A 248666-nucleotide genomic window follows, 5' to 3' on the forward strand; every position below is an offset into this window, starting at 1 on the left:
AATTTTTTTGCCTCTTGCTCTGAGATGAATTTTCCAAATATCTGAGTATTTTGAGGACTCTCCTTACTTGATTTTAGTGGCCAGTACAGAGGAGTTGCTTCTGACCCATAGCCAAACTCTGTGGGGAGGGTGAAGTGCCAGCTGTAAGAAAGGGAGGGACTTCACTTCCTGCAACGACCTCTCCTGGGGCAGCGATGATGGACCCCGTGACATTCATCCTCATAATTTTAGATGAGGATCTCAAGCGCATTTCGTGAACACTTCCTTATTTACTCTTTAATGGAAACATTAAAACAGCAAAGAAGAACAATTTTTAGACAATTATTATTTCTCACGGGAATTTGGCAAATGTCATACAATCTCTTTTCTCGCTACAATCTAATGTATAATTTATCTTCTGAAAAATAATATGTATTACTCTGACTTAACACCACTAAATGATGGTCACGATATGTAATTCTATTTGTTTTTCACAAGAAAGAAAAATTATAAGAAAAAGTCAGATTAAGTCTGAGGTTTGTTTTTGTTTTTGTTTTGCTTTGTTTTTACATCTGTTGAATCTTAAATGTCTTGAGCTTAAACTATCTGGGGTCCCAAGTAGGTTTCCACACCCCCAAATCTCAGTAGCTTATGACTACAAAGCTTTATTTTTCCATTCTGTTACACGTCCTCTGTGTATTAGTGACAGCTCTCTTCCACGTGTCTTCTTCACTCCAGGGTTCAGACTGAAAGAGCAGCCCCTGTTTTGTTGTGGCAGAAGGAAAGCAGAAGTGGCTAACCCTTGCAATGTCTCTGAGAACTTCCACTTGATTGTGATATTTGTCCCTTCTGAGCAGCGGGGCAGGGAAAGTTTACTCCTACAAGTAGGTAAGTCACAGGGCAACTGGTAAGGGAAGTGAAAAACTATAAGTAATACCCTTAACACAGTTTAAGAAACTCCAGAGATAGCCTCTCTCCACTCCATCCTTCTTAGAAAAGTTTCGAAGAGGAAGTAAAACTTGAGTTGGATTTTCAAGGATGACTCTAGGCAGGGGTGAAGTACATGCTAAGGCAGAAATATTTGGGAAATGATGAGAAATCCCAAGAGGTCAGAGTCCAGGTCCTGTGGAATGAGAAGTGTGTTGTTACATCTGAGATGTGCTGTGGGGCCAAATAATAAAATTGGGCTAAATTAGAAACTTTGGATTTTGTGCTTTCAAACATTTCCACCCATGTCTTCCTAATGACCAAGATGAGCTAGTGAGTTTCTCTGAGGTTGCGAAAATCATCCTTGAAGGCCTGAGCATTATCCTAAAAAACAAGTTTACATTCCGCTTCAGAAATATTTAAGTTGGCTTTTTATAAAAATAATGTTTTGCTGCCCCAAAAATGTTCAAAGAGAATTCGACACCCCAGGGAGCAGCGGTGTCTGTGTTCTGATTCTATGTGCTCCCTGGCACCAGACCTAGAGTCTCGATGGAGAAATATCACTTCTCTCACTTTCCTCTAGGTTTAAACATTTTCCAAATAAAAGTCTGAGAGAAGAAAATGATATAACTTCTCCTTGTCACATACAGTTTCTGTATCATTAATTAATTTACCTTATTAACTATATTGGTTATATCCTTTATTTCTTCAGTTATTTGTTTTTACTTGATCTGTTGCACATTAATAATGGGGAATTAAACTTATTAAAATTATGTTTCTATATATTTATTTCTTCCTACATTCACACATGTTGTTACTTCTGTCTGGAATGTGTTTGCATGGTACCCCCAACTCTACCCTTTGTCTGCCAATCAAGCCCTACTCATCTTTTAAAGACAAGTTACCACCTCTGTGAAGCTTCCCTGACCCCAATGGTTAACACTTTCATCCAGGAGAAAGACCACTGTGCTTTGCATACACCTTTCTGTGGAGAAAAGAGAATTTAGAGCTACAAAAATATGAATGTTATCTAAAGGAAAATAAACATGGAGAGCAGGCAGTGAGAGAGAGAGAGAGAGAGAGAGAGAGAGAGAGAATCAACTCAGAGAAGGAGCTGAAAGTCAAGGATAGAACCTAAGGAAATTCTCGACATAAAAAGCAAAAAATAATACTAGAGATCACAAGAGCAGAAGGCCGCAGGCTCATGGGGACGCCCTATTCACATGAGCAGCTTGACAATTTATTTCCCAAACAAATTTCCTGAGTACCATTGGCACCGTAACTGATTCACACTGCAGCTCAACCTTCTTAAGAGAACTTAAAAAGGAAGTGAACTGAAGACGGAAGGGGGTGTACTTGCCTGCAATTGATTACCTTCCACTACATCAACTAAATCAGTGAACAAAGTTTTGAAAAGATTGTATACTGATTTGACATCCTGTTTTGAATTCCTGGGTAAACAAACCTGTAGACCAAGTATATGATTCAGTTTCCTTTTAGTTACAAGCAACAAAAATCCACTCCAGCCATCTTAAGCAGAGAAAGGGCATTCATCATCTCGAGCATCTGAAAAAGCCCAGAAGCTGTCACAGTTGATCCAGAGATGAAATTGACTTAACGTGCATCATGATGTCTCTATCTCTACCAAGCAGTGTGTCTGGAGACTCACTGCTCCACTTGGCCATAACTGGGTCCCGTGCCCAACCCTGGAGCCGAGGCTGAGGGGTCAGCCCCACCCAAACTACATTGTTTGAACACCTTTGGGTTTCTCTGGCAATACAGACCCCATCAAACTGTGGAGTCCTTTCATCCAGTTTGCATTTAAAATCAGATGCTTGGACTAGTAATGCTTGAAATGAATGCTGAGTCATTCATTCAACAAAAACTTATTAAGCACTTACCATGTGCCTGCCACCGTTCTCAGGGTTGACAATATAGCAATGAACGAGACAAAGTCCCTCTCCTGAAGAGCCCACATTCTGGTGATCTTGGGTTCTTTTCTTCTTTTTTCCCCTCTTTAATACCCACCCCCCCCCCAACACTTCCACCCCTGACCTATGGATGCTGCCATTTCCCTTTGAGAACTGGACTTCTGAAGGCAAAGCATCTCCTCCCACATGCACCCGGGGGGCCTAGTGCACCTGAGATATGATCCGTGGGGCCTGAATCCAGGACCTTCTGCATGTAAAGCAGATGTGCTAACCATTGCACTATGGAGCTACCTCTGATCTTGGGTTCTTAATATTCTCTAGGGTCTGTCATAGTGATGGTCCTAAAATCTTGACATAGACATGATGGGTTTAGTCTTTGAGAAATAGGCCTCCATTCTTTTAGTCTTCTAGGGCTCTTTTTTATTTCAAAGCTTGCCTCTTTTTTTTTTTTTTTGTAAGTTTCTACTAAAGGCCACAAGTAGCCCCCAAGACACGGAACCCTTTATTCAACCCCCTAAAATTCAGCCTCAGCAGGCACACGGACAGAATTCCAGGATAATGCAGTGTCTGCACAGCTCGGAGCTTTCTAATGACTTTGTTGGAATCTTAATTTCCCAGCGAAGGGTGGGGGCTAGTCTCTTGCCTTATGTTGACTCAGCCAATTCCACACGATGGAGTTTGTCCCTTTCAACATCCCACTTGGAGGAATTTGTCAGAGTTCTTTGAGCGTAAGCTGTAGAACCCAACTTTGGTTAACGAAAGCAAAAATTAAATTTAGTCAACGTACATGATGTGCCTTGCAGAGCCAAAGGAGAAGCCAGGCCCCAGAAAGGGAAGCAACCAAGACAGCCCAGGCAGAGCAAGATCTAATGGATAGGGTTTGGGGGTTCTTTTGGTTTTTGTGCAATCTTTGGAGTAAGCAACTTTAATCATTTTTGGCATTTATGGCAAGTGTTCCAAGGAGACAGAAATTTTATTTGCTGAACTCATTCGAATGTCTCCTTTTCTTGGCAAGGATGAAAAAGACTCCTCAGTTGACAGTCTCACCCAGTCTTTCCCACGTGCAAAGGCAGAAGTGCATTTCAGGAAAGCAAAATCAAGGTGCTCTTAACAAGGAAAGAGCCGTGATCGCCAGGGAAGCAAAAATAGTGATATTCAGTACCCTGGTGCTTTCAAACTTTAACATATACATGTACAGCCTGAGAATGTTGTTAAAATGAAGATTCTGATTCAGTGGGTCTGGGGATGAGCCTTGAGATAGTGTAATTTAATAACCTCCCTATTGCCAATTTGAGGACCACACTCTGGATAGCAAAGCATGGCATCATTTTCTTTTCATAAAAATGCCTCTTAACCATCTCATACTCATTCCTTTTCCTTGATACCTTCAGATTGTGTAAACTTTGCCAAAAACAATTTCTGTCATTCCAAGACATCACAATGAAGACAGTTTTCTTTTTTCACACAGAAAAAAATGACCTTTTTGTCAAAAATGTATTAAAATTTAAATTAAATAAATATATTTCCTATACATCAATAATAACAAAATAGAAAATGCAATGCGAAACGATTCTGATTTGATAAAAAAATGGTATTTCGAATTGGTGGAAGCAGGATTTATTATTTCATAATGGTATCGAGGCATTAACTATCTATTTGGAAAAAAAATAAAGTTAGAGCCTTACTTTACACTATACATAAAACAAAATAAAATAAAACTTATCAAATGGAAAAAAGTTTTAATTTTATAAAAGTGTTCAAGATTTGGATGTATATGCGAGAATAGTTCCATAATCTTTTCTTGGGAGAGGGCTTTTATAAATGGGAATCAAAACACAAAGGCCATAAGGAAAAAGTTGACAGATTTGCCTGCTTGAAAATGAAAAATCTCTGCATGACAAATTATATGAACTAAAATAAAGTCATGAGAGAGACTGGAAGAATATGTTTGCAACATGTAAAATCAACAAAAGACAGAAGGAGAAACATGATGAATAAATATATAAAAATATGTTTAACTTCAACTTTATTGTTACTCAGAAAATGGGATATTTTTTGCCAATTGGACTGGAAAAAATTTTAAATGATAATACTCAGGATTTGTGAAAGAGTTGATCACTTGTAAAGTGCTGGTGAGAGTGTACATGGCTTAGATCGTACGAACGGCAAAATGGCAGTATCTGCCAAAACTAAAAATGCAAATGATGTTAGACCCACCATTTCCACTTTTAGGAATCTCTCCTGCAAAAATATTTGTTTCTGTGCCCAACCGTGTATGAACAGAGGATTAGTCCTTTGTACATCATGTCCAATGAACTAGAAAACCAAGGGAATTGAATGTCTGTCAATGTGAGAATTGTAAAATAAGCTATAATGCTGGAATACTATGCAGCCCTTAAAAAGAAATTATGTATATTGTTTGTGTAATTTTATATATAAATATGCAATGTTTTCAAATGTCATCCAAGTCTATGGCCATGCCACCCTGAATGTGCCCGATCTTGTCTGATCTCAGAAGCTAAGCAGAGTCTGGCCTGGTTAGTACTTGGATGGGAGACCAGGTGCTGTAGGCGTTAAAAAATAATAATAAAATTAAAAAATAAAAGATCATCCAGACTTTTTAAGCACAAAAGGCAAGTCACAACATATTTAATCAAAACACATAACATAATAGCATGAAAACTACATATGAGTATATGTAAATCATTAGCAGGATACACATTAAACTGTTATGTTATTTTAGCAAAAAGACAGCCGGGGTTGGTGCTGAGAGCAGTGGTGCAGGACGCGACTTCTTATTCTAAATTCCTCTGAGCCACGTGAATCTTTTACGACTGGAATATCTTCATGTATTACTTGGCATAACTAAATAAATTAAAATACCCACTATTAAAGTAAAGTAAAACAACACCAATTTGTTTTAGAATATGTGTAAAATTCCAAAAAAATAAGAAAATAATAAAAATCCCCAGTAGAGTCATTACTGTCTATAAGCAAAATCATTTGGAATATTGGTCACACACAGAATTCTCTTTTGATACACTTCCTTCTGATAATAGATACCCATAAGATAATATTTCATAAACCCCACCTCCAAATAGCTTTAATCAGTTGATTTAATTTTGCTAACAGCTAATAAACTTTAATCTCGAAACACTTATAGTAGCCATGACTGATTGCAGAAGTATTGAGGGAAAACTTGTGATAGAAAACTGAGCTTCCAAGAGGTGTTTAAAGCAAGAGAAATTTCTGGACTGGTGTTTAAAAGAGAGATGAACTAAAATCGATGACTATATGACCTAATTCAACCAATCACATGCAGCATTCACCCCGAGTTTATTAACTGCTCCAATTGAATCAATAATCTTGTTATATAAAGCACACTTCGGTGGTTCCAATTTTCTTCTGTTATCCGAAGGACGAAATAGGACTGGAGTAACTAATGGAAATTCATTTCATTCTTCATCAAGCTGAGTTAGAGGTTTCCTGAAGCCAGACTTTCTACCAACCATATAAATCCTTAAAAGCCTCACATCCAGATATGCTGCTCACTGCCACTTTCTTCCCTGATGCACTTTTGTTTATGCTCTACACTGTACCCTTCTTTATTATCACTCTTACATTATTCATTTCAAAAGTTCCATTCCTTTTATGAAGTGTCCTGGGGCTAGGATGCTTTCCCAATCCACTTTCATTTAGATGACTACCCCATTACTGTATTTACGCCTCATAGTGCCAAGACATCATCCCTAATGGCGCCTTGTAACAATATAATGTTATCAGATTTCAAGGTGCTAGGTGTTCCTGCGAACTTTAGTAAGCACCCAATGCTATTCACATGAAGAAAGTGAAACCCGGAGAGATCAGATGGGCAATGTCTGAGGGCTTTCCAACAGCAGGACGGTTCCACTCCAGCATCACCTGGGACAGCACAGTACCTGACATGCAGACAGACAAAGGAGGAAGGCTGCCCCGAATCCCTGTGTCTGCAGGCAGTTTTAAGTCTCTGCACCTTTTTCTAAAAATAGCTTTATTGAAGTATAGTTTACATATCATAAAATTCACTCATTTTAAGTGTACGATTGAATGATTTTTACTACACTTACAAAGTTGTGCAGTTATCACCACGATTCAATTTGAAAACATTTTTATTACCTGCAAAAGGGCCCTCCGGCCACTCCCTGGTCCCACCCCCCAGCTCCAGGAAACCATGAATCTGCCTTTGGTCTTGTGGACAAAAGAGGAGCTCTGTAATAAATCTAACCAAAAGTAATCTCACAGAGTGATCTAAGCATAAATTCCTAACTGGGCAGGTCATAGTGGGTAGTCACACTTCGGGCCTATAACTTCCCTAGTAAAAGGTTATCTGTGTCTTAAGCAAACCCCATCCGTTGTTTTTGTGCATCTTGGTTAACATACCTTTGAAATGCCTCTCTTTTGGACCCTTTGGAAGATTAACCACGCTCAAGAGGACACATAATCTTGTTAACTGTTCTGTAATTCCATCATAGAGATTTCCCTGTGCTACTTTGTCTCACGTTCATGTAATTTCCCTTATGTTCCCTCTTTAATTCCAAATGTATAAAGGAAACTGCAAAACTGTCATTTTCTGGAGCATTTGATATCTTGCTTCCTGGGAATATCATTAGTCTGGCTCAGAGAAGCTCTTATAAAAATTCTCTACAGGTTTGAATGTTCCTCATGTTAGCAATCTCTATAGATATGCCTTTTTCTGGACATCTTGTATGAACGGACACACAGTTTGCGGTCACCATCATTGTCTTTCTGACCACGCGATGTTCTGATCATAATTTCTGCCACGTGTTCACATCTTGCCTTGATGAGACTTGATATTACTCAGCTATAAAAAGGAATAAGTACTGATACATGCTGTAACATGGGTGAACCTTGAAAACGGTATGCTAAGTGAAAGAAGGTAGTCACAGAAAGCCGCATATTGTATGCTTCCGTTTATGTGAAATGTCTAGAACAAGCAAATCTCCAGAGAAGAGACTAGACTGATGGTCGCTTCAGGTTGACAGAGTGCAGACAGAGGGTTCAGGAGATGCTGACTAAAGGATGTGGCGTTTCTTCGTGGGGCAATGAGAATGTTCTAAAACTAAATTCACATCGAACTGTACATTTTATTTTATTTTATTTTATTTTATTTTATTTTATTTTATTTTATTTTATTTTATTTTATTTTATTTATTCCCCCCCCCCCCTTTTTACAAACCCTTGTGTCGAGAGTTGACTTTTAACAGATCGCAGAGAGGGAGCTGCTCTGCTACCTACGAGGCCCCCACCCGAAAGCAGGTCCTTTACAAATGGTGTGGACGAGGGGGCCGCCCCCTTTTGGGCTGCGCCCCTGAATTGTACATTTTAAATGGATACAATCTTATAGTATGAGAATTATGTTTCAATAATGCTTTCATTTTTTTGAAAAATTCATCATATTCTAGGTGATGTCAGGGCTTCAGAAAAAATAATAAAAGCATGTAGTTGTCCTTACAGAAACAATGGAGACTTCTGCCAGACAGCATGGGGGTGTAATCTACGTAGAGTCAGATCTTCAACCTTTCCTACTCATTAAAGGACAAGGGAAAGTGACGATTAATTAATTCTGGATTATTTTTGCACCCTGGCACCCCTTAAATTTCGCAAGAATGAATACCTCGCTGACTCACTCTAGTCCTGGCCCTGGTGGATGGGAAGTCCAAAGGGAGTGGAGAAAGGCTGGGCTGGAGCTGAACCCACTGCTACTCCACATAGAAGCCGCCTAGCCCAATCAATCAAAATTATGATTCGGATCACTTCCTTTGTGTACCTAATTACTAAACCTGAAAGATAAGCAAGACAGTTTCTGGTGATGACAGTCATAGGCCAAATGCCTGTCCACAGGCAATGTGACAGAGCCACATTAAGACTAACATTTTCATGAGCTCGGGAATGGAGGTAAGAGGTTCCCAAAGTAGGGTGCATGATGGCCTTTTGATGAGTATCAAGAACAGAAGAAAAGGTGTTGGGAAAGAATTTGTTTTGCATAAGCAAGCAAACCACCAGGGCTGGAAACTGGGAGCTAGTGCTGCAGGTCTCCTGGGCAGAGAGCTTTACCTGAGCAGCTACTGGGTGCGAAATTGAGTAGGACTCCCCCGCCCCCACCACCACCACTGGTGCCTTTCCCACCCGGGGCGGAGGGCGGAGTGCAGCCCACATGCTTAGGCTGCGATCAGGACCCTGGCAAGGAGCTCTGGGGGCAGGAGAGGTTGTGTGCTGCTGCGTGCTGCACGCTTTCTTTGTTGCAACGCATTGATTCTTAACAAACAGCTTTGTTTGCCCCTGGAGACTGTGGCTTTGTTGCAGGACAGGGGACCTTGATTCTCAGTGATTTCACAACCTACGCCACACCAGGGTAGTTTCTGTATGATCTAATTCTGGGAAGTAGGAAAAAAAAAAAAAACAAGGAGCCCATTACTGCCACAAACACCTTCTTAGTGGCATGAAAAATAGGTGTATTCTTTAGAAAATGATGCATTATCTATAATATATCCTCTGCCTTATCCGATTCTGATTTTTCTCCTTCTGATTCTGAAGGATTCTTACAACCCTGAGAGCTGTAGATAACTAATAGCCATGTAAATTCTGTCCTGCCTGGAAGCCAGCCGGCTGACCCCTTATCCCAATAAGGGAAAAGAAACATTTAGCCTCCTTTACAATTCATTTCAACATATCCTTTATGACATATAAAGCACACATACATTTGTGCTTCTTGACTTCTTGTTGAATGAAGAGCTAAATAAAACCTTTAACTCATGTCCATTTTTATATTTGAATTACAGTCATGATTTTATCTTTTCCTGAAATGTGTTTTTTAACAGCCCCACTCTGCCTATTTTTAGGGTCATGAAGTAACAAACATGTGTGGCTCTTTCAAGAGGAAAGCATCTGTTTTGGGGAGCAGGAAGTGACGGGGTTCCACATTGACAGAATACATGCAGTAGCCCACCTTTACCCAAGGTTTCACTTTCCGCGGTTTCAGTCACCCAATGTCAACCCTGGTCCAAAAATATTAAATGAAAAATTCCAGCAATAAATGATTCATACATTTTAAATTGTGCACCTTTATGAGTAGTGTGGTGAAATCTCTTGCCATTTCGCTCGCTCGTATCCAGGACATGAATCATCTCTTCGTCCAGTTCATCCATTCTTGTATATGTGGTGAGTCACTAAGTACTTAGTTACTTGGTAGCTGTCTCAGTAATCAGATTGACTGCCAAGGTATCACAATATTTGTGCTCGAGTAACCCTCATTTTAATTAATAATGTCCCCAAAGTCATTCACATACTTTCATTACAGTATATTGTCATAATTGTTCTATTTTATTATTAGTTAATGTTGTTAATCTCTTACTGTGCCTAATTTATAAGTTAAACTTTATCATAGATAGATAGATAGATAGATAGATAGATAGATAGATAAAAACATAGTGTATTTAGTGTTTCAGGCATCCACTGGCAGTCTTGGAACATACTCCTTGCGGATAAGGGAGGACAGTGTTACTATGTACCAGCTACTTTACAAACAAAATTGAATTGAATTTGTACAACCACTGCATGAAACAATTGCTACCCCATTTTATGGAGGAGACAACTCATGTTAAGAGAGAATTTCAGAGATGAGTAATATTCAAAGACGTGGTTCAGAAATACGTAATTTGCCCAATGTTGCTTAAGATTTATTCAAGGGTCTTAGGGTTTTCAAACTGGCAACACACCTAGGCAATACCCAGAGCATTCCAAAGAAGAAGGAAAAGCTACAAGTTATTATGGTAAAAACTGCAGTCTTGAAAAGAATAGGTCCTGCATTATTAGCCTCTGGGTTGGTCTGAGATGTAATCCTTTAGATGACCAGTGGTCTGCATAGTGGCTGTCAGGTGGTCTGGATGATGAACGTCCTTTCCATGGTCCTTCACAATTTTATCCGGAGGTTCTATGTATATCCAGGAGCTGATGCAGGACTGGAAAGTTCAAAAGGTTAAGTTCCCAGGTTAGTTAAAACAAGGACAGAATTGTTTTTTCATGCCTCTACCTGCTTGATTTTAGTAATTTAGCTCTTGGTTATAGTGACTTTATTTTATTTCTCCACACTATTCCTCAGAGTCATATCCAACTAAACCCCAAATTATGCCATACTGTTTCCGAGCAGTGTGAAGAGGCAGCACTGGCCTGTATAGAGTGTTTAGGTTCGGGGACTGTTTCTCCCCCATGTCGTGGGCCACAGGGATACATGGGATATGGGCCTGGAGTGCTTAGGAACCAGTAAAGTTGTTCATCAGAGGCGTTAACCGATTTCCAAAGAAGAAATAGGCGGATCTCACCCTGTTATTGCATTTTTCTTATTCTCTGATTCCGTTCCACCAAAAAAATATAGGCAGAAGTCTGTCTGCGGCTTTTACTGTCTGTGAAGGGCCGTGGATTCAGGGTTAGATGCTGGTAGAAAGAGAAGGACAAAAAATGTGCTGCCTTCAAACTGGCCTCCTGGTCAAAACTGTGAAGGGGAAAAAAGCAGTTGCATAGTCCAGTCCCCAGTTCATTTTAACAAACACCAAAGTGAGCAGACTCTGAGAAAACGCAATTAAAAAGGTTTTTATTTCCCAAGAAAAAAGGACTAGGTTATGTATACCAGGAAGCCTTTACGTACTGTTCTAGCTGGGTGGGCGAGGACCTAGAAGGCCCTTCTGTATTGTTATCACTGTGGATCATATTATTTGGTGTTTTGTGTATATTTTGAATATGGTCAGGCTATTCTTTATATTAATTTCCATTTTATGTTTATTTTATGGTTTTATATAGGACATAGAAATTACAAACTAATTTCAGCTATCGGATACAGTTTTAAAATAATTTCAGTACCAACTGTTTATTTAAGCATTTAAAAAAATGGCATGGAAATTTTTAAAGTTAACAAATAAATGGGATAGCAGGCCTGCAAGTATTTCCATATTCTGATCACACTGCATACATTATTAATACTCTAAAAATAATGTGAATTTAAAGGATATTTCTGTTTCTGCCATGGGGGAAAATACAGTAAAATATGCAGTACTAATATGTATTAAGTTTTGCATAGGTGCTCTACTGCCCTCTCCTGGATACACTTGAATACTGCAGCTCAGGCAGAACTTGACAAGGCCTTGGAACCCTTTGGCATTCCAGTGAAGACTACAGACTTCTCAGAATGTTTTTAAATGCATAAAATAAAATAAATAGAATGATAAAGTAAATAATTACATTAAAATAAATTTATGATAATGTTAAAATAGTATAAAACAAGTCGATGTTATTTATTACATCATTAATAAAAAAGATTTATCTTTGGGTCTAATTATTGTAATTTCAAAGTAGGAACGAGCTTAAACAGTATTTTGATATATCTGCAGCAACAATAATCTTGCATAAAAACATTTGTGATTTCTATTGGTGACAAAGTTATAGACCGTGTATTAGTTTTCCAGGGCTGCCTTAAAGAAATAGCACAGACTGGGTGGCTTATTGTCTCACAGTCCTGGAAGTGGGAAGTCCAAAATCAAGGTGTGGGCAGCGCCATGCTGCCTCTGAAGCCTGCGGGGGAGGAGCCTTCCTCGGAGCTTCCACCTGTGGTAGCCAATGACAGCATCTGTCTACACAAGGACAGCCTATGTCTGTGGCTGTGCATATTGCTATCTTCTCATAAAAACATCATTAATTAATATAATATAATGTAATATAATATAATACAATGCAATATAGTATAAAATAGAACATAATAATAATTCAGGACACCTTGAATTCTATTCATGGAACATAGGTTAAGAACCTCTGAAGGTTATTTCCAGTTAATCGGTATTTATTGTGTTCATACTTTGTTCCCAGCTGAGTTTTTAGTGATGGGAAGAACATGAAAGACATCCTTGCCTTTCAGAAGGGATAAGACTCACATGTGTGGAACAACCGGAAAAAATATCGAGCAGTGTGAAACACTGTGGGGTGAATTCCACCTTATGTGCTCTACAGCCCGAGGAAAGGGAAGGCTCACGTGGGTGGGAACACATGGGCAAGTTTTTTGAGGGTGTGGGACTTGATGTGAGTTTGGCATAATGGCAGGATGTGAACCCTCAGGACATGTGTGTCAGACTGTGGAAACAGTGTGAGCTAAAATAAAACCTCAAGAAAGAAAGGTAGGCACCACAAAAAGATGTAATATTTAATAACATAAAAATTAAGTTTAGAAAAGCTTACCAATTATAAAAGCTTATTATTATAATCAAATGTATTCATCTGATTCTCAAAAGAAAATTGTCTTATGTAGTCAATTATACTATTACGATTCCAATGAACTATTCATAAAATAAAAGAAAATATGTCTGCTTAAATGATATGTAATTTCTATTTGATCATAAATATATCCCATCTAAAGGCTTAATTTTCATAATATATGAAGAACTCTACAAACCAATAAGAAAAAATGAACAAGAAAAATGGTTGAAGAAGACTTAACTGTTCAGATAGGTAATACAAAAATCTCTTAAACATATAAAAAAGATGTTCAATCTCACTCTTGTAAGAAAAGTACAAATTTAAATTATATTCAGACGCCTTTTTCATCTCTCAGATTGGCACAGAGCAAAACATTTGATCATGCACTGTGTAACATTGTGGGGGAATAGACATTCTAATATATTCGGGGGGGGGCGAGTCTAAATTGGTATAACTTGTTTTTGGAGGTCAATTTGCAACATTTTTCAAAATTGCAAACACACCAACCTTTATCTTACAGATATACTTTCATATCTGGAAATTAGTTTTGTAACTGCTCCATTGTTTTCAAAAGATTAGAAACAATGGAAATGTCCATTAATCCAGTAGACTAGAAAACCTATTTTCCATCTATACAATGAGACATTAGGCAACTGCAAAAGAGAAGGGAATGAAAGAATGCAATGATTTCTAAGATATTGTAAAAGGAAAGAAAGCGCTTATGCATGCACATTTTGGCTCATACATGCATAAAATATTCTGCAAGGATGCGCGGGATGCAGATAGCACTGGGCGCCTCTGCACCTTCTGAATTTCAAGATCCACGAATGTACAACCTGCACAATAAACTAAATTTTGTTAATATTTTCCAATGCCAAGTATTGATACTAAGTTCTTTTTCATTCACTTATTCATTCAGCCAGGAGTTAGGTGGCAGGCACGTAAGCACAGTGGGAAGGTCCAGTGCTTTTCTGGAAGGGATGCTTTTATCTAAAGGTCTTTAAAGCTTCAGACACCTTAGAGTAGACAATCTCCCACTAGCAAATCCTTCTCTGGCTAGTGTCGACCAGCTCTCAGCAGTAGAACTTCAGCGACTTATGATGCTATCCTAGTATTTCTTTGTTTCTGCCTCTTGTATTTTCTAATGTCCCCCCCCCCCCCCAATAAGCAGGGGACTAAGAGAAGCAGGGTTGTGGTGTAAAGTGCTGTGCCGGTGCTCTCTGGAAACACTGTATTAAGGACTCGGGGTCCTGGGAGCCACCGAAGGGCCTGACGTAAGTGGAGCAGGGGCAGATTTGCTTTTTGGAGCTAAGTTTCTTTGGAGTGGAGAAAGTGAAGGCAGGAGCAGGTAGGTACTTACTGCAATTATTCCAGTAACATCCGGGTGAGTGAACAACAAACGTGCAGGACAAGATGGTTCTCTTAATTCCGTGTCCCTTGGCAGAACTGATATGTGATAACTGCCTCTCTCCTGCAGAAATAAATCAAGCGGATGCCACAATATATGGAAAATGTCCACCTGAGTTGAAATAATATAATTGTGGAATTCCTAGGGACTGGGGCTTGTGTGCACTGTTATCCTTCCAGGCCTGGTCTGTCAACCGATGGTGTGAGGCACTGTCTACTTTGTTTTTCTGTCAGACGTCTCTTTGTCTTTATGCTGTTAGCCTTACCTCTGCTTCCAGCCTCGTGGAGAGCCACCAGCTCCAGCAAGCCTCCATCCACACAGCACTGATAGGTCTTGTCTCCAGTGATCAAGGCTTATCTCTTTCTTCCCACCTGTGGTCAACTGAAAAAGGTCCCCCACCCCAAAGATATATGCACATCATAATCCCTGGAACTTATAAATGCCACCTTACTTGGAAAAAGACTCTTTGCAGATGTGACTAAGGATCTTGAGATGAGATCATCCTGATTACTCAGGTGGCCCCTAAGTGGCATCACAAATGTCCTTATAAGAATGAAGCAGCGGGAGAATTGACCCACAGAGGAGAAGGCGATGTGGTCATGCGGCCACAAGCCCAGGAACACGGCAGCCACCTGAAGCTGGAAGGGACAAGGAGGGGATTCTCCCTAGAGCCTCCAGGGGGAGCAAGACTCTAGGACATATTGATTTTGGCCCAGGGAAATTGATGTTGGGTTTCTGGTATCCAGAAGTGAGAGAGAATAGAATTTCTGTTGTTGTAAGGCGCCCTGTTTGTGGTAATATGTTACAAGTGGCTATGAGGAAGGAATAGACTACCTGGGTCTTCTTGGGAGCGTGGTGCTCAGAAGACAGCCCAGCAGGGTATGGGTGGGACCTTGCACCAGTGAGGGGTGGGATAACAAGCCAGGCAAGGGATGACGAATGTCCCACTTCCCCCTCAGGCAGGCTGACAACCCTAAGATCACTCTATGCCCTCTGCCGAGGGTTCTGGTGGATAAACGAGAGCATATCTTGTATAGCTTTCCTTCTCATTTCCCTCCCCTGTTCTTCATTCCTACCTCCTGGGATCACTTCCTAATCAACCCCTGTGGCAAATTCACTGGACACTCAGCCTTCTTCTTAGCTCTGCCTTGGAGCGGCTCTATAGCCTCAAGACTCACGCTCAGATAAAATACAAGAAAAGGCTTATGGAATTCAAATACATATGATTAAAGAGTCCACCAATTAGGAACTGTCATGTGAACACTATTAAATGGGCAATGTGACACCAACCACTTTATTCTTTGCCCATATGCTAAGCCAGTATTTCTCAGACAGGTCTCTATTAAAAACGATTGCCAGAGTTGATGGAGGAAGGCAGCGCCTTGCCCACATGTCTCTTGAGAATTAAATTTGCTTATGTTTTCATTTCAGTTGGTGCCATCTTGGGGAAGCCCCTTGCAGGTGGGCCTTTCGCCATATGGGTGGCTGTGATGGCACCGGGAGTCGTCTGCAGTTACAGGCTTTTACTTTTAATGCCGTTTCTCAAAAGAGTTTCAATTTTCCTTCACTCATAAGAAAGTGTTTTCTTTTCAAGGGCACATGTAGCTCACATTTGAGAAATATTGCTCTGGCTCCGGTGGGGCTCGGTGCAGTGGGTAAGCGGTTGAGAGCAAAGGTTAGGCCTGGGGTTTGGCTTGAGGTTGAGTCTTACACCCATTTCCTATGAGTTGTGTGACTCTGGAAAAGTTTCTCAACCTATCTGAGCTGCAGCTTCCTGCTCTATAAGTGGCAGTGCTAACAATAGTTACACAAAGGGTTCTTATAAATCTTTCACAAAACAAGGAGTGTGCTTACTTAGCACAGTGCCAGGCTATATAGCTAATAATGTCCTCACAAGTAATAAGCCAACAACAACAATAATACTAGTAACAACAACAACAACAACAATGAAATAGAAGTAACTTTCACCCAAGGGAAACATTTTCAGTACCACGGATCTGTCACCCTGTCTTGCTCCCTTTGAACCACAAGGGGGCGCAGGTGTGCACTCAGACCGTTTTATGAGAGGCTAATCAGAGCTTTCCCTCACGTTGCGTAGCTTCAGGGCACAGAGTGGAGTGTGTGTGTGTTCTTGGCTAGGTCTAAATTTTTAAACTATTTTGATCATGCGAATATCTGCTCCTCTGCACAATTTTTCTTTATCCTGAAATATACTAAATTCCTAGATTATATTTATGTATATGTGTGTGTATCTATGCAGCACACAAGGGCACACAAACAACCCACAAAGTCACATGCATTACACACATATACACATACACCTACACACCTCTAAATGTATCCAAAAGGTAGTTGGACTTGTCCACACAGAGGAGGAGTGGCACAGTTATCAAGGGGAGATTTCAGGACTCAGAAGCACCCACTGAGTGAAGCCAAGCTGTGATGATATGCAAATCACACACCAAAGCTATGATTTTGTTGACCCTACTGGTGTGAAATTGTGGACAATGCCCCAAATTGAAAGAGGCTTGCGACAGCCCTGTTGGACTCTATAATGTCTCATACTAAAGCAAAATAAGCTTTGCATTGGTACTTCCAAAAAATGCTTTGAATCAGATTAATTTATGTAGACTTGCTGACCCACTTAACCCCCTGGCTGGCTGCCCTGGCCGACTTTGGTAAAATAAGAAATTAGCACCCGTTTGACAGTGAGAGGTGGAGTTGTGCCGGCCCTTGGACTGCATTTGTGACGCTTTGATATGGGGAAAGGGTCTAGCTTGAGGGTCTGCTGCCAGTTTCTCCTCAAACTAGAATAAAACCATTACTATGTTTCTTCATGTAACTAACAGAGCACAGAAGAGCATGTCAAAAAAAAAAAATTTTTTTTTTCCTCTAAATTATTTGCCTACCTTAAATAGGTACTCATTACAAGACGAGAGGCTGGAAATAGTCATCTTCCTCCATTGTATTTTTTGATACGGGAGCAGATTTTACTCTCTGCAAGACAGAAAAACAGACATGTACATTATAGATACGTCATCTATTGAGAGAGAGAGAGAGCTATCAAATGTAGTTCTGCTTTAAGTAAGATCCTTTCTTTGAGACCCTAGAAGCCGAGCAGTTACTCTAAGATTCTGTGGGGCAAATACTACAGAATGTTCAGGCAGTTGAGTAAAACAGACTTGGGCACACATACACATAGAAAAAAGACTGGAAGGAAATGTCTCAAAATATTAACCAATGATTACCTTTGGATGTTGTATTTGGCTATAATATTTATTTTCTTCCTTATCCTTGAATACGTAGTCCAAACTGAGTACAAGGAACATGAATTACTATTATCGGAAAAATAGTTTTAAAGTTCTCCTTCTTCAAAGGCAGTCCCAGCTAAGCTAGATACAGGTGCGTGACATACGAGATATGAATGAAATCAGGAAATCAATCCATTGACACTCTATTCAGATGTCGTGTGTGTCCAGCATTGTGCTTTGTGACATGCCGTGGCTTAGTAGAAGCCATAGTCCCGCCATCAAGGGGAGAGACTGAGAAGAAAGTAAAGTCAGGCACATTTCTAATAAACCTGGTAAAATCTAAGGCATGGCATGAGTTGTTTTTTTTTTTTTTTTTTTTTTTTTTTACATCGAAACCCACTAACTTCCTTGCAGACATTCGCCTCTGAACCTGACTCGGACTCTGGTTCCCCGTGTGTAAAATCTACGTTAGCAAACACCAGCTGACTGTCTTGCGTGGGTCCTCTGACATCAGCAAGAGCAACTTGTGCTTCTGGGAAAGTCAAGCTCTGAAAGCTTGTTTTTCTTACTGAGTAAGCAGTAAGGTCATCAAATAACCAAATAACCCATCCTATGTCATGAAGCTTTCTGGAGGGCATTTCTTTTTTTGTGGCTATAGAAAGTAGAAAGTGAGGATGTTACCTCTGAGAGCCCATTGAAAAAATTCAGAGTGAGATCATTTGTATTAGCTTGCTGAGGCTTTTGTAACAAAGTACCACAGACTGGAAGCCTTAAGTGATACAAATTTGTATCATTTATATCTGAGATCAAGGTGTCAGCAGGGTCGGTTTCCTCTGAGGCCTCTCTCCTGGCTTATAGATGGCTGTCTTTTCTCTGTCTTCACATGGTCTTCCTTCTGTGCGTCTATGTCCTAATCTGAAGGACACCAGTTAGAGTAGATTAAGGCCCATTCTGAGGATCTCAATTTAATCACCTTTTTAAAGACCATTTCTTCAAATACAGTCACATTCTGAGGTGCTGGAGGTTAGTTCAACAGATGGATTGACGTGGGGTGAGGGGCAGGGTACATGCACAGTTCAGCTTGATTCTTTACCTATCAGGGACCAGCCTGTGTCAGTCCTGTCTCAAGAGGAGACCTTGCCCACCTACTATGAGGTCAAAGATGGAGGTTCTGGTAAGGATGCTCCCAGCCTCTGCCCCCACTAACCTGGGGCTCACCCTTCCAGCTCAGATTACATTCAGAGGACAAGGAGTTCTAATCCAGGCAGCTGAGACATCCGCCAAGACCCTCCAGTCCCCAGCAACAACACTGCAGTGCTGGAAGAGGGCAGAGACAATTCACACTTGAGCAGCCCAGGTGTTGGGCATACCACCTGCTCAGTGCCTCGAAACAGTTCTGTCCCCTCTGGGGTTTCAGTGGAGGTTTTCCTGGGTCATCTAGAGTTCAGGCACCATGACAATTTGGAGACACAATGCCATGCGGAGGCCTGCCCTATCCAGCTGTCCCCCCTGTGGCTGGGTTTATTCACCCATTCAAGAAATAAATGCAAGGGCCAGATCTGTGCCAGGCACAGGTGCTTGGGATCCATTAGCAAATAGAACAGAAAACAACCTGTGAGTTCATGAAGGCTGCATTCCAGTGCAGGGTGGGGCGGGATAAGCTGGGGGTGGAGGAGGGTGGGCAAATGCTGCTGTTCCCAGAGGTGCTTCCTGTGGAAATGTCTGCTTGATCCTGGGGAGCTGGGAACTCCCTGCCTCCTACTGCTGAGGGTTTCTGGGTGGTTTCCTGTTTTAGCCCCATGGCCAGGGGAAATTTCTGTCTTTTGCTCCCCCGAATTCTAAGCTGAGATGCATATGCTTGATGAGGGTTTTTTTTTTTCTGGTTAAATGACAGTCCTGTGTCCTTGTGCACACTTCTTAATATATCCTGAAAAAGTCGGTTCAAATGTTATTTCCCTTGAGAAACCCAATCTGACCACACCAGCCAGCACTCCAAGCTCAATGCACGAATCACACAGCGTTGCGGTGGCTTGTGAGGCTCAGCTGTGTGCCTCGCCAGCCCCTGAGTTCCCCCAGGCAAGGTCTCTGCCTTGATCCCCTTTGTCCCTAGGTCACCACTGTCCCGCACAGAGAATGTGCTAGATTGAAAGATAGAACTGAGGGCCTAGGGGACACCTTCAGCCCGGCCCTTGGGGTCCGACGCTGCCACACTCTCTGTTACCCACAGGTGTATCACCACATGATTTCAAAGTAGCAATGAGCATAAACAATATTTTGTTGTTAGCAACAACTAAAGTGTGATGTGAAAAATCTCTGTTGATTTTCTTGGTATGGCTAAGTGGTCATTGCCTGTGTTCCCAATACAAGTAGGTATTCAATTTCTGTTAGAAGTGAATGAAAATAAAAGCGTAAAGTTTTCCAGAAGGTTGGAATGGACATTTCACTGGTGGGGCACACCCCAAGGTAGCATCACAACACATCCCCTACACCTCAACCAAAACAAATTCACAAGAAGACAAGATGCAGACCTTTCCCACTTGAGTTCATGAACCTCCTGAGTTCTGTTCAAAGATCTTTCAAAAGATTCACACACACTCTGTTAAAAATCTCCTTACTAGACCTTTTGTCTCCCAAGTTGTACTTAGCCCTGTCACCTTGCCACTCCTAATCAATCGGTTCAAGTTCAAGGCTTCGCAACCTCCTTAACCTCGGGCGAGGGGAGGCCTGCAGTCAGGCACCCTCAGCTCCTACCCTGCACCTGCACGGTGTCCTACAGCTGCAGACAGAATGTGGGGCTTGTTCCAGCTCCCCCAGTGGACCCCAGTTGCACAAAAGCACCGGTGACCTGGGATTACGGCAAACACCCTACAAGCCCAGTAGACTTTCCCTCTCTCCAGCGGCTGGCCTTGGCTGGCCCAGTGCCAGAGTTCGTTTTCTTTTCTTTTCCTACTTTCTCCCAAATTTTTAGAAATGGAGTGTCACAATCTCCCAGTCTCTCGACTTTCCCCTTCTTTCTTTTCTTCCTGTCCTTTTCGTCTGCCCATCCTAGCGGCTCAGGTTCGTTGTATACGTGCATTGGAATATTATTTAGCTATGAAAAGCATGAAGTACTGATACGTTCTATAACATGGATGAAACTTGAAGACATTACGCTAAGTGAAAGAAGCCAGTCACAAAAGGACAAATATTGAATGAGGTTCCTAAAGTCGTCAAACTCATGAAGATGCAAAGGAGAATGGTGGTTGCCAGGGGCTGAGGGGAGGGGGAAAGGGAAGTTTTGCTTAATGGGTACAGAGTGTCTGTCAGGGAAGCCGAGACAAATTCTGGAGGTGGATGGTGGTGACAGTTGACAACAGCGTGAATGTCCTCACTGCCACAGAACTGTTTGTTCACTTAAAAATGGTTGAAACGGTAAATCTTATGTGACGTGTATTTTATCACAACTGTTTAAAATCAGTGCTTTTCTTAATCGCTAACTATAGTCAACTAGAAAACGTAAGGGGAAAAGGAACCTACTCAGAGGAGCAACAGAATCCATACTACAACCAAGAATGAAACCACCGCCTGCTGGCTGTGTCACGGGCATGACTGGTGCAGGAACAGGCCAGTCAGTAAACGAAGCTGAGCGGAGAGCCCAGAATTGCGACACTCCATTTCTAAGAATCTGCCCTATTAAAAAAAAAAATTGGACATGTACACAAAGGTCATGTACAAGGAGGCTCCCAGAAGTGACATTTTCAAGAGCAAATACCGTTGAGAACAATGCAGGCTTCTATCTATGGGGGCGGCTAAATGAGGAATATCACCTCTCGTTCTGCAGCTGCTTTAGAAAGGCATCAGAACTGTGGGTTCTGACATGGGCTGATCTTGGGGCTACATTGAGGAGCAAGTTTTCACATAATTCTTCGAGTGTGATATCATTTGATTGTGAACCGAACAAAAACTGCACGTTTGTATGTTCACCAATGAAGGTAAATATATGGGAAAATGTGTAGAAGTAGACCTATCAGACTGTTGTTGTGATTGGTCCTGGGGACATTTCCTTTATGAATTTTCTATGAGGATCTATTCATGTCGTACTTGTGGATGTTTCTCTTAGTGACATGGAAGGAATTGGCCTTCTCAGTCTGATTACAAGGTGGCCTTGTCTCTATCTCCATCGGGCCCTGTCTGTGATGTCAGCATTAGGGCATCAGTGGAGGAGGTGAGGACAGTAGCTATACCCTCCTGGGTGGACTTCCAGAAGGGGCTGTTGGGGAGAACAAGGATTCCACCCCCAGGAAAGGAGGAAGTGGGTTCCCCTCTCCTCGTACAGTCAGGTGATTACTTTGGGTGACCAGTAACCTTTCGGTGCAGTCATCCTTGATTTTGACCTTGGCTGTGCACTGGAATCATCTGGGATGTCTGAAAAGCTCTTGATGCCTAACCTGCACTGGGGGATCCTCATCTGTTTCATCCGGATGTGGTCCTGGCCTTGATGTGCAGCTCTAAGGCCATCTCTCGGTATTACACCTCCGCAAGGTGTTACCCAATCTGGCACTTCCAACTTATGCAACTGACATTTGGAAAGTAAGGAGAGATTTTTTTTGGACATTTGACCTACCTAGTTTCTGCTCATCATTCTATCCCATGGGGACCTTTTCGAATCTTTCCATCCAGTGCATGTTTCTGCCTCTCTCACCATGACGGGATGTTCTGTCTGTCTGTCTGTCTCCTAGGCGCGAAGTGTCACGTGCGCCAACTTCCCTTTCGGTTGAGTCCTGGAAGGAAAGCATGGTTCCTACATGACTGGAAATAGCTTTCCCCTCTCTTGATATGAAATCAGGGTCCTGTATTACTGTTCAGCAATAGAAAGAAATAAACTGATACGTGCATGCTAGACCCTCCGAACGCGATGTTCCGTGAAAGAAGCCTAATGCCAAAGGCTACACACCGTGTATGATTCTCCCTACGTGAAACATCCAGAAAAGGCAAATCTATACGTGGAAAGAGCAGATTAGAGGTTGGCTGGGTCTGGGTTGGAAGGAGGAGTGAATGCAAGTGGGTACAAGGCGTCTTTTGGGGGTGATAAGAATATTCTGTAACTGGATCGTGGTGATGTTTGCACAGCTCTAAAAATCATGGAACTACGTTTAGAAAGTACGGATGCTAGGGTATGTAAGTCATACTTCCATAAAGTACATCAAATCGAAAGCTGACTAGAATTGAGGACTCTTGAAAATGGATGTTCTTCGAAAATGTTAGACAAATGGGGGTTGAGCACTGCTTGAGTGAAGGGTGCAGTTTATGGTCTTAAACAGCTCAGCTTTGGCTCCCAAATCATAAATCCCAGTCAGTCAAGCCAAAGCCCTAGGCCAATCGTACCCACCGTCCTTTTCGCACTGAGCCCAGGCTCCCCCGCTGCCCCCAGTCACCAGGACAGAGGCCTCCCCCCGAACTCCAGCAGGGCTGCAGGGAGGGGCTGGGCTCTGCATGTCCACCAGGTCTGTGCAGCCCCTGCCCTGCCTGGCAGGGTGAGCAGTGCGCCTGGCTGGAACCTGAGGACCGCCACTCAGTGGCTCCCAGCTGCCCCTGGGCTGCTTACAAGAGGAAAGGGTTTGTGCTGAGAAGAAGTGGGTTTCCGTTTTGAAATGGTGGCTGTTAGGAGAGGGGAAAGTGTAAAACCAGTTTTCATGGAGTGACGGAGGGAGAGAACCAATTCTTTCTTTCTGATAGCTGGCTCCCTCCCCTCTCTCCCCGCTTCAACCCTTTATCCCTGGCATCCTCTTTTTCTCTCCTCTTCTTCCTCCTGCCCCCCCTCTCCCCTCCACTCCCATCTTTTCTACATCCTCTTCTCCCCTCCCTTCCTCCTTTCTCCTTCCCCAAATAATGTACTGTGCTAGAAGGTGGACCTACAAGAGTGAGCAAAACCAACTTGGACCTGTCTTCAGAATAAAAAGTTCATCGAGGAGAGAGAGAGATTAACCTAATAACCACACAAATCAAAAGCTGACGTACACCACATTAGGTATTTGAAGAAAGGTCCCATATTGCAACAGGGGGTTCTGATTTAGAGGGGTCTGCGAAGTGCATTGGCCAACCCAGGCGAGGTGGGGGCGTGAAGGGTGACAGGTGCTTCAGCTGAGTAGAGAGCGGGCTCTGGGGAATGGAGCTGTAGCTGGGAGGAGTGAAAGGTGACCAGCGAGCGACATGAAGGGCTCGGGGAGGGGGGAGTCTGCCTTCTCAACGATCTCCATGGCCTTTTTGCCCTTTCCCACCACAGCCAGCCCCCAAGGAAATACACACTCAGAAAAAGCATTGCATGCTGTGCAGATGCAGCCTCAGGATGCATGCCCTCGCTCCTGCTCCCTCCTGCTGGGTCTTCCTGGCCCAAAGTGCCCGTGGGCTGTGGGTGGGTTTTTCCCCAAGATATTGGGAAGGCATCGCTAAGTTTTATACTAGGGTGAGACACAACCTAATTGATGTAAGACACCACTGGGAGGTGAGGGGCAAACGCCATGGAGGTGCTTCGAGTTGACCTGAGTTAAACTTAGGCCCAGGGCAGGACAGACCCCCTTTCTCCCAGGACCCGTCTTGGTGGAACCGGGTCGTGGTGACTCAGGCCAGAGCACTTGGCTCCGGCCCTGGTTTGGACAGACTGAGAAGAGGCTGGGGTAGGGCACAGTGGGGTGGGGAGGCGGGAAGAGCCCACTGAAAAGCCCCGCCGGGGCCCCAGATAGGGAGACGAGCAGGTGTTCGGAACGCACTTCCTCCCCGCTCTCTCTCACCGCTGCAGCCCCTTCTATTTATAGTGCTTCCTTTCCAGATCTCCGCACTTGAAACGTGCCCTTGAAACACACACAAAAGAGAAAAAAATTCTGAAAAATGTCAAACCGCAGGTCCTTTCCCCACTCTTCTTTTAAATTTCTAGGTTTGTACTATTCCTGGTTGACCCTAAAGTAAATAGGGTCAAATGGAGTGCCCTGGGTTTTAATAGGTTCAGAAGGTGCTGGTTGTTGGGTTTTGGCTCCTCTGCAGCCTACTGAGGGCCAACTCCATGGCAGGGATTCTGAGGCCCTTTCACACTGATAAAATGTGGGGCCATGAAGATATGGCCCCATCTAGCCGTAAGTTTGACAAGACTGGCAGCAAAGATGGTGAGATAGGAGTTGGAAAATACTCTGAATTGGAAACAAGAATGTCATGGTCTAGTTCAAGCTGCCTTTGGAAACGTCACTTGTGTCTCTGAGTATATTTTCCATTCTCTAAATTGAAAGAGTTGGGCTAGACCTATATTTTACAATTTTTTTTTTTTAGCCTAGAGCACGCACACTGTAACAACAGTTCCACCAAATTGTATTTATCTTTACTATGATGCATTCTCTTTTCTATTGTTTTGCTTTCTATTCCATTTCATTTTTTTAAAAAATTCTGATTATGACCCGCTAAAGTGATTTCAAAACCCACTATAAATAGTTAAAATGGTACATGTTGTTGTGTGTATGTCACAATAAAAAAAATTTTTTTAACCCATTGTGGATTTCAACTCAATGATTGAAAAATACTGGACTACACAATATCTAAGTTCTCTTCCAATAGTTATTTAAAAAATTTAATGGTGCAATCACTGAGGAAAAGCACCCCTTTGAAAAAGTGTTAAGTTGAAGTTTTTTTCAGAGAATTAAAGTTTTTTTCTCCATTGTTCTCTTTTTCTCTTTTAAATATCAACCAAGTATGACATTGACTTAAGCCAAACATGTACACGCCCTGTGGCCCAGTGATCCTGCATAGTCCAGTGGACATACAGTCGACAAAGATTGTGCTCGAGAATGTTCATAGCCTCAGACTGAATGCAACTTAGATGTTCGTCAACAAGAAAATAAATGAATAAGGCTGGTTCGTCCCAACAAAGGAACATATACAGCAGTGAGAGTGAAAGAATGATAGCTTTTAACAACATGGATGAGTCGCACCAAAATAATGTTAAACAAACAAACGAACCAAAGCTGAAAGAACATATACCATGTGATTTCATTCATGTATATAAAGTTCAAAACTGGACAAAACTAATTCAGGGTGCAGCGCTAACCTTGGGACATAGTGACTGGAAGGGGCTTTTGAGGTACACAGAATGTTCTGGGCTTTGGTCTGGATGCTAGTTCTATGGGTGTGTTAACTTTATGGAAAGTCGTCAAGTTTATATTCTGTGCCCTTTTCTGTAAATATGATATATTTCAGTAAAAAAGCTTAACAAAAGAACAATTAAGTCTTAAGGAGACGCTTTTGTGTTCAACCCTTACAATAGGAAAACTTCAGAAAGAAGTGTGCCTTGCAGGGCCCCGGGGTAGACCTTGGGCCTACGAGAAAGCCTAATACTGAGATTATGAGGTCATTTCATTTTGTCGATTCTGCGCTTTTCAGCAGTAGGCTCATCGGTGAAGTCGAGCCGCACAGTAGGGTCACAGGTGGGTGTTGATCATGGCTGGGGATTGAGTGGAGCCCAGGGATCTCCCCAGGAGTTGCTTTTCTGACTAAATCTCTCCTGGGGGGCATTTTCTTGTGAAATTTTTGCCAACTATCCTCATCGCCTGAACCACCCATGTGGCATTTCCCTTTCATTCTTGGTTAAAGTGCAAGCACATGTGTCTAAAGTAGACTAAAGAAAGGGCGGGTTTTTCTCTTGGATCATCAACTGTGCACAGCACAGCGCCTTGAGCTCGAACGGTGCCTAAACAACAATTATTGACTGAAAGAGAGAAAGAAGAAACAATTCAATGAAGTTTCAACTTCCTCTTGACGGAAGAGTACAAGGAAAAGAAAATAGGGTTGGTTCTAGTTAACCGAGTGTTTGCTTACATTCTCGGTGTACATGGCGCCATACCTTCTTTCTCTTGAAGGGCATTTGCTTGGAAGGCCATAGGCTGGTCTAGACTTTGGCGCTGTCTATAACTACCTGTGTGACTTCAGTGACTCAGGTCATTCACCTCTCTGGACCTCAGATTCCTTACCTGCAATGTGGGAGGATTGGGCAGGAGTCTTTATCAGGTTCCTCTATCTGGTGACTGTATGATGTCATGGGAAGACAAGTGGGTTGGCTTCTCAACCCCGGCCATTGTCTCCACGTCCAGCATCACATGGTTCTCAGTGACCTGTGGGCAGCTCAACATCTCAAACTAAAATCTCCTGTGGTGCGCATGTGTCTTAGACTATGTTGCACACCCGCCCCACCCTGCCCCCCTGCCCATGGGTAGCACATGGTAAAGTAGATGCTCCCAACAATGAATCTTTGTAGAACGAAGGCTTTGGATGAGGTGGGAACACAAGCCAGTAGAAACTATGGTAGGAGGGCTTGGAACAGCAGCACCTCACCAATGCTCCTGAGTTCAGTCATCATTTCCTAAGCACCTCTTCCACGCCAGGCCCTGAGTAAGGAAGGCCCTAGAAAGACAGAGGTGTGTGGCAGCTCGTCACTTCCTGCACTGGCTCACAATCAGACAAACGCTAGTCCTTTACAGTGTACATGAATACAGAGAGGAATGGGGTGCCATGGGAGGTCTGACGAGGAACATCTGCATGAGGTGGGGGCTGGGGGCAGGTGAGGCAGATTGCCTGCAGGAGGGCAGCGCCAGAGCTGTCTTGAGTAAGGAGCAGTTAAGCTGACTTGACAGGATAGGTGGAGGTGGGGAAGCGCATTCCAGGCAGAGGGAGTAGGAAATGCCAGGTCATGGGGTTAGGATCACGTCCTAAAAGAAAAGTAGGGCCACTGTGTATTTTAGCAAACTCATTCTTACCAGGTATGGAGCATGTAGAGTGAACTGGAGTGTCAAGGCCAAGAGCCAAGACTGGGAAACGAGAAGCCGTGGTCGTCTTCCTGGAGAGGGCTGGCAAAGCCTAGACTATGGCCACTGCTTCAAGCATGCCGTGGGAAATACTTGGGGGCGGGTGGTGCATTGAGGGAGAAGGTGGGGGGAGGTGTGCAGGTGGCCTTAGGGTGTGTTCGTGGAGATGGGCCAGTCCAGGAGGAGGAATGGGTCAGAGGAGTTGCCCTGACCCGCTGTGCCCAGGCGCTGGCCGTTGGGTGGCTGGATACGTGAGTCTTGGTTTAGTTTGGGACAGATGCAGTTAGTGGTGTGGTTTCCCGGTGTTTCTCCCCAGTACACACACAGCAGGATTTCACTTCCTTATCTTCTTGAAGGTGGGAGTGGCCATGCGACTTGTGTGGGTCGATGAAATATGAGTGAAAGTGACACAAAGATCCCGTGTACAAGTCCCCACTCTCTTTCCCTCTACTTCAGTGGCAGGAAATGTTTGACAAATTGTCCTCATCATTCATCTCCAGGAAAACCTCCCTTACTACTCAGGGCCAGGAAGAGCCTCCCTCTGGGCATTCCCTTAGCTCCCTGAACTTGCCGTCTCGGTTAAATCTGTCTCTCTGTAGATGTCTTGCCTGTCTGCTTATCTGCCCACTTTATGGGAAAGAAGGGTTCTGTCACTGTTGTATCCCTAGCTAGTTCTGGAAGTTCAATATAATGCAGACATTCACTATGGAAGAGTAAACAAATATGTTGTTCAAGTGTCTAGAAGTCCTATCGATGAATCGACAGATTAAAAAAAAAAAAAAAACAAATACACCTGTACCCACTCCCAATCCTTTCCATCGACATTATTAAAAAGGGGATGGGAAAGCACTGGCTTCACACATCCCCTCCTCCTCCAAAGGACAGCTGTACCCTGAACTAAACCGCACCGTGCCACACTGCTTATGCCTGGGGCTGAAGATGCTTGCGGAACACAGACGTGCAAACCACAAAGATGAGATAGGGGTGCCCTCGCTGTTTCTCTTGGGCAGGCACAGATTGAGTTAGAAATTAGTGCCTTTCTGAAGCTGCTTTCTGGGTAACACCAGGGTGGTCATCAAGCTCAGACATCAGCAGCCACAGCTGCAGGGACGCCACCCACCCCAGGAGGAGCAGCCCGGAGTCATTTTGTCCTTTCAATCTGGGAGAGGTTATTCCTTTGCCAGGTCTCTACCTATGAACCCATCGAAAGAACCTGAATTTTTGACACAAGTGGCTGTATGTCCTTGGGAAAATCACTTTAACTTTACTGAACCTCATTTTTCTCATCTATAAAATGGGGGGTAATAATGCCTCTTTGTAGATGAAGCGCGGTATAAATAAAGAAAGCTAAGCGTGACTAGTGCAGAGTAGGTTTTCACTTACCGGTGCCGTTATGATTACTGTTACTACTATTGGTTTCCTGGGCCTGTATGAGCAGGGGAGCCACTGTGCTCTATCCAGGCTCAGGTACAAGATGACCAATGGATTAAGAGGAAAGGCTGTTCGTCAAGCCACCTTGAGAAGGAGTCAGGGTAGTTAACGGGTTAGGGAGTCACAGCTCAGGTCCAAATCCCAGGCTTTGGAAACTAATATTTGTTGAGTCATGATGTGGTTGGTGTTGAGTGAAAATGAGGTATAGGGATTTAAAGGCGCTGCGTTGTGGGGTGAGCCCTGAAAAAGAACAGGAGACCAAGGGCTCCAGTCCTGACTCAATGGATGGATGAGCCAGGAGGCTCTGGGAAGTGCTTTGCCTCGGCTCCCTCACTTGGTTGACAAAAACATTAGACTAGATCAAGGGTTCTCCATCTTTTCTTGTCCCACGGACCCCTTCACGCGAGGCTTAAGGATTCTTTGTCAGAGTAAAATGGTTTTAAATGAGTAAAGTAAAATACATAAGATTATAAAAAACCTCTCATATTAAAATACAATTATCAAAATATTAAAAAACAGATTTTCAATATAATGTTACTTATCATTCTTTATTAACTAATAACAACTGTGATTTCAAAGTAGTGGTGCACGTACATTGTAGTTCAAGGTACCCGAATCACCTGTAATGGGCTATGAAAAAATACACGATTTCTCTCAGTGACAAAGTCACACTTTATACTACTGTGGCCGGCTGCCCACATCCATAACTGCAATGCCACATTTCAGTTAGAGCCTAGTGAAAATAAAGACGTTAATTGTTTTCTCATCCAGGTTCAAAGACCTCCTGAATTCCAGCTTCCCAAAGATTAGGCGATGTCTCCCGTTCCTCCCACTTTCGCAGCCCTTTTAGATAAAAGAGGCCGCTGCAGTTTCTACCCCCGAGGAACTCGTTAGCTGGTTGAAATAAAACACCCCTGCACAAGAAGCCATTGGAGAACAACAATGTGAAGTCCAGTGCGCCCTACAGACAATCAACACAGGATGAGGAACAGGGGGAAGTGGCCAGAGGGGGGCTGCTGCGCACACTTAGATAAGGTTACACACAGGCACAAGAGATGATAACTTGGCAAGAGATTCGCCAGAGTCCAGGCCGAGCGTGGGTGGAGGGCCCGCCATGCACTTTCCAGTCACAGGTACACGCGAAGGGGACCAGAATATGCCACCTGGACATGCGCTTCGGCCTAAAGGCGATTTTTAGCTGGAGGCAATAAGGAAATAGTAGAAATAGAAGAAAAAAGTCCTCTGTTGTCCCTCAATTTGGCTAAAAGCAGGATATAAGTTTTCAGTGTGTTTCACTGCCCACACTAGAGATAGAACAACCTGTCATCACCTGAGAGACTGCTTAGCCCAGAGCTAACAGAAAGGAATCTGCATGACAAACTTTACTAAACGGCCATTATTCTATGTTAATTTCTCTCTCTATTTACCTTCCTTTGTCTTGTCACATCTCCACAATTTACTGCATTTGTTAAAATGCTATATAAACTCTTAGGCCTTAACCACTTCTTCGGGATCTTTCCTGTGAAGACTCCTGTGCCTCCTAAAACTATTAGCATCAAATGAAATGTGTGTGCCTTTTCTCTTTCTAGCCTTATCTTCTGTCAATTTAATTGGCAGGGCCCAGCCACGAAACCCAGGAGGGCAGAGGAAAGTGTTTTTCCTTCCTGCGCACACTTGTGCTTATGGTGCTGTGCCTGGATTCAAGTTGGCACTTAATAAACATGTACTGAATGCAATATACAGAGTATTTTATAATGTCTTGCCCTTCTTTAGCCATAGAGATCTCACCTTTTAATAGGATAATCCCAAATGCCTTGAGGGCACAGAGGAAGGTTCCCCTAGGGTCTACTAGGCTTGTATAAGTCAGGCACCTCTGGAAGCTGTGTTAGCTGTTCCTTCTGGAGGTGCTCAGAGGGACCTTAACGGCAAGCTTTTGGTAAGGCAGGGCTTCTTTACGAAACTTCTCTCTAGCAGATTATGAGCTTTGAGGGACATCTTTTACGGCCCAATTTATACCTGGGAAAAATTGGGTCCTGTGGCCTGCGTCAGTGGCAGGCCAGATAGGGGGGTGTGTTGCTCCACGTTCTAACCTGGGGGAAACTGAGGCGCGTAGGATGCCATGCTGGAGACACAGGGGTCTGGGAGTGAGTGATGGGGGCGGGAGAGCCGACTGCTGACTGAAGCAGACTTCACAAGGTACTCGAGGTACTCAGGGTACTCGAGGTACTCAGAAAAAGCCTCAGAAGGAACACACCTGCATTCCAACGATGACCAATCAGGAGTGAGGCCAGGTGCTAATCAAAGGATGGGTCTGATGCCTCCTTTATTAGCCAGCCATGTGGCAGAGAAAACCATTCTCTGGGAAATGAGAGTAGAACAGGAGCAGTGGTAGGGGGTGGCCTCGGCCCAGCCCTGCCCTGGTGGGGAACAACCTGGTTTAATTGCCATCAGGCCTGTCCAGCCCCTGCTAAGTTCATCCCAAGGGAGCATGGCCTAACAGGGCTGCAGATATGGCTTTAGGGCTCCATTAAGGCACAGAACCCAGGAAACCCCAGGCCAGGCCATGTCTCCCCTCCACTCTCCTACACAGAGGGGGAGCTTGTCAGCGTCCCCAAGAGGGCACTTCTTGCTTTCCTAGCTCACTACCCCCAGTCATGAGAATGGTGGATGCTTTTGAATTTCCTGACCCTGGTGGCTCCATAGTCCCATCTATGGTTTAAATCCCAGCCTGTCAGAGGCACAGAAATGAAACAGAGGAAACTGCCTTCCTAGAGCGACATTCTTCCCTCCCTCCTCTGAAGCTGTGGGGTACAGGCCAGGTAGGGAGGTCTTGTGGCTGAGGGTGCACGTCCTGTGGCAGGAAGATCACTTTGGCTGATACCCTAGTTTTTTTTTTTTTTTTTTTCAGCAGGGGTAGGTGAAGAGAGGAAGAGCGTGGAGTCTAGAGGTAAACTGATTTAATTCCTGCGGAGGGGAGAGTGCACAGGCACTTTGATGTCCTGTGCCACCTAGGAAGTACCTGACCACTGGACGAGGCTCTGCTGGCTCCCTGTGCATTGCCCTTGGTGAGCGAGGTAGGTCAACTACAGGTGACTCTTCTCAGGGCGTGCGCAAGGTCCTGGGGCTCCGAAAGAGAGGCTCAGATTGCAGCTGCTCTTCACACCCTCTCTTTCTGCTTCTGTTGTCAGTGGGTAGAACGTTTCGATCAGACCCCAGCTCACCAGCCTGGGACCCCCGTCTGGACAGAAGGACAGGTCAGGACAGAAAGATTGAAGGCCGGCGGCAGCCGCGGGTCACTGAGGGATACCTGCTGATGGGCCTCACTGGGGCAGACCCTAGAGGGGACCTTCAGAACCCTCTGGAAGCAGTGCAGGTGTGAGGCGTCAGGGCCTGAGAGTGTGCCCCTCTCTCAAGGGCTCCTAACTCAGGTCTGATCTGCCTAGACTCACAGTATGACACCACCTGCCCACCCTCCTCTGGGTGTGGGGGTGGGTGTGGGTGTGACTGCTCTGTGGGTGTCCCAGGGAGGGGAAGCATGGGGCTTCCAGCGGGACTGTAGGTCCAGAGCACATGTTTTGTGCCAAATACCAGAGGTCCGCTGAGGAGTGTGTCACTGTGAGAAGCATTCCTGAGAGTTGTCATCGAGAGCTGCACGAGCACCGAGGATGGAGGGGCTCATGAATTCTGCAGCGGCTGAAAAGAGGTGACACTTTTCAGGGCCCAAGGGGTACTGCGGTGTGCCACTGGCGAAGGGAGGGGTACAGGCACCCTCAGCTGAGGAAGCAGGAAGGCTCCAGGGTCAGCCCCACGGCCCAAGGTCCCGAGGGCCCGGTAGAGCGCGGCTGCCAGCCTATGTGTCCTGGGGAAGAGGCCAGAAAATTCAGGAAAAGGGGACAGTTGCCAAGGGTTGGGGGTCTCTTCAGGAGCTGGTCCCATCCCTGTGCCCTGTGAGTCCTGAACAGGGAAAGAGACTCATAACTTTCAAACAGGCATCTAGTAGCCGCTCTGTGACTGGAAAAGTTGATTCTGGAAGGTGAGTTGGCCTGTGGCTGGGATGCTCCCGAGCTAGCGACAGCTCTCCTTGCCCTGGTCCCACGCCGGCTCCTGCACAGAGTCCCTCTCCCCATCGCCCCCAACTCATTTGGTGCCATTAAGCTCAGTGTGGCCTGAAGACCAAATTGCTCAGGAAAGGAAGGAACAAGGAAGAAGAGTCTGCCCTTCAGTCGAGGCCGGCAGGGCTCCTGGAATGCGCTGGCACTTGGTCTCTTCCCTGGAAGAGCTTATTCCACAGGGCAGCAATTTCAGCGGGGGGCGGGGGGAGGGCAGCTCCCAGGGCCACAGCATCAGCCTGCCCACTCCTGGGGCGCCAGGTCATACCTCCACAGGGGTGTGTGTGAGAGCATGTGTGAGTATAGGTGTGTGAAAGTGTGTATGTCAGAGAGAGAGAGAGAGAGAGAGAGAGAGAGAGAGAGAGAGAGAGAGAGAGAGAGAAATAGGGGGCAATACAGGGGAGCCCGGGGGCCGCCTGGAAGGCACAGGGTGAGTGGAGGAGCAGCCCCTGCCTGTTTTCCCCGGAGCGGCGGCAGGCCATCCGCGGTCTGTTTCTCCTAAGTCTGAGCAGACTGAAATCTCTGGGCTCAGAGTCTCAGTGTCAAGCCTTTCTGAGGCACTCGGGTCAGAGTCTGAGTTGTGTTATTAGCAGTTAGGGTAGCGGTTACCCTTGAGTCGAGGTAGAGGGTGAAGGGACAAAGGAGAGCTTCTGGGGGGGCTGGTGAGGTGAATTTCTTAATATGGGTGCTAATCACACGTGTATATTCACCTTGTGAAAATCTTCAAGCTGTTCTTTTATTACTTGTGTACTTTTTGAGTGTATCTGTCATAGGGTTTAAATGGCTGCAAATTCTTCGACATTCTTCCTATCAGGAGGTGGGGGCTATGTCCCCGTCTCTTGATTTTGGTTGGGCTTGTGACTCACTTGTAACTGATAGAGGGTGGTCAGAGTGATGATGTAACACTTACAAGGCGAGGTTAGAAGATGTGATTCAGTGTTCTAAAATACAGTGTATATTAATTGAAAATTTGAGGTTCAGGAAGGCCAACAGATCAGGAAGCGATTGCCATTGAAAAAGACAGTTTACACACGGACCCCAAGAAGAAGGGGCACACCACATCATAGGGGGCCACACAGGAAACGCCAGGGCGTGGAAATAAGGGCAAAGCTTTCATTGCGGTTTCTGAGGAAAGGAACAGGCAAGGCAGGGGAAACAGACTTAGGATTGGTTGGTTTGAATAATTTCAGCAGACTCTGGAAACAGAGGCTGCCCCTGGAAGTGTGGACCGTGGCCCTGGGGTGATTAGGGAAGAAGGATAGTGCGAGAGCCAAATAACAAGGTGGTTGGGTGTGACTCTGAATTGGTTGGATTGCATTTAAAAAGCACACTCAAGGAATGGGCTAGCCCAGGGAGGGCCAGTCCCTCCAGGGTCGGCAAGGCCGCAAGATGTCAGTGTATCAGAATGCAGAAAATATAAGACATGCTTAACACATGGAGCTTTTGTCCCAGTTAATGAGACACTTTCTTTTGGAGCCTCAAGCTTCTGTGTGAGATCCCTAATTACCTTCAGGCTGCCATGCTGTGAGGAAGCCCATGTCTCATTGAGGAGCCTGTGTTGCCCGTGCTTTAGGTGATAGTCTTGGCCAAAACTCTGGCTGAAAGCCAGCATTGGCTGCCACACATTAGAGTGAAGTCACCTCCAATAGCTTCAGCCTCTGCCACTGAGTCACCCTTAGCTGTTGACTCTTTCCAGCTGAGGCTGCTGACACTGGGGAGCGGAGAGAAGCCATTTCCACTGTGTCCTGCCCAAAAGCTGACTGTGAGCATAACGAAGCGTGTTTTAAGCTGCTAAATTTTGGGGGTAATTTGTTACACAGAAGTAGCAACTGGAACAGTAGGTTACACTTCAACAACAAGTTTTTAAAAACAGATGTGTTTTTCATGTGCATGTCGCCTCAGCAAATCATTAATTATTGCGATATAGGCATAACCCCACTGATTCGATATTGGTTTGTTTGTTTGTTTGTTTATCCATCAAGTCTCCCCAGGGACCTCCGTGACATGGCTTCCAGCACAGCTGACCCAAGCAGCATCCCTCACAATGCCAGCTTCTGCCTTCCTCTTCACGCCCCCCGGGTGGCCAGCATGATGCTCTCTCTGTTCTACACGGTCCTCTTCCTCTTCAGTGCCCTGGGGAACATCCTCGCCCTTCGCCTTGCCTGTCAAAAGGGCAAGAAGATCAACTCGACGTGTGTCTACTTGGTCCACCTCGCGGTGTCCGATCTACTGTTCACACTGGCCCTGCCTGGGAAGATCACCTATTACGTGCTGGACTTCAGCTGGCCTTTTGGCGAAGGGCTCTGCAGGCTGACAGCATTCATATTCTACGTGAACACCTACGGGGGCGTCTACCTCATGACGTGCGTGAGCGTGGACCGTTACCTGGCTGTGGTCTGCACCCGACAGGGCCCCCGGCTCCGCAGTGCCGGCCGAGCAAGGCTCGTCTGTGCGGCCGTCTGGGCCCTGGCGGTGCTGCAGACCGTGCCCCTGCTCTCGATCTCCATGAGCAAGTCTGTGGCAGGCAAGGTCACCTGCATGGAGTACGTCAGTGTCAAGGAGCTCTTCTGGCTGCCCCCCATCGTCCTAGTGGCCTGTGTTATAAGCTTCTGTGGGCCCGTGGGGATCATGCTATTTTGTTACGTGAAGATCACCTTGAAGCTGTGCGGCACAGCCCAGGGCAACCCCCTGACGAGTGAGAAGGGGCACCACCGGAGGGCCTGCTTGCTCACTCTGATGGTGCTGGTTGCCGTGGTTGTGTGCTTCAGCCCCTACCATCTCAACATCATCCAGTTCATGGTGAGACAAGCGCTCTACCTGCCATCCTGCCCTGAGCAGAGGGCTTTCGAAGTGTCCCTTCAGCTCACCGTGTCCCTTATGAACATGAATTGTGGCATCGACCCCGTCATTTACTTCTTTGCATCTACGCATTACAGGAAATGGCTCCTCAGCATTTTAAAACTCAGAGCACTAGCATCCTCCTCCTCCTCCTCCCTGGGAAGAGCTTCCTCAGAAACGGAAAATATCAACCAGACTGGAGGCTCCCTGCCCTTAGAGGAGAATCAAGTCTAATGGGTCATTGGCTTTGAAACTGTGTCCAGGAAGGACTCTAGGGTCAGGGGCCTGAAATTAATACAATTTGTGGGGAGGGAGGGATCTCTAAGAAAAAGAATATAAACTCAAATACAAAGCTAGATATAGAGTGTGGGGTGGTAAGCGAGGGGCCCTGAAGCTTGAACTTCATTAGATTCATGATGAATCCACCTCTGATGATGCATCGTAATAAATCGCAATGAAGCCCCTGCGTCTCTGCGGACGTATGCACTGTTTCTTCTGGGAAAAGAGTCTTTTCACAGTAAACTCAGACACCACCAAAAGAATCGTTGGCGGAGTACTAAATCAATAATTTAGACTTATGTTTCAAAATTGGGGAGGCGAAATTGGTCAAGAGCGAAATACTCCACTTTTTAAACCAAAATTGGTAAAAGCTTAGAGTTGACATTTATGAAAATGACAGTTTCCCTGAAAAATCAGAAAACATGGGGAGGGTGGTCACCAGGTTATTGACTGAGAGTCCTCTGGGCTGGGGAGAGACGGTGAAGGGACTTTGTGTTAACTTTCGTTTGAAGAGTTGGAATCAGGTGCAACGAGAAAGCATTCCCATATTACCTGTGTAATTGGGGGCCATGTGGGGGAAAGGAAGAAAGATCGGGCACAAGTTTTTCATTGGTTCTGTGTTTGTCAGAAGGTGCTTATCCACTTAGGTGTTCACATTAGCTCAAAACAAACCTTTTGTGGCACCTTCTTGAGTCCAAAGCAATGTACAGAGCATTTTGACTCGGGTGATTTTGCATTTCGTAAAATAAAACACGCACCTCCCTGCCGGAGTGCGGGGAGCACCGGGGCCAGCGTGATGTCTGTCTTGGCTGCATGGGCCCCAGTCCTCTCTGCTCGTAGCCACAGTGACCTTTCTCCACCCTGGACAGCCCCTCATTCTTCTCTCTCTCTCCCTGCCCCTCAAGCCTCTGAGGCGGCCATCTGCGAAGTTCTCCCCAGTCCCTGCCCGACCACGATGCCCTTCTGTGCCCGACGATCTGCTTCATGCATCTCGCAATTCCTGACTACATTTTTGGCACCTGACTCTCTTCCTAGTAGAGCTTTACACTATGCTCCCTTGAGAGGGGACCGTCCCAGGTGGTACCTAGACTGTAAGTTCCCGAGAAATGCCTGCACTGAGCCCCCTTCTCTCTGCCCCTTGCATAACAGCTCTCATCACACCTGTAATGAGGGTCAGCGCTCAGTCCGTTCTTGCTGGCTTGAGTGGACGTGGATAATTCCTGTCCTGCAGTTTGATACGTTGCCTGTCACGAAAAGCCCTCAGGGGCTCATGTCAAAGTCCTGGGCGTGCTTTTCCTCCATTCTGCCCCTGTCCCTGGCTCCAGGCCAGAAGGACACTTAGCTCCAGGGTTACCTACAGACACATGGCCGTGGGCCTCTGTGGCCACACAGTTCCCAGCACTGAACACTAGTCCTGGGGATGTGATGGCCAGCGCCCACAGTGGAGGTGCTTCCAGCCTGTGAGGCTGGGGGTTCAGGGCTCAGAGAATGTGGAATTCAAGGTGTGGACCCTCAGCTGAAAGAGCCATCTCTGTGCACTATGTCATCGGCCTCTCTGAGCGAATCTCATAGGTGCACAGCAGTTTGTGTCCGCACCTGGCCTGGGTTCAAAACTCACACTCCCACCCAGTTTGCATTAACCCAGCACTTGTTAAAGGACATGGAAGAGGAAGAAGGCTCCTGCCAGCCTGCCCCGTGATGGTGTGTGACAACAAGAGCTACTTCCAGAACCAGGAGGCTCCGCGGCAAGCTGGGTGCTGATACCTATCTGATTCTGGATGCTACAAATCCTTGCTCATCCGCTCAAACGTTTCTCTTGACCTGTCTACACTGCACATCAGGCTTCTTAGCCCAAAACTGTGTGGGGCCTGGTTTGCTACTAGCAGGTGGATGCAGGAAGGAGGAAGTCATATCCAAAGGGCATTTGGGAACAAAAGAGGATCAGGAAGGAGGACTCAGATCCTGAGATCTGGCAGGAAGTGGTAACCACGGTGGGGGAGAGGGAGCAGAGCCGAGACGCACCTTTGGTTTGCAGGTCTGGCCGCCCGTGAATGGGCGTGGCTTCCTTTCCCGGTTTTCTTCCCTGACAAGGCCATGATGGATGTGATTTACAAGGATGAGGGCAATCTAAGTTCTGAGAGGTGAACCAGGCAGGGATGCCCCATGGCCAGGCTCTGAGCGTGGACTCCTGAGCTGGAAGGAAGTCCTGCTGGGGATTCACAGCCCCACCTGAGCCTCATTTTCCTTGCCTGTCAAAATAGGGACTATAATATCTACCACATGGGGTGATCGTGGGAGTCTGTGAGTCAACACACGTATAAAACATTTAAAACTGAAGAAATCATTTGAAATGAAAACTGTGCTACTGAAGTTTTCTAAGCGGGCTGGCACAGCTCATATCAGCGGGGATCTACATCTCTTTATTACTGAGGCTGGAAGGTTCCAATGCCCAGGGCACACCCTGTCTCCTAGAGCAGTGGTTCTCAAAATGTGGTCCCCAGACCAGCAGCATCAGCACCGCCTGGGGACCTGTAAGAAATGCACATTCCTGGGTGACACTCCAGACCTGTCGAACCAGCCAATCTGGGGTGGGGCCCAGCACTGTCTGAACAAGGCCCTCCCGGTAACTCTGTTGCCTGCTCAAGTTTCAGAGCCACTGGCCATCCTCAGATGCACTCGCCAGCATCTGACTCTCTTGCCCGTGGTATTTGTTTGCGAGGGCTGTTGCAACAAAGTCCTATAAATTGTGTGGCTTAAAACGATGACTTCTTTTCTCACAGTTCTGGAGGCTAACAGTCCGAAATCAAGGTGTGAGTAGAGCTGCTGAAAGTAGACCTCACCCCAGCTTCTGGTGGTTTGTTGGCAATTTTTGATGTTTCTCAGCTCATAGAAGCATCACCTGGTTCTCTGCCTTCATCTTCGCATGGTGTTCTCCCTGCGTGTCTCTGTCTTCACATGGCATTTTCTTCTTTTTATAAGGGCACCAGTCGTCTTGGAATAGGCCCACCCTAAGGACCTTATCTTAACTTCATTACACCTGCAAAGACCCTATTTCCAATTCAGGTCATATTCACAGGTCCTGTGGGTTAAGATTTCATCTTATCTTTTTAGGAGACAAAATCCAACCCATAACACCCACCTATTTCTTAACACCCCTCTTCCCAGACACTCTTCTCTGAGTCTCAGCCCATCCCTGACCCCTCCCCAGCTCCGAGCCCCCACACTACCTCAGAGCCCCACTGTGAGGGGGAGGCTTGGAAGAAGGAGAAAGAGGAGTCTGCTTTGAAAGCTAGCTGGTTAAAAGAAAGCTTAACTGTCATGGATTGTTTTCCAGGTCCTATCAAATTACTCCATATCGAGATGGAAGTGCCAGAGTGACCCCTTCGAAGGGCCTCCTCGCCCTCCACGTGTGAGCTTAGTCCAGAGGAGGGTCTACGGGCCAGGGCAGCCCAGTGGGTCAGGGCTCTGGAATGAGGTCCCCAAGCCCGGCTACCTGGGGGTGGACAAAGGGTGCCCCACAAGTGGAGGTGTCCAGGGGATTCCACCAGCAGGTGACGGGGTCTAGTGATGACTTCTAAGAATTTTAATCACTTGACATTTTAAGGGGGAAGAACAGAGTTTCATAAATCAAGTTCATAGATACCCAAATGTTCCTACAGGCTCTTGGCTTTCTCCAGAAAGGATGTTTCCACTGAGAATCGCCACTTCCTTGGCACCACCACACACCACAAGTTCACCACTGTCCAGCTTTCACTACATTTTTCTTTCTCATTTCGCCAAGTAAACTGCGTATGGGACAGACAGGCACAGAGACTGAGAAGTTTCTCTGGTGTGTGTGGGCGGCCAGTCTCAGGGACAGGCTGTGCTGCCCTCAGGGACCCCAACACTATGGTAAGCTGGTCAGATCACACCTCAGGCTACATGAATCCCTAATGGCTTTGATGCCCTGGTTCCCCTGGATGCCAAACGTCCACTGCATTTCCAGTGGCCAAGATACTTGATTCCGATGAGCCCTGATATACACTCTGTTGCCTCTAGTAGCTCTTTGGCGGGACCAACAGTGGGAGGTGGCTTGTCTCAGGCAAGCAAGGGGCCCTCCACATGTGTATGATTGTGTGTTTGCTGCTGCCTGGTGTGTTGCTCATGAGGTGTGAAGTGCTAGAAACTGACTGAGGCAGCACATTCCCGAAATCCGGTCTCAGTAAACACTCATCAGCCCAATCTGAAAGTGTACAGGGCCACGCGCCCTGAAGATGAGGAGGTTCAGAGAGATGGAAGAGGCCTGAACAGAAAGAGCAGGCTGCAGACACCTTGCTTCTCCCATGATTTAAAATTTTGCCTCTGGGCCAATACTCATCTCCAACACTCATTTCTTTATTAATTCAAACATTTATCATTTATTATCCTAGGCTCTGGGAATACAGTGCAAATAATGGACACATGGCCCCTAAACCTCATGGATCATGTAGACCAGCAGGTGACACATACGATTATAATCAATGACAACACAATGTGTTAAGTGTTAAGGGGAGATTGACAGACTATGGGAGAAGAGCTTAGGGGAAGTGTCTGGAAGACTCCTAGGTTTTGGGTTGCATGACTGGGTTGATGGTGGTGTCATTTGCAGGATAGAGAATATGGGATAAGATAGAGTTTGGGGGTGAGAGTAGCTTGGGTGCCCCTGGGACAGACAAGTGGAGGTGTTCAGTATAGAGCAGGACATGTAAGGTAAGCAGGGCTGGACCGGAAGTCTTCTCATTGCACAGGAAGGCCACTGACATACCTGAGTCACACAGCTGGTCGGGGCCTGGGGAGCAGGGGGCTGTGCTGGGAGAACCAGCATCATCTCGCACACCTGGCTGCCTCCCCAGTGTGTTCGTATAACTAACTGGGCTGGAAAGTGATGGCTGCCTTCGTTACCCACCTCCTTTCTGCCCCAGTGAGCATCGTTACTGTGGACTGGAGTGTGGAGGGTCTTTTTGTCCTTAGTAGTTCCTTAATTCTATCCCCAGAGGATTTGTTATGGGAACAATTGTGTCCCCCACCCCCAAATTCATATGTTGAAGCCCTAACCCCCAGTACTTCCAAATGTGACTATTTGGAGATGGAGTTTTTAAGATGAGGTCATTAGGGTGGGCTCTAATCCGAAAGGACACAGGAACACACAGAAGCAAGACCAGGTGAGGACACAGACAGAAGGCAGCCAAGGACAGGGCTCAGGAGAAACCAACCCTGCTGACACCTGATCTCCGACTTCCGGCCTCCAGCACTGTGAGGAAATAAACTGCTGTTGTTAAGTCACCCCAACTACGGTACCTCGTTATGGCAGTCCCAGCAAACTAACATGGCATTCTTAATCTTTCCACACAACTTAAGCAAAATGAATGGATTTTGCTCTCTTCTTTTAATCTTCACACCTCCTACCACCTGTTGAAAGAACACTAGAAGCCAAAATACAGGAATGTTATTATTCCCACTTATTTTCTTAGGCACCTCCAGGAGCTAAAAATGTGTTCTATCTGAAGCGAGTGTAGCGTGCCCACTGGAGAGTGAGCCTGAAGTCATGTCTATTAGAAGGTCAGGTGACACCTGGCTGTAAGGCCAGCCAGGGGCTGGGGCTGTCAGGGGAGCCCCAGTGCCCCGGAGCGCCCCATGCTTGCATTATCACGTATGCAGTACAGTTTTGCCATGCTTTTTCTCCCTAGGTCAAGCTGATGACTCAGATTTAGTGAGCAGCTCTCATGTAGAGCCCTGCCCATCTTATGGCCTAAAGTTGATTATTCCCCTGCTTGCTCGACTGCCCTACTTCTGCAGAAGTCTATTAATCTTATCTCGTTTTATCCATGTGCTCATCTTTTATACTCACGGAGAGTTCTGGTATGGGCGGTATGTGCAGGGATGTGACTGAGAAGACCAGCGGTAACCGCAGGTCTTTCCGCAGGCAGAGCTTGTGAAACCATACAATTCGAGAACGGTGAAGGAGGTAAGAGGTCATGTACCTGGAAGCACCTTTCTCAGGAGGCGTGGGCTCGAGAGCTCTGCGTCTTACCTCCAGCTTTGCAAAGTAAGCCCACTGCTGCTGAGTGGGGCCGACGGGGACTCCTGGATGGAGAACTCATGAGACATGGGTTCCAGGCGTGCTGGGCCCCAGGTAACCTTGGTGAGTCATGGGTGGTTCCAGAATTTGGCCTTATGTGTGACAAAAGGTCATTGGTCAGGATGATCGCTGATGGCCCTTCCAGCTTTGAGACTGTGACTTCTGCGTACGAGACCGATTAAGACCAGTAAGTATAGCCTGGCTTTCTGTGAATTTATGGACTTTGCCATGTATCTGTCTTAGTATCTTCAGTGGGTTTCTTTTTTCGTTTGACGTGGGCAGCCCGGCTTTGATTGCCAGTTTGGCCTCTGGCTGGCATCCATTCTCTCATCCAGGAACACAGTGGCAGGTATGGAGCGCAGCAGCCATACAACAGAGGAGACAGAAATGAAAAGAGAGGAGGGAAGGTAAGGAGGGCAGAGCCAGAGAGAGCAAGTAGAAGGATACGGGCTCGGGGGCTATTAAGTCAACCTTCCTGCCCATCTGTGTCGATGCCTGTCCTTGGCACCTACTGTGTGGGGCAGGGGAGCCGGGAGCGGGGAGGTGAGACTCGTGTTCTGGGAGGTGAGTAAGAAACCCTGCCCCTGCCCTTGACCCTGGAGCTAGTGACACACTGTCACTCCTGTGCCCAAGCTCGGTGAGGTTTGGGGACATCTAGGAAGCAGAATAAGGAATCAGGGACAGAGGCCCTTAAACGTTCTTAATGCAGCCCTTTGAGGGACCTCTTTGACGAGTCTCCCAAACTGAATGATTTTCTCTACTGTTCTTGACGGTTGTAGGTACAATAGACATTCCCTTAGCACACTCCACTCTGCCAGTTCAGGGGCTGTGCGAGTCTGAGGGTCGCCCATGGCACACGGCCTGCTCACGGTCGGTGACTTCTCCCCAGCCCGTGTTCCTGTCCCCACAAGTGGGGTGCTGCGCTCACCAAGAGATGGCTGTGTAGTTCCCAAAGCTTCTCCTGTCCGGTGTTTTTGAAATTAAATAACTATACTTAATTATTACGTAAACTGATAAGGTATAAAGGTGAAAAAGAAAGAGTTGTTTTTTATAGGAAATTAATAGAATGTTTTGGAAAGTTCAGTAAAGTGAATCGCTAACAAACACAAACCTGCTTGTCAAAATAGGTGTGAGTATAACAATTATAAGGCATTAGGGAAAAATGTAAAAATTTAGGATGATATATACTGAGTTCTCAAGCTAATCTTAACAAATAAATCTAAACTGGAACCCATAAATGAGGCAATATGGGTGTAGAAAGACAAATTTTTAATCAGTACAACTGTAATTTTTTTAAAAAGGGCACATTGACACCAGAAGATTGGTGAATTAATTACATTGATATGTTTTAACTTAAAATACTTACTATATGGGGGATATAGATATTCTGCACTTTACCCAACTTATTAATCGACAAGCTACCAGTCCTCAGCATAGGACAAAAGACCTTCTGGCAGGTGCCATTTGTATTTCAAATAGTGGCCATTCCCTAAGAGGGCAGAGAAGTATTTTGTAATTACTGCATACTCACTCACTTACTCACTCACTCACTCACTCACTCAGTCACTCACTCGTCAGACGCCTGGGCAGGCGCCTGAGGAAGCTGGGGCAGAGCTGGTGGCACAGCCCTTGCTCACAGGAGGCTTATGGTTATTTCTGCCCTGGGTGGACAGAGGCACCCAGCAGAGAAGCACTGGCATTAGGAGACTCGCTGGTTACCGTCAGGTTCCCCATGAGCATCAATTAGCTTGGTTCCAGGAGGGGCCTCCAGAGGCTCAGGGCTTGTTCTAAAATGCACATCCTGCCCTGTCAGGTGCTGGCCCCAGGAGAAAGCCCCTCCCTTGGGCCTCAGCCCTCAGCCCAGCAGATCTGCACCCTGAAGAGGTCCCCGAGCCCCGCGTGGCTAGGCTGGGAGCATACATCACGACAGAAGTGGATTAATTCCCACCCAGACCACAAGCTCAGGCCAGACAGGACAGTCCAGAGGCGGCCTGGGTCTGGTGCTCTTCGAGGATGTCCACCACTTTGATCAGGGAGCATAAGGCACAGGACAACGGGAATCTTCTGGAAAGTGCTGACACCCATGGGTAAGTTCTGAGGCAGTGCTGTGCTCTCTCTCAGTTCCCACCAGGGCCTCAGCCAGAAATATCATCACTGCGAAATGAGGGGAATTGGTGTGGGAAGTTCCCCAAGGCATGTGTTTACCCCTGGTTCCAGCGCTCCTGGGCTGCGGTCACATTCGGCCAGCCTGGGGCTCTAGGGTGCTCCTGACAGAGCGGGTACCTCTGCTCTGAACCTCCAGATGTCTACAAGCCTGTAAGAGGGGATGTGAGGTATCTGTGGAGGATTTTAACTTTTTCTTGAATATTTCATAATATAAAACGGTACATACAACATCTATGCAAGATATTTATCCCCTATTGTATCTCCTTCTGACCCAAAACAACTGTATCCTCAAATTTGTTTTTATCGTTTTGGAGTGGTTTTGAGCTCTGAATTTAGAAATTTCATGGATTGTCGAAATGGTCCCTCATGCAAACAATCAGAAATAAGGCCGGGAGAGAGTATTTGGGTTCGTCTGCCATTCTGTTCACTTTGGGCCGTCTCTTCCCAGGTAGGAGAGGGCTGGCCTTGGTGTGCCTGCTCTGCTCAGGAAACTGGCTCTTCCAATGATCTGCTTGACTTTTTTGCTAAAACAGCATAAGTTCGCTTTCCCCCATTTAAACAGGTCCGTAAGACAACAGCAAGTATTGACACCACATTCATCTTTGTGCAGATTTAAATACAACATGGCCCCTGCCAGCCGAGGAGGCAACGCTGCCCACCACACCCGCTCACTCTGAGATGCGGACCTGGCCTATTTTGAAAAGACCTCTGTGACTCTGACAGCTTTATGAATATGAAAGACTGGGTAGTCACAGGCTACAGAAATAAGGGGCCTACAACATCTGCATAGATAGTATAAGCAGAACAACTTTCAGATACAATGTGGTACTTCTATCAAGCATCATTATCATTACTGTAATCTTACAATTAAAACTCCATATACAGAACCGTCAAGGCAGCAAAAGAGCAAAACTGACCATAATTCCCTGTAAAAAATGAAATGAAAACCTCATTTGTGACAGAAGTTAGCCACTTGGGATCCTGGGCTGGGCTTCCCCTACCTGGGGTCACAGTGCATCTCTGAAGCTAAGGACAGAAGAGGCCAAGCAAAGCCCTCCACCCAAAGGAGAGAAGTTGTCACAGGGACTATCTGACGTCCTAATGCTAAATTCAGAAGATGGGGTTTACAACGAAAGGCTCTAGGGGCCGGCACCACAGGAACCCCCAACCTCCAGTTAAAGAGCCAGAGACGCGAAGTCAAATCCTGTCTACCCTTTAGATTCCAGCTGGCCACCTTGGTAAAAGGGACTTGTCCTTAATGACAGTTTAATCTTGGGGAGAGATGTTGACTTGCCACCAATTCTCTTGGAAAGTCACGGGAACACAATCCTAAACTCGAATGCTTGCAGTGTGGGAGTTGGGAGCAGCACTGGGGAGAGCTAGGTGGACGCGGCGTCGGGCACATTTAGTGGTTTGGAAAGACAACTCTGGCTCCACGGGAGGATTCCCGGCCTTGTGCAATTAGAGTGTGTTTCCCCACAGTAGCCCTCAGAAGTTCTTTGTGCAGGCAGTAGGGTGCTGAACAAGTTTTTAAAAAGGTATGAACCTTCTATGAATCTGCAGTCTAAATTTATGATACCGTACTCAGAGAAAGGGGTGTCAGCTTTGCTTGTAAAAGTCAGTGGAGGAACTAAAAAGTCTGGACAAAGTGGCAGAAGTTAGATTGAACACAGAAGTTATAACACGCCTTTTTGCCTTGTAAGGGCCGAGAGGTGGGGATTCTGGAGGTTTTCTCTAGTTTCGGTGACCCTGGGTTCTGGGTCATGCTGCAATATGCTTGCAGCTTCTTTTGCTTTGTCATGGTGGAGTCAGAGGATCTGGGAAACCTGGCTCTGGCTGCTCAGAGATAGCCCCCCATCCTGGCCTTGGAGGAATCCCAGGACCCCTAAGGGAGTTTTGTATTTGGGTGAGGAGCAGGGTGTGTGTTGGGGTAACAGAAAGCTGATAGACCCCTCTGCCTGGCTCCTTCCTCAGGATCTGGGTCACTCTCTCTTTCCTACTATTCCAAGTCTCCTCAAACTTGCAGGGTGGCTCAGAACAGAGAAAAAAGGTCACAGAACCTATCAGCTCTCCTGGGAATTTGTGGGCCAGCCTGAGGACACCGCAGGGCCCGCACACTGGAACTAGTGTCTGGGACTGCCTGATTCCTGTCTAAATCTCTCGGGGCTATGAAATTCCCACAGCCTAGGAGTTCAGCAGACCAAAATACTGCAGGAAGTAAACAAAAGTGGTCAAAGCCCTTATTTCTGGCCAGTATAGATTCTTTGTGTTTTCTATCAACAATGCTTTATCCATCTCAATTGCGCCCTATGGTGTCCACCCTCCTCAAGCTCCTAGCCCCACATGGGCCTCTCACCCTCCCTTTCTTTTCTATTAAGAAGCTAGAAACAACCACTTGAGCTCCTTCAACTTTGCCTTATAGTTTTCAACTCACCGGCAGTTTCCTTAATTGTCCTCCTTCCTCTAGGTCCAGAAGACTGAGGTGTTCCTGGTTTCCAAGGTCACTCTCTCCTTGCAGTTTCTGATCACACCCCTTCCTGGGGCTAGGTCTCAGCATCTCTCATTACTGACTTGTTTACCATGACATACAAGTTGACGCAGGAACAGCCCCTCTCTCCTCTTCCTTCCCCACCAGATTTCCTGGAGGACTGCATGCAAACCACCGCTCTGCTCCCTTGGCCTCACGTTCCAGGTCTCGTCCTCTGGAACCTGCCATCACTGGGCTGACACCACCCACCCGTGACATCGCCCTGCAGTACCCGCCATAGTGATCACCCCTCCTTGATATTCTTAGCGCCCCAGATGGGGCTGCCCTCTTGATTCCCGTCCTACTTCTCTTCCTCTTCCTGCACTAGAAATGCAAGAATTCCATAAGATTCTATCATTAAAATTAACCTCCGTCTCTCCATATTCATAGTCATCCAATGTACTTCATTATCAGTATGGCAAGGCTCCCAATCTAGTTCTCTAATTCCTGCCTCTTTTCAGATTGATTCCAAGTATCTAGCGACCACTTCCCCCAGCCTCTTTAGGTACAAACGTGTCTACTACTCCTGCATCCCTGCCACACTCAAATCACTCTGTTTGAAATCCCAGCTCTACCAGAGGCACCCTCAACATTTAGCTCTTGTGGGGTTCTCCATTACATACTACTATTTCAAGACAGTAAATTCACATGATTCTGGCAAATTTTCTTACACATAAGACTGCTGTTTCAGAACTTAAATTTTAGTCTGAGCCAGAAAGCCAATTCTGACATTTCTGGTCCATTCCTTTATAAACACACAATGTTGGTTAGGGGACTGTGAAGAAAATAACCTTGTGATTCTTACAAGTTAAGTATCACTTAAGCTACTCGATTTCCACTTGAGAACAACTATTGTAGGAACATAAACTCAGAGATTCAGAAAACACTCTAAATGACTCTAGAATGCAGTTACAATTTTGTGCTCAATTTCCTAAAATTTTTACCATTCTAATCTCAAACTCCGTCCAGGTTTATGAATCAGGACTTCTGAGGCAGGCTTTCCTTTATTTGGGCAGGCGAGGTGTCACTAGAGACCTTTTTTTAATTCTTCTTCATCCCATTTCACAATCTGGAATCTGCTTGCTCGATAATTAGGCCTGATTTGTTACCATCTGCACAAAATCAAAAGCCTAAGTGATCTTTTCTAGACCTTAGGAAACCAAACCAAATGGCTCGCTGATGCCCCCCTCTGGCATGGGTCACAAGTTTTCCCTTAGTGAGTCTGAACAGCCTGAAAAACGTCCAGGTGTCTTGACAAGACGTGTGGGTGTTCTCAGGAATTCAAACTCCTGCAGCAGGCAGCTGCAGTGTGCATCGAAATCTGCAGGAAGCAAGAGTGGGCCAGGGACGGGAACTCCGGTAAGGCAAAGAAACATGCTAAGAAGTCTGCGTGTGTGTGTGTGTGCGTGTGTGTGTGCGTGTGTGTGTGTGTGCGCGCGCGTGTGTAGGGAGGAGGGGAGAACAGGAATGTTTCAGAGGGTGGCGAACGATGAAGGGGGAGAATGGCCTGGTGGCTGCATGAGAAGGATGGAAAATAATGGCCACCGCTGGGTGGGTGAGACCTCGGAAGCTGTAGGAAACTAGAAAGGAGGCTGAAAGAAGTCAGGAAAAACTGGACGGTGTCTCCCAGCTCTGCCACTCTTAGGGGTGTGTCCTATGGTCACACCACCTATAGTGACCTCAATTGCTATTCTCTAATGACTGAAGTAGAGGGTCGCTAACACTCTTTTTAGCAGGACAAGGATCTCTGGAATGGAATCATGTTTGTGAGGGCATCCTGACCAGACAAAAAACAAGGACTTCGGGGTGGTGAATCCTTTTCAGTACAAGCCTCATGCCGTGATCTGCACAGTGGGCCCTTGCTCCTCATCCCCTGGGAGGGAAGCAGTGGTCTCAGGGGAGTGAGAATTTTGCCTCTGGTTCGGTTTTCCTCTGCTAGGTGCCGTTCGAAGATGAGGAGGGACATAAGAGATGGCGTATTTCTAGACACGGTTGTCCTTTCCTGAGATCTTTTTGCCTTGTAAGGACAGAGGTTGGATTTAGGTTTGTCTCAAAGGTCTTACATGAATCCACTGTCAGCACACTCAGGCCGTCCTGTATGTGACCTTGGTCAGTCGAGGATGTCTCCATACCATCGACTGTCCTTACAGCCTGTGCTTGGGGCATGCTGGGCTCCCAGAAAGTTATCTCAAATCCCACTCTGAGCAGCCTGGTGGCCCAGGCAAGCCTAAGAATGGGGCCTCACGGGGCCAGTCCCAATCACAGGAACGAAAGGCTTCTCTCACTTCAAAAAAAGCACCCAAATCTTCTGAAGAGAGATGAGTAGTCTGGCTTTTTTTTTTTTTTTTTTTGGCGGTAAAAAGTATAGCCTGGAACAAAGTTTTATTTAGGCAAGTCTAATAAAAAATACCAAGAAGTAAAACACATTAAAAACTTTATTTTGTTTCATATCTGTCCAAATTTACATCAATATGATTTATTTCTGCTCATTTTGCGGAATGCAATCATTGCACAATTTTCTTAAGTCTCAAGAGTGACCCGACCCTGCTTTAGATCTTTTCATGTTCGTCCACCTCCAGCCTTCTCCACCTCTCTCTGTGATGGAATCCTTTGCAGTCTACTCTGCCTTATGCCGAATTTCCGGTCAACCCCTGGGGCTGGGGAGAACCTGCTTCTAGAGGGGCTGGCCCCACAGCTGGGATGGGCAGAGTATTTTCTTTTCTGCTCTAGGGCTGAGCCCATCCTGGGCCAGCCACTGAGCACTGGGGTTAGGCCCCGTATTGCTCCGGCCTGCCCACTGTCCTCTTTGCTTTCTCTTTGCTCCATTTTCACCCCCAATCTGAGTGGATAACTGTGGATACTCTATGTAAAATTAACTCCAGTTAAGTTTCATAGAGTATTCCAGAACCTAGATTCATCACTTATCATCATTATTTTTTAATGGAAGTGGGGAGGAGGAGGGGGTGGAAAATTCCCTGGACAGGAATGGACTGGGACAGTATAGAGTAGAATTTCGTTTTGTTTCTCCTTCATCACCTAGGCCTGGCCAGCACGGCACGCAGCAGACAGGTACCGCTCACCTCCTTGGAAGTGTGGACACTGAACAGTCACTGGGGTTTGAAAGCAAATTTGAGAAAAAAAGATAGAGATGAAATAAGTCCATATGGAATAATCTGACATGTCCTTTCTTAAAACATTCCCCTTTCTCCTTTTATGGCATTTATGATCAGTTATAATGTAGGAAGATGCATTATAATAAAAAGAATATGATAATGGCAGTACTTTCCCATCTGGAGTGCTTGTCAACTGCTTGCAGATATCTGCAATGTTAATGCATTTTAAATATTAGAAATGAGTGATGATTCTTCAAACTAAGGAAAATACCCGATAAAAAATAAAGATAGAAAACACATGCTAATTTAATGGCAAACTTAGAGTATGGAAACATATTTTCGATACTCTTACAGTAACGATCTTGGAATTAAGGGAGGGAGTGTGGGAACCACCCTTTGCCCGAGAGAACAGTGAGAATGTAGGTGCCAGACGGTGCTGGGTGCTCAGGCTGATTCGGTAGCGGGGACAGCGCCCGCTGTGGTCAGCAGCTTGGCAAGTGCCAGTGTTGTCGGCCGGGATCGTCACTGCTGCAGCAGGAAGTTGGTAGCCACATTAAGGTCATTATTTGACGCTCTCAGGGCTTCCAAAGCATCACCTCGAGAAAATCCCATCTCCATGAGCCGAGCAACCTGAACAGAAACAACACCAGAAACCAGATGAGGCTGATGGCGCTGCCAGTCGTACGCCAGCTCCAAAAGCTTCTTCATGTGAGCGTTGTAGGACAGGCTAAAAAACAAACTATTTTTCATTTCAGTGTGAAATCAGGAGTTTAAAAAATTATAACAGGCACATTTTAAAGTGGTTACTATTTACAGCCAATAGACATACATTATCTCATTGAATCCTCCTTTTAGAGACCAGAAATGGGGCTCCTGAGGATCAAGCGACCTGCCAGGATGAGAGGAGGGTGGCTGAGCTCGCGGGGCTGGAAAGCACGTCTGTGTGAGACGCCTCGTGCTCATCCGCCTCGCCGCACTCCTTCGGTGTCTCATCCGATTCCTGAGGCGTAACTTTTCAAGTCGCATTTCTTACCGCATGCAAACAACTGTTTAACTGAAGGTTTATTCCTGATGCTGATAGACACTGATAATAACGATGCTTTTGAGTTATTGGCGTCACACAGCCAGAACTCGTCCCGTGTGTGCTCATATGTTTTTAGCATTTCATATTAGCTGTCCGCGGCCTGGGGCTCTGGAGGCAGTGGCAGCCATGTATGAAGTGGGGTGACACGGGCACGGGGGCAGAACCACGGGAAAGAGGCAGCTAAAGCCACAAGGGCAGGGAGGATGAGGCTTGCATTTTTTTGACCACAAATCCTGAACCTGTGAATATAGAGGTTTCCTGTACTTTTACATATAGGCAGCCTCCAATGTCGAAATAGGCAGTGTTGCTAAAACTTATTCATAACCTATTTTCCCATTTAAAAATGTATGATAAAAATATTTACGGCCCTGGATGAGCCACAGGTATCTATTTTTTGTACTTATATTAAATATTAAAATATACCACATTTGCAATAATACATAGTGAAAACTGATACTTTTACAAATGTTGAGATTTTTAACAATGTGTTGGTTAAAGAGGCTTCTGTGGGCTGACTGAGGACTCAGTTACCATTTCTAATATTTCCTGTACAAAAAAAATGTGCTCGGTGCTACCCTGTGTTAAGAATGCCCGACATTGCCTTCCTACCCCTCCTTCCCCTGCCTGGGGGAGCCAGGTGCATGTGTGACCGTGGGGCGGGGCGTGGGGTGGCTGGAAGAGCAAGCAGGGGGTGGGAGGGGCCTAAGTTTGTGAAGAGAGGAAGATGGTGCAGAGCGAAGTGAGCAGTGGGTCGGGGAGAGGACGGGAGTGACTTCTCAGCACTGCCTAGGCCTGGACCCTCAGACACTCTGTCCTTCAGGGAGCCTTAGGGAGAGGCTAACCCAACTGAGGAAACAGGGCACAGGAGACACTTCTTGGAAGCTGGGCTTCTAGCCAGTGTTTTTCAAACTGAGACTGATCCCTCATTAATGGGGTCATGAACAGTTTAGTGGGTTAAGACTAGGATTAAAAAAATGGGTGTAGAAGTAAGATATTCCATAAAATTTCATTTCAGTTCTCTACATTCACACATATGTATGCAGGGGGCTGTATTTCTTACTGTGGGCTGTGGTCAGAAACCTTTGACAGCTGTTTTCTAAAGCAACAGTCAGTGCCGCGGGTGATTTCCAGCTTGACTCCCCAGGTGGATGGGATAGTGCACACAGAATGACAGGAATTTTCTGGTTTCATTTCCCGCTCAAAGAAAGAACTGGCTTTTTTAGAATGTCATGAACATTCTTTGGTCACTGGCTAAGATGCAAAGTTCTTCGGCAAAGGGAGCAGAATCTGCCCCTCACTAGTTGCCATCCGTGGGACTGCAACGGTCCTGATTTTGCCCTTTGAAGTTGACGGAAAGCACCCCCACCTCTTTTCTGTGCAAAACACTTTGAAGGCCACCTCCCCCTCTCCTCACCCTTTCTGCTTCTCTAGGCAGCACCCCCCACTCCTGGCTGGTCTCAGGCCATGCGGGGCCGCGTCTCCCACCCTCACTGGTGGCGTTTCCTCTGCTGGAAGACTCTTGGCCTTGGCCTGATTAACTTCTTCTCATCCACAGGTCTCAGGGTGCTTGGCCCTTTCCTATGTCTCCGGACTAGGGAGAGCTCCAGAGTTAAAAGTCCCACGGCCCCGCTGACCTCTGTTCTGTGCTCCTTACAGCTCTGACTTTTACCTGTATTTGTAGGGTTGACTGCTTCTCCGTATCACTGCATTGTACGCTTTCTGAGAATAAGGGCCCTGCTGCTGTCATTCACTCCTGTGTTTTAGTACCCAGCTCTTTCTGGCCTTTCTCCCCCAATGCTTGCCATTTATGCCATCGCAGAATATGGTGCCCAGAACCGAGAACGGTATGCTCTGACCAGGGCAAAGGGCAGCTAGACTGCTGTCTTCCTGTGATCACAACCCTTATTACAGTAGAGGAATGCTTTAGTAGTGTGCATACACGTGTGTATTTGTGTGTTCACGTGCCCTTGTGTAGCTACATCAGACTGCGGTGGCCAGTTAAGTTGGAGCCTGCTAAAAACCCTCAGGTATTTTCACACGAAATGATCTCAGGCCAGGTTTCTCAAATCTCACCCTGTAAGTTTACATTTGATCTTCTAGGTTTAGGACTGTATACATTTCTGTTAAATTTCCTCCATTTTCTAGCCAACTAAAACGATTTCCAGTTTAAATCCTGTTGTCTACTATGTTAATTAGCTCCACACACTTACGTCATTCCTAAATCTGATTAGCAAACCCCTACAAAGTATTCAAGTCATTACTGATGAAAATGTTAAGCAGGGAATTTCAAAGATGAAGCCCAGAACTCACCGGAGACTACAGTTTCCATTCGAGTGGCTAATCGACATTTTAAAAGAGGTTTTTAATCAGTTTTAAACCCACTTCATATTATCATTATCCATTACGCATGTCACCAACATATCTCTTAAGGTGATGAGATACTGTCAAATGTCTTGGTGACATCCTGTGTCAACAGGAGCAGTTTGGTGCCTTCAGACCACAGCATTCTCTTATGTTCACAAGTTGATAATCTATTTTAGGCTTCTGCCAGACAAGAAATAGCAGTTTTGCCATTCAATTCTCGGAATTCACACTTTTACCTTTCCTGGGGAGGCATTTCAAACTGAGTATTACCTACTTTCTCTACTATGATCAGCATACTTGGGTACAGGGGCCACAAGATATGTACTGGACGCATGTCAACAGAGAAGAAATCACCTCATCAATCCAGGTCGTCTTACTAGGTTATTTCTGCTCCTGGATTGAAATAAGCTAGTATTCTGCTTCTTTCCCTTAAGGACTGCTCTCTTTAGTGGAGCCAGTGGAGCCTAGTGAGGAAGTAGGCAGCTCTACCTGCTCTGTTACCCACAAACATAACACTATGGCCCCACAACTTAGCTCTTCTTAATGACTTTGAAGAGGGTGACAAAGACTGTCCTCATTATCACCTCTTTGGCACATTTAGTACTTTAAGCATAGCTAAGGACTGGCTGCTTCTTTGCACCTAGCTAGCAAGAAAAAAAGCTACTTGTTTGGCAAATCATGATTTATAATCTACAATTAATCCAGGAGATGCTGATGGTGGGCTGGTTGTGACACAAGTCACCAAGGCAGAGCAGTAGCTCAGGCCCTAGGACCTGCAGAGCTTGCCCGCAGGTCATCTAGCCAATGTATCCTACATAGGTGTAAAAACTGGATCTTGATTGGACCTCATCTAGCCAATGCATCCTAGGTAGGTGTAAAAATCCCTCAGGTCTAAGATGGCTGGGGTGTGTCCTAGGTCGATAAGTAATACCTGGTGTAAGGAGAAAAGCTTTCTCTGCATGAGAGACTTCTCCTGAGTTCATTCTCTCTCATGCACACAAACAACCACACATGCACCGTCACTGGTTTTGATAATTAAGCCAGGTTTTTTGTAGGTCTTTGCTGAAGAGAGTGTTTGCTATTATATGCTTGCAGTGGCTAGCTGTTCATCCTGGCTTTGGAGCTTTCTGTGTTTTTTAGGGGTGAGAAGATAAGTGTGATCAGAAAATTTTCATTGCTGGTACTCTGACCAGATGAAGAAACCCAGGAAGTAGGAAAAGTAGGAATAGTGTTAACATAGTACTTTTTAAAAACTGAACAATTACACTAAAGAAGGGTATCTGTAAGTTTCCTAAACTTACCTGTAGTGTCCAAACTGTAAACATCCATGGAAAAATAAAATTGAATGCTTAGGCTGGGGTATGTGGATAATAATTAGGCAGCAAAAATGAGAAGTAAAGAGGATGGGTATTTTCTAACTGCTTCCATCCTGCAGTGGACAGCGTGCGGATGGGCCCCACACAGCCCTGAAAGTTGGCCAGGCTTTCTGCTGCCCTCCCTCCCTTGAGTGGTTCAACGGTTCACAGAACGGACGATAAGGAATGCAGCATGACCCGGCAATATGGAGAATGGACATCCATAGCTCTCTTGGATGGACACTAACAATTACTGTTGTGTACCTTAACATCTGTTCTGAGAGGTCCAACATGCTCAATCCTAGTACAATTCATTACTGTCTCTGTGACATGCTTATTAGCATGTGACATATGAGTTCCTGTGCTCAAATGGCAGAAAGGAAAAATTGAGGTCCATTGCAGACCTCTGGTCAGGTAAGCAAAATATAGACAGGATTCCATAAGTTCACAATTCCTAAAATAAAAACAAAGGGGAGGCTGGCAGTAGTTTTAGATCTGACCCAAGTGCAAGAGGATCATCCTAGCCACCACTGCTGGCAGGTGGGGACCTAGTCAGAAGCAGAGAGAGCCTGAGCCCTGGAGTTAGGCTCTACGTGGCCATGTATTCACCATGTGACCTCAGGCAGGAGACTAAAGCCTCAGTTCTCAGTTTTCTCACAGTTTTGAGGACAAGAGATGCACGTGAGAAAGGCCTAGAACAGTGACTGGCACATAACACTAACAGGTGCTCAGTAAGCATTACCTCTTAGGATAATTATCTTATTGAACAGCAAAGGGGGCTGGGACTGGATGTGTGAAGATCCCTCCCTCTGAACCTCTCAGGCCTTAGTTCTGAGACTGACAAAACCAATGGTGTGAAAAACCACCCCTGGGCTTTTTTTTTTTTCGGCATTCTCTTTAACTGCTTCTACTTCACTAGTTTTGTATCCTTTGTTGGTCAAAGAACTGATGTGTCTTTTTACAACCATCAAACGCAGGCGGATTTTCAGAGAGGGTCATGGCTAGCCTGTAGTGGCTAGAAGATTGTCTCAGAACAGAAAAGCCACCCCCTCTAGGACCTTGGTCATTGCCATCAAGGGAGAGGCTCCTGTGCCCTCAGATGATAGGCTCATGATTAAACAGTGGTTCCACAGCTAAGTACACCTACATGTACACCAACTGCCATGGCTAAATACAGCCACACTTAAAAACAAATGCAAGTGAATTTTGCTAATTATTTCTAGTGCTTAACTGGCATAAACAAGAACTGGTTCAAGAAAACTTGTGATGAGAACGAATGAAGTCAGAAAAATTGGAAAAATCTTTTTAAAAGGTGAGCATAAAATTCTAACAAAAAGCCCACATTATTTTTGTGACTCTTGATTACACCTTACTTTATATCTGTATACATTCTAGGAAATAGTCAATTCTGATGATCATACCTCCCTCACACCCATCCAAAGCATGTATTTTATTAAATAAATTAAATCACACTGAAAATCTAATTTGTTTCCTCTACAGACTGTTTCCTGTCTATTTAGTTCAGCTATAGTAATGAGAACTATCTGTTACTTGATCAGATCTAACTGATATCTAAGGGAATAGAAAATTTTAATGTAAAATCTCTTGATCCTATATGACCAAAAGATAAAAATACATGATCAGTTTAAATCAAGTTGTCAAAGTACAGAAATGTCATTAGTTCAACAAATACTTATAGATAATCTCTGCTGTTTTAAGGCCTCCCATAAATAAGGAGAGGGTTAGTGAGTGGGTTGGTTCAGTGACCTGCAGGTTGCGTTTTCCCTGGCAGACGATCTCCGCTAGGGTTGATCCCCGTGAGGGTTGGAACCACGCTTGCCTTGTTTCCCACCCAGCACAGAGTATGGCACACAGAAGGTGCTTGGGCATTGATCAGAAAAAAAGTGTAAGTTTAGTGATGTAAGATCTTTAAGGAACTGACAACTTAAGGAGAAGACAAGCAATAACACCTTGGGGACAAAATGAGAAAGCTGGTAAAACAGAATTCTGGAAAAGAAGATGCTAAGATAGAGACATTTTCTAATTTAAGCAAGAGTCAAGAGCGAGGCAAAAACACACTTTTTATCTCAATCAGTATTGACCCGCAGGGTTTGCAGTTGTCTTGCAGCATAAGCCCTGGCAGATGTTTTTTTTTTCTTTCTTTCTTTTTTGTAATGCAAGTTCCTGATTTAAGCTTGATTGCGAGGCATCTACTTCAGTGATGGCTATCTGGAATAAACACATTGCCAGCCACATGACTAGATAAAGAGCCAGGCTGCTTCCCCCAACGGAGGCTCCTTTGTTTTAGAGATCTTGGTTGATTTCTATAACTGACCATTTGGGCCAGTTTTTTCTTTTAGGACTTAAATTTCCGCTTTTATGTTTTAAACTCACCAATAAAGAGTTAGCCTACGGAACCCTAGACCCCTGCCCTTAACCCCAATAAAAGTAGAACCCCAGGCCCTTACACGCCAGCACTTCCCTTTCTGCCCTTGTCCCACCCCCGTCTTGCTCTCTCCACTGTGGACCTCTCTGTGTGGCCCCAGGTGTGCTGTGAAATTTCCAGGTCTTGCAAGTAATAAATCTTCCCCCTCCTCCACGCCCCCCAAGTTTCCTGATGATTACTGCTAAGCTGAGATCAGTGCAAAACAAGTCTGTTTGGAGAACTTTAAAATGTCCCCAAAGGAATTTTCTAAAACGCATTTCTGTCAACATTCCTTTTCTATTTCAGAGCACAGTAAGTACCTTCCTCCTTTGCTTGTGCATCACAGGAAAGTTTCTGTCTAAAAATTCTCACCACAAAATATCAGAATAGAGTTCATCTTGGTTTCTAGTCTGAAGACCTAAACGATCTTTTTCTCTAACTTCTTTTAGAAACCAGGTGTAGTTGGGTTAATAGCCAAAAAGAGTGTTAATGCTTTTCCTGTCTCCTACATCAACTATTCATAACAGCTAAAGTTACCCAATGTAACATCTCCAATGCCTGCTTTCTATAACTAAAAACGTGACTTCTTAGAGGCAAAGATCAGAGGTAACTTGACTTAGGGGATAGAAAGGAGAGTTTGGTACTGAGATTCCAGCTGAGCCTTGTAACTAGTATGGAAACACACCTGGGGAAGGTCTCCCCTAGCAACCTTCCACTGTATTAGCTGCTATCGAGGACCCCTCAACAGCCATGTGAGGCTCCGAGTACTACAATCTGGGCCCCTCAGCTAGCCAGCCTGAGGTATGGGAATTTGGGCAGGAGTAAGTACCACAGAAGAGCACTGCCACCATCATCTGACAATGCTCCAGAGGAGAACAGGTAAAATATATTTTTCCCATAATATACTTTTCAAAGAGATACCACGCTGAATGAGAAAAGAAACCTACAGAGATGGAGATAAATCAGTATTGGTTTTCCTTTCCTTTGTTTCCCTTCAAACATCCTTTATGATTGGGACTCATGTCCCTACTATCTCAAGATAATTCTTACTTAAGAAAATAAAAGAATTCTCACTTTAGCATTCTACTTGCAATTCAACCATTTTTTGAGACAAGTAAAATAGGCTATTCATTCCAGTGAGATTTATAGCAATTCCTCTCAGTGAAATACTCCTCTGCTTGTTTTGCTCAAATAAGACTGTGGTTTTCTTTAACTTCCCTTTAGCAAAGGGCGTCAAAAACAAACGGTTTTTTTTTGGTTTTTACTTCCCAAATTCTGATGCTTGCAGAAAGCAACGCCCACCTAGGTGGTGGCCCCGACCCAGTCCCAGGCTGGGTTGTCCATCTGTGGCAGGCAGCTTCTGGGGCCACATGCGCACCCTGCCAGGTACATCGCAGGAGAGGCTATGGCGATAAGGCTTGCCCTTCCCTCCTCTTCACTGTAGCTATTGTCTGTCACCTGTCAGGGCGCCTTGCCTCTCCTGCCCCACCGCCACCTGCTGCATGGCCACTGTCAGATCCTCGCTGACTTGAACAGCTGAACCACTGTGATCACACCTGTTGGCTGAGAGAACCGTTTCTGGTTATTTCATGTTCCTGCCTGGCTACAGGCTGCTCAGTGGCCCCGTATCTTTGCGCTCTCCTGCTTGGTTCAGGTCTTGATACTGAGGACACTCTCACTACGGCCTGGCGGGGCTCCTCTGCTTATATCTTTTAGAGTATCCAGCAGAATTAGGCACCCCCAAAGTTGGTTAATTATTTGATTGCCACCCAATATTTCATTCTAAGACATTTAACTTTGGTATTTTCTTAGAAAACAACATTTCCAGGCTACTAGCAGTAGAGATGGAAAAGTCTGACATAGTACCACTCTCTAACACATTTTTAAGTGAAAACGAGTGTTATTTTGACAGAGAAGTCCACTGACCACACCTTTGCATTCAGTCCTGCTCTAACCACTGCTGGGCACCTTGTGTGTGTCAGTCTCTGTGGTAGGTGGGAAACAAGGAAGGAATGGAACCAGGCTTCACGGAACTCACTATGCGCTAGGGAAAATAGATAACATGCAAATCACTAGACCAATATCCAACTCACTGCAATTCAGAGCAGAAGCACAAAATGTACTTCAAAATAAACACATATTAGTGAGGAAATTGTTTTTATAAGGTGAGTATTTTGAAGACAGTGGGGAGGATTCCAGAGATGGGAAGAGACCTCACTGAGATTAAGATTCTCTTATACTAAATACATTTGGCTTTTTATCAGCTAAGATTGAAAGTGTCTTGAGTGTCTCTTAAGCCACTGGATATTTCAGAGGACATGAATGGGAGCCACACTATGGGTTTCACATATTATAAACATACCAAGTGGTAGCAAGTCTCTTTTGAGCAAGTTTTGTCAGCACCTGAACTGCAACATGTTTCCTGAGCAAGGGTGGAAGAAATTACATACATGGTTATGCTCATAACATAGCTTTTCTTCCATGTCTAGTCCACCCTCCAGGGAAACTCAATGATACAATTCCCTGTTTAAAACCTTGTCACGGTTCCTTAATGCCTATAGCATAAAGCAAAAGTCCACACACCACCCAAAGCCATCGCAGAGACTGTCCTGCCCCTCCCCAGTCAGTGCCGCTGGCCCCTGGTCACCCTCTATTCCAATCTTGCCCACCTCTGCTGCCCCAAATTGGATGCACTTTTCCCCAAGCCACATCTTTACAAATGCCACGGCTCCTGACCCTCCCGGCACTGGTTCTCCTTTCTCGGTTTCAGTAGCACTGGAACATTTCTACAGTTGACAGGAGCTGTCTCCTTGCCTGGCTCCCTGCTCTGGGCTCTGTGTCACCACCTTGAGGGCAGGTAACTGGCTTTATTTATCTCCGTATTTCAAGAATCTAGCCCAGTGGTTACCCCTGCAGAGAAGACAGCTAGTAACTGTTAGCTGACTAAAAGGCAGGACAGATGTGAATGAAAGAAAGAAAGGTGAAATCTGTAACAGCGCACATTTATCTTCCTTTTGTTAAGTCCCAGCTTTGCATTTAGTCTTGTCTAAGTTCTTTGTCCAATTTTACCTGTGTCCTATTAAGCATAAACTGAAAGGCCGTTTTCTATGCTTGGGAAGGACTCTTAAGAGACAAACTTGGTTTTACCCCCTTCCATTAAAAAAAAGTATGAAGCCAGTATGACAAAATTTCATTACTTGTTAATTTTGAGTACAGGTATAGTATAAAAATCTCTGATTAAAGGAAAAAAAAAAGAGGGAAATGGAATTTTATACACACATATGCATACACTCACACATATACTTATTTTTAAGATAGTAGAAATTCGAGTACATTCGATTATTAAAAAGTCATTGGATGACATCTGGTTTTGGCATATTCTTAAAAAGGGGTTGGGGAAACATCTGCAAGGGGTGATCACTGACAAAGGAGCTGGGGGGTTGTCTGCTCATTGAAAAATAGTAGGAGTAGATTATGAACTGAAAATCCAGAACCTTGACAGTAGCAAAAGTACGAAAGGTGGCAAAAAACTTCTGTGGCTGTATGTTAGACTACTACTAGACTTAATAAAGGATATACATTCCTTCTTAGGATATCCTTTGTTTTCAAAATGGATAAAATACATTTCCTATCTTAAACGACTCACTAAAATTCCTGAAGTATCTGTTTACATCAGAAAAAACTCAAATAATCATTTCTACTTCTCTTGGTTTAGAAAATTACTAAGCCTCTTAATGCATTAATATTACATGACTCATATTTAAAAAAAAAGTTTGGCACATTTAGTTGAAAAATTAAGCATAAAAATGTTTTGCTAATTTGAGGTATCTTAATGCATTACTAACAAATATTATTTTAGATAATGTCTAGCCTCAACAAAGTAATCAAGAGATTATACAGAACTATAAATTTCTGTTACTGTAAATTTCTTGAGGGCAAGAACAATATCTTTTCTATCTTTTACAGTCTCTCCGGCACTACCGAGAGTCTACATAATAAATAACACCAGGGAGGACTCTGTGTCTTCACGCAGTGATGGTCTATAATGGTCATTTTCAGGATAATTAAGGAACACAAAAACAAGATTGAGAGAATCGGTGAATAAGGAAGCATATATTAAAAATGACCTTTCACGTGTTATATCTTTTCATAACACAGCATGGAAGAAGTAAATGCTGTCTCCAACTGACACTGACGAACTGTTAACCTCACTGCTGTTATTCTGGGAGGATCAAGGAAAATGATTCATTATAAAACCTTAAAGACTTCAATTGCACACATTCTCCTGTTATCTTATTTTTTTTTACAAAGTGCCGAAACTAAGAACTATTTAACCTTTAAATACCTCACATGGTTAACGGCTGTTCCGTGAGGAATGTGACCCAAAAGTTCTATGAAGTAAACAGTAATAGACCAGAACTCTATTTCCTTTCACCTGAATTTGAGAGTAATGGCTTACTTTTTAATCTGTTACCATAAATATCTTACAATTGCCAAGTTATTGAGCTTTACTTTCTTATTGTGGGGATAAGATTTTTCTAGAAATTCTCTAATGGAAGTGAGACCTATGGTTCCTTAATGTGCTGCTCCACCTCTCAGTCTGAAGTGAGCGGCTGCAAGGGCAAGGGGCTGGATCAATCCATCAGGCGCAGTTGACTGGTTTGTTTCAAAAGCATTTCTCGTGGCCTAATCCAGGGTGGCAGTGGAAGCCCTGACCAGGGACCCATGTTGAGTTCCAGGAAAAGTTGAGGACACAGTTTTGCTGCAGAGACTGGGTGACTTGCGTCTGAGTGGGATTTGTTCACTCTGGGGACAGGGATGGAGATGATGGAGATGATGATGGTCCTGGGTGGTGTGACCAATTGTGAAATGCTGATCTTAATTTGCTTTTGTGAGAAGAAAGCATCATATATGGAAGGAAATTAATGAGTGTTATTATTGCAATGCTCTAAACTCACTTTTATAGATTTAAAACTGTAGTTTGAAATAATTTCAAACTTACAGAAAAATTTCAATAATTGTACCAAGAACCCTTGATTACTCATCAGACTCACCAGCTGTTATTTTAACACAGTTGCTTTCTCACTTGTCTATACACACACTCTCACACTTCACGTCCCCTGAACCACTTGAGATTGATGTGCATACATCCGTTTACGCCTTAATATTTAATTTTCTCGGAACCAGGATATTCTTTCCTAACCACAGTCAATATAGCAGTATAGATACCAAATCTAGAAATTTAACATTAGTAGAAAATGATTAATTAATGTGCAAGTCCAATTCCAGTTTCATCAACTGACTCTAAAATATCCTTTCAATATTTTCCAGTATAGAATCCATTCCCGGATCATGTATGACATTAATTAGCATGCCTCCCTAAGTCTCCTTCAATCTGGAACAATTTGTGACATCAGTATTGTTGAAGAATACAGGTCAGATACAGAACATCTCTCAAATGGGGATTGTCTGTGTTTCCTTTATAAGAAAAGTTATGCATTTTTGATTGTCACATGACTGATGTGTTCTTTTCAGGGCATGCCCACATGTTCTTTGTTCTATTATTGGTTATGTTAATTCTGGTAACTGGGTTAAGCTGGTGTCCAATTTCTCCACTGCATAGTTACCATTTTCCTTTTGTACTCATTAAGTAACTTGTGGGGAGAGACTTTGAAATTAGATAAAAAATCCTGTTCTTCATACAATGATTTTTTTCCTGAACTGGTTTTTATTTTGATAGTTGCAAAACTGTGATTTTCTATAACTATCATTCTTTCTATATTTACTACTTTATGTTCTACTAAAAGGAAAAGCATTTCCCTTGCCTTTGTGGATGTATGTACTCATATAAATATTTATTTATCTAGTAATATCACTATGAGCTCACGGAACCCCCTCCTCATTCCCATGGATTATATTATAGTACTGTCCTTATTTATTTTGATGCTCAAATCTAATGTGTCAGATTTGGCCAGTGGGACCACCTTATGCTGAACTTCCTTAATTCCTTGCATAAGGTGGTCCAAGTTCATCTTGCGCCTTCCTTATCCTGGACCTGGGACTCACCATTCCTCTAAAGAGGCTGGTTTCTACTAGTGGGCAAAATATTTAGAAAGTAGATCTAGGAACTAAGTGTGCTCAGTGCTCCTGGGATGCCATTACTTCTGATTCCTTTTGGTTGACAGAGCTAAGATACATGTACATACACACATCCTTATTAAGTCTTATTATGAGTTTATGCTGATGTCTCTAATTCCTATCCAACCATACAGGGTTCTTCCTTGCCTTTCCCTGTTCTATATTTTTGTTTTCCTTCTTCAACAGTAAGATCTACCTACTTGCTCATTTGCTCAAATCTATAATACACACAGCACAATTTCAGAATTGCTGTACACTATGAAAAATAAACTTAGAAGAATTTAAGATTTCTTTGCAGTTCTTTAAAACAAAGGGTATATTATGTCCAAAAGTTACAGAAATTAATTCCCCCATATGATTATGTTATTCATTTACAATACAGTTGGATCACTCATTTCTGTTTCTTTTTAGTTTTACGTTTGTCCTTACCAATTTGCTTTTTTGAATACGTAAAACATTAACTTGATTCTGAAAGTCAAAACCATACTAAATGTATACCCAGAAAAGCACCGCTCTCTCCCCATCCATCCGCCTCCTCTTCTCCTACCTCTTGTAGGGAACCACTTCCAATAGTTTCTTGTAATATGAAGTGTTATAGATTTTAAAATAAGTGATTACAATGTATTCGTTTTCAAACTATGTCTTCCTCCAACTCATGAGACCCACAGGAGCCAATAAAGGCCCAAAGTGTCTACCAGTGCTATAGGTGGCAGTTTAACTGTTATTAAAATCTTTGTGTTTGTACGTTCAATATCTTTCAGATCTTGTTCACCAAAACTGTTTGAAGTTGGAAGCATTGGTTTAGGATGGGTACAGGTGTTACTGATTACCTGTTCCTCAGAAACCTCTAGAGGAGGGGGTGCTTGCTGTTCAGATCGTCGACCATCCTGATAGTTTATGTTTCGTCGCTGACGTAAAGGAGGGAAAAGACGATTCCAATTGATCATTCCTCCCTAAAAAGAGATCAATACATAACGATCAGACACAGAAGGGGTAGAACTATCAAAATGCTTGGGCGAGCTTTCTCTTGCAATGTAGTCACATCTATAGACTGAGAAATAAAATGTCATATTGATCTGCTGTATGCAAGCAACCCCAATCCTAAAGTATCACGCCATCCTTCAATCGATAGGATACAATTGGTAGCCTACAGTAGGTGCACAGGGAGAAAAGAAGGAATGGGTACTGGCAAAGTTATTTGTTCATTTTGGCTCTTGAAGACAGAGAAGAAGATAAAGATATTCCTAAGCTCAGCCCCTCCCTGTCCCCACTGGTCCTGTCCCATTCCCACTGACTATGAAGCTCAGGGCTTTGCCAGGTGTGACAGGAAAGAAGACTATGGAGAGGAGGCAAATTCACTTCCAGCACCCAGAAACTTAGAGCTTCCTTCAGCAGCTCTACAAAATGCTTTTCTCCTTCTTTATCCTCCTGTTCTTCCTCCTTTTCTTCCTTTTATTCAAGTAAATTCTAAGCATGCTCAGTGGAGGGATACTGCAGGTGAAGATAAAATCCAGATTGAGAGACGGGCTAGAGAATTGGTAGGTAAACCTTAAACCCAGGGACAAGAGGTTCAGAAGTAAGGATCAGAACTATCCTCTTGAGTGGCTCTATGGATAACTTAAGATTGATGGTAATCTCTTGCTTATTCTATGGTATCAATAAAAAAACAAAAACAAAAACAAAACCCACCACATGAAGAACATATGCGCTGCATGATGCTTTTAAAGAAATCCATGTTTCAAGCTAAATGCTGGGTAAATTTAAAAAAATATTTCATAGCTGAACATAAAAGGAAGAAACAGAGGTCCCGAGGTGCCAAAAACGAGCTCTGGAAATCTGCGGCATGAGCAAGCAAGCTGCCGAGGACAGGGCTGTAAGAACGAGCACATGCTGCTACCTCGGAACCGCTTGGGTTGTGCCACCTATTTGGGTTCAGGCAGTGAAACACTGGGTCTGAAAGAGGTAGTCACTTTGAGCTCATTACCCACGTACAGGCAGAACTCTCAAATGGCAGCACACTCACTGAAAGAGAGAATGAGAAAATACAAACCTAAAAGCTGACTTTTCTCAGGGAGAAAGCAGGAATCTGGGTTTGCCTGAGAAGTGAGAAATGAGAAATTTGGGGTTCAATTTACACTACGTATGTGCTCAAAGGACCCACTAAAAACTACATAAAAATTGGTTTTGGGATGGAGATGGATATATGTAAGGAGGCAAGCACAAGTAAATGTAAAAGTACTCTGGAGAGACACTCTTACTCTGGGATTACATGGGATTTATAGATAAAACTCTGGTAGGAAAAGACTCAGAACCAAAAACCCATTAGGAATAAATTCATCGTAAGCAAGAGTCAGTGTGTACGACAAATAGGATTAGATCCCCAAGAACTTAAATTTATAACAATCTGAAAACCATAAAATAAGAATTTTTGAAGTGATCAAGATACTTAAAGAACAAAAAGAACAATAATTATAAAAAAATTTTGAAAAAACTTAGGGAAATTAAAAATAAAGACATTATGCAAAATTCTTCTGGAGAAATACTGGCAGAAGTATATTAAAATACATTAGTGATCACAATAAATATATATGGACAAATTCACCAGCTGAAAGGTTGAGATTCCCATTTCTGAAATCCCTCCCATCCTACCCCCAGCCCCAACACAGACAAACCTAAAATATAAAGATATAGACAAGTTGAGGTAAAGAGATGGAAAAAGAAGAATCGGAAAAGTATTGACCAAAGTAAGCTGATGTTGCTATATTAATGTCAAATAAATAAACCTCAAGGGCAAAAAGGGTATTATTAGGGATGAAATCAGTAGGACACATTGATAGTATTTATACAGAATACAACAGAATCAAAATATAGAATGCAAAAATTAGTAGAACTATAAAAGAACTGGAAACACTCAGATATATATTTAATTTTTAGCATATCTTGATAGATCAAGCAGACAAAAATTAATAATATTATAGATCACAAATAAGTTTGCCTAAATGGATGCATATAATCTGTATACAATATTTAGTGAATATACATTCTTTTCCATTATACATAAAATATTTATAAAAAGTGACTGTGCACTAAGTCCTATATAAAGTGTCCACAAATACTAAAACATAAAAATCAGACTATATTCTCTGACCACAATGTGATTAGCTTAGAAATCAATATCAAAATTATATCTAATATAAAGTAAAAATTCACACAATTGGAAATAAAAAAATGGGTAAAAATCATAATGGAAATTAGAAAAACATCTAAAAGTTAATAAAATTGAGACTATTACCTATTAATGCTTGTGGGATGTAATTAAGTAGTTGATATAATTTTAAAATATGGAGCTTAAAGAAAATTAAGGCTGCAAATTAAAGAATTAAGTACATTGAATTTAAGAAGTTCGAAAAGTAAAAATCTAAAGAAATTAGAAATAAGCAGAATGTTGAAAGCAAATGTTAATAAAGGGAAAACAAATAGAGGAAATCAACAAAACCCAAGGTTTGTTGTTTTAAAAAATTGAATAAAATGGATAAATCTGGTAAGCTGAATGAAAAAAGAAAGATACATAGATAAAATCAGGAATAATACAAGGGTGATAATGCAGATTTTAAAAATTTATAAGAATACATTATTCATACCAATAAGTTTGATGTGACAGAATTTTCTAGAAAAATATACCTTATGAAAACTTACTTCAGAAGAAACAGAAGTTGGTAATCATATTTGAAAACCGTTCAGGAGCATCTACCAAAGCTGAACATTTGGGTTTACCTCAGCAATTACACTTCTGGACAACCTTTAATGAGTTGTTATCTTATCCAAATTGTTCTAGAGAACAGCAAAAGAAGGAAAGCTCTCCACCTAAGGTTTTGAGGCTAGTATAACGTTTCTTACAAAACTAGACAGGCCATTATGAGAAGAAAAATTTATAGAACAATTTTTCATTTATGTATAGATGCAAAAATTCTAAATAAAATATTAGTAAACTCAATCTAACAATATTAAAAAAATCATCGTATTTGGTATGTTGCATTCTATTAAGATTTATCTCATGAATCTTAGAAAATATAGTAATGTAACTCACACATTAACAGATTAAAGGAGAAAAACCAAATGCTCATTCAATAGATGTGAAACGATTTGATAAAACTTAGTGCTGATTCATGAAGAGATAAGAATGCCTATACTACCTATTGCATTCAACACAAGTATAGCATAATGAGGACAAAACTACCAAATACAAAAGAAAATGAAGAAGGAGGGAAAGGGAGAAACAAATTATCCACATGTTTACTGTCTATCTAGAAAATGAGAATAAGAGTACAAGATAAAAAAACGTAATAACAACATTCCTCTACTATGATCATTTAGAAAACGTAAGTGCAAAAAAATTACTATTTACAAACAGAAACAAAAACTATTAAATACTTAGGAATTAAATATAAAAAAAGATCTGCAAGTTCTCTATGGAGCAAATGATAAACTCGATTGGAGAATATCGGAAGATCTAAGTGAGTGAAAAGCATCAGCACATTCTTGCCTGGGAAGATCTGATACTATAATCTATCCACACACTTCCAATTCCAGTCTGTAGCAAAGACCACTGGTTGACTTTCAATATCCATATTCCCTTTTTTAAAAAATATGAATATTTTGGGGTGACACATGGCTACTACATTGCTCAGCTTCCTACTATGTGGACTCAGTGGTATGTAAGCAGAAAGAGAGTGTGAGAGAATGTGGGACTCTGGCTACAGATATGGAAAAAGATAAAATTAGATCTTTACTGCATGCCACAGGCAAAAAGAAGAGAACTTAAATGCAGGTGTGTACCCTTCCTTGTTACTTCCTCCTCCTTCCTGGAGCTCAGGCAGCTAGCCTGGGCAGTGAGGTGGAAGCTCTGGGGTGAGGGCAAAGCAGTAGCCAAAGAAAAGGAGCCCAGTAACTTAATGACGCTGCCCCACCAGGCCAGGGCTGTCAATGTCTGTACTTCTTTTACATGAGAGACAGACTTCTACCTTGTTTAAATTTCGTTATTTTGTGTTTTCTGTCATATGGAGTTAAACCTATTCCTAATGGCTATATACTCAAATTTCAAAAGTGTGTGTGTGTGTTTTGGTGGATTAGACAAGTTGAAGTTAAGGGTCAAAAGCAGACAGGAATCTTTTGAAGAAGTATAACAAGGGAGGTTTTTCTCTATCACTTATTAGGACTTACTGTTTGACTGCAGTAATTAAAGTAGAATGGTATTAGCGCATGATAGGCAAGCAGTGCAGAGAAACTAGAAAGTCAAAAACTCAAAAGTAAATGTGAGTACTTGGTATATATGATAGAGGAGGCATTACAAGTCAGCAGGGAAAGAACAGACAGTACTGGAATAACTGGCTACAGATATGGAAAAAGATAAAATTAGATCTTTACTGCATGCCACATGCAAAAATAAATTTATTTGAAAATAAACTCCATAGGATTAAAGACGAAATGTGGAAATCTAACTTGTTAAAAAATTTTAGAAGAAATAAGAGAATATTCTTTATGTCCCTGGGATAGAAAAGGGTTTCTAAAATGAAAATATAAAAAAATCATAAAGAGGCAGATGGCTAAAAATCATTACAAGTAAAAACTTTTGTAAGACTAAAAAAAGGAACTGAGTTGTAGGACAAAGTATAGATTAAGAGAAAATATTTGCAACATGTAACTGACTAAAAATATCTAGACTATATAAAGAAAAGTTATAAATCAATGAGAAAAAATAAATGATTGAAGAGAAAGAGGATAATGTATATGAAGAGACAATTTACAGAAGAGGAAACCCTGAGTCAATAAATAGAAGATGTTCAACCTCACTTGCAGTAGAAAATGTAAATTAAAACGGCAATAACTAATTTCATACCTACAAGACTGGCAAAAATAAAAAGTCTAACAATACTAAGTATGGGCATGATCTGAAGGAAATGGGAACTCAATTGATGAGTGTATAAATTAGCACGACCATTTTGGACAGCAATGTGTCAAAATCTTGTAAAACTGAGGATGCTGTATGGCCCAGCAATTTCATCTCCAGGATATGTATGAGGATGCTCTGTGAAGCACTGTTTTTAATACTAAGTAAGAAAATGTAAAAAAATTCGACCGTCCCTAGAGAAACAAATAAGTGGTTTTATTATATAAAAGATTATTATAGAAACAGCCAGAACCTAGATGTACATGAACAAATCTCAAAAATACAATGTTGAATGAACAAAGAAAGTTGTATAGGAATATGTATATGTAATATCATTTATGTAAATGTTAAAAATACTCAAAACAATAGTGTACTATTTAATTTATGGATATATACAGTGGTGATTTGCCCCTTCACCCCAGGGAATACTGGCAATGCATGGAGGCATTTTTGGTTATCTTGTGTGTGGGGGGTTGGAAGGTGGGGGATAGGATGGTGGTACTACTGGCATCTAGTGAGTGGAGGTCAGGGATGCTGCTAAGCATCCTTGGATACACAGGACAGACTTACAACAAAGAATGGCAGGGACCAAAATGTCCATAGTGTCTAGGCTGAGAAACCATGATACATACACATGTGGTAATATGCAAACATGAATAGACATTAGACATGACACACCAGCTAAGGACAGTGGGAAGGGGAATGAACCTTTGAATCTGTAACATTTTATTTCTTCAAAGAGAGTGAGAGTGAAAGAGTAGGCAAAACAAAACCCCAATTTCTCTACTCCTGTGATGGTAGAAAAGTGCTTAAAAAGCAGAAAGTTACAGAAGCTCTAGGTTCTAGGATGTTTTGACACTCTTCTGCTCTTTATGTAGGCTTAAATATGAGCCTCTACAAACAGGAAACATTTCCTTCACTTTGTCTTCTTCAAAAGCAATAACCACATATTTAAAAGAGGAAAAAGGAAACAGCTTACATTTTGAATAGCCGTTTTATAAAGTATCTGTTATTAGTTGGTAAAGGAGATTTTCAAATAAAACAGAATTTCTTGTGAGAATAAAGAAACACTAATTTTCCAACAGAGAGCGGTAAATGTTTTTAACATTTTATCAAGCAGAAGTTACATGGAACTCCACCTCTAAAGGCTTTGACAGGTTTCTGAGTGGCTACACTGAGAAGCTGGGGCAGAAGAGCTCTCTAGTGGCTTTCTAGGGGCTCACAGCTCACATGGGAGGGCCTAGTCTTGCTCATGTGATGCTCAAGATCTTCTGGGGGGGAAGGCAAGGCATGCAGAAATGGAACAATCAGAACATGGAAAGGTAGTATATATTGAAGAAGGAAGCTATGCGGCATCTGTAGGGCTAGACATGTTCAGAGTGGGCCCTGACCAACCATAGCCAGATCATGGAGGTAAAGCACAGAGAGGATGGGCACTTAGCTGAATTTTAGAGGATGAGGATGATTTCAGCAATGGAGAGGAGAACCCGGCATTTTTGTCAACCCGTTCTAAGACAGAGGATCGAAATGGGGCTATACTATTTCAAGGGTCAAAGCAATGCTAAGGAGTAATGGTAGAGGAACACAAAGATAGAGGAAGCAGAATGACAGAGCAGTCTCTAGAGCTAGAATACCTGGGTTCAAATCCCAGCTCTGCCATTTACTGTGTGACCTTAGGCGTTAGTTTAAAAAAAAATCTTCTCTGAGCCTGTTTTCTCATCTGTAAGATGAGAATAATAACTACACTCACCTCAAAAAGATATTATGAGAAATAAATGAGTTAATACACGTCGAGCATTTAAAACAGAGCTTAAAAACTTCTAAGCGCTTATTATATATTAGCTATTACTATCTAATATTTGCATTATGCCTTACAGTGTTGTTTCTTGTCTTTCCAACTCAACTACAGGATCCGGGAGGGCTATGATGGGGGTAGAATCTGTTAAGCACTTCCCAGGTGGCCAGCGCAGCTCTAAGTGCAGCCTGAGCTGATTCCGCAGCCAAGGAGGGGTTCCGTCAGAAAGCGAAACAGAGAACAATTACAGAGCGGGCACTGTGGATGTGACTGCTTAGAACAAACATTTTTTCCAAAAGTATCCTCATCTTATTTTAAAAAGGATACTCACTGGAAAGAAAATCAACTTTTATTTTTGATCTTTGGTGATTTGAAAGCCTTTATCAGTGCTGGATTTTTAAGTGTAAGACAGGCAGACAGGGCCACTCCACTGCACTGTCTGTGGCTGTCTGCGAACCATGTTGGAAGATTCTGGGGGTGGGTGTGGGTTCTTCAGAAATGAGTGATAAGATTGTTTAGTGATGCCCGCCTTAGGCACAGAGGTGAGGTGGCACCTATATAATGAATTACTAACCTTGCTACGGATTATGGTTTTCCATTACTTTTCACATTGTGGCACAGACAGAAAAAGATATATTTGCGTGACACACATGACAGCCAAAGCTGCTTGCAACCACTTGGCAGCTTCTGGCTGTTCCCGGCTGCCCTAAGGGCTGAGGGGCTCCGTATCTCAGCCCCTCTGTGACTATGACACAGTGGTCAGGAAGTTCTACCCAGACCCTATGGAAACACCTAAAACTTTAATGTGAGCAGTTTACAATGGGGATGACCCACAGTGGAGTTCAAGGGCGGCAAAAATACAGATTGTTTCAGTTTTACCAGTTACGGTAAAATCGGCAGAATTGAGTGTCTACTAATTTACGCAATGGTTCCTTAAGCAATGATGCTAGAAAGAGAATTAAGCCAATGTTCTCTGCTTTCTAGAAGCTCATGGTCTGGTATTGTAACCATTAAAAAGCTTTTTTTCCTTTTTCTTCCAAGTTACAATAACATCCTTTGCTTGATCCAATGGAGCCTCCTCAGTTCTCTGCCTGACTCCTGGCAGCCCTACTGCCCCCCTCCTCCTTGACATCCTTGTCTTAACTTCTGTGGTACCACTCTTTCTTAGTCTGAGAGCCCTCTGGTCATGCCTTCTTGGTGCCCCTCAGAGCTACCTTCTCCTACTCATCCTTTCAATGCTGGTGTTCCCTAAGGCACTGTTGAGGATTATTTCTCTTCTCTTTCCACGTTCTGCCATGCATTCCTAGGGCTTTAGTTACCATGCATGTGGTGGAGACTCCTAGACCCCTTTCTTCAGTCCAGGTGCTGCACCTCAGAGCCACATAACCGGCTGTCTCCCGGACATTTCTGCTTAGATGTTCCAGATATCTAAAGTGGAACATGTCCCAAACCAAACTCATCTTCAATCCCATATCCTTCCTGTGTCCTTAGTCTTTGGGAATGATATCAGCATCCATCCACTGCATAAGCTGGATCACCAGGCTCTGTTAATTATAACTCCTAAATAGCTTTGTAATCCATCCATTTCTTTCTACCCTCACTCTCACTGCCCTATTTTAGACCACCGGTAAGGGCGGAAGTGGCTTCAGAGTGGTGTTGCTAAGATACAAATCATATCATATCACTCCTCTACTTAAAAACCCTTCAATAGGTCTCCATTGCCTTTTTATTAATCTTAAAATACTTATTAATTCATTAATAGCAATCACAAACTCATTACTTGCTAAGAATTCTTTCTAAAACAGAGTAAGAATTAATGAAAAGAAAGTCATTGTTTTCTATTTTTGCCAATCTTTTTAATGTCTGACTTAATAGAAGATAGTTGGACTTTCAGATCTGCTTCTGCATTCAATTCTGTTAGATGTTACTTTGGCTTTTGAAGTGCATTAAAAAAAAAAACTAGCCACACACTGATATATAGCTAGAAGAAAAAAAAAGCACAGTACATTAAGAGTCTTTTCAGATAATTGCAGATATTCTTCTTTGATGCTACTCAAGTCCTCACTGCTATTAGGATACGATCTGAATTTCACATTATGGTTTGCCCGTTTACCACTTCAACAGTTGTTCTCAGCACTCCGCTCTCACCTTCTAGACTCCGTCATGGGAGCCCTCACTAACCCTCCCAGTCCGGGGTTTGAGGCTTCTCTTCTGCGCTCTCTACCTCACTGCACCTCTTCAAGGGCAGCATTTACTTAGTACTTCAGTTACACGTTGGCTAGTTGGAATGTCACAGCAAGCTGTGAGCTCCACGAGGGTCAAGACTATCCATCTCGCCCTTGTTTGTGGACTTAGCTTCGTGTGCCACCTGGCATATGAAAGTACATAAGAAATATGCACCGAATGAATAAACGAATAAACAAATACACAGTAAAGCAAAATGCTGAGTTAAGTTCTACGGAATTTTCTTCAGCAAGGGCTCTGGGGTTAGTTCTAACATGGAGACCTAAGTGGTAGGTTAATATTGAATGTTGGGATGGAAGGGGTGGGACAGGCTGAAGCAAAGCAGCTCAGAGAAAAAAGCAGATGGCTAATACGTTCTTTACGGACAGGAGCCACCATCTCCCTCTAATACAGAAACAAGTAGCTACACAAAACCATTGCTGAGGGCGGTGCCAGTAAAAGTACGGATGGTGACCCGCCATACAAGAAGGTATCTGTGATCCACTGTACTGCTTCCACGTGCTCTTGGGAAGCTGCAGACTACGACGTGGATATGAATATGCTTAGCTTCGTTCATCTGTCCCCCTTGTGCAGTGTGCTGTACTGGGGCTAGGTAAAGAGGGCTGTGACACACAGAGAAGTGACTAATATCCTACAGCTCTGAAAGGGCTTAGCCGAGTTAAAAAAACCAAGGTACATGAGAAACAAAACAAAAGGTACTTAGGATGTCGCATGTAATTCAGGACTAAGTGAGAGTTCCGTTATTAGACTTAGAACGAATAATAAGCAATACAATACAGAGGAAAGAAATATTATTGGAGGTTGCTGTCATCAGCAATAGTTTCATGACAGAACTAGAAAACAAAACAAAACAAACCCAGTACCACTGCTACACACAAACTAGCAATACATTCATTCACCACGTGGATAAAAGGGAGGGACAATTATGAAGCTCAGAATAAATCCTATTACATATTTGGAAAACAATTCATTGGTAACGCCTTAAAATATGAGTAAAAGCACTCTGGAGTCTGAATCTAACCATGTCATGTAAAGGGCCACAACCTTACATTTGTACAGTATTATAAAAACAGTATATTATTTTATCTTTTGGGGCTACTTAGCAGCAGGCAGTCTTAGCAGGACTTAAGCAAAATCCCAGGCTTGTTTTACAGCTGTTTCACTTTTTCTTTGTGGTTTACCCTACTGACCAGTTTTGCAGGCTCAGATACTTTATATCACACCATTTTTTTTTTTTTTTCTCAGCAAAACAGAAAGCAGTTTCCATGGTAATAGGATCAGGAGATGAAATGCATCATTTTGCTCAGATTTTAGGGCCTTTGGCTTGGGAGGTAAGAGTTTCCGATGGCACTGCTGCTCTCTGTCACACCTCTTCTTCCTCTTTCTTGCTCTGGTCGGCTAGCACTCTGGAGGCTACGGCCTGGCCCATCCATTTCATTCTCGGGCTGGGAGGCCAGGGCTACGGTTGCCGGTACAGGGACTGAGCTGGGGTGGCAGTGGGGGGACGGGGGTGAGGAGGCATCTAGAGAGTCTATTAGGTAGCTATGCAACAGCCTAGGATCCAACTCAGCAGCCTGACTACTGCTGCTCCCTGCAAGGAACACCTCAACGGGCGTGTGAGACAACAGATGTGTGTCCTCAGTCTTGTGTTTTGAATGATGACTTTTCTCTTGAGAGGCCTGACACCCTGCCACAGCTGATCTTACTTCTCCTGAGACGGGGCACAATTTTAACAACAGGCTAAATTACTTTCAGCTTTAGCTGCAAACTCAAGAGACACATGTATTTTCCGGTTGTTTCAACAAATCACCTGGTCAATTCCTATTGTGGGAGTCAGAGTGAAGTAGGGGAAAAGACTATGAAAAGAACAATACTATTCAGTTTTGGCTTCACTCTTCACCCTGGCAAGAGACTCTAGTAAACTGTTCCGGCTGCCTGCCCTTCGGGGTGAGGGACTGCCTCACTGAGCCATACACTGAGTGTTCACATCTGTTGTTATGAAAGGCTGGCTGACGAAACACTCTTCTCTAATGAGGGCCCTTTCATCCAAGGAGAGTCAGGATCAAAGATGTCCTCACCTTTTTGGGGGGGTTTGTTTTTGATTTTGGTAGGGAATGGACTGCTGAACCTTTTTTCCTGAGGAGGTGGAGGTGAGGGGTGGTGTGAGAGAGACAGCAGGCTCCCACGGACCCAGCCTCTGGACACCTGGCATAGGAAGATGACACCTATCTCTTGCTTTAAGGCTTTTTCACTATCTTGATTTGATTTACATGCTCATGGACACTGAACACAAGCCATGGTAGGAACCGTACGGGACAAGAACCCCGGTACCGTTTCCTTGAAAATATGAGTGAAAGTATCTTTACTGTGTTATATCTTTTGTTTCCCCCTTCTTTATCTGCCACCTTTTTGGTCATTCCCCCGCCCCCCCCCCCCTCAACTTTAGCTGGATACAAAAGTCAAAATTAAAATTAGGTCTGGTACTTGTCACTGGTATGTGTTCTGATTGAAGAAGAGCTGAAACTCGCTATTAAAAATGGAACCGGGGATTACTCAAGATTTCCCTCCTCCCACACAGACATCATCCATTTTCACGTCTTCAGTGATTGCCCCTCATTCCCTTGTCCTTTGACAAGCACTGACCAGGGTGGACAGCAACCTCCCTGTCTAAGGTTAGGTTAGCACTGCCTGGGGACTCTGGGACACGAGCCTCTCCTTTGTACATAAAATCCAGCCAGTTCTGAAGTGCCACTGATTTTCTCTTTGAAGAGGGACTACCACTGAGATTAAAGTCGACAGCCTCTGGGATGACATCACCGACACTAACGTTGCCCAGTCCAATCTGTACACTGCTGCATGTGAGTCTTCATTTTAATAAGCCCGTTCGCAAAGCCACTGCCCTCACCTGAAAATCCTTCTGCACCGTATCTATTCTGTCCCATTTTGAAGGTCCTCCAAGACCAGCCCCATCCTAAATTATTTCTTACCTCTCTCCTGCATGTTCCTTCTACTCAGTGTCCCTCACCAACTGCAGACTATGTCTGTTCAGATTGACACTGGTCTAGATAACCTCCATTTCATACACTCCTGTACTACTCTACTCATAAATACTACCTGCATTGATCAAGGATCTCTAATGAGCTATGACCACTTCAAGTCACCCCACACCCTTACTCGAACTGCAGCGGTAGCCAGTTTATGAATGAGGAAGGCAGATCGGGAGAAGTGGGGTGCTGTACCACTGCCTCTCACAGCCCGAAGCCCATGCTCTGAACCACAGACTGTGCCTGCACCCCCCACCCCTATCCCTTGAGAATCCACGTTCAACATGCATGCATATATCACCATCACTTAAAAGTAGGATTTAAAAAAAAATCTCAGTATTGCTAATGTGTGCTCTTATCTCGGGCATGAGATCATGACTCACGACTCTGGAAATTCCTGGGTTCCTGCTGTTTTATTCACAAAGCCACGCCTGTTACCCACAGCATTAGGCGGCAGGGTCTGAACCTGGGGTTGATTCCATGAAATTCAAGGCTTCTCAAGATGATTAGAAGGATTTTTCCTGAGGAACTCACAGGTACCCCAGTGGTCGGTCCTGCTCTAGAATTGTTTTCTGGTTTTGAAAACCCATAAGGATAGCTTTTTGGGGGAAGAAAAATAATCATGAGGAACGATTTTTCTAATATACCCCTGTTTAACATTATGTCTGCTTCAGGGTACCTCACAATTCATTCACAGTTTAATAAAGTGATTAATAAATGACAAAATGTGAAAAGGATTAGGATTGCTTATCACTTCTTATCTTCTCTCCAAAATACCCAGTACACCATCACGGTTACCTGTTTTTTTAAATACCATGAGATTGTGCCACACTCTTCTTTCTCATGAAGTCACCAAGGTAGAATGGAAAATAGAAATGATTCTCACGAGGTCACTTAATGAGTCAGTCTTGGAAAGGGATTAGAATTTAGATTGATCCTTTCTGTTCTGAATTTTGTCAACAAGATCTGTATGATCAACTGCAGAGCACCAAAAATATAACTGTAGTTTCTGCAAGGAGGTACAGATTGAGATAAACAGCTTACCTTTAATTTCACTTGAAAATAGAGTTCTTGCATCTAATTTTCATGTAGTTTGCAGATTTTTATCAGCTAAGCCCTATTAACTTTTCCATACCTGATACTATAAAGTCATAAAAGAACTAGCTTTAACTGATAGATTGCTTTGTTGACAAGGCAGTGCAGCAACTTGACGAGAACACTTTTTAAAACAAATTACACCAAAAAGTGAAAGAGCAAAGCTAAAAAGGAAAAGTGCTGAGAAGCATGCCTCATGCTTGTGTGCTGTTTTTAAGGTTGCTTGGGTTAATACAAGCCGAGAACTTGCTCCCTTTGGATTCAAGCTGGACCCCTTTGCTATTACACACACACACACACACACACACACACACACACACACACACACACACACACGTAAAGGTATATAGTTTTCTAGGCTGTACTCAGAATGTTCTTCCTCCAGATACTATTTCTTAACCCTCAATGGCTGGGCTAGATGCATATTCTAGAAAAGGGCTCATTGCATTTTACTTTAACTGCCTCTTTTCATTCTCAGCTCAGAGAGAGGAAGGATCGTGCTGTCTTGTTCCTTGTGGTACACTCCAGAGCCTGACCAGACATTAAATATGTTGTATGGAAAGGATGTTAATGGAAATTATTTATTGATGAGTCAAAGAGGTGAGTAATAAGTTACCCAGAGACCTAGTCAGATGAAAGGACAATGATAGAAGCTGGTTTGATAGGGTGGCACCTGACAGCATTAAGGTCTACTAGGGGAGTCTTGGTATTTAAACACGTTGAGGGATAATCGCACGTGCTGTAACATGGATGGACCTTAAAAACATGATGCTAAGTGAAGGAATCCAGTCACAAAGAATCAGCATATGGTTCCATTTATATGAAATGTCCAGAATAGGCAAATTTTATAACAGAAAATAGATTAGTGATTGCAAAGGGCTGGGGGTGGTGGTGGTAGGAGGATTGGGAAGTGATTGCTGATGGGTACAGTTTCTTTTTTGGTAATAAAATGTCCTAAAATTCAATGGGGTGATGGTTGTACAACTCTGTGCCTATAATAAGAATCACTAAAGTATATACTTTATGTAGGTAAATCATATGCTATCTGAATTCTAACTCAGAAAAGCTAGTAAAAGACCTTAAAAATATGCTGAGAACCTGAGAACTTTTGATACACTAAAAAATATTTTAGTAAATTAAAGATACTTGATTAATGATAGAAACTCTAATGATCTGCAAGGCAGGTATGACCCATCACAATAATGCATATGTTAGATGTTACCTAACAACTGTTGCTGGAGTGGATGAAGAAACAATTTTCACAGCCACAAAATGTTGCTGAGAGAGGGTGAGAGAATAAATACAGCTAACTCAATTCAACCAATGCTGAGAAAATAACTGAGACGCATGTGTGAATAAAGGCGAGCTGCTGCAGGCAACTTCTTTTCCTGCAGGTCGAACAGATAGCTCAGTGACAATCATCCAGGAAACACTGGGCAGCCCGAGGAAGTGAAGAGGTAATCAAAGAATTAGCACCACTGACTTCATTGCTTTGTTGACAAAATTCCTACTTGGTTTCTACTAAGCATGATGCATTCATAATTGGCTTCACCTTAATTCTATTTCAAAAGTTGATGGAGATTTTAGAGAAATACCTATTGGGAAGTTTTATCACCAAGTTTATGTTGTGGTATATACAGGCATACCTCAGAGATATCATAGAGTTGGCTCCAGACAACCATAATAAAACAAGTATCACAATAAAGCAAGTCGTTATCTTTTCGCTGGTGGAGGGTCTTAAATTCAATTAGTAAAAAATGTAACATTTGTGAAGTGCAGTAAAACAAGGTATGTCTGTAACATCATTACCATCAACCAACAGAGAAAATGGTGGTCACACAAATAAAAGATGACCAAAACACAGAGAGAATTCAGAGTTACTGGTAAAAAATTGCTTTGAAAGCCGCTGGCTACATAATCTTCTAGAGCGGGGGCCTGACAAAGTTTTTCTATAAAAGGTCAGATGGTAAATGTTTAGGTTTTGAAAACCAACAGGCAAAATCAAAGATATTATATAGGTACTTAAAGAACCACTGAAAATGTAAAAACCATTCTTAGCTTCAGGTTTCATGGGCCAGAGCTTACTGACCCTCGTTCTAAAGGTTACACATTTTTAAGAGTACTAACTATCAGGTTAGCTTTTAAATCAGGACTCTCTCAAACTTCCTGAGAGCCAGAAAACAGATGCCCAATGTGATCATAATAACTAATATTTGAAAGAGCTTTCCAGTATATAATTTTCTATAGATTATTTTATCTTTATGACAGACAACCCTATTAGCTAGACTGTGTGAAGATCTCCCTGTCAACCCAGGGTTGACCCCTTAACTTCAAATTCCTTGCTCTTTTCTTTTATATCCTGTTGCTTTTCTATTGTGAGCATATGGTTTCTTCCATTATGACTAGAAAAAAGAGGGAAATATGTGCTGAGAAGCTGTGGAGACTCACACAGCAACCCCATTGTCCAGATGTTCATTATAATAGGGGATTTCAACGACTGCTCTGGCGGTTAGAAAGCAGAGGCTCTGCGCAGCAGAGCCTTTGACTGTGGCCGTTTACCATCAGGCAGTGATCAAGCTCCACCTCACTACCTCGAATAACCTAAAAACACCGAGAATTCTTATCATCTCCCAACTGGTCTTTTTTCTCTAGTATTGCCTTTTCAACTGGTCTTCATATTATGGCCAAAGTAATGTTTCTTAAAAACACGTCTAATTTAGTCTCCTACTTAAAGGTTTCACTGACTCACCACCTCTTGCAGGACAAAGGACAAAACAACTCTCAGTATGGCCTAAGACTCCCTATGTCCTGGTCTCGGCTTTCTCCCCAGCCTCCTCCCTAAGGAAACCCTGAGCTTAGGCAAATATCATTACTTGCTTTTCCCACAGCTGTTTGGAGCCCCTGTGCTTTTCCCACAAGTCTCCCTAGGCCTGAAAGGCCTACCTCAAGGTTGGCCCCTTTGAGATTCCCCTCAACCACACAGGGCTTTGCTGCGCCCCTCAGGAAGAACTGGGACTCTCGTTCTGCTGCATACAAACTCCAATAGAAACCCAGCACTTCGTGTTGACTCATCTATCTTCCCCTAATGAGCTGTGACCTTCTTGAAGGTCAGGTCAGTGTCACTTATTTTCCCAGGGCTGCGCACTGCAGCAGAACTGAGAGACATAAATAAGTAAAGCACCCAGCTCCTGTCCTTCAAGAGCCCATAATACCACTTGATGAATGAATAAAACACAACCCATGCAAAGTTATGTAATGGCCTCGGAAGTGGAAAAAACAACCCGCAGCTGCAAGTTCCAAAATGACTCTGAGATGTCACCAACCATGGAGCCAGCAAAACTCAGGGGAAGAAGGCTGAATCTGAGAGCAAGAAGTTATTGAGAGTAAAGTTAAAGTGTATCTAACACACTGCCCCTATATAAATTTCCAGAAGAACAGGTAAACCAAGTGTGTGGAGGGAGATGAGAAACAGAAATAAGAAACCGTAGCATTATGTAGTAAACTCCGCTTTTATCACTGTGGATCCATCAGGCAACTACCTAAGAGCTTTTGAGTAGTAATTACTGTGAAAGTGCCCACAAAGCTCACGTTACTGTGCTTGACAGTGAACTTCAGGGCCCTGTACACTGACCCTGACAGCGTTCTGGTCTCGGGCTCCAGATGAAACAAAGTCCACAGAGGCGACAGACACACTGTTCGTTGTCCTGTAGAGCCATGCAATTTGTACATGCTACACGGCATATTCAATACGCTTTCAGTAGGCTAACGTCGTTGTTTTAAAGAACACAGACGCGACCACCAGTGATGTCCTAGAATGAGGCTGGCTGATCGGAAGACGAGTGGTGCCTATGCCTGCTCCACGTCCAGTTCCACGCACTACTTCTTACTGTGCTGCACTCCCACCGAAACGCCTTTCAAAGTGAACTGCTTCTTGCTGAAGCTACTCGCTTTTACTTGGTCATCGTCTCATCCTGGCATTTTTGGGGCGTGGGACAGTGGCATCTGAATGTGAACACCCACTTTCCCACTCTTTCTGAAACAGTCTATTCTCCAGGCTCCCTTATCCCTGAATTCTCCTGGTTTTCTCCTTCCCCGCCTTGGAATTCCTTTTCTTCCTCCTCTTTGCACTCGTTAAACATGGGTCTTGGGCTGTCTTTAATGGTTTGCTTCATACCTGTCCTCTCAGAGGATATTTGTACTTTCCAGCCCTGATTTTCATCTGGCCTCCTCTGCACATTAAGTAGCTTTGTAAATAGTTATTGAATACATAGTCATTAATTCCCCAAATATTTGAGTTCCTGCTGTGTGCCAAACATTGTTCACATATTAGAGATACAAAGAAAAAGTCTCCATCCACCTCAAGACACACTACTGGTCGAGACAGGGAAGTAAATCAATAGTGACGGGCAGGAGGGTGAGCGCCAGGAGACATCCAGCGGCTGGCTATAGGAACAGAGAGGGGATCAGACCTGACCGAGAGGCTAGAAAAGGCTTCCCAGAGGAGTGATATTTGAAAGGATTACTGAAGAGTGGAGAAGAAAGAGATAGACAAGCAAAAGCTGTGTGTGGGGGGCAAATATAATTACTTGTTTTTCCCATAGCTGTTTGGAGCCCCTGTATTTTTCCCACAGGTTTCCCTAGGCCTGAAATGCCTACCTCAATGTCGTGTTGGCCAGTGGTGAGGAGATGGTATCGGGGAGAAAAGGGCAGATGTGCAGGCAAGGAATAAGAAACAATGGCCTCCGGTAAACTGCAAATGTGTGTTTCAGCATGTACAGCCTGAGGGCTGTACATAGAGCCAGAGGAGATGTGGCTAAAGAGCAAAAAGGGGTTTGTGTAATGACTTTTAACTACCTTGAAAGCTAGAGGACTTCTGAAGGATTTTAGCAGAAGTGAAACAATCATATTTGTGTTTTCAGTGATCACTCTGGGGGCTGAACTATGGGGTAGAGTGGGAAGAGGGAGGCAGTTATGACAAGATGTTAGGTAAGAGGTGACTGTATAAATCCAGGTAAGTGGTGATGACGGCCTGAACTGAGTAGGATAAAGAGAGAGGGAATGACAGATTTATATCAAAAAGGAAGATGCTATGGGACTTCATTGCGGGGAGGGTGACAGGGATATGGATGCACAAGAGGGAAAAGTCTAGGTAAAGCCGCGACTTTCTGGTTTGGGCCTTTGGGTAGATAATGGTGCTTTTCATCAAGGTAAGGAGTGGGAAGAAATTTAGCAAAGAAATGGTAAATTTCAAGTGCCTGGGGAACGTTCACATGGAGATGTCCAGTAGGTAGTAGAATATTTAGGTCTGGACCCCAGGAGGGAGGGAGGTCTTGTCCATAGATCTAAATCTGGGAGCCATGAGCTTATTGGTAGAGATGAGAGTGACAGATTGGGTGGGTCACCTGCGGGGAGTGTCTAGGGCGAGCAGCTCAGCAAGTGGAGCAAGGAGCGGACCTTGGGAAACAACACAGTTAAGGAGTAAACAGAAGCTCAATAAAAAGACACTGTTGTTCTTGCCAGGCACCCATACTGCCGAGAGCTAAATTTCAAAAGTCGCCTTCTACTTGTGTCTTCCTCTGCGATCTCTTCCTTCTCCCACCCATCTTAAACAGTGCAACAAGACAAATTTGTCTATTTTGAGATCACTGTCCTACCTTTATTAGCAACTAAACCATTTTTCAGTGCTCCAGTGTCAAAACTCCAATCAATTGTCGGGTTTAAAAATACCTCCCTCTATCACAGTTGCTGTATTATTTTCCATTTCTCATGACTATCCTACCACACTTCAAACGGGTCTCCTTGAGTTCCTTTCTTCTCAGGGCTCTTTCTCATTTCCACACTTCCTTCACTCTTGCTGGTCCTCTCCTCTGGAAGAATCTGCCTTGTCCTCTCCACCCATCCAAATCCTGCCCATCCTTAGTCCCCAAAACATTTTTTCAGTGTATCAGTCCATGCTGATGGCGCTCCTCTCGGTATCTCCCTGCCCTGGTACTCTGGTCAGTATTTCAGTGTTTTTGGATATTTATTTAATTGAAGCATATCTGAACCAGCTTCCTGAAGCTGACCGCAAACTCATTAGGGAAAAGGACATGGTTTTCATTTCTTTGTGCCACAGAGTACCAATCAGCCCTGAGCAGAGTGTTTTAGGTATCCACTGTCAGACTGACTGTTGACCCCGCAGCCAGATGAGGATCACAGGAGGGTATGTGGCAGCAAGCACTAAGCAGTTTCCAGGTGGTGACATGAAATACAACAGAAAGAAGGCAAAAAAATTATAAAGGAAGACACTGAAATGAGACGTTAGCATTATTTTGGAATGCCTGAAATTACAAACTGCAGACAGATCATCTAATGTACAGTAATTAGTAACTGGAAGACTTTCTGACCAAATAAACTATGGGTTCTATGAAAAACATCTGACCATCAAGTTTTTAAACAAATAATAGATTTATTTTAAATGCAATAACAGAATTTGAGGATGCCAATAATAAAAGTTACAAAGACATTAAAACAAACAAAAAGCTATTTAAAAACATAGAAAGACAGAAGCACAAGTTCTACCTTTGGGTTAAACAGTTAATTTGACTGAACATGGCACTGAGTTTTCTGCCTGCTAAAGCCCAAAAAAAAAAAAAGAAAAAAAAAGATCATCAAGGAGCTCTCCTTAACGGCAGGTGGCATGATGAAGGCCTGGGGCAGGATATCTAAGTCCCAGTCCTGCACTCTCACTAGCAGCTGTGTGTCCCTGGGTAAGCCAGCACTCCCAAGCCTCAGGGGACACAAAGGCAATAGCTCTTATCTCTCAAGGCCCATGCTCTAATAAAGGAGGGACCCCAGTAAGCCTAGGACTAAAGAAATCGTGTGCTCTTCACTCTCCAGCAGATCAGTCAACATAAAGCCTCTGGCAAGAGTCGAAGGGCTGGGATTCTGAACCTCAGACTACCGGAGGTGAGGCCAACCTCAGAAAGTGGAGGAGACTGCCAAGTGGTGGGTACAGCCACGGGCCAAAGGGCATTGCTTCACAGTTGCCCAGCTGGCATGTATGCTCCAGGAGGGCAGGGATTTGGGTCTATTTTATTCATTGATGCTTGGGCTGTGCAACCTGCAGGTCCTACAGTATTCAAAGTATCTGTGGTGGGGAAAGAAACTGTGGAGTCTGCAGCAAGCCACAAGGGAACAACCATGATCTACATCCCTAGGGTCCTGGGGCAAAGGTGTACACACACAGCAGAGAATTATACAATTTGAAAAACCGCTGCTGGACCCCAGGGAGGGGAAGTGCATGACCATGGGCGTAAAGTGAGCATGTAGTTAGAAGTGTAACACCTGCCAAGTTCTACGGTCAGGTGGGCCCAAAGAAATCCATCGTCAGATGTTAGTGGTATATCTAGGGTCAGCATGAGTAAGGCCAGAGGGCACAGGTGAGCAGCAGAAGCAGGTATGTCAGACCACCACGTCAAACCACTTTCTATTGCATTGAAACCTCTTCCCCAGTTCACACTTCCTAACATATGGGGTGAGCCCCTTATGACCAAGTGACTAAGGATAAAAATGGCCCAATTCGGTTCACAGATGGGCTGGCTCAGTATACACACGAAAGCTGAAAACGGACCATGACTGCACAACAGCTCCACTCAGGGGTGTTCTTGAAAGACAGCAATGATAGAAAATGCTCCCAATGGGCAGAGCCTGGGCAGTGCATTTGGTCATCCTCTCTGTGTGGAAAGAGAAGTTGCCTGAGGTAATACCATATATGGATTCATTGGATGTGGTAATGACTTGGTTGGCTGGCCAGGGGACTGGAAAGTTGGAACCAGGACACCTGAGGAAGAGGCATGAGTAGGCATGAAGTAGGCTATCTGTGTTTTGCTGCTTAATGTCTACCATGGACATCCACCACAGAAGACGGAGATAGGATGACTCAGCCGATTGACATCAGCCAGTCTCTATCACCGGCTACCCAGTGTTGGCAGATAAACAGAGAAGCCATGGTGACAGGGATGGAAACTACACACTCTCTACGGTGAACCTAGTTACTGACAGCAGCAGAGGCCGATGCGGAGTCCTAGTACACAACCAGTCCTCAAAGAGCACCAACGGTCATTTGGTGTCAGGTAGACAGACACTTCTCGGCTTTTTCACTTTGGTAGGGAAAGTGTTATGGACTAAAACATGTCACTCAAAATTCATAGGTTGAAGTCCCTAATCCCCAATTCCATAGGTCTCCATAAGATCAGCTCAGGTCCTTTTTGTAACTGTTGTTTAAAGTCCACCTCTGTCCTTCACCACCTCTCCCCCAAACGCTGATCCTGACAGCGTTCTTGATAAATTTTCCACGTTAAAGTCTGCCTTGGGACGCCCACCCGCCCACCCGAGAAGTATGGCTTCTCTCCCTTGCTAATGAATACAAGATCCATAGCTATCTAATGGGGAATCTCCTCCCAGGTATTCCTAAGATAGCTCATTCCATATATTTCCCCCGAATCTGCTCTTCTGATGTTGGTGAAATGATACTGTCATCGACCTATCTCGTTATCTAAGCCTTTAAAAAGATAATTGTGGCTAATGAGTTCATAAGGGTGGAGTCCTAATCCAATAGAACTGGTGTCCTTATAAAAAGAGACACCAGGAGCACGCATGCACTGAGAAAAGGCCATGCGAGGACCCAGTGGGAAGGTGGTCCGTCATCTGTGAGTGATGGAGAAACCCCTCCAGAAACCAACCCTGTCAGTACCTTGATCTTGGACTTCTAGCCTCCAGAACACTGGGGGAAAAATTCTGCTGTTTAAGCCACTCAGTGTGTGGTATTCTGTTATGGCAACCTGAGCTGACTAATAACAGGCAGCAATTCGTTTTAACTGAAATTGACACATATTCTGGTTACAGATCTGCATGTTTTTTCTCTCAGCAAGCACCACTATCTGTGGGTTTACAGACTGCTTGATCTACTGACCAGCTTTCTAAATAATATCACATCAGACTACAAGGCCCATTTAGAGCAAAAGGGAAACAGCGGTGGCAAGACCATGGAATACATGGACCCTCACACACCACATGGCTCAGGAGCTGCTGGCTTGCCAGATCAATTAAACAGTCAGTTGAAGGTGTAAGTGAAATACTAACTTGAAGATGATGCCTTGAACTCCAGGCTCTAAGTGCACAGTATTAACCCTAAATCAACAACTCTTGTATGGGTGCTGTGTCCCCAACAGGAAGAACACATGGGTCTTGGAAACAAGGGGTAGAAGAAGTTACCCTGACTATCCTCCCTCCCAGTGACTCATTTCGAGAATCTAGGCTTCTTGTCCCTGCAACTCTAATACCATGAGTTTACAGAGCTCGACTCACAGGAGAGGAACACTTCTATTGGGTGACAAAGCAAAAATGTCATTACAATTTAAGTTATAGCTGTTAACCAGTCATTTTGGGCTCCTGTGCCAAAAACCAGCAGGTAAGGAAAAGAGTCATTAACTTGGCAGGAGTAATTAACCCTGATTATCAAGAAAAGGTATGGCTAGGGGCACGAAAGGGGAAGAGAAGACTATGTGTGGCATCCAGGTGATCTGCTAGGGCATCTCTTAGTGCTCCCTTGACCAATTTTTACAGTAAATGGAAAAATGGACAAGTGTAGCTGACACAGCCTGAGAAGGGCATGGTGACAAGGGACTCAGACTGCATAGGGGCGAGAGTACGCATCATTTCACCAAGTCAACCTTTCAGCCAAGATTGAGGGGACGTTCAAATGAACAGTAGGGGAGGGAAATGATCAGTGTGACCTTGAGACCAGCTTCAGCAGAAGGGAATGTAGTCTGTCCTACTAACTTTCCTCTTGAAGCTTTCTCCCAGGAAAAGAATTCCACTGGAACCCTGGAAGAGTTGCTTCAAGAACTTGTGTAAACTAAGAAGATCCCAGCAGCACAGGGGTGGATGCTGTGGTCTGCTATTCAGACTCCCACCTCCCCCAGCACCAAAGTGTTCCATCTTCCTGTTGCTAGGGGTGCTGCCACCTCATAGTTCTCAAGAGACACGTCCCCTATGGATGGCGTGCCTCTGAGGAGAGCCAGTTAGCCCAAGATGTACAATCTGCACCCCATGACTGATTGGTGGAGGTTTAGTTTCAGTTCCATGTCTAAATCTGGGACAACTTGTAAGTGCTCTCCCAGTTCCACAGCTCTCCATACGATCAGCTCAGGTCCTTTTTGCAACTGTTGTTTAAAGACCACCTCTGTCCTTCACCACCCCTCCCCCAAACGCTGATCCTGACAGTGTTCTTGAACAATTTCACATGTTAAACACCAACCTGCCAACCCAAGAAATACAACTTTCCTCCATTGCTCATGAATACAAGATCCATAGCTATCTAATGGGGAATCTCCTCCCAGATATTCCTAAGATAGCTCATTCCATATATTTCCTCCGAATCTGCCCTTCTGATGTTGGCGAAATGATACTCTCATTGATCTATCCTGTTATCTAAGCCAGAAACCACAGAATCATACACTGCTTCTTTTTCTTCCTCATAGCTCTGTTCATTCTACCTGGGAAGCCATTACGCTGGCTATTACTGTTTTCAGACAGTGATCATTCCAAGTTCTCATATTTTTCACTCTTTCCTCTGTTTCTTTGAAGGATCTACCTCCTCCTCCTGCTAAACACAAGACTTAGTCCATAGCCTATGTTCATCTTGGATGTAATTCTCTTACATAACTCATCTAGCACCTTGCTTTCATCTCTCAACCCTATAAATTTGACTCCATGACGTACTCCTCCAGCTTTGACCACTCTAAGAGAGGTATCTGTCCTCCAAATTTAACTACATCTTGGGTATCTTTATTGTATGTGCCAGATTCACCTCAAATTCAACTACATCTCTAGGAAACAACCTTCACCTCTCTTTTTCACTTGTAGACTCAGACCATTAAGGGACCTCCTCCTTCCCATGCCTGATATAAACTCTGGAACCCATATCTCCAATGGGACACCAGGGATGACACACCTGATTTCACTTCTCCAGACCACTGTAAGGTCTACAGACCTATTTCTCACACCCAATGCAGGCAGGAGATAGGGAGATGGTAAGAGAGAATAGTATCCTCTCTTATAATCTAGAAGGTAAGGAAGATGGAGACAAGAAATGAAGAGCCCATTGTCCTGGATCATAGAAGAGTCTAAGACAGATCAGCTATGAGGTAGCCTGACATATGGTAACCCTTGAAAGACAAGTGTAGTATCAGAACTGTGGTATCAGTTTGGATACAGATGCTCAATGTTTCCTGATGATTGATGACAAGGCTAAGAAAACACAGCATTTATTTGATTTACTCACTGGTTGTTTCCTTAAAAATTTTCTTACCTTTATATTCTCTCCATTTCAACCAAAGATAAGCAAGAAGTTTTACTTTTGCTCTTCACTCCAGAGCACATGATAATATGCATTTTAACAGGAAGACACTGTGGCTTTTACAAGATTATAAAAAGAGATAAATATCACATCTTGTTAACTAGGTTGGTGTTTCTCTAAGAAATAATGCTTATCTAATAGAAGTAGAACAAGAATGTCCAGTTTGACCAGTCTTTCGGCTGAAATTAGTTGTTTCACCTTAAAAAAACAAAACAAAACAAAAGTAAGGATAGCCACTAACAGAGACCTACATTCTACTTGGAAATGCTGAAATGTCCACATTGCACAGGAATGAAATGCAGTCTCTACCACACATACAGTCACAGAGGAACAGCTTACTCACGCCATTAATTCTAAATTTATCATTATTATTATTATTATGATTACTATTATTATTTACCTGCTGCTGTCTTTGTCGCCTTGCTTGTGCAAACTGAGAAAGCATCAGCTGTCGATCAAGCAGCTCCATTCTTTGCTGTCGCTGAATGTCTACTGTGGCCCCCATCCCGATTCTGGCTTCAGTGGTGGGTTCTGAAGATGAGAAGATGGGCTCAAGTGTCCAAGAAAAGAACTTTGCCATCCAGGTAGGGATGCAGAGCACCTGATGAATTTGTAACATTTTGCTGTTGTAGCAGACACCAGAAATCTAAAAGAAAAAAAGAGTCCAACTGGATTGTTTAAAGGTAATAAAAACTTAAAGAACATATTTAACATAGAAATCAATAACCACAAAATATTTCAGATGTTATTTTCCTTTATTTTAGCAGTGTTAGGTGATAACCCAAACTCCTACCAAGTTTCAGAAAACTAAGCAGTACAAATCAACAAAAAATTAATTTATTTAGTAAACAAATATGTTTTTATTAAGTTAGGAGAGACAGCAAAAGCCAAACCATTTAACACTCAAAGTACCGGCAAATTATTTTAAAAACAATGTTGTCATTTTTTAAAAAACCACTAAAAAATCTGATTAGAAAAACACCTTTACACCTACTAACTCAGTGGTTACTCTTACTGGCATATGGCCAACAGATATATTAGCAGAAAACAACTTTGATGTTCAATGATGTGACCCAGCCATATCATAAATTTATCAGAAAATAAAGACAATTTAAAATTTAGATAGTGTTTTAACACAATTTTCAAGTATTAATTTTTCTAAATTTTAAAATCCTCACCAATAGTTACTAATGAACAATTCTGTTTACAAACAAGCTTGTTTTTCATTTGAAGGTAATTTATCTGGCAAGAGAGGTCGAAACATAACGTATGGTTTCTGAGGTAAAAATGAGTATGTAAAAAAAAAAACCCTTTAATTTTGTGAATTTGATTCATAGGATAAGAAGTTATTCATACCAAATTAGAGCATATTTCTGTTTAATAGGAGAAGAGTATCTTTTAATATTTTATTAATAAAATTAATTAGGCAAGAATTTGTTGAGCATCTGCCATACACCAGGCACTATTCTATGCACTTAATATCCAGCAGAAGACAAGACTGACAAGGTCCTGCTCTTATAGAGGTAATACTTGTCAATATGTAGAATAGACAGTAAACAAGCAAACACACAAAACAACTCCAGACAAGCTCCATTAGAGAAATATAATAAAGTGACTTGAAGTAGGGACCTTCTTTAGGTCAGGTGATCAGGAGAGCTTCAGAGGAAGTAAAATGAGTGAAGATCTTAAGAATAATGGGGTGCCAGTGATTTGAAGGATTACAGGAAGCACATTTCAGACAGAGAAAACAGCAGATGAGATGCAGGAATGAGCTTGAGAGTATCTCTTAGAAATCTTACTGGAGACATCAAGTGGGTAGCTGGATATAGAAATCTGGAACTCAACAAAAAAGTTAGCAGAAATAAAGATTTGGGAGTCACTGGTATTAGATGGCATTTAAAGCAATGGAACTAGATGAGATAATAGGAGGGTGGGCATATAACAGAAGAGAGAAGAGACCTTAGCATTGAACCCATGGGGCACCAATGTTTCGGAGACGGACAGAGTGGGATAAGCCAGTACAGAAATCTGAAAAGGGGCTGCCAGTGAACAGAAGAAAAACTAGTAGAGTTTAGTATCAGTGAAGCTCAGAGAATGGTGTTTTGAGATAGGAATACTACTTATTTATGTTTAATACAGTTCAAAGTTCAAGTGAGACAGAGAAAGGAAAATGACCATTGCATTTGGCAAAATGGAGGCCTTTGATGACCTTATAAGAACAGTTTTGGTGCAGTGGTAGGAGCAAAAGACAGACTAGAGAAGGCTAAAGAATGAATGGTAGATGACTTTGGGTTTCAAATAATTTCCATTCCACTTATCTCAAAAATGGCACAAAGCAACAAAGAAATCGAAAATAGAAACAAACTCCTCATTCGAGAAAGCCAGAAAGCATCTGTAATCCTGAACCGCACAAACAAAATGGAAAACACATTGTATAATTAGAACTTCCTTAGCATATGGAAGAAAGGGTAAATACAAATGGCAGCAAGAGGGTCTCCTGGAGCTGGGACAGGTTCAGGGATTGGAAGCACATAGTTCAGGTACTGTGTGAAAGGCAGGAGTGAAGTGGAGGAATCTTAACTTTGTAAAAGCAACCCCAATTCCTCCCTATGCCCAGCATAGCCCATACCTACCCTCTCTCCCATCTACAGGGAGAAGATAAAAGCTCTTCAGGGCACGGATCAAAGAAGCTCTGAAGCCAGTAGAGCGGGCCCAGAGGGGAGGCCTGGGGGCTCTACAGAGACAGATGTCATATAGACAGAAAGGTCCTCAGTGTACATATCATAGAACTTCCATAAGACAACAGAGGTAATATGGGAAGAGGGGCCTATATTTCAAGAGATAATAGTCAAGATAGTTTTCTAGAATTAATAAAGAATATAAATCCTTAAACTGAAAATGCAGAAGTCCCAAGAAGGATAATAAAATGAAATATATATTAGATTCACCGTAGTGGAACAAGAAAAGAAATCCTTAAAAGTTACCAAAGATAAATTTCAGACTGTCTAGAAAGGTTAAACAATTAGCTATTAGGAGATAACAGCAACAACAACTATAAGACACTTAGAAATAAATCTAATGAAAAATATGCAAGGACTTTACAGGGAAAACTAAAAAACTACATAATGGCTGGTGGAATTATGGATGTGAAACCCATGGATACAGAAGGCCTACTGTGCGTAGCAGAGCCTAAGGTATATGCTTTTGGGAATACTCAACTGCAATGTTATATGTAAGAGCTAGGAAAAAAACAAATATACTACTGAAAATTCTGGCGAGAATAAAATAGAACTTTTGTGTTCTTTTGCTTAAATATCAGCCCTAAGGGCTGCTTCTTATTTGAATGTGTACTCTGGAAGAAGAATTTCGGTTGGTTTTGATCACTGTTTGGCCTCTGAACCTAGAATAGCCTCTGGCACATATTAACTACCCTACGAGTATTTGTGAAAAAATGAATGCTCCACAAAAAAAAACTCGTTACCTTAGATTCTTTTAAAGGAAATTGGAAAATTCCTAGCAGATGCACTTATTGAATCCTAAGTTTATATTTTCCCATATGACAAAAAAGTAGAGTTTGGCTGTCTGTACTTCTGATATACCAACCAGCATGACCTCAAGTTGTGAAATAAATAAAGTGCTACTGTAAAATGTTTTAGGTCTTCACAAAGGATTAAAATTTAAAGAGCTTAAAGAATTTAGTTTTCTATAAATATTTGATACACCACCCTTATTCTATGAGAAGATGAGATAAGAATATTGTTATACCTCATTACTACAAAAAGTGTCAAGAGAATATCATTATTACACTACTTGACATTTATACATTACTTTTAACTTTAATTTTCATTACCTCATAAACTCTTCTCATAGTGAGAGTTCTTAATGATAGTTTTCTTGAAACTCAAAGAGTCTGTGAAAAAAGAGGCTTTAAAAATAGACCATCTACTTGGATTTGCATGTCACACTCAGAGAAACTCTAACGAAGGGGTCTGGCAGGCCTTCAGTGCCAGGAAGCCCAAGATCAAGCTGAGAGGCCCAATGACAAGCAGTAGCAGTGATCTTGGACAAGCCAGGAGTCAGGTCCGGGATGAGGAGATACAGTGAAAACGAACAAGTGACACGTGTCTGGCAAGGGCAGCCAGCACTGCAATCAGAGCATTCAAGCAGCAGGGATCAGGAATCCCTGCCAGGAAAATGAACCCAGAAGCCAGGCAACCAGAATCAGAGAGAGTTCTGGGCCACAAGCAGCTGAAAGCCAAGGCCAAAGCGCCAGGCCATAGCTCTGGGTTAGAACTAGGAGCTCCCCTTACACCAACAACAGAAGCCATTACCTCATAAGTCTAACTGAGAATGCAAAACAAGAAATTGATTTTTTAGGCCATTAATAAACCGGGACATCAATTATACACTTATTCCAATTTTCCAGATTATTAGTCCTTTTCGAAAGGGAATCAGGAAATAATGCCCTTAGAGCAAATAAATTTAATTTGTTGGGTGAAAACTTATAGAACACTCTTGATTAGTGATAATTAACCTCAGCTGTCCTCTGCTCTTGTTTAGCATTAGCAAGAAACCACAGCAAGCAAAGGTGAGAAACCATGACCTGGCAATGACACCAGGTTTTTGTTGATCTCTTTCTCCAGCCAACTGTGGCCGAACGAAAATCCACACAGCAAACTGCCCTGCCAGGGTCTGTGTGAAATGCCACAGTCCCAACATTCAGGAAACCTATCATCCAAAGTCATTAAGACAAACACAAGGGGCTGCTTTCCTGGGGGGAAAGAAATGCTTTCATAAGACAGGGATGAGAAAGGGGACAACGGTCCTCTTGCACCTGGACCCTTTTATACAGACTTCATTTGTACTCACATCCTGAGGAAACTAGATCCAATGAGGCCTCATTTGTTTATTCAATACATATTTACTGAAGATCTATTATATGCCAGGATGTGTTCTAAACACTGGGATATGGTAGAAGCAAAACAGAAAATCCCTGCTCTTATGAACCTTACATTTTCCTAGTCCTTCTTCCTCACTGGAAATCCTTAGGAAGAAGGAAGGAACTTTGGAAATTACTCTATTTTTTTATGACTTTGTATGCAAATTAGTGATTAATTATGAAATGATTCTGTTTATGATAGACAGAATTGTGTGCCTTTAGTCCTGCTATCTTGGTCTTTGTCAATTTCAAAAGTGACTCATGAATTCTGTCGATAGCTCTTATCTCTTTTAATATAATTTTGAAGGATCCAGTTAAAACACTGATGTCCTTCTGATTCTTGGGAAGCTGAGCTGGAATAGGGACAGAATTAGACTGATCACAGGTTGTTTCTAACAAATTGTCTTAGAAACCTTCTCTAAGCTTTTCTTTTTGGAAAATCATACATTGGCATTAGGTTAACTGCATAAAGCAGAAAACTGCAAATAACAATGGCTTAAATACAACAGATGTTCATTTCTCTCTCATGTTAAAAAAGCTGCAACCATTCCAAATGCATTCCAGGCAGTAGGGAGAAGAAAATAAGGAAGGACAAAAGGATGAAAGGCTATTCTCAGAAGCTTCCCAGATGTTCCAGCAATATGTATGTTATAGTTTACCAGCTAGGATGCCAGGATTTTAGTCTGGTGGCTATACCTAGATGAAAAGAAAACTGGGAAATGTGACCTTTTAGTTGGAGGTACTGGTGCTGCAAATAAGACGAAGATTCTGTTTCTCAGTTGAAAATATACCGGGAGACAACTAGAGTTTCTAGCTCATGGAAAAAGCCTTAATTTGGTGCTTAAATGTAAATACCTTTTAATAGATCTTTTAAGAAGGAGAGCATCTCCCTTTCAAATTATACCCACTTTCACAAGCAGATTCAACAAACTAAAAATTAGTTTATTGGGCTTATGTTGAAACTTGTTTCTTACATTGGACGAAAAATCATAAACTAACGATGAATGTGAAGATCTAAAATGATTTATGCATTTATAGATATATAGATTCAATGGTGAAAAACTCAATGCTTTTTAAGACAAGGAACAGGACAAGGATGCTCATTCACCACTTTTATTTAACATTGTACTAGAGGTCTTACCTAGTGTAGTTAAGCAAGAAAAATAAAAGTCAGAGATTAGAAAGGAACAACTAAAACATATAAACAAAACATATTTCCTGGTGACATGACCATGTATATAGAAAACCACAAGGAACCCACAAAAAGCTACTAGAAATAATGAACAAATTTAGCAAGTTGAGAATATAATAGCAAAATAGAGAAGCATTGCTCTAAAGTACCAACAAAACAAAAATTATAAAAACAACTCCATTTAAAATAGCATCAAAACCCCACACTTATAAATCCATTTAATGAAAGATTGAAAACGGGAATTAAAGAATTGTTAAATAAATGTTGAGATATACCATGTTTATGGATTGGAAAACGTGATTTTATTAAAAATGCTTATATTAGTTATCCATTACTAAATAACAAATTATCCAAAACTCAGTGGATTAAACAATTAAAGATTTACTATATACATAGTTTATGGCTGTTAGAAATCTGGGGGCAGCTTAGTTGGGTGATTGTGGCTCAAGGTCTCTCATGAGTCTGCAGTCAAAATGTCAGCCTATCTGCATTAACCTGAAGGCTTAGCTGGAGCTGAGAGATCAGCTTCCAAGGAATCAAAAACACAACTGGCAAGTCAGTGCTGACTGTTGGCAGGAGACCATAGTTCTTTGCCATGTGGACCCCTACACAGGGCTGCTTTCAGTGTCCTCATGACAGTTAGCTGGCTTCCCCTAGAGAGAGTGGTCTCAGCGGGAGCAAGATGGAAGGAGCTGTGTTGTTTTATGACCTGAGCTTTGGAGTCACATTCCATCATTTCTGCCATATTCTATTTACTATAAGTGAATTCCTCAATATAGCCCACACTCTCGGAAAGGGGAAATAAGCTCCACCTTGAGTAAAGCAATTTGCGGTTACATCTTAAAATCATCGCAATGGGAATCCTCCCCGACTGACCTACAGTTTCAATGGAACCCCAAGCAAAATCTTAACTGATTTTTTTCTGAAGAAATTATAAGCTGATATAAAATATGTATGGAAAGTCAATGTTTCTAAAATAGCTAAAACAGTTTTGAAAAGAGGAATAAAGTTGGAAGACCTGATTTCAAGACTTACCGGAAAGCAAAAGTACTCAGGACAGTATACTGGTATAAAGACAGACATATAAATTGAGATTGAAAAGGTGGTCAGGAAATAGATCCACATTGGTCAACTGATTTTCAACAAAGGTGACAAAGTAATACAAAGGGCAAAGGGGTCTTTTTGACAAATGGTGATAGAATAATAGGATATCTGTATATAAGAAAATAAACCTCAACCCTCATCTCACAGGAAGTACTGTCAAATTGGATCTTAGACCTAAATGTAATAGTAAAAAACTATTAAGTTCTAAAAGAAAATATAAGTTCTAATCTGTGACTTTAGATTAGCGAATATTTCTTAATCGAGATTAAACACTTTGCTCATTGATAGACATAGTTAAGAAAATAAGAGCCAAGCCACACACTGGGATAAAATTTTTACCAAGCATGGCCAACGAAGTGCTTACATCCAGCATATAAAAAGAATTATTTTAACTCAATTAGAAAACAAATGAAATGCAGTGAAAAAGTGGGTAAAAGATTTGAACAGACACCTCAAAAATGAAGATATACAAATGGTCAGCAGGCACATGAAAACACTCTTAATATCTCGTCACTAGAGAAATGCAAATTAAAATTACATGCCAACTAGAATGGCTAAAATGAAATAATAATGATAAGTGTTGGCAAGGATGTGGAGCAACTGGAACACTCATGTATTGGTGGTGGAATGCAAAATGGTACAGCTGCTTTATAAAATATAAAATAATATGGTAGTACCTTATAATGTCGAACATATATATTTATCATATGACCTGGCAGTTCTACTTCTAGGTATTTATCCAAGAGAAGTTAAAACACTTATCCACACAGAAATGTGTACAGAGATGTTCATAGCAGCCTTATCACAACTCAAACCAGGAAGTAACCCAAAGGTTCATCAACTGGTGAAAGGATAAACAAATTGGGGTGTAACCATACCAGAGATTAATACTTACGATAACAGAAAATGAAATATTAATAAAACATAGATTGATCTCAAAAACATCATGTTAAGGGAAAAAAGTAAAACACAAGACTTCATACTGTATGATTCCAATTATATGAAATTCTAGAAAAGGCAAAATTATAATCACATAAAGAAGCTCAGGGGTTACCTGGAGATGGCAGTGGGTGAGAAGACAGAGAGCAAAAGGAATGAAGAAAATGTTCAGAGCGAGGGAATCGTTTTCTATCCCGACTGTGGTGGTGGTCACACAACTGTATACATTACGGAAATTCACCAAACCGTAAACTTAAAATTGGTGAATTTTATTGTATGTAAATCACACTTTCATAAACAGGAAAAGAATTTCTCATAAAAAAAGTGAATGTGAAGCTCTAGATAGATCTATACATTTCTAAATACATAAACCTTCTTTTAAATTTTATAAAAGAGGTGGAATTTTAGCAGACTACAATTTTAGCAACAAAAATTTGATACCTTGAAAATGTTCCCAGTTAACACAAACTAACATAAGATGACTTTTTGATAATAAGTTATGCTGTTGTTTATAAATGCATAAATTCAAAACAGCACGCACTGTTTTTACCATAGTCCTTTCTCGTAAGTTATCATTAAGAAAGAAGAGATACATCAACATGGTCAGCCCCCAAAAAGGAAGAAACACTGAACACTTCTATTTTTTTTTAAAAAAAATCAGTTTAAAGAGATAATCAAAATTGAGTCAAGACTTCCCATCTCTTGACAGGAAAACAATGCAAAGACCCTGTGGGAAAATGCTCTATGCTTCAACTGACATGATAATCTACCAGTAATCATCTAAAATTAGAAAGTATGACTGTTTTCAAGATAACCTCTTTTTTATTGCCATTTTTTTCCCCCTCTGACCAGCAGCACTACTGAACCAGGTAAATATATTTTAAATTGTCCTTTAAATTTTCTCAAAGCCATTCTTTGCTTCGTTTTCTTGTATATGACACTGCCAGAAACACAGACAATGAGTCTGTTGAATGTGTGGTTTCGGCTGCATCTTTAATCCATCATATGGAGAACCAGTTAAATATCTTGATGATTTTAGAAGAGAAAGTTTAGCTATAGACTAGATTTTTCATATTGGAAAGAATGTAGAGGCTGCCAATGGGATAGTTTTCCTGGATATTGGTTGGCCCACAAAATTCATGGTGAAGGCCGCAGAAAGTTGTTGCTATCTGTCTTTCAGCACCTCTGGGTACTTTTACAACTTCTTCATTTCCAGAATCATGTTTCCACTGATGATCAACAGGGCCTCACCTTACTGATATAGTCAAGGGAAGATCTAAGAATAGCTTTGTACTTAAGTGTCTTGTGGTTGGAACAGACATGGATGAGAGCATTGAAAAGTGTAGTGAATGGCACTGGATCACAACATTTGGTCTTTGGTCTTGGCTCTACCACCCATCAGTTATGCAACCTGAACCTCAGCCTCCTCATCTTTAAAGTGGGAAACCAATGTTCTCCACCACTGCAGAGATCGTGTCATGAACTTAGGAAGGCAGGACGTGTTGAAAGCATCCTGACAATAACAAAGTATCATAGTGTTTTATAGCACAGAAATTATTTTTATAATATTGAATACTGAAACTCAGCAATTTATAGAATGTAAGTAAAATACCAGACATTGTGCTAGGCACTGGGGATTATAAGGAATAATGTATAATTCCTAAACTGAAAGACAGAGTTGACTCAGAAAAGGCTTCAGAGTCAGGACTTTAAACGATTTTTCTTGGAAAAGAAGGGATATGGTAGAGAGAAACTGCATGTGTGTTTAGAACACAGACACTAAAGTTGGAGTATCTGCATCTGAATCCTGTCTAAACTATTTACCAGCTTATATTGTTGGCAAATTACTTAAGGTCTCCGTTCCCAGTTTCTTCATTAATAAAATGGTGATAACCATCCCTAGCTCATCAGGCTTTTATGAGGATGAATTAAGATAACATTTATGCTTAGAAATGGGCTGTATTAGTTTACTTTCTCTAAGTTACACTGTGGTAACAAACTATCTCAAATTTAAGTATCTTGTAACAAAAATTTTTTCTCACTCATCTTACATGTTGACCACAGCTCTGCTCCATGAGTCTTCTTCACTCTGGCTTCTATCTAGCACATGCTTTTCTCATGGTAAAGGAAACAGAATAATGGTAGGACCACACAATGGCTCTCAAAACTTCTGCTTGTGAAGCATCCATCACTTGTGTTCATCTTTTAGTGGCTAATGTAAGTTACAGAATAAAGCCTGAAGTTACTGGGGTGTGCAGAGGACTTGTAGGGAGGGGCCCGGTAGAGAGGGGCATCAAATATTTTGAACAAACAAAAAAATTTGAACAAATAATATAATCTGCCACAAGTGCCTGTACATAGTAAGTGCTGTGTGTTTGTTAAAGAAAAATAAGTGATTGCACAGTGGCACAGTGAGATAGGAAGAGATGTCTGGAAACAGTAAAATGTTCAGCGTCACTGAAGTATATGGTACGCAGGGGTGAAAATGGTATAAGAGGCCAAATTTTGAAAGACTTTGAAAGGAGGCTAGGTTTTTGCCTATAGGTAAAAGCTAAGTTACAGTAATAAAAATTTGTATAGCTATATTTTATAAGGCACTTCTGTGCCAGTTAGTTTTATTAAGACATTGGCATAACTTCATTTATTCTGCTTTGAACATTTAAAAATCGAAGTCTAGTAGTCACTTCTTTCCTGTGTAATACCTGTCTAATAAATGTTCCTTGTCAGCCCTGGACTGAGTTGCAATTGCTGACAAGGAAGAAGGCAGAAGGTTCCTTTCAGTAGGACCAGGCTACATGGAGTCAGGAGAGGAGAAGGGGGCATAGAGAGGAAGGGAGGGAAAAGGGGAGAAGACAGAAGGAATGAATGAATCAATATAACAGAGGAAGAGAAAGAGAGAAGAAGGGGAGGGAGAGAGAGAGAAAGGTACGATGGGCTAATAAGCACGTGATTCAGTGTTGGGATTATAAACACTATTTTAATTCTAAGAAGGCAAAAGCACCCTCTAAATAATGAATACTTCCTACAGATCTAATGTCATCTTCTACTTTACACTTGTCCTTTCACAAACTCAACTAACCTCAGAGGTCTAACCAGCCTTGATGACCCTCTGCAGTTTCTGTCCTTATTTTTAATGAACTGCTAAAAAATAATCTCAGTTCCTAAAGTTTGACTGAAAACCTTGGGCATCAAATGAGTTATATGACCTGCTATACTGTATCCTTCTTTGGTCAATCTGGAGAAGAAATATAAGGGAAGAAAGAATAATAGAAGAAAAGGAAACAGGAAGGGAGACATGAAAAACGGGAAGGCACGGAGGACCCAGCATCCCATTCTCATTTAGGCTGGCAGCCGGTCAGGACTCCAAAACTTACTCTGAAGTAGTTTAGATTTCCATGGTATGTTATGCTAATCCATATGCATTCCTCTTAATGCTACACCATGCCTTGGAAAGCCAATCAACATAAGGCTTTGTTCGATGTTTTTTCTTTTACAGATACCATAGGACGATGTTTTCTTTTTTGTCTTTAAAACTATTGTGGAGGGGAGAGAGAAAGGCGTATCACAGCCCACAAATGAGCCATCCTGACTCCTTCATGATTACTCATTTTTTCCTTCCTCTTGTCTAAGATTTGCAAACCCTAATAAGACTTCCATAATCTTGCGCCATCATAAAGTTTTTTCATTTGAAAATCTTTAAAGATTCCTCACTGCCTACAGAAAAACATACAAATTCAGATCACATTCAAAGTCCTAAATAATCTGGTATCAATCTATGTTTCTAATCTTATTGGGTAAGACAAACTTTTTTTCATAATGAGGTTGCTGATCAAAGTGTATCAAAGTCTGATACACTATAAGGAACAGGTAAAAAAACACAGGAAATGGGCAGACTGTAAAGGGATATGTTGAAGGGGTGAAGCTTAGAGCCTGAGAAATAACAGGCCTGTCTGTTAATTCACTCCCAAATAGCTTGAAAGAGGACCAAATGTAAAAGAGAATATCAGCAAAAGCAGGCTCTTTCTGTTTTAATCACACCAGAATCAGCTCAGGGCCAAACTTCAACTTTTGAGAATCGGGGTCCATCCCGGCAGTAATGACTCACTATTATGATTCATAAAGTGGCAGAAAATGAAGAAGTGCGGAGATATGGATGGCCCAAAGTCTCATTAAGAACCACACGAAGAACTTAAATAACGTTCAATAAGTAAGAAACTTTTTCTCTAAGAAAAATAAAATATTAATGTTAACAAGATTAGTGACATTGTAAATACATAAAGAGTTTCTCAGTTTCTAAAGCTTTCACCAAAGACATTAAGAATGGTTAAACATCATGGTGAGAACAAGATGGAAGCAGGTACATACTAACATTTTTGAAATTTTGAAATCTTTTAATCAGTGGGATATTTTTAAGTTATATGTTCAGAAACATTTATAATCATGCAACAACGAACGCTACAAGGAGAGAGACAAACCAGTCTAACCAAAATAATTTACCAGTAACTACATAAAATAAACTGAATTCAAAGTTGGCAGCTTTCCAGAGAGTATGAGTAAGTTTTTGGTTTCTATGACAGTAGATAGCATATGCTGTATGTTTCACACAAATGTCTTTTTTTTTTTTTAAATAAAGCTCTTTCTCTTAAAGAACACATAGGTGTCAAACTGAAATAGAATTAACTTCCTTAACACATACAGTATGTTTGGTAAACTAATGATTTTAATACTAAAAGGTGAAATTTCATCAACAGGGTTTCTAATATTCCCCCAAAACACTGACTACCATCTATGTATCTTTTTTTGGTAGTGAGAATTTTCTTTTCTTTTTAGTATTTTATTTAGCATAAAACCAAAACAAAAAAAAAGGGAAGTCACTTGATATATGTGGAGAGAGAAGTCACATTGAGCAAGAGACATCTGGGACAAGCTGTGGCTTTGTGATTCTCGGACTTTGATCCTATAATCAGTGGTGTGTAAAGCAAATATTCACAAATAATTTGAATATCCTCTTCTTTATCTAAAGCATACCATAGTATATGAAATATTTCATAATAAAATGTGGTTTTCCAAAAGAAGTCAGAAATAAAATATTCATTATGTTCAAAACAAGCATCAATACTTATGGTATATATTATACAGGAACACTGGCTATGATTCTCATTGTAAGTGAACACACTATCATCTAATTAGAGAGGAATAATGATAAATAACAAGGCTGATTATGAAGATTTATTAGATTTATGTTCATGGCAGAAGGGCACTTAACACTGCCTGAATTACTGTAAAAAGTAAAAATTCAGTTGGCTCAGAGGTGTTCATTAATAGTGGGATTATTTAAATGTTAAATTTATCAAGAAATTATATTCCAAATATTGTGCAATTCTATTCATTCTTTTGCAACAAGGGATTTTTATATTAAAAATGTGTTAAACTTCCGATTAAAAAACAAAACAAGTACCTTACTACCTGCTAAGTATGTGTACTGAAAAAGACTGTGACAACAACCTCTACATTTTCGATTTTAAAAAGACTACAGAGAAATAAAAAATGTAACCTCTAGAATATTGAATGTCACAAAATGAAACTATCTGAGGTGATAGCAAGCACTTAGTTTAAAACCAGGATTCTAAAAACAGAATAGAGAAAATGGGATGTCTTAAATGAGTCGCATAATAAGTTATCAAAGACGTAGTTGGATAAATTAACAATGAAATAGCATACAGTAAAGTACTTCTCAAATTCTTGAATGCTTTAGCAAAAAGCCAAAATAGGACTTGAGACCATCACTGCTAAGAGAAATAAAATGTATCATGATAGAAAAAGAAAACACTCCTGCTGATGAAAGCAAGGAGCTATCTATTGTATGCAGGCTGGTAAGAAGATGTCAATCAAGATGGCAGTTCAAGTGGGAATAAGATTAGGTTACAGAGACCCTGGCAATTGTGCCCCAAAGACTCAGTCCGACCCCAGTCTGTCCCCAAGTCACTACAAGTCTTAAGAATATGAGGTAGCTCAGATAGTTTAAAGACCTCACGGCAGATTTCAGCACTGTAGTTTGAAAGCAAATCAGGTATCTGGGTATCTGAGAAAATACTTAGGGAGGAGCAAACAAAGAGACTTCAATACCCAGAATTTTGGTGGGAAGCAGTAAGGAATGAAGGATTAGTTGTATATGAAGAGAATGAATACAAAAGAAATACTATTAAGAGCATACAGGAAAGAGAGAAGTGAACAGCCTTAAAGTAAAGACACAGTAGCACAGAATACCATTCACTAGAAACAAATTACAGTGATAATGACTGTCCTGGAGTACATAGTTATTTCCAAATCCTTTCCCCTTTGATGTTTACAGATTATAAATCTATTCTGTAATTTTCTTAGTCTTTTCTAAGAAAGAAATTAAAACTATATTCCATATATACTAGTTACAAACTTATGTTTATATAAATTTGGGAGTTCAAATTTAAGTCATGAATGAAAAATACAGTTCGATTTCGTGTTCTAAATTTGTTTTTAAATACCTCATAAATAACGTTTATGACAAATTTTTATTAAAATAAAAAATATACAGAGCAGATGGGGATAGATGAGACGAAGACATTCTAGCACAAAATGAGGACACCACCGAATCCTTGGGCTCGTTCACTTCTTCCTTCTCTGGCCACACATCCTGATGAGTCTTCTGTCAGTTACAACTCACCTGACTTTCCACTTAGCCTTATTTTTTTCCCCTTGCATGACAATGTCTCTTTACAAAACAAGTAGAATACATCTTATTATTTTTAGTAAACCCAACTTCTTCATTTTTTTGTTTTTTTTTCCCCTACTGAGTTCAACTACTAATGTAATTAAAAAAAAAAAAAACAACTGACAAGAAACTCAGCTAAAACATTCACCAAAATTACTTCAAAACCAGACAAATAGGCCACCTAAATTACGTATGTCACTGGCCTTTTTCATCACTAAAGAAGTAGCATTGACATAGAACCTGACATGGTTAGAAGGATGTTGGAGACAAGTGAATATGAGCCATAATCTAAATATGACATTTTTCCTAAAGTTTCTTCAGAAAAGAGAGGGGATAGAGGGAGGAGGGAATCACACTTACAAGTCCACTTATGGCTACAATCCAGATGTAGGAACCAGAGGTGAAAAGCTATAAAAGAAAAAAAAAGCAACTAAAAATGAAATTCAACTGCCAGTCACAGCACACTTATTTTTATAGAACTATAATCATAACCATTTATGTTAAGTATTATTTATCTTATTATAAAGAGAAAATTATTAAATATCAATCCTGTTATTTTAAAAAATACATATTGATTTTTAACTAAAACCGCCACCTTTCATAGCCTAAAACAGATTGGTTGAACATGGCTCACTCTCATGCAAAGAAAAATAAGTGAAATTCAAGCATATTCTTATTTTAAAATGAACATTAATTGACTTAAACAAGGTAAAACACCATATATAAAGGAATTATTGGAATTAATATACAAAATATGTAGTGACTATCCAATGCTTGGTGTTAAGTAATGACATGTAATATCAGTTTACATAATTCTCATTTTAATTTCTTATCGTTACTCTAAATTTAGATGGGAAGACTTTTGCAAATACATAGGTCCACGTCCAATGCTATTCTGTTTAACTGTTGATATTCTCATCCCAGTTCATCCAAGGAAGAGCAAACTAAGTAATGATATCAAAGTAAATTAATGGCAAAAGTAATTAAAGTTAAGTCGTATGAAATCTCTCCCTGTGTTTCAAATCATTTACATTTGAGAGTTGTGGACAGGGTTTAAAAAAAGTCATAAACATCTCAAAGTGTTCCCAGAAGATAGTAAAAATTTGTAGCCTAGTGTTTGTTCATATTTCATATATAGATCTTTAGATTGGGAGTTTAACTACTTCTGCTTGTACAGAAAGGATACTCAAGTTCATTGCTGGCACTGTGCTGGATGAAAACCTCAAAGTTATACACATTTATCAAGAACACATAAGAAAAAAAAGATACATAGAAAGAAGGCAGATACAAAGGTAAGAGATGACCAAGCCCAGGTATAAGGAGGCTGACGAGCATTGCTCTAGCGCTAGCTAATGTAGAATGGGCATCAGCTGCAACTTTAACTCCTTGATCTAAAGTTTAATCCTTTGATCTAGCATGGATGTTTGTTCAGTGTAATGACTCTGACAATAACAAGGACTGGAATTCTGTGAAAAATATTTTTTTCTGTAGTGTTCTTTTAAAAATATAAAGAATAATAAAATAGCTAACACTTTCATAGCATTTATATACCAAGCTATGATCTTAATGCTTTCTACATATTAAATCTACTGAATCCTCCTAATCACTCCATGAAAAAATGGAGAGGTTAAGTAATTTGCTCATGGTCCAAGAGCTGCTGAGCGGCAGAGCTGTGAGTATACACCCAGTAGTCTGGCTCCACTGTCTCCCGTTCGTGACCTCTTCATGTTACTGTTTCAAAAACAAGTAGTCCCTAGCACAGTGCATTACATGACTGGTTCTCGAGCCATTTGATACTTAAATGACCCTTCTCAAACATTTTTGCTCTTCTGATAATGATTAAATTCATTCATTCATTCATTCATTCATTCATCAAATATCTATGGCTTTAAGAAGCTGTTCTATGAGAAACAGAAAGGCCCAGAAATATGTGCAAAGGTCTAGAGGGGAGGGAAGTAAGGAGGGAAGAAGAAAATAAAAATAAGGGGTTCACAGGCTCTTCAAGGTGGGGAGAGGTAGAAGTTGATACTAGATAGGCAAGAAGAATCCTAGATGTCACTCATGCTGAGGACTTTAGATTTTATCAAGAAGGCCAATGAGATAGCTTCACTTCTACTTCTTGATATTAACCTCTACTTTACCAAAAAATAAAACAGAACAAAAAACAAACCCAAAACCAGAAAATAAAAACATTCACAATTTCAGCGCACCAATGTGGTAGCTGTAGAGATATAAATTGTTAATCAATAATAGGAACCAATTGACTTATTTCTTATTATCTGTTCGGATTACCCTAAACACCAATCCTATTATCTCTAATCCTTCGAATGTCCCTGTTAAGGTAGATACTACCACCCCACTTCACGGATGGGAAAATGGGAGCTCAGAAAAGGTGACAATTATCAGAGCAAGAAATTAGAGCAAAGTCTACTTGACTCCAAAGACTTTCTGTAATGCTCCACTGACTTCCTAGCCCATAATTAATAAAACGGTGTTTTTCACTCTCTAGATGGTATATGACTTCAGAGTTGGAAGAAACTATAGAGTCAACATGAGGCTGAGAAGGCTTCTATAACTTGACCCAAGTTATAAGCTAGTGAGTGCCACGTTAGAACTAGAACTTGAGTTACTTGTCCCAGGTCCAGAGTACCTTCTACCATTGCATTCTGCCTACTGTAACATCTTTAAAAAAAAATTAAGCATGCCAGAGCAAATACTAGTAATAAGAATAAACTGCAGAAATGTGCTATTAGGTTAAACAAATATTAGGAAGAATAAGGGAAAGTGTAACACTATGTAGGTTGAAAGATGAAGAATAAAGAGGTTTCATGAGAAATGGTTGTAAAAGTGATAAGGAAACACCCACCCTAGATGAACCATTGATAACACATGACAGCAGACTAGAGAAGTTAGAGGAAATGCTAAAGGTTAAAAGGGGAGGGAGGAGGGCATTTTATAGTGACACTAGTATCCGGTTTGATATGTGTGGGATAAGGAATGTTATGAGTATTAACGGTGGATCAAAAGGCCAAACTACACATGGTACCACAGGAAACAGCAGAATAAAAGTTTTACATCAAAAGCTGTGAGAGTGAAAGAAAAGTGACAAGTATTACAGGTAGGAAACTGAAAAGCATGTGTTTTCTACCACTGGGACTGGAACCCAGTAGAGAGCGATCAATATTTACCAAATATTTGTGATGATAACCTTTTCCAATTTAAGTTAAATAGTAAGTACCCTACGGTCTTCATATTGAACCATTTAGCAGATGGTGGCAGTGCTATCATGCCCATGCAACACAGAAGTTATAAAGTTGCTTATACTTCTAGCAAACCCCAAAGCTTGGGCTGCTAAAGAGTATCTGGTTTCTCCTTCAGAGCTTTGTGACACTGTACTCAATAAATTAATTTTGACAGTGATTTTCCACTTTCCACCTTTTGACTGTTCTCATTTATTTCCATTTCATACTATGATTTTTAAAAAGTACTTACAAGCTATTGTACAATGAAATTAAAATATTTTCCACTGATACAAATTACAGTGAAAGCTCTTATCAGATTCTAAAGGCTATGAAAGTATTCTAGTACCTTATACACCTTGATGTTCTCATTCTGTAACACTTCCTTTGAACATTTGATATAGATCATGAAGCCAAACTTATGGGGAAAAAAAAAACATTGTTTTCAAGGAGATCAAATGAGAAAAAGACCAAAAAAAAAAAAAAAAAAGAAAAAGAAAAAGAAAAAAGATCTGGTTAAAGAAACGTGAACACAAAAATGCATACTGTACCTGTAGTCCCAATATATAAATCAATGTCTTGTTTGTGATGGACAACGGGCCCAGAATTTGTGCCACTTGGACTCTCGGTATGGAGCAGTAAAATGGTACAAACAGAGCAAACACAGGTGCCAGGCTATGCAAACAAATAAAGAAAAATCACTATAGTATAATATTCAATTTAAAATACCAATGGCAAATGTATATTTGATATAACACTGCTTATAATTTTACTTCAGTCTGAAAGCATGGTCTTAGATACACAAGTTGCTTTCTGTATTTACATCATGTTTTGAAATAATTTGTACTTATAAATTATATTTTTTAGCTAATCTTTGTCAACTATCCCAAAAGTACTGCAAAGAAGTGGTTCAGCATCTACTAATTAATTGCCAGGCATTGCGAGAGAATTTAAAGTTGGTGCTATGTTTCTTTAGAAGAATTGACTTAAAATCTAATTAAAGAGACAAAACAAACCAAAAGCAACAAACATAATTCATCATGGTCAAATCCAAAAGCCTCAGCTCAGACTTTGTCCAATTCTATATCACCATAGCTCTTGACACAGCTTACCACTCATGTTCTCTCTTCCTCAAAATCCTTCCTCCTTTTGTCTTAAACCGTTTCTTGCTGGTTTCCCTATGATTTCTCTTACCACTCTCCTACCCTCTCCAAGGTTCCATTATAGTCTTTTCTTCTTGCTCCAGTCTCTCTTTGTATAATTGCAACTCCTTCTATGGCTTCAATTAAGAAAACGAAGTGAGTCCCACAACTGTCTGCCTGTGTCCTCCCCTGAGTTAATAAATTCAGTTTGATACTTTCAGCTGGACATATTTGAAAGTCACAAGTGTCTTTAGTCTTCTCTCTAACCCATCTCTTAACACAGTTAGCAGTATTCTCTTTCCAAAACAGAGCTCTGATCTTGTCACACCCCTGTTTAAAATCCTCCCTTCCACAGGCTCCCAATATCCAAAGAGGAAACTTAAATATTGGCATGGAATAGCAAAGCCCTCCAATTCTTTCTTGTCATTGTAGATCTGGCCCCTTCTCTCTCACCTCCAGCCCCCAAAGATGCTCTCTGGGCACATTAGGATCTTTTGATTATTCTTTGACACAGGTTATTCTTTTAACCTAAATGTTTTTTCCCACTTTCCTGTTTAGGAAACTTATGGTATATGATGGGGCTCAATGCTTCTCCTCAGGAATTTCTCCATTTCCTCCTGGTGACTGGTAGCTACCTTAGTTTCGCTGTTTCAGTGAATCACCTGGGCACTTCATGGGAGGCAGCAGGCCAAGTACCAGAGCCCTACCTACATCTATGAGTAAGAAGAAGCAGTCCCTGATCTGAAGGAAGTAGCCCCAGGATAGTAAATTCACATCTATACAAGGGCTAGGCTGCCAACATGAATGAGTAGAGTGGTTTGGACACACACTCGCACACATTCCCCATTAAACACTTGACTTAATTACTCAGTCTATCTTTTATTTTTCCATTTTTGGGGTGAGTGGCTTCACTACAAAGAAATATTTCTTTATCATAAGAAAATGCATGAAATATTCTTCACTTCCACAAAGAAATATTCTCACTATATTTTTTATAGAAACACAATACCCTGTTGGCCTCTTATAAATTTTCCTATCATTGATAGAGAAATTACAAAAATGCCATTTACTATCCTCTTGATTCTAATATTTAAAACAAAACAAAAGCAAATGTACACTGCAAATGTGATAAATGATAGCAGCATCAACAGGTATTTACAACAATGTAGCAAATGCTAGAACAGGGAAAACCCAAACGGTGAACACCCAAGTGCCAGGCACCGGGTCAGGACTGGAGATACAAAATGAGAAAGACAGCCTCTCACAGTCTTGTAAGGAGGATGACAAGGACGGGGCAGGAGACAGCACAGCGTATCAGTCACCGGCCCTTGTCCTAGATTGAGCATACCCATGGCAGGAAAGGAAAGGTACCCCTCAGTCCTCCAAGCATCAGGCACAGTGCTTGACATAGCACAGGAGCTCATTAAATTAGAGACAATAAAGTAATCCTTACTTTTGAACAGTTGTATAATCCACACTTTAACTATATAGGGTTTTAAAAAAATCTCCCATTAGATTATTAATTCTGTGAGAAAGCGCTATGATCTATAAAGTGTCGCATCCCCCTAGTGCCAATACAGATATCTACACACAATAGACTCTCATTATTTGTTGCATTAAAAAAATTAACAAAGCAATTTCAATGAACAGAGACATTTAAACTGTCATTCTCAATACTATACAATAGTTTTTTTTTTTTCTGAATTCAAATAATCTAAACCTAAACATAGTTGCTTAAACAGCTATAAATTCTTTTCATTAAAAAGTACAAATTGGCTGGCCACTTCTGGGCTTAAAATTCTCCAGTGACTCCCCATCCTACAGTCAAAGCCGAAGTCATTGCGAAGATCTACATGGCTCTACATTCCCACCTGAAACCTGGTCTTTTACTACTCAGTCTCCCTGCCACTCACTCATGTTGCTCTAGCCACTCTGGACCAGAGTGTGTCTCCCTCAGGCAGGACTAGACCCAGGGCCAGTGCTCAATAAACAATTCCTGAGTAAAAGAATTTCTCTTTAAAATCATAAACTATACAGCAGAATTTGTCTTTTGTTTTAAAAAGACCCATTCCTTATTATTTTTAATAGAATTAATATATATGCTTTCATATATCTACTCAAAATATGGCCTGTTGGTCTTTTGGTAATAACAAGAAAACTCTATTTTGGTTACACTTGAGATCATTCGCCACAGACATGTTCTTTAAGGTACTTAAGTTAAAGAAGTTCTTCTGTTTACATTTAGCAATGAAGAATAAATAATGATGTTCTAATAAAATATCTGAAGCAGAGTTCTTGTTTGAGGTTTCATTTCAAAGTTAAAAAATACTGATTGGTATTTAATGACCACAGTTCATGTCTTATATACACAAATAAGTTTTAAAATTCCTTAGAAGTTATTAATCACTATATAGTTTTAAATGATGACTAAATACTAGACCGCATATACGTATAATACAAAATCACACATTCCAGACCATGGTTATATAGGTTGTTTTGTAGAAATTTTCTGTTGCTATTTCTATACACACAGACTTCACAAAATATCACATTATTAGTCATTGACCAGTTTTTCTCTTTTCCTTATTTTATGACGTCTGTTCTTTATACTGTTAACAATAATTCCATTTGACCTTTTTTGTATAGTGAATAGCTAACTTCTGGAAGTCCTATCTGGCATAAGCACATGAGGCCAAAATACAGAAAAGAGGAAAACAGGTTATAAAGAATTCATTCATTCCTTCAATGAATGTTACTAATATTTACTGAATATCTACTATACACTTACAACTGTGCTCAATAGGACAAATAAAATAATAGAAACACTCAGTTCAGGTCACAGGTGTCCATCTTACTTCTTCTACAGAAAAGGACATTGACTCTATTTTTATAGTACAACTAAAGAAATCCTGGTAACTTTCAACAACAATAAAAATAAGATTTGTGAACGCATGAAATTATCTCAGTCAACAGCATCTTGCAGGACAATTACCCCATCATCTTTTCTTTATATACTTAATAAAAGCTGTTTCAAAAATTAAAAATCAAACATCCCAAGAGGATGGCCTTTCAAGAAATTGAAAAACTTCTCAACTGGGTTTTCTTCAAGTATTCTTCAATCTAAGTTTTAAAGGAACTAGTTTTAGAATATATTATTGTATTTATCCACCAAATCATAAAATATCTATTTTCCCCTCATAGAATTTTTTTTGCATTGGGAATTAATTATCTTGGTGACCATTTAGTTCAATGCCTTTATTTTAAAGGTAGTGGGGTAGAGGCCCAAAGAATACAGGTCGTTGTTGCTCTTCTGTTTGACAGATTCTCCAGACCTTCAGCATTTTAGACCTTCGAAGAACCTAGTAAGTTTCTCTATGGAATAATACCACTAAGAAGATAAAACCACTTGGCCATTTTGAAAAACCCCTGAAATCAAAGGGCCTCTGAGGTATTAGAGCTACAAATTTCTGCCAACTGATTCAATTCTCTCTACATCATTCTTCAAAATAGTCACCCACTTTATGTAAGCATCTAAATAAGAGACAGCTTATGCCATTTTTTGATTATCCTAACCTTTGGGAATGACTCTTATATTTTGATTTGAAAGTTGTCTCCCTTACTGGCTTCCTTCTATTCTCTGGAGTTAGGAAGGCTGACACATGGAACCTAAACCTTTTTCTATGATACACCTTCCAAACACATGAGAATAGTGATCACATTCCTACCAGGTCTAAACATTCTCAGTTTATCCAATCATTTCTCATAAGACCGGGGATTCAGACCCCTCACCACCCTAGGCATGCTCTAAGTCCCCTAACCCCTTTGTAAAATGCAGCGCCCAAGAGCTGACTGGGAATAGCCGGATCAATCCAGGATAAGAGTAAATATTACCTCTCTTGTTTTGAGCGCTGTTTCTTTTAATTTAGTTTACAAATAAACTCCATTTTGATAGCCATATTTCACCCCTGGTTTAAATAATCAACTAAATACATAAGGTAAACAGCGTAGGGCTCCTTCATTGTGTGTATAAGAGGCTGAATTTTAGCTGCAGTGAGCGCTCCCCAAGTCTTCCCTTGTCATTCATGTGTCTATGCAGTCAGTGATTCCAGTCAGTCAGCCTCCTGCCTAGAAACATCAAATAATCCCTGTATACGTGCAAAAGAGCATCTTTCTCCCACTCACCACAGAAACTTGTTTCTTTCTCATAAGTTGTTGAGCAAACTACCCTTTATACCAAGTTTCTAGGTAAAACTATCTAGATAAAACTATCAAAGTTAACAACTTTTCCCTTAAAACATTTAAAAACTTATACTTCACACAGAACATGGATATAAAATCATCAGTAACCATGATTCATTTATTTTTTTTTCTGGTTAAAGTTTATTGCCTCGGTCTCTTTCACAGACTTTTTTTTTTATACTTAAATCTTTATAGAAAAATTTATAAAGTTCCATAAATATCAGAAATTCATAAATTCCAAGGGGTTTTTGGATAACTATTAAAAAAAAAATCACTAACTGAAAAATTTCACTTCCCATTAAAAAAAATGTGCATACGCATATATATATATATATATATATATAAGGCTAACTGATCATTACTATGCTCAGTCACAAGGTGGCAGAAAAAAAGTCACCACCATAAAAGGATGTATGTATAATCTCTCTTAGAACATGCCTAGCTTAACTTACTTCAGTTTGGGCAAATACTGACTGCTACTACACAGGGGCCTCACCAAGTCACCGAGAGGTAAGTACCAGATATTTTGTTTTATAGAGAAGTCTTTTGAGTTAAGAAAAACTTTGAAAGCTAAATTGAGGTATAAGGTAAGAAAGGATCTATTTAATAACAAGCTATAAATATTTCTAACAAAAATTATCTTATTAATTTAGTTTAGATTCTCTAGTGACTGGCAGTTCTAATCAACTAGGTTAAAGCAGTGATCATGCCAGAAATATCTTTGCCAGAAAAAAAGCTTACTTTGTGTTCTCTATGTGAACTCACAATTACAAAAATAGTATTAATAAATAATGCTAATATTTCAGGATACTTTAATATGAAGGGAAAGGAACGGTTATTTTAAGATGAGGTATTTCTACACTTACATGTATTGAATATATAACAAGTTATTCAGCACAATTTAAAAACACCTGTTACATTTTACAATTTGACCACTATCTATGTATATAAAAGTCTTTTCCATACTTCTATTACTTCTATACTTTTGCACTTTATTTTTCAGGACAGAATCCCAGTATTCCTGGGGGAAAGGGTAGAATTTGTTTTAAAGCTTTAAGTATAAATTGACGTTTTTTGGTTTACGGAAACATTTTACCAATTTACTCTCCCATCAGTGACAATCTGGGCTTCACTGTTTCTCAGTTAACCTGAGTATTTTAACTCTAAATATAAACTATTAATTTGATAATTGAAAAAAGAATATCTCTGTTGTTTGCTTTATATTTATTTGATGACCAGTAAGGAAAAACATGTCTCCATATTTTTCTAGAACTTCTATGTGCCTAAAAAAAAAAAAGATTGCATAATAATGAATTAAATGCAGTGTTTTGCCAATATTTATGTCCAGGTTGGGAATGGAGGTAACATAAATTTTTGATAAAATATAAGCTGTGAGGAAGGAAACTTCCTCGAAAGGAGGGTGTGGTTTTTTAGTTTTTTGGTGGCTGTCTCTCTAAGTACAATATAGTATAGTATTTAAGAGCCTGAGCTCTGGAGTCAGGCTCAAACCTGGGCTCCATTATTTACAAACTGTGCAGCCTTGGGAAGTTACCTAACATCTCTGGCATCAGTTGCTTCATTTGTAAAATGGGAAGCAATAATGCTGCCAAGTCCTTATAACACTGGCTTCTCCATACTAAATGTTAGGAAACTGTCTGCTATCATTATTTACCCCTCCCTCTGTCCATGAAATTGCCAGAGAATGAATCCAACGGGCAATTTTCAGATCTTTACAGATTGTTTTACATAAAGACTGACTCTATGGATGGTTATACATCTAACTGTTCTTGCTGTCTGGACTCTGCATTTGCTAATATTATCTTGGTACGTTTTCTCTCTGGGGGTTAATTGTACTTTTTGGACACAACACTGCAGAGAGCACTCCGCTCCACAAATCATCCTCACTCATATGCTCACCTATCAAGTGATGGTAATGCCATTTATAACTTAACTTTTGACTGGCTTCCGAGAGCTTACCAGTAATAATGCGACTGATCATTCAATGGAATAAATAACTGACTCAAGTCATCATATGACTTTCACTCATTTATGTATTCCATAGGCATTCAGTAGATACCTGTTGTAGGACAATTCTGAAACACTCTATAGGATAAAATGTTGTATAAGACAAAGTCATCATCTATAAGAAACTTATATTTAAAAAAAGAGCTTACCACCCAGTAAAGGAGTTTACAAGTGATACTTTTCTCCCTGCTATGGTTAAGGGCCTGCTGGAGTTGTTAAAAACCCTAGAATATGATACGTGCTGAGAATGTGTAGACTCTGCCAGCCTGTACAGTTTCTCAACTTCCCAAGAAATGTGTAAAATATAGGACTTCAATGTAAGATGAAAGAATGTATGTGAAAATCCCGTTAAAACTGCAGAGGTAACAAAGATCCTTATGGTGTCTTGAAAGCCCAAAGAGAAGAATAAAAATGTTTTGTTAGATATCTGTAAACACCTAAAAAGTACAAAAAAACAAATAGCATAAAAGCTACCCTAGGCATTCACCATCTTTTTTCAACAGGAATTTCAGCCCAAATTGTTTTATAGAAATATTGTTAAAAATAGTAAAACCTAAAATCGTTAATGAAAACTTTACTTATTTAAAAATATGCTACAAATTAATAAATTCCTTTGTTTAAATCAACATATTTCTCTCCTTTCCTCCCTTTCCCCATTTCTTCAGCCCTCTTCTTCTCTCTTATTCAGACAGGTGTTGAGTTGGTATGTGTTAAAATTTTGAGATGTCTTCCCATTTTACTTGTTTTCTACCAATAACATCAGATCATGTTGGAAATAGGAGCTAGGAAGAAAACGTAATGCACCGAATATGATTATTGGAGCCAAACTGCCTGGATTGAATCCTGACACTTAACAGCTATGTCTTCAGGCAGGTCACGGAAGTGCACTGTGCCTCAGTTTCACCACTGGAATTGGCTTTGTGAAAGTTTTGTGAGGATTCATGTGAATCTATATAAAGTGTCCAGGGCATGTGCCTGGAACGCAGCTGGTTTCTATTATAATAATACCAGTTACTATTATTAATCAAGAGCTTCCTGTAGTCTAATAAAGAACCCTTGATTGAAGATCAAGAAAGCTGGCATTTTGCTATTCTTTATGGGTATTTATTGAGCATCAATCATGGCTCAGCTGGAGATACACAAAATTAACAATGCAGTCCCCACTCACAGAACTTTATAGGCTAGTGGGAAACAGAAAAAAACCAGCGACAACAGACAACAATGCAGATGCTATTCCCGAGCACAGTACCCTAGCAAGGGCACCCCGTACTGCCTTTCTGCAGCGGCTGGTGAGTGAGCAGGAGAGGGTACAACCAGGGAAGCTTTCAGGAGCAGCTGATTTGAACTGAGTCTGGAAGTAGAGCTAAGAACACAGGTGAGGGAAGAGGAGGCATCAAGAGGGAAGGAAGAGTGTCAAAAAGGCACAGAGCTGTGAGAAAATATAAGACATCAAAAGACTGCAAGCAAAGAACAGCATAAGGAATATGGCTGATAAACTGTAATAACTAAGTACAGCGCCAGACAGGTACTAGACTAACTGGGCGGATCACTTCATAAATTATTTAATGTCTAACTACTGGGCTGTACATCTGCAACTAATATAATATTGGATATCAACTCTAACTGGAAAAAGAAAGACTGCAAGTAATTTAGTATGGCTGGAGCCAGGACATAAGAGGGAAGATGGCCAGAGAGCCAACTGAGGAGGGAAGCGGGGCCAGCTATGAGGGAAAGTGTGTGTCACAATAGAGAGCTTTCAGTATGCCTGGCATTCACTGGGCATCATTTGAAGGGCATGGCAAGAACTGCTACAGTGGCTCCAGACATACGAGAGGGTGTCCTGAAGGCAGGCAGAGAGGGCGGGAGTAGTACACAAACAGGCAGACGGCAGACAAACGCGTGGTGCAGAAGAGATAAAGAGGCTGAAGGCGCGGGAAGTGCTGACTGACTGGAGACAGTGAGTTTGGGAGGACGTGGAGTCCTTCCTGGCTGGCTTCATGATCCCCAACTTGGCACCTGTACTGAGGGAGGACTGAGAACAAATTACCTCCTTCTGTTGATCCATAAAATAAAGATATTTAATGTTTCGGACTAATTTCTATGAGATAACACAGACAAAAACCAGAACTTGAAACTCTCAGGAACTTTAAGGGGAAAAGGTCCACATTATTTCTAGAAACATTTTGGACTCAGAGGATAAAGATTATATAGACTCAGACCTTCATTATACAGAGTCTTTTTATATTATGCAGTTAGTTATCCTGCATATAGGTCAAATCATGCCACATGGAAATGCAATATTTGTCCTCCTTACACTGAAATGAGTATGATAGTGGGATCCTTTATTCTTACAGTTCCTCAACATTATGTTATATAACAAGTTCTCAGTGTTACCACCTCCTCTGTCTCATCTTTGACAACTTTCATAGCATCCTAGTTAGTATCAAAACTGCCAAAAGTCACAAAAAAATAATCAATGAAAGGTGAAGGTAAAATAGCTGGAAAATGTAAAACCCCAAATGTGCAAGTGAGTGTTTAACCAAATAATTCAAATGTCAGGCACCTTTCACTTTCCCATCAATTCTAATATACATGTTTACATAAGTTGGAGTTGGTCTTCATCAAGTGTCCACTGAGTTCAGGACATTAGAGGCACAAAGAAGAAACTTCAGACTGGCAAACACTATTTTGAAAAAGTTCTCCATGCACTGTCCTGTAAATGACCCTCTGCAGACTTTATGAGAAGCAGTAAGAATGAGATTGTCATGGGGTGACAGCAGGGTCACATTTCCACAAGCCAGAGAAAGTGAGCTCCTTAGGAGGCAGGGAAGCGAGGTCCCCTCAAACGGACTGACCACAAACAACTCAACTCTGAATATAAACACTCTGGGGTGAGTGAGGTTCCATTATGACAAAGTGTAGGTAGCTGCCAGTATGTCACCTTTCTGGACAATATTGCCTATATCCTTCAAAAAAATGAATCTTAGACACTGATTTAGCTATCAATTTAGGACTCAAAGCTGGTTAGAAAAAAAGTCACCTAAGAATGTAGAAATATTTATTTTACTAAGTTAACTGGGGTGTGAAATAGTCAAGTAGCTATGCTAGGGAATGGACAATCTGACTTTGCCAATGACATCAGTGACAGTGCTGGTCATAGCCCATCTCCTGTGCCTGGAGTTTCTTTCCCACAATCAGAAAAATATTTCCCAGCCACCTATTTTCCAGGCAAATGGCGCACATAATCACTCGGGTGATAGAGTTGGTTAGTCAACTAAAAAGATGAAAAAAAAAAAAAACTGGTTTAGTGCTAGACCCCAGCATGTGTGACACTGGACCAAATGCCAATGTCCCTATTTGTTCAAGAACAAGAAGGTTTTTCCAAACAATTGACAAATACTTATAAAATGAGGTAAATTGGAAAAAGAAGCAATGATTTCTTTCTTCCATGAAGTATGTTTGTCCTCAGCCTGCTGTCCTGATACATCTGTGCTGGTCTAGTTTCTCAGTAGACTAAATCCTTGTTATTCCAATGAACCCCAAGCCATTGTCTGTACCCTCCTTTTCCAGTGATTTTATTTTTCCTCACTCCAAAAAATTTCCCTCAATCTTATCTTTTCCTAAGAAAACAACCAAAGTATAGTGTATCAACAGAAATGAGGGAAAGAATCAGATCAAAGAAAACTCATTTAACAACAGACAAAACATAATCTGTATATATATGTCCACATTTCTGTGGCTCTTCTGGTTGTTTTTGAAAGTGTGCTTGAACTTCCTCTTTGGTGCATGCCACTGCGGGCACTTTGAGTCAGATCATCTTGATGTGTAAACATGGACTTGAGTAGACTTCATCTTATAGAGAAGTCACCTCCTGTTAATTATCATTTCAGCATGACTTGACCCATTCAATTCATTGCTAAGGCCTGAATTTAAACAAAATCACTAGAATTTTAGCCACTTTTCATCTAAGGTGTTGATGATTATTAAGAGAATAAATAGTAGGAGTAAAGGTGACTTTTCAGGACTCTTAAAGTAAAAACTAAAAAGTGGTATTCTAGCACGTACTAAATCTTTAAATATAGTCAAGGTTTGTTTTGTTTCTGCCACAAATAAAAGCTAAGAAAGTAATTTCCAAGCAAATAAATTGGGACTGCAGAGGATTTATATGTATATCCTGTGAAAAATCACAAAGGGCTCCAAGTGGGTATCCAAGGAACATATTTCCAGAGTACAAATTACATTAGGGCTTAGACAATTTCCTTCAATACTAATAATTGAGTTGGGGGGGGGGTGGGCTTTTAGTTTTTTCCTTTCTGTGGCTAGAAAGAATTTGTCAGTTCATGTCAACATGTCCGGTTATGCAAAAATGAGATGATAGTATCTTAAGAAATGTTAGCTATTGTGCTAGCAATGAAATCAATTCTAGAGAAAAACTTACAAAGGCTCATTTCCAAAAAGATAAGTAAAAATACTTTGAAGGATATTTTACTGTGGAATAACTTGCTGTTTTACATGTTAGGATAACAGTAAAGTTGAAAGGATCAGTTCTGTATTAACAGAGATAAAACTGAGTCTCCTTTGCTTGTTAACAAAAACGGCAAGAGAAGTGGCGCAGATGGTTGTCAGGGTGGCTACCAGGTAGTTCATTTTCAGTATGAAATGGGGTTCCTCTGGCCCAGCTACTATCCGCGCCTTCAGGGAAAAGCTTGCAGTTCTCATTCGTGGCCTTCAGGGTGTGGGAGCATTAAGGATAGCTTAGGGACCATGCATGTCTTTTCACTAGAAAGCATTATGAGGAAATTGTAATTCTTATACATCCAAGTATGCTAAGGAAAAAAGATTTAAACACCTTTTTGTGCTTTTCTGTATGCAATAAAATGACAACCCATAGTACTTTCAAGTGTAACTCGGTATATCTATCTTGAATGACATGTCAGAGGCTGTTGGCTAAGATTTATGAAAATGTGAAATACTTAAAGTATATTAAAAAGTAAATAAGTTAGAGAAAGGAAGTTAGTTATGATAAAAAAAAAAAAGGAATTTGCAACCCCAAAGTTGATAAAGGAACACTAAAACATAGAGCAATCAGAATGCTGCTACGTGTGAGAAGGAACACAGCAGAGAACATTGAAATAACACCTCATTCAGATAACAGCACGTCCCCAACATCATACATTCATCCTCCAGTTTTAGGCCCTTGAATATTAGATGGTATCATTTCTGTATTTCCAGGACCTAGCATATGGAAGCATTAAAAATAACTTGCAGAATAAAAGAATAGAGTAAGTCAAGGTTCAGGAAAGTAATCCTGAATCCTAAAATGATTAAAGGAAGGTATAAAACAGCTCTCAGAGAAGATGATAATAAATTGGGACTGATATAAGAATGCGATAACAAGTCAAATACATGAAAGGATTTTTCTTTTAATTTGGAAAAATAAAATTGACTAACATCATAGTATTAATAATACAGATATATGCAAGAACTAAATATACTAGAGCTGTTGATTAATGAGCTCAACCTTCAAGAGGTTACTAAATATCCAAATTAACATATTTCAAAGCATCCTTGAATCTTCTTTACCTAAGATTATTTTTGAACCATGCCATTTACATGCCCAAATTGTACAACTGTCTTTCGCTGACTGACTCATGACAAGGGGGGGGGCGCACTGAGAGGCCCCTCAGTAGTCTTCTCCTCAGGGTTCTACGACACCACAACCACGGGTCTGGCTTCCCACTCAGGGAGGCACTTCTCCTGGAAGTGGGAACCCTGCTGTCCCTCTAAAAAAGATTCTCCTGCTCTGGAGAAGCTGATTCATGTTGTGTCTGGGCTGTTTATTTACAGATAAAGATGGCCCGAGAGCTTAGACTACGTTGAAACCACAAACCTAGCTTCTCCTGCCAAGGACTGGAAAGGGTAGGAGACTTGAAGCCAGGTCATCAGAGAAAAGAATCCAGAGTAACCTTTAGCCTCTCTGACACTCAGTTTCCTCACATGGAAAATAGGTAGGTGATAGCAATACTTAGCTTGCAGTGTTGTTATGAGGGTTCTTTGTGATTTGACTTAACGGTAAATACCTAGTTAAACTTAATGTATAAATCTGAATAAAGAGCACTTACGGGCTAGCTTTGAAAAGTATATCAGATGACAAGGTTTTTGCAAAAAAGAACTGAATTAAATTTTTTTCCCTCAGATTAAAAAAAAATTACCTATTTACTTATTTCACAGTCTATTCATATTCAATGTTAAAAATTTAGACTATATAAATAAATATAACTTAAAAATTACTTGTAAAAAATTATGTTTTGGCATATATATCCATGCAGGCGTATGTGTGTATATGGTTGCTTTTCCTCCCCCAACATTAACATTATTCTCTGTCAAGAAATAGGCATCTACATTGCTATTTTCAGTGGCTGCATAATATTTCATTATATGGCTATACCATAAAATATTTAACTAATCCCCTAATGATGGACATTTGATTTGACTGCAGATTTTCACCTTTATAATTAACACTGTGTTAAACATGCTTTAACTTCAAATGTTCTGAAACCCCTGCCATTTCTGGCTCTACTGGATTACCAGACTCTACAGTGTATTTTCCTCCATTATGTATTTTAAAGGCATTTACTATGATCTTGCTTTGAAATATTCCTCAAAATAAAATATATGAGAAGTTTTCAGAAAAAATTTTTTCACAGAAAGTAGAAAAATAAAAGTTCTCGAGTCTTGTTCCCAAGCTGCAACCTTTGTGTCTACTCTCAGTTCTTGAAAAATTACTTCTTACATGAAGCCTATTCCAACTAAAGTTTTTTTCTACATTTATTCCATAATTGCCATTACCATGATTTTCTTTTTAAGAATCACTCTACTTTTTCTGCAGAAAGTCCATATTTACTGTTTTTTTGTTTATTTTCTATTTCATTAAGTTTTGCAATTAGTTTTATTTGCATCTACCATCTTTGGGCAAACTTGGTTTTTTCTAGCTTTGTGAACTAGAAAACTTATCTATTTGCAATCTTTTAAAAAAATAAATGTATTCAAGGCTTTTCATCCATCTTTGATTAACTCTCTAAATGCATCCCACAGTTTTGGCATGTAGTATTTTTGTCATTTAGTTCTAAGTGCTTCAAATTTGCATTGTGATTCTTTAGCCCTGAGTTTCTTAAAAATATATATTTTTAGATTCCAAGTTTATCCTTTATCCTTTTATTGCTGATTTCTAATTTAGTTGCACTGTAGTCATAGGGAATGTGAGTTGCTAGGTAATAATTTTCTGAAAGTTCTGAGATATTTCTGATGACATTGTACCTGGTCGAATTTGCAGATAATGCTCATATGCATTCAACACAAATTCTCTTAGCTTTTAAGTCATGTTGGTAAATCTAAGTCTTGAATCTCTTTTTTATCTGGCATGGCATAGTCTAATAAAAATGTGTTAAAATTTCCCATTATGGTTGTGGATTTCCCGATGTCTCCTTTAAGTTCTGTCAAATTTTGCTGTTACGTGCACAATTTATGATTATTTTTATGTTCTCTGTAAACCACTCTTAACTTTTGTAGTGACTCTATCCCTATTAATAGTGAATGTGCTTTAAATTCTATTTTTTTCTGATGTTAATGTTGCCACTCTAGCTCCACATTGGTTATTTTTTACCCACATCTCTATTTTCAACCTTTCTGAATCACTTTGCATTATATCTAAGCAAGATAAAGCTGGATTAAAAAAAAAAAAAAAACCAAATTGATAGTTTCTGTCTTTCAATAGGTAAGTTCAATCCATTTAAATTTGTTGTGACACATATCTAACCTCTTATTTTATTTTCTATTTATCATCCTTATTCTACCCTTTATTCTCCATGGTCTCCTTTCCTGTCTTCTCTTGATTAATAAGAGGTTCTTTTTCTATTTTTTGTTCCCTTTTACTTTAGGTTTTATTTCGATATTTTAACAATGAACCTATCAACACTGTATGTAACGCACACCTATAACATTACTGTAATCCTCTGATTACCCTCATTGTCTGTTAATATCACTGTCTTAAGATTGTTAAAACTAAGTTAGCAGAGATATAATTTATGTGATACAGCAGTCAGAGAAGCAGATTTGTAGTTGGTGCTTTGATATGCTAGGGATAGAGTCCTTTTCCTTTAACGTATGGTATCATCATCATTAGATACATTAACAATTTCCCTTAACTTGGTTGACTTTGAGATGAAACTTGTGCACAGAGATAGTCCTATCATAAAAATAATTTTCACAGAATTAACTACTCTGCTCTTCCTTAGTTTTATCAAAGTTCAGTCTTATCTATGGAGTTTTACTGTAGGAGTTCTCTACTTTCCAATTTAAGACCTGAAATTTCATCCTAACATTATTTATAACAAGAATTGGAAAAAATTAAAATGTTCATCAAGGGCATTATGATCTAGCTAAGCAAATTATAACTGTAAACCTCTCAAATATCTATATAAGACCTATACATATGACATATATATTACCTGACCCATGAGCATATTAAGTAAATGAACCAGAACTCAAAATACCACATATGTTTACTACTATGTACAAATGAAAGAATTTATACTGCATGCAAAATGGGGTATCTGTGGAATAACAAATATAATTTAAAATTAATTTAAGAATTTCCCCGTGAAGCAGCTTAAGCTATTTCTTTCTCTTTTCTTTTTCTCCTTTTTTTGTCGTTTTTCCTGTGGTTGTCGTGGTCATCTTCATCATCATCTTTTTAAAACAAAAAACAAAAAAAAAAAAACCAACTTTCAGTTCCTAACAAGGTCTTGGCTTGTTTCTCATACTTTTTAGGTTAACACAAATCAGATCACTGTGGTAATTTCATATTTCACTACATAAATGTGTGACTAATTTCATTTCCTGGTAGTGATATGCATTTTGGAAAAAAAAAAAGTCCAACCGAAATTCAATTTAACAGCAAAGTTTTACGCCTGTCTGAAATGTGGGGTGCTTTACGTGATTTTATTTTAACCAGACAATGATTCAAAAAACAGAAGGGGAAATTTCTGCCTAAAAAGTTAGTGCATTCCCTCTTGTCACAAAAATACATTTGTCCTATTTAGATGGTTCTAGTTCATCTGCCCGAGTTTTGCCAAAATCATCAAATTGTGAAAGCAAAAGCATGTATTTTATTCTGCTCTTCCTAACTCGTACTATATATGTAACTATATTATATAGCATAATTTTTAAAAATTATATAAATCTTAAAAATTTTAAATTAGATCTATAAGAGGCAGTTTATATTGCTTTCAGTTTAAATGAAATGCAGCCTTCTTGTCTTTTTCTAGAGACCCTGAACGCTGGCTGATGGATATAAAAATGGACAATTTTACTGCAGCTCCTCAGGAAAGTGACTGTGATCTCTATGCACACCACAACACAGCCAGGATACTAATGCCTCTGCATTACAGCATTGTCTTCATAATTGGGCTTGTGGGAAACTTGTTAGCCTTGGTTGTCATTGTTCAAAACAGAAAGAAAATCAACTCTACTACCCTATATTCAACAAATCTGGTGATTTCTGATATACTGTTTACCACTGCTTTGCCTACACGGATAGCCTACTATGCATTGGGCTTCGACTGGAGAATAGGCGAGGCCTTGTGTAGGATAACTGCTCTCGTGTTTTACATCAATACGTATGCAGGTGTGAATTTCATGACCTGCCTCAGCATTGACCGGTTCTTTGCTGTGGTGCACCCTCTGCGATACAACAAGATGAAAAGAATTGAATATGCGAAAGGCGTTTGCATATTTGTCTGGATTCTAGTATTTGCTCAAACACTCCCACTGCTCATAAAATCTATGTCAAAGCAAGAGGATGAAAGGATTACTTGCATGGAATATCCAAACTTCGAAGAAACAAAATATCTTCCTTTGATTCTGCTTGGTGCATGTTTCATTGGATATGTGCTTCCGCTCACAATTATTCTCATCTGCTATTCTCAAATCTGTTGCAAACTCTTTAAAACCGCCAAACGAAACCCACTGACTGAGAAGTCTGGTATAAATAAAAAGGCTCTTAACACAATTATTTTAATAATTGTTGTGTTTATTCTCTGTTTCACACCTTACCATGTAGCAATTATTCAACACATGATTAAGAAGCTTCGTTTTCCTGATATCCTGGAATGTGACCAAAGACATTCATTCCAGATTTCTCTGCACTTTACAGTATGTCTGATGAATTTTAATTGCTGCATGGACCCTTTTATATATTTCTTTGCATGTAAAGGATACAAGAGAAAGATTATGAAGATGTTGAAACGTCAAGTCAGTGTATCAATTTCCAGTGCTGTGAAGTCAGCCCCTGAAGAAAACTCACGTGAAATGACAGAAACTCAAACAATGATACATTCCAAGTCTTTAAATGGAAAGTGAAAAGGAATTAAATCTTGGATTTATAGTAAACTATGTGACAAACTTTGTGGGACTTTTCTTATAAAGCAAAATGATTATTCGACTTCCAATTAGAATTCTTTTAAATTCCTTTCACTGGGTACTATTTTCTATTCCAACTTGGAAGTAAACTGATAAATATGTATTCTTTACACTCAAGAGAACATAAATCAAAGTTTTAATTTGTAAATGAAATGCTATACCAAAAGGAAGTCTATTTTAATAACTCACTATAAAATAAGTGCTGTGTTAATGAAAAATCTAATCATTAATATTTCCAGCCAATAATTTGGCACAAGTAAAAACTGTTAAGATTGTATGCTGCCAGTGTAAAAGTGTTAATATTGTAATATATATTTTTTTGATATTTCCTCAATCTATGTTTTTTTCAATCTTAGAATTTATTTCCTCAATACGCCAGCTTTTCGTTTTGAGTCGTAAAATTTTGTTTCAAAGAACACTTTTGGAATAAAGAGCCATATTCTACAGAATTATGAGTCTCTCCCTCAATGCTCACTGTCAACTATCAGCAGAAGTTACAAGGAGACTATAATTTGCAGTAGATAAATTTGGAAAGCAACGTTATAGTAAATGATGATGATGAGAGAGGCAATGAAAGCATTGAGCTTTCCCCGCAAACAGCCAGCACAGTATCTGAGGGACATTGCTCAGGAATATGAAGATGGCTTTATGTGGAGATACTCACTGGAAAGAGGATAACTTGCTAAATTCTTGAGAATAAAAATATGCAAATATGCTTGGTTTTTCTTGGGTCTCTAGGGGATCATTTCTTTTTTATTTATACATGGTTAGTACCCTGTATCTTTCAATGGCTTGAGTTACCAGAAAGGGTAAGGAAAGATGAGTGGCAAGATGTATAGTTGCTGCTTGCCTAAAAAAGATAGTGAGTAAAATGCAAAATTACAAACTTAGTTTCTGGGATTCTTTACAACAGTATATACTTGCTCAAATGAATATCTTAGTATGAGTAGCATGACCTTTACGAGTATAGTCACACTGTCTGCCAGCACAAATTTGTTTTACTCAATCCTAAAATACCCCAATATAGTATCTATATTAGCAATGATACCAATTTTGATAATGGGACATAAATAAAATGCTGTATCATGGGTCATACTTTAAATTTTTATTAGGCTTTATATCCTGAAAATTTTTTTCTTTCTTACTCATTTTCAGCTTTTTTCCTGTAAGAAAATAAATCTTAATGATTGATTCAACACCATTTACTGAGTACTTTCAGATTTGTATTACATTAATTTCACAAAGAGCTGCTTGACCTTAAAGCCACTGACAAAAATAGGCACTGGTCTTTGACACACCTTACGGAGACAGGTAAGATCACATGGATGGAAGTCAGAATCTTAGGGCCTTTTCTTCACTCCATCTATAAACCTTCCCAAGTGAAGGCAAAGAAAGGACAAAACACTAAATTTTATGCATGGTGGCACTTATGTAGTCATTTGAGTTGGATCCCAAAAGAAAAAGCACTGTGTAAACTACTAAAAGGAAAACCAGAAACGAAGTTTCCTTAACTTCATAGCATCTTTATGGTACACTAGTTCTAAGATCACATTTGAGCATAGACTATTATATGTATGAGCCAACATGCTGCTTCAAGCAGACGACAGCATCCTCTCTGTGCTGATGGAGTTGATTCTTAAGATCCTTCAAACAAGAAAGTAAGTATCTATGTCACTTGACAAAGGAATAACATATTCTTTTATCTGTTTAGTTTTCCATTTCCTCCCTCCACTATACCACGAATCTATATAAATGATTTTATCCAATCATCAGTAGCCATATTGCCAAAATGGTAAACTTTAAACCTATCTCCAACTAAACTGGAAAAAAAAAAGTATTCTAGTCAAACTCAGCTATTTGCACTCCTTTAAGAAGGCCCTTACTGCCTATTTCATTCATGAAGACATTCGTACTTGGCCTTGGGGCAAACTCCTATTATCTTGATTTATTAGTTGGCTTCACATTGCTTTCCCATGCATTTATTTCACAAGTAGGTTAACTTAGAGAACAGGGAAAATGCTGTATTATTTTTGTAATCTGTTATAGAACAAAGGAGGTGGCCGGATATACAATATTTTGTTTGAAAACCACAATCCTACAAATATTTTCTACATGAATCAGGTGAAGTGTTATTAACAATTTTAAATAACAGTGAACTACAAAAACTCATCTAGGAAAGCTGATAGTTATATGGCAGCTAACCATATTTATCTGTTCCATATTTCTAAAAGGATCATTTGGCTAATTTATTTCTAAAAGGATCATTTGGTTAATTTAAAAAAACCCTCAAAGTATTTAGTTTGAATCAGTATAAATACGCTGACTCTTCAGTATAGCAAAGACTAGTAAAGATAGTATAAAATAGCAAATATTGAAAATATTTAACATTAATCCAATTTAATATACATATTAAAATAATGTATATTTAAATAATATAAAAATAGTAAAAATGTTAGATGCTAGAAATGACATCAAGTATATGAAAAAAGCTCAATAATTTACAAAACAGTCCACACATTATGTAAAGTCTTCCTTTCTACTATCCTATGAAACAGAATGAACAGAAGTATCATCCACACTTTATAAATAAACCTAAGTTTAGAAAAGGTACCTGTTAACTTAGTGACCACATGAGGAATGTAACTCTAATTCCATATCCTAGCCATAAAGTATACAGAACTTAATCACAGAGAACAAAAAGTATTAGATTGCCAGTAGGCAATCTATCCTTAAAAAAAGACAAATAACCAACAGTATATAGATTATGAGCTCAGCTAGGCTGTGAGTTCTGTGAGGATGAGGATGTTGTCTGTTATATACAAAGCATCTGGTACAGACCTTGGCACACAGAAGGTTCTTAAATATCCATCTAATTGAACATCACCTGTTCTGCATTATTAATAACAAAATTCTAAAGTTCTACTGAAATTTCTATGAAGTTCTTAATTTCTCAATGAAGTGAAAAGAAACACCCTAAATGCCTAATTACAAATGCTAGAGCATATGTATAACTGAAGATAGTTACCCTCTGAGACCATGCAATTTAAACAAATCATATTAAAAGATAGAGCTAATTACCCAACATGCCGATTTAAATGTAGATACAAAAACATGTTCTGCTTGGAAATAATTTTATATTTCAAGAGGCAAAGGTAGGAACACTTACCAATAAGTAAAAAGTATCAGGCAATTTTAAAAGGGGAAGCTCTGATCTTAAATTAGCCCTTACAATGATCTATTTTGGTCAGCTTTTAGCCCATTGTAATCTGTTATTCTTTGCAAAGCTACAAAATTTGCTTCTTGACTATTCAGGTAAGAACGAAAAAATGAAAAGCTGATCTGGTGACAACACAGCACATTTCTTTTGAATCTAGGGAGGATTAAATGTCCTCATGAGAACTGCTGCCAATAGAAGCCTGTTTTATATTAAACTCTGAGAAACAGATCACTTAAAGATAATCCCAAAATTTCTCTTCAACTTAAACTCAATTAGCTAAGAAGGAACAATTATTAACTTTATTATATGCCTCTTTTCTGAGCGCTTAATAGGTATCATCTCATTTAATCCTTATTACCTTAAGAGATGGGTACAATTATTATGACCATTTTGCAGATGAGGAAACTAAGCGTGCCAAGCCACATGGAGAGGTGAAGCTGGGAATTAAACCCAAACCATCTGACCTCAGTGCCTGTACCCTGACTCAGAGCATGAGAACATCACCACTTCCAGAAACATGTTCATTAAGAGATGGCTCCATTCCTCCAATTCCTGTGGCCTCCTATGCCTTGGGCAACCCCTGTCACCATCTAAACTTCTGTTCACCTTCTTTCCCTGCAGGGGCCCCCTAATTTCTCTGTGAACTCAAGTTTCATTCTTTCAGTCACCCAAACCTGATCATCTTTCTCTCATCCATGGTATTCAGCCAGTGAATCCTGCTTGGGTTTTCTCCTCTCACACTCTCTTATCCATCTTTTCTTTGGCCAATATCATCGTCGTAGTCCAGATGCTGGCATCACAGACATAAATTACTACACCTTGTTTCCTACTGACTCCCTCAGTCAGAGTCAGAAACTTTAGCCTTCCCTTTAGATGCTACACTGGAAGCCAGCAGATTAATAACAATAATGAATACTTGCTAACAGTTACATGGCATAGTGTTCTCTCTCATTCTCTCTCTCTCTCTCTCTCTCTCTCTCTCTCTCACACACACACACACACACTCTTTCCTCTTTCAAGCCTCACAATAATTCTGTGAGGCTCATTCCATTACTATCCCTATTTTACAAATGAGGAAATTACACTCCAGAGAAGCTGAGTAACTTGTCCAAGGTCATACAGCTAGTAGGTGGGGGAGCCAGGCTCCAGACTCTGACAGTCCAATTCTATGGTCGTCTCTCTTAATTGTGATATTATCTCTCTTAAACGAGTAGAACTATATGCCTGAGGTCCTCAAAGAGCCTTGGAAGAGATACTTACTGTTTATTGAATTCTTCAAGTTCACTTGAGGGGCACATGTGCCTAATTCTAGCCAATGGATTGGTAGCAAAAGTGACATGTCAGTTTTAGGCTGAAGCATTAGAGAGTAGTGAGGAATATACTATCCTGTTTTTCTCTCCTGCCACAGCAACCTGAGATGTTCAAGATGATGGGAGAACTTTGTTAGCATGAATACTTGAATGAGTAAATTAAATGGAGAATTTCTTATCCAAATACCCCATGCGCCTGTGTTGGTCAAGTAGCACAAAGAATACACTTAGGTATTCAGCTACTGAAATTTCAGGGTCAATTTGTGCCTACCATAAAAGCTCACATTCTGATTAATAAAGTGTTTAACCTACTTAGAATGAAACAGAGCGACACACACAGTGTAAGGAAAATGCAGACACTATCCAGTTCTCCTGGCAAGCAAACATAATCTTCCTTAATCCCACTTTCATTGCATCATTTCATGCTCAAGGATTGTGAATAGTTCCCCATCATCTACCACATGAAGTCCAAGTTCCTCTCCTACATTTACAAAACCTGAAACCTAATTTTCCAACTTTGCCTGATGTACACTGTTCAAGTTAGCCTCGTTGGTTTTGTCTCTCTCACACAAGTACAATAAATATTTGGTTCTCACTGGTTGGATTATTTTGCTTTCTCCATTTATTTTTATACTCACATCCCAATTCTACCTCCTCCTCTAACTTTTTTTTTGACTACTCAAAGCCATCCATTTTCCTTTCCTCAACTTATTTGGCTTTTATATAGTCTATGATACATAGTTTTAACTTTTTTTAGGAAGAGAAGGAAATACACTGGCCTGGAAATCTGTGGCCTGGTTCTGATTTGATTGCTAATCAGCTACATCATATCTGTTGCCCTTCTTACATTTCAGTTCTCTTATCAATGAAATAAGTGTTATATAATATGGAATCCCTCTGCCAATCATTATACAGCCTATGGTTTATTATTTCATGTGCATTACTCTTATATGTCTCAAATGAAACATAAGCTCCACTAAGGTGGCGACCTTCATTATTACTTCTCTTTATTCTGGGTAGCTCCGAGCAAAGCACCTTGCATATAGATAATGCTCAAAAAAAAATTGTTGTCATCAAATATTAGCTGAGGATACTACATGATTTGTATTATTAAAGTATAACAGATGACAGGTTTTATTATTGCATGTCACAATTTGTTAGGTACCAGTAGATAACTAATACATGCTTGGTGCTGAAATATTAATCATGGAAAATACATTAAATTGGAAACTAGAATGACATTTAAATCAGTAAAGATTTCTTTTCCATTTCTGCTGAGAGTATAAGAGTGCCAATAGCTTTTCCTCTTTCTTTTACATACAAAGAAGCAACATGTGACTATATACATTTATTCAATTTACCCCTATTCGAAATTAGAGAATCTCTGCAACACTGTATAAAAAAGTAATGTATATGGGGAAATACAATACATGATTTTATTTTATTTTTCAACAGTTTATCTTCCTCAAAAAATTTTAAAGAAAGACACTCCTTTTTCTCTTTATTTGCACACTTACTATAGTTTCTCATCGTTAACAACAGTTTTTAGATATTCTGTCTATTCCACTGAACTGTAAGCCATTCATGAGCAGGAACCATATTACTGTACATTTCATGTGGTACCTACCACAACTGACCCAAACCAAGAACTCAAATAATTTTTGATTGGTTTTTATCAGTTTTCTCAAAGTGTGAGAACATTTATTTCTGTTTTGTATATCTTGTAAGATGACTTTTCTCATGCAGATTTTGAGAAGAAAACTGTCAGAATGAAATTACAAAGAGGCTACAAAAGATTTTAATCCTAGTCTGAAAAAAGGTGGCATTTTGATGTGTTTTTATTGCTTGAGGGCGGTAGTTCCATAATTTCCCCCTTGAGTTCTATAGGGAAATGTCTGCTTTACACACACACACACACACACACACACACACACACTGAAAATACATGGGGTTACTGCCTATATTACAGTTTTAAAAACAAATGGAAACTATATTATCACATATTGGTCTACCATATATTATAATTCGAGAGAGTAATGGAAGTTTTACAAGTGCCATCTCATGTATTATTGTCTATTTTTCCCCAAAAGGAAACAAGAGCATAGAAAAGGCCATGAATTTGAGTGTTATTGGTTTGACATTAAGAATAGCTGTTAAGAAGAAGGCATCATCAAAAGAGATGCAGAGATAAAACACACACAAGACAAGAAATCAAAGCAGTTTCTAATTTTAGTTCCAACAATCTGGAAGGACTCTATCTGAGACATGGGCTATGACATGGCCTGTACCCATGAACTTGGTCTCTGGAAAGACCCAGAGAGAGACTAGTCAATTAGAGGCAAGGGCAGGACTGAGGGACACCATAGGTCTTGGTCATGCAGAATTTAGGAAACACGTGGGAAAATGGAAAGGAAAAAAAAAAGTGTCTCATTAGGGATCCAGATGCCAAATTATTTGAAGTTTGTACATTTGAAAAAATGCTGCTAAGGTACATGGTAGTCATTAAACTATTCTCTCTGCATTTGAATTTTCTGTAACACATTTTAAAAAATGGTGTCTAGTCTCCAACACATTCTCATACTCTTGTTTCATCAGAGTGGAAGCAGAAATCCAGGGATGGATTCGCAAAGGACTGAGAGAGAAATGGCAGTGAATATCACATGGCTACAAGTCACCGTCTCTAATCAGTTAGCTGCAGCTACCCAAATCATGTGAGAAGACGCGAATAAGACACATGTGGCCGGATTCATATTCTAAAGTCACATGTAAGGGTGGTCTCAATAGACCTTCAAGAAGTCCTAGTAAGAGACAGCTTTTGGTGACAGTCACCAGCAAAGAACAGGTTACATCAGAAATCCACATGAAAAGATTGTCAAGGTTTCAGAACCATACACACATGCACACGCATAATGCTCCATGACTAACTTGATATCCTAATACAAAGTCCTACTTCCTTTTCCTTAAACTATGCCCCAGTACTTCAGATTCAAGTATACTGTTTTGTATATACATATTTGAAGTCAAATATAAAAGTTACATTCTTTTATTACCAGTTCCGTCAGCTAAGATTCATTCATATACAACAAAACCTTCTCAAGCTATTTTTGGCAAAAAAAGATGAAGTACACAGAATTAGGTGTTTATAAAATTACAGGAATGGATAGAAGGGCTAGAAGGGCAGATCCAGGCTGTGCCTCCAGGAAGACTCCTGGAATAAACAGTCCAGAAGACCGCTTCCTCTGCCACATTCAGGACCCTGGGAAAACAGGAAGTCGTTACATTATTTCAGCAGTCTAGGGGTCAGGGATTTGTCTGAACAGTAACTTCCAGAGCCCTGTTGGATCTGTAGAACTGAACCAACAGAATGGGTATCTCACATGCTACTACTTTAGCTCACAATGAACTCAAGCACCAAACAAGATCTTCTGATTGGTGAAGCCTAAAATCATATCCAGAACTCTGGATACATGGGAATTCAAGAATTACCGCATTCAGTTTTCCAACCTGATTTATATGGAGGTACACAAGAAGGATCCTGGAACAGATAATGAGCAAGCCATTTTACCATATAAAATTTAAGAGTATCCATCACACCATATAAAACATTAAAATACTCTACCAGCAGGGAGGAGGAAATGTCTAATTTAAAAAAAAAGAAGCAGAAATTTAAAGAAACATCACAGTCAAATGCAAAACCAAATGTAAAAGGGCTTTTTCAAAGTAATAAGAGAAATCTGAATATAGTTTTGGTAGTACATAATAGTAAGAAATCATAATTTTGTTAAGTAAAGTAATATGGTTATATAATGAAATATCATTATTTTCTAGAGCTTACTTAAACATAGAATAAAATATGATTTCTGTAAATTGCTTCAAAATATTTAAAATAAAGGTATTTAGTTTTTAAAGGAATAGGAGAAGAATAGAAGAGGAATAGAAGGGAGGCAAAAATGCACATTATTGAATCTGGGTAACAGAGTTCATTTTATTATGCTCTCTGCTTTCATGATTGAAATTTTTCATAATAAAAACAGGTTATACCAAGAAAACTTGGGAAGTACAAATTATTTCCGTGTAACGCTTTACCTTCAAAACTTTAATTTTACCACAAGGTTCATCTTCTATAAAGTAACTGGCATATAAACTGGCTTATATTGTTTATCACCTATTCTGATGATTCAGCCCCAACAAATTAAAGCACCCAGCTGAACCTCTTTCAGAGGTTAATCCACAAACCTCTCAAAAGTCCACAAACCTCCAAGAACCAGCAGCTGGCCTCAGTGTGCCCTATACCCCTTACTAAGCAGGCCTAAGCCTGCACTAGTGGCAACCAGTGTTGGTTCACACAGCATAACCATTCTCAGGCACCTCCGAACCCAGCGCAGGCAGCAACCAATCAAAGATCTCTTTGTAGCTTTTACCAGGTGGCCTCCAACTGGTCAGAGGCAGTGGCTGACCTTGGTCTCCATGGGAGCCCCTCCCAAAAGACCCCAGCAGCAACATACCCAGAGGTCGACTCCAGACCACAACAGAGCACTACCTGTTAGCTAGCTCCACAAGTGGCACACCCAAATGTCGCCTCAACAGGCATATGAGTCCACTGGGGCAAACCCCACTCTGGGGGTCAGCTCTGGCACAGCAGCTCATTCGCTGTGGGTTTGGACAATCCTCACAGCCAGGCAGCCTGAGTGTCAATTATACCCACTGATGTGCGAATAGCAGTCAAGGCTCAACTATAACAGAAGAGCACACACAATCCACAGAAGGGACACCCCTAAAACACCCGGCCCAAGTAAAAAGGGAAACTGTACCACTGAGCCCTATAGGACACCTACTACATAAGGCCGCCCTGCCTAGACTGGGAAACATTGCAGATCTACCTAAAACATATAAACGAACACAGAGAGGCAGAGAAAAATGTCCCAAATGAAAGAACAGGACAGAACTCCAAGCAAAGAACTAAAGAAAATGGAAGCAATCTACCAGATATAGAGTTCAAAACACTAGTTATAAGGACGGTCAATGAACGTAGAGGAAGAATAGACGATTTCAGTGAGAACTTCAAAAATATTCTCATTGACAAAGCAAAACTCATAATAAAAGCAGTGAATCCAACCAACACGAAAGCTAATACAAAGGTTAAAAGGCAAAAGTAGGAAAGTCATGTGTAATTACAACAGTAAATTAAGGGAACACACACACACACACACACACACACACACACACACACACACCCAAGAAGTAAAAAAAATGACAAAAACTTAAAGATGGACAGGGTGAGTGAGTAAAAACGGTGGTGACTCTAGATATGTTTGAACTTAAGTGACCATCAACTTAAAATAGATTGTTATAAACATAGCTTTGTATATAAGAAGCACATGGTAACCACAAACAAAAAATCTATAAGCAATATACAAGAACTAAAGAGAAAGGAATCCAAATACAACACTATATAAAATCATCAATAATATAAGGGTAGAGAGCAAGAGAATAAGGAACAGAGAACTACCAAAACAATCAGAAAGCAATGAGTAAAGTGGCAATAACTATATGTCTATCAATAATTACTTTAAATATAAATGTATTAAATGCTCCAATAAAAGACAGAAGGAAAAAGGAGATGTGGTACACACACACACACACACACACACACACACACACACACACACAATGGAATATTACTCAGTCATAAAAAAAGAATGAACTCTTACTTATCATTTGTGACAACATGGATGGATCTAGAGGTTATTACGCTAAGTAAAATAAATCAGAGAAAGACAAATACCGTATGATTTCATTTATTTGTGGTATCAAAAATCAAAATAAATGAACAAACAAAACAGAAACAGACTCATAGATGTAGAGAACATACTGATGGTTGCCAGATAGGAAGGGGAGTTGGGGGTCTGGGTGACAAAAGGTGAAGGGACTAGGAAGTACAAATTGGCAGTACATAAGTATCTAACTACTATGTTGTACGCCTGAAACTAATACAATTTTCAATGTCCACTGTAATTGGAAAATTTTTTTTAATTAAAAAAAAAAGAAAGCGTATATAGAAAGCCTTGGTTTGATAAGTTTATATATTCAAATTACTTTCTAGTATAGTGAACAGAAGAACTAGAATTTGCACCTAAAACAAAAGTAGCATTGAGTGTTGCACAAAGGAAAATGTCTGAGCTAAAAGTCAGACAGGCATGAATTTTAATCAAATCTCAGCCACTTAGATATGACACTAGTGACTCATTCTCAGAACCTCTGCTTTCTCACAATATCTATTCTTGCAAGACTGTTGTGGATAGTCACAAAACAGTAAAACGAGTCTCTATGGTACAAAATAGTTATTCAAAATGTATTTATTTTTATTTATTTGTATTTATTTATTTTTAAGATTCCTTAAGAGAAAAGGTAAATTCTGCTACTAAAAAAATCTTCAAATAGAATGTACAATACTAACATTTCATAATGTGATTCTGTATTGTTTCTCCACGTTGTTGCTGATATTAACAAATATATCCTTGGTCTAGTAATTTATTTATACAACAAATATTTATTAAGGGTGTATTACAAGCCAGGCACTGGTCTACACACCAGGATAAGAGGTGAAAACAATACAGACCAAGTTACCCTCATGACTCCACGTTCTACCAGCTAACACTCAACATTAAGTAAACAAATATCAATTTAGCACAGGGGTTAATTTTGAGTGTTATTCTGGCTTTGTTGATCAAAAATCTGTTCTTTGCCCTCCCAAATATTCTCTGAACTACTATAATAATAAACTCTTCTTCTGTTAAATAAGCCAGAGTTGATTCTACTCCTTTAACAGGCATGCCTGTGCTCTTGTAACTGAGAAAGCATTTTTTTCCTTTGACCTCAGATAATAAAAGCACATTAGATACTTTAGAACTTAAGATAGATCATATACAAAAAATATGATAGCTAAGAAATTATTTTTTCGTGTGTATACTTTGCTATGGTTACCAAGACGTGGTTAGCATTTAAAATTTTTTTTCTTAGAATAATACAGTGATCGGAATCTAAAATCTTTCATAAGGTGCAACTTTCAAATGACAAACAAGAACAGGAAGTGAATCTCAAATATAACCAGACATCTAGTTCCTTTTACTATTATCTATTATGCTGTCACCTAAGCATGACTTCACAACATTAAGCTTGCCACCATCCTATCCTAATTTAAAGTTATAATTTGAAGTTATATTTTGATTTCTGTTTAAATAAAACGTATTTCCTGTTAAACTAGAAATTTTGACATACACTCAAATATTTTAAGTTTTATGAGGAAGACAGCTTAAAATAAAGGAATTGAGTAGCAAAGGAACTTAGAAAAGCAGAAATGAAAACAGATGTTAAACTTCTTTGAAACAAATTTTTGTTAATAGTCTCAACCAAAGTTATTTCAGTCAACTACTAGAAATATTCTACCCAGTCAAAAGATCAAGGGTGTGGGCTCTTTTCAAGGTTCTATTTACTGCCCAGCACTGTGTACATTATGGGATTCCAAAACATAGGCGATAACTTCTGCAAAAACTTAGTTTAGGTCAGTGGCCTTCCATCAGGGGCGATTTTGCCCCCCAGGTATCATCTGGCAGTATCTGGCGATATTTTTAGGTGTCATGGCTGAGAGGTTGTTGGGGGGTGGGTGCTACAAAACCTAATGAGTAGAGAGGCCAGGGATGTTGCTAAACATCCTTCAATGCACAGGACAGCCTCCCATGGCAAAGAACTATGCAGCCAAAAGTGCTGACCACGGTTGAGAAAACTGGTTTAGGTCAATTATGCCACTGCCCTTACATTCGAATATAAAATCCCCCTCTGATGACAGCTTACAGACCCTTTCAAATGGGATCCTTTAAGTCTTCCCCCTGGGAAGACGCTCTGGTCACTAAAACTGTCACTAAAATTCCTGCCGTGTGAAAAGCCTGAGTCTCCTTTCAAAATTAATCAACAATCTCCAAGGGTAAGAAACTGTATACCACTTTATTTGATTCTGAAGACACTGGCCTTCAAACATTACTAGCATCTTGATCATACTGAGCAGCAATCTTGTTTCCTAATCATTCCTCAGACAATGTCATGTGCGTAAGTGAAGCAACAGAAACCGCTTCCTTTCCTTACGTATCTTCTTACATCATGATTTTTCTTTTTCCACTTTACACAAAATGGTGCTCAAGGTTTCTGAGCCTGTTTCTTCAAAGAAGATGAGAATTTATACCATAAGGGTTATTCTGAAGATTAAAGTGACATTAATGTACACTCAGAGTGCCTAAGCTGTGTATCGTTTGTGCAAATTCCTAAGAGGTGATGTTGAACATATAGCGTTAGACACTCAAATATCGAACTGATAGGAAGTTTGAGAACTTTTTGTTTGGTAAAAGAGATACTCTAAACACTTAAAAATAAGTAAATTATATGTTTCTCTTTAGGTAAGACTTTATAAATCTACATTTCAATCCTTTAAAAATATCCTTGAATTCAAATGTGAAATTCAAAATTTTTGTTTTTCTTATAAGTAACAGATTTGAGGCAACTTACTAAGGAAGGAAGGAAGGAAGGAAGGAAGGAAGGAAGGAAGGAAGGAAGGAAGGAAGGAAGGAAGGAAGGAAGGAAGGAAAGGAGGAAGGGAGAAAGGGAGAGAGAGAGGAAAGAAAAAGAAAAAGAAAAGAAAAAAAGGAAAGGAAAGGGCATGAGTACAAAAGAATAATTGAAGTAACTAAGTAGCATGTGGCAGACCAAATTTTCAATCACAACTAGATGTCTCTGGTGTTAAAGAATACTCTTTTCACTACTCTGTGCTGTCTCTCAGATGCTGCATGCTGAGGGAGCTATGAAAAAGAATAAGATCCTCCTTTTAAAAAGCATCAAGTTAAGAAAGAGGTCAGTAATTACAAAACCAAGTAATAAATGTTATATGTAACTTGTAAGCATAAAGTTATCTGTGAGCACAAAGGAAGGAGTGATTAATTCTGGCTGTGGTAGGGTTTCATATAGAGATATCCAAGGTGAGTCTTGAAGGATAAGCAGAAGTTTTCCTAACAAGGGGAGAATGGATGCAATCAGAATTGTCTGCATAAATAAATTCAGAGAGATGTGAAATGACACGGGAGTGGTAGGTAGTGGTGAGAAATACAATTTAGCTGGTGTGTAGAATACAAGAGGGGAATGAGAGAAAATGAGGTTAGAAACGTTGGTTGAAACTCAGCCCAGAGATTCTTCACTAACAAGTTAAACTTCGTAAAGTAGCAGAAAGAAATCACAGGTTTTTGAAGGTACAAAAGAGTAAGATAAAATCTTCGTTGGAACTAAAATTATGTGTGTGTGTGGTGGTGGCGGGGGGGACTATGCAGATAACAGCTTTGAGACGGTGACAGGGAAAACAGTTAGGAGGCTACTGCAATGGTCCAAACAAAATGAAATGTAATGGAATCAAAAGACCAATAACTTGTCTTTCATTTATTTATTCTGTCCATCCATCCACCATCCATTCACCCATCCATCCAAAATAGGTGATCATTATGTGGAAGTCACTACTTTAATCGAAGCATGATTCACAGGTAAGACGGATATGGTCTCTCACTCGCATAAAGCTTATATTGTAGGGAAGGAAATATATATTAAACCATTCATTACACAGTTAATTATTTAATTTCTATGGTGATAAGTGCTATGAGAAAGGTCTAAGAAAGCATATCACAAGAGACTGTGACCTAGCCTGAGGGTGGGGATATGGTTAAAGAAAGGGGTTGTTGGGGGATGGGTGCTACAGGAACCTAATGAGTAGAGGCCAGGAATACGACCACAGATAATTATAGGTGCACTGCTACTCTCCAAATGGCATTCAGCTCTAGAGAACCCAACTCATAACACTTTCAAGATTAAAAGTTAACATTACCTCTTAGTACCAACTCTATTACCACAATGACACTGTAGCCCAACTTAAAGTCTATCATAAGGCTACAAAATTAAGAAAGAATTACATTAAATATCTATGACCGATTCTGTTAAATACAACTAAATAACCAAATCAGTTCACCAAGTAATTATGGTGGCACCATAATGTTTGTTTCTTAGCCTCCTGAATAATCTATACTGAGTACTAAAAAGTTTTATCCTTTGCAATGCCAAAAGGCAGAATTAGAAAGTTTAGATAAAGCAATATCTATGTCAAACATATAATCTGATCATCAAGAATAACAGGAAAGGTCCCTCTATGCTGAGTCTAGTAGGAAATTTATCCTGATGGAAACTGAGTATTTGCAGAAATTAGAACACTAGATTCTTATAGAAAGCTCCTGAGACCAAGCACACTCCTTGCTCCCTTCACTACTACCACTCCAGCGGATTACAGAGAAGAGTATGTAGATACCTAAAACATAGTTTGCAAAGAAAGAATGAATCTTAAGAGACACTCATGGTTCTTGGGACTGAGTGAAAACCAGAGTGAGACACAATTGACTGAAGTTTGAAATAGGAAGTGACTCAGTAAAGAGGCTGATGGAAGTAAGACATTGTAGCATCATGATTACAGAGCCTATTTTACATTGTTTGAGGATGACAGAATGTACAATGACCTTAATAAAAATTTTGGATGCTTATAGAGGTAAGCTGATACAATCAATGGAAAGAAAATAATTTCATTTCATAATTGCAACTGTTCTTAAAACATATACACTTTTAAGAAAACAATACTGCCAAATATGGTGGATTAAGCACATGCACTTAACTTCCTCTGTTCTATTCTAAAATCTTGTAAGAATAGTATCAAGATTTTTTTAAAGGCATAAACCCACAAAGATGAAGAATTGACAATTGTAACATTTTTTCTAAGCTAGAAGATAGAAATAGAGTGATACTAATTTGGCAAACCTAAGAAAACTAAATAGTCAACCTGCAATGATGAAATCTGAGAATCAAAGTGATTAACACTAAAACTCGCCAAAGGCTGCAGAATTAGCAGTACCATATTTTTCTGGAAGTGCGAAGAGGCAGTCAGAGAACTGATCCCCTCCCATCACTGTCCACCTGCTGACTGCTGTTCCCCACCCCTGCACAGATGACTGTGGGTTTACTATCTAGACATGGTAACATGGAGTGTTTTAGGACTGGGGGATTCCCAAACACGGTTGAGATTACAGAGACAATACTACACATCAGTTATATACTGAATGAAAGTTTATATACGAAATGTTGAGACTTATACCCTCAGGCAGTAGACTGGAGAGTATGCTCTAGGGAATCTGACAACTTATGAGGGAAAAAAAGTCATACATTTACAGATCCTAATTTTGGGAGTTCCTAGTAAAACATTCCAACCTAGGGACTCTACAATGAAGTCCATAGACATCCGGCCCCTTGTACACACATACAGTCTATTTCTTCAATCAGCTTTTTATAAAGCTGGCTCTTAGTATAAACAGATAGCCAAAGGTTTTGAGATATTTAAGGGAAGTCCCTAACATCAAAAGCAGAAAACAAGGAGAAAAAAGAAACTCAGAAGAAACAGAAACTGCAGTGAAATGAAAACTTTTGGGGAAGAGGAACGGGGGGGAGTTTATCCTTAATATCATAAAAGATATAAGAAAAAATACTGCATTCATGAAACAAAAACAGGATGCCGACAATAATGAATACTCAAAAAATAAAGAACTACTAGAAATTAAAACTAGCATAGCAAAAATATTTAAAAGGCACTTAAAACAAGAAAATGTACTTAAACTCATTAGTCATCAGGGAAATGCAAACTAAAACCACAATAATAGATCACTAGACATCCACAGGAATGACTAAAATTAAAAGGACTGCTAACTCTAGGATCACTCCCTCTGAAGCAGGTTAGCTGTCATGACAGTAGATACAGAAGCAGCTTCATGGCGAGGAACTAAGACTTCCTATCAACAGCCATGTAAGTGAGCCATTTTGGAAGAGGGTCTTGCAGTCAAGTCAGGCCTCAAGATGATTGTGGTCCCACTGGCACTCTGACTACAGCCACATGAGAGACTCTGGGCCAGAATCACCCAGCTAAGCTGCTCCCAAATTTCTGATCCACATAAAAACTGGTAATATCTTCTAAAGCTAAACATACATATACCCTACGATACAGCTTTTAAGTCCTAGGTATATATGCAACAGAAATGGGTACATATATACAAAAGACATGTTCATGGATGTTCACAGCAATAGTATTTGTAATAGTCTCAAATTAGAAACAAGCCCAGTGTCCATGCATTCATGAAACAAAACAGAGACCTTAATGTTTTTCAAAGTCAAGAAAATAGAAGAGGAGATGATCAAAATAATTCAGGGAAACTTCAAGAAGATAAATATATGAGTTTCCTAATGGACAAGGCCCACCAACTGTCCAACCAAAAGAGATGAAAACAGAATTACTCACAAGCACCTTGTCACAAACTGTCACAAAGTATCAGCAATCAGATCTCCACTGCAAAGTTGGTACTGGTGACAAGAGAGAGCATTCTCTCCCCTATTCCTTACACTACATCCTTCCTTCCCTCATCTAGACAAATTACCATATGAAGAAACTGCTTCTTCTCAATATTGCCTATTTCTAAGAGTTTGAGGGTGAATCCTCAACTACCCTGCATGCCTCATGGAACGTAAGCAAATAGGAGTGGGTAACTAATGGTTCTGTGGTGATGGTGGATTTTCTATTCTTGGGGTCTCATTATCCCTCTTATCTGATCCGACATTGCTAACACTGTTTCATATGGCTCAGAGGAACATGAGTTCAGAGGTCAAAATAACCAGACATCGTTAGAATACAATCACAGCAAAAAAGAAACAACGAACTGAACAATATTAGTAATGGAAGCAGAATTTTTAGAACAGATGAATCCCAAGTTATAATATGTTTTAATATCTATACTAATGTAAGATAAAATATTAAAAATAGGAAATCAAACTACATGGAAACATTAAGTATGAAAAATATAACAGAAGGAATAAACACAGTTGAAGAACAAATTACTAAGCTAGAAAAATAAACTAAGAAACTCTCCCAGAAGTCAGCATGAAAGGTTGAGAGGAGATGGAGAAAATATATTTAAATATAATCAGCTGTTTAAAGAACAAAACTATTTTACTTAAAGGTCTCTTAACCATAGAGTTTAGATAAAGACACATTGTGGTTTATTTAAGAAAGACAAGGGGAAATTCTAGAAAATTCCAAAGGCAAAGAATAAACAAACGACAAAGAAACAAGACAACCTCAGATTTCTCAAAAAATGCAGGGGATTCAATAAGATAATGCAGTAATACTATGAAAGTATTAAAGAAAAAGTACTTCAACCTAGAATTTTATTCATCTAAATTTAAAAGTGATAGTGAATGAAAAAATATCTTCATATATACAAGGAATCAGAGCTTTGCCATATACAAAGACTAACTTTGAAAATGCTTATGGAGAAAGTACTCCATTAAGAATTAAGGAGGAAATAATAGAAAGCTGAAAATAAAGGTGATCAGAGAGAAGAAATAGACAAATCCACAATCAGGGTTCAAGTACTCAACATTCCTTGCCCTGTAACCAACAGAACAGGTGGACAAAAAACCAGTAGGGATAGAGAAGATATAAAAAAAACCACATTGCCCAACTCTACCTAATTGGCATTCGCAGAACACGCCATCCAACGACATCAGAATACACACTCTTTTTAAGTACATATGGAATACTCTGCAAGATGGACCAAATCAAAGTTTGACAAATTTAAACAAATTGACATTATACAAAGCTGTTTCTCTGACTACACAGAATTAAATTAGCAATTGATAACAAAATATATTCAGGAAATCCTGGAAATTAAACACACTTTTGAATAATCCATGTATCAAAGAGAAATTCACAAGAAACATTGGAAAATATTTTAATTGAATAAAAATAACACACAATATAAAATTTGTGGGATGCAGTTAAAGCAGTATTGAAAGAAAAATGTAGAGTGCTGAATACTTTATATTAGAAAACGAAGGTCTCAAATAAATGGTCTAGGCTTCTACTTTAAGAAAACAGAAAAAGATGATCAAATTAACTTTAAAGCAAGCATAAGGAAAGAAATAAATATGATAGAAGCAAAAAATCAATGATACTGAAAACAGAAAATAGAGAAAAATCACTGTTATTTTTCTTTTAAAGATTTCATTCATTCTAGAGCAGTTTTAGGTTCACGACAAAATTGAAAAGAAGGTACAAAAATATCTCCTACACAGTATAGCCTCCCCCATCATCAATATCCCCCACCAGAGTGGTATATTTATTACAACTGGTGGACCAACACTGACACATTATTATCATTCTGTCTATAGTTTACATTCTGGGTCACTCTTGGTGTTGTACACTCTTAGTGCTAGACAAATATATAATGACTTGCGTCCCCTATTAGGGTATCACACAGAGAGTGTTTTCAATGACCTAAAAATCCTCTGTGCTCTGCCTATTCATCCCTCCCTTTTCCTTAACCCCTGACAACCATTAATTTTACTATTTCCATAGTTTTACCTTTTCCAGAATGTTATATTGTTGGACTCATACAGTATGTAGCCTTTTGAAATTGCCTCCTTTCATTTAGTAATATGCACTTATGGTTCCTCCATGTCTTTTCATAACTTGAAAGCTAATTTCTTTTTAGCACTGAATAATATTCTATTATCTATATGTATCATAGTTTATCCATTCACCTACTGAAAAATATCTTGTTGCTTACAAGTTTTGGCAGTTATAAGTAAAGCTGCTATAAACATCCATGTGTGTCTAAACATTCCTATGTATATAAACACACACATAGTTCTTTATAGTTGTTAATATGTAAAAGAAACTGAATTCATAGAGAGAGAGAAAACCCTCCCAAAAAAGAGAACTTGAGGCCCAAAAGGCTTCACTGGCAAAATCCACCAAATATTTAAGGGAGAAATCGTACTAATTCTGCACAAAAAATTCTTTGAGAAAATAGAAAAAAAAATGTAATGTGTCCCAACTAATTTTATCAGGCCAACCTTATCTTCATATCAAAACCAGACAAAGATATTATAGAAGAAAATTATGGACCAATGTCACACATAAATATAGACACAAAAATTCTCTACAAAACATTAGCAAATAAAATCTAGAAATATAAGAAAGGGATAATACATTAAATGGAGTTTATTACAGTGATATAAAGTTGGTTCGACATTCAGAAATCAATGTAATTCACAATATAAGCAATCTAAATAAGAAAAACTGTAGACCATATTGAGATGCAAAAATTATTTGACAAAATTCAATCTATTCATAATAAAAATTCTAGGCAAACTATAAATTAAAAGAGACTTCCCTAACCTGATAAAGAATATCTAAGAAATATATCTGCTAACATGTTTCATGATGAAAGACCAAATGTTTTCCCCTTAAGATCCAGAACAAGACAAGGATGTCAACTCTCTCTGCCTATTCAATACCATACTGGATGTCTCTGTCAGGTCAATGAATCAGGAAAATAAATAAAAGGTGTACAGATTGGAAAGGAAGAAACAAAATCTCTCTGTTCCCAGATAACATGAATATTTATGCAGAAAATCCAAGGGATCTTTAAGAAAAGCTATTAGGATAGTTCGGTGAGAAAGCAAAATGGTAGGTACAAAGGGCTAGAGAGAGTGGAAATGGGGAGGTATTGTTTAATGAGTTCAGTTTCAGTTTAGTAAGATAAAAAAGTTCTAGAGATCTGTTGCATAACAATGTAAATGTTTAACACTACTTAACTGCACACTTAAAATGGTTAAGATGACAAATTAAAATGACAGATACTACTCAACATTCATTATAATGGCTAAAAAAAGATTTTTAATTGATACTACCAAATGGCCTGAGGATGTGGAATAAATGGAATTCTCAAACGTTATTGATCACAGTGCAAATATTACAGATACTTTTGGAAAATGTTTGGCAGTTCCTTGAAAAGTAAAACATTTACCAGGCCACGTAGAAAAATGAACAGAATCAATAAATAGGAGAGTTCAATTAGGTTGCCAAAGGCAAGATCAACTTACAAAAATCTGTAACATCTCCAGTAATAAAATAACTACACTTAGGAAACACAATAAATAAATATAGTATCATTCACCGCAACAAAAACTATATGGTATCTAGGAATACAAAAGACCTGTAGAAGAAAAAATTTTAATCTAATAAACACAGATGTTATAAATGGAGTTTTCTTCCATGTTGGTTCTCCCCTCAAATCAATATATAAATTCAATGCCATCTCAAATTCCAGCTCCATCTTTTAAGATAATTAATTAACTTATTCTAAAATTCATATGGAAGAATAAAAGCACATGAACGGTTAGGTTAATTTTAAGATAGAGAAACAAAAAAGTGACTTGTTCTATTAGATGTTAACTGTACTAAAAAGCAAAACACTTAGAAATAATAAAGTATGGGGATAAACAGATCAATGGCATAGAACAGAGAGCAAAGAAACGTGTGTGTGCGTGTGCACGTGTACACCCCTATGACCCTACATTTCTGCTCCCAAGCCAAAGGGAGTCTATCGTGATCCATTGGAATCGCATAAGTTTGAATGAGAATATAGATAAAATAAGACAGCTGTGAGCTGATCATTTTTGAAGCTGGGTGATATTTAAACATGGGTTCACTATAGTGCTCTCTCCACTTTTGTACAGGCTTAAAATTTTCCATAATAAACCCAAATCGGTGACCTTCCCCGCTCAAGGGCTGGACCTACCTACAAGCTCTTAGGGTGATTTTTCTATTTACTCAGAGAAAGAAGACACGGCCTCAAGCTGCTCGAGGAGGAAGAGCTGGACTGAGCCCAGAAGCTCAAAGACCTGTGCCTTTTACAGAGAAGGCTAAAATATTCCATTTGGTCTGCAGAAGCAGTGAAGACATTTCGCTTATATCAAGGCCTTTGTAAAGGAAAGAATAAACAGTTCCAACAGATGATTCAAATCCAAGGCCTGTATCATACCTAGATTTGTGATTAGATGTACCACACTTGAATGGTATGGAAACTCTTAGGTAAGAAAATCACATAAAAGATTAAGTCTAGGACAACAAAAATCCCTTGGGATGCAGCAGTAGGAAATACAAAGTCCCTCTGTAGGGATACTTTCATGAGCTAGGATACAAGGGGGCTCCAACAGCAAACAAAACCCATTGCAAATGAGTTCACAACCAAAACTTCACAAACCACAAGTGGCACAGACTGCCCTGAGGGAAAATTTGATAATATGAGAACTAGAAGTAATAAAACAATGTATAAATGTGTAAAACGATTATATACTTTTTTAAAGGAATAGGAATCCTAATAAAACAACAGTGCAAACCTATGTGCTTCCATCTCCCAAAGGATCATGAATGGCTCCACACTGCTCTCTGAATAAAAGATAAAGTTTGCACAATGGCCTGTAGGCCCCGTGACCTCTCTTACCTTCTCGGCTTCATCTACTATTTCCCCCTGGCTCCCTCTACTCCAGCTACCCGGTTGTCTAAGTCAGGCAACCTTTGCACTGGCAACTTCCTTATGCCTGGAATACACTTCCCCTAGGTTGCCATATGACTTCATTCTTTGACTTCTCCAGGTTTCTGTTCAAATGTCACCTGTCTTTCTCCTAACTATACTTTTTAAAACTGCAACCCACTCATATCTTGCTATTCCTTTCCCTGGCTGGTTGATTGGTTGATTTATTTTTATACAGCATATATCATCATATGACATACTATAGATTATATTATTTTGTTTACTGCCCCTTAACCCCAATTATAAAGCAAATTCAATTAAAAAAAAAAAAAGATTGTGCTATTTTCTATTTTAATCAGTGCAGGTTCCTTTGAGCCCAGAAAAATGCTTATTATAAAGTAGGTACTCAATAAATATTTGTTGAATGAATACAGGGAAGAGATCAGAGGGAGCTGATCATTCTTGTAAAATATGAGGTAGAATTCTCTCATTCATTCATGTATGTGTACATGCACACTCAAACATTTACTAAGTGGTTACCTTATACAAGGGAGTATCAAGGTATTCCTTTCCTGGGTGTGGAAATTCTTCCGCCTTTTCCTAAGAAATGACTAAAACTGACTTTTCAAAAAATAACTTATCATAAAACATTAGTACATTTTATAAGTTATTAAAAGTACCGAGACAGTGTAGTAAAAATCACCTTTCACAGTTCAGCTTCCTATTCCTTATTTTTATCCTTCCTTTGAACTCACATGTGCCCATACCATCAATCATCAATTTCTATGCAACTGTGCGTCTGAATACAAACTCTTGTCTCCTACTTACTCAGTTTATAGATTTGGAGAATATTTTACTTATTGTTGATACCTATTCCTTTTGCTATTGATACAGAAATGCTAAAAGTAGGTATTAAAATTTACAACTCAATCTGTGCCCCATAATTAGCTAAGGTACATTATTTGGGAACATAAATGCTGATATTTACATGAAATTATAATATCTAACTTTGCTAAATTCTAATTTTCTTATTAACATTTACACACATGTGCATTCTGGTAAAAATAGAGCTTGAGCGTCATACAAGAGAGACAAAATCTAAAATAATATTACTATATCTCTGATGAAAATCTCTGCTTATAATTATCTTTGGTTAGCCCAATAATTTTCAGGTAATGGTATTTTTTCCTTATGGTTACCATTGGGATGAAGTAGGGTGTTGCCTCACCTTGAATCATTATAAAGTTGGAACTGTGTTATACTGAGCCTACCACAATCGGAACCTAAAATGATTCTCAGGATTCTATCTCAGGAATTTCACAATTGTTATACCAATGGTGTTTCAAATACTTTATCATGTAGTTTGGTGAAAAATAAACACATATCTATATAATCTTATTAACCAATGTCACCTCAATAAATTTAATAAAATTTAAAAAATAAACACATATACACAGTACCAGTTTTAAATTCTAACTATGGTATACATACTGTAAAAATAGTCACAAGGTATAGAAAATGTTCAACCCGTTTGTATAAACTATAATAGTTCACTTTCGTTTTATTATAAAATTATTTCATCATTTAATCTTCATTCAATAACTTTCTTAGGAAGTTTACAGCTTTTATCAAGTTCTGCCTAACACTGCCATCTAGTGTCCATAGGTGACTGCAGGCAAATCCTATGAAACTGCTGATGTGTTCCTTCAGAAAGAGAAAAACGGCTTTTATGTGGAAGCTTAAATAGTCTATATTCCAGTTCTGTAAAAATCATTAGTAATATATGAAAAGTATAAATTATTTTGGATATTTTACTTAACATATGTTTCAAAGACACCACCTTACCAACTCATTATTTAGGTATTTAACATTTTACCTTTAATTTAATGTTGTCGAGATTTTTTTCATTCTGTTCCTCTTTAAGTATTCATTAAATACTTTTCTGGAAGTACATACTTCAAAAATCCTACAATTTTATTTATTCATAATAAAGCAAAATCAATCATTTAAATTATATATAGAAAATAAAACCTCTTATTTTATAGTTTACTAGTATAATAACTATATTGCAATGAATTATGTCACAGTTATTTTATTTTTATTGATGTATAATAGACATAAAACATTTATTAGTTTCAGGTGTGCAACATATGATTTGATATTTGTATATATTGCAAAATGATCACAATAAGTCTAGTAAACAACCATCACCATACATATTTAGAAAATTTTGTGATAAGAACTTTTAAGATCTACTCTCTTAGCAACTTTCAAATATGCAATGCAGTATTATTAAATACAGTCACTATGCTGTACATTATATCCCCAGGAGTTATTTTTATTTTATCACTAGAAGTTTGTTCCTTTTGACCCCCTTCACCTATTTCACCTACCTCCTTATCTCTGACAACCACCAATCCATTCTCTGTACCTTTAAGCTGGTTTTTTTTACTAATGATTTCACATATAAGTGAGATCACACAGCATTCTCTGTCTGACTTATTTCACTTAGCATAATGTCCGTAAGGACCATCTATGTTATGTTGTTACAAATGGCAGGATTTCCTTCTTTTTTATAGCTGAATATTCCATTATGTGTATGTATATATGCGTATAAGTACATCACATTTTATATATGTTTTATATACATACCACATTTTCTTTATCCATTCATCCATTGATGGACATGTATGTCCTTGATATTTCAGGGAATAGGAGAACAAGTTCTGCTGTACCAGTACTGGGCTACATAGAACTTCCTGGGAAAATATGCTGGGCTCATATTAATTTTCTCTAGTTCTCTAAGCCTACAAGTAAATCCCAGAGTAAAGAAGAATGTAGACTCAGAGATGCTCAGGACCTAAAGGGCTTTCATGGGAATTTGATTCCTGCTACCTGCCCAACATGTGGATTTCCTAGACAACATTCCTGCCTTATGCTTTCCCAACCATTGCTGGAGTATCTTTAGTGTCTGAAATTCAGCACTTCTCAAGGGAAACACTTTGCCTTGAGACAATGAGTGCCATAGAGTTACTCCCTACCAAGCCAAATAACTTCCTGTAGCATCCCTCCATCATCTCAGTTCACCCTTGGCCATGTCTTTCCCCCGCTCCAATTTTTAACTCTTCTTTCATAGAACAACAGCCCCTTTAATAGCTGAATACTATTCTCCTGCCCCATATTCTCCTCTCCAGGATAAACACTGCCTGCTCTCTCAACTGTCTCTCACATGGCACGTCTGCATCCTTGCCCCTTCCATATGCTGATGAGAACACCAGAACCATGCTTCTTGCCCTGTAATTCTACCTACGTCATCTACAAGCACATCAGTGTTGATGGGAAGGCACATCACAATGCCATTTCATAGGTTTTCTTTGGCTTTTTCAGACACATGACTGTCAAAACAACAACTCTGCCATTCAGTGCCTCCATAGTTGATTTTTTAGACTGAAGAGAAAGACCTGAAGAGAAAAACACTCTTCAGCATTTTACATGTTGATTGAGGAGCCTATGACTCCAACTTGCTAAAACCAGCAAATGTGTTATAACTATTGCCCTTTGAAGGTGACTGCTAGCAATTCTTCCAAATCCATTTCTTCTTAACTGCAGGGATTTCTCTGCCTTGATATGAATTGTTTCCCAGGCTCCCCTATAATTCAATTATGGCCACATGACCAAGTACTTGCCAATGGTATGTGAGCAGGAGTGACATGTACAACTTCCAAAGCATCTGGTGAAAAAGCAATCCCTTATCCTGGACTTCCTTCCATTCTAATTCCTCCCTGTCAGCTGGAAATGGACACAATGGCGACCACCTTGGAGGGCACAAGTGAGGATGACAGAGCTGCTCCACTAGCTCAGTCCCCTGATGAATATCTAGAACAGAGCTTGCCTACCTACCAGGGATGTCACAAAAGAGAAACAGAGATCTGTGTTTTTTGAGCCACTGTGTTCAGGATTTCTGTTATAACAACTTAGCCTCTACCATTATTAAAATATCCTCCTAGTTTATATAATTTGAAAATCTGATGAGTGAACATGCTTTATTTCCAAAGTGATCATTAATAAATATTAATCAGACAAGCAGGGAACAAGAACACTATAAAAAGTTAAATGTTACACTTTCATTTTGTATTGTAGTAATAAAGACAAATGATTTTCAGGGCATAAGAAGCACTAGTAAATGGAAGGCTCTGAAGTGAATTCGAGAATAGAGCTTGTTTCTGCCTGTCCTATTTTACATGCTCCTGGATGAAGAAAAGGTGTTGAGGCATCCATTTATGATAAAAACTCTCGGCAAAGTGGGAATAGAGGGAACATGCCTCAATGTAATAAAGGCCATATATGACAAACCTACAGCTAACATCTTACTCAATGCAGCATTTTCCTTAAGACGAGGAACAAGGATGTCCACTTTCACCACTTCTGTTTAACATCATATTGAAAGTCCTAGCCATAGCAAACAAACAATAAAGAGAAATAAAAGGTATCTAAATTGAAAAGGAAAAGTAAAACTCTCATTATTTGTAGATGACATATTATACTTAGAGAACCCTAAAGATTCCACCAAAACACTGTTAGAACTGATCAATGAAGTCAGTAAAGTATCAGGATACAAAAGTAATATTCAAAAGTCAGTTGCATTTTAATACACCAATGATGAACTTTCAGAAAGAGAAATTAAGAAAACAATCCTATTTACAATTGCATCAAAACCAATAAAATACCTAGGAGTCAAATTAACCAAAGAGGTAAAAGACCTGTTCTCAGAAAATTATGTCATTGAAAAAAGAAATTGAAGATACAAATAAATGGAGGCATATACTGTGCTCACAGGTAGAAGAATCAACATCATTAAAATGGCCATACTCCCCAAAGCAATCTATAGATTCAATGCAATCCCTATCAAAATGCCAATAGTATTTTTCAGAGAGCTAGAACAAGTAATCCTAAAATTTATATGGAACCATCAAAGATCTGAAACAGCCATGGCAATCTTGAGAAAGAACAAAGTTGGGGATATCACACTACTTGATCTCAAACTATAATACAAGGCTACAGTAATCAAAATAGCATGGTACTAGCATAAAAACAAATACACTGATCAGATGAACAGAATAGAGAGCCCCAAAATAAATCCACACCTATCTGCTTACTTAATATATGACGATGTAGGTAAAATCTACAATGGGGTAAAGACAGTCACTTCAATAAAAGATGCTGGGAAAACTGGACAGATATATGCAAAAAAATGAAACTAGACCACTTTCCTATACCATATACAAAAATAGACTCGAAATAGATTAAAAAATGTAGGACCTGAAACAATAAAACTTTTAGAACAAAACATAGGCAGTAATCTCTCTGATATTGTTACAAGTAATTTCTTTTCAGATATATCTCCCTTGGCAAAGGAAACAAAAGGAAAAACAAATGGGACTACATCAAACTAAAAAGTTTTGCACAGCAAAGGAAACCATCGACAAAACAAAAAGACAACTGACTGAATGGGAGAAGATATTTGCTTATGATACATTGGATAAGGTTTTGATATCTAAAATATATAAAGAACTCATACAATTCAACAACAACAAAAAAAACGAACAAGCCAATTAAAAAATGGACAGAAGACCTGAATACAGATTTCTCCAAAGAGGAAATACAGATGGCCAATAGACATATGAAAAGATGCTCAAGGTCACTAATCATCAGAGAAATTCCAATTAAAACCACAATGAGATATTGCCTCACACCTGTCAGAATGGCTATCATCAATAAATCAAAGAACAAGAGTTGGTGAGGATGTGTAGAAAAGGGAACCTTCATACACTGTTGGTGGGATTGCAAATTGGTACAGCCACTATGGCAAACACTCTGGAGGTTCCTTGGACAATTAAAAATGGATCTACCTTTTAATCTAGCAATTGCACTTCTGGGTATTTACTCAAAGAAAACCAAAACAATAATTCATAAAGTTCTATGCATCCCACACCCATGTTCATGGCAGCACTATTTACAATAGCCAAGATATGGAAGCAACCTAAATGCCCATCAACAGACAACTAGATAAAGATGTTATGGTTCATATATAAAATAGAATATTATTCAGCCATAAAAAAATGAAATCTTATCATTTGCAATGACATAGATGGACCTAGAAGTGATTATGCTGAGTGAAATAAGTCAGAAAAAGAAAGATAAATATCATATGATTTTACTGATCTGTGGAATCTAAGGAACACAAAGAACAAACAAATTGAAAGCAGACCTACAAATATAAAGAACAATTAGGTGACAACCTGAGGGGAGGAGGCGGGAGCTGGGAGAAAGCAGTGAAGATTTAAAGAAATACAAATTAGCAGTTGATAGATGGTCATGAGGATGGGGAGTACAGCACAGAGAATGCAGACAGCAGCAATGTAATGGCTATGTGTAGAGCCAGAGGGAAGAGAGAGTAATCAGGGGGATCGTTTCATAAACTATGTAAATATCTAACCAATGTACTGTATACTTGAAACTAATAATAAATAGGCAGATAGACAGATAGAGATGATAGATAGGTAGGTAGATAGATAGGTAGATAGATAGATGAAAGAAAGAAGAGAAAAAGAAAGAAAGATGATAGATAAGAAAAAAACACAGTAAGCATTTTAGAGTTCCTTCTTTAAAATAAAAAGGTATTGAGAACTGACTGAATCTAAATACTGTTCAAACTAAGTCATTGGGAAAGGTCCTTAAAGGACACTACCCTAACATTTAAAATTTTAAAGCTTTTCAATTCATCCTTATCATGAGAATATGATAAATGTGAGAACCCAAAACCATGCCAAAAAAACTTCGATATATCAAAAGACACAGAGTAAAAAGGCAACCTATGGAATAAGAGAAAATATCTGCAAATCGTATGTCTTATAAGAGGTTATTACCTAGAAAAAATATAAAGAACTCCTACAACTCGACAACAAAAAACACGATTAAAAAATGGACAAAGGTCTTAACAGATATTACTCCAAAGATATACAAATGGCCAACATTAAAAGATGCTTAATATCAATAACCACCAGGGAAATCAAAATCAAAACTGAAATGAGATACCACCTCACATCCATTAGTATGGCTACTATCAAATCCAAACAAAACAGAAAATAACAAATCTTGGCAAGAATGTGGACAAATTGGAATCCCTGTGCATTGCTGGTTGGAATGTAAAATAATTCAGCCCCTATTGGAAAAGTGTATGGTGGTGCCTCAAAAAATTAAAAATAGAATTACTACATGATCCAGCAATTCCACTTTGGGGTATATACCCAAAAGAATTGAAAGCAGGCTCTCAAAGTGATATTTATATATCCATGTTCATCGCAGCATTAGTCACAATAGCCAAAAGGTAGAAAAAACCTAAGTGTCCATCAACGAATGAATGGATAAAATGTGGTATATCCATATTATTCAGCCTTATAAAGGAAGGAAATTCTGACATATGATACAGCATGGATAAACCTTGAGGATATTATACTATGTGAAAGAAGCCAATTACCAAGGGCAAATATTTATGATTCCACTTACATATGAGGTATCTAGAGTAGTAAAATTCACAGAAAATAAAATAAAATGGTGGATGCTAGGGGCTGGAGGGAGGGGGGTGATAAGGAGTTGTTGTTTAAAGAGTAAGTAGTTTTAGTTTGAAAAGAAGAAAGTTCTGGAGCTTGGTTGCACAACAGTGTGAATGTACTTAACACTACTGAACTATATACATTTAAAAATGGTTAAGACAGTAAATTTTATGTTGTATATTTTATCACATTAAAAAAAATTTTAAACCAATTCATATTTGTTCCATGGCCACCTTTACGTTTAACTCTAAGTAGAACATCAGGCACAAATAACATTTAAAATGGAATCTTTTGAAGGGCGAAGGAAGCATGGTGGAGTGAGAGACATCCTCAGATTCCTCTCCTTGAAACAACGATAAGCTGAACATCTAAAACTCAACAAAAAACACCCAAACTACACACACCGGCATGTCTGAGCATGGGATCTGTATATAAGAGCTACCACAGGCCTGAATCCTGTGGTAATGGACTGGGAAAAATAAAGAAGATGTCTTCCGCAGCCACCGGAGCTCCCTGCAAGAGAAGGGGAGGAGAGAAGGAATGCAAGTTCCCTGAATATCCTTGCCTGGGATAGCTGTGAGCTCCCTGTGGCCAGTTGGCTGCAAGGCCCAGTCATCAGGGCAGAAAGCAGAGAAGCGGGTCGGGACAGCAGAGAAACAACCGTTGATTTTTGCCGGCCGAGCTTGGAAAACGGAGGCTGAGCCACAGCTCCCAACCCCTAATCCAGAGGGTGCCTCCCTCCCATGCCCTCCGAGACCAATCACCAAAGAGCCCTAGGGGAGTCTGAGCAAACGCTGCCGAGACTGCCGCTGACACTGACCGGGACTGAAACTGAGGGTAGCGAGTGTGATTTAAATATCTATGAGAAAATTTAAAAAGTGTTATTAAGACTTTATATAAAGAAGGGATCCAAGAGGCTTTGACGCCACCTACTGGAAACCAAAAGAAAAGTGACTTCTTTGCAACAGGCAAAAGAGGATCTTTACATGTCTTCTTTCTGGAAAAACAGCAGAATACACTTCCATTAATGCCCAGGTGGAGAAATAGTTCATTAAACACCATGAACAACCAAGGTGACAAGGCATTTCAGAAAGAAAGAGAAAAATCTCCAGAAAATAAACTTACAGACATAGAAATATGCAACTTCAGTGACAGAGACTTCGAGATAGTACTTCTGAAAAAACTCAATGAGATACAAAACAACTCAAATCAACAATTTCGGGAATTGAAAAAACAATTAGATGAGCAGAGCAAGGAGATCGAAACCCTCAGAAAGAACCAAATAGAACTTCTGGAAATGAAGAACACACTGCAAGAGTTGAAAGATGAAATAGCAAGCTTGGGAAATAGTTGACCAAATGGAGGAAAGGATCAGTGATATCAAAGACAGAAACCTAGAAATAAATCACAAGGAAGAAGAGAGAAATCGAAGAATGAAAAATAATGAAAGAGAAATTCAAGAACTAGCTGATACCATAGGAGAGGAAACATAAGAATAAAGGGCATTATTGAAGGCAAGGAAAAGGAACAGGAATTAGAAAGCATTTTCAGACAAATAGTGGATGAGAATTTCCCAAATCTAAGGAATGGGCTAGAGCTTGGAATTTAAGAAGTCAACAGAATATCCAATTATCTCAACCCAAAAAGGCCTTCACCAAGACACATTGTATTAGTTATCAAAAATGAATGACAAAGACAGAATTCTCAGAGCAGCCAGAGAAAAGAAGATGGTAACTTATAAAGGAAAACCCATTAGATTATCATCAGACTTCTTAGTGCAAACCTTACAAGCCAGAAAGGAATAAAATCAAATATTTAAACTATTAAGTAAAAAAAACTACCATCCTAGAATAATGTATCCGGTTAAGCTCTCCTTTAGATATGAAGAAGAAATTAAGACCTTTCCAGACATACAAAAATTGAGGGAATTCTCCACTATGAGGCCTGCACTACAAGAAATACTGAAAGGGGTCAGCTCACCTAAAACAAAATGACAAACAAATAAACAAACAAACAACAAAAAAAACATAATTAGGAATAAAGTGACAAAAAGGCAAATAGAAGCAGAGGAGTGCAACCCTTACTAAGAATAGGGCATTATAGGCTTAAATAATAAGAAGTGAATCGTTATAACAAGACAGTAATGAACGTTCAGCATACATAGGAACAAACTGAGATAACAATGACTGAAAAGGGGAGGATTCAAAGATCCGAATTCGCAAAGGGGAATGGAGATAAGGCACGCATAGAAAAAAATGGACAACTGTATATATATAACTGTCCTTTACATATTCATAATGGTAACCATACACCAAAGATTCAGAACCAAAGTATATAGCATAAAACAAGAAGGACCACAGGGAAAACCCACAAAAGTCAACCAAAATAAAGAAAATAAAAACACAAGGACAAGGAAGGGATGGAAACTGAGCTACCAGATAAAATAGCTATAAGAAGACCTCACATTTCAATAATCGCCCTAAATGTAAATGGATTGAACTCACCAATAAAAAGGCACAGAGTTGCAGGGCGGATCAAAAAACAAAACCCAACCATATGCTGCTTCCAGGAGACACATCTCAGCTCTGGAGACAAATGTAGACTCAAAGTGAAAGGGTGGAAAATGGTATTTCAAGCAAATGGCATTCAGAGAGAAGTGGGAGAAGCAGTACTAATATCAGATGAAACATACTTCGAAATAAAAAAGGTAAAGAAAGATACTGAGGGACATGTCATAATAAGAAAGGGAACCATGAACCAAGAAGACATAACAAGATGCCAAAATGTTTTAGAGGAATGAGCACATGTCTATTATATAATACTATATAACATAGAAATTTTAGAAATTAACACAAAAAATATTTTATTATCTTCACTTTTAAAAAAATTTCAATCTCAACAAGAGTTCAATTCAAGTAAAGGTGAAGAGCTCCAAGACTGGCTAATCATCTGTAGATGGCAGTAGAAGCATTGTTTCATGTTAAAGCAGCCTTGCAATGTCAATCAGTATAGAAAAACTAGATAACACACATGAACAATCTAAAACTATTTCATGCTCAATTAATTGTGTAAGTTCTTCTACATTAAATAAATAAAATGTACTGACTTCTCTGACACAATGAATGTTTATGTGGCCCAAACACTTTCATCTTAGAGCATCTACCTGACTAATCCTAATGTATCTCATCTTTGTCTTTCTTCTGCTTGATATGTCTTTGTGATCTATCTACCCAGAAACATGAGGCATTATTTTTTGAACATAGTTTTCTTTCTTGTAGAAAAATAAACACAAATACTAGTAAAATCAACAGGCCTCTTTACTGATGGCCTGCTGTGTATGAAGCACTATGCTAGGTATACTAAAATATGTGGTGAAGATATATATGCTGGGTCCTTGTTAACAAGACTGACACAGAATGCAAAGAATAGTATGAGAGATGAGAGCACAATCAAGGGATGGATAACAATACAACTGTAAAAGAGAGATGCCACAGATACCTCTAACTCTAGTTGTAAACACCTATGATTACTGATCCTAAATAAAGAATGGCACTAATGTTGGAAGACTAAATCCTGTATGAGGGGCAGGATGAAGCAGTCCAAGTGTCTGTATCTCTCTGTCTAAACATGCACACCCTCAAGCTGTCCTGCAGGTCTCCGAGGGTGGTACTATACCTACTTTCTTCCCTTTTCTGTTAAGATTCTATTTAGACTGTGTGGCTTGCTGATGGTAAGAAGCTATATGAACCAAAAGTCATAAACTTCTCATAAAGAACGTCCATATGAAAAGTACTAACAATAAAAAGATAACATCATTGCAAAAATCAACTGATTTGTCACTGGTGCTAAATTAATTTTTAAGCACAAGAAAGAGAGTTCTGGTAAACAGCTCTTCTGAGTAACCCCGATCCATGCAGTTTTACTACCAAGGAAACACATAAAGCCTGCACAATTTTTATATCTTCCTCTGCCGACTGATTATAATGTCTCCAAGAAGTTCTCTACCACCCAAAATGATAGCTCTCCTGAATGAGTTGTGGGATATCAAGTGACTAAGAGTGGGCAGTCTCTCACGCTTAGGAACTGGGCAGCCTTGGACCTAGCCCGTTTTCACAGTTGTAATTCCTGCTTGCCACATCTAAAAATAATGGTTCAAGGGAAAATTAAAAGTAGATGGCAAATTAGCTAAAATAATCTAATATTCTACTAGAAATAGATAAATGTCTAAATAATAAAATCAAGTATGTTAAAATGAATGAGTTGACTTAAAGATAAACTAAATAAGATAAAAACATACATGCTAAAAAACAAAAAGTAAAAGACGTGAAAGGAGGGCAAAGGCCAGGACCTAATGGGACACTCTCAGAGCTCTGGGTACTGTGAGTTTAGAGTAGGCCCCAAACACCAATATACATAGTCAACTAGAAATGCATCCTGGGATGAGGTTTTACTAAATGAATCCTGAATACATTAAGGTTTACAGGCAGGAGATGTGAGGGCACAGAGTCCCACATCCTATCCTATATTTCTCATCTCCTGTCCTACAAAAATCCAAAGGAAGACACAGATAAAATAATGGGAAGAGTTGTTTTGAAATGCACAGTGCCAAAGGTGGGAGGCGCTTCCAGGAAGTGTCACCCAACTCCCTGTTTCTTCCAGTTGGGGGAGTGATGGTCAGAGCAGACTTTTTGAAAAAGACAACTCAGGTCATTAGTTAGCGGGACAGGCAGGGCTTCCACACTGTCATCCACTCCAGTCTGAAAATTCCCATGAGAATATTAAACTATGCTGTGAAGAAAAAAAGGGAACAGTTCAGGCAGGAGAGAGACAACAAGAGAGAAAAATAATATATGGTATCTAAAGCATGTACTACACAAGCTCTGAGGAATGCGATGATTCATAGGTAAGAGCCGAGACTCAAGGTGTTTTTAAAAAATTACTCAAGCTTATAAGAAGCAGAAATATACTCACACCCAGTTTTTGCCAGTTCAAACCCCAAGCTTTTTTGAAAAAAAGTCTTTGTGAATATAAAATGTAACACAAATACAAAAAAGTGCAGCACACTGGAAAATCCATTTGCTTCTTCTCCCTTCTCCACCCAGCTCTAGCTCTGTCCCAGAGGCTGAGGGTACACACTCCACTCAAAGGCTCAAAGGCCCCCTAACTTTCGCTGAGTCTACTAATAGGAGCCTCAGAGGAGGTTTGGGGAGGAGCCTGAGGCCAGGGTACTTATTCCCCTGGTTCCTTCCTGCAAGGTTACCTCAGGCTGATGTCCCTCAAAAGAAAGTACCAGTTTCAAAGACATCTGACTCTCCAGGTCCCTCCCTCCAGGTCTGGTAACCAGCCCTTCCTTCATCTCTGTAGGCCTAATGGTGGCGGGTGCAACAAGGTAAGAGTCCACCAAAGGTCCTCTTCTTGTCACAGGTTCCATTCTTTTGTCATTAGACCGTTATAAATAAGTTCTCCTTGAATTATTCTAAATATGCCATCTGTTTTCTATTGAGACTCTTATGGATACAAAGACAAAACAAAAATATACAGCTTAATAAATTATTACAGAACAAACACTAGCATAATTGGTACTTAGGTCAATAGATAGAACTTGTTAGCACCCCAGAAGTTCTCCCGGTGTCCCCTCCTTACTATTACATGCTCCTGCAAACCACCAAAAAGTTTTATCACCTGAGCATAAATCCTTAAGTATTTTGTTTGGTCTGCTTTTGAAATTCATATATATGGAATCATACAATATGAATTCCTTTATGTCTTGTCTTTTCCATTTAACACCATATACACAAGATTCACCATGTTGTTGCATGTGCCTACTATATGAATCATTTTGACTGGGAAAAGCACTAATTGTCTATACCACAACTGATTTATCTATTCTATAGCTGTTGAAAAATTGTGTTGTTCCTAATTTGGAGTTATTGGAAATAATAACTATGAACATTCTAATCTATGTCTCCTGGTACACAGGAACATATATTTCTATCTAGGAGTGGAATTTGAGTCATAGGATATATGTATCTTCATTTTAGTACTTAATATTCACCTGTTTTCAAATTTAAACACTCCACCAACAATGCACAAGAGTTTCTAGTTGCTCTATATCCTCACCAATATTCATGTTGTCAGTCTTTTTCACTGTAGGCATTTAGATGAGTGGGTAATAATATCTTATCATGGTTTTAGTTTTCATTTCCATGATTACTTATGAGGTTGAGCATACTTACATGTTTACCAACCATTGGGATATACTCATTTTTGAGCGCTTAAAAGTTTTTGGCCCATTGAATGACAAAGATCTTTCTAAGCACCAGAATTAAATTTACAGGCTGACAGAATGCAGGTACAAAATCTTTCCTTGGGAGTATCAACTCATTAGTGAGAAAGAGAGAAAAGAAAGGATGGTCTATTCCCTCGGGAGACTTTTTGCTACAGATCAAACACTATTCTGATGATTCTCTACTAAGTAGGACCAACTTCAACAAAAATTACTAAGACACAGTATAATACCATAAAACAGAAAGAACACAACACAACCTCACAATCTGAGAATCATGAGTAAATATTCCTGGGTTACACCACCCACACTACTATTGTGTCCTCAACATACTTTGCTGTCAGCATGAAGATTAAATTCGACAACGCATGTAAAGCACTTAAACCCCCGCTTGATGATTATTCACCTCTGATTATCTCTGATAATACAGGTAAGGGTAATAGCAGAGATAATAATAATAAAAAATAACCTAAGAAACTCTTTTTAAAATAACAACCTTCGGTAAACAGTTCTTCTGAATAACATGTATAGACATGTAGTTACTCTTTAGTATACGGTCTGTATACTAAAATTCTCAATCACACACACACTAGTATACAGGTTTGTATTTAAGTAATTCAATAACATCCATTGTTCCTTTACAAATCCTAACTCTCCATGACATTTCTTGCTACTTCCTCATATTACTAGGTATTTTTCCCTATACACTCATGTCCCTATAAATATACCATATCCTTTAACTGTGAGACCAGAATCTGCAAGAGGTAGCCATGTGCATCACAATAACCAGAGAGTTCTCCTCAGTCAGCTATCCTGGGGACTCTGGCTCTCCAGTCAGGTAGTGAAATGTCACACTGCAAACTCTTGGCCTGGGGTCCTGCAGGATTTCAGTGGGTTCAGGACTGATTTCACTGCCAGGTAGAAGCCTTCTCCTAAGATCCTCTAAGTGAGAGAATTGTTAACATTTTTTAGGGAATCCTACTTTTGTTGCTGATTTCGATAGTGAATTATCTATCACTTTGGTTTTCTGGGTTCAACTTGTTTGTTGTTAAGTAATTGTCTACACATCTATAAAAACTAAAGGTAAGTAATTGATTGTCTACACATCTATAAAAATTTAAAACTGCACAAAAATTGCCCAGAAAAAGAAATTTAGGAGTTGCTAAATTTGTAATACAATTTAGGATGTCAAGTGGAGTGCAGGCTCATCTTCATTTGGCTGTAAGATTATAAGTTGTTGGAATTAAAAAAAAAAAAAAACAGATTTAGACAAAGAGCATCTCTGTCTTCTTTATCTAGAAATCACTATTCAACATATCTCTCCCCTAAAAAATCAAAAAGCAGTCAGTTTAGATACAAGTTTGAAAAAGAGAGGAGAGACGGACAAGATTTTATAACATAAAAGTGGGAGACGTTATGGGCTAAATGATAACTCTGACCCTAGTTCAGAGCACTCCTCATTTCCCTCATCCCTTCTTCTTTCTGGGGATTGGCTGTCTACCAACCACTCTGAATTTATGTGTTGCCAGCCACCTGTGCTGGGTTCTCTCATCACAATACCCATTGAGGAACTGGGATAAGCCCCCCTTACACTTGCTGTGATAAAGAAAAATAGGTTAAGAACAGGAGATATAATTTTATTTGTGGCATAGGCAAATCTCTAATACAGGAGCATGCTTTATAATGGGGATTTACTGTGTAAATCTATTAACTACATCATTTCTAATAATTATAAAATTGGCTTAACTAAACTATATTATATTCACTCAAACTGGGCTCAAAAACTAAAATAAAAAATCAGGGCTTTTAATATCTAACCTAGAATGCAAAATGGAACTTAAACAGATTATTTCATAATGCGAAGGGAACTCTGTAGACCCTGGGAATACATAAAATCCCTCTTTTGTGAGGTGAAGAATTTCTTTCATATTCTCATATTCCAAAATAAAAGCAGCATGAATGGTCCCTGGGTAAGGCAAGTTCTTCTATTTGAATAAAAATTCATTACATTTAAGTATTAAAGAAGCAAACGAGACACTGCAAAATTTACTTGCTGTCAGTTTGGAGAAATTTTTTTCACTGTAATTCTTTTCCAGCATAAAGTTACTGTGAAGAGGAACACAGAGAGTGATGTTAAGTGCTATGAGGGTCGTTGAGAGTAGGAGAGGGTGGTTCCTGCCTCCATGCTCCTTGCCTCAGTCCCTGTATCTGCTCTGTGGTTGGCAGGGCCCCCGCACATAAGCTGGTCAAAGTATCCCTGATACTGATACCTGGCTCAAAAAGCCTGTTAAATACAACACATACCAACCCTGAAGGATCTCAGTTTACTGGTGGGTAAAAGGCAAGTAGATATGTAATAATAATACAAACGCATGCATTACAGGGCTAAGTAAGTACCAAGTGCTAAGGAAACTTACAGGGGTGAATAACCAATCCAGCTTAGGAGATCAGAGAAAACTTCCTGGAAAGAGCATTATTTAAACTTAAACTTTAAGTAGCAAATGGCCAAGCCAAGAGATGGGAGTACAGTGGTTTGGAATGTTACATGCTGGAATAGCATGTGAAAGGCAAAGAAGAACAAATGCAGAAAGTCCCACACAGCTAAAACGGAGAGGAAGGTGGGAAGGTGAGAGCTGATCCATCCTCGAGCTGTACTCATGGGGATTTCCTAACTTGCCCCTTGTTGCCCCTGAGAGACTGGCGAGTCAAAAAAAACCCTAATCTCCCTGTGTATGATAAAGGCCTCAAAGTCTTAATAAGATATATGCCATCATTGTATCTACAGATTTGAGCAGCACAGGGGATGCTAATCAATACTTAATTTTAGAAACCTTCTCACAGGCTACATGAAATTAAGGCAATGAAAAGACTGATCCACAGGTAAGAGGTTTCTAACTCCAGCTGAAATATCAAACTCCTATACTGCATAGGAAACATAACTCCATGTATTAAAAAACTGATTAATGTAAATTATTCAGCAATGAATAAATCCTGTCTAGTGAATATATCAGTGTAATCACCTCATAACAAGAAGTTATTATAGCAGCTAGGGCAGAAACAGGAGGACACTGAGCTCAGCACCTGAAGAAGCTGGGCCTAGTTGTCTGGGCTCCTCAGCAAGTCGCCAGCCTTGCTGGGCCTTAAATCTTCATCTACACAAGAAATAGTTGCTTTAGTTGTTGTCAATGCTTCTAAAACCCATTATTCTGGCAGTTAGCACAATCAAAAGTATTTAGTCACCAAAGGCAAGGATTTAAATAACTTTTATAAGTCACAGTCTTACTATGGTTTTGTCTGCGGAAAAAAAAAAAGATTCAAAAAACAAAGTTAATTTCGTGTCCCTTTTAAAAGCTGACAAATCATGCATAACAAATATAAAGATAATTAAAATTTTAGGACAAACAAATGAGATGATTTTTTTTTAAGAAAAAAGAAAGTAAAAAATTTAATATAACTAGGCAGGCAATGATTAGGGTTGCTTACTTCCCTTTCCATTGGTTTCACTTCCCTTCCTAATTTGTAAATCATTCCACTAAAGACTTTCAAAATCCTTTCTTAGCAATTGCAGGGATGTTTATACACAAGGAATTATTTCTAGCCCCCCCCCCCCCCCGCCCATGACAGAAAACGGATATGAAGCACTGACTGGGGACTTAAAAAATACAAGGAAACTAAAGTGGGTAAATGTATATGCAAAGCAGAAGCAAATAATTGAGGGTTCCAATTTTAACCATTTAAAAATGTTTTAACAGTAAAAAATGGATATTCTATGAGTTTAGGAACTTTGTAGTAGTGGCTTAACTCTGTTTTCAAGTGCCTAAGAGCCAGGCATTATGTTAACCACTTGGGATTTTTATTATGTTGACCCTTGGAATTTTTCTGCTTCATAGTGCTCACGATCCCATCAGAAGGGTATTATCTCTATTTTAATTGTATAGAAACTAAGTAGGAACAAAGGCTCAGAGTAGGTGGGTAACTAGACAAAGTCACACAGCTTAGAAAGTAAAGAAGCCATACTATGAAACCCATTCTAATCAATATCAAATATGATACTCTTTCAATAGATGATCCAGACCTGAAGTAAATAAAGTAAACAAACTGAAGACATTGTTGTATGATTCTCTTTAATTTATGCCATCATTTCAAGTGGAGCTTATGCTGAGCATGACTTCATAAACAAATCATTTCTGAAAGAGAAAAACCACATCCAGGGTAAAGTCATAAGCTGAAAAAGCTTCATTTCAGAGAGTACTTCCTGAAAGAGGCAAAGCAACAATTACAGCCGAAAGAGTAACAACTCCTATACCCAGTATCATATTTGAAACAACTTTTAAAGCAACAGAAAAGCCTAAAACAAAAGAAATACAGCATTTCTTAAATATATTACTTCTAGAAAGAGCAATTTTAACACAAGAAACTCAAAGATATTTCTTCTATAGAACTGGGTATACTAAAGTCACTGTTCTCTAATACAGCCTTTTGATGGACAGGAGGTAAGTCACATTTAATTAACTTCACAGATTATCAGAAGTAATGTTGTACTTACTAAATTTCAAAATCATTGTTTTATTTTAATAATTCATTACTGAAACCATGTTGGTGAAGGACTTTGAATTGGGTTATGCTGTCATCTTACTGCATTAATATAATTTTTCACTTATTTTCAATACTGTTTTACATTACTAGTAAATATAATTTTTCGACTTAAGGAAAATGCTGATATGATAAATCATAAGTATATCTAAGAGTTGTCACTTGTTTTAAATTATATTGTTTCACAAAATGTACTTACAGGCTTTTAAGAAAAGACTATAATCATGGAATCAAAAGCTTTTAAAATGCTGACTTGAAAGCCAATCACTTTTCAATAATTATCCAAAAATTTACCTGTGTGCAGAGCACAACCTATACCGGCAATGCCTTTAAAACACATGCATCACACACGTTTTTTTAGCCTTAAGTAAATGAATTCGAGTGTTGGCTACATAAAAGCAGGCCTGAGCCCAAAACGGGAAAAAAAGACTTACTCAAAAATGGTTTGTAAATACAGAACTTATGTGGCAGAATTTGGGATGAGAACAGGTTGAAGGGCATCCTTATATTAAAAGGGGGGGAGGAAAAACCAAAATTTCACCTCCAATTGCTACTATTTAAAAATTCACTAAAAGTTAAAAATAAGAGTCAAATCTCCAAAATTATTCTCCTTTGTATGATACTGGAGATGTGGTTTTTCTATGTCATACTTTTCTTATTTGATAGAAATTAATAGTTTAGTCACACCAATATTTGGAAATACAATATTTTAATTAAAACAGGCTTTTAAATATGTAGAGATCTATTCCAAAATCATATTTAACCTAAATATTTTGCACACTAGCTGTAGTCGGGAAGTAAGGAAAGGAGATTAGAGGGAGGGAAGGAAGTCGAGGAAAAACAAACTCAAATTTCGTGTTTGTCCACAACAATTGTTCAAATTAATTTTAAATTATCAATAGCCCATGATGTCACTGACCAGAATGCTAGTCTCCCCCACAGTTTTCACTAAAGAGAGATTTGGGGCTGAATTAGAGGCAGACCACTCTGCAAATGACATTTTTGAAGGAAACTTTTCTTACACCTCCATATTTCAAGGGATGCCACAAGGTTCCATCTCTTTGTAGTGACTCTATTTTTAAAATCGCTGTTGGCATTGCATCATGGGTAATAAAAAGTTTCACAATGAAGTGGGTGTGGGGGGCAATGATATTTATAATCACGAAACTCCTTTCTATTAGAAATGGACATTTTTTTGGTGATGGTAATTAGTTTCTGCATATACATAAAGTTATTGACTTCTTATTAATAACTGTCTTTGATATTCCTTTTTAAAATTTAGTTTGACAAATAAAACAACATTTAAGCTGTATCTAGGTAGAGTGAGGGCATGAAATTTACTATACTAACAATATCTTATTCTCAAGGTGGTGCTTTCTGTGTACCACTGCAGCAGCTGAAATCTGCTTATAGGACAATGGTAAACACCATCTGGAAGACTCAGCGTTAGGCCCTGCCAACTGTGCATTAGGAATTAGCCCATCTGTTGTTCTAAGAGTCAAATTCTTGATACGTTGAGCATGCCACAGGACACTGGTGGTGCTTTTAGACCTATGATAATTTAGAGAGTATATAATACTATGAAGAAATGTTTATCACTTAAAAAAAAAAAAGGTTTAATGGCCAACTAGGCAAGTCTTCATTATTAAATTAGAGCGTAGTTGCTGAGGAACACCTAGCAAAAGATTGCTTCTTTCACTCAGCTATCAATTTGGCAAATATTTACTTCTTGAATATCTATAATTTACCCAATAAGCAATAGGGATATACCAGAAAAAAAGAAAGTTCCTGAACTCAAATGAGAAGTACTGTGACTCTTCAATAATTAACCAGTTATATGGTTCCTTTATTGGTTTCCTATTACATATTATATAGATTAAAATTATATTTAATAAGTAAAAATTCATTATCTGATATTACTAATCTGGGTTATGAACTAGTTAAACAGAATGATGATGATAAAAATGTGGCAAACTATACTCTAAGATTCAAAATTTAGAATGGCCTTTTCCCAGTTGGTCCCAATCAAAGAATGATCGTTACAGGTATAACTACTACTCAATTTCACACTATTGGGGGAAAACCATAAAGAAAAGGTTATCCTTTGGGGGAGAGGAGAGATAAAAATGAATAAATTTGCCGGTGCATTATGATACACCACTTTAATAGGTTAGTACATATTAGTAATAAGACCTAAGAAATGTATTAATAAATATTAAAACATGTATTGACTCTACAATATAAAATACTCTCAAAATTAAAATCCACTGACAGGCCAAGTTGAGTATAAGTTAAACATTTATTTTTCAGTGATGCATTTTATTCCTTCTATTCTTCTTGACTATTGTACAGTTTCTAAGTGTCATGCCCAGCAACAAGCTGTAAGATGACCACCTCTCACAATCAAGTTCAACCTGGCTCTTCTAACAGCTCATATCCAGATGAATACAAAATTGCAGCCCTTGTCTTCTACAGCTGTATCTTCATAATTGGATTATTTGTTAACATCACTGCTTTGTGGGTTTTCAGTTGTACTACCAAGAAGAGAACCACTGTAACAATCTATATGATGAATGTGGCATTATTGGACTTGATATTTATAATGAGCTTACCCTTTCGAATGTTTTATTATGTGAAAGGTGAATGGCCTTTTGGAGAGTACTTCTGCCAGATTCTCGGGGCTCTCACAGTATTTTATCCAAGTCTTGCACTATGGCTTCTTGCTTTTATTAGTGCTGACAGATACATGGCCATTGTGCAGCCAAAATATGCCAAAGAACTTAAAAAAACACGCAAAGCCATGCTGGCATGTGTGGGAATATGGATAATGACCTTGACAACCACTATCCCACTCCTACTGCTCTATGAAGACCCAGATAAAGCCTCCACCCCTGCCACCTGCCTGAAGATTTCAGATATCATCCACTTAAAAGCTATTAACATGTTGAACTTCACTCGACTGATATTTTTTTTCTTGACTCCTCTGTTCATTATGATTGGGTGCTACTTGGTCATTATTCACAGTCTCCTTCATGGTAGGACATCTAAGCTGAAACCAAAAGTCAAGGAGAAATCTATAAGGATCATCATCACGCTCATGGTACAGGTGCTGGTCTGCTTTATGCCTTTCCACATCTGTTTTGCCTTCCTGATGTTGAACGGGGATGAGAATAGTTACAGCCCCTGGGGAGCCTTTACCACCTTCCTCATGAACCTCAGCACCTGTCTGGATGTGATTCTCTACTACATTGTTTCAAAACAATTTCAGGCTCGGGTTATTAGTGTCATGCTATACCGCAATTACCTTCGGAGTGTGCGCAGAAAAAGCTTCCGATCTGGTAGTTTACGGTCACTAAGCAACATAAATAGTGAAATGTTATAAATGATATAGTTTCTTGTCTTCGATCTCTTTAAATTCACTTTACTAACTACTCTAGGATCAGTAGACATTCTGTATGATATTATCAAGTTCCTTCTCCCCTAAAAAAATAAACTTTGAAAACTCTTTTGTGGGATCTTCTTATAGAAACATAATATTCTGAAATATTCTAATTATTTATTTTTAAAACTTGGACACTTTTATGAGGTATTGGGAGATTTGTGTTTTATATTCAAGCTTTATCTAAATACATAATTGACTTAGCTTTTTTTGATTTAATTCTATGTGCAAGTGAATTCTGATGTCAATCAAGTCAGTAGGCAAAAAAAATCCAGCTACTGTTCAAAATAAGTTGATTCAAGTATTTTTCATTTAGATGCAGCTCAAATCTAACATACTGTGTTCTAAACCAAACTTTCAGGATACCTGCACTAACAAATATGTTCAACTCATCACTGTCGCTTGCTGCAGAGCGTATTTAGTGGAAGCAAGCTCCTGATGGGGCCTGTAGAAGGCATAGCCATCAGCTCTCCCCTACTGAATTCATTTCCTTTTGGGAACAGATCACAGTCATTTAATAAACACTAAGAGACGACTATGCGCCAGACTCTACTTAAGACAAATGAGGGAAATCTCTCCTAAGATCCTATTTCTGCCCAAAAATCCAAGTTCATTTTTATGACATGAGGTTTCTACTATACAGGAAATATCCTTCTCCAATGTAAAGAATTTGTTCTTCTTAGTGATTAAACATCTCCTTACAAAAGAGATCGATTTTTTTCCCCCAGGTCACATGTCAGTATAAAAAGCACTAGTCAGGGATCTTGCTATTTAATTTCCCCTAATAAACTAACAAACCAAGTAACTTAATAAAAAAAAAGTGAACTATAATTTGGTAAGCCCATATTCTAAATATTATGGAACTACACAATCACTTTCTAAAGGAATTTATAATCAAATCAATGCACTGGTTGTAAATGAGTTTATGTAATTAACATAAGTGAATTCATATTCTTAAAAAAAAACAGAGGAGCCTAACCATAAAACAGCATTTTAGTACTAGGAGATCCCTTAGTTGATCTTCTGGTCTAATCTTTGTTTTAAATATAAAAAAAAGGTAAGGTTCAGAGCTTATGTGACTTGCTCAGCTAAAGAACCAAGATTAGAACTCAAATTCAGTTCTCTTTCTATTTCAATTACTATTTTTTAAAAATAATAAAAAACAAATAAGCCTACAGAATGTAAACATTCTCACAGCTACATAAGATAAAGAAGTCAAGGTGATAGATGAAATTTCTTAACAAAGAGAAAAGAACTTGAAGTTTTTAGTTTGAATAGTCAGGCAAGCAGGATACTTTCATAAACATCTTTAAATGAATAACTATTTCTAAAACAATGGAAATAACTCCTGTATATGATATGTAGGATTACATATATACAGTCATTGCCTACTCTTAAACTTTACGGATGAATCTGTTCTTATGTAATTTATTAAATGACAAGTTCTCTGAAATGGCTTTTCTTGATGAGAAGAGTTTGAGAGCACAAAACACAACAAAAGGCTTTGTTAACACAATGTTGACAAAGTAAAAAAATGTATGTTGTGGTTTTCACAATAAAACTATAGATAATCTAAACAGTTAATTAAAAATAATTTTGTTCCATGATACAATCGGATACATTTAAACCTGCTATGTAAAAACTCAAAATTCCACTTTTCTGGAGGAGTTTGATTCTGGGAAACAATGTAACATTCACATTAAAATGAAAAAACAGGTATATAAGGACAAGTGTGTGATAGGCATGGGTTACTAGAAGCACCTAATACATAAAGCTTTTAATAATGGAGCTATTTTTATTTTTAAAACCTAATATTTATATTTTCTAAATTTAAATAATAGTCATCGGAATCTATCAGATGCCAAGTATAGTTTCTATGCAAAGCACGAGCAAAAGAGATGAACAGGTGTATGGTTCAAAGACCTTAGCTTACAGTCTTATGGGGCTATACTGTAATCAAGGCTATCCCTACAACATGAGTGAATATAAGGCAATGAGTACATTAAGTAAAACTAGTTCTCAAAGAGCTGATAGGGTGGCATAGAAGTCCCAGATAATGATAATGATAATGCAATGTAATAAATGTCAATAGGGATCTTAATAAATTTGTTGGAATACACATAAGAGGGCAATTAACACTACCAAAGGGTGACAGGGTACAGAAAGAAAACCAAATAGGTATAATAATACAAATACACAGCTTGTTAAGAAAGCTGAATGACTGATGGGGGAGTAGCTTGAAACACTGGATTGGGATCAGATTTGAGGGCTTTGAAGAGAGAGAAGAAAACCAATATATGGGGGGTGGAGGTTGCTACTGCTAGGATATTCACATACATCTAATTCTCTCCACTGCCCCATGAAGTATAAAGTAGGATTCTCAATTTACATATGAGGGTCATCTATAAACTGAGCTCAGGAAATGGAACTTGAGAGAAGTAACTTGCTCAAGATTACAAACTAGTAACATGTGGCAGACTGGAATCTCAATTCTGGTCTATCTGATGGCAAAACCATTCCCACTATTCTAGACTGCCTTAATGTCATCTTAGGAGAATTTGATTTTGATTCTGAAAAAAATGAGGATTCAAATGTTTTTAAAAGAAAGACTGGCATGGTTAAACCTGTATTTTAGAAAAATAACTTCTGATAACATTGCGTAGAATGCTTTAAATTTACAGGAAGACTAGTTAGAGAATCACAGCAAAAATCTAGGCAAAAGGCGATTAGAGTTTAGATTGAGATAATGACAGAGCAGAGGAGAGGGGATAAACAAATGATTTGTACAGGACTTCAAATTATTAAGACTTGGTGCCCTAATGCAATGATAAGAAGAGGGGAAGATTTCCGGCTTGGAAGACTGAGTAGACAGAAATGCCATTAACTGAAACACGGAGCACAGAAGGAAGAGGGGATGAGAGCACAGAGAGATCGGAAGAAACAAGAGCTTCTGAATAGGGCAGATTTTCTTTGAGATTTATAAGTCATTAGGAAATATGACTCTACAAAGATCAGAAAAGTAACACAAATTGGAAATATAGAGTTGGGAAACAAACAACAGATGCTAACTGTAGCTGACGTCATGGGAGTAAACAAGATAACCCAGAAAAAGCACTTGAGATAAGCTAGAAAGGAGCTACAGACAGTAAATAAGGTCAAAAAGGAGCAGGAGAGGGTAGTGTGCTGGAACTCAAGGGAGCAGGTTGTTTCATGAAACAGTGAAAGATCAAAAGCATTTAAAGGTGAAAGAAGCTGAAAATAAGCCACTGGCTTTAGAAATTAGTTGGATAATAGTGACCTTTACAAGAGAAGTTGTAAAAGTGATGACATTTAAAAAAAAAAAAAAGAAAGAAAGAAAAAGAAAGGGAGAGAATTAAATAAGAAGTGAAAAATTATAGAGAGAGCAGATAAATTTGGCATTGATGGGTAAGAAAAAGGTAACAAGATGTTAAGTGAAAAACACTGCAAGTTATAAAGCATGTTGACTTAAAAAAAAAGAAGGAATTTTGATGCTTTGCTACCGTCAAATAAAAGATATATTTACAAAATGCAAAATTTCTTTATTGAAGTAAAGATGTTCTAAGTAGTCTGTGTTTGAGAAAGTTTCAAGATGCTAAGAAGTTATACAGTAATGTTTCATGATTTGAAAAGAAAAGACAAATATTCAGATGATGGCTGAATTAACATTTATATTGTCTTTCAGAAGAGGATCTTATAACTTTAATTTACTCAAGTTTGCAACATTTGCTACAAGCTAAGATTTAAATAGGTAAATGCTTTATTGCCCCAAGAATGAGTAAAAATGTCCCTACCAACTCAAAACTGTATCAATTTTCTTTATATGTACCAGTTAATAGGATTCCATAAAAAAATAAATGTCACTCAGGTAAAGAAATAACTGTCATTCGACTCAATGCACAATAAAAAAAAAAAAAAAAAAAAAGAGGTCATCAGACATCAGACAAGGGGACAATGTAAACAAGAGTTAAAAGCTGTTACTACCCATCCCCAAAATTTATTCTAAGACAAACACACATTATACATATACACCCTTCCATAACTCAGTAGGTCTTACAGACCAAAAAGAATTGACCTGAATGAGAAATATCTGGGAAAAACTAATGATTTAGTAATGCTGCTGCTTTTCTGAATCAACAAAGAATCATTATTGATGACTACACTATTTTCCACAATAGCAGAATGGTCAACTGAACTTCTCAATCTCAATACAATTACAACCTGTGGAACTCAACAAAAACTGCATTATAATTATGACAAAGAATTTTATGTCAAATATTATTCAGACTCATACATTATCAAAACACTTAAAGGTCAACACTCATTCCAACCATAATTCAGTAAATCCCATAAAGGGCAGCTATACTGTAAATATTAACAATGTAAATATGAAAGCTATTAGATCACTAACCATATTTTTAAAATAGAGAACCAAAGTGAATTTGAATCAAGATACATACAATTGTCTTAAAAACACAAATTCGAAATTAAAATAAGGTTGAAGTTAATACACACAGAAGTTTAAATATCTGGTTTCTTTATTTCAAAGTGTCTCTCAAATACAGTCTCAGATACTTAATTCAGAGATGCTTTAAGTTCACTTATATGTGCTAACAACTCCACTCCTAGATACTAGATATTTCATAGACTAATACATGTTTTTTTGTTTTGTTTTTAACGATTAACGCAATATGAAAGCATATCTAATCTGAGTTAGGTTGGCCACCACAGGTTAGTTAAACTGTAATCTACATATTGACTTTATCTTTGGTGGAAGTATATAAACAAAATCAATTTTAAAAACATCATTTTTCATGGCCATTAGTAGCTGATAGATGGTCATGGGGATGGGGAGCATGGTATAGGGAATGCAGTCAGCAGTAATGGCTATGTGTAGAGCCAGAGGAGTGATAGAGTAATTGGAGGCTGTTTCATAAACTATATAAATGTCTAACCAATGTATTTTATACTTGAAACTTATAATAAATTAAAATAAAATGCTAAAAAAACATTCTTCAGAAACTTCACATTTTCGTTTCCTAATCTAACCTAAATTTTGTATTTTTGTGTTTAGTTCACAAAATTTCAAAGACAAAATTTCACGATACAAACACACAACATTAATTCTACTCTTCAGAAACAGAACAGGAAATTCATTAAAAATTATCTAAAATATAGGATTTCAAAGGTAAAAAAGTGAGTGTAAAATAAATTCTGTTTCAAGAACATAATGAAAATGTAAGTATAGACTGGATTTTTTATACATAAAATCAATTTTGCTATATCTAAAAGGTTAAAATATTCTTTTTCTGACTTTCACATACGATAATGCTTTAAATTAAATTTAAGTTGTAAATTAAGCTAATCTTTGAGAGCTACTTACAATCCAGAAGGCAAATTCCTGGATGTAGTGATACCAAAGGAATACCACACAGCTTCAACGAGGATGCAGTCAACCAAGGCTGACAAAACCCAGGAACCCAGCAAAAAGGACTAAAATTAAACAGGAAGTATATTATATAGAGGAGTCTTCTAAAAATAAACATTTATTTAGTTAGAACAAGTTCAGATATATATGTGTGTGTGTGTGTGTGTGTGTGTGTGTATATGCTTTTTTAAGTTTGTTTTTATTAGAATAAACTTTTCAAAATGAGGGAGTAAAACTATACTTTATTGGTCAAATTCATTAACTTCCATAATTTCTAAGAATGTTGAAGAAAAGATATTATAGCATGATTTATGTTTAACGAGTAACACAAAAATCAATTAACCAAAAAAAGTGACTAAAATTTCATTAAAGTCAAAATCCTAATTAAAATTTTTATCACCTACTCAGACCTGATATTATCTATCATCATCATTATTTTATTATGCTAGTGGCTTAAATTTAAAATTTTTCTTTGGTTAACATCCATGTTCCAATTCAGACAGAGGACCATGTAATTAAGAGATAATTGTTAATAACAAAATAAAACTATTTAAATATAAGAAAAACACACAAAAAAATGTTTTTCTATAACAATAGCAAAGGGAAATACATAAAAACTTACTGCAAATTTTCTGCTTCCATATCTTCTTTCAAATATCCTAAAATTATAAATAAGCAGACTACTGCAGAAAGTATCTTTCAAATCAAGGCAAATTATTCTTCCACATATCAGCCTCCAAATCTAGATAGGGATTTTAAAAAGAACAATAAATAAGAGTAAGATTTGTTCAGGTAGCTTCCTTAGCAAGTTTATTACATTTACTTTATACTGTTTATTATTTTAAACTTTAATTTAAGCAAAATAATCATGCACAGAGAAAAGGAAAACTACATATGCATCTTCTCTAAGAAATGAGCTCCTCTCTCCTATTAAAAATTCCTTCCATGTAACAGCATAAAGGGTACTTAAAATTTTTTTGCTTATTATTATAAGAAAACATACTCTAAGACAACAAAAAAATTCCTGTAAAAATTTAGGAACATGTTTAATATGGTAAAAAAAATTATATACACGAGCTGGAATGAAAGCCGAACAGATGTTCATTTTTATGCTACTAAATCAAAATTGTAACTGAAAAGCAAGTTAGGGATAAAATCAGTAATATACATTACTGAGCTTAATTTAATGATCAATCCACTTCGTAGCAATTTGTAGAAGGCAATTTATGGTCACTGTTGCTAAATATTACTAGGTTCAAATTTTTTAAATAATTTAACTTTATTTAAATCAATTTCTGGTTTGGTGAGAAACATATGAGGGAATATACACAGAAGAAAGCCACTCAGAGGTCTATTTTGAGTCTTCTTAAAATTTTCCAGATTTTTAAAGATAATCCCAATAACATCTGAAAAACATTTTGATAATATTTCCCCCTCATAATTACCTTATAAGATAGGTAAAGCAAATATTAACCTTATCTCTTTTTTATGCGTTGTTTTTATATTGGTAAAACATACATAAAATAAAATTTCTCATTTTAATTATCTTTAAATATATAATTCAGTGGTATTAAGAACATTCACAATGTTGGATTCCCATCACCACTATTTCCAGATCTTTTTTACGGTCCCAAGCAGAAATTCTGTATCTATTAAATAAAAACTCCTCATTCTCCCTTCTCCTCAGCCTCTGGTAACCATTACTCTACTTTATGTCTCTAAGAATTTGAATGTTCTAGGTACCTGATATGAATAGAATCACACAATGTATTTCCTTTTACATCTGGCTTATTTCATTTTGCATAATGTCTTTAAGGTCCATGTTTAAGCATGTATTAGAGCTTTATTACTTTTAATAGCTAAATAATATACATATATATGTACTCTAAAAATATGTATATATATTTTAAAGTTTATTCAGGTGATTCTAATGTGCAGCCATGTTAAGAACCATTGCATTATAGCAACAGAAATAATACAGAAGTTATAGTATATTCTGACAGAAAGTGGTAGTATGAATAAATAACTAAAGACCTTCACAAGAACTTTGAGAAGCCAATGTGAACAATGGAATTAATTACATCATTATGAAGCACAGCTGTCAGTATTCAAGAAGTGAATTATTGTGCTTAAATTAGCTAATCAAGTATTTAGCAAAGAAAAGGTGGCAGTTTGTACACCATAATTTGCACTAACACTCCAAAATCCACAGACAAGACCCAGTACAAGCATTTTCAATGAGATAAGCCCATCAATCTTGAAAATCAGAGTTCTGCTCTTCCTAGCAGTGAAAGCCCAAGAGACATTTCCTACTTGGTTTAACCACTACTATAAAAGTAATTCATAGATTCAGTTAGAGCTAAAAGAGCCTAGACCATCCAGTTTTCAAACTGACATAGGTTTTAGAAAATATTAAAAATGTATAATAATCATTAAAAAACAGATTTAATGTTTTTAATCCTCTTGAAATTATAAATTGCATTTCTATGAGTAAAATTAGTGAAACTGAAGAGATGTGCCTAGTACTGCAATCGCTTTATTATAATCTGCTTTGCTGAAAATATCAATAAATAAAATTAGAAACTTACTTGTTAATGAAATATTAATGATAAATAGTATATCTTACAAATTTAGAGGCTTTGAGAGACTAAGAACAGCAGAAAGAAAAGGCAAATCAAGAAAAAAAAAAATCTGCCTTCTCTCTCTCAAAGGCCAAAGAGGCAGAGCTCACCTGGAAGTCATCCTTGACTGCTTGGAGGTCATACACGAAGAATCTCTGACAGTGTGGCAGGAGGAGGGCCAGCAAAAGAGACAGGGCACTGGGAACCAGTAAAAGACTTTTAGACAGAGGTGCCTTGTCTGGAGGGAGAAAGGAAACCACTTTCAGAATAATTGTTCTTAAGATTTAAAAAGCAAGTGAATTCACTTTTAAAAATTAGAATGAAAACTAACTTCACGAACTCTAAAATTTAATCCTCATTAACATATATTTCAAAATATATACCTGCAGAGGTAAGTTACCAAAGAGCATTGGAAAACAAGTGGAATTCACTAGCAGAGGCTTCACTGTCAGTTGGCTCTTAAACGAGACCAAACCAAGTTTACGGCGATTAACTTCCATAGAATACCTTTCAGAAAAGAGTCACCAAAGTGTAACAAATTGGAAGAGTATATTTTCTTTCAAATCAACCAGTTAGTTCCTGAGCATGCAGGGGATTCAAAAAAATTAAAATATGGCTAAAAGTGCTAACATTGCAGACTGCAGTGGCCTACTGAGATTTTCTACCATGAGTAAGTCTGGAGCCCAAGTCTGTTTTCCATTTACAGCCTTGTCTAAATCTTATGCAGCCATCAAATTATAGCTCAATTTCCACTTCCCTCCATGTGTCTCAGTGAAGCATTTTATTTATTTATTATTTGTTTTAATTTTTAAAAAATTTTTATTCAATTCATTGGGGTGACATTGGTTAATAAAATTATATAGGTTTCAAGTGTACAATTCAATAATCGTGATCATCTATCTGTATACTGCATTGTGTGTTCACCACTCAAAATCAAATCTCCTTCCATTACCATATATTTGACCCCCTTTACCCTTATTTTTTGATTTTTCAATTACATTGACATGCGATATCACATTAGTTTCAAGTGTACAGCACAGTGGTTAGACATTTATCTAACTTACAAAGTGACTCCTCCCATAAGTCTAGTATCCACCTGGCACCATGCACAGTTATTACAGTATTACTGACCATATCAATGAAGCATTTCAGCCTAAGGGACCTTTCCCCGACTCTGCACCTGTTTCCAGGTGCAACTTTAATATGCAGGGTTTTGTACCTGTTTTGCCATCCTGACTACATTAAAGATTCCTAAAGGGAGGCCACCTGTCTTCTCTGCTCTATATTGGCAATAAAGCCTAGCACAGCCCCCTGTACCTATGAAACATTCAGATCATCAACAGGCAAGACCACAGAAAAGTATCATCGATGAGAACATTCTCACACTGTGTGAGGTACACTTTAATCATATTCATAAGAAATTCCCTGATAGTCAATTTACTAGTTACAGTTGTTAATGTGGTTAGTGCACTTGTTTAAGTATATAAAAATAGACCAACTGTTTCCTCTCTGGTCTTGCAACATCTAAATTGGAACCAATAGTAAAGTGGTTGCACAGTGTCTTTGTGACTGAGGTACCATCAAGGCTCCAGGGAATCTAAAAGCTAACAGAGCTCCCCATTGCCTCAATAAGTACAGGAGATATAATGAGTATACCTCAAAAGTCTAGCAGAGCACCATGGCTGTGAGCTTAACCCACCTAAATTCTATCTCAAGCAATTTAACCTTCAGTTTTCCTCACCTGTAAAATGAAGATAAGAAAAGCTACCTCAAATGTGTTATGAGAAGTAAATGAAATAAAGAATAAATATAGGGGAAACTACTCCTACCACTGCAATCACAACACTCAGAAGAACAGGGTTCTTGGTTAAAGGCAAGCTCCTTTATTATTCTGACAGGACCAAAGATGGAGCAGGGGGGATGTAGGTACACCTTGAAGGGGCAGCTAGGATCATGCTTCCTTCTTCAACCTTGGCTTCTACCTATTTTTGTAAAATGGCTCCCATCATTCCTGCCTCTTCCAGGGCAACTCAATGTTACTGGAGAAAATCACACAACTGAGCTATAAGATTTCACCGTAGGTTCATGGTCTCAAATCTCAAACTGACACTCTCCACTGACCAGCAATTCTACTGCTTTTCTCTGTAAGTCTGCTCTTCACCTTCTTATTTGATACCATCTGCTTGCCACTCTCTCCTCAAACCTCCTTGCTCCACACTTCCAACTTGGCTTACATGTCACCAAATGAATAAACAAATGACTTGCTTTAGTATTCTCAATCATTCTCTTAAAGTAATAAGCACCTAGTATTGACCATGCATTATCGTAGGCCCTGGGGTACAGCAGTACATAACTGACAAAAGTCCCTCCTTTTGTAGTATTTACAGTCTAAACAGGAGAGAAAAGAAAATATACAAAGCAAGGTAAATATGTATTATGTCAGATGCAAATAAATGCTATAGAAAAATTGAGGAGGGTAAAGAGTGTGGCCATGTCATCCACCATGGATTTCCTGGTCTCTTTCAAGATACGTGATAGAACTGCCACCACCCATCCCCATCTGTAACTGGAGTTAGGAATAGCAACATGACTTGCTTTGGCCACGCCAATGTGTTAGAATGTCAATGTGTTAGACGCTATCTCCAGGCAGATACATGAGGAACCAGTCAATGGGCTTTCCCTCTACCAATACTCAAGGTGGTGGCTGTGCTATCGGGCAGATCCTGGAGTTAAAGACAATGTGGAGTAGACTTCGCAGGTGACCTGCAATAGAGGGATACTGTCAGTGAGAAACAAACCTTGTCATTTTAGGCCCCTGATATTTTGGAGTTGTTTGCTACTGCAGCATAACTTAGCTTATCCTGGTTTGGTGGAAAACACTGTTAGCAGGGAGAGAGGGGTGCCATTTTACATGGGGTGGTTAGAAGGCCCTTCTGATAAAGTGAGATTTAAGTAAAGACCTGAGGAAGTGGGCCTTGCAGATAGCTGAGGGAACAGTATTCCTAGCAGAGGAAAGAACAAGTACAAAAGCTTTGAGACAGGTACACGCTCAACATGATTAAGAAACAGTAAGTCTGCCAAGGCAGCTAAAAGCAGAATAAGCACAAGGCAGACAGGCAGAACATGAGGTCAAAGAAGTATGAGAGCAAAGAGTGTAGAGCCCCATAGGCCACTATAAGGACTTGAACCTTTCCTCTGAGAGTGATGGGATGCTTTTGAGAGGTTTCAGTAGGGGTATCACATGATCAGATATGTTTTCAAAGGATCGGTTTGGTTGCTAAATTGAGAAGGGATCACATGAAGGCAAGTGTAAAAGAAGGAAGACAAGTAAGGGGGCTATCATGATCATCCAAGCAAGAGGTGCTGATGCCCTGGGCCAGGGTGGTTTAGGTGAGGGTAGTGAAAGTGGTCAGAATTGGGAGATGTTTTGAAGGTACAATGAGCAGGATTTGCTGACTGGGTAGAGAATAAGGGCAAACAGAGAAGTCGAGGCTGACTCTAAAATTTTGGTTTTGAGCAACCGGAATAACTATTGCCAATTACTAAGATGCGAAATTCTGTTACCCTTGCCCTTATCATGCCTATAAGATCTGAGCCCATCCCAAACCCCCAACTCTTATCCTTACCCCTGCCAGGACCCTGCCCTCTACACCAGTGCTATTCAAAGTAACCAGTCCACAAGCTGCTACCAGTCCACAGCAAGGTAAGGAGTTTGTGCCAGAATGTGAACCAACACGCTGTATCCTTCATGGAGGAAATCCTGCTATGGAAAAATATCAACTGAACATGTGCTCTGCTCAAATGTAACTTTATTTGTGAATATCTCATATAAGACTCTATCCACTTTGTTCTGGTTTATTTTTTTTTTCACAGTACTTATCAACAACTAACTTATTAAATAGTGATTCATAAAATCTATGATTCAAACTAATTGTAAGATACTACTATTTTAAGTGTCACTAAAAAAGAAACACTGACAAATACAATTCTAAGACATCATCGACTATAAGGTACACCTCAATTTTAGAAATACTAGGGAAAATGCAATTTAGAATCAAGAAATATATTTCCTTGTGTATCTTCCCATTCTTGGTCCCCACTAGAATATAAACTTTTTGAAGGCAGCAACTTTGTCAAGTACGTTTATTGCTACAGTATTCCCCATGCCTATAACTGGACATGGCCTGTTATAAAGGAAGTCAATAAGGGTTTATTTAATGAAAGGTGATTGATGTATAAGAGGTGCTCAATAAATAGTGGTGGAAAAAACCCAAGTGTCCATCAATGGGTAAGTGAATAAACAAAATGGGATATATACATACAGAGGAATATTTATTCCCTTTTAAAAAGGAAGGAAGTTATGACACATGCTACAACATGAATAACCTTGTGGACATTATGCTGAGTAAAATAAACCAGACACAAACAGATAAATACTGTATGAGTACACTTATATGAAGTACCTACGTAGTCATATCATAAAGACAAGAAGTAGACTGGTGGTTGTCAGAGCTGGGGACAGAGAAATGAGTTGTTTATTGGGTATAGAGATGCACAACAATGTGAATATACTTAATGCCACTGCAGTAAAAATGATTAAGATGGTAAAATTTATGTTGTGTATATTTTACAACAAATAAAAATAAAGAATAAGAATAAAATACTTAATGAATTAATAACTGACCCTATTTATAAAACCATTTTAATCCTGCCCAGGACTAAACAAACTCCTAAAGATATAGATCTGTTAACTTAAATCAGGTAATTCCACTTTTAAGTCCTCCTCCTAAGATGAGCAAATTTCAGATCCCAAAAGCCTATGTGAAAACTGAAAGAACTGTAAAGAGAAACATAAATCCATAACTACCATTGGAGACTTCAGCACTCCTCTTTCAGTAATCAATAATACAAGGCGGAAAATCAGTGTTATGGACTGAAGTATGTCTCCCCAAAGTTCATGTGCTGAAGCATTAATTCCCAATGTGACTGTGTTTGGAGATAGGGCTTTTAAAAAGGTATTTAAGGTTAAGTGAGGTCATAGGTGGGACCCTAATTGAATCTGTCTTATAAGAATAGGAAGAGACTCCAGGGATACATACACAGAGGAAAGACCATGTGAGTATGCAGAGAGAAAATAGCTATCTATAACCCAAGGAGAGGCCTCAGTAAAAAACAAACTTGCCAATACCTTGATTTTGAACTTCCAGCCTCCAGACCTGCGAGAAAATAAGTTTCTGTTGATTAAGCGCTTCAGTCTGTGGTATGTTGTTATGGCAATCAGTAAGAATATAGACTTGAAAAATAATATCAATCAATTTGACCTGATTGACATTTATAGAGCAGTCTACTCAACAGTGGCAATTTACACATTTTTTTCAAGTGCATGTGGAATATTCCCCAAAGGCAGACCACAGTTCGAGCTGTAAAACATACCTCAATAAATTTAATTAAAATCATACCAAGTTATGTCCCTGACTATAACAGAATTAAACTAGAAATCAACAGAAGATAGATGGAAAATTCCCTAAATACCTGAAAATTAAACATACTTCTAATAATATCTGGGTTAAAGAGGGAGTAACAGAGGAAATTAGAATATATGTTAAATAGATTAAAAAGTAAAAGTACAACCAATCAAATTTGTGGGCTGTAAATAAAGCAGTGTTTAGAGGAAAATTTACAGCATTAAGTGTTTATATAGGAAAAGGTCTCAAATGACGATGTAGGCTACAAGTTTAAAAATTAAAGAGCAAATTAAACTCTAAAAAAAGTAGACAGAAAGAAAGAATTAAGAACAGAAATCAATGAACTAGAAAACCAAAATATAACAGAGAAACATCAATGAAACTAAAGCTGATTGAAATTAATAAAATTAACACACTTCTAGCAGGACTGATCAGGTGAAAAAGAAAAGACATAATTCCCAGTATCAGGAATGAAGGAAGGAACATCACAACAGATCCCATAGACATTAACAGAATAATAAAGGTTGGCACAACATTGTGAAATGTACTTAATGCTATTGGACTGTATATTTAAAAATGGCTTCAATGGTAAATTTTATGTATGTACTTTTTAGCACAAATAATTTTTTAAAAGATAATAAAAGAATATTAGAAATATTTTGCCCATAAATTTGACAACTTAGGTGAAACACACAAATTCCTTGAAAGATACAATCTACTAAAGCTCACCCCAAAAGAAACAAATAACTTGAATAGTTCTATAGAAATGAAGAAATTGAATTGATAGTTAAAAGTCTTCCAACAAAGAAAACTACAGGCCTTATTGCTTCACTGGAGAATTCTACCAAGCATTTAAGGGAAAAAGAATACCAAATCTATACAAACTCTTCCACCATGTAGAAAAGGAGAGAATACTTCCCAACTCTTTTTATGAGGCCAACATTACACCGATACCAAAACCAGACAAAGACGTTAAAAGAAAACAACAGACCAATATCTCTTAGTAACATAGATGCAAAACTGTCAACAAAATATTAGTAAATTGAATTGAACTGGACATAAAAAGGATAATACATCATGACAAAGGGAATTATATACTAGGAATGCAAAGAAAATCAATGTAATTCATCATATCATCAGAGCAAAGAAAAATGTACCACATAACTCAGATCCTGCACAATCATCCGCTTATTCTATGAAGTCAGTTTTTGTCAATTCATTAAGCAAAACTTGCTACTGTGTAGTTAATGACAGGCTACCCCTTTGATCTAATCTTACTATTAATACTACCCAACATTTACTGAACACTTACCAAGTGCAAAGTACCATACACAGCACTTTATGTGCACTACCTTGCTCCTGACGCTTACACCTTAGGGCCTTTACACCTGCTACTTCCTCCACTCATTACACCTGCCACTTCCTCCACCCAAAATGTTCTTCTCACATCCAGCTTATCCTGATCATTCAGTCCTCATTTCAAACAGCATCTCAGAATGGCTTTCACTCATGACTTTATTGCTCTAGAGCACATCATCCTGTTTATTTCATAGCATTTTTCACTGTTTAAAATCCTTCTGTTTATTTGTCTCCCTCATCAAAATGTAAACTCTATGAAGTTAAGAGTCACTGTTTGTCTTGCTCACTGCTATATTCCCATACCTAGAAGAGCACCTGGCACATATTAGTGTTTTAGTAAGTATTGGTGAATGAATGAACGACATGAAGTGGACACTGTTCTCTCCAAATTTATACCTATGAGAAAACTGCAACTTAAAGAGTTAAGTCACCTGTCCATGATCACAAAATGTCTTAGCCTGGGTTCCACTGAAAGTAAAAGGTGAGAAAAAGGCTTACAGACAGGTAGTTTATTTCGGAATGTGATCCCAGGGAGTGAAACAGGGAGGGAGAGCCAATACAAAGATTCATTAGCACTTGACCACCACTAGGAGCGAAAGATATTTCTAACAAGTGCTTGGTCCTATGGGATTTTCTAAGAAGGCTTATGAATGTATCTTAAAATTATCATCCAGGGAAGAAACAGGAAAGGATTGTTACCCATCATCCCTCAATAATCTAGAATGGCCATAGAAAAAAAGAAGCTCCATGGGAGGAACAGAGAAATAAGCTTTACTAAACTAGAGGAGTTTAAAACAAAAGAGACTGCAGAAAAAGAGAATAAGAGGTGAGGCTGAGCATACCGAAATGCTGTGTAAGAACAGGTGTCTGAAATAATGGCTAGGGAGTGGCAGAACCAAGTTCAAACCCTGAAAATCTGACCACAAATAAAACAGCTTCCTATGCTGCACTGCCATAGAACTGCATGGTCCAAAGGGATTTTCACCTGAATGGTGGGTCGTAAGTGAAAGAAATGTATAGTCACAAACAGCAATGATAGGCATCAAAGTGGTGCCTCGTGTAACAAAAATAAATGCAGTTTGAATGGAAATATAAAAAGACTGCAGTCTTGGGAGGATGCAACACAGAGTGGTAGGTATTTGTTAAATGCTGAACTGATCAGAAGCTTTAAAATATATATATAAAAACTCTGATAAAAAAAAAAAAGTCTACATTAGGAATTTAGCCCGAAGGAATCATCATGGATGTGCACAAAAATTTTGCTACAAAGATGCTCATCACAGCACTGTTCATAATAGTGAAACGACTAGAAGCAACATGAATGTCCAACAGGAAAATGGGTAGGGTAAATTATGTTCTATCAATAAAATAAACTATTTAATTTTAAGAAGTAGGCTGTAAACATATTTCGTTCCTTGTAAAGATGTTCCTAAATAGTCAGTGCAAAAAATTTCTAGTATATAATTAAATATTCTAATAAATAAATAAATAATACTTTAAAATAAAAGAACATAAATACCTGGGTTTTTTTTAAAGCATCTATTAAAATATTAACTAGTATCTCTGAACTGTTAATGGGAGATTTTAACTTTTTAATAAAAATCTGTTTTAAGAATCAGAAAATATAATTTGTGTTTGACTAGCTAATAACTCTGTAAAAGGTTTCACTAAATCCTTATACACTGACATAAGTTAAAGCAAGTTACCGACAATCTTTGGCCTGTGAGTGGAGCCAGGAAGTGGTTCATTTATGAAGAACCCAAGCAGCGGTCAAATGGAAGGTTAAAAAAAATTTCTCTGCAACAGGTCCTTCCACCTTAGAAAATAGGGATGTTACAAATTTTGACAATTACCATGATGTATTAATCTGAAAATAAAAATCCAAATATTTTTGGCAATTAGGACATAAAACACCAAAATTTAAGATGTTTACTTTTGGATCATTCACAAACTCTTTGATATAACCCAAATACACAGCCATCTCTGTGGCAATAAATAGCAATCAGGCTTTGGTGATTGTGTATTATCCTAAAATAATTATTACAGTATTTGTTGATTATTTTATGCCAGACACTGTGCTAAAAAAAGCGCTTTCTGTGTAATACCATCTCAGTGAATGCTTACAGTAACCCTGAGGCAGCAATGAGGTATCTGCACGCTCTAGGTAAAAAATAGGCTAAGAAAGGTTAAATAATTTGCCCAAGATACACGCCAAGATTTGAGCCCAGTTCTGCCTGACTCTAAAGAAAAAAAAGTTTTTCTAATATATAACAAGGAAATATGGCACCTTTATATCTTGGTCCAAGTTCTAAAGGGATTTTCACTGTTAAGTTTTTAGTACCTGACATGTATCTTTTTGGTTCCTCAGTTAAATATAGAATTAACATATGACCCAGGAAATCTACTCTTAGTTATACACTCAAGAGAACTGAAAAACAGATGTTCAAACAAAAATCTGAATATTCATAGCAGCATTATCATAATACCAAAAAGTAGAAACAACCCAAATATCCAACAACAGATGATGGATAAACAAAATATGGTATATCCTTACAACAGAATATTATTCAGCCATAAAAGGAATGACGTATTGATACATGTTATAATAAATCTGAACCTTGAAAACTATGCTAAGTGAAAGAAACTAGACAAAAAAAAGCCACATGTTGCATGATTCCATTTATATGAAATGTCCAGAATTTAAAAATCCGTACACAGAGCAGATTAGTGGTTGGCAGGGAGGAGAGAATGGCTAGTGACAGCTTAATGATACGAGGTTTCTTTTGGGGGTCATAACAATGTTCTGGAACTAGACTGTGGTTGGTGATATTTGCAAGACAATATGAATGTACTAAAAGTCAATAATTGTATACTTTAAAGTGGTTAAAATGGTGAATTTTATGATACGTGAATTTTACCTGAATAAAAATATGCATTTTTTTATGTAATGAAGACACTAACCACAGGTTGTGCAAAGCTTGCCATGTGGCTGTTACAGAATCATTGCAGCTGAAGACAGATGCAGGGGGTGGAGATGGGGGGTGGAGAAAAGGCAGCAAACCTAGCAACTCTGCCCATCCCCACAAGTTAGCCATGTCAAAATACACTCATCAAAACCCCAGTGCGGTTCACAGCACTGAGAGCAGGGGCCACCAGATCCTATCATATTGGTCTTCCTATTTGTGACTACTTAACTATTTGATGAACTTCTCAGGGTTCTCACAAAAATAGGGTAATCTGGTGTCTTATGAAGTAACTTCCTTAAAGTTTTTCAAAAGAAATGAACTAAACCAAAAATAAGTGTGTTGAAGTCCATAAAAGCGCAGTAAACTCATGCATTGCAAGGGATACCTTCTGCTTCTAGCATGATTTATTCTTCAGGCCTATGAGTTTCCTAGAAGAAAACAATGAAACGGACCTTCAGTGACCAGGTAAGGGAGGAGCAAGTGCCTATTGGTGACCATCTCAACAAAGACTTCCAAAACTGTCCAAGAGTCAAAAGTTCCCAAGTTTATTTTCATTACACTCATTTCCCTACAATGCCCTTAGAAGTAAAACGTTGTAAGCCATCCATGAATCCGCTCCTGTTCCTAATGCATCGGAGAGAATTCAATCGACACTGGGCACCTGCTCCACTGACAGCTCCTCACCCGGGTCACATTGGGCAGAATGCCCGCCTTGTGAGGGCAGCCAATAAACACTTGTTACTAGACCTCTGCTTGTAAAATTTATCAGAAAAATGACCAAAAGAAAAGGCTAAGAAGTTTCTAGAAAAGAACACACAAAAATAGGCAAGGAGGATGGCAATTGCCCTCTAGATACAAAATGTATTCTACATCTAAAATATTTACATAGTGTGAATTTAGGAGGGGGGAAAAGGAATGAGCAACTGAAAAAGGAAGTTCTAAAACAGAGTCTAACGCAAAGGTATGCACGCCAGAGAAAATCTGCAAGTAATCAACAATGCATTAGGCATCTACATTCTTATTTTGGTCCTGCTGCTATGCTGGCACTAGAGTTTATCCTTCTTAGAAACAGTTTATATAAACATTAAGTTTTTCATTAAGTGTAAAAAGCAGTACTTGTTAAAGTGCTAATTAGACAAGAAATACAATCATAAATGAAATAATATTTTAAAATCCTAAATAAGAAAATTATGAATGCTACGCATAAATATAGGATAAATTACTCAACAGTAGAATCAACTCTGAAAAAGTGAATCAGAAAGCTTGTACCACTACGATAAACTGTAAGAGGGGGAAAAAAAGTAATTTTAAAATGAGAAAATATATGGTAATTGGCAAGAAAATGTGTTGTAAATTCAGTGGCCTAAGAAGGTCAGGCAGGTATCAGTGAAACAGGGAAGTGGATGGCAAAAAGTGCATGATCGGTAGATTTTCTGTTATTTGACAATTCAGCCCTGGTGTTGCCAGACGGCTACCTGAAGAGATAAGAAAAATCTAGATTTCTGTCTGAAATACTTCAATTTTAAAATATTGGAAAGAAACTCTCCTTGTCCCCCTGCCCTGACCAGAAACACACAGATCAAACAAAACCCATCTGTGTGGCCTGCCGATGTTCAAAGTCTGGCCTAAAGAATCATCTTTACTGAGGTAAATGTCTCTCAGAGCAATGCTAATTTAAGAGAGGGCTAAGAGCTATAAAGGCCAATGTGGTGAAAGTGCTGTCAGTAACAACTTCATGAGAAGCCAAGGATGGTTCTGTATGTTCAAAGACCCAAAGAATCTTAAACCAACTCAGATAGGTTGACAGGTTGACAAGCAAGGATACTGTATCTACAAAGACATCCACTAGAACATCTGAGAAGATAAACAGGAGTTATCTGTTCAGCAGATGTTTAATGTACATTAAACTGGTCTATTTTGGAAAAAGATGCAAAGAGAACATATGTCTTCAAGATGGAGAAACCATAGTCTGATTTTTAAAGCTTTGATAATCTAGGAACCTCTTTCACTCCTGTCTGGTGGAAAAGCATAAAAGAACAAAGCTTAAAATCCCATTAGGTTTGGACTTGCACAAGGCCTTTCAGCACCTAATCTGTTCATGAGTAGAGATGCTACTAAACATCTCTAACCCATGGTGCTGAGATTGCCTAGTGGATGGAGACCAAAAGAGCTTCACTTAAACCCTAAAGGCTAAAAGTAATTCTAAAGGGATTAAAAAATGATATAAAAGCATGAAACAAAAAGATAGCTAGATAAAATCTCAGTTCAAGACCATAGACTCATACCCCTGTCCACTTTTCCTCTCTTCCAAAGTCATAATGAAATAAAAGAACCCTCACAACATCAAAAAAAAAGTCTCCTTCCAAATGAGTTCAGGGAACTAATCAATAAATACTAACACCTGGGAGGAACATGAGTGGTTATAATTATTCATCAGAATAATTAAGAGTATGTGTCAAACTTCAGTCATTCTCACTGACTAAAATGGCACCACAATTTTTGCTATATTCCAGTATTACCTATCCTATTGTTTAATATTCTCCTTTAAATCACCTTACTATGATTTAAAGAAACATATTTTACAAGAAATTTTACATCACTACTGTAAATGGAAAATGAGTGTCACTTTGCCATCTGTAGGTAGTAACAAAAAAAATAAACAGTTTATTAAATTCTAACTAATATCATTTCTGGCCCTGGCTCCTGTCTTTTTGTTACAATAGGAAACTAGCTGCTATTAAAGAGGTGTTTCAGACTAGCACCAAATCAGGATGAAAAGAACTGAAAAGGGGGTGGGTCATTATTTTACTTTTGTTTCAATTCCACTTAATGTTGGGCCCACATCCTGTTCAAACCACCCCCAGTAGTGTAAGTGCCACGTGTGCTCATGTGACAGCTGGGCCAGTCAGCCTTTCCCCCAAACACCCACCCCCAGACATACTTTCTCACATTTCTCACATAGTCATTCATTCAACCACCACAACCAGAAAAAAGGCTTGGTTCCCAAAATAAAATCCAAGAAATGGTGTCCAAAGAGAGGGGGTAATCTACTGAGGAAGGATACGGGGAATGTTGGAGGTCTGAGAAAAAGTAGAAAAGAGCTTGGGGCACCTTTAAACTTCCACAGGAAATGACAACTTGGGTAACACAGAATGGGTTGGAGTAATGGTAAAAACAACAGCTTTACTCAGGAGTAAAATTCACAAAAAGAGCCAAGCCCACCTACCTCTGCCCACTGCAGGGGATTTTCACTGTCCTTTGCCCACCTACTCGACACCTCTGTACCTTATATGAAAATCAGCCTGTTTACGTGCTCTGTACACTTGAACAGAACCAACAGTCACCTCTGCCTCTTAAGGTCTGGGCCTCTTAGGGAGAAAGACCTACCTGTAAATAAAGAGGAAACCCACCCTAGCTACTTAAGAATCCAGTCTTTCACTATGTACAAGAATAGCCAAGCAAGCCGGCAAGCTCACCACCAGAGTCCTGTACATGAAAAAGTTTACTCCAGGGAGACACGGGGGGTGGGGGGCTGGGGAGGTGGGAATCCAAGAAGAAACCAATGTAAGATTCAAGGAATAGCAGTAGTTGAGCGTGAACTTACAGTAGTGAAGACATATGAAAAGAAATTAAGAGACTCCTTGAAACAGCACAGGTTTTCTGACCTATGGCTCTATTTCCTTCTAGGACTCCAGTCACATACTTTGGTTCTACAATAAATATACAATCATAATTATGTAAATATAGCTATTGTTTTGCTTTTCTATATAAAATCAACCTATAGACAAAGCATGGAAGGCTTATCATTATAGAACAGACTGTAAACACATACCACATATAAATAAAACACATAAATTAGGAATTAGAGCACATATGTTCTTGGGCTAATTTCTCACCTTCATAATGGAGTCTACTGATTGTGCCAAATAGATAAATAAAAAAAAATAAGGGGTTTTGTTTATTATTTAAAACTATAAAGGTAAGCAGTACAAGAGGTAACCAAACCAAAATTAAAAGATGGAGAGGCTAGAGGTATGCAAAGTCCTCATCTTTCATTATCGGGAGCCTATAAATAGAACCTGTAGTTCAACAGAGGCATAAATACATCATTTAATGTTATAATAGTAGAAGCAGCAAAGAAAAAGTAACTTAAAATGGTTACCATATGCATATATTATTCTTATATTAATCACACACACACACACGCACACACGCACACACGCACGCGCGCGCGCGCGCGCACACACACACACACACACACACAGATTCACAGGGAAAAACAATCTAAAAGAATATCTTCCAAACTCTTGGTGGGATGAGAGAGAGTTTCACATTTCACTTTCTGTTCTTCAGGGTTGTTTGAATTTGTACTAGCAGTATATATTATATTCATAATTAGAAAAAACATGTAAAAAATATTAGATGAATATTTAACAGGTCTCAGGAGGCCTAGGACTTGATAAAGAATGAAAATGATGAATTAAAATTTAAGAGCTAAATACCTTTAAGGACTTATTTATGAATGAAAGTTTATATGAAAAAACTTCATAAATAAAATTAAAAACTGATGAGTGGCTAAAATATAATTTACACAATGACAAAAGCTACGTCCTTAAAAGGCCTTTACAAATTAATTTTTTAAAAACAATATGACTTCCAATAGAAAAAAAAATGGCAAAGGAAATAGTTAAATCAGTTAGATATATTAAAATGGCCAATAAATATGAAAGAGGGGAAAAATTCACTTTCCCTAACATTTAAAGAAATGCAGATTAAGACAACAATGTAATATCATTTTTTAATCTCTCAGTGACAAAAATTATTTTAATTATCACGCTCGACTGTTGTAAGAGTTTGGTGAGAAAGATAGGTTCCTGAACTGCTGAAAAGTATATAGTAAACATCCTTCCTGGAAGGATCTGGCAATACTAATCAAGAACCTTAAAATGTTCCTATTCTTTGACCTGTAATTCCACATTTGTGATCATCTCTTTAGAATTTAATCAAAGATGTAATCAATAATTTAGTTATAAAACTGTTTACAACACTGTTTATATAGGAAATACTGGAAAAAAGCATTTTGTATAATATATAATTATCCTTCAAAGTCATGATTCTGTATCTAAGATAATGCTGAAGAGTACAACAAAATGTATATTTGAATGCCATTTCTGTGTAAAATCACATACACAGATGTGTATATATGTATGTGTATTTGTGTGTCTGAGAAAAAGCATAAGTAAGCAATTGCATGTAAAGTCTAAAAGAATAGGCACTAAACTATCAGAGATGGTTATGTAGGTGGAATAATTATATGGAACTATTCCTTTCTACATTATGTATGTGTGTAATTTATTAATTTTTTTGGCAGCAAGCATGTTTCAGTTTTATAACAAGGCAAAACAAAAACAATGTTAAAAGTCGACTTTGAACATGTATTAATGACAAAGTGAAAATTCATTTAAGAAAGTTAAATGAAAAAAGCAGAATATAAAACTGTATATAGGTCAAATTTTGCTTTAAAAAAATTTATATACATCAACATATACAGATGAAATAATTCACAACACCAATACGTAAACAGAGATGAAGTCTGGGCCATATAGTGAAAAGAAATTTTACATTTTTTCCTTTTATTTTTCAAATTTTCTACAATGAAAGCCATCCCCAATGAGTCTTAGAAACAGCTAATAAAGTTAGAATTCTGTTTTGGAGTAACTAAAGATCTTAGAAGTGCTAATTTGCACTGCCAAGTTTTAAAAATCAGTATGGCTGACATTAAGGACATACTTGGTTAGCTACAGAACTCTTTCCAAAAATTAATAAAGTATATTATCTCCAATTTGTTACCTGTGTTCAACTGTGGCCCAAATATATTAAATAAAAAATTCCAGAAATAAATAACTCGTAAGTTGTAAATTATATGCCATTCTGAGTAGCATGATGAAATCTCACATCCTGCTCCGTCCTGCCTGGGATGTGACTCCTCCCTCTGTCCAGTGTCTCCATGCTGGCTCTATACACTCCCAGGCCATTAGTCACCATCTCGGTTACCAGACTAACTATGGCTGTACTGCAGTGCCTGTGTTCAAGTAATCTTTATTTTACTTAATAATGGCCAAAAAGTAAAAGAGTAGTAATGCCAGCAATTCGGATATGCCAAAGAAAAGCCATAAAGTGCTTTCTTTAAGTGGAAAGGTGAAAGTTCTCAACTTAAGAAAAAAAGACTGTATGCTGAAGTCACTATGGTCTATTGTAAGAACATATCTTCTGTGAAATTGCATAATTTAAAAATTAAACTTTATCACAGGTATGAATGTCTAAGAAAAAAAACAGTATATATAGGACTCAGTACTATCCGTGGTTTAAGGCATCCACTGCAGGTATTGGAATGTATCCCCCAAGGATTTGGTGGAACTACTATACAGTGTGCTTTTTCCACTATATCACGCCACATTCAAGGGACTAAAGTGACATAAGCACTGGAAAATGGCTGAGAACAATGGCAATACAACTTATAAAGTCTTAAGAAAAATGGGAAACAGAACCGTGATTAAAATGAAGATTTAACTAAAGGTTAAATTATAATCCCCATTTATAATCATAATTTTAAAAAAATTATAATCATAATTTAAATTAATTTAGGTGATATACAGCATGGTGACTATAGGTAATAATACTGTATTGTATACTTGAAATTTGCTCAGAGTAGATCTTAAATGTTCGCAGCACACACACACACAAAAATAACTGAGGTGATAGATATGTCAATTAGCTTGAATGTATTAATATGTATATCAAGACATCACATTGTATGCTGTAGATATATACAATATTTATTTGCCAATTATACCTTAATAAAGCTGGAAAAAATAAAATGAACAGTACAAATTCTGGTTTAAAAATAAACTTTAAAACAATTTTTTAATTTAAAAAAAAAAAACTTAAGTAAAACCTCACAGTACCAGTGTTTCACAAAAAACACTTCAAAAATGCTGTTGAAATTATTTGACATTCTTTATCAGGTTGTACCTATTAAAATTCCATAGAAATGCATTTTTAAAGTAGCTTGATTTAAGGTAGGTTACACCTTCATTACAAAAACTGATATTGAGACAAGCTGGAAAAAGCTGAAGATAATAACTTGACCAATGAGGGAAGAGTAGGAGAAACAGAAGAATATGAAAATTAAAAAAATATATATAGCACATTAGTTACTACAAAAATATCCTAACTGCAACATAAAACATTTACACTGAAAGCAAAACTGTATGTTGGCTCTGCTTTAGGAAGAAAACGGAGACTGATGGTTGAAAGCCATAGAAGGAAAGTGGTGGAGCACACGAGTAAACAGCTGCAGCGTCACCAGGGGACAGATGAAAAGCAACGTACTGTACTTTTCAATGATCGGGAAATAAGATCCACTGCTAACCTGAGCTATTATATTGATCATTAGACTATGACTATCCTAGTGGTCATGATAGATAAATGTAAGTGAACTTAAAAGTTTTAAGTCAGAGAAGCAGTAGTTCAGAACACAGAATATGGAGCCAGATGAGTCCTGCTCCTCAGAAACTATGAGATCTTGGGAAGATTACCTAAATGCCTATGCCTCAGCTTCCTCATCTGCACACTGGGAAGCATCAGCCTAATTCTTCAAGAATAACATACTAAGGAAATGCCTATGACGAAGGAGGAAGAAAGCAGAAGACATGTAGCATTATGATTACATTTTAAAAGTCTGTTGTGTGATATAAAAGTTACAAAATAGCATTCGAGTGTGATAAATTTATTTTTAATTATTTATTTAGGTATTCATGTTTGCACTGGAAAAGTGTGAAGATAAACATCACGATGTCAATAAATGTTATTTTTATCTCGACTACTTTTCTATATTTCAGATTTTCTTTGAACAGGTACTCGCTTTACAATAACAAAATCAGTCCATTAAAAACAAAAACATAAATGTATAGAGGAAAAAGGACGAAGAAAATTAACTAAAATGCTAAGTGTTTTCCTCTATCTTCCAAACTTTCTATATGGTTAATCTTACTTTTAGACTGAAAAAAAATATATTGTTTTTAAAAGCATTCTTCCTCAAGCTTATTCTTCCCTAGTCAATACCTGTTTTCTCTTCTCAGCTAAAATCCTTTTTATTTTTAATTTTTAAAATAAAGTATAATTGACATATAACATTAGTTTCAGGTGTACAACATTAATGACCCAATATTTATATAGATTGTGAAATGATCACCACTATTAATCTAGTTAACAGCCCTCGCCTTACATAGTTACCAATTTTTTTCTTGTGATAACTTTAAAAATCTACTCCGCAATTTTCAAATATCATACAGTATTAATCACTATGTTACCATGCTGTGCATTAAATCTCTATGACTTAATTATTTTATAACTGCAAGTCTATATCTTTTGACCCCTTTCACCCATTTCTCCTGTCCTCCACAACCCCCACCTCTGGTAACCACCAGTATGTTCTCTCTATCCATGAGCTTGGTTTTCTGGTTTGTTTTTTAATTTCACAAATAACTAAGATCAGTGTTTTGTCTTTCTCTGTCTGACTTATTTCACTTAGCATAGTGTCCTTGAGATCTATTTATGTTGTCAATGGACACTTAGGCTGTTTCCCTATCTTGGCTCTTGTAAATAATACTGCAACGAACATGCGGGTGCATATATCTTGTCAAGCAAACGTTTTCATTTTATTCAGATAAATATCAGAAGTGGAGATACTGAATCACATGGTAGTTCTATTTTTAATTTTTTGAGGAACCACCATACTGATTTCCACAGTGGCTGCATCAATTGACATTCTCACTAACAAATGTTCTCGATTCTGCACATTCTCAATACCACTCATTATTTATCTTTTTGATAACAGCCATTCTAACGGGTAAGAAGTGATACTTCATTGTGGTTTGGTTTGTATTTCCCTGATGATCAGTGATGTTGAGCATTTTTTCATGTACCTGTTGGCCATCTGTATGTCTTCTTTGGAAAAAGGTCTATTCAGATCTTCTGCCCATTTTTTAATCAAATAGTTTGTCAATTTACTATTAAGTTCTTTATATATTTTGGATATTAACCCCTTATCAGAGAGATACATGATTTGCAAATATTTTCTCCCATTCAGTAGGCTGCCTTTTCATTTTGTTGATGGTTGCCATTGGTGTGCAGAAGTTTTTTGTCTGATATATTTTTGCTTTTGTTGCTTTTGCCTTTGGTGTCAGATTAAAAAAAAAAGTCATCACCAAGATCCATGTCAGGAAGCTTACCACCTATATTTTCTTATAGAGTTTTATGGTTTCAAGTTTATGTTCAACTCTTTCATCCACTTTAAGTTAATTTTAGTGCATAGTGTAAGACAGTGGACCAGTTTCATTCTTTTGCATGTGGCAGTCCAGTTTTCCCAACACCATTTATTAGACTATCCTTTTCCCATTGTATATTCTTGGCTCCTTTGTCATAAATTAATTGACCATATGTATTTGGGTTTATTTCTTGAATAAATAGTATTTCCTTGAGAGTTTCAAGGCTATACTCCCTCCCCCACAAAAAAACTTCAGATATGTGGGAAATAGCTTATCCCCAAGAATTAAGTGTTAAAGACACTGTGCTGGGCTTGGGCAACCCAGGCCTGCCAAGTTAATCCTTTAATGCAACAAACAATGAAATTAGAGCAGAAATAGATAAATTCTAAAGGCATTTTTAAAGAGGCCAAATAATTTGGGGGCCAAAAAACAGGAACCTAGCTAAAACGTGATGATAAAATTGTAGTTTCCACTAAAGGACCAAAGATTGTTGTATACCAAAGGGAGGCTCCATGCCCAAATGCAGAATTTACAAAAATGAATCAAAAGCAATCAGATGACTCAGACTCCTCTCACTCAGATTACAAACATAAAGAGTGAATCAAATAGTAACAGTTCTCTATTGTAAAGAGAGGACATTATGAAGAAGATTTATGGCACAAACTACCAAAGTGCTCTAAGTACAATCATGCTCTCCTATCAAGCTGAAGGCAGGCTCAACAGGCCTATTCAGTGAGCTAAGTAAGTGACCCCTGAGGTTGGGGTTCAATGGATTCCCACACTGGGAAATCTAGAGAGCATAAGAAGGAAAAGCCATGTTGATCACTAAAAAAAAATGCACGACCAAGGCAAAGAATCAGCAATTCTAGCAGAGCAGAGGTGGGCCACACGCAAGAGCCAACAGAGAGGTCACCTTTGGTTCAGTCCAACAGTGCCCTCAAGCTGGCCGAAAGTACTCCAGAGGAGAAAACTGTAGGTGACCAAAGCTCCTAGGAGCTAAGGAAGAGTCAAATAAAGTGCACAAGCATAAATATGCACCCCTCCCTGTCAGTGGAGTAGCCGGCACAGGAGTTTGTCAAGAGTCTGTAAAGAGCCCATAAGATAGTCAGCTTTAATCATGTGCCAGGCTCAGAGAGCTACATAAGAACTATCTAAGTTCTTCACTATTTCTTCCTCCTCCCACTCCATCCAATTTAGAAACCAGTAAGGTCAGAAACAGGAAATCTAAAGGACAGATGGGAACAGGAAAAGTGCAGAAGCCAAACCCCTTTCTCTTACAGCAGGTGGCTGCCAACTGCAAGTCTTAAATGGGACAAAGAGGGAGAAAAAGTCTTACCTTTGAGTGAAGACTGAAATGTTGATTAAAATACTGAACTGAGTACCTTTGATATTTAAATTGAGCCTATATTTTGTGACTTCTATTGCCCAAGATTACAAGCACTTGAATACATCTTTTGCCTTTTATTTACTACTGCATCCCAAGCACCTAGAGAATGGCTGGGTCACAGGCATGCTCATTAAACAGCTCTTAAATCAAGAACTTGAAAAGTGAGCCAAGAACAGAGTCATGCCACAGTGGGTGACCATCAAAGAGTGGCTCACTGATTGCAGAGAGCTAAAGAGTGAAGAAGAGTGAGAAAGGGCAAAAAGTGGAGATTATCTTTCAAAAAGCTTGGATGGGAAGAAGAAACAGTAGTCAGCAGTTGGGAAGGTTCAGGACAGGGTCTATAGAAGCATTATGCTTTTGCATCTTTAAGACTCAGAAGAATCCAGTTTTTAAAATTTTAACCCTAATTAGGAACTTTACATATATTCTTTTAATTTTCACAACAACCCCCTAAAATAGATACTTACCTTCTTTCCATAGATAAGAGAGCTGAGGTGCTCTGGGAGTTTAAGACCCCACTAAAGTACCCACAGGAGAAAGCATTTGCTTTAACCACATGTCAGACTCATTCTCTCAGAAGAGAGAATGAACGAGTGGCACTAGAAAAGGCAGTGAATAATGAGTCAAGAATAGGTTGGGGGTGAGCCTCAGGAGAAGGGTGCTTTGTTCTTTTAGACTGTGATAAAGGAACAAAGTTGGTATGCCTAACAAACTCTCACTCACCTCTGAAAAATCAGATCAAGTACCACCTAAACTGAGAAGACTTTTTTAACAATTGTTAAAGTGTGGTATAAACAAGTCAGGGAGAGGCAGTACCCAGGCGATAGCCCTTATTTTTTAGTTGGGTTAAGAGAGAGAGAGGTAGCACCTGAGATAGTGGTGAGGATAGGGATAAAAGGGGAAAAGCAAAGGGAGATGACTGAATCCAAGAAATGAAACTGAGCAATCGTGTGGATGACTTGGATTAGACACTATACATTAATACGAAGTTGGGATTTTGCTAGATGAGTACAGAAGGATGGGAGCATCAGTTCTCTGAGAGTCAATGAGAACACAACTCGGGAATTAACTATGGGTTCTAGACTGGCTATAAAAGATGCCAGAAATGGGCTGTAAACTGTAGACAATGAGGGGATCAAGAGTTGAGATCGGATTCATAGTGGCGAAAGACAGTGAAGAAGCTGGAGAAGTTTGTTTATAACAAAAGAGAGCAAATCAAATTGGATTGGGGAAAGAAGACACATTTCTCCTAACGAAACTCCTATTTCTGCCTACTTTGCTGTCTCTTCTTTCTCACCATCCCTTAAATATTAGACTAGCCCAAAGTTCTGTCCTCAACCTTCTAACTCTATGCACCTCTTCTGGTGTCCTTATTCACATCCATGGCATAACTTCACCTAACTACTCATGTCCAGTCCAGCTCCTTCTCTCCAAAAGTCCGAGTATCTCTTTACAGACCCCTTGACATTAAACATGTCCAAAATTGAATTCATCTTCCCCTGAAATGAGCTCTTCCTCCCGCATTCCCTACCTTAGTGAATGTTAACATATCTGTCTACCCAGAGTCACTTTCAACTCCTTTTGCTCCCACAATCCAATAAGCTTTATTGACACAACCTACCTACTTACACATCGTTAGCATTCTGCTTCTGTCCATTCTTACTGCTACTACCTTAATTGGTGCTTTCAGCATCTCTCACTAACTGTTCTCCTACTGGCCACCCTCTTGCCTTGACCTAAATCTGTATGTCCATTAGAACCTCCCAGAGATTCTTTAAAAATTCATTTCTGATGCCTACACTAGCCCTTCTGAATGTGACCTCCTAGAGCTGGAACTCAGGAATACAGACACTCATGGTTGCTTTTGGTACATCAGGATGCAGGCAGCTTATGGGAAACACTGCTCCCATCACCAACAATATCCTGTCTTCCCTCACATGACAACACGAAGCATTCCCAACTTGCGCTCTACATAGTAACCTGCTTCTCCTTGATTTTGCTTCATCTTTTATTCCTGTCTGTACTACTGACAAGGAGGAGCGTTGGCCATTCCTCAGCCTTCTCCTCAGGTTCCTCCTCTTCTCCCTTTTCAAGTCCTGTCCCCAGTTCTCTTCTCACCTGCCCTCTGAATGATTTCATCACATATCTCTTAGGAACAGTTCATTCCAGCCATAATCAAAAATCTTCAAATTCATTACCTCTTTACCAGGCCCTGCCCTGGCTCTGTCCCTCATGGAGGCCCTCTGCCCACTTGTATATCTGACAAACTCTTCCTCATCCCTCAAAAATCAACTCAAATATTGCCTACATTAAGAAGTCTTCTTTAGCAACTATGCCTCCTCCCCTCCGCTAACCACCCCTCGCAATAAACCCAACTACAGTTGTTTCTTTTCTTTTAAAAATTTTTCCCACTAGACACTGAATTCCTTGAGGGTGGGACCTATATGTAGAATATATTAGAGGTGCAATTAATGTTGGTTGAGTCCACTGTTACATAGTGAATATACCGTGAAGTGAATAATGGGAATGCTTATTAATAAATGTAATAAATGATACATTTATTACTCAACACATAGTTGAGTGATAGCACTGGTCTATAAACAAGGAATTTAAAATGTCAGGAACATTATTATGCAGTTTTAACCACTCATAATTGTATGACTGGGCAGATAGGGATACAATACAGTTTCAAAGACATGGTAACAAACACCCTTCCCTTGATGTATTGCCCTGGTGGCCCTTGATTTCTTTCATACCTTGAAAATGCCCTGCTATGCTTGTTTGAGTCTTTGTGCTTGCAGTTCCCTTTCTGCAAAATGCATGTTTTTCAACAGACTCTGACATGACTGGCTCCTTCTTACAACCGAGGTCTCAGCTCAAATGTCACCTTCCCAGTTATCTTCCCTGACCACAGTGCTAAAGCAGTAGTCCACCATAACCTCAGTCCCTACCATTACCTTCTTACCTTCTTACTTTCTTCATGACACTTATCACTATGTGAAATCACATTAATTACTTGTTAACCTATTTGATGCTGGTCTCCTTTATCCTGCTTACTACTTTAACTTCTGTACATGAATAGTATGTGGCTTTCATGGGTACTCAACAGACACTTGAGTGAATAAATGAATGGGGTGGAGGGAAGTGTAACAAGTGTAACACTAAAATACCCTTATCTACTAGTCACAAAATGTGGGGAAAAGCTGGGTAACTGCTCACACCTAGACCTGCCAAAAGATTAGACCTGAAAAAACTATGCGTACACCCCATTGTAAACACTGGTACCAAGACTTGCTCATGTTGGGTTCCCAGCACCTAGCGAGTTTTCAGCCCATAGTAGATGTCTAGAATGTTTGTTAAATGAGCACACAAGACATGGTCTTCTGAAGAATGGCCATCCCATCAACTCTTAAGCTATGGCACGCGTATTTTAGGAATAGGGCAAGACAGCTAAGGAGCAGCCCTTGGCCTAAACCTCTCCGTGGATAGCAGTTTGGTTCCTAGAATTCAATACTCATCCACCCTGTGCCACAGATAATTATTACTTTTTCTCAAGTCACCATGTATAACATTTGTATATATTTTGCAAATATAATCACTAAAACAGTAATCAATAACAGATTATGCTTGCCTTTTTAATTTTTCTTTGTATGTTGATCAAGGAAGGATAGCTCAAAATGCTGAAAGAACAACTAAAACTGAAGGACTGAACTATTAATTTCATATCCATCTGTTCACTGCGTGACCCCAGGAAAATCAGATCACCTGCTTGACTGTTAAGTTTCATCAATAGAATGTTCTTTAGTCAAGGGTAGTTTGGAAAAAATTAATTAGCTAGTACTTAGTTGTAATGTACTCTGAAGCTAATGCTTGAAAGATGCCATAAATCAAATTAATTGTGAAACAAGGGAAATCATAAATATTAAGCCTACTTAAAAACCTGAGAAGTTGAAAAGTGAGGAAGATTTAAAATTTATGCCTGTGGCTCTGATACTCTCACGCTAAAATATGTATTCTCTAAAAAGAGATTCCTAACATTCACAACAGACCCTTAACAGAACTGTCAACTGTGTCTGTACTCTGGAAAGATTAACTGCACATGTATAAAGATATGAAGTACTAACAGCGACAAGAAATTACAAAATTACAGCTGTTCGAACAGTTCATTGTTGCTGCATCAGTGCATAATCTCGGTACTGTTAACATACAGTTCATCTTACCAAAAGTCAATTAGACAATTTCAGTAAGAAAAAAGTTGTTAAAAGGCTATATATACTTGTTTGCTCTCTATCTGCTTACCACTGCTGACACTCAAGTAAAATACCATAGCAACTCTAGCCAGAAGGTCCGCGCTTTCCTGCCACACGACTTCCTAACTTGCTTCCACTTTAAAGTACTTTAATCAGTTTTTGTCTAAAAATTTTTATGTGAGACTGAGACAGAAATCTAAGTAAAACTCAGAGATCGCCTCCGGAACCAGAGGTTGTAATCTGCATTGGCGGCGGGGGTAGGGGGAGTGGAACAGTCCCTCTTTAGCTTAAATGAATGGAGAAAGGTGACTAGAAAGAGGGCAGGCTTCCAGCTTCGCCTCCACCAGGGCAGCCTCTCCTTTTAGCCTGGCACTCGCACTGCTGAGGATAAGGAGCCGGGCCAGGAGACCAACAGTGCACCCAGCCTGACCCTAACTGCCGAGCCGATCTGCAGCAGTTCCTGAAGCACCAGAACATCGCACCTGGGGCTTACGGTGGGGACCCGGGCTGTCGCCGGAACTCAGCCCCCATTCGCCACCCCCGCCCCCCGGCTGAGGTGGGGGCGGTGCCCGCTGCCACCGACGAGCCGGAACCACCAAAAGGTGCGGACGCCAGGATGATCGGCCCGCAAACCTCCTGCAACCCCACGGGCCCCCGTTGCCTCCAGCCTCCTCCTCAAGGTGCGCAGGGTAGCGCCTAGGGGACACCAGGATGGCGGCAGCCAGTACTCACAAAGCCCACTGGAGCCGGTGCTGGTGAACATGGTTCCACCCGACCTGGAGCCCCCGCGGGGCTACAGGGGGAGGGAAAGCAAAGGTGACGGGATTCGGCGACTGCGCAGGCGCACTCGCGGCGGGGCGGTGAGGCGGGCAGCACTATTCCACTCCAGGGGCCGCCAGCGAATGGCGCATGCGCGTCCTGTGGGCTTCGCCCTCCCGTCCCTTCCTGGTTGGGAAGGGAAGTGCGTCCCTCGGGGATAGGGTATGCCTTCCTGGGGTTTTCCGACGACTGCTCGCATCATTTGGAAAAGAAATGGGATGGCGTGGGAAGATCGAAGGTGTAACTGCTGGGAGCGGCACTTTAGTGCTCAGCGCAGCTGGCAGGCTCTGGAGCCGAAAAAGCCGCAGAGAGTGCGAGCGCAGGAGCTTTCGTGGCAACTTCTAACCTCGCCATGGATGGGACGGAGAGTTCTTTCCACGCATGCTCAGGCTTTGGGCAGGCCCCCTAAGCTCTTGGCAGTCCTGAGTTAAGAGCGTTAAAAGCTTACGCAAACCAAAAGGTTTTGATACTGGACATACCTCATAAAAATTCTTAATTTTTTAGCAGGAAATGAAACAGGAAATCACTTGCAGAGTTCTTAATCTTTTTTAGTAAACCTAGTTAAGTTTTCTTTCCTCCTTTAAGTAAAAAAGGCCCTCTCGCTCAAATCCTAGTAACTGGTAATTGCCCTGTAATTTCCCTGAAACTGGTGACTCAGATCCTCTGGCTATTGATAAGGGTTTTGGGCTCATTGGTAGCAGATATAACATTAGGCCAGGCAAGGTTTTTAAGAGTCCAAGAGGGGAGGAGACTTTAGGCCACAGGTCTTTTTTATTCTTTAAGAAATATATTAAGCAAGCCTGTTTCCTTTTACTCACTTAATAGACAAATCAATAAGAGAAATTAATAGATGTATGATTTAAATAAGTTCATATCTTTTCCTTGTTTAGGACTGAGGTGGCACTTCAGCAGGAAACCCAAGACCCTGACCTGAGTAAGGCGGAAAGAGAAAGAGCTCCATGAAACCGCAATAGACAAGGATCATCACCCTCTTCAGCAGGAAGCAGATACATAAGAGACCTCCTGTCCCTCAACATTCATACTAATAATAAGTGGGAGTTCATGGCTCTTAGAAAAGAGTTAGGCAGGAAGGTTAGTTAGCGGATTTCAGATCTGCCAGCAAAGACTGAGGTCATCCTATACTAGAAGGGGTCCTCCCACAATTAAGCAAGCCAGAAGGCTTTTTTTTTTTAGATTAAAAGTAACTCATAGAAACAAGTGAGCAGGAAATTTGATACTAGTTTCAGCCAGCCCCTCGCACTTGTGCAATAAAGACCCCATGATCTTCAATTTACCTGAGCCTTATGCCCAGAAGTTCATTAATATCATTATAACAGACTGAATTCTGGGAGCGAACATGCGCAGAAAACAAGAGATAAATCACTGGGTCCTGTCAATCTTATTTGTCAATCAATGAATCCCACTCCTCTAGGAAAAATAACCAACAAAGCAAATGAGGATAAAAACCCCAAAGGCTTTGTTACCAGGCCTTTGAGCATGGTTCTCTTGCTCAGGCCCGCTGCCACTTCGTTAAGTGTACTTTCCCTTCTGATAAAGCTTTTCTTTTCTGCTGTACTTTGGTGTTTTGCTCAATTCTTTGCTCGAGACATCAAGAACCTGGACAACGTGCTGGGAGAGGATCCCCACTCTCTGGTAATAGTTTGAGAACTGCTGAAATAGTTCATAAGTGCTCTGAAGTTTAAAAAAACAAAGACGAAAAATAAACCTTTTACTCATATTCAATTCCGCAAATATTCTTAGCAACTAAAGGCATTGTTACTGGAGAGTGGGGATCCTCTCCCGGAACATTGTCTAAATTCTTGATGTTTCGAACATAGAGTTGAGCAAGACACTGAAAGACAATAGAAAAGTTTCATTAGACGAGAAAGTACACTTCCAGAAGTGCAAGTGGGCCTGAGCAAGAGAAGCCTGGCTCAGTAGACTTAACAAAACCTTGGGGGTTTTTATCTCTATTTGCTGTGGGTGATTACTTTTCTTAGAGTGTTGGGCTTCCTTGATTGACAACTAAGATTGATATGGCTCAGTGATTTATCATGTTGCTTTCTGTGCATGTATGTTTCCAGAATTCAGTCTGTTATGATGATATTAATGAACTTCTGGGCATATGTATTATATTATAATGATGGTATAATGATGTTCCGGTGAGTTGAAGGTCATTGAGGTCTTTATTGTGCAGGTGCTATTGACTGGCTGAAACTGGTACCTAATTCTCTTCCTACTTGTTTCTTTGTATGAGTTTAAAAAATGCCTTCTGCTTTGCTTAATTGTGGGCGTATTAGGGCAGACCCCTTCTAGGATAAGATGACCTCAGTGTCTTTGCAGGCATACCTGAAACCCCCTAACTAACTTTCCTGCCTAACTCTTTTCTAAGAATCATGAACCCCCTTATTATTAGTATGGATGTTGACGGAAGGGAGGTCTCTTCTTCCTCATCTGCTTCTTGCTGAGAATGGCCGTAGTCCTTGCCCACAGGGTTTTAATGAAGCTCTTTCCCTTCCAGCCTCAGTCAGGGTGGGGACTTGAGTTTCCTGTTGAAGTGCCATCTCAGTCCCTAGGCAGGTAAATAAAGATACGAACTGGTTATTTAAATCATGTATCAATTAATTTCTATTATTGATTTGCCTATTAAGTAAGGGGAAACAGGCTTGGTTAATATATATCTTAAAGAGTTAAAAAGACCTTTGTCCTAAAGTCCCCTCCCCTCTCAGACTCTAAGGGCCCTGTCTGGCTTAACACTGTTTCTGCTAACAATAGGCTGATAACCCTTATCAATAGCCTGAGGATCTGAGTTGCCAGTTTGGGGGCAATTATCAAGATTTGAAGAAGAGGGCCTTTTTTCCCAAAGAAAGGAGGGAAAAATACTTAACTAGGTTTACTAAAAAGATTAACTCTACAAGAGATGTTCCATTTCATTTCCTGCTAAAAGATTAAGAATTTTACAAATGATGTCCCGTCTCAGCACGATAACTTAATGTGGTATACAGAGCTTGCTTGAAAATAGTTTCAGTGATTTATACCTAGAGTATACCTCTACTCTGTACTCTGAGGTTCTGTACATATTGACTGGTACAAAGCAGTAGGTTTGTCTCCTGAGAAGCAAGTGCTGAGCTTCCTCACCCCCCACCCCCCGCCCCACCTGGGGTGATCCATGCTATGGAAAGTTAACTTTTAATTCGTTCCAAATAAATTGTGAAAAACATGAAACATTCAGCGGTTTATCATAATTCTTGATGAGATAAATACTGTACTCATGCAATTTAAAAAATGGAAAATATGTATTTAGTCCAAAAGCTTCATTTTAAAAAAGTTAGCGTAAGGAAATGATTTCCTAAGGAGCCTTTCAGTCTGAGACAAAAGATGGAGTTGGTCATCTTGAGGAGACAGATCAGATTATCACTGTGTCATGTCCATTGATTAGGACAGGCTGCAGCCGTGAGCTTTTCAAGTAGCGAGATTAGATTTTGTAGATCCCAAGCATTGCTCCACAGTGCTGTGCACCTTTGGCTTTCCCTGGGATTTTGTTTGGACTAGATGGTGCCAAGCCCTACCCTAGACCTAGTAAAACAACATTTAACAAACTTCCCCAGATGACTTATATGCACATTAAAGTCTGAGACGCATTAGTGCAGTGATTCTCAACAGGGAAAGATTTGAGGCCTCCAGGTTACACTGGTCAATATTTGAAGACATTTTTGGTGCTACAGTTTGGCGAGAGGGCTGCTACTGGCATCTGATGGTCATAGGCCAGGGATGGGGCTAGTATCCTACAATACACAGGGCAGCCTCCCACAATAAAGAATTCTCCTGCCCACCCCTTCCACCATGTGGGGAGACAAGAAGTCTGTGACCTGGAAGAGGGCCCTCATCTGACTGTGCTGGCATTCTGATCTTGGACTTCCGGCCTCCAGAACTATGAGAAATATATTAGTATAATTAATTTTTTAAAAAAATTCTCCTGCCCCAAATGTCAATAGTGCCGAAGTTGAGAAAACCTACACTGGTATAATTCATCCACCCTTTATCAGGTAGTCCAAGATCTTTTAGTGTACATCATTTCTATTATCCTTGCATATATTTACACCTTGTCTCTTCTCTAGCTTGTGTTATGGAGAACTAATTACGTCAATTACTTTTGATCATTATTTGCCTTGCTGTGTCCTGTTGAATGTGCTTTCCACATTGGGGTAATAACAAGAGCTTAAAAGGGGAAACCCTTAGCGGGAAGGGAATGTGTCTTACGAAATGTTGTATCCTAACACATATTACGTCTCTTGGTGTGAAGGCATTGTCTTCCTTTAATAAAATAAAACACAGCATCTCTAAGGTTTTGGCACCAGAAGGAAAATCTTTAGGTGAGTCCTGAGAGAAGATTGCTAACCAATCATCAGTGACAAATGCCTTTGCTGTATAATTTACACTTCCTTTAGCAGTGTTCCCTTCATATAATAGAGGTGGATCTTTTTCTAAACATTACTAAGTAGTAGAAGGGTCAACAACAACAACAAAATAAATAAAAACTTCCAAAGTATTGAGTTCTGAACAGATGAAAGCTACTGTGCCTTAAGCTTATAGGCCATATTCTGACTGAGGAGGTCGTTTTCGAATTCCCAGGAATTCTATCAGCAACCTTTTACAGGAATCAGTAGATAATGACCAGGGCTGATGGTCAATCTTTAGATAAAGTAGCCTTCATACTACTTCAAATGCACTTTCAGCATATAATATCTATGGAACTAATATTAGTGAGAAAATTGGTCTGGAAGTTTTTTTAAAGAGTAGTTACACCTTTTTAATGATTCAGTCACATTCATAGTGGATATTTACTGAGCAGCAAGCATTTTGAAAATTCATAAGGATAGCTTTGGTTGTCATAATGATTGGGGAGATACTACATGGGGTCCAGTGATGCCAGACACAATCCTTTTACAAAAAAAAAAAAAGAATTGTTCTCTTTACTAACCAACTTTTGAGTCTCTCATTTCATGTTTCTTATGTAGGTAAAAGCCCGTATTTATTTGAATCTAGAACCGATTCTATTTTACATGTAAACATGTGCTTTGTAGAGTTTTAATTCATGCTGAATTGTATAAGAATACAACTATTATGTTCCTTTGGTTGTTATTTGGAACTTAATCAAGAGCAATTCACAAATTCAAAAAACCACATCACCTACATCAACTCATTGCATTTGTCACCAGTATCAGTTTACATTTATGGCTGATTGCATTCTTAGTTATCTCATATCTTTCACAAAGATGTACTAATTTAGCCCTTGTTTTTAAAATATTCTTAATATTAAGAAAAGGTGTTGAGAATGTTCAGTTAAATATTTGAAAGTGTCCATACCAACAACATAGTTTTTTTTTTCTAATTCATCTAGACGAACCCATCAAGATTAAGTGAATATTTTATAAAGAAAGACACAGAGTTGGCAAAGATAGAAACCTCAGAGATTTAAGGAAAGTTTGAAAATCACACCACTGTCTCTGAAATGTTTCTTTTAAATCTGATTTGAAGGATATAAGGTATCATTTCTTATAGAATAGCACAAATGATAGCAATGTGTGGTGATTCAAGCAATATGGGAGAAAAATTAATTTTACCAGCAATATAAGAGATTACTACTATGAGAATAAAAGATTTAAATAGTTTCTTTTATTCTGTTGAGCAATAATATTGTATGATAAATCCGAAGAGGTAGAAAATAGCTATGGAATGATCTACAGTCAGAAGAATGTTTGTTGCAAGTGAATGCAAGTAACCTGTATGATAATCAAACTTTGCTGACCACATATGTAAAATTCTTGGGAATAAAAACGTTGAGCAGAAAATTTATTTCTATATGCACAGACAATGGATACTGAGTTGTGAAAATCTGAAATGATTAAAAATTATTTCACAGGAAAATTTTTTCCTTTTCCAATATCATTGTGTAACGAGTGGAGCAGCAGCCATGGTCGGCTAGTACTATGGGTTTACAAACAACTGAAAAGTTACAACGGCCATGTTAGCAAGTCATTGAAGTATTCACTGACGCTCTCAGCCACCAAAACTCTTAATGAAAGGCCCACAAATGAATGCATGCTGTCAGTGCTACTAATAAAATTAAATTTATGCTTTGAATAAAAGATTATTTTGTAATCTTTGCAGGGACTGTAAAAAGGAATTTGCCTTATCCTATGTATGGCAGTAAGATGGTGTTCCTAAGAAAAATGTTGTAAAATATTTAATTTATTCTTTAATATTAACGTACAATTTTTGTTTTAATCAATAAAAAATTAAATGGTGATATCAAAGTATTATGATTTGACACATATTTTAGATGTATCAGAATGTTAAATGAAGTCCTTAAATTGTAAGCAAATGAGATTGATATATTATTAAAGAGGAAGGATTATCATGAGATTTTCAACAATTTACATTATTTAAAGAGCTTTCTTGCTTAGAATTGTCATAGTTCCTTTAAAGCAGATAAATTAGGTCTAAGATACTGGTTTTGAATTATATTGCTAATTTTGATGCTATTTAAAAACATAATAATTAGATCTAAAGATCAATGTGGATCATAATATCAGATTAGGTGATTAATCCACTGGAAAATGATGCAATATATTAGCCAATGTTTGCAGGAAATGTTAAATGAGATAGAACATAGTTTAAGAGACAAAAAGTATCATTCAATCTAATTATGAAAAGTTCTGGATTCTCCTAAGACTTTCATTCATCCTTGTTTAACATAGGTGTTACATTATTTATTATAGTATTTCCAACTGCATGTTTAGGTGGAAAGGATTTCAGTACAGTGGAACAATTCCTGCAAAAGCAACAAAATGTAACAGGACATTTGAGAATTTTTTAAACAGAATTAGAACCTCATTAAATTTCATTAATCAAGTTTTTGAAAATATTTCAAATTATCATCTGTTTTAGTTTGAGTCTCCCCAAAAGCAGACTCTGAGACAAAGTTTCAAGTTTGTCTGGGAGCGGTCCTAAAAAAGAGTGTGAGAATGGAGAAGTGAGACAGGGAAGGGGAAGATGGGAGACGGTAGAGGAGAATTATCAAACAAATTATCACTGTGGGCAAACTGGAGCCAGTGCCCCAGAGTCGTCATCCCACCAAAGGGCAAGGCAGCTGGTATACTTATCTACTGACTCCCATCAGTCACTGAGGTCTTCCCCCAAGCAGTGCAATTTCTCATCACTTTCAGCCCATCACGTGAGTGGGCAGAGGTTCTGGTGGTAAGGCAAGCTCGGAGGTGAAAACTACAGTTGGGAAGTGTGCCCCGACTCAGCGGATAGGGCACAGCTCTGACAGTGTCACCTACACCATCCTGTCTATGGGTTTCATAGCACAACAGGAAAGCTATGCTGAGAAAATTGCACATGGAAATTATGGTGTGGGTGTTTTTTTTTTTTTTAACAAAGTAATGGTGTTGGTTTGCTTTTTTTTTTAGTCTTCCTCTAGTACCCACCTTAAAAGCCCACTGCATCATTTCTCTAGAGCATTTTTTTTCTGATTCATCTCTGTTTCCCATTACATATCAAAGTATGTGGACTCCAGGGTCTACATTCTACAGATGGAACATATGCCCTAAAATGTGGTGGGATTTTAAAACTGGAGATCAGTTTTCTGTCAAATTTAATAACTACCCCTTCAAAATGTAGGAAAGTATTTTTAAGGCAGTAATGTAGAACCTGTCACATTTGTGAAACAATCACGCTTCCTTGTCTTCTCCACCATGACCATCTGCTCTTTCTCAGAGGCTAAGTTAAAGTTACTTCTCTTTCTCATGTCACAAACATATCTGGTTTGTTGGTACTACACATGTACTCCCTCAACCTAGACCAGGTTTTTATTCTGTTTGCATAGTTCCTCTGCTCTATCATTTTTCTATATATCCTGTGTGTGGCATCCTTCTGACCTTCTTACTTCTCATATACAAACTAATATATTTATAGGTGGATGCAAGCATTGTGTCTCCTAATGTGGTCATACCCAAACACCTACAGATAAAAGTATATATTATTTTATGATAAAGTTTTTTCCTTTGTTTATTTATATAAAAGTAAGGGTGTTGTACTGATTATTTGAATTGTGTATACTATATTTTCCTTGAGTTTCATTTAGGATAGTAAAGGTAAAATTACAGAATATTTGTTATTAAAGGGTCTCTTAGGACCGGGAACCATTAGACTAGATATACGCCATTTATGCCATGTGTACATTTGACAAATTGTAATTGAGTTCTGAATAACCTAATGTGAAAAAAAAAATGCAATCTTAGCTAATCTTCAAAATTACATATCAGATGTATAAGATAAAGACATTTTCATATCCTTTGCTTTTAGACGTATGACTTATAAATAGGAAACACAGAAGCTTTTAATTGTCTTAATAGGTTTATACATATTTCATAAGACTACCATTGGTTCGAATATTTATAATTGTCCACAAATAATAGAATTATTTTATTCCTTACCCTTCTCCAAGGGTAATTTGATCAAATGGATAGTATCTTTCTCATAGTACACTGCAGTAATAAAAGTGGAACGGATTCCTTGCCTTTCATTGTGGTGTTGTCAATACCACTTTCCTCATTTCCTAGCCCATCCAGATTGTTTAAATGAATTGAATACGCCTCATAAAAAGAAATATTAGATATAATGCATTTAGTCCATGTTCCCCCAAAGCCAACCTTGAAACAAGGATTTGGGAGCCAATCCCACCTCTCCATTTAAGACATGATCCCAGGAAGAATGATGAGGAACCAGGGAAGTGAGATAGGGAAGAGGGCAGTCCATAATAAACAGGTTACAGCTGTGGGCAGCTGAATTAAATCCTACTAGAGACCTTCAAAGACTGAGCAGAACACAACTCAAAACTATCTCACCAAGGAGCGTGGGCTGTTTGGCCACCGACTTCCTTCCCTCATTTAATGAGGGAAGCTCCTGAGGGTTATAAACCCCTCTGTACTGGTCCATGTTTGGGCCAAACATCTTGCATCCAGAGAAAGCTCTTGGGCAGAGAGAGACAGGTGATTGTATGAGAATTATACACCAAAGAGCTAGGTAAACTCCAGGGTTGTGAGGGTCAAAAATGATATGGCTGGGACAGTAGCAGCATCTGCTAAAAGTGGAGAGAAGGAAGTGAGGCCAAATTGCCACTTCCTTCTATCTTCTTACCCCTGGCCCCAGGGCAGAACATTTTTGTGGGGCCAGCACTTTCCTCCTCTTAATGGATGTGGCTAGTGACTGATACTATGTGATCATAAAAGACTTTTCTTGGACCATGACATAGCTACCCTGCATCCTTATGGAGCTGAAAGCTAGATTTCACATCATGATCAGTACAGCAAAGGTATGCCAAACATCATAATTTCATCCCAACCAAGATATGTCCTCTTATGGAACTGCCCAGCCACCTACAGATCTACTTCCCCTGAAGTTGTTTCAACAAAAGTGGGAGCCTGTCTTTCACTGGGTGACCTTTAAGACCTACTCAGAAATGTGAGGGTCATTAGTGGCTCAAATGCTTAATCTTGCTTGTGCTTCTTTGTAGTTAGGTCATGCTGATCGTTAAGTACATTATTTGAATTCATCCACTCAATATAATATTCTAAAACAGAACATATTCATTTGATCTTTTTTTGAGACATAATTGACATGTAAGTTTCAGGTGTACAACATAACAATTCAATATTTGTGTACTTTGTGAAATGATCATCATCTATTAACATTCGTTTAATTATTTCTTCTCCTTATAATTATAAAAATATTGTGTAGAAAATGCCTTATTACTCTTATTTCAGTTACTGACAATATTTATTATTGTAAATCCATAGAAATATAATTGAAATATGCATATGCAAGAAAAGTGTCATTACCACAGAAAATGGAAAAAAAAACACACACACATAAATGTTTCCTAAGTTTCAGAAAATAGGCTGGACATACAAAGCAAAGTACTAAAAACTGGTTGACTTATCATATGTCAATGTTGCTTATCGATTTTAGATTTTCTATTTTTTATGGAAAATTAAGCCCAAAACTCTCTTTTCCCTTTGTCTTTAATTCTCTCAGAGTCAACGAGTTGAACTAGGTACTAAAAAAAAAAACCCTAGCACCTCGGAATGTAATTTTATCTGCAAATAGATGTAGTTAGTTAAGATGAGGTCATACAAAGTAAGGTGGAACCTAAGTCCAGCATGACCAATGTCCTTGGAAGAGGATACCCCTACAGACACAAGGACAACACCATGTGACAATGGAAGCAGAGTTTGAAGCACTACATCTGCTAGCCAAAGAACATTAAGGATCGCCAGCAAAACGCCAGATGTTGAAAGAGACAAGGAAGGTGGTTTCGGAGGGACTGTGGTCCTGCTGACACATTGATTTTGGACTGCTAGCCTCCAGAATTGTGAGCCATTAAATATTTGTTGTTTTAAGCCACTCAATAGGTGTACTTTTTATGCCAACGTTAGGTAACACTCAGCTTTTCTCTTTGATTCATATTTTTAAATTTTTTATTCCATATGCTATTCATCTGTTTCCCCTTTTCTCTTTCTTCGTTTCTACTGGGTAAAAGCTATGCTAAGCTTTTACTTCTGCCCAGCAATCATAGGGCCACAGCTCACCATGCTCTTTATTGACAACCCTGTTATTCCAAAGATGACGATATGTTTGATTTCATGTGCCATGTGTACAATAAGATCATAAACCCCAAAATTGCACTGGAAAAATTTTTTCACCCATTTTGTTTACCAAATCTAAAACTGCTTTAAGTTAATGCTGTTGCTTTCTGATCTGTCCTGTCTGAGGAGAAACTGTTAATCACCCCATTTCTTGGCCCCTGCTCCCGCCACCAACCTCCCCCCACAGTTATAGCTCATGTTAAACTACCTCAAACAGATGAACCTGTGGTCCAGCCACTAGGGACAATTCTGATATGAGGTAAGAAGAGTTTGAGAGGTTCCAGTTCATTGCTCTGTGACGGTGAGTGGATTTCATGCCCTTGGCCTCCTTTTGCCTTTGGTCGTTTCTTTATCAAAGCAAGTGCACACTACATCAAGGTCATTGTGTAATTGTTTTATTTCTTCTGTCAACTGTAAGCAGGGCCTGTCTTTTATTTGTGTTTCTCAGAGTCTAAGCACAGTGATTGGCACAGAGTAGGGCTTCAATGTATATGTTTATATATTGAATAAGATGGATGAAGAAAGGCAGCATCAAGCCACACTTGCTGCTTCCACAAGGTCTGACAATTAGGTGGGCTTTAGATTTTCAAGAGATCTAGTGGCTACTCATCCTCCAATGAATGAGTAGTGTGTGCCCTGTACCCTTGGACTTCTTTTTCTTACAGTTATATACCACTAACCCCATCTGTGATGGTAAATTTTATTTGTCAACTTGTCTATGCCATAATACTGAGATATTTGATTAAACATCTGGATGTTACTATGAAAGTATTTTTTAGAAGAAATTAGGAGTCTGTCCATCTGCAAACAAAAAAGAGCGCTCTCACCAGGAGCCAAATTAGCTGGCACCTTGATCTTGGACCTCCCAGCCTTCAGAACTATGAGAAATACATTTCTGTTATTTAAGCCACCCAGTCTATGATATTTTTTGGAAGAAGTCCAAACAATCCAAAACCTGGTTAAGACAGCCCATCATAACGGTGGAGGAACTCTCATCCATTAAGAAAAAGGCTGATGTTCTCCAAAGAAGAGGGAATTCTGCCAGCAGAAGGCCTTCGGATTTGAACTGCAATAGTAGCAATCCCCCAAGTCTCCAGCCTGCTGGTCTATCCTGCAGATTTTGGACTCGTCAGACCCCACAATCACATAAACCAATTTAATAAAATAAATCTATAGACAAATGGACAGACAGACATGGAGAGACAGAAAAGTATATGGATATATATAGATACATAGTTATACATCCTACTAATTCTATTTCTCTGGAGAACCTGAATACAGTACCCACCAACCTTCCAAAAACAAGTGACCTGCCCGGGAATGCCGGACTCATCAGCTCCCTTGCCGACAGATGGTCCCTGTCTGCTTGGCTCTCCAAATAAAGTATGCTGTAGTTACCCTCATGCTCTATGATCAGTGGACAGTCCTGTCACCATGCGCTCTGGCAGGCACCCTGTTATCAGTCATGCCACTCCCGAGATTGTGTGTGCAGCCTGCTCAACTAGACTGGCCCTAAGCTTTTCACAGAGGTCACTTGGATGTGGCTCTGGAACACCAGACCGCTGTGTTAGTCATGTTTTTTATTTTCTATACTTTATGGTGCTTTGACATCCCAGGGCCTGAAGAGACTGCACCTCTCAGGGCTAGCTAATTCCTAGAGAAAGAAAACAACTCGCTCGAACATGCCTTTCATATGCCCTGCATCACCCAGGGCCAAGTCCCAGACAATGAGAGACCACCCTTATGGCTCAGCGCCAACAAAAATCATTCAAACGAATCCTAAACTTGCTCAAATTTGTTTACCCTTCCTCACTCATTCATCCCTGCAGAAACCACAATAAATGTTCTGGGCCATGCACTCCTGTCTCCTGACCGATCCTGATGCTTCCCCAAAGGGCCTCTGTGTCTTGATGGGCTTCTTCCTCTCAGGAACTGTAGGTAACAGACTTTTCTTCAAAGGCAGATGACTTTGCGTCTGTCATCATACCATACTTAATTACAAGAAATCCCAGGTACATTGCAAGACAACACCACCTCCCTTTCTCCCCTCCCTGGTTCAATCCCCCTCCTCTATTAAGTACAGACAAAGGATTTCCAAAACTATTGTAAAATGAATTGTGTTCTAGGATAGTCTCAGTAAGTGTGCTGGTAGAACTGCGTAAACAAGGGAATTTAACATTCTCCTTTATGTTGTTTCAGTGATATAATATATAAAAGCTGAGTTAGTTTTAAAAGTGAGGTGATTGTTCTGATTTGGTGATTATTTGTATCCTTATGCTTGATGGGATTGGAGTATTTATTTACAAGAAAATTGTTCAGCAATGAGCACCCCCCAATGACCAAAAAGATATGAACGAATAACAAACTGGGTTTTCTCAACCAGCTGGTAGCAGTAGTCTGTCTTGATGTGCAGGCCGGAGGTTTTATCCTCTGCAAATTTGCCAGACCAACAGACTGGGACTCAGGTGGACCCTGCATGATGGAACCAGACTCTAAGGAGGAAGGAACGCCCACAGTAGTGGTGGGATCCCGACACTGACCTTGGACAGTCCCTGAGACCATATGTCCATCTGGCTGAGTATCCTTTAATAAACCACCGCCTTTGTGCTCCTACCATTCTGCCAACAAAAACGTGCCCTTTGTTGGTTATAACTCTGATCTCTGGTGCTCATGCCTGCATTTTATTCTCATATGGTTGCTTGTTGTAATACCTTTAACCAAAACTGCTTCCCCAGCCACCACGTGACTAGAACATATATTCAATATCCTGCTGATTCATTATTTTCTTTCAAGTGAGTTTATCAAAAACCTTCAGCCTATTTTTTCCAGATTAAATATTTCTGTAACTTTTCAGCCCTTTGATCATTTTTATTCTCTTTTAGAATCCTCTCCAATTTTCCATATTATCCTCACACAATGAAGTTTAAGTGGCGTAGGAGACTCTACACATAAAATAGAGGCATTGGGTATCACTGGTCGTGATACATTCGTGATGATAATGACACAGTCTATTCCCTTACTCTAAACTTCCCAAAGGAAAAGAGACACGAACACAATCTGCTAATAAACCCAACAGTTGGATTGATAAGAAAAACAATCCATCTGGATTTTTAAGATAAAAAGTATCATTTAACAAATTATTCCAAACAAATTTATAGCAGAACAACCTCTCCCCTCCATAATTTACATAAATTCTAGTTAACAACCCATCATTACAAATATAAAAAGGTCAGGGCATTTACTAACAATGCTACTTAAAAGAAAGGATTTATGGACTGTTACCACATGTTGTACGTTTTTATTTCTTAAAATGTGAACGCAAATATGTTATGCGTATAAAATATAAGTATTTATATCTTCTGCGATTTTTAAGGCACCTTGAAATATTTTAAGAGTTGAACAACTTTTGGCATCTGTTCAACTTCTTGGGAGAGACAGGGTAGTGTAGGGTGGTGGTGAAGTGCTCAGAGCCTGGGGTCTTCTGAGTATTAAATACGTTAATGCATTTTTTAAATACCCACTAAGAATTGGTCTTACGTGTCGTAAGTTCTTGCTATTATTATTATGATTCATCATTTTAGTAATTATACTCTGAGTCTAAAGCAATTCTCAAAATCAACTCTATTTGTGCCAGGACACTCATGAGACTGTTTGTTCCCAAAGCAGTAATTAGAAATAGAGAACCAAGAGATCGTTTGACAAAGGACCCAGGAATGCAGGCTCCACCAGATCCTGATACACAGGAGGTCCACCTACTCCTTCTGCAGTGTCCCCAGGGTGTGCTAGAATAGAGAGAGAAGATTCATTTTCCCTCCTCCTCTTCCTTGTGGGATCTACCTTTGGCTTGTTTATTGCTACAGCTTCTCTCGCTGACCCAATGCACTCCCAAATGCACACATAGACTATCACCAAGGGAAGCAGGCTGGGTATTAGCAATCAACAGGCACAATTAGCTGGCATGTTAATCACTAGTAATCCTCCCGCTTACACAAATAGATGTGTTCTCTCCCAGTTTTTTAAAACACGGGCTCATTTGATTTCTCTTTTGATAGTGACCCAGATAAAAAGAACTTTTTTTTCCCATAAAAAGTCAACAGTACAGGCATAATAACAGCTCCTAAGTGTTAGAGACCATAGGGAATAGTAGAGAGAGTGTTGAACTGATCAGCACACATCCCAGCTGAAGAACTGAGCCACTCCTAAGCACTGTGCAGAATGCCCAGAATGCCGTGAGGGATTGGGGGCTAGAGCTTTGGACTTTAATGAAGAATCTCCCAACCGTTAGTCATTGGCTACTATTGATATATGCAGACCAACCAAAGCAACGCTGCAGGAAGGCTGACAGCAGATGAGTGTGCACAATGCCTATTCCACGGCTTCAAGGGATGCCATTAGCACTGTAAATTGAACAGACTCAATGGTGACCTTGCAGCTGTTCAACACAGTGGCATGGATCCAAACCACAGTAAGCAAGGAGTCTCCATCTCTCTGAGCAGAGTTTCTCTAAGACACTGTTTTTCAGACTTTAGGGCACACAGAACCACTGAGATGCTTGTTTAAAATGCAGACTCCCGATTCTCAATGCTTGAGAATCTGAGAGGAGCTCAGGAACTTGCATTCTTAAAAAACCAAACATTTTTAGTAAATTTTATTTTTTAGAAAAGTTTTCAATTTACAGAAAAATTGAGAAGATAGTACAGAGTTTCTATAAACCCTACCCCTGGTTTTTCTATTTATTAACATTTTACTTTACTACACAGCATATTTGTCACAATTAGTAAACCAATATTGATACGTCATTGTGAACTAAAGTCCATACTTTATTCAAATTTCCTCAGTTATTTTATTTTTCTGTTCCAGGATCCCATCCAGGATATCACATTACATGTAGGCTCTTCTTAGCTGTATCAGATTTTTAGACTTTCCTTGTTTTCAATGACCTTGACAGTTTTGAAGAATATTGGTTAGGTAGTTTGTAGGGTATTCCTTTAATGGAACTTGTCTGATACTTTTTTTAATGATATGATTGAGTTTATAGATTGTTGGGAAGAATACCACAGAGGTTAAATGCCATTTTCATCACATCATATCAAGTGTGCATATTGTCAACCTCATTCGTCATTGCTTATGTTGACCTTGATCATCTGGCTGAGGTAGTGTTTGTCAGGTTTTCTACTGTAAAATTTCTGCCCTCTCCTCATATTTTCCTCTTTGAAAGGAAGTCACTACGTGCACCCCACACTTGAGGGGAGAGTTATGCTCCTCCTCTTTGAGGAAAGAGTATCTATATAAATTATTTGGAATTCTTCTACACAGGAAATCTGGCCTTTCTCCCTCATTTATTTATTCAACCATTCGTTTATATCATTATGGATTCATGTATTGATTTTATACTTTGTGTTATAACCCAACATATACCACTTCATTTATTTTCTCGTTCGAATGTGGGTTTCGTGCCAGCACTTTAACAAACTCCCAAGGTGATTCTTGTGCCTGCGGTCCAATGCAAGGAGAGGACTGGGAGAAATGTGGCTCCAGGCTGTGCTGTGAGCTCTGCTAATTACGGAATTCCATCCATTCATTGTTTCTTTCACTAAGCAGGTAAAGAGTGGTTCCTCTGTCTATCTTGCCTCTTTAGTGGTCACCCACTGAGTGTCACTTCCTTGTCTCCTCCCTGCCAGGCACTGTGTTGGATGCTGGGAATGCGGACCTCATCCAGGAATTCAGAGTTGGAGGTAGATATGCTAGGGGTGGAATATGGATGCAATTAACAGGAGAGAGGAAGAGAAGAACCTACAATGCCTTTATGCATCCTTACTCAGCTCCCTGGAGACTATAGAAAAGAGTATGTTAAGAATTGGGAGAGGATATGTATGAGAGACAGAGGACATAGTGGGGACATAGTGGGGATTGGGGGTGGGTTCAGAAGCATCTGTGGAAGATTTGGAATTAAACAGAAAGAAAATGCTTTATCCTATAAGACTGAAGAAAAGGAAATTGGCTATAGAAATTTTTATACATTGGGTGGTTGGGGGAGGCATGTTTTAAGTCACTTATAATGGCTTTAATTTTCTGGATGAAACAGGAGGCCAGGTCATCCTCACTGGAGCAAGGGGTCTGGAGTTAAACACACAGCCTGGGAGGACATTAAAGATTTGACACAATAGTTGGGAGGGGTATCAGTTAGAACCCAGTCAAAAGACAAAAGTCACAGCAACAATTTGAAAAGACAGAACTAAATATAAAGAACTGTTAACTATATGAAAGTTAAAAGAGAACTTCAAGGTATCACAAAGGAAGCAGCTACCACCTATCAGGCAGGGCAAATAAAGCAAGTGTCTGGAATTGCTGAAACCTACAACTTAGAAGAGTGGTCCCATGGGCCAGGGACTCAGAACTCTGAGGAGGCGGTTCTGGCTGACTGGTGATGGTTAGAGAGCAAGGAAACTCTGCAAGCGTGGGAACAACTGAAAATTGGATTTAGCTGCTGCTACAGGAAGGCACTACCCCTCCTGGGTAAAAAGGCGTTGCTGGGGTATTGCTCAGAAGAACCACAAGCAGAAAGGAGGTCACAAGTCCCTCCTTCTTCCTCCAGGCTTGCACCCTTCTGCAGCGCCCCTAATTGATAGAGCCCAGCGTGAGGTTTAAAAGGTTTCAGCCCAGCATCATGAAGCCAAGTAGAGAAATATGAGTTTGAAGCTGAGAGGCAGTGACTGTCATGAGGACTACACAAAGCCCTCGGGTGTACAAGTGACATTTAGGAGCTGTATACACATGTGGGTCTCTATACTGGCTGAATTTCTTTCCTCTCTTGTCTGCAAATCATTTCTTGTCTCTGAGGTCCTTGCCATATTTGAGGTTTTGCCTCATTCCAGGGGTCAGCCATTGGTTCTCCTGGTTGCTTAAGCTCTTCCAGAAAATCCTGGACCATCTGGTTCAAAAGGAACTAAACAAGGGTTACAGGCGTCCATTGAAGGGTGAATAGATAAACACAATGTGGTATGTATATATACATACTGAAACATTGTTCAGTCTTAAAAAGGAAAGAAATTATGACACATACTACAACATAGATGAACCTTGGGGACTTTATGCTAAGTAAGATAAGCCAGTCACAAAAAGACAAATACTATACAATTCCACTTACATGAAGCACCTAGAGCAGTCAAATTTATAGAGATAGAAAGTAGAATGGTGGTTACCAGGGGCTGGAGGAGGGGAAAATGAAGAGTTGTTGTTTAATAGGTACACAATTTGTTTTACAAAATGAAAAACGTTCTGTAGATGAATGGTGGTGATGATTGCACAGCAATGAGAATACACTCAATGCCACTGAACTATATAACTTAAAAATGGTTAAGATGGTGAATTATATATCATGTGTATTTTACCACAATTTAAAAATTTTGAAAAGGAACTAAGCAAAGCTTACAGCTAAAGGGTATGGGTGGGCGACCCCTAGCCTGATGTATCACAGGTGTCCATCTTCCTACGGTAATTCATTCCTCAGCTCATCTCCATGAGCAGCATTTTCCAGGCAGTGCATCATAAGTTCCATTGTGCTTGTGTTCTCATTCACTTTGCTGCACACCCTGCCCCCGGCCAAGATGTATATGTATGTGTAGGGCAGCCTTCTCCTCCACTTTTTCTGTGAATAATATGTTATTTCCACAGATGATCTTAATAGCTAATAATAATTCAGTGTTTATACTATACCAGGCACACTTACTATCCGCAACAGACTTCTGTTGTAGATACTGTGTTTTCATCTCCATTACACAGATGAGAAAACTAAAGCCTAGAGGAGTTGTAAGAAACCTTAGCTCAACTATCCACTAAGTGGAGAAGCCAGGACCGATCTGAGCTCTTCCATGCGGAGCCCCAGCCCTTAACCTCTGTACTCCACCGCCCCCTAGTGGATCCTCCAGTCTTGCATGGTCTCACTGACTACTCAGAAGCCCCAGCGTCTGTCACTCAATAAGATGTCATTTCACAGTCGTTATTTTATGCTTCCAGTGCAGCCTAGAGTTCCGTAGCATGCCCCGCTCTTTTCAGCCCTAGCACCACACTGCTGCGTTACAGCGAGTGGTAGCAGTGGCTGGGTTTTTCTTCACATCTCGTGAGGCTTCCTAGATTCTCACCTCCCAGGAGCATCCCCGGTGGTTTCCAAGGCTTGTGGCAGGATTAACACGTGTTGATTACAACAGCCCGTTACTCTCTGTAGGAGCATCTCTGATAGATTTAAGAGTTTTCCTAAGCCTCACTGGCTGTATCGATCCTTTAAATGGTATAGAAACTGCAGGAATGTTTTGGGTGTAAACAGCTCTCCCAGTTTCTCTATTGATCTAAGTGATCTGTGTGGAGTTCTGAGTGGGGAAATCTATGCCTTTTCGATACCACACAGTTCATTGAGGATGACTTTAGAATTTCTGGCAGGTAAGCGTGAGCATACTGGGTGATGCAGATATCTTTTGTTGTTTGATCCAGGATTCAATTGAGGTTCACATATTGCATTTGGTTGTTATGTTTGTTTTGTCTCTTTTAATCTAGAATTATTCTCCCTTTCACTTTCTTTTTTATTTTTTTTTTTGTCACATGGAACTTTTGAGAAGAGTCCAGGTAAGTTGTTTTAGACTACATCCCATGCCAAATTTGTCTGATAGTTTCTTCATAATTAGATTAAGTTTAAATAATTTTGGCACGATAACTTTGTGGATGATGCTTGTACTTCTTATTGCCTCATATTGGGAGCCACATAAAACCTTATCTGGAAATTACACACTCGACAAGTATATATTGACTGTTTTGTGTGGTGTATTGAGCACTCTGCTATGCAGTGAGGACACATGGGAGCCACTGATGACTGCGAAGTGAAGAGATAAGGAAAACAGAAGGACAGGCTTATCAATTGAAAATAGATTCGGCTACATATAACAGAAAACTCAACTCACAGCAGCTATACCAAATAGAGGTAGGTTTGTTTTTTTTCTCACCTAGCTCAGGAGTCAAGCAGTCTAGAGCTGATATGATAGCTCCATCACAGTTCTCTCTGTCTCTCTGTCTCTCTGTCTCTCTCTCTGTCTCTCTCTGTCTCTCTCTCTCCCCCATCATTATGATATGGCTTTAGTTCCCATGGATCCACTATAGCTCCTGTCCCCCAGCATTGTGACTCCCTTCCGGGCGGCAAGAAGAAAAGAAGAGTGTCCACTGACTCTGCATCTCTCTCGCAGAGGCAGTGTCCGGTGATTCTGCCCATACCTTATTGGTTAGGATTGTGTCACATGGTCAACCTGATATATAACGCTGTGTGGGAAATGCAGTCATTGAGTATGTTGCTACCCTTAACACAAACAGGTTCCTGTTAGTAAAGAAGAAGGGGAGAGAATAAATATTCAGTGGGCAATGGAAGTCTTTGCCATGAAGGATAAGGCAGATTTTTAATGGCTGGAGAGAGAGCTACACATATGATACATGAAAATTTTAAATTTCCCACTCACCTAGGGGAAAAAATGGATTGTTCTATAGTCATGGTAACAAGTAGCCACCAGAACCTGTTCTACATCCGTTAAATTGATCAACGACAATTTTCCTCAGCTTTTACAAGCTAAACAATCAGTTTGACTTCTAGCTTATGAAAATCAGCAAGAGATTGACTTATTTTAATAAACACACTTCTGAATGCCAACCAATCAATGATACCTCAGCCAGCAACCACACTTTTACAGATGATGTTAACTCACTTATGCCTCTGAAAGTCTTTCAATCCCTGAACTAACTACTCCAAAACCTTTCATAAATTACACTGTAATCTGCTCAGAGAGACTGTGCCTGACTAGCATAGCTCCCCCATACTATGGTAAGCAATACATTCAGCTTTGTTTTCTAATTTCAGATATTAAGTATGATCCTGTTGTAATCAAACCAGAATCATATTCCTTAACTTGTTTGTATCCTCCACAGAGGACTCATTCCCTAAGCAAAACCTTCAAAGATCTCCGTCTGCAGCCTCAATGGATTAGGCTCCAAAGCATGCAGAAATGTCAACAGTACAGGCTGATGGAGAAAGAGACAAAACAGGCACCCAGAGCACCTGACATTGGGGAACCATCCAGATGTTGACAGTTACAGGTGATCTGTCTGTTTAGAGCACATCTCTTGCTTATTGTGGTAGACGCAGGACCCTAACCAAACAGTTTAGGGCAGGAGTTGGCACACTATCTTATCGGGATTTAGGGCCTACTGTAATGACGTTATTTAACCTTAATTACCTCTTTAAAAGCGCTGTCTCGAAACACAGTCACATTCTGAGCAATTGGAGGTTAGCACTTCAACACATGAATTTTGAGGGGACAAAATTCAGCCTATTACAAGGCCCGTTTACCACTCAGGAGATACCAGGCCTTTAATAGAGCAACAGATTCTTGACCCAACCTGGTAGTGATGCTGTTGGAAGTGAGGAAAGATATACTGATGTGCTCCTGCCTTCATAAATATTGGCTTGGAAACTGGGCAGGCTTGAGTCTGCTAGTAGAGAAAAGTCACTGTTATAGGACTAGCTGAGGACAAGTGCTAAAGATTTCCTTTTTGACACATTGTATTTATTCATTAAGAAATTAATTGCAGAATTTCCTAGATTTTTTCTATGACAATAGAGAGAAAAGAAAACCCAGTATAATTTTAGCAGCAATTAACCTGAATTCACACACGAGTGCTTTTGCCCTGCTGCGAACCAGATTCAGTGAGAGTGTCCAGTCCAAGTTTTCTGCTGGAATTCTGCTCCCACACCCCTCTCTGCTCTGTAAACATCATCATCACCTTCACCCTTGTCGACGTGTTGTCTGTTCTCAATTTCAAAAAAGACTCAACTACAGGACACTTTAAAAGAACACACCAGATACACTTTGGGGCCAACAAGTGACCTTGCCCCTCAGTGAAGTCAGCTGGGGCAAAACTCATGTCATAGTTTTCCTTCTTCTCTCTGGCTTAGAGGCAGAAAAATGCTACAGTTTCTGATCTATGACATGACCAAAAACAAAAAACAAAAAACAAAAAAACCAAAAATCCTACAGGTCCCCACATTTCAAACCCCCACTGACAGAACGAGAATAGAAACTCTGAAATGTTTAGAACAAAAATTTCACATGGACTGACCTTGTTTCATTATAGGACGCTAGAATGAATTTGAAGCAGCAGAGATGAAAGATCCAGTTGCAAGAACTATAATAAGACAATCCTTTTAAAATACCATTAAACCAGCGAAATGTTTATAGCGCCCCCAAACTGGTTTGGAGAATGTCCCTTGAGTGTCCTCCACCCCATGGGATAGACTTTCACGTCGTCAGGTGACTTTAAACAGTGTCTGGCACATAGTATGTGCTCAATAATGTTAGTTACTGTTATTGTTGAGACGGGCTAGACCTGGCAAGACTGTCCTGGATGCTGGTGGAGGTAAACTTGGGAAATTCGAGGAATATAAATATAGTCTGTCTTAGAGATAAACTCCAATGCCACCATAGCCTTCCTTTTGTCCTCAAGGCTCATGGTCCATTCCCTTTGCACAAGGGATCCTGAAGGAAGAGTACTCTTCCTGTCTCCCTAGATATTCCCAGCTGTTTTCCCACCATGCCCTCCTGGACACCTTGACCCCTCTATAATTAAACTCAAAGGAAAAGGCCTCTTTTTGTCAGCTAGAACCTGCCTTCCAATTCTAGTTTCTGGTCTGAAAGATTTACCTTTCTCCTAAGTATTTGACATCATGAAAGGATTCACCTTTCTTCCTTACGTACTATTCTTACATGTGGTTCCTGAGTACAGAGATAGTTGGCTCCAGCTCTAGCACTGGTCCAACTGTACAAAATCTTGACCACATGACATACGTGGCACACCCATATAACTGCACATACACGACAAAAGAAGGGTGGCTTCTCATGACCAGATCTTATACTTTATCCTTTAAAGCATAATATTAATACTTGTCTTCCAGTTTGATTTAAATTGAAATATATCCACTAACTTGTCCTAAGGAGTTCAAATTCATGAAGTCACACAACGTTAGAAGGAGGAGAGACCTAGAGATTCCAAATTAGAATTTCTATTGTGTGCTCTATTCTCTTGCATGAAGACTGCTGCCCACCCTGCCTTGGTAGTGCCACTATTCTATGAATAATATCAACATATGACTCTCGTACTCTTATCTAAGGCCAACTCCTTCACTTTGAACTATATTGCATCATCCCTCAACTATTCAAGAATAAATGCAATTCTTACTTACCTCTCCTGGAAAAATTGTTTTCACTTCCTATTAGATTCTTAAAATATATCCTGTCCGAAAATACATATCTTTTTTATTCCCCTTCTGCTTTCACACTATTTTTCTCTTGCCCTTTACAAAGGATCTCAGAGAGTTGTTCGTACTTGCTATGTCCATTTCTTCACCCCCTTCCAAGCACACTGTTCACCTATACCTCACTGACATTGTGCTCATTAGGAAAATTGATGACCTCTGCTTGGCAAGATCCAATGGTCAGTCCTTGTTTGTAGCATAATTGACCTCTTAGCATCTTTGGTCAGTCATTCCAACCTTCTTTAAAAAAAATTAAAATGACATTTTTTATACATTCATAAGATATAAAGATTAATATAATAAACACTAGAAGCTCTTGTGTGTCTTTATTTGATTGCTTGTCCCTTCCTGCCTTCTGGATGTAACTATACTCTTGAATTTTGTGCTTACTATTCCTTTGTTATTCTGCATTGTTTCACTATGTATATATATCTCTCTAACAGTGTATTATTTAGTTTTTCTTTTATGAATTTTATATAAATGGTGACTTACTGAACATATCTTTATAACTTGTAACTTTGTGATAGTTCTATTTTAAAAGATTTATCCATGATGCTGTTGTAATCATAGCTTGTTTTTATGGCTGTGCGATATTCTGTTACATACCTATATTCATTATCTATGCCTGTGCAACAAATAACTCCAAAATTTAGCAGCTCAAAACAACCATAAATAGTTTCTACAGGTCAGAAATTTAGGAAAGTCTTAGCTGAGTTGTTCTAGCTCAGGGTCTCCCATGAGTTTGCAGTCATGATATTGGCTACATACCCAGTCATCTGAAGACTTTACTAGAGCTGGAGAATTCATTTCCAAGATGGCTTACTCACAAGACAGAGAGTTGGTGCTGGTTGTTAGAGAGGCCTCAGTTCCTTGCCTTGTGGATATCCCCAGAAGGCTGTTTGAACATATTTACAATATGGCAGCTGGATTCTTACAGAGTGATCCAAAATATTTATGTGACTACAATTTCTCTTCTTTTTGCACCCTAGATTGGGGAATGCCTGTTGACATTAGATTAGTGGCAGCAAACTTTTCTTGACATTATCTTCCCCCAATTTTGGCAGTTGCTCAGGGAGAAGAGTGCCTTTTTGAAAGTGCAGGAGTCCATCAGAGAAGTTCCAGCATATCGTTGCGGAACAAAGTGGAAGATTGGATGCACTGAAGAGAGAGTTTCATTTTACCGCATCACCCCTCCCACAAAAAGGCACAGTTGAGTGCCAAGAAAGACCCTCTTGGCTGGCAATTCCTCCTGAGGAAAGTGAGCGCATGTGAGTGACTTCTTGGCTCCCCAGTCGTGTGGGACACTGCACATAAAGAGGAAAATTCCTTTTGTTTAGGGGAATGGTTAGTTCTCCTTTCATAGATATGACCACTGGCTAGCCTTAGGCCCAAACCAACTCTTGGTTTTCAGACTTGAAGTCCAGTGTTTTTTCCGTTTTGGTAGTACTTTAAAAGTTCTCACTACTACTACCGTATCTGTATGGATCTGCAGGCCAGGTGTCCCCCATGGCTCAGGGGCAGGCTCCCTGTGCCTGAGAAACATTAGTAGGATTCCCATCCTTTTGATGCCAATAGCCCTGGCTGCTCCTCACCTAACCCCAATCTTCTTGAGCTCTGCAGCACACCTCAGTATTATGGATGGGGTGGGCCTCTTTTGCTGGAAGCAAAATGCCATTAAATAGTCTTATTCACCACAACTGTCAGCAGCTAACTCCCAGAATCACAGACCACATTTACACACAGGGTTATCTAGCTGACATGATCTTTACTTCTGGGCCCCTTCAAGAGACATATGGGTGACAATATCCAGACCTCTATCCATATTACATTATTGCTAAGCCATTAAATCTATACAGCTAAATCTATAAAAATATACATTTTGCAAATTGGAGCAGCCAGAAAAAGTCATTCATTTACTAGGTTTATGGAGGATCTTTGAGCCTAATTCATGAGAATCTGGTTACTTGTGTCAAATTACTGGTTTGCACTCTAACTCATTCTACAACATAAACAGAATGAATTTGTGCATATCTCTCCCTGAAGACACAAAAAGAGAACTTGAAGCTAATGCTAAAATAAATTTCTAAGTCTCTGGAAACTCAGGGGACTAGTTATGTTATTGAAAGTTCTAGCACTGTGTACTGACAGTTCACAATCTCAAAGCACACATTAAAGAAAATGTGGGGTAGATTCTGGGCACCTTGTAGGGGTGAGAGGGAGGTGAAGGTCTAAGGCCTGTTAATAGAGTTGGTGACAATGGGGGTGACAAATTGTAAAGTGGGAAATCCTAGACAGTCAAAGCCTGTTATCTGCAACTGAGCTACATGCCATCATGGAAATTGTCTGCTAAGATCATTGGCCTAATTAACCCTGGTTAACAATAAAACAAAATCTGAATCAAGAGGAAGGGCTTGCCTGGGATACCAGAAAAGTACAACAACAATTTCAGACAAATTCAAGAGCAGCAGTTGTGTACAGGTAGGTGTCATCTACAGAGTCTTAGAAATTTTAGCAGTGTCTGAGAGGAATGATATATATTACTCAGGAGAAGCTCACTGACATAACTTACACTAGCCAAATCTAATTGGCTTAACCAAAAAATGGGTGACAATACAATATGGATTAGTGGGGTGGACAGAAGACTCTGTTCCACATAGTTGTTCAGGCTTCATTCATCTAGTGGCTCTTCCATTCTATAGAGCCCTGGAGTCATTAGAAGATTCTCTGCATCCAGCAAACAGACAAGGCAAGAGGGACACATGGAGAACCCAAGGAAGGATTAGGGACCACATCTGGAAATACCACGTACTCTCTCTAAAATTGCTTCAAGTCATGTTCTTTCATTTACAAACACTTTCAAGGGGTTTCCTCATCTCAGAATCTGAGAGATTCTCTGAATCTGAGCTCTCCGTGCCCCAACCAGCCTTTCCAGGCTGACCTCCAAGAACCATCTTGTGTTCTAAATAAACCTGAAAAACTGGTTCCACTCCTCACTCCTCACTCTCTGCATTTGTGCTCTCCTCACCCCCTCTGCCTAGAATGTTCCTCACCTCCCACTGCCATGTTTGCCATTAGAAATCCTATCTATTCTTTAAGGTCCAGGATAAATGCCTTTCCCTGAGAAATTTCTCCTGATCTATCTGAATCTTCATAACTCTTGGGTACCATCTTTTATGTCAAGTGCTTTGTTATTCATATACTTGTTTTTCCCCCATCCCTAGAAGAATTGATGTTTCTCTCAATGGTGTATGCATGTCCTTCCACTTTTGTTCCCCCATACAGCCTAGCAAGATGAATTTTACCTAGTAAAAATACACTATTTATTGCATATTCATGGACTTAAAATGAAGCAAATTAAAGACATAAATATTGTCAATAAAAATCAACTTGTACTGAGCACTTATTACATGCTAGACTCTATCTTTAGAATTTTTTATGCATTATATAATTGTCATGTGGATATTAATATATAAATTATAGTTACTTTAGTTTGCTTGGCTATTTCATGTACAATTCTTAACAATTCACTAATTTGTAAGGTATAAGTTCCAAAATTTAAAGTATCGGAATAAGTAAAATATTAATTTTCCTATTTAGGTAGAGTGATGTTTAGGAATTTGATATTTTTTTAATTAAAAGGGCTTTGATTTAAAGTACACTGGTAGTCAAAATATTAGTGCATGTTAGTCAAAATGATAACACATGGGGAGACAAAAATTACTAAAATCAGAGAATGGATTGCTCATAGATTGTGCCCATGACAACGAAAAGCAGAATTTTTTTCTCATTAGATCATGATTATCTACTATTTTGTGAAAGTGGTGTTTAAGGAGAAATTGTAGAAAATTCCTGCTCTGTGAGAAGAATTCTTTTCCTGCCCTCCATGCCTCCCATTGCTAACGTAGGGCACAGGCCTAAGTTTTTACCTTTTATCCTTAAGAGTGTTCTTTTAGTCACATTCTTCCTTGTTCTGTCAGCAAGTCAGAAAATGGACTTATATTTTATAATAAAAACCACAACAATATTCCTTGAAGCTGTTGATTTTTATAGTCAGTCGGACCTAATCATCATGCTTATTGTCTGGTCCTTGCCAAGGACATGGTGTAACCCCTGAATCATTTGTTATAGCTAACTTTCTGCAGTAAAATTTTTTTTTATTGTGAAAAAATAAGTACAAGATAAAACCTAATATTTTAACTATTTTTAAGTGTGTTATTCAGTGGCATTAAGTACATTCGTATTGTGAAACCATCACAATCATCTCTCCAGAACATATTCATAATTTCAAACTCTGTACGCATTAAACAATGGAATGTATAAGTTCATTATACAACCACCATTCAACTTTCTGTCTTTATAAATTTGGCTATTCCAAGTACTTCATATAAATAGAATCGAGCACTAAATGTTTAAAATCTTTTTCTTAAAAAAAATCCTTTTTTAAAACTATTTTTAAGGAAAAATTTATACTTTTCATTGTTAAAGTGAAAGGTTTTGTTTTTGTTTTCTCCCATTACATATGGGAGAATATTTGCTAAGAGGAGCACACATTTTTTTTTTTTAACATAAAAAAATGGCTAAAATTAACTGGTTAAAAATTTCAATATTGTTTTAGAGGTAGTCTAGTTTTGCTAAAAATGAATGATTTTAGTTTGATTTGAAAACGTCATTAGAAAATGTATAGTTTTTTCCTAGATTTATGTAGCAATTGTATACAGGCTCCCTTTTATTTCCAAATGTAAATGTAGGCAAATAGAGCTATTTGCTTTGGCTCAAACATTTTTGTTTTCCCTTCAGTGTCGAAAAAGAAAATGATTATATTAGAGACCTCACGAGCACAGCCTCACATCTTAGCCCCACGATGACCTCTGCAGCCATGTGGCAGAACCCAGATTCCTGCAGATGTAAACTGGCAGCACCCTGTCTCAGCTACTCCCAGTACTTCTTGCTTTCTGCCCTGAAAATGTCTACTTGGCACTCAGGTACGTACCACCTGTAAGTGTGGGTAGGTGTCATGGTTAATTTTATGTGTCAGTTTGGCTGGGCCATAGTGCCCAGTAAAATAAAGATACTTTACTTAATTTGGAACTTATACATTACAAATTAGTGAATTATTAAGAGTTATACATAAAATAGTGAAACGAATGGAAAATAAGTGCATTATTTACATAGAAATAGCTACATGACAATTAAACAATATAAATAATGGTTAAAAGTTATTCTGGATGTTTCTATGAAAGTGTTTTTTTGGATGAGATTAACATTTAAATTAGTGAACTTTAAGTAAAGCAGACTGCTCTCCATAATATGAGTGGGCATCATTCAATCAGTTGAAGGCTTAAGAGAAAAAGACTGACCCTCCTCTGAGCAAGAAGAATTCTGCCAGTAGATGGCCTTCAGACTCAAATTCTTCCCTGAGTCTTTAACCTGCCAGACTATCTCCTCAAGATTTTGAACTAGCTAACCCTCCACAATTGTGTGAGCTGATATCTTAAAATTAATCTATCTATCTATCTATCTATCTATCTATCTATCTACCTATCTACCTACCTACCTACCTTTATATCTATCTGTCCATCTATTTGATTAGCAGACATTTGGTCCCATGGACACATTTGGTCCATGCCAAAGGTCTTTGATATTTTGTGGGGAGAATAATAGAAAGTTAAGTTTAGATGACCCTTGACCTCTACAATTTATCTCTTCTTGAGCTTCATTTTCTCAGGTTCTCAACGACCTATTCCTACATTCTTTACCTCTGGTTACCTTTTGGTTTCCTTCATCTGCATGACTCTTAATTTCTAATTTCCCTCTTAGGCAAGATCCTAACTGCAGGCTCCCTGAGGCCAGGAGCTTTCTTGCTCAATGTGGTCTTCACTACTCTTCCATTCTCCCAATATTGCAACCTGCAGGAGACCACTTGCTCTATCTACCTAAGGGAGGCTTAGTTGCTTCTGTTCATCACTGTTTAGTCACATAGCTACTCTTACACTTAATCTCATTCAAATATTGCAGCATATCAGAAATAAAACAGACTTCATGAGAACAGTGAGGGACTGGGCAAAATTATAACAAAAGAGTTAATAATTCATCTCAGTAGAGTTGAACTAAATTGTTAGTTGGCAGTGCCGCTTTGGCATGTCCAATGATGCTGTACACTAATTTTACTGTCAAAGGTACACATGAAAAAAGACAGAGTTTAAGAAACTTCCCAAGTTCCTTGAGATTGGCTTAAATTCCCAGAGAAGATCATTCCATAACATTTTTTTTTTCTTTCAATAAGATTTTCTTCCCGTTGTGTGTCAAAATCCATTAGGTTGCATAGAAGTATTAATCATCCATGTGGAATTTTATGTTTTCAAAATCTCTTTAAAAATTCACTCTCTTCCCCACCCTTACCAACTGGACATGTATAAACTGGTCTGAATTTTTTTGTTATTGGGTTCTCAGGCCAAGTTGTTAAATGGACTCAACTTGTCAGTTAAATATCTGTGAATTTAGGGCAAACTAGTCAAACTTATTCAAATTAATCCCAGATGCAGAGGTACATCAGTGTTTCTACATTTATAGCATAGCATATGCTGAAGTCCCCAGAAAAAGTCACAAGCAGAAATAGGGCGAGACGATGACATTGCAGGTATCATGTTAGCTCTCTTGGTTTCTAAGTCATTACCTATGACTACAGGCAACATAGAAATGACTGTTTCAAACATGCTAAATATATAGTTTGACTCAGCATTTCGCTTTTATGGAAGGAGCCCCAGTAGACAATGAATGAACGTTGTGAAACTAGGCATGTGGAAGCACGTTTCCAAAACAGGTTAGAGACTTGCTAAAACCTCTTAAAATCTTGCCCATCTCAGTTAGTGACAACACTGTCTACCTGGTTACTCAGGCCAAAAGCCTCAAAGTCAATGTCTTTTTCCCTCACCTTACCCACCCCATGCTCCATTGCCATATTTAATACATCAGCCAAGCTCTAGCTTCATATCTATGTCCTCAAACCTACATCTTATCATCACATCCACTAGCATCACTCTAGCCCATGCCACCTGACCCTTTTACCTGGAGAACTGCAATAGTCTCTCCAACCTTACTGATATATTTAAAGAAAAAAATTTTTTTTTAAATTTCTGCAAGAGAAAAATAATGTCATAACAAAATAAATGACTAAACAGGAAAAATACACATACACACATGCGCACAAGCAAGCTTAGAATCCTCAATATATAAACAGCTAATACGGATTGTTTAATAAATATTTAAATAGAAAAACAGGTAAATTATTTACACAGTTTGTAATAAAGGAAATATAAATCATTTATAAATAAATTATGTTCAATGTCATTCTAACAAGAGAAATACAAATTCAAAATATAATAAGATGCTGTTGACATTTATAATATTGAAAAAAATTTAATTTAATAAGCCTTTATGTTGGTAAGAGGGCAAATTGGTCTATACTCTTTGAGAGAAATTTTAAAAGTACCATCAGATTTTTAAGTGCATATACTTTTTGCCTTGGCAATTCTACATCTAGAAATTCATTTTACAGATAAACAGTAGTCTCCCCTTACCCATGGGAAATAGGTTCCAAGACCCCCAGTAGATTCCTGAAACCATGGATAGTACCAAAACGTATATATACTGTGTTTTTTTTCTATACATACATAACTATAATAAAGTTTAATTTATGAGTTAGGCATGGTAAGAGATTTACAACAATAACTAATAAAATAGAACAATTATAACAATATAATCTAATAAAATTTATGTGAATGTGGTCTCTCTGTCTCTCTCCCTCTCAAAATATTTTATTATACTGTACTGACCCTCTTATTGTGATGACATGAGATGATACAATGCCTATGAGATGAGATAAAATAAGGTGAATGACATAGGCATTATGACATTTTGTTAGGCTACTATTGACCTTCTGACAATCAAGGTTACTTCAACTCAAGCCCTGTGATACCTTGCTAGTTGATCTGATAACTGATCAGATCAACTATATAGTGACTAATGAGCTATGTAGTGACTAATGAGCAAGTAGCACATCTAGCATGGATATGCTGGACAAAGAGGGATGATTCATTCATTTCCTGGGCTGGACAAAGAGAGATGGCATGAGATTTTATCATGCTACACAGATGACATGCAATTCAAAGCTTAAAAATTGTTTTGTTCTAGAATTTTCCATGTAATATTTTTGACTGCAAAGTCACTGAAACTGTGGAAAGTGAAACCATGAATAAGGGAGGGGCTACTGTATTTGCACATGAGCTTTAAAGACATAAATACACATTGCAGTAACAAAAGAAGACAGTCAAATGCACACTGGTAGGGAGCTGGTTAAGTAAGTTTTGGTATATCCATAGAGTGGAATACTACACAGTGGTGAAAAAGAGTAAAATAAAACTACTTGGTATTGATAAGAGAAAATTTCCTAGATATTTTATTAAATTATAAAAAGCAAGATATGGAAGAGTATATATAATATGCTATTATGTTTTAAATACGGGTGGGGAAATATACATATATTTCTTACATATACATAGACTGTTTATAGAAGAATATACAAAAAACTGATAACAGTAATTGTCTCTGGAAAGGTGACCTGAGAACTTGAGGTAAAGGAAAGGAGACTTACTTTTTACTAAATTTTGTTTTGCGATGTTTGAATTTGTACCATAGCTAAGAACTGCCTATTTTTAAAAATTATTATATATAATTAAAATTTTTTCATGAAAGGAGTTAGAACAATAATTTTATTTTGGTGACATATAGTTAAATTGAAAAAGGCAAAGAGAAATGACTAATTATATTCTGTCATTTTTAAAGAAGATAATAGTAACAGTTTTTGAAAAGTGTGAAGTTTTGCTTAAAGAGGTAAAAAAATAACTTCTATCATGTCTTTACATTTCTAGAATTATTATATATAAACTAATATTCAGACAAAATAGTAACTAGCATTTATAGGGTGTTACTATGTGCTAACACTGTGTGAAGTGCTTTAGAATAACAGTATTATTCTCATCTCATTATGGCTGAGGGAATGAAAGCTCAGAAAGATTAATTGACTCACCTAAGGTCACGCAGCCAGTAAATTATAGAGACGATGCAAATATAAGCTGCCAGACACCAGAGTCCACATTCTTAACCACTGTACAGTGTATTATTGTGTTATTAATGATTCATTTATTTCATACAAAACAATGCTTAGGAGAACATAATTTCTAGTTCAAAACAAGTACTCATCAGAAAAAGAATCTAACCTTAAACATAGGAAATAAAAACACAGGTATTGTAAATTCATAAGTCTCATAAATAAAGTCATAATACTGTTTCTGATTTTATGGTCAACAATTCAGAAAGATAAAATACCGCATTTAATACATTGTAATAACAATTGGGAAATTGTTGATCACTATGTTATACATATAGTGGACATTATTTTTGCTTGATATTCTTGAACTTCATGAAATCTTAAAGTAATAAATAAAGTAATAAAATGCTTTTTTTATTTTAGTGTCAGGGTTAAATTGTGCCCCCCTCCCCCCAAAATATGTTGAAGTCCTCATCTTCTGTTATGGGTTGAATTGTGTTCCTTCACAATTCGTAATTTGAAGCACTAATCCCTTTTACTTCTGAATGTAATAGTTTTTAGAGAAAGGGTCTTTATAGTGGTAGTCGAATTAAAATGAAGTCTTTAGGGTGGGCCCTAATCCAGTTTGACTGGTGTCCTTATGAAAATGAGGACACAGAGACAGATTTGCACAAAGGGTAGACAATATGAAAGCAGAGGAAGAAGGTGGCCATCTGCGAGCCAAGGAGATAGGCCAGGCACAGATCTTCCCAGCACATACCCATCTCCCTTGCCTGTTTCATTTGGAAACAGGGCCTTTGCAGATATAATCAAGTTAACTTGAGGCCATACTTCCTAGGGCATGGGCACTAATCCAATATGATAGCTATCCTTTAAGAAGAAGAGACATAGACACAGGAAAAACCCCATTTGAAGACTAAGGTCGAGACTGGAGTGATGTGTTTACAAGACAAGGATTGCCAACAACACCAGAAAAGCCTAGAACAGATTCTCCCCTAGAGCCTTCAGAGGAAGCATATCCTACCTGACACCTTGGTTTCAGCTCGTTGTCCTCCAGAACTGTGAGAGAATATATTTCTGTTGTTTTAGCCCACCCAGTTTGTGATACTTGTTGCAGTAGCCCTAGGAAACCAACACAGTTGGGTTCCCCAGAGTCAGGTCAGCGTGGGAGTGACTGTTATGCGAGTGCTCATGGTGAAACCATTAAGGGAGGGGTGCGGAGAGCACACCGTGAAGGGGACACAAAGGTGGCCTGCCAAGTTCCACAGATGATGACTCCCCCTGACGCTGAGGGGAACTCTGGAGTGTAAGTGATGCCTCGAGATGCGCTCACCCAAGGAAAGGGGCTAGGGTTCCTGCCTCAGCACCCCATCAGTCACAGGTTCTAGACCACCCTGAGTAACTTTATCTGAAGGCAAGTGAGATTCAGTAACTAGAAGGTAGTTCTTCATAAAAGTGCAGCACATGTTGCTTGCTGAAATCAAAAGCACCCCAAAGAGAGGAAGAATAAAATGGTAAAAAGGAATGCAAGAGAATTGAGACAGAGCAACAGCATTATCCAGCACATCAAATAATCCGGTCTGTGATATCTTCCTTAAGTCCAGAAAGCTGGATGCTGGATGCTGATTTCCAGCTCCGCTATTCACTTGGGTAACTTTGAGAATATATCTTTACATTTTGGGCCTCAGTTGTCTCTTCTGTTAAGAGATAACGGTAATGTTTTTATAATTTTTTTTCCAGAAAAGTTATTTTTCAGGGGCGATACTTATCTGGTATAGTTACATGTGGATTGTTAAAACATAAATAGTTCTTTATTTAGTGGTAAATAGCCACTGCCGTGGGGTCCCGAGATGCTTTCCTACTTCGGTCTCTTCCCTAGAAACCCTGGACTTCTCTACAAACCAGCAACTAACGTGCTGGATACAGCTGGGAAAACCCCCAGTGCTATAGCCAGTATTCTTTCCAATTCATCAGCTGCTAAAAGTGTTGACTATCATCCTGAGCTTAAGCCCCTGCTATGAACCTAATCAACAAGAATTAGATAATCCCTGCCTTCAAGAAATTTAAACTTAATTGAGGTAGGAACAAACACAGATTAAATAATTAGGAATAATTATGTGCTACACTCCGTGTCTTAGTCGGTTCAGGCTGCTGTAACAAAAATGCCATAGACTGGGTAACTTAAACAATTATTTCTCACAATTCTGGAGGGTGGAAAGCCCAAGATCAAGATGTCAGCAGATCCAGAGTCTGGTGAGAACCCACTTCCTGGTTACAGACATCTGTCTTCTCACTGACCTCACATGGTAGAAGGGGCAAGGCTGCACTCAGAGTCTCCTTTGTTAGGGCACTAATCTTATTAATAAAGGCTCCACCCTCAAGATCTAATCGCCTCCCAAAGGCCTCATCTCCATCAATACCATTACATTGGGGATTTAAACTTCAACATATACATTTTGGGGAACACATTCAGTCCATAGTACTCTGAAGTTCTGATGCATAAAAAGGGAACATTTTCTGGAAAAAAAATGTAAAAACATACAAGAGCAAACTTTTCTGAATGGTCGAGCCTACATATGACCTTTAGGCTTCAGTAAGACTCCAGGATATTCAAATTAAAAATTCAGTCAGTGGTTTTGTTTATGCAATTCCCAGCACTTTAACTACATTTTTCACAGATTAATGAGCTCTTTTCACATTGTGTACACAGATACATATACTACACAGGGAACCTGTAAAATTCTGTAATCAATTTTTCTGTAATAGGATCTGTAGTACGTTAGTTTCCAGCAAAAAGAGACTTGCTCTGAGGGAAAATAACCAATGCAAAGACACCTATGATTTCCTTTAGAGTACTCTAAGTCACATGAGTGGAAAAGGAGACAGAAGATTCTGGAAGGCCCACAGTCTTTCCAGTGTAAGGCTTTGAAATGTAAATTTATTTCCACTTTAGTTTCAAAGCGTGACCACAGATCAAGAAGACTTTTGAACGAAACCACATTGATTGACCGCATTGGTTGCATTTGGCCCAAGTGTTTACCTCAGTGTCAGTTTTCTAAGAAACAAAATATGACCAAAACCTAACAATGAATGTTGCCTAATTGGTAGTGTTCTCAAGGTCTGTTGAGATTCAAAGATAACAATTACAGCTAGAGAGTGATCAGAACCCAGGACTCAATTTAGGGTAAGTTGCAGGTGACAGGAAAAACTCTTTTATTTCCTGATGTTTTGAATGGGCTTTGGAAAACAATTTGGAAAAACAATGAACCCCTTAGAGTAAATTTACATTGACGTCTAATCGTTTTCATCATAAATTTGCCATTTGCAGAATATGATAAATATCGAAGGTTTAATTCTTAAACTGTCCCATCACTCTCTCGAATAAACCCAACGGAATCTAAATGCCATAACGATTTAATATTCATGTCATTCATTTAAAAAATATAGATCATCTTTAACAGCTGGACAGTTCACATTGCTTATTTCCCCTCAAACTCCTCTCTTTTCCACTTTCTCCATAGAGGTTTACCGTAATGTATTTCTTTATGCTTGAAAGTTTTTATTGCTTACTCTTTCATGATACTTTGTAACAAAAGTGTGTATATAAACTTAACTTTCTGTAACTAGAAAATTGATTTTAATAAGTGATAAAATTGGTAAAAAGTGATAAAAATTTATTTCCTATTGAATTTGTATGATAATTATTCTTAGGCCAAAATGTATTTAAAATAAAAATATATTACAAACTTTGATAAATAATAAAGTACAGCTTTATTGAAAACATTGCTAAACACTGGATATGCATCAACTGTGGTATATTCATACAGTGAAATCTTACTCAGTGATAGAGAGGAACAAACAACTTATACATGAAACGACATAGCTGAACCTTGAAAACATTATTCTGGTTAAAAGAATCCAGACACAAAAAAGCATATATTGTAGGATTCTCATTTACATGAAGTTCTAAAACAAGCAAGACTAAGATATGGTGGAGAACATCAGAACTGTGGTTGCCTCTGGGTGAATTTGGGGCAGGGAATGACTAGGAAATGATATCAGAGAACTTTCTAGGTGATGGTGATGCTCTGTATCTTGATAGGGCTTCGCATTTACATTTGTTAAAATCTAGAGTGGTCCACTTAAGATTTGAGCATTTCACCATATATTGATTTTACTTCAAAAGGAAAAGAAATAACTGTTCTCAAATATTGAATTCTAACTAATAGTACATATGCTTATGTATTTCAAATGGAAGTATTTCAAATATACTGATGCCTGCAATTAACTTTGAAACTTATCTGCAGTGATGGAAAGAGGGAAGGGCAAATGGATAGATATGTGATATAGCCAACTCAGGAAAATAACTCTAGAATCTAGACAGTGTATATAAGAACATGTACTGCAAAACTTTAACTTTTCTGTATGCTTGAAATTTTTTATAAGAAAATATTGCAAAACATGTATTGAAAATGCATCCCTTATTAAGGGGGGTTGGAATATCTTCAACCAAATCATTATCAAGGGAATATTAATTCTTACTAGAATTAATACTAAAGTTTAGCATCAATTTTATGTGTATTTTCCTCTTTTTAAAATGTTAGCGCTGAGAAAACATTTAAGTGGATAGGACAAAATAGAGGTGTGTAGAGAGAAAGACATCCAGGTGAGAGATAAAGGAGATCTGACCAGTATTGGTAATATGGAAAGGAAGGCACTGTTATAGAGACACTGTAGAAGCAGAAACAATTGGAGTCACCATAGACAAGATGATCCAGCCTGAAGACCAAGTGCCTGTTTAGTGAGAGAAGACGAAAGTGTTTCAGAGCTTTCTGACCTCCAGAACAGGAAACCTGATGGTCCCATAAGCAAAGATAGAGATCACATTCTAGAGCAGAGTAAGGTCATTCCTGGATATTTTCATCTTAAGACACCAAAGGGATGTCCAGAGGGAAATTCTGAGTCAGAATAACAAAGCTGTCTTTTGAATATCACTCATGGGCCTGGGAGTTAAGTACTTTGAAAGAGCAGTTTTTGAAAGCAGATTAAGTTACTGAGAAAAAATGTGGAGATTCTAGGATTCTACATACTTTGGCGCTGACTGAGAAAGTGTAGGCTTTGAGAGGGGAGGAGATTCAGGGGCATAAAGTCTCATTGAAGTCAGGAGAAGGGAGAGTTTACAAAATGATAGTGTGGTCAGATAATGTTAAATGTTGCAAAGGTTAAGTATGATTAGGACTGATATGGGCCTATTGTGTATCGCAGATACAGCAGTTATTCTCAACTAGAACAGTTTCGCCCCCCACCACTGGGAAGATGATGCTTCTGGTATCTAGTGGGTAGGGGAGGGAGATCCTGCTAAACATCTTACAATGCACAGGACAGCCCTTCCGACAACAAAGAATTATTCTGCCCAATATGTGAATAGTGCAGAGACTAAAAACCCTGCTGATGCAGCAACCACAGATCCTGGATTTCCTGGGATAAAACTATTTTCACACATTCCCATCACAGCATATGTCTCAAAAAGGGGCTTAGATGTCCCAAATAGGTGCCAATGTTGCGGCATCCCAAGGGTGATAGAATCTGCTTTCTCCCGTATTTTAGACCCTATTTCTCGTTGGTTGGCCTCTTCTCTCATTTTAAAAATCTAAGACTGATACTACTGAATGATTCTTAATTTTTCATGATTTCCAGTGAACTGCACCCCATTCTGATTTCTATATTCGCACAAAAACTCTCACATATCTACACATGCACACACACACACACATTCATGCACACACATACACACATTATTTTACATGTATTCCCTATCTTCTTCAACTTCTACCTTCTCTTGACTTTCCACCTAGAGATCTGGTTGAAATGACCTAGAATTGCCTCCTCATAATATTCTATCTGTTATCGCTTACTTGATCCTTAGCTAATACCAACTAGCTCATCACAGCTTCACCATACTCTGCACTCAGAAAGCCCTTAGCACCTGACATACTCTAAGGTCTGAAAATTATATGCTGGTCTTGACCCCTTAATTAGAATTAGAGTTGATAGTTTTCTGGAAGACAAACAAGCTTTGTTCCTTCTCACCTAGCATTTTTATCTTCTCTCCATAGAATTTTTCCAATGAATTCTTAAGTTGGTTTAACTCTACTTTACCAAATTCCATATTCTTTATAGTGCTGTTTTTTTTTTTTCTCTTCCTTACCCCTAACTGCTTTGGATATGAGAGACCAAAGGGTCAAATAGCACTCAAAAAGTAAAGTAGATACATTAATATTTCTTTGCTCTTATTAAACTCCCTAGCATCTCTTCCTTTCCCTCCTTCCTCCACCTTGGCTGGAAGGGCATCCCTGCGTTTTGGCTGCCAAAGCTTTCACTTCTTCTGGGGCTCTAATTCGGAGTTACTTTCATTCTGTTTTCCAGCATTAGATCTGTCTGCTGGGAGGGAGATAAAGGAAGCAATGGGCCGAAGGCAGCAGTTGCATCCTCCTCTAGCCAATGTGTCACATATTGACACTTTGGGCCTCTTCTGACTTGAGAGTCAGAAGAACCAAAAGTTATTGCTGAACTTTATACAATCACATTGAGCGCTGGCGAAAAGTCCAGGCAGTTTCTTGGGGGATTTTCTATATTATAGTTTAACCAAACTTGTTTCTCTTCTTTTGAAAAATGTCATAGAAAATAAAACAAGAAAAAAGATTTCCCCCCCAACTTTTGTTTGATACTTCAATCTGTTTGTTACTTTTAAGTTCCCTATTCCTCTTGTTAATATTTTAATGAATTTATGCTAACCAAATCAGTAAAGATTTGATTTTTAATGATGGATATTTTATTACTAGCCTCCTAATGGTCAGCTTTTAACTTTCAATCTAATGGTTTATTTATTTAGACATTGGCTATTTTGACCATGTGTATATATTGTTTGTGACTGCTTTCTCCAAGGCTCGATTCTTTTAAAATGTTGAAGCACAAAGAAAGACATATAATCAAGGGATGAATTGGTAACAGGCACAATGGGCATCAGCCACAAGATATGAATTCAAAGATCAGATAGCAAGAAAGAGAAAGTAGACTGAAAAAGAAGTGACTAGAGCCTCAGGAACCTGTAGGACAATAACTAATGATCTAACATTTGTGTCATTGGAGTACCCACGCTCCACTGGTGAGAGAGCAGGGCACCAATGGGAGCTGGAGGGTAAATTCTGCTCCTCCCGGAAGACTTAAGGAGGTGCAGTAGCTTATACCACCTGCCGGAACACATTTCAAGCTTTCAACTGTGCTTTTTATGAAGTTGTAACTAGCTCCGTATGTTCCCCTTTGTAACCACTCTCCTTCCTTCCCTGCTTCATCCCCATTGCCTTATCCACTGCTTCCAGGAGCTTGGGCTCCCCATGAACACGATAGCACAGATTTGATTCTATTTTCTAGCAAACCTATATCTTTTTACCCTTCTGGAATCTTATTATTTAATGTTTTTTTCCCTCCTACTTTTGTCTTTTGAGGTTTTTCCTCTCATGCTTTCTTTATCTGTTGCTTTATATATCTGTTCTATCTTGTAAGCTTTTTTTTCTATTTGTTTTCCATGCCACCAAGTTAGGTCCTAACGGTAACTACTTTATCTGTTAACACTTTAGTTAAAAGTGTTTTTAGTTCCAGAAAGTATGTGTGTGCTGTCGTTAAATCTTCTTATGCATTCTTTTTATATTTTAATTCGAATATTTGTCAGTCTCCTCCAACAATTTTATTTCCCTAAAACCTAACTATTACAAGTATTTTAACAGTAATTTCTCTTTGGCTACTGTGTCTCCTTCAGGTACTTGTGCAAGTTTTCCTTTGCTGCTGTAACAAATTACCACAAACTTAGTGGTTAAAATGACACAAATTTATTATCTTATAGTCCTGGAGATCAGATGTCCTAAAATCAAGATGCCAGCAGAACTTCTGGATGTTCTGGAGAAGAATTCATTCCCATATTTCTTCAGCTTATAGGGGCTGCCTGTATCCCTTGACTCGTGGCCCCAATCTGCCATTTTCGATGAACTCACTCTAACCCCTGCTTCTCTGGTTCTGTCCCTCCTGCCTCCCTCTTACAAGGATCTCTTATAAGGACCATCTGTATAATCTAGGGTAATCTCCCATCTCAAGATGCATAACTTAATTATATCACCAAGTCCATTTGGCTATATAAGGTAACATATTCCTAGGTTCCAGGGATTAGGATGTGAACAACATTGGAGGAGTATTATTCTGCCTACCGTATTACTTAAACGGAAGCCATTTTTGAATAATAAAATCAAGAGAGGGCCTGTGAGCCTGTTGTGTGGCAGTTGGATGTCATCAGTTCTCTGTTTTGACACTTCGAGAAAGGTTCCCTGACCCCTCATATTCTCAGTAAATGGGCTTGTATATTCTCAGCCTCAGCAATAAAGATATGTTTACCTACCTCACTCTTTCTTTAGCTTCTGGGAATCCAGGAAGACCAGTAGGTTCTTCCTGAGACACAACAAAAGACCGGAATTACCCCCTTCTTCTTGGGGGGTCTGCGATGGTTAAATGTGTCAACTTGGCTAGGTCACGGTTTCCAGATATTTGATTAAACACCAATCTAGGTTTTGCTTTGAAGGTATTTTTTTTTTAGGTGGGATTAGCATTTAAATCAGTAAATTTTGAATAAAGCAAATTATACTTCATAATATGGGTGGGCCTCATCTAATTAGTTGAAGGTCTTAAGAGAAAAAGACTGAGATCCCCGAGGAAGAGGGAATCCTGCCTCCAGACTACCCTCACACTAATACTCTCTTGGGGTCTCCAGATTTCTGGCCTGCCCTCCAGATATCGGACTTACCAGCCACCTCCCACTCTAACTCCATGACATTAGCCAATTTCTTAAAATCAATCCTCTGCCTCTCTGTCCCTCTCTGTCTTTCTGTCTCTGTCTCTCTCTGTGTCTGTCTCTCTCTATCTCTCTTTCTCTCTACACACGCTCATGCGCGCGTGCGTGTGCACGCACGCACGCACACACACACACATTTTATTGGTTCCATTTCTCTGAAGAACCCTAACTAATAAAGGTCCATAGATCTCCACAGGTCAAACCTTCTCCCAAAAAGTCTTCTCTGATCTTTTGCCAATATTTGGCCACTGGTCCCATAGCACCTCTCTGATCCAGTTGAAGAAAGATTCTAGGCCAACTCTCTCTAAGAGAATGGTGACAGAGACCAAGGCCCTCCTTTTACCCTCCAGGTGCCCCTGGAGTTGATTGGAGCTGGGAGGGGAGCAGATCACGGGGTCATTTAAGACAACTCTTTTCCAAAATTTTTATCGGGATCCTTTTTGAACCTGATTTATAATCCAGAGTTTTGCTAGCTTTCCAGAATTTTATCATTCTCTAATTTGATAACTGTGCATCTTATCTCTTTTTTAAGACATCGATAAAAGCATAAAATAGATGAAAGCCAGAGGTACATCCCAGAAACTATCTCTTCAGAATCTTTTTTTTTCCATTTAATTCTTAATTTTCCTCAGGCCCTATTTTTAAAAGTTAAATTTACTTTTATTCTCATTCTTCTTTGGGGAAGTTGGTGGCCTTTTCATCATGGGTCTCAATTTTAAAGAGAGTAGTATATCCTTTCTTTTACATCTTAGAAATCAAAGTTTTCCTTTTTGCAGATTACTTGAAGTGTGGCCTGCCAGATCTCTTGCCTCTGTACCTTCCCCTGTCTCCTAATAGACTAATGTACCCCCACCCCATCCCCATAAGCTCAGTGAACAACTTTAATCTTTTACCCTCATCTTTACGGCCAAAAGCATCCTTAAGCTGCAGGGAATTTCAAAAGCCTGGTTCAATAGATCAAGTAAGTCTTGACCAAGTTCGTCATGCTGGTGGATCTTGTTTGTTTGTTTGTTTGTTTGTTTTTAATCTTGGTGTTCATTCTAGTGGTTGAGCACCTCCCCACCCCCTGGTACTCAGTTCCAGTGTCTCTCAACTTTTGAAGTTATTTTTGCAGCCTGACAAGTGACTATCGATTTAGCTAGTCCTGTGGCTGTTAGACAGTACTGCTCTCTGCTTGGACTATCATGTATCACCCCCTTCCTGCTGCCACACTTCAGCGGTCTGCAAACACCCACATACTACTTTCTTTCAGGACTTCTGCCCAGTCCATTGCCAGCCATGATCCTCTCAATAGGTGATGCATTGCCTACATGTGTGTTTTCCCTCCAAGCATCTGTCTTTGCCCCATGAGCATGCCTAGCTAGACTCCAGGTGCAGACCCCTCCTGGGCTCTCCTGTCCTGTCCACTCTATCCCTAAGCTTCTGGTCTGATAGGAAGAATGTGGAATTCAGAGACATCCTAGCAAGGCAGCTCCTTGGAGGTGGGGACTTCATTTTGCATGTGCTCAAGTATATTGAACTCTTAGTTGTTATGAAAAAAAATCTGATTTTGCTCAACCATATTAAATTCTTACTAATTATGGAGCGGAGGGGTAGAATCTGATTCTGACGTTCTTATCTTACCTCTAAAACTATATAATTTCATCAAGCTCTCCTTCACAAATGGCTTTTATATAGCTCAGTAACCATAAGGTTTTATTCTCTTATAAAAATATGTCAGAAAGATTTGAGAGTCTAAAACTGTGAGGAAAGCCCCGTGTTCGTCTGAGCACAGGAGGAGAGTGATCAAGAACATTTTCTTCCAGCTCTCCTCAGACAGCAGCCGTAGAGTGTTCAGCACGTTCTTTTTACAGTTTTTGTGACTCATTTCCTCATTTGTAACACAGAAATAGTACTGCAATGCCAACCAAGCATAAAAGAGTGTTATAAGAACGCTGGTCATAGAATAATGGAAACTTTATTTCATATATAGTTTTGACCTCATGTATTTATAATACAATACATTCGGGTTTGAATATCTTATATTATTTTTGGCCCTGCTTGTTGTGACTAGAAGCTGTGAACTATATAGACCATGATGGAAAATCACTCCCTGCATAGCACCTTGGACTGCAGTGTCCATAAAAGGCAATGTGCTGGCCTCAGAAATTGAATGATTTCATAACTAACCTGTGATCCTAGCCACCCGCCCGCTCACATCTGAAAGCACATTGGCACAGAGGGAGAAAAGTCTGTTTTTCTCACATTTTCATCTCACAGCTCTTTTCCCAGTTCTCTTAGTTGGAAAGAACATTTATTTCTACACAGGCAGATTATTGTTCCTGGGAGAATCCTTCATGGTTGTATTGTGTAGCCTCTCTCCCAATGCAGGAGCCCCATCAACAAAATTGACAGATGACTTGCCAAGGATTATCTATTTATTGAGTGCCTACTGTGTGTTTCAACATTGTGCCAGGCTTCAAACATTGGCAGACCCTGAGATAAAGACTCAAGTGCAAGTAGTTTATTTGAGAGAGGGTACCAGGAGACCCTGGAGATAATTGAGATGAGACAGGGAAGGGGTGGAAGGACAATAAAGGGTTCATTACCAAATAAGTTACTGCTGTGGTCTAAGAGAGCTCAGTCACAGTAAGGAACTCTGAAAACCATGCCAGAATTAACCCAACCAAGGGGTGGGGGTGGGGAGGGGGGCTAGGGGTATTTATCCACCAATTCTCCATTGGTTCAGAGTGCTTTCAGGGGAATTAACTGTCCAGCATTTCTGGTTTTCCCTTGCATGGGCACAGTGTATTCCCAATGCCAGGAAAAACCTTCAAGTGGAGATTTTCATGGGTCAGCTATAAATAACCTTAGATTTTGGAAGTGAATCCAAAGAGAGTTGGGGTGGGGGCCACTGATAGCATCTGCCACAGTAGGAAGGCAAAGAATTAAGATTTGCTCCCTCTTTGGACTGAAGGAGAGAACAGGACATTTATTTCTTGAACCCAGTAGTGTCCAAGGTGGAGAGGTGTATAAGCGAACAGGGGAAAAGTACTGCAGCAATGGAGGCAACAAATCTGAGGAAATGTGTAAAACCTGAGTCAAACCAGCATGAAGATGAGCAGTGAGAAGAACAACATCAAGCCATGACTAGTCACCAGTAGCCCAAATGATGAGATTGTCAGGAATGATATGGAAATACTAGCCTTCCTGCAGCCATCTGGCTGAAGTATATGGATGTTCCCTTGGAGAGAAAACTTAACAAAAGCATCAATACTTAGGCAAAGGGGTTGGAGGGAAGCAGACGAGCTGGGCAAGGCTTCCAGCTTCTCCTCCTCCTCTGGGGAAAGCTAGTTGAAAATATGAGTGTCAGGAGTCAGCCAAAAGGGCCAACAGAGCAGGCTGACCACGTGCATGGAATGATGCAAGGCCTGAACTATGGTGCGTACACTGGATCTGGCACTGTTTAACACAGGTTACTTACGCCATTGCAAGGGATGCCAAGACTGGCCTAGCCCACCTGTTTGCAGCGGGGAGTAACTAATATCCAGCTAGGCTGTAGTTTGTTTTGGTTATGAGAGGAGTGAGGGCTGAGCCTGTTCGAAGTCAGAAATCATTGAGGCGGAACATCTGGGTGCTGAGGCAGGTGGGGTGACTTTCCAAGATAATGCAGCTGACAGTGAAGCACTCCGGTTTTTGGGATATTTTTGTCTGGGTTCGACTGAAATTTACCTCTCTCAAACTTTTCCTTTGTCCCGATGCTGCCTTTTGGAATTTCTTAGTCAGCCCCAAGAAAGTTTTTTGTCAACATAGTGCCTGGCCCATGGCAACTAATAAAAACTCCCATTTGGGTAGGTGCTTGTGCTTTGTGAGATATTAGGAAGGTTATGACAAACATGTTGTGGCTAATATCTTCTCCCCTGGTTTCAGTTAGACTTTTCTACTCCATATATTTCCTGGGAATGCATCTCTGTCATGGACACATGTTGAGTCTGTCATGCTTTACTGCCAAGCCCCTCATCCTTAATCTATCTGCCATTTCAGGCTCACAATTCAAGGTGCCATCTCAAACAACAATGTCTTTCTCCTTTTCCTTTGCCCTGTCATTATAAATCCATCACAGAGATTTCTCCCCATTGAATGCTCATCCTCTTACAGAATTTTAAATGTACTCAACATTTATTCAGATTATCTCACACCGAAAGAAGCATATTTTGCTACCCTGTGACCCTGCCATATGGATCAAGAAGAGTTTTAATTCATTTTATGTTATTTGAAACTGAAGCTTAAGATTTAAGAATGAATAACAATGATGCACACATATTGGTAAGTCTACCTGTGGTCACATTGGCGAATTTATATAAATGATACTCTTATATCCTAATTAGGATTTGAAACATTACTTGTTTTAAAACTGAAACAATACTTTCATTCACTTCACTTTATAGAACCACTCAACTGCATACAGGAGACATTAGATTAACCTGGAAGTTAAAGAAAGTAATTGGAAAGTTTGACTCAAAGAGCTTATGTCTTTTGAACTAAACATTTTCTATTTCATTTTAATTGCATATTTATGGATTTCTGTGAATTAAAAATGATATATCCTTATTATAGCAGGTACTCACACCAAAGAGAAAGAAAGAACAAGCCACACCAACGACAGAAAAAGAACAAGAATAAAAATTCCACACACATACACACGAAAGTCAGAGGGAAGGATAGGATTATTATTTTTGTCCAACCAAAAAGGAGTCAGAAGAAATGGGGCTTTCTCAGTAAGAGAATAACCCTTTTTTTCCCCACTCACATGAGATTGTTCCCAACTCTCATTCATTTTATTAGAATTTCTAATAATGTTAAATATCTCAGCAATGAATTTTCAATCATAGCTTTCATTAACAATATAGTTTCAAAACTTAAACCTGGA

General features: G+C 39.2%; 4 protein-coding genes across 11 annotated transcripts; 3 read left to right on the plus strand and 1 right to left on the minus strand.

Moving 5' to 3' along the window:
• The first annotated feature begins 31993 nt into the window (after positions 1 to 31993).
• Positions 31994 to 37047, plus strand: LOC107499187 (G-protein coupled receptor 183). Of its 2 annotated transcripts, XM_016123125.2 has the most exons (4): positions 32093 to 32115; positions 32230 to 32295; positions 32633 to 32744; positions 35133 to 37047. In XM_016123125.2, the coding sequence occupies exons 3-4, from the start codon at positions 32707 to 32709 to the stop codon at positions 36220 to 36222; spliced, it is 1128 nt and encodes a 375-aa protein (XP_015978611.2). In that variant the 5' UTR covers positions 32093 to 32115; positions 32230 to 32295; positions 32633 to 32706; the 3' UTR covers positions 36223 to 37047. The 2 variants fall into 2 exon arrangements, with proteins under 2 accessions (XP_015978613.2, XP_015978611.2); XM_016123127.2 differs by lacking the exons at positions 32230 to 32295; positions 32633 to 32744 and having other exon boundaries at positions 31994 to 32115.
• Positions 37048 to 49474: 12427 nt separating this feature from the next.
• UBAC2 (UBA domain containing 2) lies at positions 49475 to 202755 on the minus strand. Of its 2 annotated transcripts, XM_016123171.2 has the most exons (9): positions 202614 to 202749; positions 177236 to 177363; positions 175127 to 175246; positions 174460 to 174569; positions 107775 to 107898; positions 104345 to 104392; positions 89463 to 89708; positions 64367 to 64489; positions 49475 to 50800 (listed from the first exon to the last, which is right to left on the minus strand). In XM_016123171.2, exons 1-9 carry the CDS (start codon positions 202642 to 202644, stop codon positions 50693 to 50695), a joined length of 1038 nt encoding a protein of 345 aa, XP_015978657.2. In that variant the 5' UTR covers positions 202645 to 202749; the 3' UTR covers positions 49475 to 50692. The 2 variants fall into 2 exon arrangements, with proteins under 2 accessions (XP_015978657.2, XP_015978658.2); XM_016123172.2 differs by lacking the exon at positions 104345 to 104392 and having other exon boundaries at positions 202614 to 202755.
• LOC118609380 (G-protein coupled receptor 183) lies at positions 112972 to 127107 on the plus strand. 4 transcript variants are annotated; one of them, XM_036228832.1, is made up of 3 exons: positions 112972 to 113114; positions 120477 to 120637; positions 123937 to 127107. In XM_036228832.1, the coding sequence occupies exon 3, from the start codon at positions 123975 to 123977 to the stop codon at positions 125046 to 125048; it is 1074 nt and encodes a 357-aa protein (XP_036084725.1). In that variant the 5' UTR covers positions 112972 to 113114; positions 120477 to 120637; positions 123937 to 123974; the 3' UTR covers positions 125049 to 127107. The 4 variants fall into 4 exon arrangements, with proteins under 4 accessions (XP_036084725.1, XP_036084723.1, XP_036084726.1 ...); XM_036228830.1 differs by having other exon boundaries at positions 123956 to 127107; XM_036228833.1 differs by lacking the exon at positions 120477 to 120637.
• GPR18 (G protein-coupled receptor 18) lies at positions 165260 to 182617 on the plus strand. Of its 3 annotated transcripts, none has more exons than XM_016123173.2 (3): positions 165260 to 165519; positions 167972 to 168957; positions 182506 to 182617. In XM_016123173.2, the coding sequence occupies exons 2-3, from the start codon at positions 168006 to 168008 to the stop codon at positions 182574 to 182576; spliced, it is 1023 nt and encodes a 340-aa protein (XP_015978659.2). In that variant the 5' UTR covers positions 165260 to 165519; positions 167972 to 168005; the 3' UTR covers positions 182577 to 182617. The 3 variants fall into 3 exon arrangements, with proteins under 3 accessions (XP_015978659.2, XP_015978660.1, XP_036084727.1); XM_016123174.2 differs by lacking the exon at positions 182506 to 182617 and adding an exon at positions 177717 to 177760 and having other exon boundaries at positions 165261 to 165519; XM_036228834.1 differs by lacking the exon at positions 182506 to 182617 and adding an exon at positions 171987 to 173027 and having other exon boundaries at positions 165261 to 165519.
• Positions 202756 to 248666: the final 45911 nt, after the last annotated feature.

Source organism: Rousettus aegyptiacus, unplaced genomic scaffold (assembly GCF_014176215.1).
Source record: "Rousettus aegyptiacus isolate mRouAeg1 unplaced genomic scaffold, mRouAeg1.p scaffold_m13_p_11, whole genome shotgun sequence".
NCBI lineage: Eukaryota > Metazoa > Chordata > Mammalia > Chiroptera > Pteropodidae > Rousettus > Rousettus aegyptiacus.

Coding starts and splice junctions, on each gene's coding strand:
- LOC107499187 (XM_016123125.2), top strand. CDS start 32,707: ATGGAGGGGCTCATGAATTCTGCAGCGGCTGAAAAGAG. Junction 32,745..35,132: donor TCTGCAGCGGCTGAAAAGAG/GTGACACTTTTC, acceptor TTATCCATCAAG/TCTCCCCAGGGACCTCCGTG.
- GPR18 (XM_016123173.2), top strand. CDS start 168,006: ATGACCACCTCTCACAATCAAGTTCAACCTGGCTCTTCTAACAGCTCA. Junction 168,958..182,505: donor CAGAAAAAGCTTCCGATCTG/GTAGTTTACGGT, acceptor ATTTTTTTCAAG/TGCATGTGGAATATTCCCCA.
- UBAC2 (XM_016123171.2), bottom strand. CDS start 202,644: ATGTTCACCAGCACCGGCTCCAGTGGGCTTT. Junction 175,247..177,235: donor CAGTCAAGGATGACTTCCAG/GTGAGCTCTGCC, acceptor ATCCCTATCTAG/ATTTGGAGGCTGATATGTGG. Junction 104,393..107,774: donor TTTATATATTGGGACTACAG/GTACAGTATGCA, acceptor TTTCTTTTATAG/CTTTTCACCTCTGGTTCCTA.